Source organism: Carassius carassius, chromosome 40 (assembly GCF_963082965.1).
Source record: "Carassius carassius chromosome 40, fCarCar2.1, whole genome shotgun sequence".
Lineage (NCBI taxonomy): Eukaryota > Metazoa > Chordata > Actinopteri > Cypriniformes > Cyprinidae > Carassius > Carassius carassius.
The window spans coordinates 2,637,905-2,926,262 of NC_081794.1; the positions used below are offsets into that span (position 1 = coordinate 2,637,905).

Below are 288,358 nucleotides of genomic sequence, written 5' to 3' on the forward strand. Positions count from 1 at the left end.
CATTCTTGTTGGAAATCACGGACGCCGTGTCCTCCGGGCTAAAGAGGAGGGAGACCCTCCAGCATGTTATCAGCGTTCAGTTCAAAAGCCAGCATCTCTGATGGTATGGGGGTGCATAAGTGCATACGGTATGGGCAGCTTGCATGTTTTGGAAGGCTCTGTGAATGCTGAAAGGTATATAAAGGTTTTAGAGCAACATATGCTTCCCTCCAAACAACGTCTATTTCAGGGAAGGCCTTGTTTATTTCAGCAGGACAATGCAAAACCACATACTGCAGCTATAACAACAGCATGGCTTCGTCGTAGAAGAGTCCGGGTGCTAACCTGGCCTGCCTGCAGTCCAGATCGTTCACCTATAGAGAACATTTGGCGCATCATTAAACGAAAAATATGTCAAAGACGACCACGAACTCTTCAGCAGCTGGAAATCTATATAAGGCAAGAATGGGACCAAATTCCAACAGCAAAACTCCAGCAACTCATAGCCTCAATGCCCAGACGTCTTCAAACTGTTTTGAAAAGAAAAGGAGATGCTACACCATGGTAAACATTCCCCTTCCCAACTATTTTGAGACCTGTAGCAGAAATCAAAATTGAAATGAGCTCATTTTGTGCATAAAATTGTAAACTTTCTCAGTTTAAACATTTGCTATGTTATCTATGTTCTATTGTGAATAAAATATTGGCTCATGTGATTTGAAAGTCTTTTAGTTTTCATTTTATTAAAATTTAAAAAAAGGTCCCAACTTTTCCGGAATTCGGGTTGTATGCAATTGCTAAATTAAATTTCAATGACATGTTTTGAGGGCACTAATTTGGCAAAATATATTATGACTACAAAAAACTAACTCACAAACAAACAAAAAAAAAAAACATTAAAAGATAAACCTCTCTGCAAACCCCTGTATCTGTGTCAAGGTAAAAAGGTCTTATAAAATATCATCGAGATCATTTGACCTTTTTATGTGAAGATTAATTGTAAAACACTTAATTATATTTTTGAATTAATCATTTGTGATATTTGTTATATAAATTACTTTGGGGAATTTTTTTTTACATTACTCTCAGACCCCCCGTGCATACAGATAACACTAACAGTAGAGCCTAAAAATCTAGAGTAAATATAACTTATAAGATACAACTATACAATAAGGGCATGTAAAAAAGACATATAATAAAAATAAAAATAAAGTTAAATAAAGCAGCGCAAGGCACATGGCAGATAGAGTCCAAACCAGTGAAGTGAACAAACATTGCAGATAAAATGATTTTTAGTGCAAAACAAGCTAATTCAGCCTGATTAAAGTGACAAAGGGCTCAAGAGCAGTTATTTTATTTAAACTTACTGATGAGGTGGTAGAATGACATCAGTAAAATAACGTACCAACTACACTAAACCTAAATGATAATGTTAACAAAGGTAAGCATTAGATAAAAACACATTTGTGACCCTGGAGCACAAAACCAGTCATAAGTTTCATTTTGTTGAAATGTACTGTATACATCATCTGAAAACTGAATAAATCTTTCCACTGATGTATGGTTTGTTAGGAGAGGACAGCATTTGTCTGAGATACAACTATTAGACAATCTGGAATCTGAGAATGCAAAAAAATCTGAATACTGAGGAAATCACCTTTGAAGTTGAAGTTGTCCAAATGAAGTTCTTAGCATTTCGTATAACTAATCAAAAATTAAGTTTGAATATATTTACAGGACCATCACATGACCCGCTAAGGACCAGCTTAAACCAGCACACGACCAGCAGAAAATTGCATGAAAGCTTAACGCCATATGAATCAACATGAATACCAAAACTACATTCATAAGCTTGACATGCTGTTGACATTTTTCTTTATTGTGCCCTTATTTCTCATTTACCCATTTTCAATGCTATATGAGTATTACACAAGCACATAGGCCTATACATTCATTATGACTGTGAAATGCTGTTATTTCATTTTAAGAGACAATAATGTCTGCAGAAACTGAGATTTGATTAAGCCCTCTAGGAGACCTTCAGGAAATGTTATGTCTTTCCTCAAATATTCCTGAATTTATCCGAGGGCTTTAGGGAGGATTAGAGGGATCAATGACCTTACAACTGTTTCTGAGGCTCTGCAGTTTGTGTCTTCATCTTGTGTGTTTACTGTAAATCAATATTTAGCTTTTTCCATTACAGAAAATTTCTGAAAAATGTGTGTTGTCACCAACGGCCCACCTCCATCCTTCACAGAAAAACAATGCAAACCTATCCTTGAGCTCAAGGGCTTGCAGGATTCAGTTTCCAGGTTCTTTTAGGCAACACAAGCCAAGTCTTTTGTGTTTTTACTTCAGGATGAAACAACAATGCAAAGCCTTCGTTGCAATCTGTCTTGCCTATAACCCCGCCACCGATGGTAATGACTGATTCTCCACTCACCCACCTGAGCATGACTGCGCTCTCATGCACAAATCAAAAGCGACAACTCTTGTGACTTTATTCATAATGGATCACAACAGTATTTGTCTGTGCAGTTCAAATGACTGACCTGATTGTGTCCAGCACTTTGTTACAAGCCCAAACGCTCTCTTTCTAACATCTGCATTGCTCCTGTATTTCACGGAATGATTCTATTGGTTTTATCTATGAGACATCAACTGTCAATAGCTGTGTCTATTAACACCCTAACTAAGTTACATAAATATTTTTCAAATGAAAAGAACATGCAATGTGAAACATTACTGAATGCTACTGTAAAATCTTAAATGAATATCATCTAAGGGGCTGTTTTTGCACTTCAGGGCACTGTTCTTCCATTGTTGTTCTATGAAAAGATGCTAAACAAAGGGGCACTCATGCTTTATGTCTTTTGCTGTGGATGTGCTGTGGATTATTGTGATGTTTTTATCAGCTGTTTTGACTCTCAACGGCACCCATTCACTGCAGAGCATCCATTGATGAGACACTGATGCAATGCTACATTTCTCCAAATCTGATGAAGAAACAAACTCATCTACATCTTGGATGGCCTGAGGGTGAGAACATTTTCAGATAATTGTCATTGTTGCATGAACTATTGACTATTCCTTCAAGATAAGGGTTGAGTATTATTAAGTACCCTATTTTTTATTGAGTAACCTATTTTTTCATAACTGTACAAGCGACGATATTTAGGCAGAAACCATGGTTACCATTGTACATTTTCTTGGGGCTTTTGAGCAATCATCCATAGATCTGCTGTTATGAATGCTTTCCCAGCTCCTTCTTTGAATCCATCTTCTAATTTGGTTATTTATATCCTCCTCTGTGATACAATGATTCAGGTTGTGGGTGTTCAACCCTGCTCCCTGTCAGACAGAGCTTTAGAAGTTGAGGACTTCACAGAAATCCGCCTGTTTTGATCCACATGTAATTACAGGTGTTGTGGTTGCTTCTATCTCAGAAATGCCCCTGGATCCGTTCAGAAAGCTAATTACAAACCCGATCATGAATCTTCTTATGGAAACCCAACAGAATCCCGAGGAGTTTGCCTCTTTACAGGTACTTTAGCATCTGCGGACTGACTCACGGCTTTGGATAATGCTGATGAGTGCGCCGGTGTCACTGCACATCTAATCTCTGTCAGATTGCTAGGCAAAATATCAACCTTTGTGTTTGCCTTGTCAGCCTGGCCCATCTATTTCCCGACACCATTAATACAGTGCTGGACTGTGTAGGTTGATGCCACCAGACCTTTTCGATCCACTCTTGCATATGTGTAACTTCAGCATTTCCTGATGCAACATATGGCAATAGCTTCCAGCGAAGCACCGTCAGATCTTCACAACCTAATACACTGAGATTTCACAACATGGATTTTCAGTATTCATGGATGTTCGATTTGATTTTTAATGTTTCAATAATGATTCAGAAATCCTGATATATTCAATAGCTGAGACACCACTCTATTTTTTGTTCTTAGTGTATCTCGAGGAATTGTTTTTGAGTAAGTTGTTATACACTGTGTGAGCAAAGTCATTAAAGGGATGGTTCACCCCAAAATGAAAAATTGTTGTTAATTTAATCCACAATGTAGATGACTCTCTTCTAAATCATATCAGTAAAGAAGATTTTTAGCTGAAACCGTGGTCCTTCGTGATTCATTAAATGCAAGTCACTGGCTGCCAGTGTATAGAATAATATATATATAAATAAAAACATATTAAGGAACACAAAATGAAAGCCCGTGGCTCCTGATGTTATTTTTAGGTCTTATGAAGTGAAACGATCAGTCTGTGCAAGAAACTGAACATTATTCACTGCACTGTTACCTGTAATAACGGATCGTTTATTTGTTTTATTTTATTATTTATTTATTTATTTTTGCTGTTTAATACACTTGGCCAAAATCTCATGATATAAACGATTAAGCACATATGCACAGGATATTTTAAACGTGCAAAAGTATATTGGCTAGATGGCAAAAAAACCTACTTCTCCAGTCTTCAAACACACAAAAACAATAGCCTTTACAGACATAGTGTTTGAGTAAAGAAATGCCATACTATTCAAAGTTATTTGTTTACCCTTATCTGTCTCCTCCAGGCTGTGCGCGGCGTTCAATCTGAGTGGAGGCGGGGTGAAGTGACGAGGTTTCGCGAGAGCTTGAAGATCCAATGGCGTTACGAAGTTTTACAAGCTCCTTTAAATACTTATCATTCGTTATATTTTTCTAAACCCTGTGATTTAAAATAATAATAACGAATTATAATAGAGATATTAATTTTGGATAGTTTTTCATGGCACATATCTGGCTATTCTCTGTCTGCCATACTGAAATGCCGCCCCTGGAGGAGGGGGATGCGCCAAAATTACACAAATTAAGCCCTGGGTTTATTAGACCACTTCATTTTCTTCATCAAATGCACACTTGCATAACGTAACATAACGTAACGGCGACCTTAGAGGGCGCCCCCAACATATTTGTCACCCTAGGCAACCGCCTAGTTAACCTATAGACGGTTTCAACGGTAACAACATAAACAAATGTTACTGCGCATGCGCGCTTTTGCGGACCTAACTTAACTTCCGGTAGACTTCCAAATAGAATCAATAACAACAGCCAAGTCCCTCTAGATTAGATATTTTTTGATAACAAACAAAATATGTTTGCTGCGTGGATCAGGAGGACTTAATGAAAATGCTAATTCATTCTTTGCCAGCAGGAGATGTTTTAAAGCACAGACATAAAGCACGAGAAATAGAGGTTTCCCCAGTAACAGCTGTAAACAAAGCAGAGCTGGTACGCTCACATGCTGCTTTATCAGGCATATAACATGCAAGTCTTCCTTCAGAAATACAGCGATATAAAAACACCTGTGCCTCGTTTTGATATTTAAACATATAAATGTACGGAATTATTATTATTAAACGTGCAGTACGTAACGTTACTCATGTTTATTCAACGAAGCCTTTTTGAAAATCGATCAGTTTTAAAATTGTGGCGAGTCTCCAAAAATAAATAAATGTATGGGAAACACATCCCACAGCACAACCACCTGAGCCCAACTTCAGTCTACTCATAACCTTGACTTTAACTGCGTTTGTAGACGGCACCGCTAGGCAGACCGATATACACAACACAGATCGGAAGTTAACTTAGGTCCAGGCGCGTGCGCCCGATGAAACCGTCAATCGCCGGCCCTGTATATACATATATATGTTCTGTTCATCTTCGGAACACAGTTTGAGATATTTTAGATCTAGTCCGAGAGCTTTCTGTCCCTCCATTGAAAATGTATGTACGGTATACTGTCCATGTCCAGAAAGGTAATAAAAACATCATCAAAGTAGTCCATGTGACATCAGAGGGTCAGTTAGAATTTTTTGAGGCATCGAAAATACATTTTGGTCCAAAAATAGCAAAAACTATGACTTTATTCAGCATTGCCTTCTCTTCGGGGTCTGTTGTGAGCGCGTTCAAAATACTGCAGTTTAGTGATATCCGGTTTGCGAACAAATCTCTCAATGTAACCAGATCTTCTTGAACCATTTCACCAAATCGTACTGAATCGTTTGAAACGGTCCGCGTCTCCAATAAGCATTACTCCATAAATGACTTAAGCTGTTAACTTTTTTAATGTGGCTGACACTCCCTATGAGTTAAAATAAACCAATATCCCGGAGTAGATACTGAAGATGAACACAGAGCCGAGCCAGAACGAGTCAATCATTCGTTCGTTATCTGGCTCGGCTCTGTGTTCATCTTCAGTTCTCTCTTCACAGCAGTTCAGTTAGTGTACTGTTTGAGTAAATGAATTACTCTGGGATATTGGTGGTACTGGAGCAGTTCATTGCTCAGCATTGCTCAGGACTGATGGCTGCCGGAGGGGACAGTGCTTCTGTTTCTCCGCGCTCTCCACACCAATCGTTCAATCCACTCCCTGCCACTGGGGCAGTGGGGAGGTCTGGGCCGGCCTGTTGGGATTGCGGGGACCCGAAGCATTTCATGGAGAGGTGTCCCGTGATGGAGGTGGGGACGATGATCCGGGTCCCGGATGTCCCACAGGCCGCCCCCGGTCAGGCAGGCGGATACCAAATACCTGTGAGTATCAAGTGGGGTACTTATCCGGCCTTGGTGGATTCAGAATGTAACCAAACCTCAATCCATCAAAACCTGATTCAACCGGGGGTATTGGATACAAGCTATATGGTTAAGGTGCGGTGCGTACACGGGTATGTGGTGGAGTATCCCGTTGTCCCGGTCATTATCCAATTCCGGGGTCAAAAGCATAGTGTTGAGGCAGCGGTTAGTCCCCACCTCCAGCATCCGATAATTCTGGGAACGAATTGGCCCGCGTTTACTGTTTTATTGGGGTCTTTATGTATGGATGCCTCTTGGGGAAACAAGGCACGGAACGGGGGCGCACGAGTGCAGATGGGAGAGACGGAGCCAGGACCACTGAGTTCTGCTTCAGAGGAACCGAGTGAAATCGAGAGACTTATTCTCTCGGAGCGCAATGACTTTTCTCTAGAGCAGTCTCAGAATGAGACATTAAAGCATGCTTTTCAACAGGTCCGTACCATCGATGGCCAGCCCCTCCATCCTGCACACCCGCTCACCTATCTGTATTTTGCCATTTTAAAAGATCGGTTGTATCGGGTGACCCAAGACGCTTGGACAAAAGTATTTTTTGATTTTTCTCTCCCTTTTGTGTTGCCGACAGACGCGTTGGACAGGGGGCTGGGTGCAATCCTGTCGCTGGAGATACAGTAGAGGGGGATGAACGGCCGGTGCTGTACATTAGTTGTAAGCTCTCGAAGAGAGAGACTAGGTACAGCACCATCGAGAAACAATGTCTTGCCATCAGATGGGCCGTCCTCACCCTACACTATTATCTCCTGGCACCGGAATTCACCCTCTGTTCGGACCACGCTCCGCTGCAGTGGCTCCACCGCATGAAAGATACCAACACACAGATCACTCGTTGGTGTCTGGCTCTACAGCCTTTTAAGTTCAAGGTGATCCACAGACCGGGTGTTCAGATGGCTGTGGCCGACTTCCTCTCCAGAAATGGGGGAGGGGGGTTGGGGCAGTAGGCCAGATGGGCAGTGGGGGTATGTGGCAGGGGGGGTGTGGTTTAGCGAAGTCTGCAGCGGGAGAGAGAATCAGGAGATGAACGTTGAGTAAGTGGTTTGGACGAAAATGATCAACACCTGTCTCTTGTTTCAGTAATTGGCATGGAGAGAGTATATAATGCCAGGAGAAACAGGAGTAGTCAAGAGAGAGGAGGACTGCTGACGCGTACCTAACCCGGAAGAAGTAACCCGGAAGGGATTACAATAGTGTCTTGATGTCGGTGTAAGAGTCACCGTTTGTGCTTTGACACAGCAGTCAAGCTGACCCCTTGTCCTCTTCTTTTCCACCCACGAACTTACTACAATACATTTTCAATGGAGGGACAGAAAGCTCTCGGACAAATTCTAAAATATCTTAAACTGTGTTCCGAAGATGAACGGAGGTCTTACGGGTTTGGAACGACATGAGGGTGAGTTATTAATGACAAAATTTTTATTTTTCTGTGTATTAACCCTTTAACTAGCAAAATGATCAAAACACAACAATTAAAATCAGGTTAAATTCCTGAAGCATTTCATGAAATATCATGTTAGTGAACTGTGTAAAGCATCAGGTTTGGATTGTATTTTTGACACAGTGCTGCATCATCTGCCAGTTCCTCTCTTATGACAAGTAGGCCAGTATAATCGTGTTTATGAAGATATTGGTTTCACAGACATTTCATTTTAGGGTTTTGTACCCAAACCTGTTTGATTTATATAAAAAAACAGGTCTGAACTTTTTCTGTTAAATCTAGATCAAATTAGAATTTTTTTTCATCAGTAAATCCCTTGTGGTCTAGGCTTTTAATACGTGGTTGATGAGGCTGCCGTCCCTTCCCGCTCGTCCTGTTGACCCTCTCACACAATCCACTCTCAGCCCACCTCACTGCACTCACACGCTCTCATCCCATTTGAAGGAATCAGCAGCTGTCAGTGGGATAAAGAGCAAGGACACCACAGCAATCAGTCTCAGAGAGTCTATTCATGCATTCTCTCTCTCAGGAAGTCTCTATAACAGGATTCACAATGCTGCAACACCTGTACATCTGGAAGCTGTCATGGTAAACAGTGAAAACATCTCTGCTAAAACTAGAGCGGAAACCTGGTCAGGAAACATACAATTCTGTTTCATTTGATACATTCTGACAAATGCCTACTTTTTTCATTTTGTTCCATAGGTTTACATACTGCATATGTGTTTTTAGAAATACAGTTTTCTATTTAAATAACAGATATTTATTCTAGATTGCAAAACGTGTATAAACAAATACTGCAAAACAAAATATATTTGTGTTTAATGCACTGATATGTTGGGCAGAAATGATGCTTCTTTCATAGAATGACTCACATGTTGTTTTGATGATCCATTCAAAGGCTTTTCTAAATTGTGTGGGTGGTTTGAGAGTGGGCGGGGCAACCTGGATGTCAATCAGAATCACTTATTACACATCTACATTTAAAGATTGTGGAAGCAGCAGGGACCCGCACAAAAGCCACGAGAGTCTTAAATCTGAGTGACAGCTCTCGCCAATGTGGTCCTCTCTCGGCACCGTAAATCACCCCTTCATTTCAGCCGTCTGCTGTCAGGGTCATTCAATTACAACCACAGGCCCTGGTGTTAATTGAAGGCTGTCCATTTGGACTCTGCTTTCATTAATTACATCAGCACTCTCTCTGATCAAATCTAGGATTTGCTATGAGTTACAATATGCTTGCTGCCCTTTGTTTATAGATGGTCGACAACATATAACATCTTGCCCTGCTTGTACCTCTTGTACCACCTTGCAAAACTCAGACAGCTCCGTCAGGCCAAAGAAGATGCTTACAGGAAGGGGGACAATGTCTTGTATAAACAGGCTAAATACACACTGGAAAAGGAGATCAGAGTGGCAAAGAGGAATTATTCTGAAAAAATAAGGACTCAGTTCACTTCGAACGACTCAGCATCAGTGTGGAAAAGTCTAAAGAAGATCACCAATTACAAGACACCACCCCCCAGCACTGTGGAGAATCAACGACTGGCAGACGATCTGAACGAGTTTTACTTCAGGTTTGAAAGAACACCAATCACCTGCCCTGAACACCTCTCCACACAACCGTTCACACCAATAACAACTCCTGCAACCAACCCTGAATGCCTCTCCACACAACCGTTCACACCATTAACAGCTCCTGCAACCCATCCTGAACACCTCTCCAATCAAGCACTCTCACCATTCACACCTCCTGCATCCCCCCTCTCCCCCACACCTGCAATACAGATCAGCGAGGATGCGGTGCGCCAGGTCTTCCGGAAGCAGAAAAGGAAAAAAGCACCAGGCCCAGATTGTGTTACACCAGCCTGTCTGAAATCCTGTGCTGACCAGCTGGCCCCCATCTTCACAAAGATCTTCAACAGATCGCTGGAGCTGTGCGAAGTCCCTTCATGCTTCAAACGCTCCACCATCATCCCCATCCCAAAGAAACCCAAAATTACAGGACTAAATGACTACAGGCCTGTGGCTCTAACGTCTGTAGTCATGAAGTCATTTGAAAAACTGGTGCTGGCCCACCTGAAGGACATCACTGGACCCTTGCTGGATCCTCTTCAGTTTGCCTACAGAGCAAACAGGTCTGTGGACGATGCAGTAAACATTGGACTGCATTATGTTCTGCAACACCTAGACAAACCGGGAACCTATGTGAGGATCCTGTTTGTGGACTTCAGCTCGGCCTTTAACACGATCATCCCAAACCTCCTCCTGCCCAAACTAACTCAGCTCTCCGTGCCCACCTCCGTCTGTCAGTGGATCAACAGCTTCCTGACAGACAGGCAGCAGCTAGTGAGGCTGGGAAAATACACATCCAGCACCCGTACAATCAGCACTGGAGCTCCCCGGGGCTGCGTTCTCTCCCCACTGCTCTTCTCCCTGTACACTAATGATTGCACATCTAAGGACCCCTCTGTCAAGCTCCTGAAGTTTGCAGATGACATCACACTCATCGGCCTCATTCAGGACGGTGACGAGTCTGCTTACAGGCAGGAGGTTAAAGAGCTGGCTGTCTGGTGCACTCTCAACAACCTGGAGTTTAACACGCTCAAAACAGTGGAGATGATTGTGGACTTCAGGAGAAACCCCCCTGCACCCCCCCCACTCACCATCATGAACAGCACTGTGACTGCAGTGGAGTCATTCAGGTTCCTGGGCACCACTATCTCTCAGGACCTGAAGTGGGACATTCACATTGACTCCATTGTGAAAAAGGCCCAGCAGAGGTTGAACTTCCTTCGCCAGCTGAGGAAGTTTAACCTGCCACAGGATCTGCTGAAACAGTTATACTCCACCATCATCGAATCCATCCTCTGCACTTCAGTAACTGTCTGGTTCAGCTCAGCTTCTAAATCTGACCTCAGAAGACTACAGAGGGTAGTCCGGACTGCTGAGCGAATCATCGGTTCAACTCTCCCATCTATTCAAGAACTGTACTTATCCAGAGTGAGCAAAAGGGCTGTTAAAATCACTCTGGACTCCTCACATCCAGCACACGTTCTCTTTGAACTGTTGCCATCTGGTCGACGCTACAGAGCACTGAGCACCAGAACGACCAGACACAGGAACAGTTTCTTCCCTCAGGCAATCCATCTTATGAACAGCTGATACACACTGAACACACTGAACACACTACACTTTATATTTATATACACATACACTTAATTTATCTAACACACATACTTAGTATACACTTAAATTTTGCACATAATATACATGTACATACATAACTGCATTTTTGTAATATACCTGCCTACAATTGTCAATTTGTATATTGTCAGTCCTTATCTACTTATTTGTATTTTTTGTATTTTTATATTCTTTTATTATGTGTTTTAAGTTCTGTCGCTGTCATTCTGTTGTACTGCGGAGCTTCTGTCACGAAAACAAATTCCTCGTATGTGTAAACATACCTGGCAATAAAGCTCATTCTGATTCTGATTCTGATTCTGATTCTGATAAAAAGTCAAAGTAATCACAATTAAGGATAAATAGAGCATGAATTCTGTATCAAATATGATGCAGATATTAATGATTCCATTTTTCTGGAGTGTTTACATTTGATATAGTAACAGAAGAGAACATCAGAACATCTTAGCAACTGCATAACATTGCACTAAAACCAGTAAGAACGCATAAGAAACTGCACTAAAAAAGAACACCTTGGCAACCACATAGTAACACACTAAAACAGTCTGAATGCCTTAGCGACAGCATAACAGCAAACCAAAAACAGTCAGAACACCTTAGCAACCACATAACAGTCAGAAGACCTTAGCAACCAATAACAATGTGCTAGAAAAGTCAGAACACCTTAGCAACTACATAAAGATGCCCTAAAACTGTCAGAAAACCATAGCAACTAAATAACAACACACCAATAACAGTCAAAATGCGTTAGCAACCGCATAATGCACTAAAATAATAAAAACACCTTAGCAACCACATAACAGTCAGAACACCTTAGCAACCACATAACATTCATAACACTTTAGCAACCACACAACAGTCATAACACCTTAGCAAACAATAACAATGCACCAAAAACAGTCAAAACACCTTAGCAACCACATAACAGTAAGAACACCTTAGCAAACAATAACAATGCACTAAAAACAGTCGGAACACCTTAGCAACCACAGAACAGTCATAACACCTCAGCAAACAATAACAATGCACTAAAAACAGTCAGAACACCTTAGCAACCACATAACAGTCAGAACACCTTAGCAACCACGTAACAGTCATAACACCTTAGCAACCACACAACAGTCATAACACCTTAGCAAACAATAACAATGCACCAAAAACAGTCAAAACACCTTAGCAACCACATCACCTTTTTTATTATCAAAGTCACCTTTATTTATATAGCGCTTTAAACAAAATACATTGCGTCAAAGCAACTGAACAACATTCATTAGGAAAACAGTGTCAATAATGCAAAAATGATAGTTAAAGGCAGTTCATCATTGGATTCAGTTATGTCATCTCTGTTCAGTTAAATAGTGTCTGTGCATTTATTTGCAATCAAGTCAACGATATCGCTGTAGATGAAGTGTCCCCAACTAAGCAAGCCAGAGGCGACAGCGGCAAGGAACCGAAACTCCATCGGTGACAGAATGGAGAAAAAAACCTTGGGAGAAACCAGGCTCAGTTGGGGGGCCAGTCCTCCTCTGACCAGACGAAACCAGAAGTTCAATTCCAGTCTGCAGCAAAGTCAGATTGTGCAGAAGAATCATCTGTTTCCTGTGGTCTTGTCCTGGTGCTCCTCTGAGACAAGGTCTTTACAGGGGATCTGTATCTGGGGCTCTAGTTGTCCTGGTCTCCGCTGTCTTTCAGGGATGTAGAGGTCCTTTCTAGGTGCTGATCCACCATCTGGTCTGGATACGTACTGAATCCGGGTGACTGCAGTGACCCTCTGATCTGGACACAGACTGGATCTGGTGGCCACGGTGACCTCGGAACAAGAGAGAAACAGACAAATATTAGCATAGATGCCATTCTTCTAATGATGTAGCAAGTACATAAGGTGTTATGGGAAGTGTTTTTTCGGTTCCGGTTTACCTAATTAATGCAGCCTAAAAATCCTTTAACAGATTTGGATATTAAAAGCATATTAGTATGTTATGTGTATGCCAGGTTAAAGAGATGGGTCTTTAATCTAGATTTAAACTGCAAGAGTGTGTCTGCCTCCCGAACAATGTTAGGTAGGTTATTCCAGAGTTTAGGCGCCAAAAAGGAAAAGGATCTGCCGCCCGCAGTTGATTTTGATATTCTAGGTATTATCAAATTGCCTGAGTTTTGAGAACGTAGCGGACATAGAGGATTATAATGTAAAAGGAGCTCATTCAAATACTGAGGTGCTAAACCATTCAGGGCTTTATATGTAATAAGCAATATTTTAAAATCTATACGACGCTTGATAGGGAGCCAGTGCAGTGTTGACAGGACCGGGCATAGGCCGTAATTTAGATATATTTTTGAGATGGAAAAATGCAGTTTTACAAATGCTAGAAACGTGGCTTTCTAAGGAAAGATTGCGATCAAATAGCACACCTAGGTTCCTAACTGATGACGAAGAATTGACAGAGCAACCATCAAGTCTTAGACAGTGTTCTAGGTTATTACAAGCGGAGTTTTTAGGTCCTATAATTAACACCTCTGTTTTTTCAGAATTTAGCAGTAAGAAATTACTCCAGTTTTTTATATCGACTATGCAATCCATTAGTTTTTCAAATTGGTGTGTTTCACCGGGCTGCGAAGAAATATAGAGTTGAGTATCATCAGCATAACAGTGAAAGCTAACACCATGTTTCCTGATGATATCTCCCAAGGGTAACATATAAAGCGTGAAGAGTAGCGGCCCTAGTACTGAGCCTTGAGGTACTCCATACTGCACTTGTGATCGATAGGATACATCTTCATTCACTGCTACGAACTGATGGCGGTCATATAAGTACGATTTAAACCATGCTAATGCACTTCCACTGATGCCAACAAAGTGTTCAAGTCTATGCAAAAGAATGTTGTGGTCAATTGTGTCAAACGCAGCACTAAGATCCAATAAAACTAATAGAGAGATACACCCACGATCAGATGATAAGAGCAGATCATTTGTAACTCTAAGGAGAGCAGTCTCAGTACTATGATACGGTCTAAATCCTGACTGGAAGTCCTCAAATATACCATTTTTCTCTAAGAAGGAATATAATTGTGACGATACCACCTTTTCTAGTATCTTGGACAGAGAAGGGAGATTCGAGATTAGTCTATAATTAACTAGTTTTTTGGGGTCAAGTTGTGGTTTTTTTGATGAGAGGCTTAATAACAGCCAGTTTGAAGGTTTTGGGGACATATCCTAATGACAATGAGGAATTAATAATAGTCAGAAGAGGATCTATGACTTCTGGAAGCACCTCTTTTAGGAGCTTAGATGGTATAGGGTCTAACATACATGTTGTTGGTTTAGATGATTTAACAAGTTTATACAATTCTTCCTCTCCTATAGTAGAGAATGAGTGGAACTGTTCCTCAGGGGGTCTATAGTGCATGACATATAGCTGCATATAGCTGACGGCTGAATGGTAGCAATTTTATCTCTAATATTATCGATTTTAGAAGTAAAGTAGTTCATAAAGTCATTACTGCTGTGGTGTTGGGAAATGTCAACACTTGTTGAGGCTTTATTTTTCATTAATTTAGCCACTGTATTGAATAAATACCTGGGGTTATGTTTGTTTTCTTCTAAAAGAGAAGAAAAGTAATCGGATCTAGCAGTTTTTAATGCATTTCTGTAGGATATGTTACTTTCCCGACAAGCAATACGAAATACCTCTAGTTTTGTTTTCCTCCAGCTGCGCTCCATTTTTCGGGCTGCTCTCTTTAGGGTGCGAGTATGCTCATTATACCATGGTGTCAAACTGTTTTCCTTAACCTTCCTTAAGTGTAAAGGAGCAACTTTATTTAAAGTGCTAGAAAAGAGAGAGTACATAGTTTCTGTTACATCATCAAGTTGTTCTGAGGTTTTGGATATGCTGAGGAATTTGGAATTTGGTTACATCAGGAAGATAACTTAAAAAGCAGTCTTTTGTGGTAGAAGTGATGGTTCTTCCATACTTGTAACAAGAAGTAGAATTTACAATTTTGGCTATATGAAGTTTGCACAGAACTAAATAATGATCTGAGATATCATCACTTGGCTGAATAATTTAAACACCATCAACATCAATTCCATGTGACAGTATTAAATCTAGAGTATGATTTCGACAATAAGGAGGTCCTGAAACGTGTTGTCTAACACCAATAGAGTTCAGAATGTCTATAAATGCTGATCCCAATGCATCTTTTTCATTATCAACATGGATATTAAAATCACCAACTATTAAAACTTTATCTGCAGCCAGAACTAACTCGGATGTAAATTCAGCAAACTCTTTAATAAAGTCTGTATGGTGCCCTGGTGGCCTGTATACAGTAGCCAGTACAAACATAACAGGGGATTTATCATTAACATTTGTTTCTCTGGATAATGTTATATGAAGCACCATTACTTCAAACGAGTTATACTTGAAGCCTGCTCTCTGAGAAATCCTGAAAACGTTGTTATAAATTGAAGCAACACCTACACCTTTGCCTTTTAGACGCGACTCATGTTTTTAACAGTGATCTTGGGGGGTGGACTCATTTAAAATAATGTAATCATCAGGTTTTAGCCAGGTTTCTGTCAAACCGAGTACATCTTTATTATGATCAGTGATCATATTATTTACAAAAAGTGTTTTCGTAGAAAGGTATCTGATATTCAATAAGCCAAGCTTTATCATTTGTTTATCCATATTGCTTCTGTTTTTTATTTGTTGAACCTTAATTAAATTGTTAATCTTAACTTGGTTTGGATGTTTTTTGTATTTTCTAGTTCGGGGAACAGACACAGTCTCTATAGTGTGATATCTAGGTGAAAAAGTCTCTATGTGCGGAGAATTAACTGACCTCTGTGACGGGAGGCAGCTAGCAGACGGTCGGTTTAGCCAGTCTGTCTGCTTCCTGACCTGGGCCCCAGTTAGTCAAGTCACTAATAGTCACTAAGACTATTTGCCATATTTCTAGAGAGAAGAGTGGCGCCACCCCAGGAGGGATGAAGACCCTCTCTTTTAAACAGGTCAGGTCTGCCCCAAAAGCTCATCCAATTGTCTATGAAACCTATGTTATTCTGTGGGCACCACTTAGACATCCAGCCATTGAGTGATGACAATCTGCTATGCATCTCGTCACCACGGTAAGCAGGGAGGGGACCAGAGCATATTACAGTGTCTGACATCGTGCTTGCAAGTTCACACACCTCTTTAATGTTACCACATAACAGTAAGAACACCTTAGCAAACAATAACAATGCACTAAAACAGTCAGAACACCTTAGCAACCACAAAACAGTCATAACACCTCAGCAAACAATAACAATGCACTAAAAACTGTCAGAAAACCTTAGCAACCACAGAACAGTCATAACACCTCAGCAAAAAATAACAATGCACTAAAAACAGTCAGAACACCTTTACAATGACAGAACAGTAATAACACCTTAGCAAACAATAAAAATGCACCAAAAACAGTAATAACACCTTAGCAAACAATAACAACGCACTACAAATAGTCATAACACCTTAGCAACCACAGAGCAGTAATAACACCTTAGCAAACAATAGCAATGCACTAAAAACAGTAATAACACCTTAGCAAACAATAACAATGCACTAAAAACAGTCAGAATACCTTATCAACCACAGAACAGTCATAACACCTTAGCAAACAATAACAATTCACTAAAAACAGTCAGAACACCTTAGCAACCACAGAACAGTCATAACACCTCAGCAAACAATAACAATGCACTAAAAACAGTCAGAACACCTTAGCAACCACAGAACAGTCATAACACCTCAACAAACAATAACAGTGCACTAAAAACAGTCAGAACACCTTTGTGTGGGCAATGTGTGGGCTTTTTACACCGATCTCACAGTATTTCCTACATATTTTACTAGGTTGCTTATTCGTTCGAATGACCACACATAACCCCACCCCTAAACCTAACCCTCACAGAAATCATGCTAAATTATGATTTATTGAGCATATACATTTTCGTGCACGTCCGTTCCCTGGGATCGAACCCATGACAGCATGATTACATATCAAGGTATAACGCAATAATCTACCAACTGAGCTACACGAAACACAAACCAGAGTGCAAATAAAAGAATACAAAACATTAATATGAAAACGATCTTTTGCCGATAGGGGCGAAATTGTAGGATACGCTCTGATGGGTCGTATTTCAGGGATTTGGACAAACGACCTATACGAGCGTATTGGTTGGAGGACAGGTTGACGCTGTCTCCTGTACGTTCTTAAACTATAATTTAACAACCACCACAGTTCAGATTAAACCGGGTTCTAGCTGGTCTAAACTGGTCAATAATGTTACACGCATATTTGCATTGCTTTGGCCATTCTCTGTAAATTCAGCTTTGTCGCACACCATGATTGGTCGATTATGTGCAATGTTTGCATGCTATTGGTCAGACTACCTTTCAGTCATTACCTACAGCAAGAATATTGTTATGCAGTTGCTAATGTGTTCTGTCTGTATTTAGTGCATTGTTATGAGGCTGCTAAGGTGTTCTGACTGTTTTAGTGCATTATTCAGTTGCTAAAACATTCTGACTGTCCTAGTGCATTGCCCTTTGGTTGCTAAGGTGTTCTGACTGTTTTTAGTGCATTGTTATTGTTTGCTAAGCTGTTATGACTGTTCTGTGGTTGCTAAGGGTTTCTGACTGTTTTTGGTGCGTTGTTATTGTTTGCTAAGGTGTTATGACTGTTCTGTGGTTGCTAAGATGTTCTGACTGTTTTTAGTGCATTGTTATTGTTTGCTAAGGTGTTATGACTGTTCTGTGTTTGCTAAGGTGTTCTGACTGTTTTTAGTGTGTTGTTATTGTTTGCTAAGGTGTTATGACTGTTTTTAGTGCATTGCTATTGTTTGCTAAGGTGTTATTACTGCTCTGTGGTTGCTAAGGTGTTATGACTGTAAAAACAGTCAGAACACCTTAGCAAACACAGAACAATCATAACACCTCAGCAAACAATAACAATGCATTAAAAACAGTCAGAACACCTTAGCAACCACATAACAGTCAGAACACCTTAGCAACCACATAACAGTCAAAACACCTTAGCAACCACACAACAGTCATAACACCTTAGCAAACAATAACAATGCACCAAAACAGTCAAAACACCTTAGCAACCACATAACAGTAAGAACACCTTAGCAAACAATAACAATGCACTAAAAACAGTCAGAACACCTTAGCAACCACAGAACAGTCATAACAACTCAGCAAACAATAACAATGCACTAAAAACAGTCAGAACCCCTTAGCAACCACAGAACAGTCATAACACCTCAGCAAACTATAGCAATGCACTAAAAACAGTAATAACACCTTAGCAAACAATAACAATGCACTAAAAACAGTCAGAATACCTTAGCAACCACAAAACAGTCATAACACCTTAGCAAACAATAACAACGCACTACAAACAGTCATAACACCTTAGCAACCACAGAGCAGTAATAACACCTTAGCAAACTATAGCAATGCACTAAAAACAGTAATAACACCTTAGCAAACAATAACAATGAACTAAAAACAGTCAGAATACCTTATCAACCACAGAACAGTCATAACACCTTAGCAAACAATAACAACGCACTAAAAATAGTCAGAACACCTTAGCAACCACAGAACAGTCATAACACCTCAGCAAACAATAACAATGCACTAAAAACAGTCAGAACACCTTAGCAACCACAGAACAGTCATAACACCTCAGCAAACAATAACAGTGCACTAAAAACAGTCAGAACACCTTTGCAACAACAGAACAGTCATAACATCTCAGCAAACAATAACAATGCACTAAAAACAGTCAGAACACCTTTGCAATGACAGAACAGTAATAACACCTTAGCAAACAATAACAATGCACCAAAAACACTAATAACACCTTAGCAAACAATAACAATGCACTAAAAACAGTCAGAATACCTTAGCAACCACAAAACAGTCATAACACCTTAGCAAACAATAACAACGCACTACAAACAGTCAGAACATCTTAGCAACCACAGAACAATAATAACACCTTAGCAAACAATAGCAATGCACTAAAAACAGTAATAACCCCTTAGCAAACAATAACAATGCACTAAAAACAGTCAGAATACCTTATCAACCACAGAACAGTCATAACACCTTAGCAAACAATAACAACACACTAAAAACAGTCAGAACACCTTAGCAAACACAGAACAGTCATAACACCTTAGCAAACAATAACAATGCACTAAAAACAGTCAGAACATCTTAGCAACCACAGAACAGTCATAACACCTTAGCAAACAATAACAACGCACCAAAAACAGTCAGAAACCCTTAGCAACCACAGAACAGTCATAACAGCTTAGCAAACAATAACAATGCACTAAAAACAGTCAGAACACCTTAGCAACCAAAGAGCAATGCACTAGGACAGTCAGAATGTTTTAGCAACTAAATAATGCACTAAAACAGCCAGAATACCTTAGCAGCCTCATAACAATGCACTAAATACAGACAAAACACATTAGCAACTGCATAACAATATTCTTGCTGTAGGTAATGACTGAAAGGTAGCATGCAAGCATTGCACATAATCGACCAATCATGGTGTGCGACAAAGCTGTATTTACAGAGAATGGCCAAAGCAATGCAAATATGCGTGTAACATTATTGACCAGTTTAGACCAGCTAGAACCCGGTTTAATCTGAACTGTGGTGGTTGTTAAATTATAGTTTAAGAACGTACAGGAGACAGCGTCAACCTGTCCTCCAACCAATACGCTCGTATAGGTCGTTTGTCCAAATCCCTGAAATATGACCCATCAGAGCGTATCCTACAATTGCGCCCCTATCGGCAAAAGATCGTTTTCATATTAATGTTTTGTATTCTTTTATTTGCACTCTGGTTTGTGTTTCGTGTAGCTCAGTTGGTAGATTATTGCGTTATACCTTGATATGTAATCATGCTGTCATGGGTTCGATCCCAGGGAACGGACGTGCACGAAAAGGTTTATGCTCAATAAATCATAACTTAGCATGATTTCTGTGAGGGTTAGGTTTAGGGGTGGGGTTAGGTGTGGTCATTTGAACGAATAAGCAACCTAGTAAAATATGTAGGAATACTGTGAGATCGGTGTAAAAAGCCCACACATTGCATTTAAATAAACGTGCGTTTTGATTGGTAATGACGTGATACGTAATTTCATGACGACAGACGCAACGCGATACTTTCATTATTTTTACGCCCGCTAGATGGCGCTTAACTTTAAAATGTAAATATGGGTCGTAATAAGGTGCTTGTACAAACGACCTATATGGTCGTTTTTTATTGGAGGACAGGCTCAACAGCGTGCGTGTAACATAGGACTTTACTAAAACTCTCTCTTCTGGCCCATTTCCTGCGCATGCGCCCATTACACATCCATAACATCCTATCAGTACATCTCCCCCTTTTAGCTAAAGAACTCCCTGAAACCAATGCATGAACACAAAATAGCAGTCCATAGTCCATTCTTCACCCTTCTCTTTAAAAAAAAAAAAAAAAAAAAATCAGTCTCTCTGGGAAAAACACAAAAACAAATCTTATTGAATTATTATTATTTTCAACAGAAGCCGGGGAGACAAAATAAGAATGGAAAGAAACAAGTCACTGCTCTAAAGGTTCAGTCTTAACGGTGGTCTGATCACCCTGCCCACTCTACTTTTAACACATTCCTGAATCTCTCTTGGCTGTGAAGGAACTACTCTCAGGTGAGAACGATGTCTTCTCAGACTACCTGTCGGCCCTTCTACAATGTAGGAATGTGGAGTATCAGCAGGACATGTGACTCTGCCTGGATTTGGCACATTCTGTCCCATCCATAGAACAGGTTTTATTTGTGCTCTGTGACGTCTGTTGTACCACATCTTCTTTTTTACCTTCAACTCACTTTTCTTTTGAAAGTGTTGAGGTTTGGCCACGCTGATTTCAGTGTGGATGGACTCCCTGGAAGAGTGGTTCTGTTGTTCCTTCCCATCAAGAGTTGAGCAGGTGAGGCTCCTGACGCTAATGGAGTGGCTCTGTAAGCCATAAGTGCTTTGTGAGGATCCTCGCCTTTCTTCAGCAATGTTTTAACAGTTCTCACCGCTCTTTCCGCTTCCCCATTGCTTTGAGGATAATGCGGGCTGCTGGTCACATGATGGAAATCATAGTCTTTTGCAAAATCAGCAAAGTCTGATGCTGCAAATTGTGGACCATTGTCTGTGACCAGGACCTCTGGGACTCCGTGACGGGCGAACATCCGTGACGAGTTTCTCCATCACTTGTTTTGTTGTTGTCACCGTGAGTGAAGCAACTTCTATGTAGCGTGAATAGTAGTCAATCAACAGGATGTAATTACCTTTGTTCCAGTGGAAAAGATCTGCTGCCTATCTCTGCCATGGTCTTGAAGGTAAGAGAGTGGTCAGCAGAGGCTCTGGGTGACTGTAGCTGTTTTTGACACACGTTCCACACTGACTCACTTTGTCTTTGATTTGCCTTGTTATACCTGGCCACCATATAGACATTTGTGCACGTGCCAAGCACTTAGTGATGCATTGATGTCCCTGATGCACCCTCTCTAGAACATCCTTCTGCAAACTGCCAGGTATAACAAGCCTATTTCCTTTCATTAGCAAACCCTCTGCAATGAGCAGATCGTGTCTGTATTGCCAGAATAATGCTAAATGCGGTGGAGCAGTCTTTTTCTCCTCCCGTCCTGTGTGTACGAGAGAACTTAACTGTCTGCACACTTCGTCATCTTCCTGAGCTTTCTTTATTTGAGCAAGCTTAGTCGGTGTTGCTGGTAATTGTTGAATGACATGATCAACACACACTTTAACCTCTTCCTCTCTTTTTAGGTCTGCCTCAGATGGATTTTCTTTGAGTGGAGCTCTGGAGAGCGTGTCCGCCGTGATTAGATTTTTTCCAGCGACGTGCATGATCTTGAAGGAGAACCGCAGAAGACGTAGACGAAATCTCAGTATACGCGGAGGTAGGTCATCCAGCAATCTCGAGCCTAATAGACTGACCAATGGCTTGTGATCAGTCCTGACCACAAAATCCAACCCAAGAAGGTAGGTTTGAAATCTTTCACAGGCCCAAGTAATTGCCAGTGCCTCCTTCTCAATTTGTGTGTATCTTTTCTCCGTAGGTGTCATGCTTCTTGAAATGAAAGCAACAGGTCTCCATTCCCCTGCAGGCTGCAGCTGGGATAGTACTCCACCTAATCCAAAGAAAGAGGCATCCGCTGAGACTCTTGTCTGTCGATCTGGACAATACTGTGCTAAGACTGCCGGAGAACTGAGCTCTTGTTTCACTTTTTCAAAAGCTTGCTGTTGTTGTATTCCCCCATGTCCAGTCATATTCTGCTTTAAGCAGGTCTCTGATAGGTCCCGTCAGCTCTGCAATGTTGGGAGAGAATTTTCCGATGTAATTCACCATGCCGAGGAATCTTTTGACATCGGCTACGCTTTTGGGCTCTGGCATCTGTTTTATGGCTTTTATTTTGTCAGGGTCTGCTCGTATGCCCTCTGCGCTGATGATGTGTCCCAAGAACCTAACTTGAGGCACTGCAAATTCACATTTTTTGTTCAAAGTCAGACCATTCTGTTCCAGCCGGTTCAAGACCTTGAGAAGTCTTGCATCATGTTGTTTGTGTGTAGCACCGAACACCAGAATGTCATCTGCGTGGCACAGTGTGCCCTCCAGGCCCGCAAGCATCTGTGTTAGCCGTTTTTGAAAGTGTTCTGGCGCAGAAGATATGCCAAATGGAAGACGGTGAAAGCAGTATCTTCCATAAGGATTACGCCTTATTAAGATTACGCCTTATAAGGTAGTGAGTGGGACAGAGTCTTTATGCAGGGGGATCTGCCAGAGTCCAGCGGTAGCATCCAACTTAGAAAATACTGTAGCACCTGACAATTTTGCCAGTGTCTCATCAACTGCAGGAAGAATGTGTCTCTCTCTGCAGACATCATTGTTCAGGCGTGTTAAATCCACACAGATTCTGATTTTGCCGTTTGGTTTTGGCACTATCACCATACCTGAACACCACTCTGTTGCTTCTTCAATGGGAGCTATTACACCAAGTTCTTCCATCCTCTTTAGCTCCTCTTTGACTTTTTTCATCAACGGCAATGGCACTCGACAAGGGACCGACAAAGCAACCGAAGTGGAAGACTCTTTGAGCTTAATTTTGTAGGCTCCTTGAAGTTTTCCAAGTCCTGTGAAGACTTTTGGGAACAGCTTTTTGTAATCTGTGTCCGATGTTTGAATAGCATCTACGGTGTGAATTAAGTTCAGATCTTTAATGGCAGGTAGTCCACGGAGAGGGGACACCAGTTTTGGTATCACAAACACTGGGTGTTTTATCACTTTTTCTTTGTGACTAAGTATTGCTTCAAACTGTCCTCTCACTTGTATTGACATGTTGCTTGGACCACACAGCTTTTTCCTCGCCTGGCTGAGAGCACCATGTTTCCCCTCTGAGTACATGCTATCTGGTATGGCTGTCACTGCTGCTCCTGAGTCCAGTTTAAAAAGAATCTGTTCGCCGTTCACTGCAATGGACTTTTGCCAAACAGTTGAATTCTCAGACGTAACAACTCCCAGGAACACAGTCTCTATGCTATCTGTCTCTTCACGATGATATATTTCATCCAGCCTTTTCTTTGTTTTGCAGACTGCTGCAAAGTGCCCTTTTTTCTTGCACTTCCTACACTCTGCATCCCTTGCTGGACAGCTGTTCATTGAGTGTGCTTGTGGCTTACCACATCTGCCGCATCCCTTGCTGGCTTCATTATATTTTGCCCCGTCTGGTCACCTTTGTGGCCCTTTTGGTGTATATTTTGGTTTTATTTTCCATTTTAGCATGTCCATATTTACCTCCTTTGAGTCACCGCTTGTTTGTCTTAAAATCGTCTGCTGCTTTTTTATTTCTTCATTTTGTCTTATCTTTGTGACTGCTTTGTTAAGTGTGAGCTCGGGATCTAACTGTAATCTCTCTGACAGTGAATGATCTCTTATTCCAACTACCAGCCTATCTCTTATCATTTCCTCTTGAAGGACTCCATACTGGCAGTTTTCTGCTAGTTTATGAACTTCAGTTATGAACGTTTCAGCTGACTCTCCCGGTTCTTGGCACCTCTTGTTGAATTTAGCTCTTTCATAAATAACGTTGTGCTGACATACGAAGTGTTTCTTAAACGCATCTTTAACTCTATCATATGTCTTCTTGTCTTATTCAGACAGAGGTAGTGTGCAAAAGATATCGTCAGCTTTATCTCCCATTGTGTAGATAAGCGAATTAACTTGATATTCTTGGCTTCTTTCACCGATCCCCGCCGCCAAACGTAATCTCTCGTACCGTCTAATCCAATTTGACCAACTGCCAAAATCACCGAAGTCGAAGTGTTCAGACGGACTCATTGAAAATAGCGTATCCATGTTAAATGTTCACCTTGGTGTCGTTGTCTGTTGAATCTTCTTGTATCGTCTGTTTTACCATTGCTTTTTCTTTGCCGTGCTCGCGAACACTCACTCTCCGTGTCTGTGACGCAGCTGAAGGTGTCGATGCGTGGTCTGGATTATGTCCTCGACACTACGCTTACAAACTTTTAATCTCGCCGATCTGGTAGGGATAGTTGTCATCGCTTGGAACGCGAGGTAAGTTCACTTCTGACACCATGTTAAATTATAGTTTAAGAACGTACAGGAGACAGCGTGCGTGTAACATAGGACTTTACTAAAACTCTCTCTTCCGGCCCATTTCCTGCGCATGCGCCCATTACACATCCATAACATCCTATCAGTACAGTGGTGAGGTTACACACTAGAAGAAAAAAATCAGTAGAAAAACAGAAGAGGTCCTGGTTATTTTCTGCCAGCACATTATCTGTTAAGAGATTTCATTTAACTCCGAAACACAACACAAGCAGGCACAATTAAAATACTGGTAAAAGAACTGTGATCTCATATGAACACAGTACATTTAGCCCTATTTTTACAGACTCTTCTTAAAGTGCAGGCAAACACTACATGTTTAAACTCTAGTCATTTAATGTTAGACTTGATTTGTTTTTTGGATTGTACTGCCCCCTGTTGAACACTATCACATTCTTCATGTTTGGCTGAGTGACACTGTTTTAAAATGAATCCTCTCTGTAACCCATGCATAATGATGTTCAAACATTGACAATGCATTTAATGATGGGGTTTCTATCATAATTTGATCATTTAAGTTGCCGTTACCATCAAACATGGGGCTTCAGTTGTTCATTTGGTTAGTTTAAGAATATTATATTTTAGTAAATGTGCAGAGTATAGCAAACATTGTGCATGTCTCAAGCTCATCCCTGGGCAGCGCTGTTTCATCACACACTGTCCTCCAGCATTTTAACAGTCCAGAGACTGAGAGAAGATGTAGTGCCATGACTTCAGCTGCTATTCCTGGCGGTGATGCCATATACTGTAGGACATTTCACATGCATTTCACAAAGCTTGTCTAGAATTAAATGATTTCATCTCTGCATCATAAACCGATTGCAAAACATTAGCCACTATACTAAGTTTAAGAATATACAAAATATGCACAAAACAGAATTTTAAAAGATGCAGATGTTATTTTTTTCATGGAGCTCTTTATCTATGCTTTTTATACTCACTGTATAAACTTCAGCTGATGGTTTTCTTCTGTCCCCAAGTTTCCATCTTCCAGCATGATTTGGCCGAACATTTGATTTGGCCGATGATTTGAGCGAAGCCCAGAGGATTCCAGTTACCGTTTCATCCCTTGTAACATGACTTTCATGTTCAACAGAGAGGTGTGTCCAAATCTGGTCATGATACAGTAGCAGAAAGTTCACAAACTGTCCGATTCCCTACACCTGGACTCAGACCAAGAAAAGACAAGCAGAATTGATAGTGTTTATTTGAGAGAATACACAGCGTGCATTTTTTGGGAAGATCTTCTCGCTCTCAATCGGGTGCCGTATCAGTCACAATCGAGAACCACCAGATAAAAAGGATGAGAAGACATGTAAATCCATGAGAGTGAACTAAAATGGGCCGTGTGTGCTGGAAGACCAAATCTGGGCTCAATGCAAGTTTAGCTCAATCAACAGCATTTGAGGCATAATGTTAATTACCACACAAAATAAATGAATGAAGACTGAATTAAGCCAATCTGTCAACATTATAATATTCACTGTTTAAACATGTGAGCCACAAGAAGTAAACCAGATGTGTTCAGTGTGGAAAAATCACTGACAGTCTTTTCTGTACAAAGCTGTTTGCAATTGTTCAACTTGACAATGCCCTAAAACCATAAAAAAATTGATTTAAACAGCCCTAAAGCACAAATAATAGTTTGAACCAAATAGTAATTGAAAGTGCTTTTTTGAGATTGATTGAGTACACCACATTTCTGCTTTTAAATACTCAAAAATTCCCTTATTTACTACCATTGTAAGTGATCTATCGTTACCTTTAAATTAAGTTATCATTGTGTGGTAAACAACATTGTAACAAATCTTAACTTGTATTAAAAAAATACTTGTTTAGTATAGGTTTTCAGTGCTTTTTGATCTCACACTAACACATAATGATTAAATAGCTCAGATCTAAAATAAACTGTGATTAGGTTTTGATAACTCCCTCTGAGATCAAATGTTCGGTAGCCAGACACTCAGATTAGACACATTCTCAGACAGTTTGTTGCTTTGATTCAGCAGACATTCAAACTAAGGCTGCATGTCTGGATTTTTTTTATCTATAACATTTCAGCAGGCCGTGTGAGATGAAGGATATTGTATATGTGTGAATAAAGCCAGCTGGGACTGCGTTTCATCCTGTGTGCGTCTCTGTTTTATCTCAGTCCTTTCTTGGGGTCAGATTGAAGGTTTATAAAAACACATACACCACACTGTGGCCTCATGAGCAATTACACTACAGAATCACATAGAGGGCATACAGCACATTCAGTTCATACATCATGTGACCGAAGGCAGAAGCTCCTCTAGGAAATATACAAGACTAAAGGCGTTTTTCTGGCTTTTTTAAGTTGTCCCCTGGCTCTGTTTCAATAAAGAAGAACTATTCACTGATGCAAAACAGCATCTTTTGCTCTCTGTGGAATTCGCTCCAGTGCTTCCCAGTTCTTACGTCTGTGTCAGACTAATTTGTGTGGGTTTGTGTCTCTCGGTTGAGGAATTGTACAACCCGAATTCCGGAAAAGTTGGGACGTTTTTTAAATTTTAATAAAATGAAAACTAAAGGAATTTCAAATCACATGAGCCAATATTTTATTCACAATAGAACATAGATAACGTAGCAAATGTTTAAACTGAGAAATTTTACACTTTTATCCACTTAATTAGCTCATTTAAAATTTAATGCCTGCTACAGGTCTCAAAAAAGTTGGCACGGGGGCAACAAATGGCTAAAAAAAGCAAGCAGTTTTGAAAAGATTCAGCTGGGAGAACATCTAGTGATCAATTAAGTTAATTGATATCAGGTCTGTAACATGATTAGCTATAAAAGCTTTGTCTTAGAGAAGCAGAGTCTCTCAGAAGTAAAGATGGGCAGAGGCTCTCCAATCTGTGAAAGACTGCGTAAAAAAATTGTGGAAAACTTTAAAAACAATGTTCCTCAACGTCAAATTGCAAAGGCTTTGCAAATCTCATCATCTACAGTGCATAACATCATCAAAAGATTCAGAGAAACTGGAGAAATCTCTGTGCGTAAGGGACAAGGCCGGAGACCTTTATTGGATGCCCGTGGTCTTCGGGCTCTCAGACGACACTGCATCACTAATCGGCATGATTGTGTCAATGACATTACTAAATGGGCCCAGGAATACTTTCAGAAACCACTGTCGGTAAACACAATCCGCCGTGCCATCAGCAGATGCCAACTAAAGCTCTATCATGCAAAAAGGAAGCCATATGTGAACATGGTCCAGAAGCGCCGTCGTGTCCTGTGGGCCAAGGCTCATTTAAAATGGACTATTTCAAAGTGGAATAGTGTTTTATGGTCAGACGAGTCCAAATATGACATTCTTGTTGGAAATCACGGACGCCATGTCCTCCGGGCTAAAGAGGAGGGAGACCTTCCAGCATGTTATCAGCGTTCAGTTCAAAAGCCAGCATCTCTGATGGTATGGGGGTGCATAAGTGCATACGGTATGGGTAGCTTGCATGTTTTGGAAGGCTCTGTGAATGCTGAAAGGTATATAAAGGTTTTAGAGCAACATATGCTTCCCTCCAAACAACGTCTATTTCAGGGAAGGCCTTGTTTATTTCAGCAGGACTGTCTGTTTTGAAAAGAAAAGGAGATGCTACACCATGGTAAACATGCCCCGTCCCAACTATTTTGAGACCTGTAGCAGAAATCAAAATTGAAATGAGCTCATTTTGTGCATAAAATTGTAAACTTTCTCAGTTTAAACATTTGCTATGTTATCTATGTTCTATTGTGAATAAAATATTGGCTCATGTGATTTGAAAGTCTTTTAGTTTTCATTTTATTAAAATGTAAAAAAACGTCCCAACTTTTCCGGAATTCGGGTTGTAATGACCAGATGGTTCTCAAGCATCTGCAGATGAAAATGGGTAGTGTGAGAACGTCATGTTCTGTGTTTTAATTCCATATTCCATCAGATGAGGTGCTGCGTCACAGAAATGTTTCAGATGCCAACAGTATTTACGGTGAAAATGTGCATTTACTCAAAAATACAGCTGCAGAATCAATGCTAAAATATGAATTCCAAAAATAAAAGTGAAGTGATGTGACATACAGCCAAGTAAGGTGACCCATACTCACAACTCGTGCTCTGCATTTGACCCATCCAAAGTGCACACACACAGCAGTGAACACACACACACTGTAAACACACACCCGGAGCAGTGAAATATTAAAGATAAAATTGAAATTGACTTATCTGCACACAGTGTTTAGTTGAGTTTAGTACGACTGTGAGACAGTCTAAATATGAAATCCATCAGCCAAGAGCTTGCCTAAGCAATTCTGTGTTTATTTTGCCATGAACACACCCTCTTCCAAGAATTCATTTTTCCTTAATTCATCATTTCCAAACTAACAACACAACTGCAATATCAACAGGCCGCTGTTGATCCAGACACCTAACAAAGCAAAGCCATTTGCCATTGAGATAATAATAAATTGCCAATATATCCATGGAGAAATGCATCTCAGTCACCATTTGTGAGTTAATGATGTCTGTGGGTATCGCTTGATGCAAAAGCAGATGAAACCTAGAGAGGAAGAGCCCTGTTCTGGCCTCAGGGACTCGAGGGCATGTCCTTTAATAGGATTATTGAGAGGTGAGTGGCGTGTCACTGCCAGATAATTCCTTGTGAATGCTTCACTCAGTCTTTCTCTCACACAGACTGCCAATCATTGCACCTAAGGACTCCCATCACTGCTTTATTGGCCCGTTGAGCCGCATTCATCTTCTCTCTCATCCAGAGAGTCAGCCTGAGGAGCTGATGTGTGAATTGGACAGTCTGAATGTGAATCTCTGTCGCTGGCCCTGCTGGTCCCTTTTCTTTACACTTGCGTCATCAACATTGATATTAGCCGCATCTGTTTACCACTGTATCTAGGTAATGACTCTGGAGGAGACGTCAGTTTTATCGTGTTGTTAAATGTAAGCGTCCCTTTAGATTTACTACCAAAACATCACATGCACAGAACAGCACTTGGATTTGTCTGCTCTCATAAGGCTGATTATTCAGAGAGGAGCAGAATTAGTGGAATAGTTCACCCAAAAATGAAGATTACCTGTAAATGTGTTCCCTCTCAGGCCTTCCGAGATGTAGATGAGTTCATTTCTTCATAAGATTTGAAGAAATGTAGCATTCCATCACTTGCTCACCAATGGATGCTCAGCAGTGAATGGGTGCCATCAGAATAAGAGTCAAAAGAGCTGTTAAAAACATCACAATATTTGTTTGGAACTGTTTTGACCACTTTTTCACTGGAGGAAGCTTAATTATGAATTATGGACTCATATTCTAGTTAAAATCATCTTAACAATGGATTTGTTTCTTACAAATATGCAGCTTTTGGCTTCACAAGACATGAATTGATGGACTGGAGTGCTGTGGATTATTGTGATGTTTTTATCAGCTGTTTGGACTACATTTCTATATACTACATATACTACTACATTTCTCCAAATCTGATGAAGAAACAAACTCATCTACAATTTGGATGACCTGAGGGTAAGTTTCCAGGAAACTTTCATTTTGGAGTGAAATAGACTTTAAATGATGCAATTCTAAAAAGTAGCTATAACATATCTGCACAAAGCTGCAAATTATACATCACTGATGGTGGTTATTAAGATGGATTGCCTTAATTTTTACTGAAAACTGTACTGAAGTTCACATGAATCATACATCAGACCTGGGGCTTCACAAGCATTTTCACAGTATAGCTTTGGATCTGCACAGGAATAATCAGTCTTCTTCAGGCTCACCAAAAATTTTCGTCATTTTTTTCTTTTGCATACCACCTTGAATGGCTGACACCACAGTCGGTGTATGAATGAGAATCTTTTTATGGGAAGTCGTGGCCTAATGGTTAGAGAGTCGGACTCCCAATCGAAAGGTTGTGAGTTTGAGTCCCGGGCCGGCAGGAATTGTGGGTGGGGGGAGTGCATGTACAGTTCTCTCTCCACCTTCAATACCACGACTTAGGTGCCTTTGAGCAAGGCATCGAACCCCCAACTGCTCCCTGGGCGCCGCAGCATAAACGGCTGCCCACTGCTCTAGGTGTGTGTGTGTGTGTGTGTGTGTGTGTGTGTGTGTGTGTGTGTGTGTGTGTGTGTGTGTGTGTGTGTGTGTGTGTGTGTGTGTGTGTGTGTGTGTGTGTGTGTGTGTGTGTGTGCGCGCGCGCGCGCATTCTGAGTATGTGTCACCATACTTGGCTGAATGTCACGTCACTTTCACTTCAAGAGAGAACTGAAGATGAACACCGAGCCGAGCCAGATAATGACTTGTTCACGATTGGTTTTCGGATCACCAGTAGTTCTTTTGGACAGTTCGATTCAATAAACCGGTTGAAGAATCTGTTCGGTTCAGACGCTCTGTGTGTCGGTCTGCTTCATGCTGAATCACACATGCGCAGTATCATCAGCTCCTCGGTTCTCGAATCGGACGCATCTGACAGAAACGGTTCTTGACTCGTGAACGAGTCAATCTTTTGTTCGTTATCTGGCTCGGCTCGGTGTTCATCTTCAGTTCTCTCTTCACAGCAGTTCAGTCAGTGCAGGGCCGTATTAAGACAGTGTGGCACTATACCTAAAAAGCCCCCCCCCCCCCCTCAGACAAGATTAAGGTGATTTCTCAAATGTAATTTATTAAATTGTCCAACTCTCGTATTTTTCGGACTATAAGTCGCACCTAAGTATAAGTCGCATCAGTCTAAAAATACGTCATGACAAAGAAAAAAACATATATAAGTCGCACTGGATAAATCTTATTTATTTAGAACCAAGAACCAAGAGAAAACATTACCGTCTCCAGCCGTGAGAGGGCGCTCTATGTTTTCAGTGTAGACTACAGGAGCACTGAGCAGCATAGAGCGCCCTCTCGCGGCTGGAGACGGTAATGTTTTAACTTTAACTTCAATGGTAAACAAGGAGAGTGCAGTCAATCGCTTCTGTGTCATTGTCGTCCTGAGCTCATTTTTCACTCGTTTCAAAAAAAAAACTTTTGATCCCTGGAACATTTTGAATTGTAGCTAAACGTCTAGCGTCCTTGTCTTTCTTTAACTTTCTTTTTGCAAAACCACTCAATTGACGTCTGTCCATTTTGATTCATTTTCTGTAGCCGTTAAAAAAATTACACATTTGCGCGTACTTGTTGTGGACCAATCCAACTCTGACAGATTGGGGACGGAAGGGGGGGGGGGGGGGGGGGGTGATAGTGTTCATGTAATCTTTATTTATTTATAATTTATTATTATTATTATTATTATTGTTAAGTTAGTGTTCATAAGCAAGTTATGTATGGTCTTTCAAGAATTTCAAGTTAATAATAAAACAATTTACGAAAAATATTTTTAAAGCTTGTATCATGTGGTGCCCCCCTAGTATCGGTTTGTTTGAACTCAGAGGGAGTGTCAGCCACATTAAAAAAGTTAACAGCTTAAGTCATTTGTGAATTAATGCGTATTGGAGAGGCGAACCGTTTAAAACGATTCAGCTCTATTTGGTGAACTGGTTCAAAAAGATCCGGTTACATCGAATGATTCGTTCGCGAACCGGATATGACAAACTGCTTTGTTTTGATCTCTCTCACAACAGACACGGAAGAGAAGACAATGCTGAATAAAGTCATAGTTTTTGCCATTTTTAGACCAAAATGTATTTTTATGTTACTGTATTTCAGAAGGAAATGGAAAATTTCATTTTGCATGTAATGCCTAATGAAGCAGCGTTTGTGAGCGGAGCGCTGCTTTCTGTAGGCCTAAAGCCATTACCATTGGGGTTACAGGTCTCTCCTGCTCTAAAAGCGCCTCCTGCTGGAAGAAAATGTATTTGCATTTTATATACGGGGGCAGGGGAGTACTGCCACAAAGGAGAATATAATATGCCGTGGGAAACGCTGAAATATCGCGGATTCGCACCATCTCAGGTAAGCTAGTAAATTAGCTTTAATTTCAAAAGTGGTGGGAAAAAAGTATTGACAAATTGTACCCAAGATAAAGTAGCCTACGATGTCAAAATATATGTCAATGTACTTACAAGTCTACATCTAGGGTTGAACGATTAATCGAATCGAACCGAAATAGCCATTTGGCTTATTGCAATTGTTGAATCATAAATGCTGCTGTTTTATTTTTAATTAACGGTAAATAAATAAATGCACAGTGTCAGTAGTTAATGCTGCTCATGTCTCTAAGTGCTGAGAGTTTGAGTCAATTATAATGTGCATCTGAAAAACATCACACGCCAAACATCCTCCCAAACTTAATAGGAAGCATTTAGAAAACTTTAGAAAAGCGTTTAGAAATATAATAGATATTTAATAACATCAGGGCTCTACAGTAAGGTTTATTTTTTCTAGCTGGCACATGTCTGAAAGGACTAGTTCATCTAAACATCAACTGTCATAATTTAATCACTATTATTACTTACAAAGTCACATTCAAATCAATAAATTAAAATTTTAAGTCACTGAGAAAAGATTTAAGCCAAATGATATGCAATCTGAACATTTAAGGCTACATGAAATTGTAATAAGGTAAATGTACTACTTTTACCTTATACTGTACATATAACCAAGTTAGAGCACAAGTATTCAGAACTCAAGTAAAGTACAAGTTCCCTAAATTAATACTAAAGTATACTCAAGCACAGTAAACCCATCTTCCTTTGGATAACTGTGGAAATGCAATAGTGGATTTTTTGTTTTTCTTTCGGAGTTTGGGAACACAAGAATTGCAACAGTCTCCCATGAATCTCTAGATGTTTATACTGTTAGAGTTTACCTCCTCATTGCAAACCCTGAAATATGAAAGGGTCCATTTAATGAATAAATGCACAAAGCTATTATATCACACTGTATCAAGAGATTTTCAGCGAAGTCCTTGTTGATTGCTACCACAGAAATGACCATCCCTAAACCGATGATGAGAGCTGCACCTCATCAAGAATGAGGCATGGTGGAGATAGAGAGGACCTGTGCCCTCAGGTGATCTGGAGTGTGTTGTTGACTGAGGCCGGACAGGATGTTCAGCAGCTTGTTTGTTTTTCCTACTTGGATTGGACATATACGGTGGTCTGTCTGCCGGGGGCCCATCGACGCTCTCTGCTGCTCGAAGAATGTAAACAGATGAGCCAAACGGGCAAGAGCAAAGATTCACCACTGAAGAGAGTACTGAGGAGAATGATCCTAAAGACCATGTTAAAGGAATAGTTTACCATGAAAATTTGCTGAAAGTGTGCCCCCCCCTCAGGCCATCTAAGATGTAAATGAGTTTCTTCATCAGATTTGGAGAAATAGAGCATTGCATCACTTGCTCACCCATGGATCCTCTGCAGTGAATGGGTGCCGTCAGAATGAGAGTCCGAACAGCTGTTAAAAACATCACAATATTCCATATAGGGATATGCCTGTGTAAAATTTTTGCAATTTATTGCTAATGCTTCTATCACAGTATACGGTATTATCACTATATTGAAATTTAGTTTAAATCAAGTGGTCATAATACATTATAACAGGTTTAATCACTTTTTTCTTATAACAAAAATAACAATAAAGCAATACAGAAAAAATATATAAAGTTAAAAGTTTTACACAGAATAAAGTGCAAAAGAACTCTAAAGACCAATATATATCACTTTACAATAAGACCTCATTAGTTAACCATTACCATTCACAATGAGCAATAGCTACAGTACATTTGCGACAGAAGTTATTATTCTTTGTTAAAAAAAAAATACAACTCTTAGTTCATGTTAGCTCAATAAATGACACAGTTGCAACTTTCGATATTAAGAACCTCATGTTATATATTGGAATACCTAAGATTAATGAATGTTCAGAAGAAGTTTTCTTTGGCAGTTTATGTTAACTAATGAAGCCCTAATGTAAAATGTGAATGAACAATAAAGAATCAAAACACTTTCAAACAATATCTAGGGTATGTTGTAGTCCAGATTAAAATGTAAGAAAAAGTTTGAAAATAAATAGCCTATTAAGTCTAAATATTTAAGTATTTGGCGCTGTGATGAACATCATAGCAAATCCACAAATATTAATGTCTAACGATTTAGAAAGTAGCAGCTGCTTTATTTATGGAGTTTCCAGAGTAACGGCTGCATTTCCTGCAGTTTTAATTTCATCTGCTGTCAGAGAGTGAATGTGCTTTCATTCAGCGCATCTCTCACGTGTTCCCCATGTGCTTCTCATGTGTGCTTGTTTCCATCAGATCAGCACACGCGTCTTTTAAGCAGCATCCAGCAGTGTTGATTAATTTTACCAGTTGATGGGAAAAGTATTCTTAAAATGCATTCCAAATTCTGAATAATTTGTAATATATAATTATTCACGATATTTAGAAGTGCTCACAATGCATATTCATTACCGCGATATATCGCATTAGCGAATACCGGTACATGTCTAATTCCACACCACTCCAGTCCATTAAAACACATCAAAAACCATCAAAAGAGCATTTCTCCAAACTGATGAAGAAACAAACTCATCTTCATCTCGGATAGCCTGAGGGGGAGGACACTTTCTGCAAATGTTCTTTTTGGGTAAACTATTCCTTGAAATATCACAGGCATTCACAAGCTTTCTAAGAAAAGACAAATTTCATTTTCTGTCTAAAATGAAGCTGTAAAACTGTTTACGTCATTAGTGTGGTATTATATACACACACAGATAACAGTTTGCACACTTGCATGCAGTATATGATGCATAATACTGTAAGCTTGGTTCACCTGGAGCTGGAGAGGAAAAAAGGTTCAAATCAAAACACACACACACACACACACACACACACACACACCAATTTTAACAACTTTGCAGGTCGTACAATTTATGCATCTATCATGCAACCTGTTTACATATTCCGGATACCCCCTGTCCAGAGCACCAAACACACTTTAACCCATTTACAGCTGGCCATAAACAGTTGGAAACAAGACCTGAAAAGATTCCCCCCAACAAAATCATGTGTTTACCAAGCATCTGAAGCACCATCACACCGATACATAAGGATGATAAAGCTGCAACCTGAGGAAGAATTCAGCCGTGAATAATTCAGCTGCACCTCTTATATATTTTCCTCAAGGCATGAAAGCTTGCACAACATGGACACATAAACTAGTTTCACTTTAATGAGCCGATAAAACACTGCAAAAACAGTTCAAATTTATACAGGACACAGAGAGCATCAGGCTACACATAAACTAGATTTTAGGACTACAAATGAACATTAAAGTGGAGTACACTTGGTGTATGGTTTTAAAACAGCATTACAGAGAAGTTTATGTTTATTGGCAGAATGAAATTGGAGAGATCCAGAGATGTCCCTGTAAAACTGCACAGTCCTGTGCTTAAGAAATGTTGCTGTCATCTCTTCACTTACACTGCTGATAAAATGACAAAAAAAGCAAATTGTATTCAACCAAAAGTGAAAATGTACTCCCGCTTACTCGTACAGTAGAGGTTAGAAAACAATTTATGAACACTTGATTTTTTTCTATTTTTGTTTTCCTGAAATAATGTAATCTTCATCATTCAAAATTTGAAGGCATTTAGTTGAGGTTTTACCATGCTAGTAGAACAGTGTTAAAAAAAAAAAAAACAAGGCACTCCAACAAAAACGTCTCAAGGTTACGTATGTAACCCTAGTTCCTTGAAGGAACGAGACGCTGCGTCGAAACGCTTTTGGGGAACGTCCCTGACGAGACCGACTCTGAATATCGTGTGCAATCAGTCCATCGGAAAGGCGTGACGTCACGGGCGGGGTGACGTAGCGACCAGGAAGCTATAAAAGCACGTGCCGTGCAGCTGGCTTCAGCTTCGAGTAGGGAAGCAAGCGCCGGCAGGGGTGCCGGGAGTATGGCTCTGCGACGCAGCGTCTCGTTCCTTCAAGGAACTAGGGTTACATACGTAACCTTGAGACGTTCCTTTTCAGGAACTCGAGCTGCGTCGAAACGCTTTTGGGGAACGATGTGCCCACGCTGCCAGACTTCCAAATCCCTGCCTAGTGTGTAGTCAAAAGAGCACAGCTAAGACGAGAGAACAGAAGAGCCCGGCGTGGCTCGCATGTCAAGATCGTAAAATCGGACAAATGTGGAGGGCGTGGACCACCCCGCAGCGTTGCAGATGTCCAAGAGGGACACACCTGCTGAGAAGGCCTTGGAGGCCGCCATACTCCGAGTAGAGTGAGCCTTGGCCCCCAAAGGAGGGGGAAGACCAGAGGACTCATAGGAGAAGTTGATAGCCTCGACTATCCAACGACTAAGGGTCTGCTTGGTGGCAGGAGAACCCTTGTTAGAAGGACCGTAGCAAACAAGCAATTGGTCTGATTTCCTCCACAGGGCAGCTCTGTGGACGTATGCGTCCAGTGCTCGCACTGGACACATACAGTTTAGCTTCTCTTGGTCTGGCTCCCGAAAGGGAGGAGGACAGAAGGCCTGCAGTACGATAGGCTGTGGTGTAACAGAGGGAACCTTCGGAACGTAACCCGCTCGAGGGTATAAGAATGCTTTGGCCATACCAGGGGCAAAGTCTAAGTAGGTAGGGGCCACCGAAAGGGCCTGAAGATCTCCAACTCTCTTTAGTGAGGTGATTGCCAGTAATAGGGCAGTTTTAAGTGTCAGATGTCTATCTGAGATATCTTGTATTGGCTCGAATGGAGCTTTACAAAGAGCCTCTAGAACCACAACCAAATCCCAGGGGGGAACACGGGATCGTACTGGAGGTCTCAGCCTCAGCGCACCGCGGAGGAAACGTGTAACTAGGGGGTGTCTACCCACTGACTGACCATTGAAAGGGACGTGGAAAGCAGCTATGGCCGCCACGTAAACCTTTAAGGTGGAGTGGGATAACCCCGCAGAGAGCCTGGCTTGTAAAAACTCCAGAACTGTACCAACTGGGCAGTCTGCTGGGTCAAGCTGGCGGTTTCTGCACCATGAAGTGAAGAGCTTCCACTTCAGGGCGTACAGTTTCCTCGTAGAGGGAGCTCTGGATTGGAGTAGGGTCTCAACAACCTCGGTTGAGAGACCAGCTGCTAACAGCTGTGCCCCCTCAGGGGCCACACCCACAGCTTCCACAACTCCGGGCGAGGGTGAATTATCGTGCCCTGCGCCTGTGAGAGTAGGTCTGTCCTGATCGGTATCTCCCACGGAGAGCCGTCGAGGAGCGAGACTAGATCTGAGAACCATACTCGGCCCGGCCAGAACGGGGCTACTAGTAGTAGACGGGCCCCGTCCCGGCGTACTCTCGCCAGAACTCCCGGGAGCAGAGCGATAGGGGGAAAAGCGTACAGACGAAGCCTCGGCCAGGTCTGTACCATAGCGTCCAGTCCCAGAGGAGCTGGATGAACTAGAGAGAACCAGAGGGGACATTGCGATGTCTCCTGAGTCGCAAAGAGGTCCACCTGGGCTGTACCAAATACTCTCCATATCTGCTTCACCACCTCGGGGTGAAGCATCCATTCCCCGGGCCTCGGCCCCTGTCTCGACAGTATGTCTGCTCCCACATTCAATCTCCCAGGAATATACGCTGCTCTGATCGAGAGGAGCTTGCCCTGGGACCACAGAAGGATCTGGTGTGCCAGTTTGTACAAGGGGCGCGAACGCAGACCCCCCTGGTGATTGATATAAGAGACCACTGATGTGTTGTCGGTGCGCACCAACACATGGTGACCTCTCAGGTCTGGGAGGAAATATTTCAATGCTCGATAGACCGCTAGTATCTCTAGGCAATTGATGTGCCATGTTAGATGGCGACCACTCCACAGACCGCGGGCAGGGTGGCCGCTCATGACCGCACCCCAACCGGTGAGGGACGCATCTGTCGCTAGCGTTACACGGCGACAAGGAACTCCCAGCACCGGGCCCTGATTCAAGAACCAAGGTTTCCTCCACATGTCTAAGGCACGAAGGCACCGCCGCGTGACCTTGATAACTCGACGTGGATTTCCCCTCGGGGAAAAGCCCTTGGACTTGAGCCACCACTGTAGGGGTCTCATGTACAGCAGGCCAAAAGGTACCACGTTGGACGCAGCTGCCATCAGCCCTAACAATCTCTGGAATTGTTTGACAGTGAGTGACTGGCCTTCCTTGACTCTCTCGACTGATGTGAGGATCGACTCGATCCGAGCAGGAGACAAACGTGCCTGCATCGTGGTCGAATTCCACACTACGCCTAGATAGGTGGTTCTCTGAACTGGAGAAAGTACACTCTTCTTGGCGTTTAGTCTCAAACCCAGCTCCCCCATGTGTGCGAGAACGACATCTTGATGTCGAGCCGCCATCTGCTCTGATTGAGCTAGGATCAACCAATCGTCGATATAATTTAAAATGCGGATGCCCTGCATACGGAGGGATACCAGAGCCGCATCCATACATTTCGTGAACGTGCGGGGTGAGAGTGCGAGGCCAAAGGGAAGTACTCGATATTGATAAGCTTTGCCCCCGAAAGCGAACCTCATAAACTTCCTGTGTTGTGGAAGGATGGATATGTGGAAGTATGCGTCTTTGAGATCTATTGTGACAAACCAGTCCTCGGCTCTGATTTGAGCTACAACCTGGTTGACAGTGAGCATCTTGAACTTCAGTGACATAACCGAGCGGTTCAGGAGACGCAAGTCTAGGATCGGACGCAACCCCCCATCCTTCTTTGGAACTATGAAATACCGGCTGTAAAATCCGGATTCCCTGTCTAGAGGAGGGACCACCTCGATGGCCTCCTTCCTTAATAGGGTATTCACTTCTCGTTCCATAGCCAGAGCCTGCTGGGGGCCGACCACAGTCGGTGTAACCCCGTTGAACTTCGGTGGTGGAAGACCGAACTGAATGCAATAGCCTCTTTCTATTGTACGCAGGACCCATTGAGATACATTTGGCAGTAGCTTCCACGCTGCTAAATAATCTACTAAGGGAATCAGTCTCTCGAGACTGACCTCTGGTGTAAGAGGCCCCCGAAGGGGCGGCGAGCATCCCAGCTCCGCTACGCTCACGGGCGGAAGTAACTGGGAGTGGCGCTCGCTGGAGGCCGCTGCGCCCTGAAACTCTGGCAGGGTTGGCAGACCGACCTCCTGAGGGTACTGAGGTGAGACGGGCACCGTGTAATGAGGTGAACCGCGCTCTACCCCAGCAGGGGCTACCCTCTGGATCCTGGCGTCAGGATCTTTTCGTCGAGGACTTCCGGGCTTCGATGACAGATCTTAAATCGGCTTTCGCCCTAGCAGCCCCCGACTCAGAGCGTCGTTGCCCTCGGCCCCGACGTGGGGGAGCACGAGTGGCGACGCTCTGCTTCTGCGCTTCCCGGTGTGAGGAGCCGGTATGTGGCGTGGTCATCTCCCGCCCAGATGCACCACGAGAGCGACGAGGGAGGAAACTCTGGAACGCCGCCGCCTGCTTGTGCGCCTCCTGGAACCTGTCGACGACAGTATTAACTGTGTCGCCGAACAGGCCCGAGGCTTGAAGCGGGGCATCCAGGAGGCAGACCCTGTCTCGTTCCTTAATTTCTGACAGGGTCAGCCACAAATGCCTCTCCGCGGCCACTAAAGCTGCCATAGACCGCCCAATTGCGCGAGCGGTCTCCTTAGTGGCGCGGAGGGAGAGATCAGCGGTCTTTCTGAGTTCTTCAACCTCTTCAGACTTAATCCCCTCCCCCTCATCGACATCTCTCAGCAGGTCAGCCTGATAAGCTTGCAGGACTGCCATAGTATGAAGGCACGCCCCAGCCTGACCTGCTGCCACATAACCTTTGCCCACTAGCGATGATGTAACTCGAAGCGGCTTAGTGGGCAATGTCGGAGCCTTTAGAGACGAGGCCGAACCGGGTGACAGATAGCCCGCAAGCGTCTGTTCAACCCGTGGCATCGCTCTATAACCACGCTCTCCCAGCCCCATCACGTTGCCATAATATAGTGAATCAGGGCCAAAGAGGCGGGTCGAATAGGGGTGTTTCCACGATCTCGATAACTCATCATGGAGATCGGGAAAATATGGAAGGCTCCGACGTGGAGGTGGTTGCTTCGGCCGCAGAAAGCGTTCGTCTAATCTGCTTCTCTGCGGCTCAGTCTGTTTTTCAGCAGGCCAGTCGATTTTTAATTTATCTACTGCCCGCGTGACCACCTCCAAAAGCTCCTCATACTGGGGCGACAGGGGTGGCGAATCCCCAGCAACAGTCTCCACATCGACCTCCTCGGAGGACGAGAGGTGAAGAGCTGATCCCTCACCCTGGGGGGAAGAAACCGACGAGCGTGCTTCCGAACCCAGGGTTTGGGCGCCGGATCTGGCAGATGAAGAAGGAGATAAGGACTGGCCCGTCTCCATTCTTTCTGACAGATCCACCTGCGAACCCCACGAGTGCAGCAGCCGCTCTGCCTCGGCAGAAGCGGGGCCAGCACCGCGAGGAACGCTGGTGAAGGCTCCCTCCTCGAAGAGAGCCCTCCGGGATCGAAGCGTCCGCATTGGCAAACGTTCGCAATGCGGGCAGTCGGCCCCCTCGAGAGCCGACTCAGCGTGCTTCGATCCCAGGCAAGCCACGCACAGCCTGTGTGTATCCCCACTCGTAATGTAGCGAGTGCAGGGAGGAACACACAGTCTGTAACGCGGCTTGGAATCGCCCTTCAAATGTTTGGTCTTTTGCTTTTGCTTAGGCATATTGAGCTGTTTTAGCGATCTTTTTAAGCTAAGGGACAGACAACAATAAATAGGATACGATATTCAGAGTCGGTCTCGTCAGGGACGTTCCCCAAAAGCGTTTCGACGCAGCTCGAGTTCCTGAAAAGGAACACTTTATTTTGTGAGAACAGCAACTTGTATTGTAGCACAAAGAAACATTACAACTAACATATCTAAAAGTTAGAGTAGTCAAAAATAAATAAGTGTAAGGCCCTTGCTTTGAATGACTTTAGCGCATCTGCATCTACAGGACATATACTGTATATAGACATATATAGACATATATAGACATTCTCATACTATACTGGTATGATCTCGGTCCACTCTTCTTCCAATCTTCTTCCGCAGTTTGGTGACTGAAGTTGGTTTCCTGGCCTTTGTCACCAAGGATTTTCCAGAGATTTTCAATTTGGCCATTTCATTATTTCAGTGTTTTCATCTTCAAGGATTACCCATTTTCCTGTGTGACAGGACAGTGTGACAGTGTCCTACTAAAAACTTGCTGGCTGATTTGGTAATGACAGAATGGAAGAAACCACATGTTGCCGCAGGAGGCTCTGATTAACATCTGCATTCACCTTGCCATGTATCTGTATAAGAGGCCCAACTCCTGTTGCAGAAAACATCCCCCAAAATATGACACTTTCTGCTGTTGAGGGGTTTGGTCATTGAAGAGTGGGCTCTCAGTGCAAATTCTTAATTCTCTTAAATGTCGAGACACTGTATGCCGAGACATATCTTTACCCTGTTCAGCGCTGAACTGGCAAGCAATTCCAGCTGCAGTGTCGATTCCACATTTAGAGTCTCTGCATTATCCTGTCCTCTCATGCATTTGTCTTTTGTGGGCAACCAAACTTTTGGGGGGACTTGAATGAGTTAGTGACACTGCAAAGATGCAATATTCTAGAAATCACAGATTTGGGACAACCAACTTCTATTGCTATGGCTGCTGTTGGCCTTCATCTGGACAACCTGCTGTCAGAGGGTTTCAGTCACTTTAGAATGGCTTAACATCTTGCAAAATAAGTGAAAACTGGAAAGTTATGCTGGGGGTTAAAAATGGATTTGACAACTAATTAAGGAAATTAGCACTAGGTGACAGATTAACACCAACAACTGGTAGGTATCTGTAAGTGTTCTCTAATCTAATTTAAGTTGTTTTAAACTGTGCTTCAGAATATATTTAACTCGTGAAATATGCTTATAATAGCACTTTTACTCCAGTTAGGATAACTTCAAATAGGACTAAGCAGTGACCTCGAAATTTAGGAAATTGTAGGTTGTTTTTTTTTAATCTCCACTGTAGATGAGTTAGTTTTTTCATCAGATTTGGAGAAATGTAGCATTTCATTACTTGCTCATCAATGGATGCTCTGCAGTGAATGGGTGCCGTCAGAATGAGAGTCCAAACAGCTTCTAAAAACATCACAATAATCCACAAGTAATCCACACAATTACAGTCCAATAAATGTCTTAAGAAGCTAAAAGCTGTGTATTTATAAGAAACAAATACATCATTAAGATGTTATTAACTTCAAACCATTGCTTCTGGCTAAAATAGGAGTACAAAATCCATGATAACCCTTCCTCCAGTGAAAAATCCTGATATTTATATACGTCACATGGTCTAGAGTGTCTGTATGGTGTGCACAAATTTACGCCTTTATTTTTATTTACAAATCCCGTAAGATATGCACATTTTAATTTCAAAATGTATTGTTATAGACATGGTGAGTCAGACAGTTTTTTACACAGCAAAAAATAAATAAGGCCTATCTCCATTAAAGTACAGGCTATAAAACTTCTAAATATATGTTTACTTTATAGGCAAAATTGCATATATTTGAATAGCAATGTGATGTCTCAAAAAGCATTTATAGTACGTATCTCATATTTTCCTAACATATTGTACCCTTAACTGCATTAAACATGTTGTCACATGGATGAAAATGCTTGGAAATAATATCCAGATTATTACAACTTTGTGTTGTTACCTCCAAAAATGGCTATTTTGGGGAGATGATGGGGTGGAGATTCATGTACGCACAAGCTTCCGCTGATCGGGTACAAAGGGATTTTTTCACAGGTTCTGGTGTACGCATGGCTTTATAAATCTGAAAACTTTTGTACATATGCAAAAAAATAAGGATGAAATTTACTTAACATGTTATACATGAGGCCCCTGGTCAGAATCAGGAGAGAAATCTGAACAGATCAACCACCATTTACAAGCCATGCTACGTTTGTCCAAATCTGAAGAAGAAACAAACTCATCTACATTTTGGATGGCCCGAGGTTGAGCACACATTTTCAGCAAATTTTTAATGTTGAGTGAACTACTCCTTTAATGCGGATGCAGTAAGGGTTTAGCTAACCAACATTATGTAAGGGTCACTAATAAAAAGCTTTACAAACAACACATTCTTCAAGTGAAGAACAGCAGTAAACCTATTTTCTTTGGCATGTCTGTTCAGTTTGTCTCTTATGAGTTCTAGGGAATCAAGATCTGGAGTCGGACGGTCCGGGTCACTACTACTACGAGTGCTCCTTGTGAGTGTTTTCTATGTTTAATTGTTCTTGCACAACATTTCATGAGTTTCAGATCATTATCTTGATGAAGTTCGATTGCAACATATAACAATTGCTGTTAATAGTGTTCATCGTCTGTTTGATTATGTCTTTGATTACAAAAAGGGGGCAAAGAAAGTAGACAAAGAGAACCCAATCAGACAAATGAGACAAAACTATATACTTTGTCATTTATTTATTGAGAAAAATGATCCAGTCGTACATACCTGTGAGTGTCAAAAGTATGTGAATCTTTGCTTTGAGTATTTGGTGCGACCCACTTTTGCATTAAAAACTGCAGGTAAACATTTCCCATAACTGGTGATCATTACTGCACAAAATCTTGTAGGAATTTTAGCCTTTTCCTCAGTACAAAACTGCTTCAAATCTGTGATGATGGTGTGTTTCCTCATATGAATGGCTTGATTCGGCTCCTTCCACAACATATCATTTTAATTGAGGTCTGGAGTTTGACTCGGCTAAAACAGTTCTTCTATAACCATTCTTTGGTAGAACAACATGTGTGCTTGGGGTTGTTGTCTCACTGCATGACTCACTTTCTTCTGAGATGCAGTTCTCCGATGTCCTGACATTTTCTGTTTGAATTTGCTGGAAGAATTTATTGTTCCATCAATGTAGGCAAGCTGTGCTGGCTCAGATGCAACAAAACAGGCCCAAACCATGATACTACCACCACCATGTTTCATAGATGAGAGAAAATTCTTATGCTCGAATTTCGTCAAACATAACACTTCTCATGTAAAAATGAAAAAGCTATATTTTTGTCACATTTGTCCACAAAACATCTCCAGTATTCCTCTGGCTTGTCCACATGATCTTTAGCAAGCTGCAGAGGACCAGCGATGTTCTTTATGGAGAGCAGTGGCTTTCTTCTTGCAACTCTGCCATAGACACCATGGTTGTTCAGTGTTTTCCTGATGGTGGACTCATGAACATTAACATTAGCTAATGCGAGTACAGCCTAGTTGTAGAAGTTTTAGTAGAAGTTACTTTGCAACCTTGTAGACTTACAATTCTTGCTTTTGGAGCGATCTTTGCTGGTGGACCACTTGTGGGGAAGGTCTTCACTTTCCTCCATTTGTCCACAAAATTTGGAGTCCAAACTCTTTAGAGGTGGTTTTGTATCCTTTTCCAGCCTGATGAGCAACAGGAACTCTTTTTTTGAGGTCCTCATAGATCTCCTTTGTTCGTCCCATGATACACTTCCACAAACATGATCAAACTTTGATAGAGCCCTGTTCTTTAAATAAAACAGGGCAGACAGTGACACCATTGATTAAAACCACCTCTGAACAGAGGGACTCTAATTTCACCTTCAAATTAATGGTGTATTAAGCACTATTTGAAAAACTATTTTGACCACAGTGTCCCAAAACACACTTGTAACAGTAAAGGTCATGTCTAGTAATTATAGAGACAAGAGAGCGCTCAATTTGAGTGCACAGGACGGATACTAGCAGATTGAATAAAAAGATTTATCCTATAAAAAAAATCCTGGGTGATATTTATGCATAAATACAGGAAATTCTAAATGGTTCTCAAGTTTTCAAGCCTGTATTGTATTCATCATGTTCATTATATCAGTAAAATGTGAAATGGTACAGAGCTGAGGCTGTAAGCAGAAAGTAAATGGACTTGATTACCACATCTATTTTTTCTCTAATAGAATCTATCTATAATAACATGATTTTCAAGAGTCAGCCAATGGAACGGATGCCAAACACCAAAATGCAGTTATAAACTGTTTAAATCACTGGATTCAGTCAGATTTACTGAATAGAAAGTGCTGTTTTTGTGTCTGTCGCTGTCTCTTTCAAACAATGAGTGAGTAGTTCGCTCCAGTATTTTATTTTACTTTATAAAAGCCTATATTGCCTATATATTTTTTTGTAGTTCTTTTTTTGATTAGTCTTTGGCAATGCTAGAACTTTTCTTGAATTTATGAGTGCCGAAGTCAATGTTTATTGTGAAACTGGCATAACCAAGCTTTGAAATGTTGGTTTTAAAAGAGAAAACTACTGAAGAAAACTCCTGTTGTTGCAGACTTTTTGCAAATTAGTTAGCGTTAGCCTCATTAAGCTAATGGCTTTTTACATTAAAGCTATTGTGTGAAATGTTCATATAATGTTAAGTAAACAGTTTGATTTTATGTCATGATAGTAGGGTGATTCATTAGTGATATTTAATTGTAGGCTTTGTGAAGTTCAAATGTTAGCATGTTGGTGTGGTTGTTAGCATGCTTGCTGCTCAGTGTTTACATACAGTGTAACACACCTCATAGGTGCTAATGCACTCATTTATCACTGTGATGTGTTGGAGATGAGCATGCGGCGTGTGCCTGAAGTCAACACACAAGCACTATGTGCATAGTTGCCCTGGTCATGCCCTGATGGGAAATAAAAAAGCCTGGAAGAAAACAGGAGAAATTGCTCTCAAGGTCATTTGAAATCCAACACGAGAGATTTATGAGTTATGCTGTTATACCTTGTTCCCTTCTCTTTACCAGCGACCCCTGGCTTTATGTCTAGTGCTAAGTGTAAGTAAAAGTATTGATGAAATAGTGATTTATAGTGATTTATTTTCCATTGAGCTACTGTGCTTTTTAAAGTGCCAGTAAAAACAATCTTACAAAAGATTTCAATTCCACATAAATGCTGTTTTTTTGAACAGCAAAGAATCCTGACAAATCAAATTGTCCACAAAAATATTGTGCTGCACAGCTGTGTTCAACATTGATAATAATCAGAAATGTTTCTCGTGCAGCAAATCAGCATATTAGAATGATTTCTGAAGATCATGTGACACTGAAGACTAGAGGAATGATGCTGAAAATACAGCTGCCCATCACAGGAATAAATAACATATTAACATATATCTTAAACTGTAAAAATATTTTTGATCACATAAAGACAGCCTCAGTTAGCAGAAGAGACTTCTGGGCTTCTTCGTAAATGGGTCACACTTAGCTTCCTCCCGCCCGAAAACGGGCGAAGCCTTAAAATTGTACTTTACTTTTTCCCAGGATAACCAATCAAATATATTTTTGTTCTATAATTTTTTCTGATTATTATTTAGAATTTTTAGATTTTTTTTATGATACTTTGCATTAATTATATAATTTTTATGAGCTATTTTTTCCATTAGAATTAATATATCATTTTTTATTTTATATTTATTTAAAAAAAAAATCAATAAATGCAGCATTTCACATCAAAATAGAGTGCCAGCCTAAAAAAAAAATGTTCCAGGAGAAGAACTTCATCTAGTGGCTTTAAAAAATAGCCACTTTTGTGTAATGTCCTGTACCAGCCTGTAGGCTGTCTATAGCTTCCTATATATCCTATATAGAAAGGCTTTTTGATTCCTTTTGTTGTTTTAGACATGATTTCTCTATCTTATTCGTTTTTTTTTTTATTTAGATATACATTTAGATATTCTAAAAGATGATTACTTTATTTTCTTAACAAAAATGTTTAGATAAGTATCAGGTTTTGCATTATGATTACAATCAAACTATAGCATTTGGTTAGAAAGGGAACACAATGTGTGTGTGTGTGTGTGTGTGTGTGTGTGTGTGTGTGTGTGTGTATGTGTGAGTGAATGTGTGTGTGTGTGTGTGTGTGTGTGTTGCATTTGAGCGAGAGTCTCTTTTTGTATTTTTTATTTATTTATTTTTGCATATTCTCAAAATTTGCTGTTGCAGTCTTACCAGTCTCTCTCTTTCTCTCTCTCTCTCTCTCTCTCTCTCTCTCTCTCTCTCTCTCTCTGTGTGTGTGTGTGTGTGTGTGTGCATTTGAGCAAGTTTTTTTTTTCATTTATTGATTTTATGTGGAATATTCTACAAATTTGCTGTTGCAGTCGCCAGTTTATCTGTGTATGTGTGTGTGTGTTTGTGTGCGTGGGTGTGTGTGTGTGTGTGGGGGGGGATCTTATTTGCACTCTTGATGTTCTAGAGTGTCACCCCTTCATTGCTGTACACTTTTTTTCAGCACAGTTGCTGATCTGTAGCTTGTACCACCAAAAGTTTCTCTGAGTTTTCCTATTTTTTCGTATTTCCCATTCATTTCCTATGTCGCCCGTTTTCGGGCGGGAGGAAGCTAAGTGTGACTTTTTTTTTTACGACCCTTTAACATATCAGAATCATCTCCTTGATTTTTTTGTGTGTTCATATAGGTAATACAACAAAAGTCACCAAGTTTCATCCCCATCCGATGAAGCAAAAAAATTAAACATTTCAAAACGTTCAAGTTTTCGCCCGTTTTCGGGCGAAGAAGCCCAGAGGGTTAAAAAAACACCTTATTCCAAGCGTTTGACCAGTAGTGTACATCTTTCATCATATAGCAGTTCGGATTTGGCTATTTTTGAAGCTCTTGATGTTAAGCACGGCCGTCAGTGATGTAAGAGTTAGTTCGATGTTTCTGCACATGTGTTTATCCTCTGTTCTGTTTTGTATATCTGTCGCTCATCTTGACCCTGCGAGAGAGATCATGAGAACTCACTTCAGCTTCAGACTGTCAGACTGCTCAAGTTCGTTGCCCATTTTGTTTACATCTGCGAGACACGTAGCATCAAACGCCGGAAAGCTGACCGGACACAGTCGTGATTCACTTTCATAGAGACGGACTCTTTATCACAGGAATTCAGAGTCAAACGATTTATTTCATAAGCAGAGAGTTTGTTCATTAAGCTACTAGGTTTCAAAATGACAAATTCACAGGGATCATCATTTGCATATCTTAATAGAAGATGCTTAAGATGTTCCCTTAAATTATCAGTAGTCTTCTCTATACTTTAGATGAGCTCTTACATGTAAGTATTTCATCTTTATTTTATCTTGAATTATTTGTCCATTGGTTTGAATTGCATTAGTAAGATCTGCATAGCAGTGGAGCATGTTGTTATTTTAATATATGCATAATATGCATGTCATTAAAGTGAAAAAAGCATATGCAAATGTGGAAGTTTGTCTGATGATGAATGTTGCATTAATGCATTAAAGTCAATTCACTTTCATTTTGATAATGCATCGTAATTGTCTTCCTGAATGAAGAACGTTAAATTCCTATCCCTAATAGTAGACTGTGTTAAAAGTGGATAATTGTACATTATGGCAGGTAATTATCTTAATGAGTGAAGTGCTTGCATGCTGCTGAAGGTCTAGTAAAGTTCATTTCTATTAACATTTCTATTAGCACAATAAGAGCAGAGGCGTCTGGTGTTATTTATTTTTATTTTTTTTTTGACAAATGGCTGGCACGTAATAAGGTGAGTTTAGTTTGAAGACCAACCCAGAGGCTTTTAGATGATGGCTGGCTCATAACAGTGATTTATTGAGATGTAAGCAAATTTATGATTGGTACTTTCCACAAATGTGGTATGGCTTGATGTCCTATTCATGCATATTATTAAAATTTTGACAAATTTAGTGTCGACTGCAGTCCACAAGCTCAAAAATTCAACACTGTTTCCCAAGTTATTGTAAGAGAAAATTATTAAACTAATATTTTTCTTTAATATCAGCAGCTTCAAGACAACATTTGGTCCCAAAAAAATGAACCTAATAAGTTCAAGTTTTGAAACCTTTTTAATGTTTCTGGCATATTTCTGCAGTTGTTTTAACTATATAAAAGGTTTAAAATTTCCTACATTTTTAGCAACAGGGTTAAAATTAAACCAAAAATATTTAACTATATAACTTGCACAGTTTCTGATGTTTTTATTTCTTTAGTATTATTATTATTATTATGGGTGTTGAATAAAAAAAAAAGCTTTGGATAAAAATATTTTTTAAATAATAGTAATAATAACAGAAATAATGTGAAAATGTTAGGGTGAAAAAAGATGACTTAGTTTTCAGGCCCTGTTTAATGCCCTACATGGAACGTGTTACTTGTTACTTTTTTTTAGTTTTTTATTTATTCTAATTATAGTTATAAAGCCTTTTTATATTTTGCAGGCTGCATAACATTGAAGCTGACTCTGTGACCAGTATTTCTTTCTCTCCCATATTTCTACAGTTTTGGTGATCTAATAATACATAAGAAACTGTTGATGAAAATGCTCCGATTGTGTAACTGAAGAGTTCTCTTTAAAAGCTGTGTTGTGTTTGCTTTGTGTTTCATAAGCCGTAGCAGTGAAGTTCTGGTCTCTCCTTATCTTGATTGGCTGGGAAGGGCCAGAAGTGAAGCAGGACTGAGTGAAGCAGCGCAGACGCTCTCATTCAGAGATTAGACAACAGAAGGACCAGAGTCTGTGAACTCAGAGGCTCCCGCTCTCATCCAGACCAGAGCAGCCGCATCAAAAGACCAACAGGAAATCCAGTGTGAGGACAGGAAACGCTATGATTGAGAGGATCTGCAGTGGCCTGAGGGACACGGCGTGACGTGCTGGAGCTCTGTTCATGGACAGGTGAATATCAAGCCGTGTTCATGCTGCTCACGGGGAGAAGAGCTGCACTCAGAGTTCAGCTCTGGATTCTTATTGTGCTTCTCTACAGCGGTCAGGTGAGTTTCATACATACGCCTCTGCACATCACTGTCAAACGGGTCTAGAAAAGTTTCATGTGATACTTTTTAGCTTTGCAAACTGCAGTCAATACACTTGTTTTACAAGAAAACACAGTTTTAGACTTTACTTAAGTTGAGTATATTTTCTTTGTAATTATTGGTGAAATATACTAACAATTTCTGAGCGAAAATGGTTTCTAAGTAAATCCTACAACAACTTTTTTGTGTGTGTAGTACGTTGGTTAAAATGGTAGAAAATGTAAAAAATAAATTATTTAAAAATAAAATAAGAGGTATAAAAATAAAATAAGTTATTAGGATAGTTAATAGAATAAAAAAAAAGAAGAATACAAATTATTGGAAGATTATACGATCTACGCATTAAGTTCCACTTCAGAATGTAATTCAAAATTATTTGTAAATATTTTTTAAATGAAGAAGCATTCTTTGAGTGACAATGGTTTTAGAGTTCATCCTATACAAATGTTTTCTGGCCTAATAATTAGTTAAAAAGTATCTTGCAGTAAATAAAATAATAAAAGTAGAAGTTATTTGTTTCTCAAAGTTGTAAATTATTGCAACATTATAAATTCTGCAGACATTTTCGAAATGCATTTTAAAAGAAAATATAATTTCAGTTTTTTTACTTGCTTAATTCAATGCAAGAATTATTACATGCTTAATTCAATGTGTTACTTGCCGTTTCTTTGTAATTAATAAAACAATAAATCACTTTTTGGGCACCGAATTTGTATCATTCATCAAATGCTATATCTTGATATTATTATAAACAGATACCTAGGTATATCTCTGCCCATATGTTGTTGTTTAAGATCTCATATAAATCCACATACCCTGAGAGTTTAGCAGACAGACATGAATCTCTGGAGATTAGCACAGAGAGAGTTCGGCAATGTTGGAGAAACATTGCAAAATATGCTCCAGATATGATCATCTGAGTGTGATTTGTGTAAAGGTCTCTTAAACATTTATGATGTGATTAAACATTTACGATGCAGCACAACTTATAAAAAGCTATAAAAGAGCCCGTAAAAGCTGGACAGTTTTGCAAGTTGCTATTAAAACCTGTGTGAAAATATAGCCTAGTGCTTTCTTAGAAAATATAGCCTAGTGCTTTCTTAGTAATATATATATATATATATATATATATATAATTATTGAAATGATTAAACCAATGCACAATTGATTCTAAAATACAAAAGTGTCTGTGTATTTTGGTCACTTTCACAATTGTGTCAAATGTCAGCATATACAGTTTTGTGCAATCTTTGTGAGCTCAGTAGAATAACAGTGGATGAAGTTATAACCCTCCCTGTCTGCGCAGACATGATATTTCTAGGATTTGTTAACATTTTGGTGAAAGTTCTGAGTAAATCTTATATAGCAAATTAAACAGATTATGCTGAAGCAGATATATCAGTTGAGTAAAAATACAATAACAGTTATGCAATCATATTATGAAACAGAAGTGAGATGTTGACTTTTAACCTCAAAATAGGGTTTTGTCCAGCAAATCCTGTTATTTGTGCATATACTGTCATTTCAGGACGATGGTGCTCGTTTATAACGTGTTCATTTTTATATGCTTAAAGTGCTCTTGTAATAATACAGTTCCTCATATAAATATTAGTAAGGTTCTCGTTAAACATACTGGTTTTTCTATTAAAAATAGTTTCTTAAATACATAACTCACTTTAAATATTTTAATATATTTAATATAGATTTACTTAATATTAAATATAGTAAAATCTTTATCAGTGTTTTATTACCTCTAGTCCTACTTAGCATAGAAACATTAAACCCAGTGAGTAACAAGAACGCATCCAAGCAACTGATATTCAAGAGTTGGCATTGCAAATTAGGAAGAATGTAAATATTTATCTGTTCATTGTAGCAGAGATGAAAATGTGTTTAATATCACCTCCAATGGCAAGCACACAGTGATTAGTCAAGTCCTAATAAAACAAGTTTCAAACTAGAAACTTCTAAAAATGCAAAGTTGGAGACTAAAAGCTTGATAAAGCTAAAAAGATAGAAAGATATGTTTAAGAGAGCAACATAGAGCTTTCCTCTGAGAACATTCATAAATACTGCCATCTTGTGTATGAAAAGGTGCCATTAATCGGACATCTGCTGTACACCAGCCCAATGAAAACATAAGATCTCATTATGACTTATAGTGCAATACTAAACCACACATTACCAGCAAGTAAATGTCATGTATTATGGTTTTGTAAAGGTCACGGGCTCCATGCTGGATGATCTGATCTATAAACGTGGTGAATATCAAGAGAACTGCACACGGTTCCTGAAAGCCACTTTTCCTACTGGAACTGGTGAGTGAAACCAGTTGAAATGTGTAGATATAGATATATTTATATACGCAAACACACACATATTATACCATCTCTTGTACAAATCACCCTATAGGAATTTTCTGCAATGGAGCATTTGATTTTTTTGCCTGTTGGCCACATTCATCTCCTGGGATCGTGTCTGTACCCTGCCCTCCTTATTTACCATGGATCAAAGAAGGTCACTTATTCTGTTCTAGTTGAACACTTTTGTCTTATTATACAGTAGTTAAAGAGTTGATTGCATCTTGTAGCATTATTTTGTGAACTAAAACTAAAATAATTATCAGTCTATTTATTATGAATATACTAAATTGTGTATACTAAATTTTTTTCTCCATGTTTTTAAAAGAAGTCTCTTCTGCTCACCAAGGCTGCATATATTTGATATAGTATATAGTAACATTGCGAATTATTTTTAACATATAAAATGCCTGTTTTTGTATTAATATATATTTTAGAAAGTAGATCTGTGATGGCAAAGCTAAAGTACCAAATCAGCATATTAGGAGACACTGAAGACTGGAAGTAGTGATGCTGAAAATTCTGCTTTGATAATGGAAATAAACTACATTTTATATGTATTCACATAGATTGTAATAATATTTCACTGTTTTTACTGTACCAAATAAATGCAGTCTTGGTGAGCAGACTTCATTCAAAAACATGAAAAAAAAAATCCTAATGATTGTTTGACTGATAATGTATCATTTTCTAATTAGACAGAAATATATGGTGGTCATTTTCAGGTGCTACTGGAAACGTGTACAAGGAATGCACAGTCAACGGGACCTGGAAAACCGAGGAGAATTCCAGCACTATATGGAGAAATCAGTCAGAATGTGAAAACGATTCTTTTTTCAAGTCCAAGGTGAATACTGCTACAATACAAGTATGATTTTCATCACGGAATGATTTTTACAATAGTATCCTTCATACACAGGAAGAAGAAGTGTTTCGGCAGTCTGTGCTGAGAGTCTTGTCCATTGTAGGATACTCGCTGTCATTTTCCACTCTTTGCTTGGCTGTTCTGATCATGAGTCTTCTGAGGTGAGCGGTGTTCTGCAGGGCTTGGTGTTTGGTCCCCTTAAGTTTCTTAATGTAACTTTAAGATACAGTAGCTTGCAATAATGGTATCCTTCACTATTTCTCAAAACACTTTAATCATAATCTCACTGGTTAACGCTGGATTCTGTACCATTAGTCATACAGATGACAATAAACCATTGAATAATTTGGAATGTAGACATTCTATCCTGTTCACTATGTTGACATCTAGCCAATGTTCTCTGTCACTGTACTTACATAATTCGATTTATTTTTGTACTCACATTTCCAAGCGTTGTTTTCATTAATCAGATCGATTCCATTCTGTCCTGTCCGGTCATTTATTCTGTTCCAGCCCAGAGCTGGCTTCAGATATCTGATATCTTAATTTTATTTGTCCCTGACCAAGAAATAAACAATTTTTACCTGTTGTTTTCAGGAAGCTTCACTGTACGAGGAACTACATCCACATGAATCTCTTTGTATCATTCATATTTAGAGCCATAGCAGTAATTATCAAAGAGGTTATATTACAAGTCGTGTATAAAAACATGCCCAGGGATGAGATCGGTTGGAGCAGCTACACAAATTCTACGGTACAGAAACATTTGTTTATGTGTCTTTTTTTTTTGTTTTGCTGAATTATTTCAAGGAGTTATATCTGAGCAAGTCAACAAAACTTACTGAATTTTATAAAATACATAATTAAATAAATAGAGTAATATAAATGTTAACCTTCTAGATTTCATTCGTCTGCAAGGCTTCAAAGGTGTCGCTGGAATATTTTGTTGGGTGTAATTACTTCTGGCTGTTAGTGGAGGCGATATTCCTGCACATGCTGCTGTTCACTGCAGTTCTGACCAGGAAAAGACTTCTTAAGAAATATATGATTATAGGATGGGGTGAGACTTGTTTTTACTACATAGAAATGTGACCCTGGACCACAAAACCAGTCTTAAGTCTCTGGGGTATATTTGTAGCAATAGGCAAAAAAAAAAAAAAACAGTGTTTGGGTCAAAATTATAGATTTTTCTTTTATGCCAAAAATCATTAGGATATTAAGTAAAGATCACGTTCCATCAAGATGTTTTTTAAATCTTCTACCATAAATATATCAAAACTTAATTTTTGATTAGTGATATGCATGCTAAGACTTCATTTGGACAACTTTAAAGATGATTTTCTCAATATTTAGATCTTCAGATTCCAGATTTTCAAATAGTTGCATCTCAGACAAATATTGTCCGATCCTAATAAACCTTACATCAATGGAAAGATTATTGATTCAACTTTCAGATAATGTATAAATCTAGATTTCAACAAATTGACACTTAAGATTGACACTTTTTGATTTCGTGGTCCAGGGTCACAAAAACTCTTTCCTTTTTATTTTCTTTAAACATATGTCATACATTTAAATATGACTTATTAATTCTCCCACTTTATCCGATGAACTCGTTCAGGAACTCCATTACTGTTTGTGATTCCATGGACTGTTGCCAAAACTTTGTATGAAAATAAAAGGTATGTGTCATATATGTAATACAGAAAACCATTTGGGTGAGGAGATATTTTATGATGGAATAAATGTTCTTGGTAATGATATGCACTGAAAAAATGGTGTAGGATTAACTTTGAAACTATTTGCATTCAAGAAATTAATATTACATTTCACAAATAATTACTTCGATACACCTTGAATTAAAATTGCATTGTCTTGTTAAATGTACTCCAGTGATCTTCTCATGTATAAAACTAAACATAAGTGTTTTTTTATATAATGACATTATATTTCTTAATAAATAATTGTAACTATAGTTCAAATAAAGCATTTATATATAATGCATTATAAATAATAATATGTTTCCTTTTTTAAAGCTGTTGGTTAAATAACATCAGTTGGATCTGGTGGATAATTAGAGGCCCATTAACTTTATCAGTGATTGTGAGTATATTGCCTTGTGAATTTCATTTAAAATGGCTTGTTTTTCTTTTGTAGTTGTTTTCTTTTGATGCCATATTTAATGTGAAGACTGTGGAAGGAGAAAATCAGGGTTAGTTGGTTTACATCTGTTCTGCTGTCATGCTGTAATGCTGATTTCACTGCAGTTGAAGTCGTTCCTCGTGTTTCACGTCTCATGCTGGTCACAAGCTCATGGGAACGAGCCGGAAAACATGACATTTACAACGGACAAAACCGGTCATTTGCATCACCGCTGATTCTGTACAAGAAATATTCAAAATGTGTTTTGATCCCTTTATTCAGAGGCAGACCATCATAATACATGTACACATATAAATCATTTTATAATAAATTGTGTGTATTTAAAGGGGTCATCGGATGCCAATTTTCCACAGTTTGATATGATTCTTAATAGAGGTCTTAATGAAAAGTCTATAACATACTTTGGTTCAAATTTCTCAATGGTGGTGTAAAACACAGCAAGCCGTTTTAGTGCATGTTCCTTTAAATGCAAATGAGCTCTGCTAACCCCGCCCCTCTCTTCTAAGATGCTCTCTGAGAGACTGTAAACTTTAGCTGCATTCATTGTGAAACTTGCTAACTAGTGCATTATTAGGAAAGGCGATTTGCAAAGATTCATTATGAATAAAACCTTATACTCACTTTTTCTGGAGCTAAAGCTGGATCACGAATGATTTGCGCGAACATAGACACATTTTGGTAGATCTGGGTGTGCATTCACCTTCAGAAACAAAGACTGATTCCACTGTCAATCAACAATCGTGGGAGGGGCCTGTGCAGAACTACATCATTCTGCCAAGAATCTGAGATCGGCTTGATATGTGAAAGGAGTTTGTATTTATCAAGATTTTTTTCAAAAAAGCACTGGGTGGATTTTTAGCATTATAGCGTGGATGTGTACACATTTCAGTTCAAACAATATGTACAAGTGAATTTTGCATCCGATGACCCCTTTAATGTAATTTAGAGTATTAAAAAATAATAATAACTAAATAATTGCTTGATAAACTTGCATCAGAATTCAGTAAAATTACATTTTGATGAAATATAGGGTATTAAAAATTATAAAATAAAAACTTAATTAACACCCCGCTCCCCCAAAAATGGTGGATTGTCAGTTTATAAATATACATAATGTGAAATCAAATACAATTTTTGTAATTAATTTCAATGAAATTAAATACATTTTGATTAAATATAGAGTAATAAAAAAAAAAACAATACTTAATTACCACTCAGTCCTGCTGAAAAAAGATACTTATAAGGAAATGTGAATCAAACACAGGTAAAATATTGATATAATCATACACTCACTTGTCTTTCAGGTCATATTTTGCATTTTTCTGAAAATCATCAGACTTCTGCGTTCCAAGTTAAAGGCTGACCAGGTGAAGTTCACTGACTACAGATACAGGTTAGTCACTGCTTATCTGAAATATGTTTGTTCATATAAAACTGATGGTGACGACACTCATTTCATGTGGTTTGTTTCCTTTTCTCAGTTTAGCCAGAGCAACGCTTGTGTTGATTCCTCTGCTCGGGGTCCATGAAATTGTCTTTACATTAATTATAGACGAATCAGTTGAGGGAAACATCCGCTACGCTCGAAACTTCATCAATCTGTTCCTGAGCTCTTTCCAGGTGACTGGAAAACTGCTGTTTTTTCCTTTCTGACTAGAATGTTGAAAAAAATATTGTTTAATTCAGAAATTGTTTGTAAATTTCATCAGTGATTACAAATAAAAGGCAACTAATTTGAAAAAAATGGGGAAAAAATTAAATATATATATTTTTTTACTTTAAAACTTTGTAAACTTTATGTACAACTTAGAAAAATCATTTTTATATTGTATTTTGCCTCACCAAAACCTTTAACTGTGAGCTTTATTGTTCAACAGGGATTTTTAGTTGCAGTGCTGTACTGCTTTGCAAATGGAGAGGTACGTTTGGTGAAGATATTTGAACTTTAACCCTCATAATGCATTTTAAATCTTGATACTATTTTCACATTCCTGTTCTGTTATTTTATAATTGATCTCATCAGCAGCTTCTCAATAATGAGTTAATGTGAAAATAAAAAATGCTAAATTTTAAATGTTATTATGTTAGTGTCATGTTATTACTGCATTTACCCCTTTTTTATCAATTAAAAAGTGAGAAATTATTTGAAATGTATACACACGCACCACACACACACACACACACACACACACACACACACACACACACACACACACACACACACACACACACACACACACACACACACATCTACAGTAGTTTTTTTCCATACTGACGATTTTTCATGTTGCAATTGTTCGTCAGCAGATGTACATATTCTTGTTTATCATCAAAATTTAGTAGCCTACCAAAAGTGTGTAAAATAAAATCTGAAAATAATTGGTGCATTTTGAGGACCTTAAAGCACTTGCAAAGTTTCGTTCCCTTACTAAAAAGGTTAAGTGTGAGAATATCTTTCACCATAGACCTAACTTTGGAAACATGTCCTCCAGGTCCAGGCTGAGCTGAAGAAGAGGTGGCAGCTGTTCATTTCCTCCAATCACTTTGAGGCGCACAACTGCTTTGCAGATATTCACCCCAAACACCTGTGGAAGTGCTCACAAAAGAGACCCAGACAAACCACAGAACAGAGCGGATCCAATGAGGAGGGAAGCCCCGCCCCCACACAGGGACATCCACTGCAGGTGACCGTCCAATCAGCAGAGGATTTGCAGTGTGGGCGGAGCTTCGGCCTGGAGTTTTACACGAGGAAGAGCCTCTCCAGCAGCGATGGGGAAATGACTTTAGGAGAGACAATGGAGGAGATCATAGAGGAGAGTGAGTTTTAACGTCTGTCATCGGCCCCAGTTTCACAATGATTTTTCTATAAATATGTAAATAAGGATGTGTGTGTATATATATATAGATATATATTAACCACTGTATATGGCTTCCATGATGATTTTGATACCTGCTTTTTGTATGTGTATATAAGGCAAGGTGTTTGGATGGAGCTTTGAATCTGAGCTTTGAAATTCTCAACACATTTCTTTTGTTGGTCAAATTAAACATTCAAACATTAGTTTATTAAACAACCAGAGCAGAGGAAAGATGGAAGGACTGTGACTGAAAACAGCCAATGAATAATAATGATCTAATACTACACATATTATCTGCTTGGTTATCTTGATCATTGGTTTTCAAATGGTTTGGATTCACAACAAAGATTTTACATTGGATATTAATATAGAACCAAAACTAATTTATAAATGCCACAGTAAAGTCTTGAAATTCATTAATGTTGCCATAGATCGAACAATGTCTTAAAGTGGTAATATTTATTTTCCTAACTATGCTAGATCCAGCAATTGTTAAATTGTTACATTTAGATTTGCATTTTTTGATGCATTTTATTTTTTCAAAATGCAACAGTTGAGAGCCACTTTTTAACATTGCAAAGGCAGTGCAATTAAATTAACAACATTTCTCCCTCGCTGTATGTTTATTTGGCCAAACAGCCTATTGGAAAATCCCATATCTGGAAAAACCCTCAGTGTCTTCATTTTTATGCATGTACTGTATACTATAATTAGTACTATTAGAAGACTAAAATGAAACCGTTTGCATGACTGTTCCATATAGCGTTTTATTCATGAGCAAATGAGTGGGAAGCAAAATTGTGTATTATTTACATAATTTTTACTTTTTATTTTAAGGTTTCACAGCACATGGTCGGCGATGATTGTGAATGTGAACCCTTTTTTTTTTGCAAGTGATCTGATTGTATCTTTGTATTTCACTGTAACTAAATTTTTCTACTGCAGCATAATAACATGTATATTCCCTGGCACATATTGTATTGAAATCTTGGTCAACACATAACAGCAGAAATCAAAAGTATTACAGTGCACATGAAACAGTAAAATGCAAACCAAAAACAAACAAAAATTATTGCTTCTTCTCTTTGAGCCTCTCTTGGACCTTTTGTGGTTTGTCAAACTGAATCAGACGGAGGATGTTCTTATTGTCCATGACTCCTTGAATGAACTCGCCCTCCGTTATTTTACCTGATGATACAGAGAAAATGCTACTTCAAAACTCAATAAAGCTTATTCTGTTAAAGGGGATGTATCTATGTCACACATTTACACTAAAACTCACTTACCGTTTTCTTTTTTCCCGAAGAAGTCCCAAATTTTATCTGTTCGTTTTTCAGGAGTATTCTCATCATCCGGAAGGTTTTTCTGGTCTACTTTGGAGATCATGTTGAATATTGACTGCAGAGAAGAGCACATATTCTGTATGTACATATTCTGATGGCAGTACATTACAATCAGTGCTGGGTAGTAATTGATTACATGTAATCTTTTCCTTTCGAAAATATTCTACCACTTATTTACTTCCAGTTTTAAGGAACTACACACACAGGCCATTTTCAATCAAAAGTAATGGACCACAGTTTGTATGCAAGTAATCATTCTGTGCTAGTTTTCACCTTGACTATTTCATGCATCTCGTTTTTGGTGATGGTGCCGTTCCTGTCTACATCGTACAGAGCGAAGGCCCACTCCAGTTTCTCGACGGTCTTCCCTGAGGATGTCAGATGCAGAGCCACAATGTACTCTTTAAAGTCCAGCGTCCCGTCGCTGTTGGCGTCGAAGCTCCTGAAGACGTGCTGAGCGTAAGCCTTGGGATCGGCGTCGGGGAAGAAGCTGGCGTAGATGCTCTCAAACTGCTCTCGACTGATGCGGCCCGTCGGACACTCGTTCAGAAACTTCTGGTACCATGCATACAGCTGCTCCTCACTGTACTTGGTGTTCATCTTCAGCTCCTCCAGAAGCTCTTTGGAAAGCGCTCCACTTTTAGCATTGCCCATTTTGCAAAGTGTGAACAATGTGAGTGTTCAGGATAATGGCACTGTCTGCTATTTAAACTCAACTGAGGATTAAAGAGGACAAAGTGATTATAGCTGGAGCGTCTTTTGATTTGATAGTTGGCAGACAAGGAGCTAGTCTTGAAAGACTATGAGCTTATGTAACAGCAGGAGACCTCCTGATCTTATTTGATGCATTCGGATTAAACCACAATATGGCAGTAGCTGTTACAAAACCAGTTTACCCGGGCGATGTTTGCATACGTGTTAATTAAAGACCCCATTTTGCAGTGAGTGCATGCAAATGTAATGTAGGATTAAAATCATTCTACAGTACAGATTACGAACCGCCACTTTTACTATTTTTAGTTTGTAAGAGTGCACACAATGCACCAATAAAGGTGCTTCACCATGCCATCGAAGAAGCTTTTTGTCTAAATGGTTCCGTAAAGATCTTTTAACATCTGAAGAATCTGTTTCACAAAAGGTTCTCTGTGGTGAAAGAAGGTTCTCCAGATTATATAAAGGTAAGAAAGAGATGGTTCTGTGTGGAACCAAAAATGTTTTTTCTGTGGGATCGCTGTGAAGAACCTCTTGAAGCACCTTTATTTTGGAGAGTGTGGTAACTAATTTATATGTTAATAAATGTTATTTATAATTATCATTTAGATGTTATGATAGGCTATGTAACAATATATAATATTATAAGATCAACACAAAATAATAATAATAAAAAAAATAATAATAATATTTGGATTGCACAGAGATAACTACTGTTTACATACATTTTTATGTAATAAAAGTAACAGAATGTCTTCCAGTTTTGAACACAGAGATCAGTCATTAGTCCGGCGGGTACAAAGCATTTGAGCGTTGGATTTACAAAAATCATTTCAGGTTTAAGAAGTGTTTCAACACTGCATCAACTACTGATGAACACATTCATTATTATTCTAATAGTCACTCGTTGGTTATTTTATCATTTATTACTTTGGAAGGCATTTGTCTTTTAAAAACATTAGAATGCTTATTCATCAACTTTTTTTTGTCATTTGATCCTCTAATATATTGATCCTCACCTTATATGTTTTTATTTGAAGTACCCTATTTTTTTTAATTAATGAATTATCAGATTTGCATGTGCATGGTTCTCTGACATTAGTTATGGTCACATTGTATTTGTTTACCTGCCATATTTCTTTTTTGTTTTAAAATGAGTTGTTTTAATTGAACATTTTTATGATTTCATTAAATATTAGCTTTTCATTTAAACCCCCTGCAGTTCCTTCAGAAATGCAGTATGGGAAACTTTGACGTAATGTTTGATATTTTCTTACCCCTTGTATTTTTATATATCGATATGGTACAAGGTTATCCTATCATTTTGAAAAAGGAGATAATCTCAAAGTAAGGTTTACATACATGAACATTTATCAAGGTCCATATCTTGCATACATATTTTGTACATGCAAATGTAATATAGGATTAAAATTATAGATAAAGAACTTTATAGTATCATATAGTTACCATATAGTGAATAATATTCAGATCAGAGTACATTATATGTTGTTACAATTTTTTTTATAATATTATGGTACAATATTACTAAAGAATATACAGTTAAAATGTGTGTGTGTGTGTGTGTACACTACTATTTTTAGTAACTATTTTTTATATTAATAACAATATGTTTTATAATAGTAATGTATTAATTAATTAAATGTATTTATATTAATAATTTAGATGTTATAATATGTAATGTTAACTTAATATTAAATTATATTATTGTATATTATAAAATGCACAAAACACGTGAATAACATGACATTCGTCACAGGAATTTAGGAAGACACATGACGCTCATGAGCAGAGTCATGCACGTGGAAAGTGCTGATGTCATACTATAATCGATTAGCATGACCTGCAGATGGGGGCGGATTGATGAAGCCACGCCTCCATTAACCTGAAATTGAACTGAAAAACATGAAATATCTACGATTATAGCGAGAAGCGCCAGTGTAGTGCAACTGTGATTGCAAAGCATCATAAACGCACGCGCCTGATCATCTTCATCTTCATCATCTTCATCATCATGTCTGAGCGCATCGGGTTCATCACGCGCGTGCAGAGCTTCAGCGCCTGCCATCGCTTACACAGGTAAGTTATTGAGAGCAAATCAACAACGACTAACAATCCACGGTTTGCTTTGTGGTCGAAAGAGTGTCTGTTTTTATGTCGATATCGCAGTAGGGCTCTGCATACATCCGCTGAACGCTGTGTTTGTCATTGTAACTTCGCATAGTGAACCTTTCTCAATTCAACATCGATATATGAGCACAGGTTTGCGTAAACCCATGCACATCAGTCCAAAAAATCAGTCTGAATTCTGAATAATACTTGCAAACAGTTGCGGGAAGACCGAAACGTGTTGCGTCAACACGACGGAATTATGGGAAATGTAGTTTCACCAGCATGACTAAATGTTAACAGCTGCTTATTTCAAGTCATTGTCAGAAGTATTCATTTAAATAATAATAATAATAGCTATTAGTAGTAGAAGTAGTAGGGGTGGTGGTTGTATTAATTTCTGTTTACTTATTTATTTTAGCAAATCATTAAGTGATGAGGAGAACAAAAGAATATTTGGAAAATGCAACAATCCTAATGGTCATGGTCATAACTACACAGGTAAGTTATCATACATGATCACATGCATTGTTAACCTTCGTAATGCTTATATCTCATATTTCATTCATGCACGCATGTAAACAAGTTTTTGTTATTTATATTTTTCTAGTTGAAGTGACCGTTCGGGGAAAGGTACGTTACAGCCATGTTAAGAAAAAATAAACGCACATTTTAATACTAAAGGATCTGGTGTATTGTGAATTGTTAATATCCGTGCATGTATAAAATGGTTATTTGTTTTGATTAGATTGACAGAAACACAGGAATGGTGATGAATCTTACTGATCTGAAGGAGAATATTGAGGTACGGTCGTCTGTACACTTAACAAGAAATAAAAAATAGCTGAATTTTATTTACATTTGTGTTAATATAACATAACTAAACATTGATTTTACATATAAATTATGTCTTTGACATTTTAAATCAATGTCAAATTTGTTATTATTATTATTATTATTATTATTATTAATAATTTTTAAATGTATTTTTTTTTTATTTAAGCATGTACAGATATGTGCGTGTACAGGGGCTAAATATGCGAACATTTTTAATAAGTTATGTTTGTTTTTAGGAGGCCATCATGAAACCTCTTGACCATAAAAATCTGGATCTGGATGTGCCGTATTTTGCTGATGTTGTCAGGTATGACTCTCTTTCTGCCACATACAGTATCTGTCACAATACACTCCTTTTAATGACATTTTCATGTTTATTTGTGTCACGCAGCACCACAGAAAACCTGGCCGTGTTTATTTGGGAGAGTATGGTGAAGCTTCTCCCTCCTGACAGCTTGTATGAGATCAAAATATATGAAACAGACAAAAATATTGTGTTTTACAGAGGTGAATAGAATAGGACTCTCAGTACAGCAGCGCACAGTGATTGATTTCAAGAAAGTGTATTAGGTGAGAGCGACACCTGCTGTGTTTCACTGCATTATGGGATTTATGTAAGTCACTGGGAATTTGGCTCAGCTGTCCAGCCTGTGAGATTGATCCTATTACACAGAGATTACACACACACCCACACACACACACACAATCTTTTTTTCAAAATAGCAGCCTTCTCCTCTATGCCCATCGTCTAAATGGACCCATATTCATCCTCAAAGTAAGCCTGTTTGAACAGAACAAAAAAAAATATATATATATATAATAACATTTTTAATACTTAAATACCTTTCAATGCATTTTACTTCTATATCCTTTCATTTTTTCAATGCATTTCTAAAAAAATAAAAAAAAGTTCATTGCATTTCCAATAGATGGCGTTACAAGTGTGTCAGATTTCATTCCAATAAAGTTTGCCATCAAAAACCTGAACATCAAGAGTTACATCTCTGTTATTGAGGAAAAGATGCTATACATTTGAATATTTTATGGTTTTAGATATTTGACTGTGCTTCTGTTTTGAAGATTAAACTCTACACCAGCATCTATCCGGACTGATTCATGTCTGTGTGGTTTATATTTGGGAAAATGCTTGGCAGAGAATGCATCAGTGACCTGAAATAAAAAGATGTTGCATGATATATTAACCTCACTGACGTGAGGATTATCAGTGATAAAGAGTAAACCATACTGATTTACATGCACTCTTCAAACATCATGAGTGAAGAAAAGTCCTGCTGTTTGATATTATGCTTGTCTTGACATGCGTTTAATTTTGGGAGGTGATCTGTCCAGGTGGAATTGGTGCTGGTTGTCTGTCTGGATATATCGGTGTAGACCCTGGCATGCATGTGTGTTTACACCGCTACGGCACCTGGCCAGCATCACCGTTAACATGGAGTAAAGTTTGACATAGAAATAAATGTTTTATATCACTTGCCAGACCAAGACATTGCATTTAAAGGAGTAGTTCAGCTAAAATAAAAATGTGCTCCCTCTCAGGCCATCCAAGATGTAGATGTGTTTGTTTCTTCATCAGATTTGGAGAAATCTAGAGAAAAGCTCTGTGTTTGTAAGAAACAAATCCGTCATTAAGACCTTTTCAGCTTCAAACCGTTGCTTCTGGTTAGAATACGAGTCCATAATTCATAATGCTTCTCTAGTGGAAAAGTCCATCCCCTGTCATTTCTCACATCAAAATCCACATTATAACATTTGTTTAAAGCTGTTTTGGCATGTAAACTGCGCTTGTTATGTGCAGATTTCTCTCCTGATTCAGACCAGACCACTTGTTATGGATTATAGATTCATTGATGATGGATTTGTTTCTTACAAATGTGCAGCTTTTGTCTTCTCAATACATTATCTGATGGACTGGAGTGCTGTGGATTACTTGTAGATTATACTCGTCTCTTTCTGATGGCACCCATTCACTGCTGTGGATCCATTATTGATTATACAAGTGGTGCAATGTAACTTTTTTTTTAATCTGATGAAGAAACAAACTCATCTACATCTTGGATGGACTGAAGGTGAGGACATTTCAGCAAATGTTAGTTTTTGAGTTAACTATTTTTTTATTCTGCAAAAATGAATCTGAACAAGGAAGGAGTCAAATGAATACAATTAAACTGTCATTCCTGATGTGTTTCCCCAAAAATAGCTTGTTAATGTCTAAATGATAAATCATCTCATGACATTTAGGATGGAAAAAGGCATCAATTAAAGCAATCTAAATTCCTGAAGACAACAAAGCATGTCAGCGGTTTAAATAGTGATGGAGTTCAGGTGAAAGGATCACTGTATGTTCAAAAACTCGGCACACTGGTGCTCGTAAAAAGAGAAATGTGGGTTATCGTTTAATATGAATATAGTGACCAAACAAAAGCAGCATTCAGAGTGAGATGGCATGAATCCAGACAGCAATCTGATGAGCTGCTCTGTCTAATCACTTCATGCTGAATTCTGCTGCTGTTTTGCTATTTTGATTGATGTCAGAGTCTCTGAAATAAAAAGCTTTAGCTCGACCGGTAGCTCTTGTTTGAACACATGTTGTGAAGGAGAATTTTTCTCTCTAATCATAAATCTCTGGCGATGTACTACAGAGTAAACACTCAGAAGAGAGCACAACTTAAAAATGTGCTGTCATACATCACACTAATCATCGCACAGCGCTCATACTGAACTCTTGACCTGCTAAATATTTATTATATATCAACAATGTACACATATATAGAGAAAACATTTCTCAGGGCAGGTCTATTTCTGAAAGTCATCTATTTCCGCATGACCTCAGTTGCAAGTAAACAGGAAATGTACACAGTTAATTTATACTAAAAACAACATGCCCTGCTAGGAATCTGCCAGCAAAATGTAATATATATTTTTCAAATAGACTATGAAAACTTAAATATAAGGAGCTCTAAAAGCTCTAAAATATTTACAGCTCTTTTGCTTTAGACCATCTTTTAATATTAAATCCACAAATAAAAAATTAAAGTTTAAACTGAATCTCACTTATCGTTAATTTCTACGAATGTAAAAATGGGGACAATATGTTTTTGTGTTTTTTGTATTGTGGGTTCCATACATTAATATCATAATTGATACAGTTGTGTTTAAGGATCAAACGTACCCTAGTTTTTTTTTACACCCCAAATAGCCTGGGGTGGTAAAAGTCCACTCCCTGCAAGAACATCACTAAACATGATTTATAATTAATTTAACATACAATGATCATTTAAACACGTTTTGGAAATGTGTAACATTTAATGTAAAAAAGCTGTCATCCCTACCAAAACACGAATATATATAAAATTATATATATATATATATAAAATTGAGGGGAAAAAAGCAACGTTGCTACCTAGAAATGCTTCCTCAGATATGACAGCAAACGTTTGATGCCAGAAATGTACCTGGTTAAAGTTATAACTGAAGATGAAATGTGTGTGCTTGATGCTTGAAAACAAACCTCATTGGTTCTTTCACATCAAAAGCACTTATGAGTTTATGTTTACCATATTTAATGTGCATGAGATAAAAAGAAAATGCAAAAACAAAAAATTATGATAACTTCAGCTGAAATAAAATTGTAAGCCGTAAAAGTATTTTTTTCTTAAAAAATGTAATCAAGTAAAAGTACAAATAATCAGTTTACATTTTACATGAATAAACAAATACCCCAAGAATAATACTTAAGTACAGTAATCCTATAAAATTACTCATGTATTTTACACCCCTGCAAATAGCAAACATCTCAGAATTATGGCTTTACAAAAACACATTAAAATAAAACAATAAATATGATAATGTTATAAATAAAACAACAAATATGTTACTTTCAAACTGTATTTAACATTTTCACAACTATGTACATACCTACTACCTTTCAAATTGTATGTTTATAAGCATATGCTTCTGGAAATGGATCTTTTCTAACCCTAATCAGGGTTAACATTTTGCATTTAGGCTCATTTTGACTACAAAGTATGTGCTTTCTGCCAATGGAATTGTGCAACTGTAGTTGATTAGTTTATTCTTTATATATATTATTCCTATCAGAGACTTTAGAACTGTGACGGCGGAAGTTTCTAGATGTTTAATGGGCCTATTTTGTGCAAAACAATCCTGCAACCTACATGTCTTGTTATACAATGCACACAAACAGAATTACTTTGTTTTCATTTGTATATAACGCGGTCACTTTTTGATAACTGATGATAATAGAGCTGTGCTCTCATGCAAGCTTTTCATGGCTACTGTAGCAGCATGCGACCAAGTAATCAGCTCCCAGCGCTCTGTGCTGGTGAAAATAGTCCCAATCATATGATAGCCAACTGGCTAAATTGGTCGGGCTGTGTAATTGCGGGTTGTTTTGAACGTGCTGTAAAACGGGGACATTTCTGGGGACAACTCCAGTCGGGGACAGGACACCTAAAACAGGGAGTGTCCCCGGAAAATGGGGATGTCTGGTCACCCTACCACACTATCCTGAAAAAATAAATGGTTTCCATAAAAATATTCAGCAGCACAACCGTTTTCAACATTGATAATAATCAGAAATGTTTATTGAGCAGCAAATCAGCATATTAAGATGACTTCTGAAGGATCATGTGACAAGACTTGTGTAATGATGCTGAAAATTCAGCTTTAATCACAGTCAGGAACAAATTACATTTTAACACATATTCGCACAGAAAACAGTTATTTTCCAATGCAAAATCATTCACTATTTTAACTGTATTTCTGATCAAATAAATGCAGCCTTGGTGTGCAGAAGAGATCTCTTTCAAAAACATCTAAAAGACATAATAAATTAGGAGACATAAATAATGATACCTGTTTAGTAATGCCAGAGAGTGAATCTCTGCTTCAATGTGTGTGTGTGTGTGTGTGTGTGTGTTTGTGTGGAGGTGGGGAGTGTCAGAGGGAGTCTGATGTTTTCTCTTCATGCTGGAGTTCCTCCCCCTGTGAGTGTGAGTGTGAGTGTGTGTGTGTGTGTTTAGGGCGGCTCAGGTAACAGACGCTTCACTTCCTCTGCGTTCGTGGAAGAGACAGCAGGATGAGAGCCTGAGTCTGTGCTGAGGATGGAGAAGAAAGTGTGTGTGATCCAGACTGACTTCCACCAGTACCGGCCCATCATCATCCACAGTCAACACGTAAGACACTGCATTTTCTACTTTTTGGGTGCTTCTGTGGGTCACATGTTCACACACACACACAGACACACACACACACACAGACACACACACACACACACACACACACACACACACACACACACACACACACACACACACACACACCCTGTGTTAGTCAGACACACCCTCACGTTCAGCACTGTTTGCGCTCTGATGAGGGTCTGAGGTTTTAGTTGATGTATGTGTGTGAAGGATCAGTGTTTCTTTGTGAATTTTGGATTGATGGGTGTTAATGTGCAGGTAAACACAGACACACGTGTGTTCCCCAGCAATGTAAACATTTGAACAAAACCACAATCCCATCCCACAATTCAAAGGGTCTTCTGTTGGGCCTCCATAGATTTCAATAATGACAAATGAGAATGATTTCAGACTGATACTGACACTGTTTTTCACATTTCATGTTTAGTTACACACACACACACACACTCACAGACACACACACACACACACACGCACACTCACAGACACACACACACACACACACACACACACAAACACGCACGCACACACACAGACGCACACACACACACACACACACACACACACACACACACACACACACACACACACACACACTCACAGACACACACACACACACACACACACACACACACACACACACACACACAGAGACACACACACAGACACACACACACACACACACACACACACACACACACGCACGCACACTCACAGACACACACACACACACACACACACAAACACACACAAACGCACACGCACGCACACACACAGACACACACACACACGGGCACACACACACACACAGGTACACACACACAGACACACACACACACACACACACACACACACACACACTCACATACACACACACACACTCACACACACACACACACACACACACACACACACACACACACACACACACACACACACACACACACACACAGACACACACACACAAACACACACACTGGGGGGGTAAAGTTTTGAGTAATTCAGAGTTTCAAGATTCATTGATGTTTTGAAAGAAGTCTTCTGCTCACAAATGCTGCATTTAAAAAAAACAAAAACAACTTTTTGTTAAATTAAGTTAATTTATACTTAATTTATTCCTGTGATCAAAGCTGAATTTTCAGCATCATTCCTCCAGTCTACAGTGTCACATGATCCTTCAGAAATCATTCTAACATGCGGATTTGTTGTTTAAGAAACATTTTCAAATAGGTTATTTACAAAGTTATACATTTACCGAAATGATATAAAAATTTTATAAATTAAATATATATGTTTTAAAACATTAATTTTATAATATTGTACAATGATTTTTTTATATTTTATAAAATATAAAAATGTTTATTACATTTAGAAAATCATGTATGTATATGTACATATGCACACATATTATAAAAAAAAAAAAATAAAAACTCTCTTTTTTTTTGTGTGTGTGCCAGTGATTTATTGTCAGAGTTGCGATAGCATCTTTCATTTTGTTTTGGTTTATATCTAGGTCAACTTCTATCCTGCCAACATGTAAGTGGAGTCGATTTACCAGCATCTGCAGCACAAATGCATTAGGAGCAGCTTTGATGTGCATGCAACATATATCATGCCATATGTGTATAAAAAATCAGTTTTTGGATTGCGACATTGTAATCTGCAATATACAATATAACAAGTCTATTTCAACATCAAACATATGGATTTTTGAATATCCATTACTTTTCTGAGCTAAAGCGAACACAAATCTTTTCTGCCATTGCTGCCCTTGAAAGAAATCTAATAAAAAAAAAAAAGGAGAGAGAGAGAAAGAAGATGATGGGTAATTCAGAGCTCTTCAGCAAACGTGTAAGCATTCTAATAGTTTTAGTGGATATATCATGTTACAGGATGAGAATTCAACACCACTGTCCACACCAATTAAGCAAAATATGTCTTTATAATGTTAAGTAAATATGTAACTTATTAAAATGTTCTTTTGGTCAACTTGAACCTTACAGAAACACAAATGTCACATGCATTCTCATATTGTAAGAATTAATCAATGCTTTTGTGAAAGGGTGGAATTGCTACAGCTGTTAAAAAGCTTGTAGACCCATGTGTGTGTGTGTGTGTGTGTGTGTGTGTGTGTGTGTGTGTGTGTGTGTGTGTGTGTGTGTGTGTGTGTGTGTCACCTCTGTAGAGCTGGAATGCAGTGTAGGGGAACAAATTTATTTGGAAAACTGCTGCTCATGATCTGGGCCTTGAACAATTGACTATGAAAGCAGGAATGTGAAAGTCTTTTTTGCCAGAGGGGCTGTATTTAACACAGTATTTAATGCAAATAGAGGCTTATTTCAGTTATTCACAAATAATGCAATTTGTGTGTTTTGACAGTCCGGTCTGACGTATATCTCCCTCTCAAGTTGAAACATGAAAAATTCATCACACAAACAGAGTCATTCATGAGGCCTTAAGGGATTTTACATTGTAGCTTTTTGAAGAGCACTCACACCAATCGTTCTGCTGACGTGCTTGAAAGATTAGGTTTTTAGGTCACAAATTGTAATTGTGCAAGGTTTCTGGTTTGGAGTGCATAGAGTCACTAAATGCACTTTGATCATGTTAAAATGTTCAAATTTCTCTCATTAATAAAATATCTACACACACATCAGATTTTCTCTAGAGATAAGATGGGATTGTTTTTCTTAATGACAGACATTTTCCACAGACATTTTGGCTCGGGCTCCAGCAGAAATTCTTCCCTCTTATTTATATATATATATATAAATACATTTTTTAAAAACAGCTTTTGAGTATGTTTTGGAAAATTAGTTCACATCTGGTTCTCCATCCAGGAAACTTGAAATCTGTGCTTTAGTGGCAAAGCCAGGTTTGCTTTTTGAATCTTGTAGCTAAAATTAAGTTGAGAGGAAAGATAGACATTACAGTAACAGCTCTCATAAGGGCACACTTATGATATTCATCAGACTTTGCAGGCAATAAGCTAATGCTGAGACGAAAAAGGTGTTGCCAAACATCTGCAACTAAACAGATGAATGTTTTAAACTCATTTTAATGAAATGAGCTATTTACAGGTTCTGAGCTTCCTATATTTTTACTTGTATAAAGGAGAAAGAACCTTACTTTTGCAAGTAAGCAATTCTGTTACAAAATGTCCCAACTTCTCCGGAATTGGGGTTATACAGTAGTTTTAAAAGCCCTCATCATTCAAATCACACACAGTTATCGTTTGTCTATAAAATCTATGAGAATATTCATGCAAAAACCTTTAAATTGGCCTTAGAGCAATGCACATCTCATCTTTAGTTTATGAAAACAGACCACCCTGTTGAAAACCCAGCATGTGTTGGTTAGGTATGTTTTGAGGCATGGTTGCTGGTTGTTTAGGACCAGCTCACACCAGCAGTCATGTTTCCAGACATACCTAACCAGCACATGCTGGATGTTTCACCAGTGCATTCCCAATCATCTGTCTGCTTTATAGAGGTGGACACTGACTTGCACCTGCTTCGTGACATTGCATGTATATTTCACCAGTCAGCTGTCATGTGGAAAGATGCCAGTGTGATTCTGAATTCCCAAAAAGAAGTCCCCTGGGTTTCTGCTGTGTCTCTTTGTAATCATGTACATTTTGTGATTCATGATGAATACCATATGATTACTTTAGCAGACAGACTCTCTTCCCTCATATGACTGTTTAATGCAGTCCTATTAATGATTTTTCCGCTTGGCTTTTTATCTGAAACTCAGTACATTGAAGCATAAACCTTGCAGCAGTCTCTCTCTGTATGTGTGTGTGAGTGTGTGTTTGATCCTGGAGAGTTATTGTAGTGGAAACGTATCAGTGGAAGAAGTCGGGCTTGTTTTAAATTGGGCCAAAAGGCCCCAGAAGCAGGAGGGGCTCCAGACGGCAGGCAGACTGAAGAAACGCTCTTTCTGCGCTGCTCAGGTCCATCCACAGGCAGGGATGAGGGATCGAGAGGAGCTGAAGAAAGCCATCGAGCAGACGGATCGCCTGCTGTCCCGTGTCCGGCAGCTGGAGGGGGAAAACTCAGAGCTGTGCAGGGAGAAACATGACGTTTTCCTCCAGATGCGTGCTGTAAGTCTTTCTGCTCGCTGGCATTGATGCTGTTGACTTCATGTGCAGGAAATGTCTCTTTACCTGGAAAGGTTCATTGAATGCGGTGACACATTCAGTGGGGTCCAGATGTCTGAGAGGACTTCTGTTTTGCTTTTTTATGCTTGAATGCACATGCATTTTATTTTAAATAGACTTAAATATTGCTATAAAATAAGCATGGTTAATTATACTAAAAATGATATGATTAGTGTCATATTCATTAGGGTCCAAGTCTGAGACCACTAGTGAAAAGGCTTCTCTTTTGCATTATTCCACTTACATGCACATGCTTTTAAATATATATATTTTTTTAAATTCCAAATTTGTAATATAAATTTTACTTAATTGTTTTTAAATAAATTGTAAAAAATATAATATTTTGATTAATTGTTGAAAATATACATTATAGTACAGATTACATAAAAATTATTTTCTTATTGAAAAATGACGTACATTAGTGAAAATGCTTCAGCATTTTTGTACTTGAATGCACATGCTTTTTATTTAAATTAAATGTTTAAGTAATATTTATTTGAAAAGATACTAAAAATTCTAAAATATTTTAAAATAATATTTTTTTTAATAAAAAAAAATATTATAAAATATATATTATTGTATTAATAATCTCATTAGTGTGAAATATCGTGGGGTCCCAGTGTGGGAGCACTAGTGAAAATGCATTTTTGCTGTAAATAAAATGATCTGATTACTGTAATTTTTCTACCTTAATGCATATGCTTTTTATTTTGAATTCAATTCAAATCAATAATTAATTAATTACATAGATATCTTAAAACATGTTTAAAATATTATTATTTTACAAATATTAATTAAATACAAACATTATTACAAAAATATATCACTAATGAACAGTGTTGGGGGTAATGCATTACAAGTAACGCGAGTTACGTAATCAGATTACTTTTTTCAAGTAACTAGTAAAGTAACGCATTACTTTTTAATTTACAAGAAAATATCTGAGTTACTTTTTCAAAAAAGTAACGCCAGTTACTTTGTATTCCCATTTTTTGACTGACAAGCCTCCTGTTCCCATATTGGGAGAAATCAGAAGTATGGAGGCGTTGTGTGCGCTGTGTGAAGATGATGTTACTGTAGTTCTAGACTAAATGTGAATGTGCATTAATTCATCCCACTCACAAAAAAAACAAAAAACAAAACAGATTTAGTATTCATCAAAATGAATCAAAACAGTGAAATGCAAACTCAGAATATGACGCAAACCTGCAATAACTAAATATATTAAATAACACAAATGTATCTATTCCCATTTTATTAACAGTGTCTTTGCTGCTGACCTTTAATGATCCAGTTCAACCATACTAATAATTAAAAAATGACTTTAGATAAACTAACAATTGTGCTTCATTGTTTTTTTTTTATTGCTGAAGAGTGTTGAACCTTCTTCTGCTGTGTTCTACTGTACAGACGTGAATTTACTTTTCCTTCAGCCTGAGGTTTATTCATTACACTTTTTGGTGTGAAAGGGCTTTTTTACATTTGCTATAAATAGAACTTCTTATTAAACTTCATATTAAAAAAGTAATGTGAAAGTAACGCAAAAGTAATGTAACATTACTTTCCATAAAAAGTAACTAAGTAACGTATTTAGTTACTTTTTTAGGGAGTAACGCAATATTGTAAGGCATTACTTTTAAAAGTAACTTTCCCCAACACTGCTACAATAGTGTGAAAGCACTAGTGAAAATGCTCCTGTTTTGCATTATTTTACTTCAATGCAAATGCTTTTAAATTGTATTATAGTACTAATTAGTAATATAAATATTATTTTAAACTATGTTATAAATTATATTATAAATGATCTTATTAGTGACCTTGAAATGCAGAATGAATCATTTGAAATAATAATAAATTTTTTTTTTTTTTTTTTGTCACGATGCATCTTTTATATTTTCAAAATTCTAAAACACTCTTTTCCATACTTTCAGAGCACTCTCAGAAGTTTGGACTCCGTTGTATATGGTTTTATTCCTGCTGTTTCATATTAAGGTAGTTATTAGGTTACAGTACATAATGATACGATTTCATAGACTGAGTTATTCAGCAAATGTGCAAGATCCGCCTTCCTTCTGTGAACTGATACTCTTTTGGACTGTTTTTATTTGTGGACTGAGCTCTGGCCTAACAATTCACATAGAAATCTGACTCGCTTTTATTTTGATGGAGAGACAGGTTGGTGTAGTTGTCTGTCCTTACAGCCCACCCATCCTAACACAAGCAAGGGAAGCGAGCAGAACTGCAGCATTATTGTGGCCTGCTGGGATGAAATACAGCTCAGTATGAGGCTCTGGGATTGTGGTGATATTGCCAGCGCTTGCATAAATGCCACGGTGCAGCAGGGCCAGGATAGAGGATTATTTGAGCTGATTGCATTAGCAGACACCCCGTCCAAGCCTCAGTTCTCTCATATTCTTCTCTTTGTTTCTGTAAATCATTGTGCTGTAGCTTAGATGAGTGAATACGTTTTTTTAGACAGTTTTAATGCAGTGACCTTTTAAGTTTGTAGCAAATCATGAATATGTTCCAGTAGCAGCTTTACGTTTATAAGCCTAAAGTCAAATTAATAAAGGAATAATTAGTCAATTATATTCTAAATTATTTGCTAACTTGAGAGACATTGTCATCCTTTGCCAAACAGGTGTATTGGCAGTAATTATTTCCTACTGAGAATGAAAGGGTTTGTGTCTTTTGACTTTTTCTCACCTTTATCTGGCAATAGAAATCTGTGATTTATGATTGAAATATCTTTGTGCTGCCAGGTGGGAATACACAATATCAGTTACTGGCTCAGGTTAGACAGGATGATGAAACAGACACAGATAGCTTTCATTTTTTACTGTACTTTTGGATAGGTGTAAGAAAGGATTTGCATTTTGTCTTGTACTGTGTGCAGGAATATCAATTCAGCACAAACTGGACACCACAGAACAAATGCGTGTCTCATGTCAGGTGTTTATGAATCATGCGTTTGACCCAGTGGTTATTCTGGCTGATCGCGTATATTTCCAATGTGCTTGGAAAATGAGTCTTTTTCCCTGATTCCATCCCCTGTCAGAAAATCTCTGTCCCTGCTGTAATTATAGCAGATCTAGGTTTCACACAGCTGTAATTCATCTGTCCTCTGCTGCCAGATCACAGCCACTGATTGCAGGGTATGATACAGTTGATTAATTGGGTCTTATCAGAGAGTATGTTATTTAAAGCCACACTTCACATTTTTTACATCATATTGAGGGCATTAATTTGAGCACTGATTTTTTTTTTACTTTCCGAAAACCTTTAGCACAGTAAGTTTCTTCCGACACTGGAATCTGTTGATATCACGATAACTTCCAAATCGAATGCAGATCAAAAAAAGGCATTTTGTTATTTCCTAACAGCTTCTGACTGTGTTTCTTGTCATACATTTTCAGTTGTAGTCCTATGAATCTAGAATGGCAAATTTAGGAAAAAGTCAGAATTGCAAGATATAAAATCTGAATGGCTAAAGAAAGTCAAAATTGCGAGATGCAAACTTAGAATTCAGAGGAAAAAATGTAATAATTGCGAATTGTAAACTCAGAATTGTCAGAATTTATGAGATGTAAACTCAGAACTGCAAGAAAGAAATCAAAATTGCAAGATTTTACATTAATCAGACGCTTTTATCCAAAGCGACTTACAGTGCATTCAGGCTAACATTTTTTTACCTAACATGTGCTCCCTGGGAATCGAACCCACAACCTTGTGCTGCTAACGCAATGCTCTACCAATTGAGCTACAGTAACTTCCTAATTTATACCGATATATATTGAAAATGTCAGAATTGCGAAATGTAAACTCAGAACTGTGAGAAAAGTTGGAATTGCAAAAAAGAAGGCAAAATTGCAAGATATAAAGAAAATGTCAGTATTGCAAGAAATAAACTCAGAACTGAAACATTTTTTTCAAGAATCGCAAGAAAAATTTCAGTGTGTTATAAAATTGCGAGATATAAAATAAAAGTTTGTGAAAAAGTTAGAATTGCAAGATGTAAAATCCAAGCTGCCAGAGAAAGTCAAAAATGCAAGATGCAAATTTAGAATTCAGAGGAAAAAATGTCATAATTGCAAAATTTAAACACAGAATTGTGAAAAAATTAGAATTGCAAGAAATAAACTCAGAACTGCAAAAATATTAGAATTGCAAGATGAAAAGCCAGAATCGCAAGAAAAATGTCAGAATTGTGAGATGTAAAATAAACATTGGTGAAAAAGTTAGAATCGCAAGATGTAAAATCAGAATTGCAAGTCAAAATTGCGAGGTATAAAGAAAAAGTCTGAATTGCAAGCTTTAAACTCAGAACTGCGAAAATGTTACAATTGCAAGATGAAAAGCCAGAATCGCAAGATCTCAACTCAGAATTTAAATAAAAATGTCAGAATTGTGAAAAAACTGTGAGATGTAAATTAGTAGTTAAAAAAATTTAATTGAGAGAAAAAAAAATCCTAATCGCGAGATGTAAAGAAAACAGCAGAATGTGAAATGTAAACTCAGAACTGCGAAAAAAATGATGTAAACTCAGAATTGCACGAAAGATGTCAAAATGTTGAGATGTAAAGAAAAGCAGAATTGTGAGATGTACATGTAGAATTGTAAAGAAAGTTTGCAAAGAAAGTTTGAATTTGCATGATGTAATCTCAGAACTGTGAATATCACAAGATGCAAACTCAGAATTGCAAGAAAAGTGAACATTGTTTAATGTGAATTAATAGTTAAGAGAACTTAGAAGAAGAAGAAAAAAAAGACAGAATTGTGAATTCAGAGAAAGACGTCAGAGTTATAAGTTGCAATTACCTTTTTATTCTGTGGTGGAAACAAGTTTCAATAGTTTCCAACTTAAAATGTTCTCAGCAAAAAGAAAAAAAAAAAGTGCTGACTGCACGCTGTTTACCATCTAATGGCTGATAATGTGAAATGAAAGCAGAACGCTTGTGCATGTGGAAAAGCTTTGCAGTCTGGACACTGGTGAGGCCTGTCCCTGGAAGAGGAAATACACCCTTCTATGACAGTGCTTTATACAGCAGTAAAATGCCCATTAACAGTCATTAACTCATCACTTCTGGGCCAAGAATTGAATGAAATAATTAAAAGCAGATTCAGATATGGTAAAATCCTAATAGGTCTGCTAGAGCAAGACATAAACATCTATTTACTCATGTTTTATATTGTGCAGTTAAAGGCAAAAATGTTCAAATACTCATAGATTAAAGCTTCTATAGATCAGTGCAATTCATATATCAAATGTTTTCCAGTCTCATTAAACAGCAGTTTGATATCACAGCTGTACTTCTGCTCTAGTGTTTCCTATTTGTTTAGAGTAATTCTTTTGGACCACATTTTATCCACACTTTCTAAATATAGAAGTTTTTCCACACTTAATGATTTATGCTGTTATGCTTCTCTTGCTCCTAGAAACAACATGCCTTTGAAATGCAGAGGACAAAAGGTTGGGTTTCATGTCGTGGATTTAGTTGGCATTTTTATAAATAAAATTAAATTTGAGGTAGATTAGAATCAGTTTTATTACCATTGTACAGACAGAGTACAAGTACAGAGCCCAAAACTATTCAACAGTTTGGTGTCGGTAAAATTTGGTAACGTTTCTCTTCTCTTCTGCTCATCATTTATTTGATAAAATATTGTAAGATATCATTAAAATTTATATTAGCTGTGATCAAAGCTGAATTTTTAGCATCATTAATTCAGTCATTGATTCATATAATGCATCCTGGCTGAATAAAAGGAATAATTGATAATAAAAATGTATAATTTTTAATTTTTTAATAATAAAGAAAATTCCGAAACCAAGTTGTAATAATAAAAATTATTCTAAATAAATCTAATTATTAATATTATTATTAATAATCATAATGAATACAATTATTCATTTCATTTGGGTGTTTTTACTACTCGTTTGAGCTTCTTCTCAGTAGTTGGCACAGTTAAACATGCATAAGAAAATCTATTGATATTCATTCATGTGAAAGTGTTTAAAATGTTGCTATATCGTTGGGGTATAATTTATGGTCATATTTGAAGCAGATTGTGAAGACGTCACTGTCTGTGTCTGTGCATCATCATCATTGTGGGATGATTACCATTCAGTTTCATAAAGAGGCCATCATAATGGTCACCATTATTTAGTCTGAAACTCTGAGCGGTTGAATCTCAGCCAGTGGGCGTCAGGCCGTAAATCACTGCTATGGTATGTGGTTGAGTACGCAGTTCACCAAACACAAACTTCATGCAGCATGTCGATTGCATGTGTTGATTTAGTCACACCTGTTGAGATGTAATCAGCGTCCAGTGATGGGTCTTGGTTCACCTGTTGTAGATATAAATGTTTGATGTCTAAGCACAGAATGTTTTGACTGTAAAAATGAATGGCAAAAAGATTTTTACATAGATTACAATAATAGCTTTGTTCTTCTGACACTCTCAGACATTTTCCAGACTGTAGGCATGGATTGGTTTTTTAAATAAATGCACGAAACAGACCGCAAATCATCGGCTGCTCTGTGTCTCGTGCAGCACAGAGATTCAGCTTCATTCTTTTGATTAACGCCAGTGCTGTTGTGATGGATAGAGAAGGACGGCACTAAGACACTCACTGACATCAGGCAATCATCTGCGCACCTGTTTCTGTCACGACTTCTGAAAGTGTGCTGTGTAGAAACACAGGAGGCGTCCAGCTGTTAGAGGAGGGCGAGAGAGACGCTGCTCAGAGATGGATGGTGTTTGTCAGGTCGTGTCTGTTGGGTGTTCGCTCTCAGATGAGCACGAGGAGCTGGACTGGGATAGTTTCACCACATCCATCCCAATCCATCAGGTACTCTATTGATAATGCATGTGCATGATGATGCCAGTGATGCTTTGAGAACATGGACCTATGTTTGTTTTTTTATATTCAATTCATCATTTTGTTACTTTGGTTGAATGCATCTTCCAAATGGATATATGTTAGTGTTGTAATCAGTATCCTTGCATGGTTTAAGGTCATTTTCGCTGTTGACGAGTATGTGCATAATATCAGGTTTGCAAAATAAGAAACTGTGGGTGTGTTTGCCAGTGCCATGATTCTAGGATGCTGTGGATGGTTGCCAGGACATTTGTTATTATTTGCTTCTGAAAGGTTTTTAATTGGCTGCTATGCTGTTGCTAAAACATTGCTTATAGGTCAAAGTCAAAAGTGTGATATTCACCAATTGGGGCTCAGGGTCCCTCCTTACTCTGGCATAATAATATGATAAAATAGATCATATTTGGAGTTAAAAGTAATTTAAGAATAGCAAGATAAGCTAGATTTTTAAATGTTCAGAAGAAAATGTTAGTGTGTTTCTTGTGCTTTGTGGATGATTATTAATGGTTTTTAATGTTATGCAGTTGCTAGGACAATGCTTGATGGTTTCTTATTGGTCAAAAGAGTCATTTCTTGACATGATAATATGATTCATTTTTGTTGTTAAAAAGTGTGTAATTTCAGAGTTTTGAAAATAACTCGATTTTTAAATGTTCTGAAGCCAGTCCAAAGGTTGTTTGGGGGCTGATGGTTGGCAGGATGTTGTTATTTGGTTGCAAAATGGTTCTAAGTGGGTTTTAATAGTTTGTTATGCAGTTGCTACAGTAGATGGTCTCTTATTGGTCAAAGACACAAGAGCCCTTTCTCAATTTTGAAATTCCCTAGACAGGGCTCAGGCTTCCTCCTTCAAACTAAGAGTGATTTATTTATTTTATTTCATCTGTTTTATCATCTGCCAGGTGGAAAACATAGCAAACGCCACTAATTACTGTTTGCAAATGGAACAGGAATTTTTTAAGCATCATGTTTAATGAATGAATCAACTGACCCCATCTTAGTTATAGTGGCCCATAATGCATGTGTTGCATGTTTCCTACAAATGTTGAAACAAATATCCATTAAGCAAGCAAATTATTTCTACAGCACTATTATCACACAGTGCTTCACAGAATAAAGACAAACACTAATCAATATAAGACAAATCTAAACCTTAACACTTGACCATACAGTCATTCATGGAAAAATTCAACTTAGACAATGCAGAACATCATCAGAAAAAAAAGGCTTTAGATTGAGTCGATCTCAAACTCCACACATTTAACAAGATCGGCATGAGAAAAAGAGTAAAATACACTTTTATATATGACAGGCATTGATTAATAACAATGAAAATATTTAAAAACACATTTGGGATCACTCACCCACCACAACACACTCTTGGCTGGCACAATTTTTTACAATCTTAAAGAGATAGTTCACCCAAAAATGAACATTTGATGTTGATTTAATGAAAACATGATCTTCAAACATGATGATTCATAAAATGCAAGTCAACGGCTACCGTCGCTTTGAGAGTAAAAAAAAAGCATATCAGGAAACACAAAATTAAAACCCGTGGCTCCTGATGATTTTTTGAGGTCTTTAATGTAACTAAATGGTCTTCTGGAACAAGCCGATCCAATGGTTAGAAAATACATAAAGGGCAATGCTTTGAGAAAAATTTGTTTAGCACTTACTTTGAAACAATTTTGACTAAAAAAATGCTAGCAAACTTCACAAATAGTTACAAAGAAATACGATTTTTTTAAGTAGAAAGATTAAAATAGTATTTTCTTATAAGTCATACTCTAACAATCTTTGTTTTATTTATAACCGCACATGTGAAAGCCGTTTCCTTCGTCCACCATTGGTCAGCCAAACAGATGGCCCCGCCCCCAAACTCACACCATTGGTTGAGCCAGTGTTGTTCTGTCTCTTCCAGTTGAGCTGCTCGAACAAAAATATCGCAGTTGGTCCTGTAACATTTTAAGGTGATGTAACACAGCCATTAATGTCTTAGTGGATAAGCAAGTGATAAAAACAGATGCTTTACTAATAAGCCAAACACAAATGACTGAAATCAGAACAGAACAAGCACATTTATGGAGAAATGTGCTCGTGGGCAAAACACATCCACTGCCAACTTTGCAAGGACCCTCATATTTGTCTGTTTTTAACTTGATGGCGTGTTTTAAAGAACAAGTTGCAAAAGCAGAGCTTTTTATGTCCTGTCGGGACTAGTTTGTTAAATGATCTGCTTCGTCGAGGGGAAGATCACTTTGTCCTTCTCATGTTTTGAAGCTTCTGATCACAGGAGGGTTGTGAAGAGCTTTTGAGCCTCTTTTGTTGCTCTTTTCTTGTCGTCTTCCTCTGAAGTGCATCCCCCGAGGCTGACATGCAGCAGGAGACTCATCCGTGTCCTCTGTCTGTCTCGTCCTCCCCGGAGCAGGATCAGGAGAGCCTCCATCAGGCCGAGCAGCGCTGCGTTCAGCTGGAGGCGCAGGTGGCCGGACTGGAGGAGCGTCTGGAGCAGGAGGAGGGTGCCGCCGCTCAGCTGTCCTCCCAGCGTCACCGGCTCGAGGCCGAGTGCTGCAGTCTGCGCCGAGAACTAGAGGAGCTGGAGAACACCCTGACTTCAGTGGAGAAGGACAAGCAGGTAGGACTGGCTGACATGCTCTTGACTGTTACAGTGGAGGGACTGCAGCCATTTCTGTTCTTATACGAGGTTTTTCCACATTGTTGTAAATCATGCATCATTAGTAGTCTGGAGAATATAATTTGAAACTGTTTTGGAATATTTCATGCTGCATGATTTAGAGCAGAGGAGAGGACCTACAGAACCTCTAGACTTAGAATTTATATTTGATATTAAATTCAGATAATAAGGATCATGTAGGATCACTGGTAAATACTGTATATACATTCTGGTAAAACTGGTAAAATGATGCGAAAATTAAATAATTTATTTGTTGTCTAACAGTAAAAAAAAAGGTGGGACAACTTTATTTCTCATAATTGCAGCTTTGTTTCTCGTAACTTTGTGACTTTATTTTTCAGAGAGGGACTTCTACTTTTTCTTATTTTATAAGTGTGACATTATTTTTTGTAGTAATTTTTCGTAACCGCAACTTTATTTATCAGAACTGTAATTTTATTTCCTATAATTGTGACTTTTTATTTCTCATGTTGGCATTTTATTGACACTAAATTTGTCATGATTGCAACCTTTTCTCGTAATTGCTTTATTATTATCATGGACTGCCAATGTATTTATAGTATTTACACCTTTACTTCTAATAATTGTGACTGTTTCTAATAATTTCATTTTTACTTCTCCCATAATTGCGACTTTATTTCTAGTTCTTGTAACTTTATTTCCTGTTATTGCGACTTTAGTTCTTAGAAATGCAACTCTGTTTCTCTATTTCAAGTTATTTTTCATAATTGCAACTTATTGCCAGTAATTGCGGTTTTATTTTTGTGTAATTGCAACTATTTTTTTACTATTGCAACATTGTCTCATAATTATGATTTATTTCTCATAGTTGAAACTTTGTTTATCGCAGTTGTAAATATTTGTGACTATATTTCAAATTTATTTCTGCTGTTGAGACTTTTTTTTTTTTTGTAACTGCGACTTCAGCTTTACTTTCACTTTATCTAACAATATACATTTGAAATTTGACATCCAAATGAAATTTGGTGATAGTTGTTCTGGCCGTTGTTGTCAGGATCTTTGGCAAGCGTTTGGGTGACATACTATCCATGAAAAATGATTAAAATCCTGCCGCTAACGTTGACATACACAAGAACAGGCCTGTATGGCTTGTTTGCTCTTTTACACTTCAAGTGGAAATGGTTTGGAGTCTATTTGTTGCCATAGAGTGACTTCATGTGTGACATCAACTCAAGCCTTAGAAGCATTACATTCAGCTTTCAAAACAAAACTGTAAAATATATACTGTATATAAAATATATAGTCAGTTCCGTAGCCGTTGTGTCCTGATGGCAATAATTGTTACTTTAACTGCACTGCATAAAGCTGCGCTGACTTCTAATTCGAGCTAGGTGTGCTGCCTTTCAATTACAGCATGCAGTCCATAATTATTCCAATTATAATTTTATCTCATCTCTTAACAATTTACAGTATGTGCAGATGTGTGGGGTTATTTGTCTGCTCATAGCTCTAGTTTATGTCTGAGTTCAGAGGATCAATGACAGCTGTGGTATCAGGATAAAAGTATTTGAGGAGCCTACATTCTCTACACTTCTGGTCTAGATCTGCTTCTCAAAGCTTTAACAGACACACGCACACACACACACACACACACACACACACACACACACACACACACACGTGTGCTCTATTAGTCCCTCATGTCATTGTTGAAACAAATTGCATCTGCCACATACAAAGTCAGTATAAGTTTCTTTTTCTAACAAAATTACTGCTCTTCTTATTGCAACTTTACTTTTCCAATTTGGATTTTATTTCTTGTAAATAAAAAAAATGTTTTGTCATGTTTGTTATTTTGCTCCGTAATTGTGACTATTTCTTGCTATTGCAACATTACTTCTCATACTGTAATTGTGACTGTTTCCCCATAATTGCAACAATTATGTCTTTATTTCTTTTAATTGTGATTTTTTGTTTTTTGGGGGGGGGGGGGGGGACTAATGGTGACTAAATCTCGCTATTGCAACTTTATTTTTCATAATAGTGACTATTACTTAAAGGATTACTTCACCCAAAAATGGAAATTATCCAGTGTTTTACTTGCACTCGATTCTTCCTAGGTGTATATGACTTTCTTCTTTCAGACGAATCAAGTTGGAGTTATATCAAAAATTGTCTTGGCTTTTCCCAGCTTTATCATTGCAGTCTGCAGGTGTTACAGCTGAACAGTTCAAGAGTCATAATAAACGTGCCTCACACGGCTCTGGGGGGTGAATAAAGGCCCCCTGTAGCGAATCCATGTATTTTTGTAAGAAAAATATCAATATGTCAAATGTAATGAACACATTTCTCTCACTTCCATTATCTGTCATACACTGAAGCCGTTCCTGCAGATGACATAAGATGCCGGCATTGTGTGATTATTGATGAATAAAGAGAGAACAAACAAGACGCCCGTCACAAATTAGAAGTACAAACCAAGGATTTGTAAAGAAAAATTTCGGAGGATTTCAATATAAACCAAGAGGAGACTGGTTTACCTTTGCTAAAGGAAACTTCGCTTACTTTGCTCATGTAATTAAACTCACGAGACTAGCATATCTCAGATGTACACGCGCTGCACAGATACGACATCATACGCCGGAACTGCTTCCTCGTATGATAGTCAGGTGCAAATATGTCTTGACCCCAAAAAAATTCTAACAAAACATTTCTCAGTGGTTTACAGTAGTATCAACTGTACTTAAAAACATACTAAAAGTTGATCAAAGTTTGACTCCAAGAAAGGCCCCGTTTTCAAAATGGCAGCCACCAGGTCCTTAAAATGACCATTATTCCTTTGTATTCCTCCTAGACCAGAAATATTGGTGCCTGATACATGTTTTGGCCATGTAATATTCTAATTAGCATGATAGATAAGTGACTACAATGCCAATTATATATTAAAGCAATTGGTTACAAGCATTTTTATGGGAAAAATATGTACCATTTCCCTTAAGTACAGGTACATGTAAAAAAATAGAATATCATGGAAAAGTTCTTTATTTTTTTGTACTTTAATTTAAAAAGCAAACTTTTTTATATTCTATATTCATTGCACACAAACTGAAATATTTAAATATTTATGATTTTATGTTTTATGTTATTTATGTTTTTTGTTTGAGTTCTGATGGTTACGACTTACAGCTTCAGTATCTCAAAAAATTAGAATATTTTCTCAAAGATCAATCAGAAAAAGATTTACAAAACAGAAATGTTCAAGATCTCCAAAGTAGGTTTAATTATGCACTCAATACTTGGTTGGGGCTCCGTTTGGAATTACTGTCTGTGGCACTGCAGGTTGCTTTGATAGCGGTCTTCAGCTCCTCTGTATTGTTTTTCAGATGTTACTTATCTTCCTCTCCACAATACCCCATATAGATTCTCTGTGAGGTTCAGGTCAGGTGAGTTGGCTGGCCTATCAAGCACTGTAATATCATGGTCAGCAAACTACTTGGAAGTGGTTTTGGCACTGTGGGTAGGTTGTCAGTGTTTTGCTCTGTCACTTTGTTTTATGTTTTGTTTCTTGTGTCTAGTGTCAGCACATGGCCTTGTTAATTGTTTTCTCGACCATGTGCTCCTTTAGCCCCTCCTCCTTGTTTCCTTTTTACCACACCCTCTTGTTAGCCTGGTTAGTCTTATTGTGCTCACCTGTCCCTCATGTATTTTCCTCCCTATTTATAGTGCCCCTTACCCTTTTGTGTTTGCTGGTTCATGGTCATTCTCACCACCGCTGTCTGTGGATGTGGCTGAATATGTGTCAGTGTCTCCTTGGTCTTGTGCCCTTGTCTAGTCCTTGTACGTCTATGTTTTTGTCTTGTTCCTTAAGTCAGTGATATTTTGAGTGCCGTGACGTCTGCTGGTGTTGGTTCATTATGTTTTATCAAGTCCAATGTCAATGCAGCCATCTACCAGGAGATTTTGTAGCACTTTATGCTTCCATCTGTTAATAAGCTTAATGGAGATGCAGATTTAATTTTGCAGCAGGGATTTAGCACCTATGCCAGGGATCTAGGAGGGAGGACCCAATTGCAGTGTGAGGTAATAAGGTTTTGACAAAACGGACTGATACAAGAGGGTAGTGAAGTGAACAATAGATACCACAACAGGAAAACAGTAAACGGGAACAGCTAGGGGAGGCCACTGGGAAAGCTTCAGGAAACAACTGGCAGAATACTTGGCAACAGAGGGGGCAGCAAAACCAGGCTGATGGAGAAGACCACACAAGGCACCATAGAGCAGAGCTCAGACACTTGTTGACCACTGACTCTGAAACAGACCAAGTGCCAGGTAGGTATATCCAGGGCAGGACACACGGGGACAGGTCAGGAGTTGCCGGGGACGGGCGAGCTCGCTGCCAGACGCCCGTGATTTGGAGGGGCGGCTGCCATCCGTGAGGGAGCGGAGGAGTCGGCGCCGTTCGCCAGGGGGCCAGAGCCTGCTGCCTCCATGAAGGAATCCGGAGAAGCAGGGAACGGGGGACTCCTGCCGGCTGCCCAAAATCGGAGGAGCCGTCGCTGTCCACCGGGCGGCGGAGGAGTGTCGTGCCGTCCGCCGAGGGCTGTCCAGTGCCACCGCTAGGCACCGCGGAGGAGATCACCCAGCTGGTGGAGGGCCGAGCGGCAGCGTGTCTGGGAACCGGAATTTTTTATTTTTTTGCTCTTCTCTCCCCTCTCTCGTCTCTGTCGCTCCTCATCCTTCCATCTCCTTTTCTCTCGCCTCGTCTGTCCTACCCCCAGGTTGCCGCAGGTCCCCGTGAGCGATCCCCCCCCGGAGGGAGGGTGGTTAGTAGAGCGCAGTCTTGGAAGTACCCCCAGCCTGCGAGGGGCGATGGGGGTATGTGACGAGTGGGGCGGGGCCGAGAGATGTGGGAACAGGAGCGAGGCCGGTGGAGTGATTGGAAATGAGCAGAGGAGATGGAGGGATATAAAACCGGAGCGACGAAAGTGACGGACGAGAGAGGACCATGCCTGGACTTTATTTTGTATTTGGTTTTTATTTGTGTGCGTCAGTCGTCCGTGAGGGGCTGACGCGCTGTTTTGTCTTTATTTTATTATTAAAGTTTGAATTGATTGTCTGCCGGTTCCTGCCTCCTTCTTCCCGATGATAATGAACGTTGAATTCATTACAATGGAATATTCTAATTTTTTGAGATACTGATTTTTTTTTATTTTCCTAAGCTGTAAGTCGTAACAAACAGAATTAAAACAAAAAACTCTTGAAATATTTCTGTTTGTGTGCAATGAATCTAGAATCTACAAAAAGTTTACTTTTTTGAATTACATTACAAAAAATAAAGACCTTTTTTTTTTTTATAAGTAGTCAAGGATGAATTTAGTTTGAGCAAAACGGTATACTGTACACTGTGCTGCCAACAACATTAGTCAAGCAATCTCAAATGTCAGTATTCTCTTCTACCATCTTCTGAATTGCTGAAAATTGTGAATTTAGTTTTGTTGGGTTTAGTATAATGCCACCTTTATACTCAAAAACATCTACTGTAAGTTACTGTAAGGTACTGAGTAAGAGTTACATGACAAGCTAAATTGTTTACATCTCTGGTTCACCCCAAACAATGATAAAACCTTACAGTATTCTCACAAAATCATGTATTTCATAAGTATGTGATCATGTCAGTGCAATTTAGACAAGTCCAATGGATTCATAGACCTAGAAAACATGGGGTTAGACACCAAGATTACTTGACTAAGTCAAATAATGAAGGAGTTAGGATATTTTAAGGGCTTCCTACCCATCTTGGGCACCATCTTGAAAATTACACCTTTCTAGTGGTCAAACTTTGGTAAACTTTTAGTATGTTATTAAGGACACCTAATACTACAAAAACAGCTGTGAAACCTTTTGTTAGAATTTTTTTAGGGTTAGGTGTTTTATTTTCATATATGCAGTCGCCTATGACACATAATGGAAGTGAGAGAAAAGTGTTTATTACGTTTGAAATATGGATATTTCTCTTACAAAAACGCATGGATTCGCTACAGGGGGCCTTAATTCACCCTCCGGAGCTGTGTGAGACATGTTTATTATGGATGCATGCACTTTATTTGACGTCTTGTGGACTCTTCAAATGTAACACCTGCAGACTGCAATGATAGAGCTTGGAATAGCCAGGACAATAATTAATATAACTCCGCCTGGATTTGTCTGAAAGAAGAAAGTCATATATACCTAGGATGCCTCGAGGGTGAGTAAAACACAGGCTAATTTTCAATTTTGAGGGAACTAACCATTTAATTTTTTTCTCATAATTACACCTTTATTTCTTGTAATTGTGACTATTTATCATAATTCTGTTTTCCTTAATGACAGTTCTCACAATTGGAATTTTATTTCTTGCCCTTTCAATCCTTTATTTGCAATTGTGACATTTTTCCCTTTTTGTAATTGTGACAAATTTTTTTTTTCATTGCAACTTTATTTCTTATAATTTACTTTATTTACCCATATTAGACTGTATTTCTTGTAATTGTGACATTATTTCTCATATTGGGACTTTATTTCTTGTAATAGCTACTATGTCCTGTAATTGTGACTATTCCTTGTGATTGCAACTTTTTAATATTGTGACCTTTTCTTGAAATTGCGAATTTTTCTTTTTAATGCAAATTTAATTCTTGTAATTTCGTCTTTATTTTCCTTGATTTTGACTATTTCTCATAACTGCAACTTTATATTTCCTAATTGTAACTTCATTTCTTGTAATTGTGACTTAATTTCTCATTTTTGTGATTTTTCTTTCTTTCTCGTAATTGCAAATTTATTTCTCACATTTGAGACTTTGCTGTAATCTGAAATATTTTTTTATAATTGCAAATGTTTATCTTACAAATATTCCTAAACCGGATGCTCCTGAACTCTCTCTAGTCCTCAGACTCTGCAGTGAGGAAGCACTCTGAAGATCTCACCCAGAAGAACGAGCTGGTTCACAAACTGCAGAAAGAAAAGGAGCAACTGGTGGAGTTGAGCCAGGTGAGGGCTACTGAAATGACCTAGAATCACATTCTCTGCGTGCATTTGTTCATGTCTCAGTCAATCCATCACTCAGAACAGTAGACTTAGACATATGTAGGACAGTTTTGACCAGAGTTTTTCAAGGATGCTGCAGTGTAAAGGTCAGTCATGAGGCGAGGTAACACAGCCTGCTCTTTTAAATGGGACAGACCCATCTGGAAGACAAGTTGGAGGTCGTTAACAGGTTAGCGTTCATCCCTCCGGCACAACAGGCCATTTCCGACTTTAATCTGGAAAATAACTTAAAGGGTTCAGGTCACTGCTGTGATTGTTTCTTAAATAATGAAAAATACTTTCTGTGAAATGGTTTATAATGAGTTGCAGCAGTGAACTGCTTGGAAATCTTGATTACCAATCAAAACATGGTGTTTTACTCTAACAGAGCACTAGTAATTGATACGCTTTTTTGCATGTCATAAAATTGATGAATTATTCATGTGGTTTTGACCAGGTTGAAAAGATGGTAATGTGCAATAAATCGGTACAAATGTTCTGAAATATTTTGAATACTTTTGTTGTAAGCAATCTGTCTTTATGCATCAGTGTCGTTATGCTCGAATTTATTATTTAATTCAGAAATACGTTGGAAACGTAATTCATACATGTATGAGTTTATTTGGATATTTTTTGTGGGCATGAGGACAGAAATATTAGGGTAATGCAAGTATGATATGTTCTGATATCATAATGAAGAAAAAGGCATCTAAAAGTCTGAAATTCATTGGTAGGTTAGCATTTTTTTCTTCTTCTATGAATTAATAATAGATAAAAAGCATTAAAGTAGTCTCTCATGGAGGTTTACCAACATGGGTGAGAAAACTATAAAACAAGAAATGTTATCCTAGAAATACCAGATAATTTGACCTTTTATGTCAAGCCAAGATTAGTTCAAGTTGTAAATTGTCTTGTGGTACAACCTCTAAAAACCTAATAATAATAATAATAATAATAATAACTTAAAAAATAGATTTAAAAGAGTTTTGACAGTAGTAATTGTGTACAGTCATATTCATGGTGTGAGAAAAATATTTTATTACTTTTAGAGTCTTTTTTATTTTCAAATCCAAAATAAATACAAAGAGTAGATTTCCAACTTGGCACATTTGTAATAAAATGTTCTTTTTTGGTTTCTGTGGACACTTTGCACCTCGGATCACGGTTTAGTTCACCTTAGAAAGTCAAGAAGTGTCTTATTTTCCTTTCTTTTTTGCTCCATAAAACTCTATGATCGGTGTGCAGCAACGTAAGCCAGATGTCCAACAGTAGCAGCTCATCTCTGTGATTTACGACCTTCATCAGGAGCTATCTACAGATACGTGAGCTCTTCGTTCTAGGAGCATAGTGTTGGTGTGATGGTCTGGTGTGCTTTACATTTTAGTTTAGACTAGAATGAATGTGCCTTTCAGGGACTGGTTTGATTAAGCCATCATGCTCTCTCTGTGATCGGCCGAATGAAAGCATCCCGGTCAGATGTGAGCCGTTCTTGGCTGGAGATTTACGCCACATCTGCTCGACAGACCCTCACGTCTCTGTTTTATTTTTGCAGCAGGCCATCGAGGACTTACAGTGCGAGGAGGAGAAGGTGAACCTCCTGACCAAAGAGAAAGCCAAGCTGAAGCTGCAGGCAGAGGATGTGAGTAGATCAGCAGATCACTACTGTGGTCCGGTCCACGGATAGATAAAGACATCACGCCAATCTGCTTGATGTTCTCCTAGCTGGAGTATCTGTTGGAGCAGGAGAGGAAACAGAGGACGGATTTGGAGAAGAGCAGGCGGAGGCTGGAGGGAGACGGGAGGAACACTATGGACAACCTGACAGAGATGGGCAAGATGAGGGCCAGTCTGGAGGAGATGATCAAGAGGTGAGGAGATGTTTCACAAATGCAAATGATGATAAATTAACTGCATTTCACAGATGAATCCCAGTTATCCAATGCACTTCTGAAACAGTTGTTCTATTGGCTTATGTATCCCTTTTTTTCTTTGTTTAGTCCAGAGTTAAAGAAATAAACTAGAAACTGTGATTGTAAGCGGTGTGCGAGTTGAAAATCAAATAATTAATTAAATCATAAAAATGTTGAAATCAATAATTGTAAGCAAATTACATGAAAATGTTATTCAGTATTTATTATGCATTTGTATTTATTTTGTATTACATTTTTTTGATTTATACTTTATATTTATTAAATATTTTATCTTTTGAATATTTCATCTGTTTACCTGCAGAGATCTGTAAACATTTACATTTATGCGCTTAGCAGATAAAAGCAATATCCATTATGTGAATATTCATTATTATTCATTATTATTCAGCATGTGAATGTGTTGTTAAACTATAAAAATAATACTCTATAAATCATATAATAATTTATAATGTGTGGGGGGACTTCAAGTAAATATTTGACCTCAAAATGGTTTCGCTGTCAAAAATGTTATGGACTCCAAATAATGTTATAATAATTAACTAATATAAAAATGAATGATCTCTTGAAGCCGTTGATGTCTCCAAGAAAAGCTTTAAAAATGGAGAAGATAAAGCAGCACAACAGATGTTTGGACGGCTCTTGATTATAACATGATATGTGCTTGAAGCGCCGCTATCTCTGCTTTGAGTTAAAGGCCTCCAGGCTCCTCGAGCTGTTCAGGCTTGTTAGGATGCAGAAAGGCGTATATTCTGTAGAAAGCAAAAGCTGCTGTTTCATGGAGGCCCCAATTAAATAAATAAATGATAAATATTTGAGTAATGGTGAAAGGGTTAAAAGCAGAGATAGTATGTGTATGTATGAATGGAAGCTCCGCCTCTCAGTTAAAATGGCCAATCAGCTTTCAGATAGAGGCATTACCTGTTGGTTTATTGATGATTTGAAGACATACTGTATGATATTAAAAATGAATCTTGATCAACAGTTTTGGAGATTTCACACTTTCTTGAAACAGAAGCCTGTTTCCACCTAAAAGAGATAATTGTGACTATTTATTGCAGTTGCCACTGAAAAAATTAAAACGCAAATGTTCAGTGGAATGGAAAATGTTTGTGAGAAACGTGAAGTTTCTCGGGGGAGCCCTTACACAATATTTTAACTAGAGAATGCTTACGCTTTGTGAGCGAATTTAAAAGTTTAGTTTCTCAGAAGAATTTTCTTGAGCAAATGCAAAGTTTCTTGGAGAACGCCACAGTTTTGTGAGTGGACTCAAAGTTTCTCAGGGATGCAAAAGTTTTCTTGAGCAAACACAAAGTTTCTTGGTGAAAGACAAACTTTTTGTGAGTAGACTCAAAGTTTCTTGGAGGAACACAAGTTTTTGTTGGAAAATGTATAGTTTCTCAAAGAAATAATACTTTTACTAGAGCATGCTTACGTTTGAAAACAAACACAGTTTCTCATAAGAATTAAAAAATGTGTTGAACAAATGCAAAGTTTCTCAGTAGAAAGGCAAACATTTTCAGAGTGAAGGCAACATTTTGGGGGAAATGAAAAAGTTCTAAGTGAATGCACATTTTCTTGGAGGAACAGAAAAATGTATTGAGGAGTAAAAAAAAGTTTCTTGGGACAACGCCATAATTTTACTAGTGAATGCTTGCATTTTGTGAGTGAATGCAAAAGTTTTACTCCTCAAAATAATTCAAATATTTCCCGAGCAAATGCAAAAGTTCTTGGTGAAAGGCAACATTTTGTGAGTAAACGCAATTTCTTAGGGGAACCCCACATTTTGTGATTGAACGCAAAGTTTCTTGGAGGAACGCAAAGTTTTTGTGAGAAAACAACTTTCATGGGCAAACGTTTTGTTTCACGGAATAATTCAAAAGTTCTCAAGCAAACACAAAGTTTCTTGGAGGAATGCAAATGTTTTTGTGATTAAATGTAAAGTTTCTTGGGGAAACAATACTTTTACTAGAGAACCCTTATGTTTTGTTAGTGAAGGCAAAAGTTTTGTTTCTCAGAAGCATGCTACATTTCTTGGGCAAACACAAACGTTTTGTGAATGAACACAAAGAGTCTCAAGGATAACAGAAGTTTTTTTGAGTGGACGCAAAGTTTCTTGTAGGAATGCAAATGTTATGCGAGCAAACGTAAAACTCATTGAAATATTATTTTTCCTTCCATTTCATTTTTTTTTCCAATACCATATTCGAGCTCCACAGAAACAGGTTTATGTAGATAGGAGCTGTACCTACATGCCTAATAAAAACACCAAAACTAATTTTTGTCCAGGGTGTTACTAAGATGGCCGTCAAGTGAACCGACTTGCCTTAAAGGTTCTTTAGTTAAAACAACAACTTACAAATCACAGAGTCAATCAATGAGATTTCCAAATGGTGTTCTGGGATTGACTGGCACGTTTAATAATCTGAGACACGGGTGATGTTTATCGGACAAGGCTAGCAAACAACACAGGGCATGCCTGTTAAATTAGCCCTGTCACTCTCGCCCTCACACGCTCTCTTTCTCCGTCTGTCTTCTGTCAGGAAAGATGTGGAGATAAGCAGCACCAGCAGCCGGCTGGAGGCAGAGGAGGCGCTGAACACAGGCCTGCAGAGGAAGAATAAGGAGCTCCAGGTGAGGCCTCGTGGGAGAGCCGCAGAATTCCTGTCTTTCAGCACCGTGGGGGTCCAAGACTCTGATTTGTGAGCCAGAGATGACTAAAACATAGCTGAGGAGTTCAGGAGCTGATAACGATCTCTCTAAAGAGGGAAGGAAGGCTCCGGTTGTAACCTCACACTGCTTTTGTAAGCAGAGTCTGTTTAACCAGTGCTCTGTTGGCTCTTTTGCACGGGACTCAGAAAGTGACAGCAGAATGATATATTTGAAAAGAAAGAGAGAGTTAGCTCATGTCTGTGGCATTTAAAAGCTGTTGAAAAGCAATGTTAGTTTAACCTCTGTCAGTCCTGCTTCATGTCAAGTAGGTGTGACACCCTCTCCAGATCTAAATTCATTTTGAAATGCGTGATATTAATGCATTTAAAGGAATAGTTCAGCAAAAAATGAAAATGTGCTGAAAATGTGCTCACCCTCAGGCATTTGCGAAATATAGCATTGCATTACTTGCTCGCCAATGGATGCTCTGCAGTGAATGGGTGCCGTCAGAATGAGAGTCAAAACAGCTGATAAAAACATCACAATAATCCACAGGACTCCAGTCCATCAGTTAATGTCTTGTGAAGTCAAAAGCTGCATGTTTGCAAAAAACTAATCCGTCGAGATAATCCATCCAAAATTCATAATAACACTTCCTCCAGTGAAAAATGTTCATGTCCTGTTGTCTCTTACATCAAAATCCAGCCACATATTTGTTTAGAGCTGTTTTGGCTTGTAAACTTTTCTTGATCTGTGCAGATTTCTCTCCTGATTCAGACCAGACCACTTTTTCACTGGAAGAAGCATTATTATGGATTGTGGACTCGTTTTGTTGGATTTGTTTTTTTTTTTTCAAACACGCAGATTTCTCTTCTCCAGATGTTAACTGATGGACTGAAGTGGTGTGGATTATTGTGATGTTTTTATCAGCTGTTTGGACTCTCATTCTGACGGCACCCATTCACTGCAGAGCATCCATTGATGAGCATAAAATTCATGGTAATTCAAATTTCCTTTTGTTTCCCGAGCTTCGGTGAGGCTGAAAGTCTTGAGATGGACAAGACAGGAGATGGTTTCTCAGCAGACTCAAGCTTGTGTAGAAAAAACAGACGCTCTTTGTCTCTCATGCTTGTCTGCTTTAATGAAGGGGAAAGCTGGAGACGAAGACAAATGTTACATGGAGCGCAGGGTTATTCTGTCGGGTCAGTTCAGGTCAAGTTTTGAATTGCTGGTTGGTGTTTATTAATCAGATAATCGTGATTGTTGTTCATCAGAAGATGAGCATTGTGAGATGGGCAGAGAGACAGATCATCTTAATATGAGTCAAATAAACACAAGTAATAACATGATGTACATATTTGGCTCATGTCATGTTGACACAACCAATCAATAATCTATTTTCATTTATAAATTGGCATGCTGAAAATCTTTCCTCGACATGGCAAAAGTCAAGTACATAGTCTCGTGGTCATTATTAATATTTTAGTTTGTAACCGGGGGCTAGTTGGCTTTTAATATAAATAATTAAATAATTCACTACATAAACCCATGTTCAAGGTTCTCCATCAGTTAATGGTCACATGACATGCAGGTAAACAAATAAAATATTGAATCTTTCTAATAGGTTTTATTTTGACTGTTTTTAGTTTTTTAAGGTTTACTACTAATTATTTTCCCTACATCAACTCACAAACCCCTGTTTAGGGAAACTGTGCCATAAATTCTTGATTTAAAAAAATATATTTTGAGGTTTACATGTCATTAGTGCTCCACAGAACATATAAAATGTATTAAAGATGTTGACGTTTTGTGACAACATGCCCCACTAGCGACAACTATATAGGGTAAGCTTATATTAAACGGCACACTAAATAATTCATGCATTGCCTAATATATAAAAAGAGCATCATACATACAATATTTGTTTTGGCAAACACATTGCAATAATTAGTAAAAATGTCATTCATACTGTGTTAATTATTAAATGTAGAAAACATGACTTGTGATAACTTGCCCCAGTAAAATATATAAAATATAAAAATATCCTTGAAAACACACATCAGACCCGGTGGTTCAAGTGTATTTGCACTTGCATGATGTATTTGTGGTTTTATTGTGTTAGTAATCTCTCTGCTGCTTTCTGTGTTTCTCTGTGCGCTTTACAGTCTCACATATGAGGTCAATTTATAGTCCTGCACAAGAATGCAAGCAAACCATCATGTGAATGTCAGGATAGTGTCTTTTAGAAACAATGCTATGGAAGAACTGTTTGCAATCGATCTTTTGATGATCGATCAGGTTCGTTCACTAAAAATGCATTGATCATTCTGTCATCTTTTACTCATTTCTACTCAAACTTGTGTGACACAGAAGGGAACATTATAAATAGTTTGCTGGTCACTCTTTTCCATGCAATTTGAGCAAATGAGGATTTAAAAAGGTTTAGGGCAAGTTGACAGAAAATACCCTTTGCACAGTATGAAAAAACAATACACTTAATGAACCCATAATGATAAGAATACCAGTGTGTGTGTGTGTGTGGAAGACATGCTGAACTGCTCAGTGAAGGGGGTGTGGATTCCCTTCAGTCTGAGGTGAGCGTGTGTGTGAGTGTGTGTGTGTGTGTGTGTGTGTGTGTCAGTCAGTCTGCTTCAGTCTCTGTTGCTCATGGCTGTTCTCTCCGCTGAGGTTCTTCGCTGGCATGTGAGTTTCTGAGCTCTACTTCTTCACTGCATTATAGTTTGCGGTTGTTGTTCCCTCTATCACACACATTTCTGCTTGTCTCTGCATGTGTGGAACATCAGTAGCTTGATCTGTAAAGTTAATTCAGCTATTTTTAAATGGGAGTGAATCATTCAGGCCTTTGGGTTCAAGTTGAATCTCTTTCTGAGTGAGTGTGTGTGTTTTGGATCTGAGGTTGTCAGCATGTGTGTTATGTGTGTCCTCCAGCGATTCAGACAGACTTCCTCCCTGTGACAGAGAGAAGATCATTCATAAGACGTTATGTGCCACAAGACATGAGGATGAGGAGTTCATCACTGTTTTCAGACTTGCAGTCATACATTTCTGAATGCCATGTTTTCAGCACTATTGTGTTTTTTTTAATGGTTAATTTAACTCTTAAGGAAGTTGATTACATTTATTAAAGAACTTGCCTGTTTTTGTCTCAGCCGTGTGCACAGAAAAGGTTCAAGGGTTTGACCCAGAGTGTTTGCTTTGTGATATTTTCACAAGAATTCCAGCGTGTCCCATCTAGTTGGCCATTCGCGCTTCCTCTGTGGTTTTTTTACTGTGTGATTATGGTGTCACACTCATTGGAGAGCTTATCTTAGATTTGGACACATGGGAAGAAAGCCAAAGGAGTGAGTTATTTTGGAAAATGGAATGTTATACAATTATTTCAAATGTCTTTATTTCTTTAGAATGTCTTTATCATTATAAAAAAATTCTCTCGATACTGAATTTATTATATTCTGTTTATTAAACCGTAAAAATATGTATGCACACTGCAAGTTTGTGGTCTGTAAGATCAGCAAAGCTGCATTAATTAGATCATAAGTGTCAGTAAAGACATGATGCCACAAAAGATTTCGGTTTCAAATAAATGCTGCTCTTTTGGGCTTTCTATTCATCACAGAATCTTGAAAAATAAATTTAGCAGTTTTCAACATTGATAATGTTATTATAATGTAATAATGTTTCTTGAGCAGCAGATGGTATCTGAAGGATCATGTGACACTGAAGACAGGGGAAATGATGCTGAAAATTCGGCTTTTATCACAGGAATAAATTACATTTTAACAGATCTTCACATACAAATCAGCTATCTCAAATAGTAAAAATATTTCACAATTTTGACTATATTTAGATCAAATGAATCAGCCTGGATGAGCAGAAGAGGCTTTTTTTTAGAAACATCAAAAAATCCTACCAACCACAAATAGTAGTTTGTGTATGCAAACAGATTCTGTCTTTATTCACGCATTTAAAATAAAGTTTTATTTGCTTTTTAAGGTCAACAGAGTATGCACCAAATGATTCATTTTAGCAAACTATACCAAGTATAATTGTATTTGGTTTCTCGTCCCACAGGTCCGCATTGAGGAGCTGGAGGAAGAGCTGGAGGCTGAGAGAGCCCTACGAGCAAAGGTACGACAGAAATCGAACCTAACGAGCGTCTGCTGATTGTAAATGGCCTTCAGTGACCTCACCTCCTAAACACACAAGCTTAGATCTTTGTCCAGAATTGCCAGATAAGACTAATGTCGCCCATTAGCTTATCTGAAAGTTTGACTGATGAGGTATTTGTGGCACCTGAATGTACCTGCAAACGATTACAGGACAAGGCTTTATAAAACAGAAATGCTCAGTAGGTCTGTGTCAGACCTGCAAAAAGGCCATTAACCAATCTACATATTTGACTAGCATGACTGCAGTTTTCAAAGTATTGCAGCTTTTCTAGTTACAACCTGTTTTTTTTTTCAGCAAGTATCAGAGTGTTGTGAGTTGAGCTGATAATCAAACACACTCCTGCCATATGTCGCTTTGGAACCTTGTATTCATATTGAATGCAGCATTTTATTGCTTATTACTCACTGGTTTGTCTTATTTAATGTTAATGTGTCTGCTCAAGTAGAATTATTTAAGTAAGGAATATTTGAAATTGGCTGTTGAATTGTTAGCATATAATGCACACCCGAGGTGGTTATTACAGTAAGTTTAACTGCTTCAAGAACACCATTATAACCTCAGTAGAGAGAAATGTAATGTAACTTTTAAGTTGCTTTGCTTTATTACTCAAGAGCTGCCTGGAACTACTTTAGCCATGTTTTTCCTAGAAAATAACCACACACCTTAGAATGATCATCAGCCAATCAGATTCAAGCATTCATCAAGCATTCATCAGCCCAGTTGACATTTTCTTACAAACAATTTTAAGAAAAAAAATCTGAATTGTGTGACTGTGAGATGTTCAATAAGAAGCTGCAATAACCCCCTTTTTATGTTTTTATTCAGAGGTGGAGGTTAGCTTCCTTACATTAATTACATATTATTAATACTTTGAAGCAGTATTGGCTACATCTAGTTTAAATCTCAAGATTTTGAAATAATTATAAAATAGCACAGAAACAGAGATCTTTAGGATTTTAAATGTTTTATTCGACTGTTATGATTGGTATCACTACACATAGCAAAACTCTGTTGAGTCACATGTGCTGCCATCAACCCTGAACTAAAGTTCAATTCAGAATCTACTCAAAAGAACGATTTGTTGGTGAAGGCCTGACCTCGGCGTGGAAATGAGTGAATTGTGCTGGACGGCGGATGCTGAGCAGATCTGACGGGTATCAGCTCTCAGCAGGAGTCAGGGCTGATGTGGACGGAGTCTGGAATTGGTTTGAGTTGTGTTCGGGGCAGAGGCGCCTCTGCTTCAGGATAAATCATCTGCACCTGGAATAACAGATCAGCCCAGGGTTATCCAGCCTTATCACCGCCCAGCTCCTGCCAGTCAAACTCTTCAAGTCGTGTGTCAGCGTATAAAAGGATTCAGCATGATACATGCACTGAAGGCCTCAGTCTTTATGTAGCTCAAGCTGTTTTTCTACTTGACTGTGCAGTTGATGCATCACACTGATGCTCATTTGCATGCAATAGAACTTTGACCTCTGTCATCCACGTGACCAGAAATCACCAACACTTGAAAGAAAACACGATTTAATGCTTTTCACTGCAGTTTGTGGTCAATGTGAGATTGTTAAGGGTGAAGATTCAGCAAGAAAATGGTAACACTAAAGTCCACTTTAGATATTCTACTAACTATAAGTAACTTTGCAACTCCAAGTTAACTAGACATTGTCATTAGGGTGTTAGTAGACTGTCTGCTTAATATCTCCTAACACTTTATTTTGATGGACACTCAACTGACTTTGAGTAACTTTGCAAGTCTGTGTCAATTTCTTCTTCTAACCCGAACCCTAACCTAACAGTCATCTAATACTTTAATAAGAGTTAGCTGATGTGTAGTTGCAGAGTTACTTATAGTTAGTAGAATTTCTAATGTAATAAAGGGTAACTAAGAAAAAGTTTAGTATTGCTATTACCAATACAATACAATAGCAATTACCACTGCTGTTATAAGAAAGCCGGCATGCCATGCACTCAATAATTATGCAAAATAATTGTGATGAAAAAAAAACTTTATTAGGACATGCACTCATGTGATCACGTTGTGTATGATCTCTTTCATATATAGTGCCTTAATATTATAAAATACTAGTACTACAGATTGATTTGTGACATCCACACACCCCTTTTACATCACATCTTGTGTATCGTCTAGAATTTCGAATTCTCTATACATCTTCGTTTGATCTCTCCTATGGTGTGAACTCATAAATATGATATTTCCGACTCCTTGAAGGCTGTTTAATCCCATTTCTTTCCCGTTGGAAGTTATTAATTTTCATCCATCTGTTTCTAGGCGGCGATGCCTGTACATGTCCTAAAATAAAAACACTGTACCCGATACATTTGCAGACTTGATGTCTTTAGGAAGCGATGGCTTGACTCCAGCACTCACAGGCTCTCGTGTGCAGCTCCCGGAGACAGAAACCTGTTAAAGGTCACGTTATTCAGCACTGTGATCTTCTGCTGGAAGCTACAGAAAGCCTCATAAAGCTGAGCGGGAATATTGTCTGATGGAGTGACATGGCCCGTGGCTGTGGATGTAAAGGTGTCTTCGTGTTGGGTGGCGAGTGTGAGAGTCAAGCATGGACATGTGTGCGTTTATCACATGTCTGCCTCCACAGACCCCCGGAGGATCGACACAGACGTGCCATTGTTCTCTCAGATAGCATCGGACGCACCGCATTATATTCCAGAGGTTTCCACAGAGGAATTCAAGCCCTCATCTACTGCAAACACACACGCCATGAGCACACGTGCGTCCTGACACATATACAGTATCTCCATTAGACCGAACATATACAGCCTCTACATACCTTATGAGAAGTTCTGGAAAGTTTTCAGTATGAGTGCATTTACATATACTTTCTGCTTCATCGGCCCTTCCACAAATGCACCTTAAAACAGAGCATTAAATAGTGCATACATGCAAAAAAAAAAAAAAAAAGGAATATCATCCTTAATATTTTTTACTTGTTTTCCAGTACACGTCTGAACATCTTTAAATCAGGCTACATTTACTGGAGATGCAAAATGAAGATATGAAGTCTGAGAAACTAAACAAAATGAAATGAGTTAATGCTTAAAACTGGAAGAAAATTATGTCAATGGAGAATTAAAACTTTATAAATAGATAGATAGATATTGATTAATATATATTGACATCTGTTCTTGTTTTACTCATAAACTCAGTTAATTTTTCCAGTCAATCTATCTTGGTTTCTGAATCTTTAGAAACTTGTACTGGAAAATGAGACAAAAAAATAAATAAATAAAATAAACCGCTCTCAAACAGTCATTTGCAGCCTGAAAATCACACTTTTGAAATATTTCCAAGACTTTGGGAATACTGTAATTTACCATAACCATAACTAATCTACACTATAAATGGCATTTTAAAAGACACAAGCACACATTTCAAGAATTGAAATGATAAAGAAATAGATCTATTTTCCTAAATTAATTTAAAATAAACTTATTTGGACACCCAGCCTTCATCTTACATAATTATTGATCATGTCTAATGTTAACAGATAGTTGCAGAATTGTTTTATTTGATTTCTTTGCCTTTATTGCTACTGTCCTGTCTGTGATTCCTCTCACCTTGTGTGCATATATTTATTCTCATTCTCTTCATTTGATGTGACGCTGCGGACAATTATATCTCAAACAGCTGGAGAATAAATGAAGAAACCTGTTTTTGCATTCAAGATATGCTTTGATGTATTGTAGCATGCATAAACAAATGTCTTGTTTGTTCATTTTAATAAGCATCTGTTGAACAGCAGTGAGGTTTTTTATTGCTGTTGTTCAACAATGAACGAGGCTCTAGATTAGAAAACGAACAAGCCTTCATGTGTGTGTTGTTAAAGTGTTATTGTTTGTAAAGATCTGATGTTTTTGATTGGTACCCTCTGTAATGTGACGTTGTGTTGGAGCATAATTCTGTAAGCGATCCAGACACTATAAGGTCTAGACTAGACTCTGTTATGGTTGTTTCTAATCACTTCCCCTCATCTTTCATCTGCCCTCCTTTAACTCTACATACACACTCATGTCCTGACCTGCATGTGGATCATCTCTATAACATCTCTGTTTAAAGCAGAACTGCGGATGAGCATGTTGATTTATTATCTGTACCTGTATTTATTACATATACAATCTGGAATATGTTGTACGATGATGAGTATTGAACTCTAAGTGTGTGTTTGGAGGTAATTGTACGGTGTTTTTCCACAGGTGGAGAAGCAGCGCGCTGATTTGAGCCGTGAACTGGATGACCTGACGGACAAACTGGAGGAAGCAGGAGGAGCCACGGCCTCTCAGGTATGAAAACACTGGTTATGAATGTTTATAGCCACATTAATGACAACAATTGTAATTAGATCAAATTTAATTGCATATTCTTTGTAATTACATGCTTCAGATACACTCTCCTGTTCAGTTTATCAGATAGTTTTTTTAATCTCTAAAGGCAGATATTGAAATTCATAATCAAATAAAAAAAAAATTATTTATTAGAATATGAAAGTGACAGTGTTTTATGCTCTGCTGTTCAAAAGCTTGTGGTCAGTGTGATTTTCTTTTTTTTTAAGACGCCTATTCTGCTTTTGTCTATATTTATTTGATTAAAAAAAAGAAGAAGAAACAGTACAAACAGTAAAAAATTATAAAATATTGTTACAATCTAAAATAGCTGTTTTCTGTGTGGATATATTGTAAAATGGAATTTATTCCTTTGAACAGAACAGATTTTTTTAGCATCACTACTCCAGTCTTCAGTGTCACATGATTCTTCAGAAATCACTCTGATGTTGCTGCTCAACAAACATTTCTAAATTGTTATCAATGCTGAAAACTGCTTCATATTTTTTGTGAACTCTGTGTTTATACATATTAGGATTCTTTGATGAATAGAAAGTTCAAAACAGCAGCATTTATTTGAAATAAAATAAAATATTTTCTAACAAATGTTTTTACTGTCACTTTTGATCAATTTAACGTGTCCTTGATGAACAAAAGTATTCATTTCTTAAACTTACTGACCTTAAACTATTGAACGACGGTGTAAAATGATGATGGTGTTGTAGATGGAGATGAATAAGAAGCGCGAGCTGGAGCTGCAGCGTCTGCGGCGGGAGCTGGAGGAGTCGTCGGTGCAGGCGGAGGCAGTGGCCGCAGCACTGAGGAAGCGTCACAGTGATGCTCTGTCGGAGCTGGGAGAACAGTGCGAGAGCCTGCAGAGAACCAGAGCCAAACTGGAGAAAGAGAAACAGAGTCTGAGGCTGGAGGTGGATGATCTGGCGGCTTCGCTGGACACGCTGCAGAAAGCCAAGGTCAGTTCTGAACACGCTCAGTGCTTCAGGAGAGCATTTGATGCTGCAGATGTACAGCACTCAGACTCTCCTGATGCTCTGAGCACCGAAAAACACATTAAAAGACATTTATGAGAACTTATCTTGACAAGTTGCATTGTTTTACTGGTTTTAAAGGAACTTTGGGATATGATGCACAAGTTTGGCCAGGCTGGAAGACTATTTTAAAGGAATAGTTCAGCCAAAAATTAAAATTAGCTGAAAATGTGCTCACCCTCAGGCCATCCGAGATGTAGATGAATTCGTTTCTTCATCAAATTTGGAGAAATGTAGCATGCATTGCATCAGTGTCTCTTTAATGGATGCTCTACAGTGAATGGGTGCCGTCAGAACGAGAGTCCAAACAGCTGATAAAAGCATCTCAATAATCCACAAGTTAACCACAGCATTCCAGTCCAGCAATTAACGTCTTGTGAAACCAAAAGCTGAAAGAAATCCATCATTAAAGCGTTTTTAACTAAAATATGAGTCTGTAATAACGCTTCCTCAAGTGTTGTCTCTCACATCAAAATCCACCCATGCATTGGTTTAGAGCTGCTTTGGCTTGTAAATGTTGCTTGATCTGTGCAGATTTCTCTCCTGATTCAGACTAGATAACCTTTTCAATGGAGGATGTGTTTTTATGGATTAAAGACTCATATTTTAGTTAAAAACATCTGAATGATGTATTTGGTTCTTACAAATGCACAACTTTTGACTTCACAAGATGTTAATTGCTGGACTGGAGTGGTGTGGATTACTGGTGGATTATTGGGATGTTTTTAGCAGCTGTTTGGACTCTCATTCTGACGGCACCCATTCACTGCTCTGGATCCATTGCTGAGCAAGTGATGCAATGCTACATTTCTCCAAATCTATTTTGGTTTTGTTTTGGTTCAGATGTGGTTCTTTGTGCTACAGAAATAAATGTCTACCGAATTAAAAAAAAAAATTGAACTTGTGAATCATTGCTGTAGAATCTGCTTGATCTCGTCTCAGGCTTTTCATTAGGTTTGCGAGACATGAGCAGATAAACCGCGCTGGGTCACTGATCAAAGCTAATGTCATGTTGTATGATCATGTGTTACATCAGGCATCGACTGACACTCAGATGAGAAAACTAGAGGAGCTGCTCTGTGACGCCAACACTAGGAATGAAGACCTGCAGAAAACTGTGAACGAAGTTACAGCAGCCAAGAACAGACTCACAGGTGACTGATGAAGATCTTACATTAATACCTGAGCTTCAAAAGTTTGGTTTGATACTTACTTTTATTCAACCATGATACATTAAATTGGTAAAAAGTGACAGTTTAGATTTCAAATAAATGCTGTTCTTTTGGAGCTTTCTGTTCATCAGAGAATCCTGAATAATTACATGCATCACAGTTTCCACAAAAAAAAGAAGCAGCACAACTGCTTTCAAAATAATCAGAAATGGTTTGCATATTATAATGATTTCTGAAGATCATGTGACACTGAAGACTGGAGTAATTATGCTGTAAATTCAGCTTTGTATCACAGCAATAAATTTACATTTTGACATTTATTTTTATATAAAATTTTTATTTTGAGTTTTAATAATATTCCACAATTTCCACTCTATTACTCATCAAATAAATGCAGCAACTAATTAAAAGAGACTAATTTTAAAACATTTAAAAGTATATATAAAAACTTTTAAACAGTTGAGTTTTAAAAGATGTAATTTTCATAAACTCATAATTAGAGAATTGAAATTGAAATTTATTTTTTGCAACCTTATATCTTGTATTTGTCAATTATGACTATTTCTTTTAAACATGGCTTAATATCTTGCAGTTGCACTTGCAACTTCACATATAATGCAATTCTATTTTAAACTATATCTCGGAATTACCCATTTTATTTTTTTACACCATTATTGTATGTACTTTAATTGATATTTTCAGCTAAATTGATTTGCAATTGCTAGTCAGAAGCAGATGATTTTATGAAGAGGGGACATTTTCATTCTGATTTGATTGGATAACAATTTGGACACGCCCCTGAGTGCAAGATGAGTCATCAACATTTTCACAGAGCATAAAGACTCAATGGACCGAATGTAGACAGGAAGTGATGTGAGTTGACTATTGGCCCAAACAAGTCTCTATATGTTATGTTTAAAATACCTCTAAATCTGCTTTGTCCACTTTCAGTGTAGCCTCAGAGGAAACACACACAAACTAAATCCACAAACCACTCCAGATTTGATTTCATGGGCTGTTTAATCTGGTTCAACAGTTGTTAACTGGACTAACACGTTTCAAAATGTTTTAAAAGTATTCAAACTTGCCTTTGCAGCTGAAAACAATGAGCTGACGAGGCAGATGGAGGAGATGGAGAACAAGGGCAGCCACCTGAGCCGATCGAAAGCCCTGCTGATGTCCCAACATGAGGAGCTCAAGAAACAGTTTGATGAGGAGGTTAAGGTGTGTGCGGTTAACCAGCAAGACTTGTTTTGCAGTGATGTTTGTGAGTGATTGGGTCACGGTTCGGTCTGTCGTCAGGCCAAAGCGCTGCTGGGAAGCAGTCTGTCTGCGCTGCGGCAGGAGAGTGACATGCTGAAGGAGCAGCTGGAGGAGGAGCAGGAGAGCAAACAGGAGCTGCAGCGCCTCGTCTCCAAACTCAACAGTGATGTCACGCTCTGGAGGAGCCGCCAGGAGGCTGATGCCATCCAGCACAGCGACGAGCTGGAAGAAGCCAAGTATGCATTAATGGTGTAAAAGGATTTTTTTTGCTGTTCCTGTAACAAAGAAACAGAGTGATCAAGGGAAACAAGGGGAATATAGATGGGAGCAGGGAAGAGTCGCACGATTTAGGGGAAAAATTCATTTTTCTCATAAAAAGGTTTGCTGGGAGTGCCAGAATGTTGCAATTATTTATCAATATGGCTGTAAAGTAAATACGAAAAAAAAAACTATATATATATATAAATCTATATAATTAATATATTTAAAATTTATTTATTCATAATTTATTAAAACTGAATTAAACACTGAATTAAAAACAAAATAACTGCTTGCGTGTAAATGAACACAGTGCTGCCCTTCGGTCTGAAACCCATTGTGCATATATTTATTTATTTATAATTAAATTGGAACATTTGCAATTTGATAATTGCAATAAGTCATATCATGACTTTGGTTTTATTTTAATGAATTGTGCAGTCCTAGAATAGGATTGGATGTTCAGAACATTACATATGAATCTCAATTTCATGTTTTGCTATCCAGGATCAGGTAATCCATGTTACGTTTATACTGGTTTTCAGAGCCACAATGGATTGGATTGCTCTGATCCAGAAACACACTTTTCCAGATGACCAAACACAGGGTACCAGCTCTAATTAATTAGCATGGGTTAATTAAAGGGTATCAGTTTACAGCACAATCATCCCCTTCCATTTCAATTTCATCTGATGCACAACAAATCAATAGAAACAATCAAATATTTGGTCACACTATATTTTAAGGTCCAATTCTAGCTGTTAAGAGTGCTGTATATAGGATTTTGACTCTACTAAAGCATAAAAATACCATAATATGTTTCCAGATATTTAAGAAATATGCTAAGTTAACTTGTTTATCTGAAAAAAAAAAACAATGCTACTTTGAAAATGTGCGTTCCGTTTCAGAATGACGGTCTTTGTTTTGGTCTACGTGACTCCGCCCACTGCCAATTTACCCAATTGTATTTCGACACCCCGGGTTGCCAGCTAGCAGAAAACACAGCATATTTAATTTCATTCATAGTCAAGTGAGCTCGTTCCTGTTTGTGTCGTCAATCTGGAAACATGCATGTGCATAACATCTGAGGAGGAGGGGCCTGGTAAAAAATATTTTGACTTTGGACTACAATATGAATTTTAATCCTACATTCAGCACCTTTAACTATAACTGTTGCCTCAATAAAGTCCTAATTAATAGTTATAATATGGTCATGCAGAATATGTGATTTATAAGCACTAATAAACAGCCAATATGTTAATAATAGGCATGCTAATAAGCAACTAGATAATAATGAGAATTTGTCACTATACTGAAGTGTTGCCAAATATTTATGCAATAAGGGATGCAGTTATTATACAGTGAACCACTTTTGACTGGTTCCTCTCTGAGGATTGTTAATATACAGTGATAAACAACAGTTAAAATGAATTAAGTATAATATTTTTGTTTGATATTGGGAAAAAAAAATCACATTTTTACTATACTGAAAGGCTTAATAGATATCCTACTTCTATCTGTATCTGCTTTATCATTGTAACGATTACACAAATCAAGCACAAAATATAACATACTGTAACATACAAGATTTGATCCATTCCACTAGCCGAAATCCAGTCAAATTTCTTTTGAACATGTGGGCCCAGGCTGTTCTTCTGTAGTTGGTGTTAAGTTCCCCGGCATGTTCAGACAGAGTGTGTGCGTAACGAGTGTCCTTTGCAGGAAGAAGCTGTTGGCTCGTCTGCAGGAGGCCGAGGAGGCGGCGGAGGCCACACAGGCCAAGTGCTCCAGTCTGGAGAAAACCAAGCAGAGACTGCAGGGAGAAGTGGAGGAGCTGTGTGTGGATCTGGAGAAGGTCTGAGCCCTTCACAGACACGACACACGTCACACATGAATATGAAACCTACTGATGCATCAGTCACCTCCAGAAATAAAAGCACGCTGGTGAAACATCTACTGCTATCGAATGAATTTGTAAACCACTTATATATTTTCTGCACTCGTGTTGTAACAGTGTACACTGTAAAAAAGCAACTGAGAAAAATGTATAATTCAGCACTGCTTGATACAATATTAGCTGGCCTTTCTTGAAACACCACTAGCTCAGCTGTTAACTGGTTTTATGAACATCAGGTGGTTTTGATGACTGTTCCTCCTGCAGGCGAACAATGTGGCTGCAGTGCTGGATAAGAAGCAGCGGATGCTGGACAAGCAGCTGAGCGACTGGAGGCAGAAGTGTGAGGAGCTGCTGTCGGAGGTGGAGAGCTGTCAGAAGGAGAGCAGACAACACGCCGCGGAGCTCTTCAAGCTCAAAACCACCTACGAGGAGTCCGTGGAGCAGAGCGAGGCTCTCCGCAGGGAAAACAAGGCCTTACAGGGTAACGCTGACACGTCTGTCATCCGTTTATTTCAAACCTTCTGTGAAGATGCATGTGTGAAGGCCTGTGGAAACATGACAGAGCTCATATAAACCCAGATTACAGTCGGACTGAGCCAGCATGATGTGGGCCCGTCAGGCTCCATCTGTCATCATAGGTTTGGTTTGAATGGCTGTGGTTTTCAGACCGTAATTAGCCGAGGAAGGCAGTCCAACAGAAACAAGCTGACTCAATAATGGACGGACAGAATGATGCTTCAGAATTCTCCCAAAAGAAGGTAACTCTGTATCATTGTGTGGTGTTTCAGAGGAGATCGCCGATCTTACCGACCAGCTGTCAGATGGAGGGAAGAGTGTCCATGAGCTTCAGAAAATGAAGAAGAAAATCGAAATGGAGAAAGAGGAGCTGCAGGCATCGCTGGAGGAGTCAGAGGCAGCGTTAGAGGTCTGGAAAAATATTCAGATTTCTCTTGATGATGGTAAATCTCACCAAAACTGTCATTACTGTGATACGAGTACAGATACACATTCCTGCCGGAGTCAGTGCGATCTTTTTTTTTTTTTTTGAAGAAATTCATACTTTTAGACATCAAGAATAAATTCAATGGATCAGAAGTGAGTGGAAAGATGTTTATAACGTTACAAAAGATTACTATTTCAAAGAAATGCTGTTCTTTTGAACTTTCTGTTTATCAAAGAATCCTGAAAAGTGAAATTCATCCCAGTTTCCACAGAAATATTCAGCAGCACAAATGGTTTCAACATTGATAATAATCAGAAATGTTTCTCGAGCAGCAAATCACCATATTAGAACGATTTCTGAAGATCATGTGACACTGAAGACTGGAGGAATGATGCTGAAAATACAGTGGAGCATCACAGAAATAAATTACATTTTAGAATATATTCAGATAGAAAACAGCTATTTTAAATTGTAATATTATTTTAAAAAATGTAATCTTTCAGCCTTGGTGAACAGAACAGATTTATTTCAGTTTATGATCAAAATAGCATTTGTAAAGTACAATTTTATTTATTTTTAAAAGAAAAATTTTTTTTTTATTCAAATATAATTTCCTATTTATGTATATCATTTTAATCAGAAAGACTGATTTCAACTGACTAGGTGTTCAGAAACACTAGTATGCACTAAAGAGCAAATGATCTAATAGTAAAGAGCAGAAGAACGCTGAATTATTGAATCACCAGGATGTGTACCAGTGAGTCTCCTGAGTAAAAATGACAGAATCCTGTCAGGCTTGCCGGGTTCTAACTCAAGAAGTGTTCACCTTCTGGCTCAGGTTGATGATAAATGGAGCGGCTGTAAGGCTGTATTTTTTCAAAGGATGTCATGACGTTGGCCGCTGACCCCGTGACCTCGGCTTGTGTGGTCTCTGACGACTCTCTAGCTGACAGCGCTGATGGATGATGCTCATGCAGACGGAGGAGCGCTGCTTTACAGGCGGAACTCATTCAGAGACTCTTGATATGTTCATTATCCACTTGAAGCTGTAGATTTGAAATTATTCATTACATCGACTTTTTTGTTGTTGTCATTTTTAACCTCTTAAAGTATTAGCAAGTGGCTAAGAGGAATTATTGTAGCAATATTACTGAGAAATATTTCTGCAATTTTTTTTTTTTTTTTGTCAATCTCTTATTGACTTGTATGTAATTGGCAGCTGATTAAATTGTAGACTTTGCATACTGGATTTTATTGTGTTTATTTATTGTTGCTTTTATGTGCATTAGCCTGAACAAAAGTAAAAAACAACAACAACAACAAAAAAAAGCTTTGTTAAAAATGTTTTTTATTAATTTCACAAATTCTCATTTTCACATGAATCTATGTTATTTTCAAAACGTGAAATACTGCTTTGCATTGCTGCCTGTAAACGTCCTGGTGAAAAGTGAAAAGCGTGTGTTTCTGAGAGTCATGTAGTGGTTCAGAGAGGAGTCAGATGTGTTGTCTGTGTGTGTTTCTGTAGGCCGAGGAGACGAAGGTTCTGCGTCTTCAGCTGGAAGTGTCTCAGGCTAAAGCAGACATGGAGCGCAGACTGCAGGAGAAAGAAGAGGAGTTTGAGGCCACCAGGTTTGATCAGCGCCTCCTAGTTCGGACAAATGATCAGATGATCAGGAAAACTGGCTGATATGCCCTCTTTGGAGAAATGCCTCTGATAAAGCCTTCTGCTTTGAATCAGTGTTGTCCTGTTCAGTCTTTCAACTCTTCTGTTTTTCCACCTTGTCCTTTACTTCCTGCTTCTATCTAACATGGGACAACTGCTATGGTACAGTAAGTAACTTGTTCTGGCTTCTGTAATATTGCAAATTTCTTCCAAATCTGTTTTCTTCTATATCTTTGCTTGCACCGTATTCTGAGTGTGATTCATATTTAAATTTGACTTCATTTTGTTTTTCAGTATTTCATATTTTAGACAACAACACAGACTAAAACATTTTAATTATGAATTTGAGTAATTTATTTGTTTGTTCGTTCCCTATTTTTTAATAGATATTATTATATTATATATAAATGTATATTATATAATATTGTTCGTGTGAATTCTTTTGACCGTGACAGCCAGTGTTTTTGTTTTTTAATAATAAAGTTAATTTCTAACATGTGGAGCAGCAGCTTGAAACCTACCGTGTTTTTTTTCTGTTTTTGAGTTTACATAATTCAGGGTCTCCTACAGAATTTTTTTTTTTGCATCTTGAACCATCCTGAAATAGTTTGCTGGTCTTATCTGCTTTAGGTTGGACTCACAGCCTGACCAATTTACTACCCATTCAGTTTAGTTCAGTTCAAAAGCAGCTTTCCCAAAAATAGTTTGTTTCAATGTTACAATTCTCTAAAGTTCTAAAAACCTGAAGTCCAGACTGGGAGAGCAAGACCAGCAAGCCAGCTTAGACTGGTTTCAAATATGCTTTAATCAGTTTTTGTAAAGATAAACATGTCCGAAGCGTCCAGTTCAAGCATGAGATGTTTCGTTGGTTTCAGGAAGAGCCACCAGAGGGCGCTGGAGTCTCTGCAGGCCAGTCTGGATGTGGAGGTGAAGGCGCGCACAGAGGCGGCCCGGCTCAAGAAGAAAGTGGAGAGTGATGTCAATGAGCTGGAGGTGCAGGTGGACCAGCTGAACAAGAACAACTCAGAGCTGATGAAGACCGTGAAGAAGCTGCAGCAGCAGATCAAGGTGCGGCTGGCGCTCACGCAGCAGAACATGCTGATGATGTGTGTGTGCTCCATGCTCTGTGTGTCTCCTGCAGGAGCTCCAGGCTCAGCTGGAGGAGGAGGCGCATGTGCAGGAGGAGCTGAGGGAGGAGCAGACGCTGCTGGAGCGCCGCTGCACTCTGCTGGTCACCGAGGGCGAGGAGAGCCGCGCTGCGCTGGAGGCGGCCGAGAGACTGCGCAAGAGCCTGGAGACAGAGCTGCACGAGACCACAGAGAAATACAACACACTCGACAGCCAGGTGCTGACACAACACAACACACTCACCTGAGCCTTCATCACAAGCTCCGCAATTATTTGACATCATGCACATCAGGTCATTAGTTGATGCTTCATCTCAGAATCTTTGTGTTCTCTCCGTTTTCTTTATTCTAGTCATGAAAATAAAGTTTTCTTTATTTTCATGACTATGAAAATTGTAGATTCACACTGAAGGCATCAAAACTATGAATGAACACATGTGGAATTGTATATGGAAATTATATACATAACAAAAAAGTGTGAAACAACTGAAAATATGTCATATTCTAGGTTCTTCAAAGTAGCCACCTTTTGCTTTGATTACTGCTTTGCACACTCTTGGCATTCTCTTGATGAGCTTCAAGAGGTAGTCACCTGAAATGGTCTTCCAACAGTCTTGAAGGAGTTCCCCGAGAGATGCTTAGCACTTGTTGGCCCTTTTGCCTTCTGTCTGCGGTCCAGCTCACCCCTAAACCATCTGGATTGGGTTCAGGTCCGGTGACTGTGGAGGCCAGGTCATCTGGCGCAGCACCCCATCACTCTCCTTCTTGGTCAAATAGCCCTTGATGCCTTCAGTGTGACTCTACAATTTCCATAGTCATGAAAATAAAGAAAACTCTTTGAATGAGAAGGTGTGTCCAAACTTTTGGTCTGTACTGTATATATATATATATAAACAGTAAAAAAAAAATCTAATTCAAGAATTATAGTAGCAGAAGAAACAGATCATTTAAATAGGCCAATGATGCCCTTTTATACGGTCAAGCTGCTAACGTGGAGCTGTGTGAACAAGTGAACAGAGCTGTTCTGTGCTCTCAGATGCAGACTGTGTCCAGCGGGAAGCGGAAGCTGGAAGTGGACGTTCAGCAGATGACGCAGGAGCACGAGGAGCTGCAGGCCGAACTTAGATCAGCCAACGACAAGGCCAAGAAGTCTGCATGTGAGGTACAGACACACACACACACACACACACAGCGCTGAGAGACAGGCCTGACGGGGCCGAGCGTGACGCTGTGCTGCTGGTCTGCAGACGGCCCGTGTGCTGGAGGAGCTGCGTGTGGAGCAGGAGCACATCATGCATCTGGAGCGCGTCAAGAAGAGCCTGGAGCTCCAGATGAAGGACATGAGCGGCAGACTGGAGGAAGCTGAGCAGATGGCCATGAAGGGAGGGAAGAAGATCATTCAGAAGCTGGAGGGACGGGTAAACCTCATTAACCTGATGAGCAGGGCTGGGCCATCAATATCAGCACTTACCATATCATAAGATATTAAGGATAAGGATAAACTGTATTTGTCCCCCAAAGGAAATTTGTCTGGGGCAAAGTGCTACAATAATAAATAAAAACAGACTAGAGAAAAAAAAAAACATTAAAATAGTCTAAGATATAAAATACATACAGTGCAAAACACAAAGTGCTAATATGCTATTTTAGGCACTATTTTTGGTAGAATTGAGCATTTTTATCAAGGCAGGAACAAATGAAGCTTCAGTCTATTAGTTTTACACATTGGCATTCTTAGTCTCTTTTCCGATGGCAGTGTCTGGTATTCGCTAAAAAGAGGATGTTTCAAGTCAGTATTGATACTTATTGATATTGATGACTATATTAATTTAGCATTATTGAGGAAGGAAATGCTCTCCGCGTGTTTGTTAGAGCTTGAGAATTATGGTAATTAAGAACCTTTCATTTAGGGCCTCATGAAACCAGTTTGGTTTTTAATTTTATTTATTTAGTTGGATTCTGTGTTTTATGATTTGAAATTGGAAATAATGAAATATGAAATAAAAAGTCAAAGTAATGACATGCTAAGTCATATTTATGAAATAAAATGTCATAATTATGACAAAGACATTCCATATGAATAATTGTAATTGACAAAAAAAAGTTGAAATTGACACAAAGTTAAAATTCTGAGATAAATTATGACATAAATGTTATGGTTATGAAATAAAGTCAAAATAATGACACACTAAGTCATTTATGAGATGAACATGTTATATGAAATTTATATGAAGGAAAGTACATTTTTACACACTGTACTAAGTCAAAAAAACATAACTAAGTTTACATTGTGACAGAAGTTATAGTTATGAAATAAAAAGTCATTTATATGTTGAAAAGTCAAAATTGTTCATATTTATGAGATGTTGAAATTATAGTTGAGAAAAAGTCTACATTTTCATTACGTTAATAACTTATGAAGTCATAATTATGACATAAACATATTTTTTTAATTATGGCTTTTAACTCTTAATTTCAGCTTTGTATCTTACAACTTTTTATGTCATATAATCATTATGATTTGCCAAAGCGTGAATTTTTTTTTTTTATGTGGCTAAATGAGCTTCCATGCATTTCCACATTTCAAATTGGATTAAGCTGTATCAAATTTGTTAACAAATTATACTATATATATATATATATATATATATATAAATAAGATGCTGCACATCAGAAGTGTACACATTTAAACATGGACAAAGGATTGTCTTGGTTGAATGATATATGATATAATGTTTCTGTCATCTTTATTTTGTCATTTGTGGTGTAGAGCAAGTAAAAACTGCCCAGAGCATATCATCATGACTGTTAGATCTGGTTTGTCCAGGCCTGACCCCGAGTCTGTGCTCTCTGTGAACGCTCAGGTGAAGGAGCTGGAGCTGGAGCTGGACAGCGAGCAGAAGAGACACGCTGAGACGGTGAAGAGTCTGCGTAAGAACGAGCGGCGTCTGAAGGAGCTTCTCTTCCAGTCCGAGGAGGACCAGAAGAACCAGCACCGCATGCAGGAGCTGGTGGAGAGACTCCAGATGAAGATGAAAGCCTACAAGAGACAAGTGGAGGAGGCGGTGGGTCACCTTTTCATTTTCACATAGGTTTGGACACTGGAAAATTTGGGCTAATTTCTACATTTAGGCCCACTAATACACCTTTCTCTGGAAGCCCATTTCTGCCACATAAAAATACAATTCCTACTTTGGTACACCACAATTATACTCATTATTGTGAAAAAAAAAATACCAGAAATATGACATAAAAAAAAATTGTGTGATATAAAGTCAAAATTGACATGCTAAATTACAGTTATGAGATACATCTTAATTATGACTTAAAAGTTGTAGCTATGAAATTAAATGCCAAAAATAATGACATACTAAGTTAAAATGATGACAAAAACATATATAATTAAAAGTCAATTATGACATTAATCATCATTATTTTGCAACAGCCATTCCTTAATCTTAGAAATACATTGAGAAATAAAAATCCACAGGCACAGTATCATCAGGTTTTGAGTGTATATAGATTTGTGTGTCATCTGCATAGAAATTACATTTTAGAGGATCCAAGAGATCTTAAAAGTTGACCAAGTGGGAAAATGTAGATATTAAAAAGCGAGGGGCCCAAAACAGACCCTTGAGGAACTCCAGATTTCACAACACTTACCTCTGACCTAAATCCGCCCATTAACAAACTACTTAAGGTCTAAACCACTTTAGTACAGTATCAGAGACCCCCAGGGTCTTTAGGGGCAGCTGTGGCCTAAAGGTTAGACGGACTAGTTACCAGAAGGTCGCTGGTTCGAGTCTCGGTGCTGGCAGGAGTTGTAGGTGGCTGGGAGTGAATGAACAATACCCATGACTGAAGTTACCCTTGAGCAAGACACTGAACCCCCAGTTGCTCCCCGGGCTCTGGATCTATAGCTGTGTGTTCACGGTGTGTTCACTTCTCACTGCTGTGTGTGCACTTGGATGGGTTAAATGCAGAGCACCAATTCCGAGTATGTGTTAGCATAAATAAATGTCACGACTTTCACTTTCAACTCTATGTAACTTATGGAAGCCAGGATGCAAATGCTCAAATAGATTGTTTTCAGTTAAATGAGAAACTAACTGACAACTCGCTCCAACATTTTAGCAAGAAAAGGGAGATTGGAAACGGGTTTTCATGATCAACGTTTTTTCTTTTTTGGTAGAGGTGTAACAGCAGCTATTTTAAAGGCTGCTGGCACAACACCAGTACACAATAATCATTTAAAATACTCAAGACAACAGGACACAAAGATCCAAAACATGACTGAAACAAACTAGTGGGTATGGGATCAAGTAAAGAAGCGGCTGCTTTCAGTTGAGAAACCTCCTTTTGAAGGGAATATGAGTCAAGTGTGCAAAAATTAGAAAAAGTAATACCAGTATAAATACTAGCATTTGAAGAAGAAGTACACAATAGGGTAGAGGTACCGACACAGTTTCGTACATTTATCAATCTTAGTGCCAAGAAAATAAAGACACTTATTACAGTACAAAGATGGGTTGAATTAATAACAGGCGAAAGACTATTACAATTCAACAATTTGTTAATGGAATTAAACAATTGTCTCGGTTTGTTTAGATTATTTTGTATTATCTTAGAAAAATTCCAGTCTTATACTCGTGTAAACAATCCTTCTATGCTTGATAATGAACAGTCAGACCAGAGAGACGCCACATACGATCTTACAACAGGAAGTCTTCATTGCACGCAAACCATCATTATACCAGGAACCAGGTCGCACAAATGATACAAAGTGTGATTTTTAGAAGCAAATGAGTCAATGCTAGACAGGAGAACAGAATTTAACATTGAAACTTTAGCCTCCAAAGGATCAGATTTAGAGAAACTACTTAGAGAAGTAGTTTTCATGAAGGCTCATTTGATCTCTATCTACGGTATGTCATAGTACGAGAATAGAAGATATTAACAACAGGAAGATTCATGTAAAAAAAAAAAAATTGCCAGATGGTCAGACAACTCTAGATCAGTGGCAGACAACTGAGATACAGTGCATCCATTTGAGATCACAAGGTCCAAGGTGTGACCTTTATTATGTGTAGCACAGTCACAAACTGATCCAAGTCCAAGCAATCAATAAAGGCTAGGCTATAAAAGATAAAGGCTCATGACAGAAGTTATAGATATAAAAAATAAAAAAGTCAAAATAATGACATACGACAATGACATAATGACATGAATAATGACATAATGACAATGACATTTATATGAAAAATAATAATTGAAATGTCAAAATCAGCATTTATCATTATGAGATAAAATTCTTAATTGTGACTACATTTAATTAACATTAAAATTCAATGTAATGTCATATTTATGAAATAAAAAGTCATACTTATTAAAAAGACAAAAATTATGACACTGCTAAAAAAGTATACACACAATTATAATTGAGATAAAAAGTCTTATTTATGATATATGCTATGAAATAGCTCAATGATATACAAAGTAAAATATAAATTGAAATTATGGGATGAAATATCAAAATGGATATTAAGTCATAACTATGAACTAAATTCAAAGTTGAGTCATTTTATTTGATAAAAACCTTTGTGACAAAGTCAGTTATGACATAAAAAGACAATTTAGTTGTCATAATTATGACTCTTAACTCATAATTTCGACTTTTCATATATAATCATAATCATGATTTGCCAAAGCTTGATTTTGGATGTCTTCAAAATTTTAAGTAACGTAAATTAACATAATTAATGCATAAAAAAAAGCATGACTTAGCAATAAGCAATAGCATTTTCTTTAAATGATATAATAGTGCAACACATAATGAATAATTAAAATGTAGTACAAGAAATTCCAATTGTATATTGTATTATTTTATGTGTTTTATTATTGTAATGAATATGGCCTTTGATGCTGATATGACACACGTATGAATAAATACTAACTGTAGAAAATGAATGCATTACCGAATGCTTTATTTTGAAGTGTGAAACTTCATCAAGCTGTCAATCATATGATGTTTTATTGACAAAGTCCAGGAGGAACACGTTCAGATAATTAACAGGAGAGCTGCACAATCATTAATCAACCCGACTGACAAGATAAGAGGTGTTTATATATACACAGCAGACTTACTGTACCTCTGTGCCTTGACAGTTTTTCCAGAATCCCTTCACCTCCCCTTCTCCACACTCACAACTATTCCTGTCCTAACCTGTGGGGGGGTACTCTGGGTTCGGGCCAAAATCAGACAGAATCCAAAAGCACATAACCTCTAATCTGATTCTTATACAGGTATGTGTGAACTTGTGGAAACAGCATGTATTTCTCTGATGTGCTGTTGTTGATGCACAGGAGGAGCAGGCGAATGTGAATCTGACCAAGTACAGGAAGACGGTTCATGAGCTGGACGATGCAGAAGAGCGGGCAGACATCGCCGAGTCTGCGCTCACCAAGATCAGGACCAAGAACAGAGGCAGCTTCGGCAAAGGCTACTCATCAGTGAGTGTCTGTCAGGACAAATGTTAACGCCATCCGTCTCCAGCAGGAGTCAGTAACGCTCTGCTCGTGTGTGTGTGTGTGTGTGTGTGTGTGTGTGTTTGACACAGGGTTACAGCACTCCCTACCCCGGTCTGGTGAGGTCGCCCAGCTCTGTGGGGTCAGAGGGCAGAGGTGAGAAGGTCACTGATGAGGACGAGTCCATCAGCTCTCTCATTCCCACATACTTGAATTCAATCAAGAAACTCATGATCGATTAGAATCAGAGATTTTTTTTTTTTTTTTGTCTTCTGCTTTCATCATTTTTGTCTCAAAAAATAACTGTAAACATATAAATCTTTGGATTACAACAAGTATCTATGTTCAGTATTATATTTGGCTATCATCAGCATGACTTTCATTTTGTACTGTAATTTAGTTTATTTTGTATTCGTTTTTTTTTTTTTTTTTTTTTGGAGTAGTTCACCCAAAAATTAATGCATTCACCCTCAGGCCATGCATCTGATTTGGAGAAATGTAGCATTGCATCACTTGCTCACCAATGGATCCTCTGCAGTGAATGGGTGCCGTCAGAATGAGAGTCCAAACAGCTGGTAAAATCCTTATAAAAGCTGTGTATTTGTAAGAAAAAAAATCTTTCAAGACGTTTTTAAAATAAATTGCAAGCCCATAATACATAATAGTGCTTCTTCCAGTGAAAATATCCATCTCCTGTTGTCCCTCACATCAAATTCCACCCACATAATTGGTTAGAGCTGATTTTGAGATTTCTCTCCTGATTCAGATCAGACAACTTTTTTAACTGATGGACTGGAGTTGTCTGGATTACTGTGTTACTATGTTTTAATCAGTTGTTTGGACTCTCATTCTGACGGCACCCATTCACTGCAGTGGGTCCATTGGTGAGCAAGTGATCCAATGCTACATTTCTCCAAATCTGATGAAGAAACAAACTCATCTACATCTCGAATGGCCTAGAGGTGAGCACATTTCTGACATATTCCCTTTAAAGGAGGACAGCATTAGTTATACATAGTCAATAGGACAAATACATATATGTTATGAAGTACACATTCACTCTGAAATGAAATCATGATTCAATATTCTGAAAAAATTAGAAATGCATTGAATGGAAATTCATTCCATATATAATATTCCCTTGCTCAGTAGTGTCATGTTTGCATTAATTTTGTATTTATTGATGAAAGCTACATAAATAGTGCAAACAAATAAATCATATTTAGTTAAACATTACATTTAATGTAATTTATATTACAGAAAACATAATAAATGGATGATATTCAGCAGTTATTCTTCATTTACATCGTTGTATAACAGGAAGAGAATGAATTATTTGAACATGTACATGAGTATTGCAGATGCGTTAAATGCATAAGCTGGTACTGTCAGAAAACAAACAATGAAATCCAGTTTAAACATCTTGATGATCTTTTAGGAAAGGTGTTAATTGATTTCATATAAAAAATAAGCATTGTGCAGAATAATTTACTTATATTATTTGTAGCTCTCTCACTATAGAGTAAATGGTTTGGGGAAACCATGTATATTTGATCAGAAGACAGAAAATAAAACATCCTTACACATGTGTTTGTGTTCATTTCTTAATTGAGTATGAAGTGATGTAAACCCTGAGTCCATGACAGCAGTGTGAGACTGTGAGCAGTTGTATTCATTTACAATATAATACCAGATCTGGTATGTTTATGGTTTTGCATTGAGTTGTATAATATCCTGCGTAAGCTGAAATCAACACTGACCCTCTTTACTTGCTGATCCATGTTTCTGGTTTTACATTATTCATACATGATATTCCAAAGGACAAAAGTTGATTATTTTCAGAATGTAATGAGCTTCTCCACCTGAATCAAATTTCCTTTCAGTGTTCATTTTGGTAAGTAACTCCCATTTCTTTTTAAAATTCCTGATATTTGCATTTCCTTTTCTCATTGAATATCCTGACTTCCCTCAAAAAGAAATAAAATTATGTAGTTAAATGGGTTCATGTCGACTTTAAAGGGACAGTTCACCCAAAGCCTAAAATTATGTCATCATTTTAACCCTCAAGCTTTTCCAAAGAAGAAGAGATCCTTTCTTCTGTTGAAGATAAAAACAGTTCCCGGTATGAAACTAAATATTTATCAAAAAATATGGAATGAAAAAAATGTTCAGTTTCATATTTTGTTCCATACTATGGAAGTCAAAGGCTACCGTCAACTGTTTAGTTTCATTTTTTTTTTCATACTATAGAAGTCAATGGGTACCATCAGCTGTTTAGTTCCAGATTTTTTCCCCCATACTTGGAAGTCAATGGCTACCGTCAACTGTTTAGTTTAATTTTTTCCCCATACTTGGAAGTCAATGGCTACCGTCAACTGTTTAGTTCCAGATTTTATTCCCCATACTTGGAAGTCAATGGCTACCGTCAACTGTTTAGTTTAATTTTTTTCCCATACTTGGAAGTCAATGGCTACCGTCAACTGTTTAGTTCCAGATTTTTTTTCCCCATGCTTGGAAGTTAATGGCTATCGTTAACTGTTTAGTTCCAGATTTTACCCCCCTTACTTAGAAGTCAATGGCTACCGTCAACTGTTTAGTTCCAGATTTTACCCCCCATACTTGGAAGTCAATGGCTACCGTCAACTGTTTAGTTCCAGATTTTACCCCCCTTACTTAGAAGTCAATGGCTACCATCAGCTGTTTAGTTCCAGATTTTACCCCCCATACTTGGAAGTCAATGGCTACCATCAACTGTTTAGTTCCAGATTTTACCCCCCATACTTGGAAGTCATTGGCTACCGTCAACTGTTTGGTTCCAGATTTTACCCCCCATACTTGGAAGTCAATGGCTACCGTCAACTGTTCAGTTCCAGATATTACCCCCCATTCTTGGAAGTCATTGGCTACCGTCAACTGTTTGGTTCCAGATTTTACCCCCCATTCTTGGAAGTCATTGGCTACCGTCAACTGTTTGGTTCCAGATTTTACCCCCCATTCTTGGAAGTCATTGGCTACCGTCAACTGTTTGGTTCCAGATTTTACCCCCCATACTTGGAAGTCAATGGCTACCGTCAACTGTTCAGTTCCAGATTTTACCCCCCATTCTTGGAAGTCATTGGCTACCGTCAACTGTTTGGTTCCAGATTTTACCCCCCATACTTGGAAGTCATTGGCTACCGTCAACTGTTCGGTTCCAGATTTTACCCCCCATACTTGGAAGTCAATGGCTACCGTCAACTGTTTGGTTCCAGATTTTACCCCCCATACTTGGAAGTCAATGGCTACCGTCAACTGTTTGGTTCCAGATTTTACCCCCCATACTTGGAAGTCATTGGCTACCGTCAACTGTTTGGTTCCAGATTTTACCCCCCATACTTGGAAGTTAATGGCTTCTGTCAACTATTTTTGTTTAAATTTTTTTCTCCATACTATCGAAGTCAATGGCTACCATCAACTGTTTAGTTTCTTTTGTTTTTTCTGTACTATGGAAGTCAATGGCTACCGTCAACTGTTTTGTTACCAACATCCTTCAATATATCTTATTTTGTGCTCAACAAAAGACAGAAGAAAGTCGAACATGTTTGGAACCACATGAAAGTGAAGTAAATGATGACAGAATGAACATTTTTGAGTGTACTGTTGCTTTAAGGCAAGCGAGAGCTTTGAATAGTCACAGAACTGAAATCAGCTGTAATAGTTGCAGCAGCAGTTACAGTATATATTACTACTATTTCACACACATGAACTCGGATCAATCAATGCTGAATCCTAATGTCACGATTGCATCAGAAGATACTGACAAGCACGTCAGTTCTCCCGAGTGAAATCCTGCAGATGTTCACACAGTTTCTGCCACACCTCGAGAGCTCTTTCAGTCAGATTTGTGGGAAGGTTATGGTACCTCGGTTCTCTCTCAAACTTCTCATGATCCTTCTCCTGGTTTAGAGCTTCAGAAGGGTTTTTGAGAGATCAAACCCATAGTAAGACGACATGGAGCGCTTTCCCTTCAGCCAGTGTTGCGTTGCGATTCAGTGTCTCTAAAGCTGCGAGTCTGATGGTCTCAGATGTCCATGTCCACCGGTCTCAGCTCGCCTGTCTTGTGTTCTTTGACCCACAGCTCTCGGTCTCTGGCGGGGTCCACGCTCCGCAGGAGTTTGTCCACCGGCTCTATGGTCTGGAGATGAAACATTAGGTTATCATGACTCTTGATCTGAATCAGACTGTGCTGTCTGTATGAGTGAGAGAGTGTTTAACTCACGCTTTGGTTGAACATGTCCGTCTCGTGTCGTAGCGTTGTGTACTGACACAGATGCTGTCTGATCATCTCCACACGCTCCACCTCCAGACGCTCAAGCTCCTGTCAGGAACGAGACGTATAGAGTTTGTCTAATTTGCTTGAGTTTATAAAAGAAAATGTTTTTGTCTTTAAATCACAGTTTTCTTGCATCTCTTAGCAGTGTTGAAACATCAAGCTTCCCAGAATTTCTCTGTTTTGTACTGTGTCCTACATCACACAAATTCTCATTTCTTATACAAATGGTAGCACTGTACAATAGTTAACATTAGTTAATTCACTAAGCAATGCATTGCTCATTGTTACAGGATTTATTAATCCTTGTTAATGTTAGTTTAAAATGGTTCATGTCAGCTCAGGTCCATTAAATATAAAGAAAAGCAACTTATTCATGTTTAGTAAATGTTGAGTTACCATTATCATGTTAACTAATGTGTTTAACTAATGTTTAACAGATGTAACGTGAAGTGCGACCATACAATTATTAAAGATGTTTAAATCTGCAAAACTTTACTTGGCATGAATTACAAAAGGGTGTGTGTGTGCGTGCACACATTGGTATAGGGGTGTTACGTGGGAAAACCTAAATGTGAAGCTTTATTTGAAATCAAATCAAATTATTTTCGTAAGTCCAAGTTCAACTGACAGTAGGTAACTAGTGTTATTCAATTCCAAGATCCATTGAAAAAAATAACTAAAACCCGTCATTGCAAGCTATCATTTGACTATATTAAGCAGTCAGAAGTGGCATTATCTGAAGAACTGGTGTCTGTGAAAGCACGGTCAATCTCTCACCAGACTGCTGGTCACCATCTCCTCAAACCACTTGGACTGGGACTGATTGTAGAGATCAACACATCGCATCAGATCATCACCTGAAGATACAGAGCCTGAGTTACACATGTGGGACTCATACATCATCGTGTCTATTTATATGTACATTTAGTCATTTAGCAGATGGTTTTATTCATGATAGGTAAAAATTGATAGCCTGAAGGCACTGTAAGTCGCTTTGGATAAAAGCGTCTGCTAAATGCATACATTTATTTAATTAAATTTATTTATTTATTCACGCAACTTACAAATGAGTACAATGGAAGCGATCAAAATCAACAAAAGAGCAATGATATACAAGTGCTATAACACGTCTCAGTTAGCTTAAACGCAGACAACATAGCAAGGGCTTTTAAATCATATAATAAATACAAAATAAATATAGAATATGAAAAGAATAGAGCAAGTTAGTGTTAGAGGCCTATTTGTTTTTTTGTTTTTTTTTTAAGAATAGAATTAGAGTAGAGAGTGCTAGAGTTAGAGGGTCAAATAAAGATGGAAGAGATGTGTTTTAAGCTGATTTTTGAAGATGGCTAAGGAAAAAGTCCGTAAAAGTGACTTTGTGCTTCTTTGGGATGAACAATCAAGCGACGTTCACTTGCAGAACGCAAGCTTCTAGAGGCACATAAGTCTAAAGTAATGAATTCAGTTAAAGGGGAATTTATGCAAATGCAAAGCCAGTGGTAGTTTTGTAGGCAAACATCAATGCCTTGAATTTTATACGAGCAGCTACTGGAAGCCAGAGCAAATTGATAAACAGGTGTGACGTGTATTCTTTTCGGCTCATTAAAAATTAATCTTGCTGCTGTGTTCTGGATTAATTGTAAAGGTTTGATAGAATTGTCTGGAAGACCTGCCAAGAGAGCATCGCAATAGTCCAGCCTGGACAGAACAAGAGCTTGAACAAGAAGTTGTGCAGCATGTACCAAATGTTGAATCTTCTTGATGTTGAATAAAGCAAATCTGCAGGATCAGACAGTTTTAGCAATATGGTCTGAGAAAGTCAGCTGATCATCAATCATAACTCCAAGGCTTCTAGCTGTTTTTAAAGGAGTTATGGTTGATGTGCCTAACTTGATGGTGAAATTGTGATGAAACGATGGGTTTGCTGGAATCACAAGCAGTTCTGTCTTGGCAAGGTTGAGTTGAAGGTGATGGTCCTTCATACGGCAAGAAATGTCAGTTAGACAAGCTGAGATGCGAGTAGCTACCGTCGGGTCATCAGGATGGAATGAGAGGTAGAGTTGAGTGTCATCAGCATAGCAGTGGTATGAAAAGCCATGTTTCTGAAAGACAGAACCTAATGATGCCATGTAGACAGAGAAGAGAAGTGGTCCAAGAACTGAGCCCTGGGACTTGGACACCTCACCTTTCCAAGATACCTTGAAGAACCTAGCTGAGAGATAAGACTCAAACCACTGGGGTGCAATTCCTGAGATGCCTTTTGCCAAAAGGATTAACAGGAGGATCTGGTGGTTCACCGTGTCAAAACCAGCGGACAGATGTGTATATATATATATATATGCTATTACTCATGCTTTACATTTAAAATGAACAGCATGGGCTAATAAGCTTCCCTGTTTGTCAGAAGCAGAAGCACAGACACACACCAGCTCAACTCTTATTATTACACCTGGTAAGGCACATGTAGGATACTTGAATACTGTAAATGTAAAGTGTATTACTTTTTTGTTTCAATCCAGAGTTTCCACAGATTTTTTTGTTGAACTGATGAACATTTATTTTTTTATGAGATGTGCAGAATTAAGAGAAACAGAAGACCTGAACAAATGGGCTTATGATTCAGCTCCGTGCCATCTGTTTCTGATTTTATTTATTTTATATTTTATTTCTGCCACATGGATGTTAGCTTACATTTATTTTTGCTGTACTGATCCACATTTGTAAATAAGAGTATTGCATTTATATCAGTATTTTCATACAACTGAAAAATTGCTTAAATATATACAATCACTCTGAAATGTTTCAACACTCTGCACCCTTTTCTCCGTTCATCAACTCCTAGTTAATATTTTATATAATATACAATATTTCTCTAATATGCCACAAATAGATGTGTCTGATTCATGAGAGGATAACAAAGGATGTTCTGCTGTTTATTCTAATTAAAATACACTATATATATATATAAGAAACATGACTGTTGATGTCTATGTTTCTATGGAAACCCAAAAATGAAACCCAAACCCTACTTTCAAATTCCTCTTTAATAACCATAATGTAACACTAGATGTCAGCAAACACAAACATTCCTCCAGGTTTGCTGTTTATTAAACTCATAGAAAATAGGTTTGTGTTCACAATAAAACACTTTTGCCTATTATTTCTAAAATAGTATGTGAATCGTTAGCCATTAATTCAGGATAAACTTCTCAACTCACTACCGCATTATGACATTGCATGCTTAATTTGGAGGCATCCAGTTATCATAATGGCAATTTTGCATTTGTAATTTTTTGTGTGAATAATCTTGATGGATTGACATGTCTATGGAGTATCTTTAACTCTGCACATCTCTTTTGGTGTTTGCTAATTGCTCAGGATTGCTCTCAGAGGATGTCACACATGTGTCATGTCTAAGGCCTGTATAGCCATGGATGCTTAGGATGCTGAAGCTGCACTGACCGGCGAGCGTGGATTTCCTGCGCGCTTTCTTGATGTCCTCCTCGATCTTACTGCTCAGTTTGATCTCCAGCTGCTGGGTCTTTAACTCCAGATCCTTCTGCCGATCTGCAAGCGCTTTCCGTGCCTGATGAAGAACATGAGAATATGAGAGACGCGATGAGATGAGCATGATGTGTTTTGGGTGTTCAGAAGCATCTGCTGTTGCATGTTGAGATCCAGATGCTGCTGAATGTATCAAGAGTTCTCAGTTTGTTAAAGGCGTCTGCTGTGTGAATTGTATAAATAATGATCATTTGTTTAGAGTGTGCTGTCCCTTTAAATTGTTTTGTTCCTGTTGGCCAGATCAGTAATGCTCTATGAGAAGGTCACTGGATTGAAGGACATGAGATTATATATAGAAACCCAGTGGGCTCCAGAGACGAAAAATGGTCCAGTTCTTCAGAAAATATGCTGGACTTTTAATAATGCATGAGAAAAATCCCTGTAACTTTAGAAGATGCTAAATATGAAGACTTAAATATGGCCATGTATTCATGACACATGAGATGAATCATGTTTTGCAGCCAGTACCTTCTCCACGCCGGCGTTTCGGCTGGCCAGCTGCTTCCTGAGATCCGCCATGTGATGGTCGAACTTCTTCATGTCCTTCTTGAAGTTTTCCCGGAATATCAGCAGAGGCTTTTCCACTTCACTCTGAAGCTAAAGCACATCAGAGACAGACAGAGTATTTTATTTTAGAAAGCTGCAAGAAACTAAAGCCAAACGTAAAAAAATATGTATTGCTTCAGTGTTGCAGAAATGCATATCCGTGTATATGTAGAGTAATACTGACAGTGTGTGTGTAACCTCTGCTCTCATATTCTTCAGAGAGCACATTCCTCCAGACCAGCTGTGCATTTAGACATGAATCCTACAGGCTCTAAATACAGTCCTGCAGCTTTCTGTTGCAACATCTCACCTTGGAGGAGAACTTGAGATGAACTTCTGCTTCATCTGCCAGGCTTTTCTTCAGCTGAGCCCAAGCTTCTCCAAGCGTGCTGAGAGAAGACGACAAACGACAATATATTTCATGAAATATAAACATAATAAAATATACATTAAAAGTAAAATTGTATATTTATATATATATTAATTAATAAAAAAATAATATATGTAACAAATATATTTTTTTATAAAATTTAATAGTACACTTTATATTAAATATAGCATAAAATATATATATATATATATATAATTTTTTATAACTCTTCTTGCTCTTTTCCTCCTCTTCTCTATGTTTGGTTGTGAAGCTGCAGTCATGAGTTTTGAATGTTGAGCGGATCAGACTCGACCGCCTCATTCCTGAGATATTTGGGATGTTTCGACTGAGCCGTTCTGAGACCTTTTCTTTCGGACTGACGCACTGATTCAAAGGAGCACTTTCAATAAAAGACGAGGGAGGAATTTAACAATCTAAACTTTAGCTGTGTCAAATCCACAAGGCTCAATATCAATCCCTTTCTTTCTCGCTGTCGGTAAGGGAAGATAATTCTGTATGAATCCATAAAAATACATCTGATGATTCATTTCTCCTCTGGTTTGAACCCTGCTTCTGTTTACTGAGAGCTGGGGATTTAGCTGTTATACATAAATATATTTTTCAATATTTTGACTTTTTCATTGAACATATATCTTTATAATATTTTTTTTTTCCTGCATTCATTGATCAAAAATATGGTAACAATTTTGAAATATTATTGCAATTTAAAATAACAGTTTTCTATGTGAATATATAGTCAAATGTAATTTATTTCTGTGATGCACAGCTGTATTTTCAGCATCATTCCTCCAGTCTTCAGTGTCACATGATTCTTAAAAAAAAAAAAAAAAAATTCTAATATGCTGATTGCTGCTCAACAAACATTTCTGATTATTATCAATATTTTTTTGTGGAAACTGTGATACATTTTACTTTTCAGGATTCACAGATGAATAAAAATTTCCAAAGGACAGATATTAATAATTTGTAATATTGTAAACGTCTTTCCTGGCACTTTTGATCAACTTAATGCATACTTGATGCAGAAAAGCATTATTTATTTTTAATTAGACCCCAAATCTTTGAACAGTAGTGTTCATAATGTATGTGCAGCATACACACTAATGGCACATGATCACCTCCAGAGGCCAGTCATACAATGGCAAAATGCAAAGCCATAAGGTCACGACCTGCAATACTGCAACAATGATTTCTGCATGGCAGCAACACAAGCCGTGAATTTAGGAATAGACAAGAGGTTGTGAGCGCATACGCAGGAGCTGGACAAAAAAAACAATGGTCAGTACAAGCGACGACTCAGCGGGGGCCGAGAGTCAGAAGAATGGCGGGATTGTGCCGTCTGTCTGTGGGACGGTGGGCGGCGCTCGCTGACATGCTTCACATTGTATATGAAACAATTAGTCTTCTCTACCAGACTGACGTGGTGCTGAAAAAAATCACTGGCAGTTGTGCTGATACCAAACAATAAAAGAGTACAGCAGCTGATGGGGATTTACAAGAAAACATGCACACTTGATAGTGATGATGTGTGACACTGTGTGATGGAGATAGTTTACCCTAACATGAACACTGTTGAAAACATGCTCACCCTCCGGACACCTTGAGATGGAGAGGAGTTTGTTTCTTCATCAGATTTGGAGAAATGTAGTGTCTCATCAATGGATGCTCTGCAGTGAATGGGTGCCGTCAGAACAAGAGTCCAAACAGCTGATAATAACATCACAATAATCCATCCTGTCCAATGTCTTTAGAAGACAAAAACGGTGTGTTTTTTAAGAAACAAATGCAGAATTAAGATGTTTTTAACTTCAAACCAGTGCTTCTGGGTAAAATATCAGTCCATAATTCATAATAACGCCTCCTCTAGTGAAGTCATTTGGTCTGAATCAGGAGTGAAACCTATTTTAGTTAAAAAATGTCTTAAAGCTGGATTAGTTTCTTAGAAACACACAGCTTTTATCTTCTCCAGATGTTAACTGATGGACTGGAGTGCTGTGGATTACTGTGATGTTTTTATCAGCTGTTTGGTCTCCCATTCTGACGGCACCCATTCACCGCAGAGCATCCATTGATGAGCAAGTGATGCAACGCTACATTTCTCCAAATCTGATGAAGAAACAAACTCATCTACATCTTGGACGACCTGAGGGGGAGCTCATTTTCATTTTTGGGGGAACCATTTCTTTAAGAACACAACTGAAGGGGTTTCACATTGTCAGTCACAGTCCATTCAGCCATGACTGCAGTCAGTTTATAAATCAGAATATTTGTCTGAAGGTCACTGCATGAGATTCTGAGTTTGTAAGGAGAAAGAGGGTGTATTCCTTCACGTCTGCCATTGTTTTCCTCCAAAGGCTAGGTGACGTACCCTTCCTCCTGCGCCGCTAGCGGGATCTGCGAGAGCTTCGACAGGTTCTTGGCGTATTCCTCCTCAATCTTGATCCTGTCCAAACAAATAAAGGAATTAAAGTTGTGCTGGAATGACAGAGAGCAGCACATGTGAAGAGACTGAGCGCAGATGTCCGTTCTGACTTTCACACACTAAGGTCGTTTCCTTCCCAGACTCAAATGTTTCTCTCTCTCCTCAGGGACAAACACACTTCATGAGAACTCCTGATGTAGCTCATTCTACCCAAATCTCAGCGCAAACATAACCGAAGAAGAATTATGTTAAAAACTTACGTTTGAGAGCAGATCTTAAGTTCACGGCAAGAAAGAATCAAGCACTCTTTCTAACACTATTTATGAAATACAGGAAATGAGCTACAGGAAGTTGTTTGTGCTGTGTTGTTGTGTTTTTATGTTTTTAGTCTAGGCAACAGAAATAATGCAACAGCTCCTATATCAAGATATTACACAATTTCACCAACATAGATAATGCAATGATAACCATGAGCGTATTTGTATTTGTTGTAAGACCTTAGTGACCACACACACTGTCATGTTTAGATCAGCGTAACGATGCTTTCTGGAACAACTATTGTGCTATTAAATAAAGCAGACATTCAGAAACTATAATTAGCCGTTTCGTTCTACTTCAGAAAACAGGATTATGAATTTATGCCTTGAAGTTGAGACTTCGTATTGTGACGTAACTTTAAATGTCACAATTATGATTTTATATTTCACAACTGTGACTTTGTTTCTCGTAACTGTGACTTCATATTGTCACAATTGTGGATTTATTTATTATTTTAAACATTTTGTTTGTAGGCCGAAATTTGATTCAATAAAACTACAACTGTCATACATAAAAAAATGTGTATTTTTTTGCCAAAACACTATACGTACTACAGTTATTATAGAGAAAAAAATATTGTAGATGTTTGTTTGGTACCACTGAAACTAAATAAATAACTTGATTTATACATATATGAATGAATGAATATTGAATTATGATTGCACAATTTGTATCCACTTTCTTTCCTGAAAATTGTATCCTTTACAGAGCAAAAAAGAAAGAAAGTCTAAATAAAAGATAGGTTTTCAAGAAAATACAATTTCAGATTTTTTACTTGTAATGGGAACTATTTATTTAACTTTTATTTTTTTTATTTTTGAGTGAATATTGTCTTTCTGTCTTCTGCTCTCAGTCTGGATGATAAACTTTTACCTCTCCCGCACAAACTCGGCCATCTCTTTCTGCATCTGCCTTCCCTTCAGCTGTTTTTGCAGCAGAACCTCGAATCCTGAGATGTTGGCGCTTCCCTGCGGGTCCTTTCTGTCCGCCTGGATCCACAGACAAAACACAAGGCAGATTCATGAGCACGGGAGCGTGATAAAGTGGCAGAACAAGGATTCGGTGGGATCTTCTCCATTCAAAACTACAAGCCAAAGCAGACTACTACAGACGTTTGATGAAATTCATGCTGTTAAACAGTATAAAAGGATTGCAAAGCATGTCATTGGCACTGTTTGTGAGGCTTTTCTAAACTATGTGCACACATCTTTATGGTTTGTCAGTGGTTGGAGACGTTCTTGCTTACCCAAAAATAATCACAGTAGCTCCACTCGTCTGGTTTGAGCAGCTGCTTTTCAGACATGTGCAGTGGAAGAGGAAACGTCACGCAGTTGATCTACAGAGGGAAAGAAATCGTCCAGAGACATCAGCTCGCAGCAGGACGTGAAGAACAGAACGAGAAACTGACAAACAATTCCAACCCTCAATACAGAGCAACTCACAAAACTGTACGTAAAGCTTTAGGAGAGCATGTTCAATCATCCATCCTCAAATGAAAATTGAACAACAGTTAGGGTTAATGCGTCCAGGATAATTGTGAAAAATCGCAAAAAGTGTCCCAATTTTAACCTGGATTCATCCTAGTTAATGTAATGTTTAAACTGAATCACTTCACCAGTTTGTGGGGGAGATTTTACAGCCACTCTTTCTGCAGTTATAGTTCTAAACCAATAGGTGGCGAAAAATGAGTCAGTGAATCACTAATTCAAGCGATTTGTTCAAAAACACTGATTCATTCAGACTTTATGAGTGAATCACCGAATCACTGATTCGTTGATAATACTGATTTATTTAGGAACGATCCAGGTGAGTTGCTTTATGAGTAACTCATCGAATCATTTATTTAAATGGATTCGTTCTAAACACTGATTCATTCAGGAACGAATCAGATGAGTTGCTTTATGAGTAAGTTATTGAATCATTTATTAAAATAGATTCATTTTAAACACTGATTCATTTAGGAACAAATCACTCACTTTATGAGTTAGTCATTGAATGGTTCATTTGAGCTGATTTGTTCAAAACACTGATTCATTAAGGAAAGAAATGGGTGAGTGGCTTTACAGGTGAGTCATCGAATCATTTATTTAAATGGATTCGTTCTAAACACTGCTTCATTCAGAAACGCAACAGGTTAGTGTCTTTATGAGTGAGTCATTGAATCATTGACTGAACTGAATCATTGGGAATGATACAAATACTATCTGCACGCATATTTGTCAAACTTTCTTAATTTATTTTGTGTCTAAGGTATCTGGTTACATGATGTCAACATTCTTTCCTCATATGTACGATAAATACAGGTTTTTCGTGAACCGCTGATATGACTGTAGTCTTCATCTCAAGTGTGCGTCTTTTCAAACTTTTTAAAATAACTATTCTTTTTTTATGTGTAAAATTATTCTTAAGTGCCAAGTCAAAGCAGCTAGTAATGTTAATGCATGAGCTCGGTGTGCGATGATCTGTCCTGTACTGTAAACACACTCGAGAAGCAGCAGCTGTTGACCAATTACAGCTCAGTGAGGAGCTCCAGCAGCTGTTTATGCACTTTAAACAGAGAAAACAGAAGGACTGTGGCTGTAACACCCCCTGTTAGTATGCAAAGCCTACTGACAATCTAATAATTGATGCTCATGAAGGTCTACACAGTTTATGGGCTTCAGATTATTTGTTTGTTTATGCAAAACATTTTTATCACACATAATGCAGGCCTTCAACTAAGCATCATTGCATTGAGAAAATATATCCTGGAGTCCTATTGTTAATTTAAACTCACTGCTCGTCCTTTGTTAAACAATGATATTGGCCCAACTGTTTAGATGCAGAACGACTTGCGTGGACGTTTCTGAGGTCTGACGCTGCTGTCGAGAGCAAAGTATGATGCTGAGTCTGAGTTGGTGGAAAAAGGAAATTGCCTTCGGTTTGAATGAGCTCACAACACTCCCCATGTTGCCTAATGTTTGAATCTGCATCACAGCAAATGAGGAATTAGCACAGAACTGGCCTCATATTGCAACTGTTGTCTCACTTCTGGTTTGTCTGCAACTGGATTTTTCTGGATAAACAGAACAAGCGTGTGCATTGACTGGTTGCACAATGATCATAAGATCCTCCGGATCCACACACTGATCCTCCTGAGATTTTCAGAGGCTTATTATGCCGTTGTACTAAAGCTGGATAATATAAGGAGAGATGGAGGAGGAGAACGAGCCTCCACACGCGTTTGCATCGGCTCTGATGAAGATAATCAAGTGCGGCACACTGGACTAATGAATCGAAACCGGTCAGAGTCTGCGTCATTGTCGGCATGATGGGAACTATCTGATCTCCATGTCAGCAAACATCCCAGTAATGTGAAAGGAAGATGGCAGTGGGTGTTTAAAGGAAGACATCAGCTTTCTGAGCACATGAACATTCGGCTACTCTAAAAACCTTAGGGCTTTAAAGTAATTCCTCTATCATTCCTCTTTCATTATTTACACTACGCTCAGAATGAGAAAATGACAGAAAGAGAGAGAAAGACATCTGCTAGTATCATCTTTCTCTACTAGCAGTTACACACTGATTTGTGTTGCTTGTTCTGTGTAGTCGATTATAATGAGTCAATGGATAAAACATTACCCTTGAACATTTATAACTTTATTTCCATTGCATGCAGTCACTTTAATTGATAGATTATTAAATGATTGCTGTTTAGTGAAGAGCCTAAAAACTGTAGAAAATATTCCCCTCTGCATTCAGGAAAGTCTGTTTTTGTGTGATGATTCTGTTTCATTAGCTGTTCTTTTGGCTTGCATCAGCCCTAATGATAGCAGATTTATGGGAATCCCATAGATACTCTGTAACCATACTGAAATTAAGCAATTTCACAATTTCTCTTCTCATTTTTCATACTGTTACATTAAGTCGTTGAAAGTCCTGATAACTCTTATGAACAGCTCTTTGTTTCTCTGATAAGGCTTCAGACAGTGACTCATGTCTGACAGTCAGGATAATACTAGTCAAATCCCTTACAGATTGTTCAGTGAAGAACCAGTTCTCCACATTTATTTATAGCAGCTCCTGTGAGACTGCATTGCAATATTGCTGCATCTTGTGGTCGCTCTATGCAAATCAATCAAGTTAAGAAGACCATCAGTAGTAGTAACAGATCAAATGAGGCTAAATGTGTCTTGTAGTTTAACGTTGTTTCAGAAATGTACATGAATAATGTGCTTATCAAAGCTACTGATATTCCTTTTCTAAGTCAAATGCATTGCATTTGCTTACTGACATCTCTTGTATCCTGCTGGATGCGGTTTCATTATTGATCTGTAATGCATCACAGGTGTGCATTTCTGATCTGTTTGTGTTGCACAACACAGATGCAACTATGATCATCACTCCTGAGTCAGAGGAATGCCAATGTAGTTGCACTTTCGCAGATTTGCAACCCAGATCTGTACTTTACTTGAGGCCTGTTAAAACCCAATACTTCTACTTTTACTCAGTTACATTTGCAAGTTGAAAATAATAGGTAAAAGAACAAAGAACAAGTGTTATATATCATCATGATGTAAATCATAACTATTTTAAAATATTTTTTTAATGTGACTAACGAGCCAATCAATCATACTCACATGAGATCATTACTGGGTGAAGTAGAGAGACAGACTGTAATAATGTGTTTTTATAAAAGCTGTGATTGATGAACTTGAGTCAAGTGTGAACACGGTTCATGATTAGTCTACAAATCATTATATTCAAATGGAAAACCATTGTAAAATCAGCTGCTGAATATATTCAGGTAACAGGTTTCACTTGACCATTTGACCATTGACCGATTATTTATTCTTTTGGAAACATTTGATTTTGCTGCCTCCTTATATTTTTCACACAGAGTTCTTGGGGCATTTATTTATAAATGAAAATTGGAAAGGGAATAATCATATGTTTGGGTCCTTGGTACTGAACAGTTTGGCAACCGCTGGCCTAAAAATAATCTGTCTATTGGTAAAGATGATCTAACGGCTTACGTGATGTCAGAGGCAGAGCAAGTTAGAACCAATTGCTTTAAGATAACATTTTGTTTTCATTATAAAAGCATGCACCAAAGATGTGTCCACGATACAACCAGAAACACGCTTTGGGAAAATAAACATTGTCCGTTTGAGTGTGTTGTTTTCTTGAATGTGTTTTGTTGTCATGCAGTTTAAGCATCTGAGATCAGTTTGTGTGTCAGTCTTCGGCGTGTGTTTGTTTAGCTGTCGTACTCACAGTTACTGTGGATTCACACTCCTGCTTCCTGCTGGGTGAAGTCGAGCCAGGACTCTGACAGAAGACACAAAACTGAGCGTCAGACATCATCGTGATGCTGCGATGTGTGTGTGTGTGTGTGAGAGAGATGTCATCTCCACCCTGAGCTCATCAGGAGGGAGAGAGAAAAGAAAAACGGGTTTCATAGGTGACATCTGCCGCACCTTCAGTAAATGCTCATTGAAGGTGATATTGTGCCACTGCAAAACGTTTTTCTGAATACACTCCCTTGTGTTCTATTGGTTGGCTTGACATAGTTCCACCCCCGAATTCACAAGATTGGTTGAGCTGATGTTGCTGTGTCGGGATGCAATGTTTTGAGAGAATCAGGAGAATCAGCCTACGGATGGCTTACTAATAGTTAGTCTTGTAAAGCCAGACCTTTAATGAACAGCATAAGCACATTACAGCTGATTCTGGCCAAAAACGCCCACTTAAACGGGAAGAAAACGCCTGACCAACCCATGGAGCACCCAACCTTAGCAATGACAGATTGACTTGGGGAAAAATATTCATAAAACACTGTAATAAGAATAAGTGCTGAGAAAAACATTTGGAATAATGTTTTTTAAAAGATGTCTCTTCTGCTTTACCACGTCTGTGTTTATTTGATCCAAAAATACAGTAGAAGCAGTAATATGAAATATTACATTTTAAAATAGCTGTTTTTATGTGAATATATGTTAAAATGTAATTTAGGCTATTTCTGCGATCAAAGCTGAATTTTCAGCATTATTACTTCAATCTTCTAGTGTCATATGATCCTTCAGAAATCATTTAAGAACTATTTTTGTGGAAACATTGATGAAATTATTTTTTTGGGATGGTCTGATGAATAGAAAGATTAAAAAATTTTTTTTTTAGTTATTTGAACTAAAATCTTCCATAACATTATAAATGTTTTTATTGTCACTTTTGATTTTTTTGTTTGTCACCTTGCTGAACAAAAGCAAAGTAAAATAGTCATATCTGATCAATGATATTTCATTTGATTGCTACAAATCACCTCAAAAAGACACAGATTTTTCAGTGATAAATCAAGTTCAGTTTCTTCCTGACAAGCACTCTCACCTTTTGGGATAATATTAGATTTTGGCATATTGAGAAACTGCTTTATAATCCCTCCAATATGTTCAATCATCAATAAACTGATATGCAAAAAAAAAAAAAAAAAAAATGTAACTAGCTCAAAGAGTCTCAGCTTGAATAAATCTCTATCAGTTTATTGTTTTAATGCCAGTGATGCAGATGGCGAGACATACAAAAATAACATCTGGAATGAAATCAGATTTGTAGTCCAGAGGAATCTGCTAAATGAATAAAAGAGAACTGTTCCATGTGAGAGAGATCAGCCGTACCTGTTGATCTGTGCTGGTCTTTCGCATCACTACATGCGATGGTTCAGTCTGATGCAACGGGCTGCCATTACCATGAAATCCATTCACTGGAGAGAAAGAAAACACTGAGATGAGTTTGATTTAGAGCCAGGACAGATCAACATCTTTTCCTCTCGCAAGGTCATGTAACAAAGACACGGAACAGTGTGTAATGAACAACATGCACTGCTATTGTGTACAGAATCAATGCGAGTCTTCATTTGTGAATTGAATTTATACAGGGTTTGTCACAAAACACGCTGCACCAAATCGGCTTTCCAGATGACACTGCCTTAAAACAAGAATTCACTCTTCTTTCACCCATATGGCTCACTGATAAAAGCCATTTCATGTTTTGGAATCTCTAAAAAGAATCAGCTCATGAGAGTCATTCTTTAAGGAATCTGACTACACTGGTTGTGTATGTTTTTGATTCGCTAAAAAGAATCAGTTCATGAGAGTCATTCTTTAAGGAATCTGACTACACTGGTTGTGTATGTTTTTGATTCGCTAAAAATAATCAGTTCATGAGAGTCATTCTTTAAGGAATCTGACTACACTGGTTGTCTATGTTTTTGATTCGCTAAAAAGAATCAGTTCATGAGAGTCATTCTTTAAGGAATCTTACTACACTGGTTGTGTATGTTTTTGATTCGCTAAAAAGAATCAGTTCATGAGAGTCATTCTTTAAGGAATCTGACTACACTGGTTGTGTATGTTTTTGATTCGCTAAAAATAATCAGTTCATGAGAGTCATTCTTTAAGGAATCTGACTACACTGGTTGTCTATGTTTTTGATTCGCTAAAAAGAATCAGTTCATGAGAGTCATTCTTTAAGGAATCTTACTACACTGGTTGTGTATGTTTTTGATTCGCTAAAAATAATCAGCTCATAAGAGTCATTCTTTAAGGAATCTGACTACACTGGTTGTGTATGTTTTTGATTCGCTAAAAAGAATAAGTTCATGAGACTCATTCTTTAAGGAATCTGACTACACTGGTTGTGTATGTTTTTGATTCGCTAAAAAGAATCAGTTCATGAGACTCATTCTTTAAGGAATCTGACTACACTGGTTGTGTATGTTTTTGATTCGCTAAAAAGAATCAGTTCATGAGACTCATTCTTTAAGGAATCTGACTACACTGGTTGTGTATGTTTTTGATTCGCTAAAAAGAATCAGTTCATGAGACTCATTCTTTAAGGAATCTGACTACACTGGTTGTGTATGTTTTTGATTCGCTAAAAAGAATCAGTTCATGAGAGTCATTCTTTAAGGAATCTGACTACACTGGTTGTGTATGTTTTTGATTCGCTAAAAAGAATCAGTTCATGAGAGTCATTCTTTAAGGAATCTGACTACACTGGTTGTGTATGTTTTTGATTCGCTAAAAAGAATCAGTTCATGAGACTCATTCTTTAAGGAATCTGACTACACTGGTTGTGTATGTTTTTGATTCGCTAAAAAGAATCAGTTCATGAGAGTCATTCTTTAAGGAATCTGACTACACTGGTTGTGTATGTTTTTGATTCGCTAAAAAGAATCAGTTCATGAGAGTCATTCTTTAAGGAATCTGACTACACTGGTTGTGTATGTTTCTGATTCGCTAAAAATAATCAGCTCATAAGAGTCATTCTTTAAGGAATCTGACTACACTGGTTGTAAATGTTTTTGATTCGCTAAAAAGAATCAGCTCATAAGAGTCTTTCAGACTACTCAGACTCGGTTTTTGTGTAAACTACCCCTCTAATAGCCAAGGACAAGTCAGAGAACAAACAACTCGAGAAGAAGGTGATTCCTTTCTCACTGAGACACAATATCCTCAACCTTCCAGACGTGTTATCGCACCTCCTTCACTCTCTCTAATTATAAATAGCCTAACTATATTTGTAGAACAAAAGAGCCTGCTCTGATTCTGATGGTCTGTGTGCGATAACAAACTGCTCCATTCTGCTTTATCAAGGGAGGGTCATTTCAAATGTCAGAGCAAAAAGCCCTCGCTCAAGCTCATTATTCCTAAAGCACAATGCTAGTTATCAACACTTAGTTAGAATACATCTAAGAGACAATTTAAACAATAGTTCACCCAAAAATAAAAATCTGAAAACGTCCATACTCTCAGGCCGTTCAAGATGTAGATGAGTTTGTTTCTTCATCAGATTTGGAGAAATGTAGCGTTGCATCACTTGCTCAATGGATGCTCTGCAGTGAATGGGTGCCGTCAGAATGAGAGTCCAAACAGTTGATAAAAAAAAAATTACAATAATCCACAGCACTCCAGTCCATCAGTTAATGTCTCGAGAAAACAAAAGCTGCATGTCTGCAAAAAAACAAATCCATTATTAAGATGTTTTTAACTAAAATACCAGTGATATAATCCATGATAGCGCTTCCTCTCTTCAAAATCCAGCCACATATTTGTTTAGAGCGGTTTTGGGCTGCAAACGGTGCTTGATCTGTGCAGATTTCTCTCCTGATTCAGACCAGCGGAGGAAGCGTTATTATGGATTACAGACTCATATTATAGTTAAAAACATTGTAATGGATTTGTTTCAGCTTTTGTCTTCTCCAGACATTAACTGATGGACTGGAGTGCTGTGGATTATTGTGATATTTTTATCAGCTGTTCGGACTCTCATTCTGACGGCACCCATTCACTGCAGAGCATCCATTGTTGAACAAATAATGGAATACTACATCTGATGAAGAAACAAACTCATCTACATCTCAGTTGGCCTGAGGGTGAGCACATTTTCAGAAAATGTTTATTTGAACTATTGATTTAACCGTTAATTGTGTGACTTTATTACAGTCATCCATCATAGGAAGGAAATACATTAAAATGCTCCTCATTTTCCAGTTGGTCACTTGTTTAGGAAGAATGATGAGACAGGCTTTCTGCAGAGATGTGCTCATCCTGAACATGTCTACTGTTTCCTCCCTCAGTCCATGTCAATGACACTCATTTCTCTTCAGCTGGCTCATAATGTCATTTGCTCAGTGGTGTGTCGTCCACATGCTGGATCTCTGGTGGACGCGATTATCCTGTCAATCTATCATTTAGATGTGCTGTTAGACATTGTAAAATGCTGATAGCCGGTGCAAATCAAATCAAGAGTACTAAACAGAGCTCAGGACGGAGGAGGGACAGTAGATTCTCCATTAGCTGATTTGTGGATGGATAGAGGAAGAAAAGATTTTGGACAAGCGTTGAAGTACAGTGATCTACAATGGGGTCTAAAAGTCTGAGAGCACAGTGACAGTCTTGAAATGAACTTAAACCTGGATGTGAAGAATGTTTCAAGGTCAAAAAGTTCAAAACTATGCTCTAGATATAAAACAAAAAAGAGACAAACTACGACTACCAAGAACTTTTGGCTTTGCATTCTAATTTTTAATTCAACTTTCTAGTCAAACTCAAATGCTGTCAATATCACTTGAAAAAAATGTACTTATTAAATCAAAAGCATTAAAACACAAAAAATATTTCACTTTATATAAAAAGTGTATACATTATTGTGTATAAAAAAAAAAGTTTAGTTTACCAGTAGTAAAAGTTACAGATTGACATTTTTGTCATTTTTAGCCATATTGTATAACAAAATTTCTAGACTGAAATAGTGGCTTAAATGGGATAATTTTAGTGCATTTCCTGTGGCATTTACTTGCCATTTTCTGAATATGCTTAATTTATTTTATTTATTTAGTTAGCTATGTCAAACTTAAATGTGAGAGGCTACAGCAGGACTATACTGGGCTAGTCTAAAGGTTGCAGATTACATTTTTGACCAGTTGGTAATCAACGATAGCTGCAAATATTCAAGACTGAAACTCTGTCCTCAAATCTTTCCTGTAAATTTCCACAGTGAAGCGGTTGACCTAGAAAGGCGATTTCTAGATAGGCAAATCTAACTAGAGTTTGATTGGCTGGTGTTGAGAGCAGGTCTGTATACTGAGGTGAATTATCAACTTCAGCCGTTCAGACAGCAAAGCTGTGAATCTTTGATGAGTGAGTATCTCACATTCCTTTCTGTTGAAGTTTTACTAAGATTTATTAAGGAGGCAGACGCTTTTGATACTGAACAAAAGCTGGTTCACTGGTTCTCTCTTTGTTTCCTAACATTTTCAGGCTGAACAGATTTGGAGAAATTGTAGCATTGCATCACTTGCTCACCAATGGATCCTCAGCAGTGAATGGGTGCCGTCAGAATGAGAGTCCAAACAGCTGATAAAAACATCACAATAATCTACAAGTAATCCACACCACTCCAGTGCATCGGTTTATGTCTTGTAAAGCCAATAGCTGCCTGTTTGTAAGAAACAAATCCATCAAGATGTTTTTAGCTTCAAAATGTTGCTAAAATACGAGTACATAATCCATAATAACGCTTCCTCCAGTAAAACAGTCCATCTCCTGTTGTTGTCTCACATGAAAATCCACCCACATATTGATTTAGAGCTGGTTTGGCTTGTAAACAGTATTTGATCTGTTCAGATTTCTCCCCTGATTCAGACCAGATTACCTTTTTTGGAAGGGGATGGGGTGGATTTAGGACTCATAAGCAACTGTTTGAAGTTAAAAACGTCTTGATGGAATTGTTTCATTACAAACACACATCTTTTGGCTTCACAAGTCATTATTTGCTGGACTGGAGTGGTGTGGATTACTTGTAGATTATTTTGATGTTATTATCAGATGTTTGGTCTCCCATTCTGATGGCACCCATTCACTGCAGAGCATCCATTGGTGAGCAAGTGATGCAATGCTACATTTCTCCAAATCTGATGAAGAAACAAACTCATCTACATCTTGGACGACCTGAGGGTGATCTTATTTTTAGCAGATTTTTAACTGTTCCTTTAATATAATCTGAGAGCGATCAAATCAATAAAATAGGCTGTTGTTGTTGATAATATCCGCAGACTGTCTGTGAGTGTGCAGCGTTTCAAACACAGATAAAACTGAAATCTGTAATCAGAGGCCATCCAGATAAAACACCTCTGGACTAAAGCTCTGACAGTCAGTGCTCTCCATTGAGTTTGAAAGCATCATCCACTTCTTTTCATTTCCACTATTTACGATGGCTATCAGAAAACAGCACTTTAAACTGCACACGGTTTATGTTCTGGAGAACATAAACTGTATACAGAAATGTTCCCCACCTGTTGGGACAGAGTTCTTGTGTTTCACCGGTGTTTTCGGGGTGCCAGGCGTGCTCGATGGCCGCTCCCATGTTGTCTCTGGAAAAACAAGAGCAAAATCAAGCCATTTCCTGTTAATTACATCATCTGTTTTCTTCTGTTGGGAGGTAATGCTCAATAAACGCCACATTGGTAATAACTTAATGCACTCACAGTGGCTGTATCAGACATTCACAGACAGACACAAATCAATCCTCCCCCAAAAAAATGGTTTAAGAAACCATCGACAGAGATTTACTGAAAACCTGTTTTGACCAAGTACAGATGCCTTCTTTGTGTGAATCAAATCATACATCATTTGATTTGATAATTATTGTATTTCTCCTTCAAATGCTACTTAACATTTTTCAAGAAAACATACAGTTCATAACTAGCCTGAACTTTAAGTAACAATAAGTATAATATTATTTCTCTGATTTACCCATAAAGACTTCAACTCAAATGACATGAACTGAGAACAGATCAAATGCAGAAGCATTTAGTGTGAAAATGAATGATAATGTGATGAAAATAATCTGCATTAGCCATGCATATACAGTTTCATAAATAAAGCATTGCTCTGAAAGTTTTCACATCTAATTAGATTTATTTGCATTTTAATCCATGTGTCATACATATGGAACTGTGAAGTTCAGAAACAGCCTGGCGAACTATGAAACAGAGAAGCCGGTTACTAAGCAACGGGCATATGAGAAGCTGATTAGTCGAATTATTTACTTCAAACGAGCTGTGAGCGTTTGGACGGCAGCACTGGGCTCGGCGTCTACAGTATTGTTGTAGTTTGTGCTCAGCAGCGACTGATCTTCTGGCCAGAACGGGACTGTGTCACGGTCCTCCAATCTGTGACCAATGTTGTGCTTCAGCTCTGTGGGCGATGAATAATGGCCTAGTTTTGCATTCTGTACTTCATCTTTAATTTAGCACCATCTGTATTGGCTCTGTTGTTCCTCCAGCTACTGCACGAGTCATGAGTGTTCAATCGAATGATTAGGAAACAGATTCCTTCTTAGTACATGGCAGCAGATTCAAACACAGAGTTTGACTACTGGCATTGAATTCAGTCTAAGTAATCACACTGATCTGCTCGATTTTACCTAAAACTGAGGTTTAACTTTAAACTGCATATTTCATTTTGTTGATCATTCTTTTCAGCTCTTGGACAAGTCGAAACTGATGCTTCTATGGAAATTTGTTGTGATTTTTTAAAGCATTAATGGTATTAATGTATGTTCAAATATACCAGATTAATACAATCCATTCTTGGATTGATTTCACAGAAAGGTGTGGTGATTTTAAGAGTTTGAGCAGCATCTCAAACCACCCAGCAGCTACAACACTAGCTCGACCAATGGTGTGAGTTTGGGGCGGAGCCATCAGTTGTCTTGACCAATGACAGTGTTCAGGAAACCTGTTTGATAACAATTGTTAGTATTTTTCAAAATTCGCTAATGCTAATCTATCTTTCTGCCACTAAATAAAAAAAATTACATTTTATCTTTACATTTGTAATCTGCATTTTTCTCGCAATTCTGCATTAATATCTCACAATTCTGATTTTTCCTCTCAAAATTATTTTTCACAATTCTGCATTTATGTCTACATATCACAATTTCTTTCCCACCATGAGAAAAAAGGATAATCGTGACTCTTTGCATCACAATTCAAGATTATATCTCACAATTCTAAATTTACGTCTTGCAATTCTTATTTTTAATCACAGTACTCAGTTTATATCTCACAAGTCTGAATTTTTTTCTACTTTTTATTACATCTCATAGTTCTGTTTTTTTTCTACCATGAAATAAAAAAATAATAATTGTGACTTTTTAGCCAACAACTCCGACTTAATTAATTAATAAATATTATAAATTAATTAATTATATCTTGCAATTCTTAGTTTATATTCACCATTTTGGATTATATATATATATATATATAAAATATTAGAAACATAGAATTTTATGTTTTTATCTGGCGGAACCAAGCTTCCATACTAATCCAACAGAAATGCATACATTTATATACATTTCTGTATACAGTTTAACATCTTTTCTGCATCTTCCTCATGTAGTCCAGAGATCTCTGAGCTCTCAGAGGGTTTCCTGAACTCCCCACCTGCAGGTTAGTGAGGTTGATCTGAAACAAGCGGTTTAGTTACTCATATTTATGTGTGTTCCCCAGAAGAAAACACATTCACCAAACCACAGCCAAGAAGAGGAAGGAAACCACACACACACACACACGTGTTACCATGGTGATCACACAACACAACAACCCTCTGTTTCATCCACGTGAACTTCAACACGAGCTACAAATCAAGCTCAAACCAAGGAGCTTGAAAGACTCCTGCGCTGTCTGGTTGTGTGTTTGTGTGAGACTGGCTGTGTGTGAATGAGTAACCAACCCAGAGAAGTTAATAACGTCTTAATAATCATTAATCAGGCAGGACTGGATCTGGACGGGTGACGAAACTCTCGGTGGATTCCAGTTTGTCTTACTCACAGACTTTGTAGGATTATTTGTAATTGGCTGGTTAGAAGATTGATTTGTTTTCTTGCTTTCACAACTCACGCCTTCCCTCTGTTTCACAGTTTAGCTCGAGTAATGACGAGGTCTTTACTGCCCACTTTATAGGGTGGAGTTGGGCAATGTTTGAGTGTCGGGTTACCATGGAAATGAAAGTGATGTAATAGAAACCACGGGAAAGAGGAATGTGTTCATTATTAAATGTCAAGTACCTAAATTTGAATCTTTAAGCCTTTAAATAGTATTGCAGTAGCTTTTCTTCCACTCAGTAAAAAATAAATAAATAAATAAAAAATAACAAAAAAAAACCCCCACAAATAAATAATAAATTTTTAACTAGGACAATGTATTTTCATAATTTTAATATATATATATATTTTTTAACATATGCTCCATTAATACATACCCTACACAGACTTCTATGCGGAGTATTGTAATATAATTTATTTTGGTATTTTTGGGAGGCATAAAGACATGATAAAATCATGATATTTATAATATAATTAATATCTGGAAAAAAAGAAAAAAATGAAAAATACTTAAACAAAACTTTTTGGGGAATAATGAAAATATACTTGCACACATTCAAAGCAAAAGATCTTGAAAACAGGGTAGAAATGTGCTGAGACACATGTTAGCTGCTGAATATGAACAGCAGAAGCTTCTTTTAGCAACACATTAGTATGAACAGTGTGAATCTTGCAGTTCGTGGGCATGAAAACTTCATAGACGCGTTTAAAATGTGAGAAAGTGCCCAGAGATGTTCTAGCAGGTAACAGAGGTGTGAAGAGCCATTTTTGAAAGCGTTTCTTCACTTTAACAGTGGCATACAGAAAGCGCTGAGGCTGTAAACATGGCATTGTGTGCCAACTAATGGCTCTGATCGGGACAATGCTGTTTGTTTGGACACAATGAGAAGTGGAGATATCCTCTGACCCGGTCAGACCAGCCTGTACCAGACGTGTCTCAGAGTCACCCCAAGACTAGTGCAGATGCCCTGATCACCTCTGATATAGTGGAGGTTGGAGGCTCTTACCGTTGCTGACGGTGTTGACGTAGTATCTGCGTCCCTGAGGTGACATGTAGCACTTCCAGTCTCTGGGCAGTGGCTCGTCCAGAGGAGACATCGAGGACAGTTTCTACAACACAAGGGGAATAAATGATGCCAGTACTTTAGAAGAAGCTTCACTGGAAAAAAATATAGAAATATGTTCTGTGCTAAAAAAACACAGTCCATCTGTTTCCACTGACACACTTTCAGAAGCACAGATATAGTGACCTGTAAAAGACTTGGACATTCCTGACGGTTCCTTGAAGATTCTTTAACATCTATGGAACCACTAAGGGTTGTTTTATCATGGACTTTTAGTCACTTTAGTTTCATTTTCATGTATTCTTTAGTTCCTTTTTTATTTTGTCCTGTTTCCCCACTCTCTAATTAGTTGTCATGGTTATTCATTTGACCTCTCAGGTGTTTGTCATTATTTCCCTCATTTGCTAAGAACGTAAGTTCCTGTGTTTTCAGGTCAGTTTGTCCGTTCTCGTTAATGCATCACTTGTATTTTCACTTCCTATGTTGTTGGATTTATTGTAGAGTGCTTCATCTTCATCTGCTTCGACAACTATGCATGACAGAAGAATGGACCACAAAGGGAAACTGGAAATAGCTTCGGTTGCACTTTATTTTACAGTACGTGTGCTTACATGTACTTATAGTGTACTTACAGTGTATTTATCCAAGAAAGTTCTGGTAATACAAGAATGTTGCCCCATTAAAAAAACAAAAAACAAACAAACAAACAAACAAAAAAACATTTGACTGACTGGTAGTGTATTTTCTCATAAATTTGATTCAATAATATTCCAAAAAAATTGTAAAATAATAATAATAATAATAAAAAAAAGATGTATATATATATATATATATATATATATATATATATATATATATATATATATATATATATATATATATATATATATAGCATTAATGTTGTTTTTTGGGGAAATATGACATGTCAAAAAAAAATAAAAAATTCTCACATTCAGTCATTAATGAGAGGCTGCTGATCAGATGTAAAATGGTTTTAGATTAAATGGATAGCGTACAGGTTTGAATGCAGTAGGAGTGTATGGAGATGTGTTCGTTGTGTTGCTGGATGCTGTGTATCTGTAGGATCTGAATCTCTGCTGGAGATTGTTGAGGTTTTCCCACTCGTAATTTCATCCAGTTGAGAATGCTGGAAATGTGTGGGAAGGATTCGGTGCCAGATGTCAGCGTGCTCTCCATCTCATGATGCTAAATCAAACGTGGTATGTAGAAGCCGAGACAGCATTCACTCCATCAACCCTTTCCGTCCTCCTCACAACACAACAGGAGTTTTTTTCTGCTCTTTTCATAATAATCATATGTTCCACAGAAGAAAGGAAATCATACGAGGGGCGGGGGAAATGATGACAAAATGTTGATTGGATAAAATGACTGTACTGGATTTACTTTCAATACATAAATAATTATAATACACACATTTCCAAAATGTTAAAAAAAAGTACTATTTAAAATTACTACTGTACATATCTTGTCATATCAAGTAATAATAAAGAACTAAAAGTAATAAATGATAATAAAAAAATTGACCCTCTAAAACTGTCTTTCTCTATTCTTTTTTATTTTAGCTGCTTGTTTTCTTTTTATTTATATTTATAACTTGATCTTCTAACACTTACACTCTCTAATATGTGCTTGTTTTAACTAACACTGTCAAACGATTAATCACATCCAAAATAAAAGTTTTTGTTTACAAAATATATGTGTGTGTACTCTGTATATTTATTATGTACATACAAAAACACACATACAGTAAATATTTAGATTTATATATTTATATTCCTATATTTTTATATTATAAAAAATATATTTAATTTAAAAACATGACATATTGTTCTTAAATATATATGCATATGTATATATGTATATATATATAGTACACATACATATATTATGTAAACAAAAACTTTACATTTTTAAATGATTAATTGCATCCAAAAACGGCAAAAACGTTGATTGTGGAATGATTCATATATTTTGCGAAACATCTTTGCTTTTTTTTTTAATAAATGATGATCAGAAGAAGTCTCTTGCGTTTTATGAGACATTCATTCAGAGCTGGAACAATGCGGACCGAACCTGGATCTCCTCTGTTTCCTGATGAGAAAAGGATCCGCTGGGATGTAAATGAACATTTCTTATCATGTTCACAAACAGCTTGATTGACCTCTATTATAAATGAGTATTGCTGCTCGTGGGACGCAGCTGCGTTCAATTAAATTAAATAAAGTGTTTTTTTCCCCCTGTAAACCAGACGAGTAACTGCTCTCATTCATTTTCTGAGACTCTGTTGAGTTCATATATATGTCATATGTCACAGACAAATACAATCGTGATAAAGTGGCCTTTAAAAACACTGCTTTGCTTAGTGCCCTAATATATGCAGAACTTAAGTTTATCTAAATATATAATTAAAATATATAATATTAGTGCTGTCAAATGAGTAATCGTGATTAATTGCATCCAAAATAAAAGTTTTTGTTTACATAATATATGTGTGTATACTAAATAAATAAACACACATTTAACATTTTTCATAAATATATATACATGCATGTGTGTATTTATATTTTCATAATAAATATATACAGTACACAAAAATATATTAACAAAAACTTTTATTGTGGATGCGACTAATCGCGATTAATCGTTTGACAGCACAAATAATTGATTTTTGAACATTTCAGCTCGGATTAGATTTTATTTTTGTATGTTCAGTTTAGATAAAGTTTTAATAATTTTGTCATGTTTTGACATTATAATTATTCTTTTTTTGTAATGTCAGTTTTAGTATGAGTCAACTACCTGAAATACTTTTATTTTCAATTCTAAATATTTTATTTGCACTTTGCAAGTGTTTGTTTTATGTCAAGTAATGTTTAGTTTTAGTTTTAGTTAACTGTAATGCTGTGAGTTGCACAAACTCATGCTTTGGTTCATGTTCTGATCTGGGTTGATGTGCCGGCTTGTCCTGACATATGTATGATTAAATAATGCATGTTTCAGATGGCTGACCATCTAAACCCTGAGGACATCCATCATCAGACGCCAAATGTGCCTGTGGACACAATCAGACAGCCAGCGACTCCAGTACCTCATCAACAATCACATCAGGATCAATAATGCTAAATACTGACACTCAAGCACTCCAGGAAAGAAAGCTTTGAATACTGAATCTTGTGGATCTGAGCTCTCATGATCCGTTGGACACATTCAGTCTTTTTTTTGTTAATGGTTGATTCGGTAAATCTATTAAGGTATTTCCAGTGCTGGTGAAAGAGTCAGACGTGAGCGTGAGTCAGTGTGACTCCATCAGTCCAGATCTGCGTGTTTGACTTCATCTTCAGCGTTCAGAGTCGTCGTGAATGGGCCATCTGTGTGAGTCAGGCTTTCCTGACCCTCACGAAAACCATCGGATTCACCCAACATGTGTGTGTGTGTGTGTGTGTGAGTGTGTGTGACAGCACTGGATAAACACAGAGCTCTTCAGGGCCTGATGGCTGTCACTGAATCAACTCAGATCTTAAAGAGACTTGGAGGTTTCTTGTTATAAAAATTAAAAGGCAGTCTTGTTAATAAAAAAATAAAAACTCCTATTACCACTACTGTTGTTGTTGTTTTTATTAATTATAATATTAATATAATAATATATATATATATTTTTAAAATGAAATTATTTATTTATTTATTTATTATTATTATTATAAGGAAAACTTAATAACACCAGTATTATTTATTGAATATACAAATGTAGTAATAACACTAAAATCATTTATCCATAATAATAAAATAATTCTAGACTTCTAATTTAATTAAAAGGCAGGATCTTTCTTGTTTTCTCATTAACATTTCTTATTAATAGAAATATTTTTATAATAAAATATTTATTATTTTTATGTTTTTAATAAAGTTATTATTTATTACTGCTGTTTATTTTCTTTACTAGTATTATTTATTGAAAATATATATGTAGTAGTACAAAATAAAAATATTCACAATAATTTAATAAAAGATAACTCATAATAAAAGGTAACTCATTCTTGTTTTCGATTAATCCTTCTTATTAATAAAAAAATGTTATCCTTATAGTAAGAAAGATGTGATTATTCTTAATAATAATAAAAAAATCATCATCATTCTTTACAACAACAAATTAATACAGACATAATTGTTCAAAAATAATGAAGTAACAAAAACAATAATTTATTCATAAAGATATGGTATAATTAAAAGCCAAGAACTTTCTTCCTAATGAGTTAAAAGTTTTCTCCATAATTGTGCAGAATTGGTTGCTTTAGAAAGCAAACTCATGTTTAATCCAGGATTTTTTCCCCCTATTTCACGCTGTCAGCAGTTTCAGCCCATCAGGGCAAATAAGGGAAGTGTCTGTTTCCTATTATTCGCTCATTTATTATATCACCTTCACGTTTATTAAGTGCCCTCAGTGACAGAGCACTGCTTTAACTCTAGACTGATGTCTAACTTCAGTGTCTAACAACTGTGTATGGAGTGACATTTCTCACACAAGCACTGTAAAAGCCTCTTCCAGACCCACCGAGAGAGAAGACATGTAAACCAACATGCTGCTGCATGACTGAACGGCTCTCTGGACTTAGTTTTGATTCTCCAGATGTAAAACTTAGAGCGTCACAGTCGATCTCAGACGAGAAGCACAAAACTCCCACAGACTGAGATAGCAAACAATAGTTCTTCTCAGCGTGACTGATAACAAGGCCTGTTCTGTACATTTTCCCTCTGTATTTCACCTCATGTTCAACTCGTTTGTGTCTCTCTCTCTTTCACTGCACAGAACGAATGTCTGACAAAATTCATTCTGGTTATAGCATTTCCACTGCTTCTTACAGCCTGTCAGTCATTCTGTAATCATTCCTGAGAGATGCAGTTATTCGTCAGATTCATTCAGTGTTTGTCACTGTCATTAACGCTTTATTAATTACTTAAGTCTGTTATAGCAGGTGAACAACTTTTATGAACGCTTTTTAGAACAGATAATCCATTTACAGACCATAGGCTCGTGTTTGCTCAAAGATTGTTTGATTCCAGAAACAGATATGTGTTGGACGTTAGATGAACAAACAAAATGATTATAAACTGAAGCTTTAAAGCAATAGTTTGCCCAAAAATGAATGTCCTCACTCTAAGCCCATCCAAGATGTAGATGAGTTTGTGTCTTCATCAGATTTGGAGAAATGTAGCATTGCATCAGTGTCTCACCAATGGATGCTCTGCAGTGAATGGGTGCCGTCAGAATGAGAGTCCAAACAGCTGATAAATACATCACAGTAATCCACAAGAAATCCAGTCCATCAGTTACTGTCTTGTGAAGCCAAAAGCTGTGTGTTTATAAGAAACAAATCCAGCATTCAAAGGTTTTTAACTAAAATACCAGTCCATAATCTATAATAATGCTGAAAAAGTCCTTCTCCTGTTGTCTTTCACGTCAAACTCCACCCACATATTTATATCTTGGAGAGCTTGAGGGTAAAGACATTTTCAGCACATTTTATTTTTTGGCTGAACTATTCCTTTAATGCACTGTTAATGTAAAATATCATTTCTGATCACAGAGTGTTAGAAATCAGTTAATTGTTGTGCTGTTGTTGTCTGTCTTAGCTGTTCCTGTGGTGTTGAGGTATTGCTGCTGAGAACTTTCTCACTGTCATGTAAAGTCTGTGATACTGTATGTGAAGCTGCCATCACACATACATGCATTTAATGGCTGATGTTTGTACAGAACCGTTTACACGGGTTAAAACAAGCATGAAGTGTCATAAAGGTTAGTGGAGAGCAGGGTTAGTTCTCACACCGTCTACACTGTAGTGAATTTTTGTCGGAGTTGCGTTAATTTGAGCCAGATATTTATAGAGACGCTACATATCACAGCATTTGAACATTTGGTTTGTCACCTAACAAGAAATAAATATGTGAGGTGATGCACCGTAATAAACTGATGAACAGATCAGAGGAACTGTTTATACACATTTGGATGTTTAGATTAGCGAAAACCCAAAAAAGAGGAAGAGATGAAAGTATGAGAAACAAGTTAGACAAGTGATCAATATTACTACCATGTTAATCATCTATCTATCTATCTATCTATCTATCTATCTATCTATCTATCTATCTATCTATCTATCTATCTATCTATCTATCGTTCTATCTATCAAACTCCGCCCATCAGCTGATTTCATTGGTCAGCTCAATCATGGTCATCTCATCTGTCATGAAAAGTTCATACTTTGTGAAAATCATAAATGGACTGACTGATCAATGGATCTGGTTTAGGTGATAGTTATGGGTTAGTATATGTTTAAGTGTATTGTGGACAGTCAGCACTGTGATTGTCATGACCAGCAAAGTTTCCAGACGGGATTGCACTAAACAGGTTTAGGAGAAAAAAAAATAATTATAAAAATCACAAGACCCTAGATTATTTGTTCCACTTCCAACAGTTCCAATAACTTTTAAATGAAATCAGAAAAAAAATCACTTATCTTGACTGAAAAAACGAGTAGCTTTATCATTGCATTACTCTATGGTGAATCCTATGCAGTGTTTCATTTACATTTGATTATTAATTTCCTACTATTTCCTACTTGAATTCTGTTAAACCTAAAATCTTAAACTGTTTTGTCCTATTATTTGTTATTTGCATCACTGTTCTTATTTTTTATTTGTTCTTATTTTTAACTTTTAATAACTATAATGTGATATAGTTATTCTGAAATAAAACACCACTTAGTGTGAAATCATATTTTGGCCATACCTTCCAATTTGTGTGCTTACACATATTGATGAGTAGACATGCTTTCAGATAATTTAACACTTGTCTGATAACATCTGGAAACATTAACTTCTGAATTATAGTTGAATCGATTGTAAAGCAAGTTTGGATTCCCTAAATCACTCTAATTACGTTTATGTTGGAATGTGATAAATGCATTTTTGTATTTATGGTTTTTGTAAAGTTTTCTTGAGCACTGAAGTGTCCATGTAAAGTAAACACAGTATTAACATAGTTTTATTGATAGTAGTATCTTGGTCAACACCCCTAGACTGGTCATGTGACCAACATGGACAGACCCACTCCAGGGACAGCTTACAGGTGTGAGTGTACATCAGCATGTGACTGTTTCTAAAAACTAATACTTTCTAATACTGTTGGTTTCTTAATGTTTAATGTTGAAAAGTTTCATGTTGACCCAACGACATGTAAAGCCCGAGCTTGTGAAACGAGGAAGTCTCAAGCTGTTCGTGGTATCACTTCATCTGAGACAGATGGCCGAGGGAAACTCACGCCCCTCTTCATCGCAAACACACTCAGAACCGCTTCGAAACGTTTCGAGGTGCGGGGAAACGGAGGCTACTGAATGAATCACAGATTCCACACTGAAATTACTCACAACATTTGTTTTTTCCCCCTTAGGATTATTAATGTAAGAACTACTCAAAAAGTTCTCACAACTTTCACCAATACGGCTATTTAAAAGTTCTATAGCTTAAATGTTAAGCCAAAAGTTCCCGTTTATTCTTTATTGATATTTGATATGAGAAAACGTTCTGAGATCAACATTCTAAGAATGTTATTCGAACTAGATCAACGTTCTCTGTTGAGATTAAACGCTCTTAAAATAACGTTCTCAGAACTTCCTAAACATGTTATTGAAGCAAACCGAACGTTCTAAGAAACGATTGTGTAACCTTTACAACCACGATGAGAAACTTAGAATATTAAAAAAAAAAAAAAATTCAAATGCCATTATATTTTGGGTGAAACAGAGTTAAGTGTAAAGTCCTTTGAAAATTTTCAAGAACGTTCTAGTCACGACTAGAAGAAAAAAACGGACATTTCAACGTGCAAACATTTCAAAACAACGTTCCTGCAATGTTTTTATAACCCAAATGTGTCACATGTAGGTGTAGACACGATGGTTCAGTGAGAGCAGATGATAAACACACACACACACACACCTGTGATGACGATCTTACCTCCACCTGCACGTAAGTCGAGGGAAACCATCCCTTGACTCCGTCCTTCTCTCCCTCCCACCAGCCTCCTTCCAGAGCCTGCGTGATCCTGATCACTTCTCCAGCCTCAAACTTCAGTCCCTGCTGATGCTGTTCCCCGTTAAACGCGTATAAACTTCGACAAAACAAGCCTGACATCGTAAACTCCACAGGTGGCGAATCGAATCTTTAAAATGGTCCAAAATTGTAATCCGAATGACTCCAAACTCGTCCGAGGCAGAGCTTAAGCCGTGTGTGTCATTCTCAAACTCGGAGTGGACTGTAATGTGAATGCTGTCAGGATCGCAGCTATGGCACTGGAGTGAACACACCCACACACACACACACACACACACACACACATCATCTTCAGGGACAGCAGAGCTCATTCGCTGCATTGCCTCATTCCGAAAAGCCTGATCTGTGTTACTAAACATCTGTATGATTTAATACAGGAGATCACACAGAACTGCGACAGATCAGACATCTCCTGATGAAATATAGGGATGCCCTTATTATGACAGGTACGAGTAACTTGTATCAGTTAATTTAAGAAAATCAAATATTGTGAATTAAGTAGGATTTTTTTCTGCTATAAATTCCATATAATAGGCTATTTAGCCTATATTTACACTGAACATCAAAGTAACTGTATAAATTAAACTTGCTAGCAGTACACGCGATATTCTTCATTTGGATTAGATTTAATGCACCGATTCTTTATAGCCTACATGGACGAAGTTGACTGTAACAGCGAAGAAAGAAAAATATTTATCAAATATTATAAACAGTTTAAATATTGGCAAACTCAACATTCACTTTAATATGAATCAAAAGCTCCGTCTAACTGTTGAATTAAAACGTGTGAGAAATGTTGCGTATTTTCCACATAACAATAGCCACATGTTTTTTTAATCGTATAGATAGGCTATTAATAGACTATGGTTAAATTTAAATGAAGCACACTTTCTAAAAAAGTCTTTTTGACGCATCGTGGATTTTCAGGGTTTTGTGTGTCATAGAGAAGCAAGAGGTACTTTCCTGCTCCTGAAATGAAAATTCAGTGATATGTTAGAAAACTCCAAATGATGTAACTAACACTTAGAGGAGCTACGGAATATATGCATCACTCTTCCAGCTGGTGTGGGTGTTCTGGTGTCTCCCTCTCGTGGTCAGATTACTGGAGGAGGGTTATTGTGAAATGCACCACCAAGCGCCAGACCCTTCTTCTCAAATGCACCATGAGCTCTGAACGTCCTAAAGCGGACGTATTGTTACAGATGTGTTATAAATGCGTAAAGAAGTCGGGCTTTACATGCTGTAGTCCATGAAAGCCCTCTCGGATTTTTATTTATTATTTTTATATTCATTCCGTGTTCTTCCATAGTATTGTGTGGTGTTTAGTGCACTTTGTGAATTACAGTATTTGTATTACCCATAGCCCCCCCCCGCAAACGCGACATGGTACGATCCAAGATCTGTCAATGGACGCCAAGCTTCCGCTTTCACGCGCTAGTTATGATTACATGTCAAATTATCACTATATATACGATGTTTAATCTGTGTGCTCAGGATTTCTAGTAAATTAATCATCTATTGATTCAGCAGAACTGCGCACGAGCCGTTCAGGAGCATAGATGTGTGTATGTAGAAGCCACATTGGACTACACAATTTTGGAACAGTCTATATGTCGTCACTCAAAATAAAAATCAATGAGTTTCAAGACGCTACAATGTTGCGTATCCTCTGTACGTAAAAACCGATGCGATGTAAATTCCTGAAGAAGCTAGATAAACGTTCACAGGTAAGAATGTGTTGTTGTTGTTGTTGATGATGTGTATTAACTCAGTGTTACAGGATTTAAACTATAGTACCTTTTAAATGTCGTGTTAGCTATCGGCTTCATCTTGTTGTATTGTGTTAGTTTAGAAAAAAGAAATGGTCTGCTGAACTCTACTGCAGATGTAGATGTTAATACATGCATATTATAGTGTTCTAGACACACAGGCCACTTGCTCTCAAGTGTTCACAGACCGGTTTTGACCATTTGTCATTAGACGCAGGGCCCTCGACCGATCTGAGGTATCTTAGTTAGGTATAAAGTTGTTGTCTATTCTCAATAGGAAAGTGCCCAAACAACATCGGCCTGTGTATCATCACATTAAGATACAAGACAGCAATATTCTAATAGGCTAGATTGTGTTGCCTGTAGTAGGCCTGATTGTCTTTTAAATAATGACAGCTATATTCTCATTTTAGAATATTATAAAGCATTTGATACTGTAAATCATACCTTTTTGTTTGAAATTCTTGATTTCTTTGGATTTGGCAACAAGTTTATTCGTGCAGTACGAACATTATACAAAAACTGCAATAGTTCTGTTAAACTACACTTTGAGATCACTCAAGGATTTAGTGTAAGAAGAAGTGTAGATCCAATATCTCCTGTTATTTTTATTAGTCATGAAAATAGTTCCATGTGAAAGTTTAATGCAGACTATGAATTAAAATAAAAACTTCTTATTTACGAATTAAAATATGTACAGAACAAAAAGAAAGAATAGACTTTATTTATTCCTCTTTATGGAAAAAAAATTCAAATGAAATTTAATAGCTGGTTAATGCGAGACTTGTCCTTGAATGCGAGTATTATAATCTAAATCTGAAGGGTTATTTAGACTGGTTAATTAACACAGCGATGACCGTAGATGTTTCAAAACATATTATTAATGAGATAGATAAAAGTATATATAATTTTATTTGGAAAAATAAATATTATTTGAATAAAATAACACTTTGTGAGTCACTTAACCAAGGTGCAAATGTATAAAAGTTGTGAAACCACAAAAAAAAAAAAAAAAAAAAATCCAAGATAAAGAAATTTTATTATTATTATTATTATTATTGGTTATTCCAAATTAAAAATCTGCAAGGAAAGAAACTGTGTGTGTAGCCTATATAATCATCCATGATAATAACTGTTTATAAAAAAAAAATTGACAGTTTTATGGGAAGCTTGTTAATATTAAAAATTACAATTAAGAAGAAATTCAATACCACATATGTTTTTTTTCCAAATGAATAATATAATATTATAGCCTATCCATTTAGTTTTAAATGTAACATTATAAATAAAAGTTTAAATATAACAACAAAATAATTAAAAAAAAAAAAAAAAAAAATTTTTCACTCATTTTAAAACATTAAATGTCACTACTTGTATACTGTAGGCTACACTTTGTTTTATATTGTACATTAAAAGACACAATAATGAACAAAGTGGAAAAAACTTCATTATTGTAAAGCCTTAAATCTGTCTTTTAATGATTTATAATAAATAAAATGTATATTTATTGATACAGATGTGTTTTCCCCCACTTTAGGTTTTACATTTTTATCATTGTAGCCTATTGTTTCCTACAATTAGAGTTGATGTAACGTATACCGCATTTCTATGTTTAACTGATAATTGACTTACTATGTTCATTGTTTAATTACAATAAAAAGTGCATCTATCCGTGTGTTTGATCAGGAGAACGGCGATGGAGGACCGTGCACCGCCGGTGTTCGCGTTCGGGGTCATCGCGGACATACAGTACGCAGATATAGAGGACGGTTTAAATTATCTGAGAACGCGCAAACGCTTCTACAGGAACAGCCTCCAGCTGCTGCGCAACGCGACGCGCCGCTGGGAAGAGCAGCACGTCATGTGCGTCCTTCAGCTGGGGGACATTATTGACGGGTTTAATAAGAGCCGCAGCGCTTCGGAACAGGCTCTAGACACCGTTATCGGGGAGTTTGACAAGATCTCGGTGGATGTGCATCACGCGTGGGGCAATCACGAGTTTTACAACTTCTGCAGGGAAACTCTACTCGCTTCCCCGCTCAACAGCGCGGCAAAAGCCCGGAGTGGAAGTGACCTCCTAGCGGACGACATTTACGCGTACGAGTTCAGTCCCGCCCCCGGGTTTCGGTTCGTGCTGCTGGACGCCTACGACATCAGCATGATCGGGAGAGACGAGAGCAGCGAGAAACACAAACGATCACTGAAACTGCTGCAGGAACACAACAACAACCCTGATCTCAATCAGCCGCCAGGTGCTGCAGCCAAACCTGTGGCAGATTCTACTGAAAGACAAGGGAACTAGAGTAGTGTATTAACTAGTGCGTAACAGATTCAAGTAAAATAATAATAATAATAATAATTATAGTAATAATAATAAGAACAATTTAAAGTAAATACATTTTTTTTTTAATTTTGGAAAATGTAGGCTGCAGCTGAAGCATGCTGGTTCATTTCAAATGGATTTATATTGAAAATAAATTAATTTAACTGCAACTTATGAAAAGGTAGGGTTTGTTATACAAGTCAAAATGTTTGTTTTTGAGACTATCACATAGCCATCTCCAAATATAATTTGTACAATTATTTGAAACAACAACAAAAAAACCTTGAAGCTTGGGTTATGTTTTAAAATATTATTAAAAATAAATATAGTAAAAAAAAACACACGGTAATACGTTACCCAAAATCAGTGCTCTTTTCACATACTAAACCAAAAATACGAAATAAACTACATTTAGATATTAACATTAAACATTAATCTTTAAATTAAATGATTAAATTAAACATTCATTTAAAAAAAATAGAGATTAGATAAAGGATTTATGTTTCTTAAAGAAATAGTTCAGCAAAAAAATAAAAAAATAAATTGCTGAATATGTGCTCATCCTCGAGTGATCCGAAATGTTTCTTCTTCAGATTTGGAGATATGTAGCATTGCATAACTTGCTCACAAATGGATCCTCTGCAGTGAATGGGTGCCGTCAGAATCAGAGTCCAAACAGTTGATAAGTAATATTTTGGATTACAGAAAGCATTATTATGGATTTTGGACCTGCATTTTAGCTAAAAATGTCGGATTTGATTTTTTACAAACATGCAGTTTTTGGCTTCACAAGACGTTGGACTGGAGTTGTTTGGATTACTCATGGTTTATTGTGTTTTTATCAGTGTTTTTATCACTTTATCTGTTTGAACTCTTATTCTGACGGCACCCATTTACTGCAGAGCAGACATTGTTGAGCAAGTGATTGAATGAATCTATGAATCCTGGAAAATATATCTGAACAAGAGATGACTTGAGAAATATTACTGTATATAATCGGGGGTGAATTAACGCCAGTTAAACACATATGGGAACAGCTTGTTTATCTGCTTTCTTACAGTATTTGGTGGCTTGGAACAAAGGTTTGTGAAATTTAATGGTGGATTCAGCCAAGAGCAGCTCCTGTGGCTTGATGAAGTCTTAACTCTTGCTGACCAGAAACAGGAGAGAGTAACTGTCTTTAGTAAGTATAAACACTTTTAGATGCTTTTAAGATCTTTATGCGTGGTCTTTTCAGGTCTTTACAGTACTTGTCAAAGGCTTGCAAATTTTTTTTTAATGTTGTTAAAGTCATTCTGGTCATCAGGGCTACATTTACTTGATCAGATAAACAGTTAAAATTGCGAAATATTATTGCAGTTTCTATGTGAATATATAATAAAATGTAATTTATTCCTGTGATGTGAAGCTGAATTTTCAGTATCATTACTAAAGTCTTCAGTGTCAGATGATCTTCAGAAATCAATCTAATATGCTGATTTGCTGATTATCAATGTTGAAAACAGTTGTGATGCTTCATGATTTTGTGGAAACCATGATACAATTTTCGTGATTTAAATTTTTTCAGAATTCTGTGATGAATAGAAAGTTCAAAACAACAGCATTTATTTGAAATTGAAATCTTTTATAAATGCCTTTACTGCCACTTTTGATCAATTTAAAGTGTCCTTGATGAATAAAAGCATTTTATGTCTTTCGTTTGAGTATTAATTTATAATGGTTCCCACAAAAATCTGAAGCAGCAAGTGAAAATGAAGCTTTGATCTCAGGAATAAATTACAGTAGATTCTAAATTGCAATAGCATTTTATAATTGTTACTGTGTCTTTGAGTAAATAAATGCAGCCTTAGTGAGCAGAAGAGACTAAATTAAGAACATTTAAAAAAAAAAGTGTGTTTCCAAATTTTGACAATCAGTATTCGACAATTGTGTATTCGTGTAGGTCATCTCCCCGTACACCCGTATGCCACAGACCCCATCTGTCTGGCGTGGAACTACGACGCCATGCGCTCCGTGCTGCGCTCTCATAAGAGCGTGGTTTGCTTCATGGCGGGACACGATCATGATGGAGGATATTACATAGATGGGTCTGGTGTTCACCACATCACGCTGGAGGGGGTGATTGAAACGCGTCCAGACAGTAATGCCTTCGGGACGGTTTATGTCTATGAGGACCAGATGGTTCTAAAGGGCAACGGAAGGATATCAGACATGGTTCTCAAGTATCCATGAGTGGAAATCATTTATGAACTGACAGGAGATAAGATTATTGTCAATGATTGATGGAATGGAAAATAATAAACATACATCCTTCTGTACGATCCTTTCAATTTCTGCTTACATTTAGTGTTAAATCTGATTTTTATATCCCCTAAGATATGTTCTGTATAAGTAGCCTAACACTGTTACCAACATAATGAACAATTCAAATGAACAACAAAAAAAACTTTAGTAAGATCAAGTCATCGCTGACAAGAAGTGATTTTAATGAAAGTTGGCTACCTATGGAGTAGAAATGCAAAATAATGCCATAGAGAAGTAAAAAAAAAAAAAGTAGGAAAACTACAGCACCCACAATGCATTGGGCTCGATCAGGTGATCCGGGAGCGGGATACAAAAATGCGGAAATAGTTCGATCTGTAGTTTTTATACAGAAGTCCTGGAGCTGTCAAAAGTTACGCATTTTATGTCATCCGACAGACGTTTGCCGACATATAAACAGAAATATGTTGGTGCAGGTGACACCATGTTCGTTTACTTATGCAGAAACTGTAACGATATAAAGTTGGTTGAGAATCTGTGACCTTGCCCTTTAATTATAGAAACAAATGATAATAAATATGAAACACTAATGAATACATTTACATATATATATATATATATATATATATATATATATATATATATACACACACACACACACACACACACACACACACACACACACAGAATGATATTAAGATTGCATCCACAGTAACAAATATAAAACTACATGAATACTTTACGATACTACTGACACAATGAAATAATGCACTTACACAAAATGTATTTTTGTATATTTATAAGCTACTTTTATATTTCTATAAAAAAATAGGAATGTTCAGTAATATAATATGCAATCATTTGTACTTAATTATATCAAGATTTATTGTACATTTAAAACCAAATGTATGTCATTTTAGTTTATAAATATAACTATATAAAATTACATTTAATTGCACATACATATATATATATATATATATATATATATATACTGAATTTATATAATTTATATAATTTTATAATCATGTAGGCTACCAGCAGAAAATAAATCGACGAAAGAAATAGCAGGGGGGTAATAATAGTGGCATTGTTAGATAAAATATGCAAGGATAAAACAGATGCTACATTGTATACAAAGATATTTAAAAGTTCGCTTTTTAAATGTAGCCTAATATTTCATTATTTTACCTGAATGTACATTTCATTGTGTGATGTTTGTGTGAGCTTCGAGTCATGAATCCCCCTCGAGCGGGGAGTCCTCGCGCACCTGGCAACCGCGGAGCAGCGCTGGCGCTCAGCAGCAGCAGCGAGAGTCTGGCGCCGTCACTGCTAACCGAGGCTGGCTGTCCTGTCCCGCCTTACGACCGTCTAACCCCCTCGCTTTTAAACGTTACCGAATGGGGTGCGGAGAGCCTGTCGGTTCGCTGCAGTAGTCGTGTGTGTTGAGTGTCCAGCTCGTGAATCCAGTGTCCGAAGGGTCAATCTGCCTCACTGCGGTGAAGCCGCTGCTGCAGTCAAACAGATTCACAATGGCGACTCCCAGTCCCAGCACCAATTCACCAACTAGCGCTGCGGGATCCGCCTTACACACGCAACACTTAACAACAATGAGCAACATGCAGGGTAAGAGACGCAAACACAGCTTGAAGCGGCTAATGAGCCGTTATTCAGTGAAGCGGCTCGAGCGCAGCGGAACGCGTTTAGGCCGCGCGCGCGCTCCAGTGTTTACAGTGTCACATGAACGCGAAGCTCCATGATCATGTCTCAGACGCGTCTGCGTGGGTTTACAGCTGGTTTTTGAGCTGGATTGTTGTGTTGAGGCTGTAGGCCTGTGCAGTGGCTCACGCAGCCTTTCTAGACATCATATCTATGCTAAATGTGCTGCTCTGATGGCCAAAACTGCTGTGTGTATGGATAAAGTGGGGCTCGAAAGTTTGGGAACCCCTTGCAGAATCTGTGAAAATGTGAATAATTTTACAAAAATAAGAGAGATCATACTAAATGCGTGTTATTTTTTTTATTTAGTACTGTCCTGAGTAAGATATTGTACATAAAAGAACTTAACATTTAGTCCACAAGACGAAAAAATTGCTGGAATTATTAAAATAACCCCATTCAGAAGTTTGTGAACCCTTGGCTCTTAATACTGTGTGCTGTTACCTGATGATCCACGACTGTCTTTCTGTTTTGTGATGGTTGTCCACGAGTCCCTTGTTTGTTCTGAACAGTTAAACTGAGAACTGTTCTTCAAAAAAATCTTTAAGGTCCTGCAGATTTCTTCAGTTTTCCAGCATCTTTGCATATTTGAACCCTTTCCAGCAGTGACTGTATGATTTTGAGATGCATCTTTTCACACTGAGGACAATTGAGGCACTCAAACACAACTATTTAAAAAGGTTCAAATGTTCACTGATGCTCCAGAAGGAAACAATATGCATTAAGAGTGAAAACTTTTAAACACGATGAAGATGGCCAAATTTTTCTTATGTTGTTGGAATATTATTATTTTTTCCATTTAGTTCTGCCTTCATAAGCAACAGAAGCTAATTTTGTTTCCCGGAACACAAATTAAGTACAATTTACCTTGATCTTCAAATTCCAAAAGTTTTCTATTTTAGCTCTATTTTTTTGAAAATGATTCACAGATTCTGCAAGGGGTGCCCAAACCTTCGAGCCCCACTGTAACTCTCTGAGGTTCTCTACTCGACTCTTGCTCTTCAGCACCGCTGTAACAGAATCAATAATCATACTCATATTTTCTACACAGAGTTGTGTACATTTTGTTGTAAAAATATTTCACTGCAGTCTATTCAGTGTTGTTTTAGTATCATTCAAATACTGTTATAGCCTTTTTTACATTTCAAAGTAGACTTTATTTATTTATTTATTATTTTTGCTTTAATGTTAATCTTAATCTTAAAGATTTAGTATTTTGTGTTTATATTTTATTTTAACATTATTTCAGTTTACGAGTGATTGCGTGTGTAAATTAGTCATACCGTTTCTATATTATTGTAAATAGCCTAGTTCCTTCAAAAGTAGAAAAATATGCTATAATAAGTTTTGAGATTCTAAGCTACTTTAGTGATAAATCACAGGACAGCGCTGACAACTAGTTTCCGTGTTCCTCTGTGCACGTGATCTTCACAGCTACTGTTTATATGAGTGTTCGTGCCACAATGCAGCTGCGCGAACATGGTAGCTCGATATAATAATACACATCCAGTCGTATAATCGCTTGAATTTCCAAACCATAAAACAAATACAACTGATAAAGTTTAGTGAAGATGCAAGGCTCACCACTAGCGCGCCATCACTATGTGTTGAACCGGCGTTCAGCTCCGTGTTTTGCTTTTATGCCACTGACTGGACGAAGCAGAGTCATGTGGCTACACACGCGCTAGTATGCTTTTAAAGGGGAAGTAGTAACAGGATTAAAAAAAACTAAATAACCGACATGGGAAAATTACGTCGGTTAGAGGTTCTGAATATCGGTTTCGATTACTTTTCGGTTAATCGTCCAGCCTTAATTAATACTGTTATAGTTTTCGTTAATGTTTTGAATTATTTGATGTTTTCTGATTCACGTTAATTTTTAAGGTTTCGCTTTTGTGTTTTGTCATTTTATTTGATTTTGTTGTTTTTAAACAGGTCTTTGTGTGTGTGTATGCGTGTGTGTGTGTATATACCTATATGTGTGTAAAATCATTTTATTTATTTTAGTACGTCAACTAAGTAAAACTATGAACTGTTGCATTGGCAACTAGCTGAAACTAAAAGTTTGTAATATTTGAATTTGATTTTTTATTTTATATTTTCTACTCTTTTGTTAATTTTAGTTATAGTTATAATTTTATACATTTATAGCGTGTATTTGCATTAAGATGATTGTTTGGGTTATTAGTAAATGAATGATTTCTCCTCCTGATTCAGATTCCAGCACATGCTGGAGGTGTCAGAATGAAACGGGTAAAGCAGCTCACATACGCTTCACACTTATTTACACCATCATCAGTTCACTTGATCCAGAAGTTTGTTTCCACCTCGGAATAAAAAGGTCATTGTGACTTTTATCTCACAGTTCTGTGTATTCTTTGATAAATTGTTAATTTATATTTTGTTTGCACCATGGAAATAAATAAATAGCCTAAATAAAAAAGAACATTTTTGAAAAAAAAAAAAAAATAATATATATATATATATATAGCCTATGTTTGGACTATTTTCTCAGCACTGCGAAATTGTTTATATATGAGTTAATATCTTACAGTTGTCTTAATTTGTGAGATACTAAGTCAGAATTGCGAGAAAAAGTCAGAACTAGGTTAAAAGTCACAATTACCTTTTTAATTATTTTATTCCATGACTTTTATTTCATGCATCCATAAGTTTATAATCATTTGCATGGATTTTCAACATTTTTCCCCCCATTTTCTTTAGGATTTCAGATCAATCTGTCTGGAGTAACCCAAAGTAAGCTGGTTTTTCTGTGCTGTTATAATGCTTTGCTTCACTTCTTTCCAGAAAATACAGTGTTATTCTTGCTGTAGATGCAGTTTAAGGCTAAAATGAACCACATATGAATCAAATATCTTAAATAATTTAGACATTATTTAAAGAAATCATGATTAGTGCTTGCATTAGCAGAAGATAAATAAACTTCACTTCCCCAAGCCACACAGTTTGAGCTGTTTTCTGGAATCATCTCATATTTTGATTCTCAGTTATTTCCATATTCTTTTTTTTCCTGCATGCTTTCTGTTAAATTTGTTTTTTGTTTTTAAATACAAATCCATTACACTTAGCAAAGCAATCTGAAGTTAACGTTTTTTCTTCTTCTCTCTTTTAAAGGCAAACGCAAAGCACTTAAGTTAAACTTTGCGATTCCACCAGTTAAACCGACCGCACGACTCCCCATCACAACGGCTAACCCTCCGTTCCAGAATCCACACATGTGAGGTTTCATTCACTGTTAATGTTTTGTTAAAGGTCAGATGTGTCATTTTTATGTTGAATATGCAGAGAAAATGGTAAGTAATTTGTAAAAACTGTCTCAAACATGGCTGTTTGTATCCTGACACCCCTATCAGCCAATAGCATGATTCTGGGGACGGGACAAACTGTTTATCAACCAATTAGAGATGGGCAGAGTTCGGGAAACCTGTTTGGCAACAGTTATGATTAGAAGTTGATCAATAGTGGATTTTGCCGATACCGATAGCTAGGTTGGACCACACTGGGCGATACCGATTAATTAACCAATAATTTTTAAAATGAATACTGAACAAAAACTAAAATAGTGCTTTATAAAAACAAAAAAAACAAAACAAACAATACTGAACCATACTACAAATTGACTCTTATTTTAAAGTGTTACAATTTTATTTCAATAATCATGCTTAAAGATGCACATCTTTAAATATATACACGAAGGCAATACCTATACAATCGTCCCAGCACAATGTATACTCTCATACATTAACTGCTTCTATTCTTGAACACTAAATGATTATCTAATCAAAATAAAAGAGCAGCGCTGAGTCTAGGAGAACTCACTTGTGTCACACACACTCCGGACACGTCGCATTCAACACGAGCAACGGTCTAAAACTGTTCATTTATTCACCAAACGGACACAAATTTACTTCAAGAATGAACAATGAGGCATAGATAAGTTTGAAGTTAAGTTTTTAAAAAACGGAGCAATTGGAAATAGCGATTTATTTTATAGCTCTATAAATTAAGCATACAGACTTTATATTAGAGTCACAGAAAGACAAACGTTTATACTCTTCTCAGCCACTCCAGAAACAGACGCAACCCGGAAAACTATCGGCATGGATATTTGCTGATAACCGATTGTTCCAGCAATCAACTATCTGTGCCGATTAATCGGCAAAACCGATACATCGGTCGACCTCGAGCTATGATTTTTGCAGTTCCATTGGGTGATGCAGTTTCTTGAGTTTACGCTGTAATTCCTGTGTGTAAAAGCATTGACTTGTGCGTTTCAGAGAGCGGCTGCGGACGCACAGCATCGAGTCCTCAGGGAAGCTGAAGATTTCTCCAGAGCAACATTGTGACTTCACGGCTGAGGACCTCAAGGACCTGGGGGAGATCGGGAGAGGAGCGTACGGATCCGTCAACAAGATGGTGCACAAACCCAGCGGACAGATCATGGCTGTCAAGGTGATTAACATTATATGTGCTTTATAATCAGTTCTCAAAATATCAGAATTATCCAGCAGAAATGACTGGAGTCTGGGAACATTGGAAAACGGAATGGAATAATTGAGACGCCTTTAAATTATTATACATTTTTCTCATTAAAAAAATGATAAAACTGTAGAAATTTTCATAGATACTGAAATAGAGCACAACATTCAGTTCTGGAAATAGAAACTCTATTCATTTTCTCCATAGGGAAAAGAAAGATAACTGATAAACCTTTAATGTTCTCCAATATCATGTTAATCGATTGGTATATCCTTTTGAACCCAGCTGTTCGCATTGTCAGCTTCTGTTTTAAACAATTGTTCAATAGCAGAATCAATGATGGGAAAACTGAATTACCCATAATTCCAGCAAAATTCCACCAATCAGAGTCACAGTGAGCAAAGTGTACTAAGACAGATCTTAAGATCCACTAGATTTATAGATAGATAGATATGTGTATATATATATAATAAAAGGCTGTTAGTTTGTATATAAAAACAACAATTTCAAATTAATAGGTTTATTACTATTTCAACTACTATTTTTTTTTGTCTTTTGCAATGCTTAATGGGATTGTAGTTCCCAGTGTCTTTTTTTTCTTCTTCAGATTCTTAAATACTTTTCCTGTTTCAGATCGAAGTCTGTAATTTTGTGATGGTTGGTTTGGTTCCATAGACTTAACGCTTTAATTAAGATATTTGCAAAAACCCTATGGGAAAAACAAATCAGAAAAATACTAAAGGATCCAGCGTCGTTGAAAAAGAGACCAACAGATTTGATGGAACTAAAAGGGGAAATGATCTTGATTGTACCGAGCCATGAGGTTATGATATTATCAAACATGTGAATGCGCCACCTAGAGTCAGACAGTGTCACTGCAGTGTCTGGAGTGAGACTCATCAAACCTGGTTTAGACTGTTAGGTTGGAACATAAATTAATAGAAATCTGCACAAATTGAATCTGGTTTTCATCAATAATTTAGTAATTGTCAAGCATGACGAAGATCTCTGAGGAGTGTGTGTGTGTGTGTGTGAATCTGACCTCAGTCTTCTTGCCTTCACTGCAGCGGATTCGCTCCACGGTGGATGAGAAGGAGCAGAAACAGCTTCTGATGGATTTAGATGTAGTGATGAGGAGCAGCGACTGCCCGTATATCGTCCAGTTCTACGGAGCCCTGTTCAGAGAGGTGACCCAAACACAGCCCTCTTCTGTCAGTGTTCGGACCACTGTCTTTGTGTTTGCTGTTTGCTAACAGGACTGTATTTGTGTCTGTCTTCAGGGCGACTGCTGGATATGTATGGAACTAATGTCTACCTCCCTCGACAAATTCTACAAATATGTATATTGTTCAGTAGATGATGTGATTCCAGAGGAAATATTAGGCAAAATAACATTAGCAGTAAGTCACTGATCTCATATATTAACAAATACTTCTGTATTGTAGTAGTAATAATAACAATAATAGATTTTTTCTTATAATAAAATGTGTAAAAAATAATACATGCATATTATTATTATTATTATTATAAATATTGATATTATTATAACAATTAAAAACATTTGTTATTATTATTACTGGTAATAATATTATGTATGATGCCAACAATATTTTGGTTAGAATAAAAATAATAAATATTAATTAATTATTATTATTATAATTTACAACAAAATAAAAAATATCAAATTTGTTTTAATATTAACAACAACAATAATGTTTATGATTATAATATTTGTTGTTAGAAAAAAGTGTATATGTATAAAATGCTGTTTTATTATACAGTTATATTTTTTATAATACAATGTATTACATTGTACACACACACATATATATATATTACAACTGTGTTTGTTTTTCTTTTAAAAATATACATTGTAGGCTTTTATACTTATGTTTGATACTCTTTTACCTTTTATCCTTTACTATTTTGAATTGTTTTAGCTTTATTTTTAGTTTTTCACTTAAATGTTAAGTTTTTTTTTTGTATGCATTTGTCAGTTTTCATTTTTATTTAACATTTTTTAAATGTGTATAGTAACAATACAATTGATTGCTTCTGATGCACTTTGGATAAAAGCGTCTGATAAATAGCATATATATATATATAAAAAATTACATATAGTACATATATTTATAATAAGAATAGTAATTTTTTGTTATAATTAATGAAAATACATGATGATAGTAACTATGATTTTATTATAACAGTATAACAGGCTTTAAATGATTTTAACAACTGTTTTTTTTTTTTTTGTAGACTGTGAAAGCACTGAATCACTTGAAAGAAAACTTGAAAATAATCCACAGAGGTGAGTGGCCAAGCATCAACACATTTACAGCTGCCTGAAGCAATTACCCCATTAAATCAATTATAGCTCTTCGAATATAGTTTTTGCAGTGCGATTTCTGAGCCTCAGTGTCATTATCTGAAGTGAATGCTTGAATTGTTCTTTAACCGTGTTTTTCAGACATCAAGCCCTCCAACATTCTCCTGGATAGAAACGGCAACATTAAGCTGTGTGATTTTGGCATCAGCGGGCAGCTGGTCGACTCCATCGCCAAGACCAGAGATGCTGGCTGTAGACCGTACATGGCTGTGAGCATCATATTCTGCTCCTCTAATGAACATGTTGTGTGTTTCCGGCACTTGATGATGTTTCTGTGCTCTTGTAGCCTGAACGGATCGACCCCAGCGCCTCCAGACAGGGCTATGACGTCCGCTCGGATGTGTGGAGTTTGGGAATCACGCTGGTTCGTCTCTAGTCATTCCCTCACATACATACATACATATACCCCTGGTTTCACAGACAGGGCTTAAGACTAGTCCTAGACTAAAATGTAAGTCTGAGCTGTTTCCACTGAAATAAACTTGCACTGACTGATCTTAAAAATATATCAGTGCCTTTTTAGTTTTAAGATGCACATCGGTAATGTTTTTTTCTAAGCATGTTTATAAAAATTACTTAAATGTCCTAATTGATCTATGGTCTAATCCTGGCTTAGTCCAAGCCCTGTCTGTGAAACCGGGCCATAATGTTAGAATTAGGAATCTTATGCAATTAAAATTAATAATTGATTGCACATCACTATGGACTGAGAAATTACCCCACAATAACTGTGTCCAGTGTGATATGCATTACATAGACATTACAAACAAGCGGCTTCAGACAGAAATATTTTGATTCAACATAATGATAATAAATGGGTATAAATGCTTTTTTATGATTTATAAAATAAAATGATACTTTCAAACTAAAACTAAACTGAAGCGCCAGTAGGTGGCGGCGAGTCCCTCACTCAACCAATTCATTCAGAAATGAAGCGAGGGACAGTCTACGTGAATGATTGATTGACTGAATCTCACTCCATTACTGATTTAATCAGTAGCAGATCACTACTGGGTGTTGCTTTGAGACGCAAAACAGTTCTGCTATGGCTCGGATCGGAACTATTTTCGTTTGCAGAATTGAACAATACTGACAATATTGTGTTTAAAACATAAGTCTAACGTCTTGTTTGTAGAACCGTTGTCTAAATCACTATCACATTAGCACTGGTGCAGGTATTGGGAAGAAACAGGACTCAAACTAAAACTAAAACATGGGCAAAATTATCGGCACCCCTGACATTTTTCCAGAAAGTTATGTATTTCTCACAAAAACAAGTATTGCAGTTACACATGTTTTGCTATGCACACATTTCTTCCCTTTGTGTGTTTTGGAACAAATAAAAAAAAATATGACATAATTTCACACAAAATACAAAAATGGGCCGGACGTATCTTGCATTTTAGGCTGATATAATTGTATTCTAATTGTATTCTGTCGTCCTGCATCGTGTTCATCAATAACTGCATCAGTGTAAGATGATGGACAGGTCTGGATGGATATGATGGATGCATTTGAACCCTTTTTTCATAGTAGTTGCACCTGATTAACCTGTTAATTCAACAGCTCTAGTATTAAATCGCAGGCTCCTCTGCTTTAACGGTGTGCATGTGTTTGTGTTGCAGTACGAGCTGGCGACGGGACGCTTCCCGTACCCCAAATGGAACAGCGTGTTTGATCAGCTGACACAGGTGGTGAAGGGAGACCCGCCTCAGCTCAGCAACTCCGAGGAGAGACAGTTCTCTCCCAAATTCATCCAGTTTGTCAATCTGTGGTGGGTTCACATGTGGCCGAGCTGTTTTCCTGTGCTTTGAAGGATATGAGTGTATAAAGCGTGTTTCTTTGCTGAGCGGTCATGTGACGCGTCTCTGTTTGATCATGTGTGTTCCAGCCTCACAAAGGAAGAGTCAAAAAGGCCAAAGTACAGAGAACTGCTGGTACGTTTGTTTGAACTACAACCTTATTGATTTTACTTGAAAAGAGTTGAATTCAAAATGCACGTCTGACTTGCATATTTACGTTTTTATGGTTTTACTAGTCATAATTTTAGGGCTGCGATATTAGATGAGTACTATATTGGTTATTGGTAGATTCTAGATGTTTAGAAAAAATTGATAAGGCATTATACATAGAGTTGCATTTATTATTAAAGAAACACTACTACTACTAATAATATTGTTATAATATTTTTAAAATGTAACTATACATTATTATGCATTTACATTATACATTATTATTATTTTTATGTGTGTTTCTTTGTACTTTATTGATTTTTACTTAAAAAAGATTTTAATTGAAAAATAAAAATTTTTGAGATGCAATATTGGACCACTAACGTATTGGTTATTGGTGGGTAATAAAGTTTTAATTGATTTATTGATAGATATCAGTTATATTGGATATTTAATTATACACGCTAACGCACAAAATCCCTATTTTACGTATAAATGAGCTTTGCTGCTCAAAACTGCATGACGCTGAAAAAAGTTAAACTAAAACGTTTTCATTTCACAGATCTGAATTACAGCAGAATTAAAAACGTTTACTATTACTACATTATTTCAACACTACATATACATACCAATAATAATATTTTTGGTATAATAATACTTAGAAACCAATGCATCTTGTTATTATTATCATTGTCGTTATTTGACGCTGTTATTATTACAAATAATTATAATCATTTTACAAAATAATAAAATGCATAGCATTAATATTAATAGATATTATTTTAAATTACAATTTGCAAGAGTAACACTGATTATTAATTTGAGGCTGCTTTGATACGATCAGTATTGTATAAGGCACTGGAGAAATAAAGGTGGCATTTTAATATCAGCCATTTATTGTTTATTCACTATAGCAGGTAAATAATGATGCATATGAGCTGGAGATCTTGCTTCATGCCCGAGTGTGTGTTTGTGTTGCAGAAGCATCCGTTCATCCTGATGTACGAGGAGCGGATCGTGGACGTGGCCAGTTACGTCTGCAGGATTCTGGATGAAATGCCGGCGTCTCCCGGCTCGCCCATGTATGTGGACTGATGGTGAGCGGCCTGTTGGGAACACAAGACGGTCCGGCCACCATCTGGTGTACATACAGCGCCTCACACGAATCACACGGCCCTTCACCAACTCTCATTTCACTGCATTTACCGCAGCACATCCTACCCTCAACGTTTGAGTGAAACTCTTTTTCAAAGTGCCATGTTAAAACGCTCGTGTGCCCTAATGTGGCTTCGCTTCTGTACGCAGTCGGAGAACAAACGTTGGGTGTAGGATTTGTTCTCGTTTGTGAAATGCAAGTGCTGGTTAAGGGTCTGAGTAGTTCTGCTAGACATGGTAATTGTACCTTCACTTCAGTGTGAACACAAAGAGAAATACTTCCCCAAAAACATCTTGTGCAATATGAATCGGCTCTCATTTAAAAGCCATTTACATCATGGTGTGTAAACAAGCTTCAGATTTAGAAAATCAACCCTCTGCGTTCATTGCGTCATGCTACATTTGTATGTATGTGTATGTGTGTGTGGGGGGGGGGGATCATTTGGAAATATAAATAAGCAAAACTTGAGTTTGCTCATTTATGACATGTGATGTGCGCACCAAAATGAATCATAAGAGGAGGAAAAAGCATCCGTGCTGATGTTTTTCTTCACACCTGTACAGACACATCACTCTCTCTTTATTTAATGAAACAAAGGTGTTGTTCTGCATCAGTGACGTGTGTTAAAGTAGCTTTACTCGCTCAATATTCAATATAATGTCACGATGATCCAAATGGTTTCACTTGATCAACGAGAATGATGAATGCCGGCGCTGCTCGTCACTGTTTATGTGTATTTATACTGACTCCACATTGTCAAATCAGAAGATTTCCCACAAGCTCACTTTTAGCATGGCATGAGTTTGGTTGGTTCGTGTGGGATACGGCTGATAATTCATTCATAGGTCACTTATTTTAAAAGATGTACGGCGTTCATCAAACATTAGCGTTTCATGTTTTGATGATTGAAACTGATGTTTCAGAAAATCTTTCTTAAATGCAGTTTAAGATATAATAGTGGCACATCACAAATCATTTTAAGGGTGATGTGTGTTATATTGTATCAAGAGAGGAAACTATGTACAGAAAAAAAAATCACTGTGAAAATGTACAGTGAGAAGAGCAATCTGTAAAAATTGTAAAAGGAAATGTGCAGGGATACAGCGTACTATATGTTCAGGTTTGGGTATATATTAATCTCTGACAGCTTTTTGTCTGATACACATCACCGTTAACAAGGACATGAGCTGGCGGTATGAATATGCTTACAGGTCAGCGGTTTAATGTCATTCTGCTCTGTTAGATCTGAACTCACGATAGGCTCGATGCTAGAATAAATCCAATACTCAGCCATTCACAGTCTCAAATTTATTCAACAATCATGCATTTGAAGTACCTACACTGAAAACAAAATTGGTGTTAGAAACTGTTTTCACTCTGAAATGCATAGTAAAATTCACAATCACTAAGAAACGTTGAATTAAATGTAAAAAAAAAGATGGAAGATTGATATTGCATTTTCTTGTCTAACTTGATAATCTTTGAAAAACCATTTACTACAGTGCACGCAGTCTGAAACTTTCGATAATCAGCATTAAAAAGCTCAAAAGGAGTTTTTTTTTATTTTTTATTATTAGTCATCAAGACTGATGGAGTCGGCTTGTTCGTTTTATGTTTGTTTATTGAACTCTGGTACAGTAATACAGCGGTGGAGACAAATACTGGGACAGTTTATATGGGAACGTTGTTCAGTGGCCAAGCAATACAAAAGCTTTCTGTCATACGTATATATTTCCCCCAGGAGAATCAAAAGAAGAAGAAATAAGACAAAACCTCCGTTTTCCACTGAGGTGAAGAGTAATAGTGAACATTTGTGCAGCACAGACACTTTCTGCCATCAGGATTAAAAGGAACCACAGCTTACAATCGAAAAGAAACTAATTCTATAAAGGAGAAAAAAAAAATATATATATATATATATACAAGATTGCAAAGTGACTTTACTGGGCTGCTCCATTCATTGGCCGATATCAAACATAGAAAAATAAAATCTACAGGATTATAAAACTTTACACACACAATTCATCTTGATTATAGACCTAATTTCTTCGCTGGTCGTATTATGAAACTACTTCATGTGTAAAAAATAGAGTCTCTAATGCTCTACTGTGTTTAATACTGAGTCTTGAATATAAAACAGAGCTTGCTCTCGGCCTGTAATGCCCTTAACGCTTATTCACTGAACTAAAACCCAGGGTTGATTATTTTTACAAAACTATTTATATAAAATTGGATTTTCTGAATTATGCTTTGAGTTTATTTGTATTGTAAGGCCTCGCAGCTCTAGAAAAGGCACGATACAGAGATTCTTAAGATCTGTACAAAAGCATTCAGTGGCACAAAACATGATTAAAAATCAGTAAATAGCAAAAAAAAAAAAAACATTTCATGAAATGAAAAAAAAATCTATTCACAGTTTAAGCTTTTGGTGAGCTAATTATATATATATATATATATATATAATTGTTTTGCTAAATCAGTGAGTAGTATTACAATCTAAAACTAAGGATTTTATTTAAAAAAGTAAAAAAAAAAAAGTTAGGTCCCAAATTTGCCACAGTACAGTTTCACAGTTGAACTTATATAATCTATATATTAGAATTCATTCTTCACAAGTGCTGGTAAAAATGGCCATCACAGTTAGTGATGTATTGCTTTTGATTCAGGACGTTTTGATTGTCATTTAAGATTCATACAATGTGATTTATTGGACTCCGTGAGGTTTCAATGAGAAACAGGGATGGTGCGTCAACAAATAAATCAGAAAGTATTAAAAACCTACTGTTTGTGTGTCAGAAAATGTCACCACTGTAGTGAACATGATTTTCACACTTGTGTCCTCATTGTTTTAATCACTCTTTTAACTTTTGTTTTACTGAAAAGGAATGTCTCATAAATATATATAAATATGCCAATGAAAAGAAAAGGTTGAAATAAATACATCAGAAGAGTAAGATCCAAAAATAATAAAACATCTAATAATAATAATAATAAAAAAAAAGAGCTAATTATTTTTTTTTCAAAATAACAGATGTGGCAGTAATATTAATAATCTAGAATGCAAAACAGACTTTGGGGAAAGAAATTAGCAATATTTGAAAAAAAAAAAAAAAAAAAGTATATACTTCATCTGCTTTGATCTTTTGACCAGAGATGTTGGCTTGATTGTGCTAAAATACAGAGAATTAGTGATTTTCTCTTTCACATGAAGTGTGAGCATTAACATTATGGAAGCTTGTTTCTGCAGTGACATAAAAATTTAAATAAAAAGTTAATTGCAACATCTTATCCCCCCCCCCCCCCCCCCCCAAGAATTGCAAGATTTAAACTCAGAATTGTGAGATAGAAACTCGGAATTGCAAGAAATTCGGAATATTGAGAAAGTCGGAATTGTGAGATATCAATTGGAAAATATGAGATATAAAATTGGAATTATGAGATTGAAAGTCGTAATTACAAAACAGACATTTGGAATTCTGAGTTATAAACTCAGAATTATGAGATAGTCCAAATTGCGAGATGAAAAGACGAAATTGTAAAATATAAACTCAATTACAAGAAAAAAGTTAAAACTGAGATAAAATGTGACAATTACCCATTTTTACTACTTGTTCTGTGGTGGAAACAAAAACAAAATTGCGAGATGTAAATCACAATTCTGAGGAAAAAAAAAAGTTAAAATTCTGATATTATATCTTGTAATTCAGACTTTCTAAAAATCGTGGAAGACGTCAGCATTGTGAAATAAAAAGACACAATTATCGTTATTTTTTATCCAATGACAGAAACAGGCTTCCGTATCACGTGTAAAAACCAAAGGTTTGCGCTCTCAAAATAAATTAATCACATGACGATGACAGGAAGGAATTAAATGCTCATAAAAAGTGACATCCTACTGTAAGCTGAAGGTGCAAGTGTGAATTCATATTTACAACAGCACAAGAGAGTGCACGTGATATACTAGTGTGATGCATTAATATGTGTTTTTCCCACACCACAAATGTGCAGACGAAAAAAAAATTATTAAGTTGCTTTCATATATTTACAGACGGATGGTATGGACGTCTCGGTTCGATTTCCATTTGGAGCGTCTTTCTGTTTCCAGTAATCAAAACATCTTTGCCAGAATCCACAGTCAAAACAATTCAAGTTTTGATGGAACGTGATAAAACAGTTTTAAACACTGGCTCTGGGGATCTGGGTGTGGACGTGATGTTCCTCCTCACCAGTGCTCCAGGTGCAGGTCCATGGCCGAGTTCAGGCCGATGTCGGTCACGTCCAGGAACTCGGTGTTGAAGATGCTCGGCCCGGACGGAGGCAGGCCGTTGTGGAAGGTGTTGGCGGAGCTGGGCAGAGTCAGATCCAGCCATTCCATTGTCTCCCAAGGCGACTCTGCGAAGGTCATTCCGAGGCCGTGGCCCTCGGCGGCAACCGCGGAGATCTTTCCGGCCGTGGGCGATACAGGGGTACCCATCATGTCACGGCTGTTGAATCCATCAGCCGCCTCCTCCAAGCGTCCGTCCACAGCGGGCATTTTCAGGAGCGCCGCGTCTCCTTGTGTCCGGCTCATGGGGCTCAGCAGCCCCTCCAGATGAGCGTCTCCGTGAGCCACTGCATGATCGTAAGCAAGCATGGAGGGCGACATGTGACTGTAGTGTCGGGGGAACTTGGGCGAAACTGTAAGGTGAGGCACAACTTTGGTTACAGGAGACCTCTCTTCTTTGGCGTTAGCTGGCATTTCTTTAAAACAAGACAATGACAGCACAAAGAGTGACTTTAATAGTCAATAACAGCTGGGTGTTACTGTGTGAAGTGAGAGGCCTTGTGAACCTTTCATTTAGGTCTAAAGGGATAGTTCACCCAAAAATGAAAATTCTGTCATCGTTTATACACCATAAAGTTGTTCCAAATCTGCAGAATAAAAAAGGTATTTTAAAGAATGTTGGAAGCCAAACAGTTTCTAGTGACCATTAACTTTCATATTATCAAATAATAATAATAATAATAATAATAATATGGCTTCCATCAACTGTTTGGATACCAATATTCTTCACAATATCTTATTTTGTGTTCAGCAGGAGAAAGAAACTCCTACAGGTTTGGAACAACATGAAGGCGAGTAAATAACTAAACTCAAAAGCTGATGAGGAGAGACTCACCTCCGCTCTCGATGAGGACGTCTAGAAGCTCATCCATCTGCTGGCTGCGCGACATCTGCTGCAAGAACATCACAGGATCATTTAATCGTGTTCAACACATTTGTGACACATTCCATGCCTTTGCTTTAACCCTCATGATGCACTGGGGTCCGTTTTGGCCAGAAAGAGAGACAAAAAAATAGGCAGTTTTTAGTAAGGGAACCAAACATTTTCAACGGCTTGAAGACCCTCAATATACACATCATTTACAGTAGTTGTTTAAGTAGTTTTTTTTACCCCCGTAAATTTTTCACTCTGTTATATTGCAGCCATTTGCTAAAATCATCTAAGTTAATTTTTTTCCTCAATGTATACACAGCACCCCATATTGACAGAAAAACAGAATTGTTGACATTTTTGCAGATTTATTAAAAAAGAAAAACTGAAATATCACATGGTCCTAAGTATTCAGACCCTTTGCTCAGTATTTAGTAGAAGCACCCTTTGGATCTAATACAGCCATGAATCTTTTTGGGAAAGATGCAACAAGTTTTTCACACCTGGATTTGTGGATCCTCTGCCATTCCTCCTTCGCTAAATGCTAAACGTTGGTGGACAGCCATTTTCAGGTCTCTCCAGAGATGCTCAATTGGGTTTAAGTCAGGGCTCTGGCTGGGCCATTCAAGAACAGTCACGGAGTTGTTGTGAAGCCACTCCTTTGTTATTTTAGCTGTGTTCTTAGGGTCATTGTCTTGTTGTTAGGCGAACCTTCGTCCCAGTCTGAGGTCCTGAGCACTCTGGAGAAGGTTTCATCCAGGATATCCCTGTAATTGGCCACATTCATCTTTCCCTCGATTGCAACCAGTCGTCCAGTCCCTGCAGCTGATAAACACCCCCACAGCATGATGCTGCCACCACCAGTCCTTCAGGTGTTTTTTAGCAAACTCCATGGGGGCTTTCATGTGTCTTTCACTGAGGAGAGGCTTCCGTTGGGTCACTCTGCCATAAAGCCCCGACTGGTGGAGGGCTGCAGTGATGGTTGACTTTCTACAACTTTCTCCCATCTCCCGACTGCATCTCTGGAGCTCAGCCACAGTGATCTTTGGGTTCTTCTTTACCTCTCTCACCAAGGCTCTTCTCCTCCGATGGCTCAGTTCGGTCGTGCGGCCAGCTCTAGGAAGGGTTCTGGTCATCCGAAACGTCTTCCATTTAAGGATTATGGAGGCCACTGTGCTCTTACGAACCTTAAGTGCAGCAGAATTGTTTTTGTAACCTTGGCCAGATCTGTGCCTTGCCACAATTCTGTCTCTGAGCTCTTCAGGCAGTTCCTTTGACCTCATGATTCTCATTTGCTCTGACATGCACTGTGAGCTGTAAGCTCTTATATAGACAGGTGTAGAACCATCTCAAGGATGATCAGAAGAAATGGACAGCACCTGAGTTAAATATATGAGTGTCACAGCAAAGGGTCTGAATACTTAGGACCATGTGATATTTCAGTTTTTCTTTTTTAATAAATCTGCAAAAATGTCAACAATTCTGTGTTTTTCTGTCTATATGGGGTGCTGTGTGTACATTAATGAGGAAAAAAATTAACTTAAATGATTTTAGCAAATGGCTGCAATATAACAAAGAGTGAAACATTTAAGGGGGTCTGAATACTTTCTGTACCCACTGTGTGTGTGTGTGTATATATATATATATATATATATATATATATATATATATATATAAAGGGGTAAATGCAGTAGTAACATGGCAATAATATTCAAATCGTTGATTTATTTTATAATTTTTTCTTTCAAAAATCAAAAGAAATTTCTGATCAGATTTACTATGGTTTTAGTTTAGTTTTATAAAATAATGCTTTGGGAACAAACAGACATGGAATGTGAAAACAGTATACAGATTTTGAATGCATTACGAGGGTTAAGAGTGTTAAATGTATGAACAGATTTTGTAGCAGACAGTATTCAAATGTGCGAACTGGAACTGGTTACGCCTAGACTTTTTGGCAAATTCTTGTTTTTGCAGGCGGTTTCAAGGACAACAATCACTAGAAAGTACAGCAGGGTTTCCCAAACTGACATTGTGGGTTTATAATACCTATAACAATTAGTTTTAATAATATGAGCAGCAGCATATAATATCTATATATAGTTATGGTTATAGTTTAAAACAACAACAATACTACTACCAAATAATAATAAATATTATTATTATTAAATTAGCTTGAGTTCCTAAAGCACCAGTGTGAAAATTTATCAATTTTATAAATGTTATAATAACTTAAAATGATCAAAAATAATACTTTATATATATATATATATATATATAATACTAAACTAGTAATAATAATTTATTTTATTATAACAATGTTTGTAATATATTGATAGAATAATATTTTAGTATATAACACTTTATATATATATTTTTATTATTATTATTATTATTATTATTCAATATACTGGGTTCCTAAAACACAAAGGTGAATGTAATGTTAAACTATAAAGAGATTGGAGTTCACTTCAAAATCCAAACGTAGAGTCAAAATAAAACAATAATTTAATAGTATTTAATATTTTAATAATAATTACCTATAATACTTAAAGGGTTACTCCACCCCAAAATAAAAAGTGTCATTAAACACTTACCCCCATGTCGTTCCAAACCCGTAAAAGCTTAGTTCGTCTTCAGAACACAATGTAAGATATTTTGGATGAAAGCCGGGAGGCTTGTGACTGTCCCAGAGACTGCCAAGTAACTTACTTTTCTGGACCTTGACAGTGTATGAAAGACATCATCAGAATAGTCCATCTGTCATCAGTAGTTCAACTGTAACATTATGAAGCAACCAGAATACTTTTTGTATGCAAAGAAAACAAACTTCTTGCTTTCAGCAGAGATTCTCCAAAATGGTGCTACGGTGATGCAAAGAGGCAAAGGAGATGAATTGTTGAATGAAGTCATTCTTTTTGTTGTCTTCATGCACAAAAAGTATTCTCGTCGCTTCATAACGTTACTTTTGAATCATCGATGGCAGATGAACTATAATGATGATGTCTTTCATACTCTTTTGGACCATGAAAGTGTAAGTTACTTGGCAGTCTCTGGGACAGTCACAAGCCTCCCGGCTTTCATCCAAAATATCTTACATTGTGTTCCGAAGACGAACTAAGCTTTTACGGTTTGGAACGACATGGGGGTAAGTGTTTAATGACAACATTTTTATTTTGGGGTGGAGTATACCTTTAATAATAACAATATTACTTGGTGATAATTAGTCTGAGGTTTGGGTTTAGGAATCCCTGCAGTACACTGATGCAGCGCTGTGCGTCTCCACGCAGTCAGTGAAGCTGTAGAGACGCAGGCAGAAGCTCTGAGAGCGTGAGCAGCGTGAGAGCGCATCCTGAGCTGCTTTACCTGTTTCACTGCATCCTCATAACACGGCGGCCCTTTACTGCCGGAGGCAGGGGGATCTGAGCTACAGAAGGCAGTGCTGGATGTAGGAGACTTGGGCTCAACGTGCCGCGGAGAGAGAGACAGAGCCTCCTACAGGAGACAGGGCCAAAGGTTACACCTCTGAGGAGCCCAGCTCTCTGATCACTGTGTGTGTGTGTGTGTGTGTGCGCGGTGGCACCGAATCTATCAAGATGCTTCCTCAGCAGGACGCTCTGACCTCTGACCTCTGACCCAGTGACAATAAACACATCACCCATGTGTGTGGGCATGTGCTGACATCACATGATCATTGAGCAGCACGTGATTAAACAAACATACACGACCAGCCAAACATTAGGAATTCTGAAGAGTTTTTAATGTTTTTGAAAGAAGGCTGCATTAATTTAATAAAAAAAATACAGTACAAACTGTGAAATATTGTGGTATAAAATAACTTTTCTATGTGAATATATCTTAAAGTGTAATTTATTCCTGTGATCAGAGCTGTATTTTCAGCATCATTCCTCCAGTCTTCAGTGTCACATGATCTTCAGAAATCATTCTAATATGCTGATTTACTGCTCAAGAAACATTTCTGATTATTATCAATGTTGAAAACAGTTGTGCTGCTTCATGTTTTTGTGGAAACTGTGATACATTTTATTTTTCAGGATTCATTGATGAATAGAAAGTTCAAAAGAACTGCATTTATTTGCAGAAATAGAAATCTTTTGTAACATTATAAACGTCTTTGTCACTTTTGATCATGAATAAAAGTATGTCTTTTATTTTGTTTAAATGACCCCAAACTTTTGAATGGTAATGTATGAAAATTCAGCTTCGATCACAGAAATAATTGACATTTTACACGTAGAATTCATTTACTTTATATTGTAAAAATATTTGACAATATTACAGTATTTACAGTATTTTTGATCAAATAAATGCGCGGAAGAGTCTTATCAAAAACATGAAAAAATCTGAATTATTCCGAACTTTTGGCCATTTGCGCTCATGGATTGAGATGCATGGTTGATACAGTGAATCCCATACTGTTACAGGAGCCGATCAGAATGTGTGAGGAGTTTTTTGCGAGGGATAAATTGGATAAATGAGTGTGATTGTTCACATACTTTCTGCTGCATGCTGCTGCTCTTGGCTTTGGTGGATGCTCTGGCGCTGAGGTTGTTGTCTGCTGGATTCTGATGGTAAAGTGGCTGCAGGTTTCTCTGATCTGACGGATACGAGCAGCTCGCTGTCTGTCCTGCGCTCTTCTGCTGTAACTGAGAGATTTCAGCCGTTAGTCACTGAATCAAAAACAAACATGAAGAAAAGTGACTCTTTCACAAATTCCAGCTCTTAAGTACTCTTCATGTTAAATATGGTTGTTAAAAACTTTAATATAACTATAATATTGTTCAGCTCTTTATATAAAGTTGTATATTGAAGAATATTAAACTTTATACACAAACATTTTGTGCCTGATTTCTTGTATTGTTGCAAAATGTGACTATATTATCTTTTCCTCTAATCTGATAAATGTGACTATGAGGAATAATATTAAGATATTATATCCATTAACTTTCATGTAAATCTTCTTCAAAACAATGTACGTTGTGAAAAGTGCTATACAATTTATTTATTTTTTGGTTAAATCTAATGACATCAAATGTCATGTTGTGCAATTATTGCATTAAAAATGAAATTTTCCTTAAATCCTCAACTTGTGTTAAAGCACACACCTTTTATTACAATTTTAGTTTTGGATATTTTAGTACATCACCTTAAACTGAAAGAAAATGAAAAATGTTGCTTTGAAAACTAAAATAAGTTTAAGGTGTTCTATATTTTGTTTTATTTTTTATTTCAAGTTATGAAAATGTATTTATGGTTTTAGTTGTAGTTAACTATAATAATCGTGTTGTGAATGAATGAGAAGGTGAATTGAATTGTTGACATCACTGAATCACTGTTTTCTTGTCCATAAGTGTAAAGCTGTATTGTCTAAACTGTTACAGAGATCGATGTGACTTGTGTGACAGATGTGTGTGTGTGGATCACCTGTACGTTGTGTGCGGCTCTGCTTGTGTTCTGAGGCAGTGTGTGCGAGTCTCTCAGCAGGTACGGCTGGCCGGGGGACGAGGGGCTGCTGGAGGCTTTGGTGACGGGCGAGTCTTCAGGAGAACACTGAGGGCTCAGGAACGCAGACAGGCCGGCGGGGCTCGCAGATGGCGGCGCAGCGTGCAGATTGCAGTGAGCCATGCAGCTGCCTTTCATCTGCTTGGCAGCCAGAGGACAGCTGGACACCACCTGCTCCTGCTTGATGGACACGCCGTAGAACTGCTGCATCTGCGCAGGAGGCTGGAGATGCATCATGTGCTGCGGTGGAGCAGGACAGTCCTGCACGCGCTTCCTCTTGTGCAGCTGCATGCGCAGCTCCTCCACCTGCCTCTGCTCCTGATGCAGCTTCCACGTCAGCTCCTCGATCACCTTCTGCTTCTCCACCAGCATCTTGTCCTTCTCGGCGTCCGGTCCCAGTGTGCTATGACCCTCGTCTGCGCTCAGCTGGGCCGGCGACGGCTGCAGGCCGAACTGCGGCGAGGACATGGTGACGTCGCTAAAGCTGTCAGGCAGCGAGCCGCTGACAGAGAGATCGGATGAGGCTGGAGAGATGGGTGGTGTGGAGCCGCTGCTGCAGAACGGGTAGAAGCCGGCGCCGTGCGACTGGTAGGACGAGAGCGATCCGGTGGGCGTCACGGGGAACGCAGCTGCGCTGACGTCTGCAGAAGCGGCCGGAGAAGAGTCTTTGAAGGGCCGCAGACGCTCTATGAGCGCCGTCTTAGTGCCAGACACGGGCAGACCGCGGATCCGCAGCTGCTGCCTGAGTTCAGACACCTGGCAACACACAGCAGAAAAACGATAGCTGCTGGGTTAAATGTTTAATCCTCATAATGCATTTAAAATTTGAATAATGTTTTCACATTCTGAGTATGTTTGGACCCAGATAAGACCCAATGAGTCATAACGATTTTTTTTTATTTATTAACATCATATTGCATCTTTGAATGTTATTACCATGTTATTAACGGTTTTAGCCACCTTATATTTATATACTATATAAAAATGAGAAATTCTTTGAAGTTATAAAATTACACATGAACACACCATTTCTTTCTATTCTGTTGAGGAATTTTCTTTGAATATATCATTGTATGATAATTATGAGAGCATATAATCTTAAATTTACCAGGAATAAATCCATTGGAATGAATAGGATTTAAATAAATTCCTTTGTTTTTATAACTCTTAAAAAATATAGCTTAAAAAAAAAAATATATATATATATTTTTTTTTTACTTGCATAAACATGTAAAACTAAATTTCAATAGTTATAAATCTTAAAAAAAAAAACCCAGATGATTGAATGAATGTGTGTTTTTGAAGTTTTGTTTCCTTACTAAAAATCTAAGCACTGGTCAGTTTGGGGTTGTCAACAAAATCAAGAATTTCGAACATTAATTCATCCAATTAGATTTATGTTGTGGAAAAGTAGGTGCACATTTAATGAGACAATGCCTCATTTGCATATTTAAACATAACATTTCAGATATCTTTTAATGCGAGACATTTGTCTGAATGTACTGTGATTAATCAGCTGGTTTAGTATGCTGATACCCTTTAGAGAGACCTGTAGTGTTGACCCACACCTTCCTCTTTAAAATCTACAAGCTTCCAGATCTTTAACCCCTTCATGGCATCACGAGGTGACGTGTCAAAGCGCAGCACTCACCTTCAGGTCGTCCAGGTTGGCGGGCAGCGGTCCGGGTCTGAGCGGGCTGATGGACGGGTTGCAGTAGCTGCTCTTCACTGGAGACGAGGAGCTGCTGCTGGTCTGGACGCTGGACGCACATGATGACTGCTGTTCACCGGACGCCCTGTTACACACAAAAACACAGTTATGCTTCTCATCATCAGAAGCCTACCTTAACAATGAATTAAAAGGGAACTTTGAAAACATTTTTTATCTATACTTCTGTTCAAATATTTGGGGTCTGTAAGATTTTTAATGTTTTTGAAGCTCTGCATGTTACGATCGGTGTTACCAAAAACACGGAGAGGGAACCAATAGCAGGTAAGTCATTTATTAAAGGGTAATCCACAGGGGTAAACGGTCCAGGCAGAGTCAAAACCAGAATATCCAAACAACATGAAAACAAGACAAGAAGACAAGGCAAGACTGAATCGACGGACATGAATAATCATAGGACATTAAACAAGGACTCCGTAACACAGACTCAGACAGACCGGGTATAAATACACAGAAGGATAATGAGGGAACAGGAGACAGGTGGGGAACAATCAATTACTAAACAGGAGAAAGGTGACCAAATAAGGGAAGTGATAAGTGATAAGGAGAAAGACACCGTGAGAAAGGAGAACACCTAGTGGAAACCCAGGGAACACAACCCAGACACTGTGACAGGACCCGCCCTCTACGGAGCTGCTCCCAGACGCTCCACGACAACACAGACCAGGAGGGAGGTGGACAGGTGGAGGCTCAGGGGGAGGGACGGAGGGCCAGACTCACTGAGGGGAACAGACAGAAACATAACAGAAACCAAGAAACACAAAACAGAAATCCATAATGACATCAAGTGGCGCCCCCCAGGGCGGAGCAGAAAACCACCACAGCAGTGTGGTCAAGGCGGAAGCCCCCCAGGGCGGAGCAGAAGACCACCACAACCGTGTGGTCAGGACGGAAGCCCCCCAGGGCGGAGCAGAAGACCACCACAACCGTGTGGTCAGGACCAGAGCCCCCCAAGGCGGGAAGCAGAAGACCACCACCTCCTTGTGGACGAAGCCAGAGTCCTCCAGGGCGGAGCGGAAGACCCCCACAACCGTGTGGTCAGGGCGGAAGGCCCCCAGGGCGGAGCAGAAGACCACCACAGCCGTGTGGTCAGGACCAGAGCCCCCCAAGGCGGAGCAGACCTCCGTGCGACTGGACCAACGGGACGACGAAACTCTGGTAATCCCCTGGTGTCCTTACTGGACTCCAGAAGATTGGTGCTGGCCTGACACTGCTCATGAAGATCATTGGTGACTTGCCTTTGTTCATGAAGATCAGAGGTGACTTGACTTGACTCTGAAAGGTCAACGGTGACCAGCCTAGTCTCTGGAGGATCCGCGGTGACCAGCCCTGACTCTGGAGGATCAGCGGTGACTAGCCCTGACTCTGGAGGATCAGCGGTGACTAGCCCTGACTCTGGAGGATCAGCGGTGACTAGCCCTGACTCTGGAGGATCAGCGGTGACTAGCCCTGACTCTGGAGGATCAGCGGTGACTAGCCCTGACTCTGGAGGATCAGCGGTGACTAGCCCTGACTCTGGAGGATCAGCGGTGACTAGCCCTGACTCTGGAGGATCAGCGGTGACTAGCCCTGACTCTGGAGGATCAGCGGTGACTAGCCCTGACTCTGGAGGATCAGCGGTGACTAGCCCTGACTCTGGAGGGTCAACTGGCACCTGACTCGACTCTGGAGGGTCAACTGGCACCTGACTCGACGCTGGAGGGTCAACTGGCACCTGACTCGACGCTGGAGGGTCAACTGGCACCTGACTCGACGCTGGAGGGTCAACTGGCACTGGCAATTTGGGCATTGGCGCTGGGTTAGCGGCCATCTTGTGCTGTGGCGCTAGGCTGACGGCCATCTTGTGCTGTGGCGCTAGGCTGACGGCCATCTTGTGCTGTGGCGCTAGGCTGACGGCCATCTTGTGCTGTGGCGTTTTACTGACGGCCATCTTGTGCTGTGGCGCTAGGCTGACACCCATCTTGGGCTGTGGCGCTGAACCGGTGGCCAATTTGGGCATTGGCGCTGGGCTGGCGGCCATCTTGGGCTGTGGCGCTGGAACGGTGGCCAATTTGGGCATTGGCGCTGGGTTAGCGGCCATCTTGTGCTGTGGCGCTTGGCTGGAAGCCATCTTGGGCAGTGGTACTGGACTGGCGGCCATCTTGGGTTGTGGCGCTTGGCTGGTTGCCATCCTGTACTGTGGCGCTGGACCGGTGGCCAATTTGGGCATTGGCGCTGGGTTAGCGGCCATCTTGTGCTGTGGCGCTTGGCTGGTTGCCATCCTGGGCAGTGGTGCTGGGCTGACGACCACCCCGCCGGAAGAGACAGAAGTGGCTGGGGCATCCCACCGAAGCCGATGCTGCAGGTAGCGCACAAATTCCCAGAATTCCAGTGTCTCTAACTGCGCCATCTCCTCCTGAGACACTGGATCATCCAGCCCGCCATTGAAATAGTCCTTGAGGGCCGCATCGTTGTAGCCCATGTCCTCGGCCAGAGACCAGAACACCTGAGCCAGGGCACCCGCTTCATTGCCCTCTTGGCGGAGGGCGGTCAACCGAAGGTACTTGGTCCGCCCCTCCGCCATCTTGGCTGGGGAACGGAAAAATGACATACCGCTGGTTCCTACTGTGACGGAGTCCTTCTGTCACGATCGGTGTTACCGAAAACACGGAGAGGGAACCAATAGCAGGTAAGTCATTTATTAAAGGGTAATCCACAGGGGTAAACAGTCCAGGCAGGGTCAAAACCAGAATATCCAAACAACATGAAAACAAGACAAGAAGACAAGGCAAGGGCAAGACTGAATTGACGGACATGAATAATCATAGGACATTAAACAAGGACTCCATAACACAGACTCAGACAGACCGGGTATAAATACACAGAAGGATAATGAGGGAACAGGAGACAGGTGGGGAACAACCAATTACTAAACAGGAGGAAGGTGACCAAATAAGGGAACAGGAAGTGATAAGGAGAAAGACACCGTGAGAAAGGAGGACACCTAGTGGAAACCCAGGGAACACAACCCAGACACTGTGACACTGCAAGGCTGCATTTGTTTGATCAAATGTATTTTCTATGTGAATATATGTTAAAAAGTAATTTATTTCTGTGTTGTGCAGCTGTATTTTAAGCATCATTACTTTGATGGTAGTATATATATATATAATTCTAATATTCTGATTTGCTGCTCAAGAAGCAATATTATTATTATTATTACTACATTACATTGTGGAAACCATCGTATATTTTATTTTTCCAGATTCTTTGCTGAATAGAAATTTAAAATAACGAAATTTATTTGAAATAGAAAATGTTCCTGAATGCATCCTTAATGAATAAGTTTTATTTTTTTAATCTTACTGACCTCATGTAGACACACTATTATTCAAATGCTTGGGGTTGGTATAAAGACTGAAAGGTCAGGTGTGTAAACTCAAAAAAATAAACTCAAGAAGTCAATGAAGCAGAAAATAATTCCACTCTTAATCCGAGGAAACTTTCACAGTAAAGACATTTCCTCCCTCTAACACTTGCACTCTATTCTATTTCTATTGTAACCACTTGTTTTCTTTTTCTTTTATATAGCATTCCCTATTATTTCTCTTTTCTACTTTTCTTTAAAAACTTTTTTATTTATTATATATATAAAAAAAAACTTGCATACTGCGTTAGGCTAACCGAAACTAGCCGTAGTGCTTGCATATTATTGCTCTTTTGTTGGTTTTGATTGCTTCTATTGTCCTCGCTTTGGAAAGAATTGTCTGCTTAATGATTAAGTGTAAATGCCAAACCATCTTCAGTCAATGAACTGAGTGTATGTCTGTAATCAGGAGATGGTGAAAGAGACACGTTGAAGCAGTGCTGGCCTCACTTGTTGAGCGTGCTCTGGTTGAGGGTCTGGTAGCTGAAGCTCTGCTGCTGATGTGAGTGTGAGTGTGAGCTCTGCTGGTGTTTCTGCTGGCTGAGGATCTGCAGCTGGAGGAAGAGCTGCTGCTGCTGCAGGAGACGTGCGTACGCTGAGTCCATCTGCGGCGGAGGAGATTTCTCTGCCTTCTGGTCCGGCGGGATGTACTGGTGGTACTTCAGCTTCTTTACTTTAGGCTTGATGTCTTTGGGTTTCTTGTGGCGGTTCTTCTCAGACATTTTGGACTGCAGAGGAATCGAAAAACCTCATGAAATGAGCTGATGTTAGATTTACGTGAGTGTTTTCAACGTGAGCATTCCTCATTATCGTCGTGATTTGAGAGGGACGAGATGTTTAATCATACCTTGACTATTGCAGGAACAGGAATGGGTGGAGTTTCCTGGCTGTTGGTCATGTTCTCCTCCTGGTTTTGAGTGCTGCTGTCTTTGCTCTGAGACCCCTGAATAACAATCATATACATAAACTGTCATTAAATTATTAAAGGGGTTATATGATGCCACTAAAAAGAACATTATTTGGTGAAATGAAATGTGTTTATGTGGTTTAAGGTTCAAAAAACACATTCTTTACCACATACTGTACATTATTGTTGCTCCTCTATGCCCCGCCTTTCTGAAAAGTGAGGAGTGCTCTGATTGGCCAGCTATCCAGTTCTTTGTGATTGGCTGAATACCTCAAGCGTGTGACGGAAATGTTACGCCCATTACCTTACTGTGATTCCCTGTCCGGCCAGAGCGACGAAACATAAACATAAAACCCATTATAAACACGAAATAAACATGATTTCTAGTCGTATCCTCTTTTGGAAGGCCAAACAAAGTAATTTAGCTTTCACAGTGAAAAACACAGCATCTATACGACATGGCGGTGTGGTCGACAACAATACTACAATGAGAAAAAAAGTTATTTGAGTGAAAAATTGGGGCGGCGTTATGCAAATCTTCCCACACAGTGATGTAGAGATGTGGGGGCGTGTTAGAACGAGGCGTTTTAGGAGGGCGTGGATGAGTCTTAACTTTTATAAAGAATATCTCTTTGAATTTCAGACTTTAGTCTTTGCAACTTCACAGGTCTTCTTCATGCACCAAGAACTTGTAACACTCCGAAATTGAAATCGCATCATATGACTCCTTTAATAATAACCGAACGTCATGGCCTGTAAAGCCTGATGTGTGAAATAATAGTAAAACTATTTCTATGATCATTTAGAGCCTTAGACATTTGTGTATCAAATATGATACAGTAAACTTAGGGTAAAATAAATGGAATTACATAGAAATAATTCATTCTTTCTGCAAACTCCAAACCTTTCCATAAGTTGATATCCAGGTGACACTGTTTATAAGACATTGTTTATATCTCCCAAGTACTTTACATAAAAAAAAACCCCATGCACAAGGTGATTATTATTAAACATAATTGTATGTACATAATTTACAACTTTTGCAAGCCACAAAGCTTAAATAAATATTCCTAAGTTGTACACGCTTCTGCTCCACGTGATCTGAGCGATAGGTCATGAGGGTTTGATGCCAGGCCTCCTGACAGCTTCAGCCGATGGTTTATTACCCCTGCTGCCAGAGACGGGCAATCATTCTGAAGCCTGGAGCAACGCTAGAACAGCAGAGAGTACAATACACTTCTGATTGTGTAAGAAACACACTGGCATGCTGATCTGGGCTCAGAGTCAAAGAGCTGTCAGAAAACAACGGCTCCTCAAGAGCCTGAGCAGAACACTGCAGTTCACCAGATCACCACAGGAGGCAGAACACACGACTAATATCACCGATATCACCAGCAGTTCTCAGCTCATTTATTTACTTCAATTTAATTGAATCCATTAGACTTACAGTATATACTATCATTTAAAAGTATGGAAGTTTAACGTTTTTGAAAAAACGTTTCTTCTGCTCACCAAGGCTGCATTTATGTGATTGGAAATACAATAAAAAAAGTTTCTATGTGAATATATTTATAATTTGTTAAGAATACAGTTTCTTTAAAAAATATTATTTATTATACTTTATAATGTACTGTATGTAATGTATATAAAATATTATATATTATTTTTTTTTCTGCAAATGTGATTCTCAGAAAGGATGCATTAAATTGACCAAAATTGACAGTAAAGACATTTATGATTTCTATTTTCAAATAAATGTTGTTTTTAAAATATTTTATTCATTTTAAAAAATCCTATAAAATACAATGTATTACAGTTTCCACAAAAACATTCAACTGTTTTCAACATTGATATTAACAATCTGAAATATTTCATAATCAGTAAATCAGTATATTAGAATGATTTCTGAAGATCATGTGACACTGAAGACTGGAGGAATGATGCTGAAAATACAGCTGCACATCACAGGAATACATTACAGTTTACTGCATATACACATACAAAAAACGTTATTTTAAATTGTAATAATATTTCACTTTTACTGTATTTTGGATCAAATTAATGAAGCTTTGGTGAGCAGAATTTTTTTTGTATTTGTATTTATGGTCAAAGAAAAGCAATACAAATAATAATAATGAATTTGTTATGTGTTAATATATATTCCAGCTGTGAGTGATGTCCTGATGTACGGGGCGACTCACATGCTCGGTGCTGGTGAGTGTCGGTGAGCTCGAGCCGCTGCTCTTGTTCTCTGTGAGCACTTCGGCCGAACACTGCGACTCTTCACTGTGTGGATGATCTGGAGACAGACTCTCACTGCTGCTGTCCTCCTCAAACGCGTACGAGTCCTCCTGCTGCGGGAACTTCCCATGGTTCACTGCGGAGATACGAGAGGTGAGATACAGACTCAAACCATGGCAGATAAACTCCAACAGTGAAACAAAGAAAAGATTAGAAAAACAAATGTACAGAGAGCAGCGAACATGAACGAGACTGATTAACATCTCAACGCCAGCAGTGTTTGACAGAATTACAGCCTCTGAACACTGTGTCTGTGTAAATATTTGACTGAAAGTCTGTTTGCGTCTGATGTGTGTGTGTGTGTGTGTGTGTGTGTTAAGCGTGTGCCAGAACATCGATGCGTGTGCCTGAACGCGTCTTACCGTTTGTCATGTGCACGAGGTCGAACACTTTTGATGCAGTGTCAGCAGCTGAACAGAGCACAGGTCACAGGAGGGGTCACGAGAGGTAAGTGTGTGTGTGTGTGTGTGTGTGTGATATCTGACCATGTGAGCTGGCAGCAGCAGTGCAGGGACTGGTTTCAATCAGCACAAGCACTCTCTCAGTTAGGCACACAGACACACACACACACACACACACACACACAGACACTGGTTTCATGTTTTCTGGGTTCATTCTATAGGTGTAATGGTTTTAATGTCCCCACAAGGTCAAAAGGTACTGGTTTTACTATCTTGTGGGGACACTTGGTCCCCATATAGAGAATACCAGGTGTACTCTCTCTCTCTCTCTCTCTCTCTCTCTCTCTCTCTCTCTCTCTCTCTCTCTCATGTGAGTTATTTCCTTCTTATGTTGATGTTGGATGGTTGTGGTGTGGACATAGACTGTATAAAAACATAGACTCCCTTCTGGAGCAAGCTTCTAGCGGCCAGTCGATGAATTACAGTTTTATCCTGCACTTCCGTGCTGGTTTCAGGAGAGAGAGCAATTTCTGAAGCTGTACCTCCTTTTCTCTAAACCCTGCACACAAAACCACAGAACATGCACACAAGACAACATTACGCATCTCAAAAACTAGTTTTATTCTTACAGTGGTGGATAGTAATTGTATAGTTCAGTCATGAAACTCTAGATGGCGCTGACTGATACGTAACTATTAACGTATTAACGTGGTATTAACGTGAAATGATTTGGCACAAGATGTTTGGTTCATGTTGCATTACATTTAAATGGTTTGCTAGCATTCCCTTGAGATTCCTGCAGTGCTTTTTTAGAGTTCCTCTGAAACCCTCCACCTTCCCCAGCTCCACCTGTATAGATCTGCTTCGGGTTTATGTGCTATTTGTGCAGCATCCGTATGTCTTAAATACTCACAGCACTGTATTGCCATATACACTGGCAGTAGTAGCAAGTTCATGTACATGCTTGCAGCAGCAGCAATAATCTACTACTATAGCAGCTTAGCATCTATTACGACCATAATACTATTACTTATTAACAATAAGACCAAATACATTAACATAGTCATAACCATTACCATGCTAACATCTTCCCAGAGTTAACTAAGTATTTTTACTCCATTACTGTACTTAAGTACAGTTTTCAAGTATCTGTACTTTACTGGAGTATTTTTATTTTGGGAAATTTATACTCTTACTTTACTACATTCCAAATCATAATCTTGTACTTTTTACTCGAAAACATGTCGTTCCACATTATTTTGGACTGGAGAAATCGTCACGCAATACGAGATGCGATAGCAATGTGCGATTTGTGAAGGAGCTGGTTCTTTTCTGTTAAAGAGCCTGTTAAAATCAGTCACTGAATTCACAGGTCTGACTCAAAATGTTCCAATAATGGGAAATCCTCTGAGCTTGAGTGCATGCGAAAGTGAAACGTTACTAATGTCAAAATTTAGCATTTATTACTTTATATGAATTTCATATTTAGGATATGAGAGTCCATTGTTTGCAAGCTAAAGCTGTTGTAAAAGGGCTGTTTAAGCCCACTGTGTGAAATGCTTAAACATAGGCATGTCCATATTTGTGTATTACCACCTGAACAGGGTTAATGTTCGATGGGGTTAATCTTAAAATAACGCAAATTAATGCCCATGCATGTACCCTGCTGCCATACCACTTTCAAATGATGGAAAAGTGTTTTTCTAAAATGCTACCACATTTTGCCAAATTTTACCTCTGTATTTATATTGTAGCTATATTTATATTTGCCTACACACTTTTCCCCTCATTTTTTTGTTATTTTCACTTGAATTATCAGTAATTATCAATAGTGATCAGTGTATGACATATTTTTTAGTAGGAGGATAGAGTATATACAATTGCAAAATAAATTAACATTCATCAGTAAGTACTTTTTACGTTTAATACTTAATAACAGCTACACAAGAGTTTTGAATAATGTGCTTAATGAAGAGAACTGGGTTTAACATTTTGCTTACAACTGCAAACTGAGTGTAAAGCAGATCATTTGCTTGCAGATTCGATATATGAGTGAATGGTTTCACTGAGTGAGCTCAACTACAGTTTTAAGTGGGTAAGCTAAGCAATTAAATAAAACTCTAATGGAAAGTGGCATCATGCCAGAAGACATGCACCTCATGCACATTTGAGAAGAGACTGTGAAAACAGCAGATTGTAGAGAAGTGTTTGTTCAACATATATTTGAATTTGACACGACAGAAGTCAAGCAGGCCCCATGGTGAGCTGAGCATCCTGGGAAGGGTGTCTCAGACGGTCGCGTCTGCTCAAACACCTTTGTAGGTGGTTCGACGGAGCCACATAAATCACGTCAAGTCAAAACAGAGAATGAGAGGGACATTCATTTGATCTCCAGCGAACAGGGTGGATCTAAATACAGCTGCTGTTTGTCTCAATAAAACACGCTGCTCCTCCAGCAGAGGTAATATAAACCTCCGTCCCAAACCTCACACGGCTTATGCAACACATTCAGCCACAGCTTCAGGGGAAACATGGACATGTTTACTTTCAGCATGTCCGAAAACACTGGATCTGAGCGCGCAACATACTGCGGTCGGACGACATAGTAAACACAGAGCGAGTTAATGCCCGTGAGCTAGAGCCCATGGCCTCCTAAATCAAATGTTGAGCCAAAGCTTGGGAGGATTGTGAGGAATCTCGCTCAACATCACTAGCGAGGAATTCACTCATGCAAAGAAGATGCAAAAAGATGCAACATAAAGTCATGATATTAATTCAGGAGTTAGTGATGCAACTCCAAACACACACCCACACACCCACACACACACACACACACACACACACACACACACACACACACACACACAATTAATTTTTGCATACAAACAGCTAAAATAATGAAGTTTAGATATTAAGTTTATTTTAGATATTAAGATATCTATATTTTTATATATCAACTTTATTATTTTAGAACAGAGTTTATTTTTCCAACCCCAATGACAGATTTTTTAAGCAAAAACCCACCTAATTTGTACTCAATTAAGATTTCCTATCTTATTCTGCTCCATGAGTACTGTAAACTTGATTTAAAGGCATATTTCATCCATAAATTGAAATGTTGTCATTATTTACTATCTCTCATGAAGTTAAAAACTGTTTTGTATTTATAGTTTTCTTTACTGTTTGGTTCCATGTCATTTATAATTTTTCTTCCATACTATGGAAGTGAATGGCTACCGTCGACTGTTTGGTTCCATATAATTTCTTTTTTTTTCTTCCATACTATGGAAGTGAATGGCTACCGTCGACTATTTGGTTCCATGCAATTTCTTTATTTTTTTCTTCGATACTATGGAAGTGAATGGCTACTGTCGACTGTTTGGTTCCATGCAATTTCTGTTTTTTTATTCGATACTATGGAAATGAATGGCTACCGTCGACTGTTTGGTTCCATGCAATCTCTGTTTTTTTATTCGATACTTTGGAAGTGAATGGCTACCGTCGACTGTTTGGTTCCATGCAATTTCTGTTTTTTTATTCGATACTATGGAAGTGAAGGGCTACCGTCGACTGTTTGGTTCCATATAATTTCTTTTTTTTTCTTCCATACTATGGAAGTGAATGGCTACCGTCGACTGTTTGGTTCCATGCAATTTCTTTATTTTTTTCTTCGATACTATGGAAGTGAATGGCTACCGTCGACTATTTGGTTCCATGCAATTTCTTTATTTTTTTCTTCGATACTATGGAAGTGAATGGCTACTGTCGACTGTTTGGTTCCATGCAATTTCTTTATTTTTTTCTTCGATACTATGGAAGTGAATGGCTACTGTCGACTGTTTGGTTCCATGCAATTTCTTTTTTTTTCTTCCATACTATGAAAGTCAATGGCTACCTTCGATTGTTTGGTTTCAAAAAACCAAACCCCCCCCCAACCACGCCAAACTACAGAGGTCAATGGCTACCGTTGTTTTATTACCCACATTCTTTAAAATATCATCCTTCGTGTTCAACAGAAAAAAAGAAATTCATACAGGAATATGCACACAAAATTCTGTTGAGTAAATAATGAGAGAATTTTCGTTTTTGGGTGATGTCTACCTTTAAGAATGGTTAGATGTTTGCACTGGAAAACAAGACACAAATACTGGAGGAAGAACTTCATTTTTCGCAGTGTAGCAGTGGTTAGTGCAGACCATTTTGTGAAATAAACGAGCTGTGCTTTGCTCTGATACCTTTCATAGCTACTTCTTTAACAGTGGAATCGACAGGAATGATGTTCTTCTCCACCAGCTCCAGCGGGCCAGGTCTGAGAGCGATTCTCTCATTCAGGTTGTCGGCCAATCTGGCTCGCTTCAGTTTGGTCTGTGAGTCGAGCGCGGGACCTTCGGCGGTGGATTCTGCAGTAAACACACTATTAATCCAGCACAGCAGCTCTTCAGACAAACACACACACACACACACACATGATGCAGCGCCGAGAACAAGAGTTATCATGACAAAAGCCGTGCAGCTGACAACATGATACACTCACAGCATGTATCAAATCTATGTTATAATGTTATCTGAATCATTCTGTGTGTATGTACGCTGTAAAAATAATTATTCAAAGCTGTAAATAAAACAAACATAACTGGAGCTTGTTTTACAGGAAAATACTATTCAATTCAATGTGTTTCTTCATATTTCTTTGTAATTATTTGTGAAAAACCGAAAAGGGAAAATTGTTTCGGCATAATGTACTGATTTTTTAAAAACATTTTTTTAAAGCTCTTACCTTGTAGAATATGCATGTTGACAAGCTCTGATTTCTCTGGTCGACTTCTGATTTTATGCTTTAAATAATCTCCAGTCTGCAACATCAAATATTATAAAACAGTAAAAATAACGAGTTGGATTTTCTTAAGTTTCTTAACTGATGAACTTTGCATCATTCTTGACCTTGACCAGAAATTGAATTAGTTTGATGATGTGTACTGTATGATCCTGTACCCACTAAATTACTAAAAGAGCTGTTACCTGTAGCCGAAGAACCGCTTCTCAATATCATTAACTCGTCGTTATCTTTAGGTCACGTCCCAAAACCATTCAAGCTGGCGGTTATCAAGCCTCTTATTAAGAAACCAAAACTAGATCCTAGTGTACTGGCAAATTATAGGCCTATTTCAAATCTTCCATTTATGTCTAAAATTTTTGAAAAAGTTGTGTCTGCTCAATTGAGCACCTTCCTGCATAAAAATGATCTGTATGAAGAATTTGACCTGCTTCTTGCGTCAGATCAAGGCTGCATCTCATTTCTAGTCTTACTTGATCTTAGCGCTGCGTTCGACACCATAGATCATGACATACTCATAGATCGATTACAAAACTATACAGGTATTCAAGGGCAGGCTCTAAAATGGTTTAGATCCTACCTGTCCGATCGCTACCATTTTGTTTACTTAAATGGGGTGTCATCTCATTTATCATCAGTAAAATATGGAGTGCCACAAGGATCCGTCCTAGGTCCCCTTCTATTTTCAATATACATGTTGCCCCTTGGTAATATTATTAGAAAATACAGAATTAGCTTCCACTGTTATGCTGATGATACTCAGCTATATATCTCAACGAGACCAGATGAAACCCAATTATCTAAGCTAACAGAGTGTGTTAAAAATGTAAAAGATTGGATGACAAATAATTTTCTCCAATTAAATTCGGATAAGACAGAGATATTAATTATTGGACCAAAAAACACCACACAGAATCTTGTAGATTACAATCTGCAACTAGACGGATGCACTGTTACTTCCTCTACAGTCAGAAATCTGGGTGTTATATTAGACAGCAATTTGTCTTTTGAAAATCATATTTCCAATGTTACAAAAACTGCATTCTTCCATCTTAGAAACATTGCCAAGCTACGAAACATGTTATCTGTTTCTGATGCAGAAAAGCTAGTTCATGCATTCATGACCTCTAGACTGGACTATTGTAATGCATTTCTAGGTGGTTGTCCTGCTGCTTCAATAAACAAGCTACAGGTAGTCCAAAATGCAGCGGCTAGAGTCCTTACGAGGTCAAGAAAATATGATCATATTACCCCAATTTTACAGTCTCTGCACTGGCTACCTATTAAGTTCCGTATCAGTTACAAATTATCATTCCTTACCTATAAGGCCCTAAATGGTTTAGCTCCTGCGTACCTAACTAGCCTTCTACCACGTTACAACCCATCACGCACCCTAAGGTCACAAAACGCTGGACTTTTGGTAGTTCCTAGGATAGCAAAGTCCACTAAAGGAGGTAGAGCTTTTTCACATTTGGCTCCCAAACTCTGGAATAGCCTTCCTGATAATGTTTGGGGTTCAGACACACTCTCTCTGTTTAAATCTAGATTAAAAACGCATCTCTTTCGCCAAGCATTCGAATAATGTATCTCTTAAATTGTGAGTGTAGTTGCATCTGCATTTTTATTCTTTAGCTTGGGTTAAACTAATTTTACTTTGTTGGATCAGCAGCTATGCTAATGATGTCTCTATTTTGTTTCTATGTTTTGCCACGGGATTTACATCCCGTGGTAACTAGGATTTACACAAGCTCCAGTCTGGATCCAGAACACCTGAGAAGAGATGATGCTGACCCTCAGAGGACCCCAGATGATGCTAACCCTGAATCAACAAACAGAACTAACAAATATTGCTACATGTGTGACTGCATCATATAATTACTATTAATTAATAATATTGATAGTTCATCATCTAGCTGACTATGTCTTGTATTATTATTATTTTTTTTATTTTTCTAAAATCCTGTCAAACGTGCACAAACTACTAGCTACTACTAAATATTGTAGAAACATAATTTTCTGTAAAGTTGCTTTGTAACGATTTGCATGTAAAGAGCGCTATATAAATAAACTTGAATTGAATTGAATTGAATGTGTCATTATTTCATTATTGATTCTGTTATTTTCCTGTTTCTCATATTCTCTGATTTGACTGTAATCAAATCTGTTTTTAATAATTGAATATTTTTCAATAAGTGTTGATGGTGAGTGGTGCGTGACTTTGGTTGTGAAGGATTCTTTGCTATATCTTTGTTTGGTTCTTCTAACCTTGGATCGCTCAAGACTTTTCCTCTGTTCGTGGAACGCAGCCGGACTCTTCAAGGCTGGAAAAACAAATGAGAAACGGAGTAAATGTGATGGTTTATCTGTGAACACACTGTCAATGAATCTTACATAAATCATCTCTCCCAGCATCTGATCTGGCCCGTGTTTCTCTGCTAAAGCTGAATTATAGTCCTGAATCAAACGTCTGACTGATACAGACACAACTTATTTTAGTGCTGCTTGCTAAACATCGCTATTAAAGTTGTTTTCGGAGTGAAACTAAATCACAAACATTTCATTAAAGTCCAAAATATCACCAATAAGCAACAACCTACGACACTAGCATTATAAGTGTTGACAGAGATGAGCATGTTTTCTTCAAAAAAAGTAAAAATGCATGATTGTTTGGTTGTTGATCAGCACAGCTGTTGGGTAATCTGAGGTCGGACATTAATATTCAACGCATGGCTGACTTGTGTTATGTTATTGGAAACATTTATAGGGTTTTCTACAGAAGTTCTGCTCAGGTGCGTCTCAAGATCTCACTGCATACTAGAATTGAACATTAACCGACCACAGATGATTCAGACAACGGAAGAACATTTCAAAATTAAAGCACACAAAAAGGTATACAGGCCACATTTCTTACAAAATATAATTTTTACAAAACATTTTGCAATCCATCACTCTTTCTGCATCACATTAATCTGTTCTGTGTCAGACATCCACTGCAAAAAATTAGAGGCAATAAGAAATGAAAAATACCAGCCATTATATTTAAATTTATATATAATTTATTGACATATTCCCTAAAAACAATTCTTAATATATTGAGCAATTTTACATCTCAAGTAAATTTAACCGAAAAAGAAAATTCAGTTTATTGTCCCAGTTGTTCTAAATAAATAACAAAAAAATAAATAAATAAAATAAAAAATAATTCCATGATTTGTTAGTTGAATGCATACCATGGCACGTATGCACTGAATAATATTTTATCTACATGCATTACAATATGTACTATTTAATTCACATGTAAAATGATTTTGATGTGTAGGACTAGCTCACAGGCTTTACTTTCTGCCTCTGTCAGTCTAAAATCTATAACTTTTTGTTTCAGTGGTTCCAGTATAATGACATTACTGCAGAAGTCAGATGAGAGAGGCTGTGAAGAGAAGCGGCTCCTCAGACACATGCCTGACCGTCTAATGAAGAGCAGATGTGCTCTGAGAAATGTACACACACTGCATATGAGCAAAACCACAGCGAAGATTGAAATATCACCTCCTCTGAAGAATGCAACCAATTGGATAATTCCAGCCTTTGAAAAGTAAGGTGCATTCTGATTTATGACAGAGCTCTAGCTCTTAGCATTAGATCTTCTGCTTTCTGCTGGATGTTCTCCTCATGAAATACTGCCAAGCGTTAATAAAACAAACACTAGAACAATTGTCATAAGTCACACGGAATAAAACATGACACACGAGCAGGCAGTAAAAAGCAATGAAAACATGCATTTTATAAACACCTTTTCTATGCTTTCCCACATGTGTCAAAGATCAGCACCTATTTAAATGCTTAAAAAAAAGAAGAAAAAACTGAGTTTATCTGAGTTTGCCGACCTGTTGTCTGCTGTAAAAAGATAAACAGCCATTGAAGGGTTTTTTTTAGGAGCTCAGACTCGGTCAGTCACAGATCTGTGGTTTATCTCCAGCAGACCTGCTGAAATCCAGACTCCAGCGGCTGAATCAACAGACCGGTCATCAGTTCAATTAAAACACCTGATTGCAAGCAAAATGAATAGAGATACTGGTATATTTATGAAACGTAAATCTAAAGTTTACGGTACACTGGGTAAGGCTGCTTTTTTTTTACACACATATATATATCTTTATGTGTTTAGCTATGAATCATATTACAATAATTTAAATATATATGCATACATAAAATGACTTGAAAGTCGCTCCTCTGTGATGCCTGAATTAAATTAATTTCTATATTTTGAAATCATGATGATGAAAGAGGATGAATTTAAATGATTAAATTCGTAAAAAGTGAGTAGTTTTCCATTAAAAAAAAAACAGGAAATGATGTCATGGAGTCAAGCACCTTTCAAAACAAATGTGATTCAGGCTGTAAAATGCATAAATGCATGCATAAATTATTTTCAATTATTTATGCATGCATAAAATAAATAAAACCAAAGCAAACAAACAAATCAATAAAAAAAAGAATGAAAATTATGAATGAAAAAATAAACAATGGTATAGAAGTTGCTGAAAACCATATGAACTGAACATTTTTATTTATTTATTCATTTTACTATGCTCACACTTGTGTGTTATCGCTTAAAAAACTACTAAAAAAGCCTTGAAACTGAAGCATGAAGAATGTCCTTGATCTCATTTTCAGGTTATAAAGCGAAGCTGCTTTGCCTGGTCATCTGTTTATTATCGTTCCTCTCAGCCGTTTGAACGGGCAGATAAACTCTGAGAGCGTTCTGTGCCCAGTGTGTGTGTGTGTGTGTGCCAGATCCAGCTGTGTGAACGGGGCTTTTCTATGTAAATGTTAACAGGTGTGAGTGCTTGACTGTATAGTGCAGATCTTACGGTGCCACGAAAGCGCTTCGGTCATTTGTCAGGTACCCATAATGCAGTTTGAGTGCTGGTGTTACTCACGAGGCATGATGCCCTGGTCAGCGAGCTGCTCTCGTGTCCTCCTCTGCTGGAGTCTCAGCTGCAGGACTGTGGGTGGAGGAGGAAACAGATAATGACTCATCATGAGTGAAACTGGACAAATCAGACAGCAATCTGTGTCCGGAGCAGGAACACATCATCCCGTACGGACGGGCGGATGATGCGCGCACACACACACACACACACACACACACACACACACACACACACACACACACACACACACACACACACACACACATTAATGGGCCACCTCTTACGTTTATGAGCACCTCCCTCCTCTCAGACTTCAGGAGGACCACACACTGAAGGAAGATTTGTTTAAAGCCAGGAGCTGTGTTTATCATAGACCTACATCCTGTTTTAAGAAATATTTGTGGGTCTGTTGCTTCATTTTTGTCTTTGTTTTGTGTGGTGTGTCTCTCATCACAGCAATCTACCCTGTCACAGCACGAGTCTCCATGTATTACGTCTGTGTACAATCTACTGTATGTAAGACTAAGAAGAATAAGGGGGAAAAAATGGCTTTGCTTCTTTATAAATTACGTTTTACCAGACATTTAGCTCAACAGCAATGGGACATTCGGTTGTTTGTATCACTCTGAATGTGTTTGCGTGTTCCAGACAGATGTTAGTAGAAGCATTAGTGTTGACAATGTTTCAGTCACTCTGATTTGTTCAAAACATTGATTCATTCAGGAACAAAACCAATAATTGCATTTAAGGAAGAGTGGTTGAATCACTCACTCACTCCCTCACTCACCCAGGTCTTAAAAATGCCAAAGCACAGTGCCCTTAAAGCACACAAAATCCAGACTCTAGAGCGCTATTCGAGGAAAAACAAAGTGTTGCACGTGTTATTGGTGCAAAGATGTGGTGATATTTATTTTGTACAACATTTGCAACTGCTTTTTTATCACTTAATCACCACAAATTGAATTGTATCATGATATAGGGACTACTGAACAGACAGTTGATTTTAAAATGTTAATTTTTTTAAATAAAAACAAATCTAAATCTAACACTATTCGTATATCTCACAACCAATTCGAAAGTATTTAACGAGGTGGCTAATTAGTACGATTTTGTACTATCAGTATAGACCCCAGTGATGTGTAGGTTTAGGGACGGGGTTACGTGAAGGGCATTTGTACAAATTCATACAAATTGTGCAACTCGTAAAATATGTACGATTTAGCACAAAACATTTGAATTTGTATGAATGAGGTCGTACAAATTTGTACGAATTAGCCACCTCATAGAATATTAAGGAATTGCTGTGAGATCGGACTGGTCCCATCAGGTAATGAAAAGTTTGACACACACTTGTGGTCTACATCCTTACTTTAACACATGGCCCAAATATAGAAAATATGTCATATTAGTGGTCAACTGGTCAAGCTGGTCAAGTGGGGATATTTGGACAGTAGACAACTGTCTTTATGAGCAAGACATTGAATCATTCATTCAAGTGATTTGTTCAAAACACTGATTCCAACGATTTTGTTACTTTGTACATTTATCATTACAGCTGTGTTGTGGACTCTGCTATACATGTGCTTAATACTGAGACCAATTTTTAGAGCTATATCATTATCTTTATAGTTATCATCCTTGATGTGAACAGGCCTTAAGTTTCTTTATGAGTAAGTCATTTAATCATTAAATTCTAAAGCATTGATTAATTAAGAAACAACTAATCTTCTTGATAAGCGAATTAATGAGTCATTCATTCAAGCGATTTGTTCAAAACACTGAATTATTCAGGAACAAAACAAGTTACCATCTTTATGAGAGTCATTGAATCACTCACTCAAGCAATTCATCCAATCACTGTGTGTGTTGATTGTATTTACGACACATCTGGAACTATTTTCATTGACGGGGGAAAAATAAACAAAGTAAATGGCAATATTGTGTCTAAAAATGTAAGTTACTCAGTGATGTTTACTGAACTGTATAACAGCAACATCACACTCACAGCATTCTTGCTCGCGAGATATTATTGAAATATGTGTGGACATGCAACAGTTCTTGTTCTTGTCAAAGTTCACTGTATCGTCCATTCGTTCTTCCATTTATCATCGCAATCAATCAACCAGCTGCATAATTGTGTTGTCGACAAAAGCAGGCGGACTGACTGATGGCTGCGTGTTCGTAGTTCTGAGATCATGCATCAACTATCTGCATACATCTGTTTTTGTTTAGGTCATACAACCTGTGCTTCTGTGTCCAGTGCCAGCAACTGTCATGCACTGCAAGTATGTGGACAAACAAGAGAAATCTAATGATGTCGAGCTCTGGCACACCTACACAACCTCGCACGCACAAATAACACTGCCAGCTCTCGCATGATCGCTGATATGAACTGAGACAAGCAGTGCCAGTCTGCTTTTGGCGGATGGAAGGAACCTCAATCTGGACCAATCTAGATCAAACTTTTAATGCTGTTTGTTCGCTATAAGAACCGTCTCTGGACCTCACGTTTGCCTTCCAGAAACAGGTTAGTTTATAAAAGCCCAAGGTGGAAAAATGCCTTCTGGCAACATGACACATTTTAGCGGGGCAAAACGAAAGCACCAGACCCATGATTGCCCTCAGTGATTGCCCTCAATAAGAATTATCACAGCTTTGCAGACAAACTGGATCACATAACCCTCCACAATCAAAACCAGATGATCTGACTCAATAGCACAAAAATAGCTGCAGCCGTTGTCTTCAAGGCACATACCTGCAAAAACAACTTGTACCCTGTATAATTTGCCCTAATGAGAACAATTACGTATTAATTATGCAATTGCACAATACACATGCTACGTTAGAATATCCCCATTTAAACTCTTAGTGTACACACTTTGTCTTGTTTGGTTTGTGTAAGTCTATTAAACTCAAAAGTCATGAGTTGCATGACAAATGCCCTGAACTTTGACGTTAACTGCATTGCCTGTAAATAGCAAGGCTGTAATCTTGACATGACACAGGCAGCCGTGACACATGCACATTCAGACAGACTCTGAGGCACATGGTGACACATCTCAAGCACACCGTAGAGTTCAGACATGAAGCACTTTATATGCACTAAAAATAAAGGTTCTTCATTGGCATCTGTGGTTCCTTGAAGAACATTTAACAGTCATGGAGCAAGGTTCTTTATAGTGGGAAAAAGTTCTTTAGATTTAAATATTTTCACACTAGGAAAAAAAAATGTTTTTTTTTAAGAACTGACCTTTTTGGGACCTTTATTTTTAAGAGTGTGTAACCTTTCCATTTCATAAAACATTCTTTTAAGTGGGAATTTTTTTTCTTTATTTAAGAACAGTTCACTGAAAGGTTCTTTTTGGAACAAAAATGGTTCTTCTATGGCAAACCTCCAATTTCAAAAATGCAAACACTAAATAGTTATGTGTTGATCAGGGTCTCTGAAGGTCATAATGTTAATCTTCTGTAAGTGAGGACTGATTCTAAGGTATGTTGGGAGATTCGAGCACAAACGCTTTTGTGTTTTCATGCATGCACAAACAAAGAACAAACAGGAACCAGCCATGGCTCTTTAACTTCTACCTGGCATGTTCTGTTTTCATCCCAATGGCACGTCAAAATATTTATCAAAGTCATTGTTTAGACCCTTTTAATTTGAGGAAATAACCCATTAATGTACAGTCAGACCCTTTCTAGCATGAGAAACTTCATATTTTACTGGAACCAATTATTTCCCAGATTTCTCAATTTTTTGTAATTTCCCATCTGCATGAGCAGTTCATTGCTATTTAGAATTTTCAAAAGCAACCCTTTAAATGTTTTCCCCCCATTTACATTACTGTAACCCAGTATCGTTTACATTCATATTTAAATGTTTACACACATAAATTGTATTAATATGCCAATTTGATCTCAATAGAACATTTGAAGAAAAGTGTTTGACCTATCATTTACTATAACAGCCAGGCAATATTATTATGAATATTTTTGTTATTATTATTAATTTTTTTTTTTTTTTGACTAAATACCACCACAGCACACTTTGGGCAGGTTATCAGAAGCTCTTACTATGTGTATGTTAATAAAAACATCTATTGCCACCCAAAAACATTAATAGCCTTTAGATGCCTGTGAACTTTAACAAGATAAATGTGTCTGTAAATCTCTGTAAAAGCCTAGTGACAACATTTCAGACCTCGACCTCAGATGCACGAGTATAGAAAGCATTTAAACGGGTTATGTAATCTCATGGCCGCCCATGTCCTGTTGAAGAACGCCAAACACGTCCACAGGGAACATATGGTATGATTCCTATCAGAACAGCTCAATCACACACACACACACACACACACACACACTCGCTCGCTGAACAGCCAACACACACAGCTACAAACCTCACATCTGTGCTGCATCAGAGAGCTAATGTGTGCTGTTCACAACACGCCAATGTTTAAGTTTTCCCATCATGCCACTGTGTGGAACAGCCTTACATCTCCACTTCCCTTGAGTATAGAGCTCATTTCCCTTCGCTGAAGGAAGAGCTCAATTTTGTCTGTAATTTTGAGCAGTAAGCCATCGCTGTTCCAAACCAGAGCCTACTGTGAAATCAAACGCAGCGTTCGAGAGGAAAGCTATAAGCTAAAGTTTGTCTGCTGGGCCATAAATCTTGATAGTTGGCCAACAGAAGCAAAGAAGATCTTCAGAGACTCTGACACTGTGGTTCTTCAGTAACACTTTCATCAGAAAGATGGCAGCATTGTTCACAGTACATGTTACACTGAACGTCTTCAGTAGATGAACCGAGACAGAGAAAGAGTTCGAAAGCAACACAAAGAGTAGATAGTAGTAAACAATACAAGTGTGAAGTAATTCAAAATCCAGATGTAAGAGTTTGTGTTTACACTGGATGATTTTCTTCCCCAGTATTTTTGTATTGTTTTCTAATAAAAATACCTAAACGTTCTTAAAATGAAGATATATTCATATATAAACAAATATGATAAAAAAATGTCAAATGATATGAATGATATGAATGTTTAGATAATTGTACTGGAAAACAAGACGAAAATACTAAGAATATCATGGTTTTGCACAGGTTAAGTTGTACCTGATGACCTTTGACCCTTTTATCAAAGCACTTGAGGCTTTTGGAAGCAGTGAGGCTAAAAGTGTATGCGACGACCAACAAGTACAAAACGAAACAAGCTTCATATTCCAAAGTAAAGTGTATGTAACAAACTTACAAACCTTCTGTGAATTGTAAGTACTAATCATGCATTGGGAAATAAACAAAGCTTCCTAAGTAGTTTTCTTAAACGCATTTCTTTTGGAGGTGAAACAAAGATCTCACCTGATTTAAACTTGCTGCGAATCAGAATGGAATGTTCAGATCCCAGTAGAGTCATTGTGTTCCAGTGTCAAAGCATCAAGTGCGTCGCTTCAGCCTCTAACAGCACACACTATCCGCATGCAGTCACGCGCTCAAGCGCTTTGGTCCCATGCAGAACTGATTCTCCGCTCCATGAGAGAGAAACTGATATGCAGCTCTGCTGGGAGGGTTTTAAAGCTGAGGAGGCTCGACTGAGTCCCACCTCCTTCAGCTCACACACACACACACACACAGACATAGGCACAAACAAACCCTGAGCAATCCCAAATTAACATGTGGTCGTAATTAGTAGCAGAATGATTCTCATTTGAAGTGTGGGAGACATTAATACTTTGATTCCCAAATGATCTGTTAAGTGTGGCAACATGTTGCCAATCGCTCAGTCGATACATTTTATCTTATCTGTAGTGTTGGATTCTCCATTCGGAAGACAAGCAGCCCTTCCTCCGGCTCCTACAGGCTGTCAAAACATTGGTCAGGGCTTCACTGTGTCTCCAGCCTGCATTAAAGAAGTGCTGGCACTGCAGCTCTGCTCTTGGAGAGGCTTTTGTGCAATTAGCTGTAAGAACATCTAGGATCGTGTGATGTGGCATTGTGTGGTTTGAGCAGGCTTTTCAAATCAGTTTAATCAAAAGTGTACAAATATGGATTTAAAAATAGATGTTGAGCTGCAGGGCTTTCATGGCAGTACCCATTCGTTCCCCTCATTTACTGCGTGATGCATTCATCTGCTGCTAATCTGACTGATGACCGCGTGTCGCCACAACATCACAAACTCAAGAAGATCTCTTCAGAGAGTTTCCCACATAAAGTCACGTTTGCATTATGTAAAGTCACAATGTAAGAAATACAAAATTACTATAAATAAAGTTGCTCTGCGAGATTTAGTTATCTTGTGAGATATGAAGCTGGAATTTGTGAAAAATAGTCACGATTTATAGTCACACTGCGAGATATAGATTTTCTTTTGCAAGAAATATTCAACACAGCAAAAACATAAAATAAATAAATAAAAAAGTCACATTGTGAGATATAGTGATGGAATTGTGAGAAATACAAACAGAGGCCAGATACAGTTCAAGAAACAGTCGTAACTGCAAGATATAAAGTTACGTTTTAAGATATAAAGCTGCAACAAGAAAAAAGGTTCTTTGTGAAGTCACACTGTGAGGTTTAAAGTCATAATTGTATGGTATAAAATCACTATTGCGAGAATTCTTGACATTTGCAAAAATAAAGTTGCAATTGAGCAAAATATAGTCATATTTAAAATAAATTTGTATTACACATTTTTAGTTATAATGTCAAAAGTGAAATTAAAAAGATTTAGAGAAAAATAAAATTCTCAAGAAACAAAGTTGTAATGGATTTCAGTAGACCTCAATTGTGACAAATAAGGTCACAATTAAAAGAAAAATCTGCTTTGTGAGATTTAAGGCCACTTGAGATATATAGTCAAAATGGGAGGCATAAAATCCCTAATGCATTATTATTATTATTATTATTTCTCACAAGGTCACATTATAAGATATAAAGTTAAATTGTGAGGTAAAATATTGTAATTGTGAGATTAGTAACACTGTGAGAAATAGATTTGGGATTGTGAGAAAACTAAATAGTTATAGACAGATACAAAGCCACAGTTACAATAAACACTAATATGTGTCATGATTGCAAGATTGAGATTTAAAGAATTAAAACAACAGCACAAATGTATTCTAGGAGAACCATTTGAGATGAAACTGTGATGAAACTCCTCCTGTCCAGAGACCCAACGCAACATGGCCTCACGTCTTCAAGTACTTCAGCTGGAGTTTAAGCAAAGCAAATGGCTCGCTAATGGCACCAGAATCGGTCCGGTCCCTCTGCCACACGTAGTCGAGCGTGCTCCAGTATACAAGCCAGCTCAAATATTTACATTAGGACATCTTGAGTTGTGAACCGGCTATTTTTCTCTGGAAGAGCGTCTGGCCGCACACGTTTCCCCATGACTGGAGTTTGGATGGCTTAATTAGCAGGTGAAAGTACTTAAAGGCAGGGTGCGACCCAGAGTTTGACAGTGAACACAGAGCATCCCTGTGAATTCCTGCGAGGGTCACTGAGCCCCGTCCTAATCCTCCCTGTAATTGGGCTCTGAGTCTGCGGTGTGACATCTTACATCTGACACCTCCGGCTCATGATATGTGGCTGTATACAGTAACACGCACACACATGTACTTTAACGGGGCATCCGTCTTAACATGAGCGCAGGAATGCGACGTTTTCTTCACTGGATCCAGCATTACAAAACATATTGGATTCATCAGAATCATTATCTCTCAGCATGTGTTTATTGGCGTCCTGAACGGGTTTTTTTTTTTCTTTTCTTTTTTTTGTGAAAAGAAAATCACAAAACATTCTACACAAGATCTAATATAAATGATGTCTTAGTCTTTGTATAATTTAATGTGTTTAGAAGTCAAAAACATCATTCATCAGTTTCCAGTGAAAACATTTCTACACTTTGAATGAATGCATAACTCTTCTGGTTCTTTTTGGGGAACATTTAAAGTGGAATGAAAAAAAAAAAAACTGAAGTGAAATCAAATTCAAATTACAGTGAAGGTTTTTGTCAGCAGATAGTCTGCGCTTTGATTAATACACGTGTCCAGGGACCTATTTGTGTCATTTGTTATTCATGTCTTTTAACTGCTGCTGCATTTCCAAATGCCAGGACTTGTCCGATTTGAGACGTTATGAAATACTTTTTAAAACAATGCTTTACAATAATTATATAATATGCTCCGTCTGAATTGTTTTGAGCTGGAGTTCTGTGAGGGATCGTCCAGCTCTTGGCTGCGTCTCAGACGAGGGTCCCGCAAGCAGACAGACGGGGTCCCGACTGGAGCCAGTGAGGCCAGAGCAGGAGGAGGACGAGCGGAGGACAGGACAAACAGAGAGACACATGGGCTTAGAAAAACATGATTGGGACTGATAGAAAATGGACATACAGAGAAAGTCTGGGATCACGAAAAAAAAATAATAATGTAAAAAGATTTGAAATATTATATATTTATTTGATCTTATAATAAAAATAATATTAATTAATAATATTAATATAAAGTCAAATAATAATAATGATATTCAGCAAATTAATATTAAATATTACATTTGAATAACTGACTTTCAATATGGACATTTGAACACCACTGAATGTACATATTTTATGCCGTTTGTGTGTGTGTGTTTTATGAACAAACTACATATTTAAATGTATATATGAGCAATAACACAGTAGCAATGTGATATGGCTGTATATCAGCACAGCTGTGATTCGGCCATACTGTAGGTTACCACAGCATGCTAATATACAGCCATATTGCATGACTACGAGTGTGATATTGCATTTATACAACAATTAAACAGCACAAGTATGTAAATAAAAAAAGAGACAACAACAGAGTGTCTTTAAAAACCCTATTTTGTGTAGAACTACTTTCTTGCACCAAGGATTCAAATCTCAGTTTGACAGTTTAAAGGGGTTGGTCATATGATGCGATTAAAAATGTTTCTTTCTCTTTGGAGTGTTACAAGCTCTTGGTGCATGAAGAAGATCTGTTAAGTTGCAAAGACTAAAGCCTCAATTCCAGAGAGATATTCTTTATCAAAGTTAAGACTCTGCAGGCCCCTCTAAAACGGCTCATTTAAACACGCCCCCCACATCTACGTCACTATGTGGGAAGATTTGGGTAATGCCGTCCAAATGTTAAAGCAAAAAAGAAGGCGTGGTTTCAGTAACACAGTTAGTGTTGAAGCAGTCATGTCAGGTAGATGCTGTGTATTTCTAGGTGAAAGCAAAAGCACTTTATTAAGCCTTACGAAAGTAGATGCATTTAAGAATCTTTAAGATTACTTACAACAGCACAGCAACACATTTTATGGATGACCGTTTCGTGAACCTAGAAGAGGAGGTTATTCTGACTTTGCGACGACAATCTGGAGCTTCTGAATCAGCTAATGTAAGTATGTTTTATTATTACTTTAAGTAATAGCTATTGACTGTACAAATGCAGAGTTTTGCACATTGTGTGTGTGTGTGTGTGTGTGTGTGTGTGTGTGTGTGTGTGTGAGAGAGAGAGAGAGAGAGAGAGAGAGAGAGGGAGGGTCACACAGTGGAGTCAGTTGTCTTAAACGTCTGTGGCTTGTGTTCTGCAAACACATACTAGCTCCATCACTGTGTCTGTCACGTGACTCTGTTCCCCTTTCAGGCTTGAACTGATGGTAAAACTAAGGACATTATTAACTGTATTCATATTTATTCTGAAAGATGAAGCTCGCAATTATGGAAAGAGGTGTTACATTTCCGACTTTTGCTTGCGGTGTTCGGCCAAACACAATGCACAGGGTCAGTTGGCCAAGAAGAGCAGACTGCGCTTGTCAGAAGGAGGGACTTTGTAGAAAATGACACGTTTGAGAGAAGCGGGGCATAGAGGACCTACAATAATGTACAGTATTTGAAAAATAATGTGTTTTTTGAACATTAAAGCATGTCAACATATTTTGTTACACCAAATACACACAATAATGATCTTTAAAAAAGCATCATATGACCCCTTTAAGAGCTGAGCCCAGGCCTCTGTTACTGATTCGAAACCCTCACTTTAGATCTAGTTAACAGAGGAACGTTGAGCTGCTTCATTAAATGAGAGAGAGATTGAGCAAGTGTGATTATCTGCATCTGATACAGGATACATTCTTCAACTCAATCTCATATTCACAATAAAACATTAGTTTGAATGCCTACTGAGGAAAGTGATATCTTTGTCGTAGTATCCTTTCATTTGTTAAGGGGGATTTCCAATGCCAGAGGTGCTCAGTGCATTTGTTGGCTCCATCTTGAAAAGTAAAAATAACTTCCTTGTTTACATTTATAATTACACTGTTGAACCATCCCTTACACCTTAACCCACCGTTAAACCTACCCATACCAACAAACCTTTCTCTAACCTTACCCATATCCCACCTCAATATCAGCAAAAATGTATTGCAACACAATATGAACACAATAAGTATATTGTACTTATTTTTTTGATAATTACATAGTAGTTAAGGATACCTAATAAAAAGTGTTACCAAACAATCTTTTGCACCATCTAATGGTGGAATAATGTGACTAAAATGCCCTTCACGAACACACACAACAACGTTTCTCAATACTAAATAGTTATTAAATACTATTATTTATATAAAATACTGTCCGATCCTGCAGATTTGCTTTATTCAACATCAAGAAGATCAAGCCCTTTCTTTCGGATCATGCAGCACAACTCCTTGTTCAAGCTCTTGTTCTGTCCAGACTGGACTATTGCAATGCCCTCTTGGCAGGTTTTGCAGCCAATTCTATCAAACCTTTACAATTAATCCAGAACGCGGCAGCAAGATTAATTTTTAATGAGCCAAAAAGAAAACATGTTACACTTCTGTTTATCAATTTGCACTGGCTTCTAATAGCTGCTCGCATAAAATTCAAGGCATTGATGTTTGCCAACAAAACTACCACTGGCTCTGCACCCCTTTAACTGAATTCATTACTTCAGACTTATGTGCCTCTAGAAGCTTGATTTCTGTAACTGAACGTCACTTGATTGTTCATCCCAAAGAAGCACAAAGTCACTTTTACGGACTTTTAAATTAAATGTTCCCTCCTGGTGGAATGACCTCCCCAACTCAAGAATCGGCTTAAAACACATCTCTTCCATCTTTATTTGACCCTCTAACTTTAACACTCACTATTCTAATTCTATTCTTAAAAATAAAATCTAACTACCTTTCTAATCTTTTTGTATTCTATTTTCTTTTCATTTATTATGCAATTGTATGTGTGTGTGTGTGTGTGTGTGTGTGTATGTGTAAAGACCTCTAACACTAGCTTGCTCTATTCTTTTTTTATTCTCTCCGTTTTCTTTTTATTTATTATATTATTTAAAATCCCATGCTACGTGTACTGTGTTAACCTAACTGAGACTTGTTATAGCACTTATATATCATTGCTCTTTTGTTGTTTTTGATTGCTTCCACTGTCCTCATCTGTAAGTCACTTTGGATAAAAGCGTCTGCTAAATGAATAAATGTAAAATGTAATGTAAATGTAAAATATTATTTATTTAATAATAATATTTTAATAAACAACAACAGCCATCATAGGAGTTGCAAAGCAATTCAGTCAAAAGTACAAAGGCAGCGCTCTAATATACAGCATTAAAGTTACATTTACATTACATTTAATCATTTAGCAGATGCTTTTACCCTAAGCGATTTACAAATGAGAACAATAGAAGCAATCATACCAACAAGGGAACAACAACAGTATACGAGTGCCATGACTAGTCTCAGTTAGTCTAGTACAGAACACGTAACCAGGTTGGTTGGTGTTTTTTTTTATTTTATTTTATTTTTTTTAAGAATATGATAAACAAGAAAATAAAAGGTAAGTTCTAGTATTAGTTAAGTGCTGGCAAAAAAAATTAGTCTTTAGATGTTTTTTGACTCAACTGTTCGAATTGAGATTGGGAGGTCATTCCACCAGCTGGGCACAGTCCAGGAAAAGGTCAGTGAGAGTGATTTTGGAGGGCACATAAGATTGAACTAGTGAGTTTAGGTATGTGCCGTGCCAGCGGTCGTCTTGTAGGCAAGCATCAGTACCTTGAATTTGATGTGAGCAGCTACTGGTAGCCAGTGTAACCTGATGAGGAGAGGAGTAAAGTGAGCTTTTTTTTGGCTCATTGAAGACAACCCTTGCTGCTGCATTCTGGATCAGTTGCAGAGACTTGATAGTACATGCAGGAAGGCCCGCCAGGAGAGATTTACAAAAGTCCAGTCTGGAGAGAACAAGAGCTTGGACAAGAAGTTGGGTGGCTTGCTCTGACAGGAAGGGTCTCTCTAGGGAATCTTCCTAATGTTTTATAAGGCAAATCTGCAGGACCGGGTCGTTGTAGCAATATGGTCTTTGAAGCTTAACTGATAATCCATCACAACTCCTAGGTTTCTGGCTGTCCTGGAAGGAGTTATGGTTGACGAACCCAGCTGTATAGAGAAGTTGTGATGAATTGATGGGTTAGCTGGAACCACCAGACCGTTCTCATCCCAAGGCGTCGTATACTGACCCTTTTGACATTTCGTCAACATCCTACGCACACGGCACCCTCTAGCGTCAATATTAGATGCAGATAAATATGGGCCAGAAGGCGCCTCCTAGTAGTCTAACCCTAACCCTAACCCTAACCCTAACCCATAATCTGTGTCTCATATTGACGCGAGAGGGTGCCATGTGCGTAGGATGTTGACGAAATGTCAAAAGGGTCAGTATATGACGCCTTGGGATGAGAATGCGTTAGAACCACCAGCAGTTCTGTCTTAGTAAGGTTGAGCTGAAGGTGATGGTCATTTATCCAGCTAGAAATCTCACTCGTACAGGCTGAAATGCGAGCAACTACCGTCGGGTCATCTGGTTGGAATGAGAAGTAGAGTTGAGTGTCATCAGCGTAGCAGTGATAAGAAAAGCCATGCTTCTGATGACAGATCCTAATGACGTCATGTAGATGGAGAAGAGAAGTGGACCAAGTACTGAGCCTTGAGGAACCCCAGTAGCAAGTTGTTGTGAATTAGAAACTTCACCCCTCCAAGACACCCTGAAGGATCTATCACAGAGGTAGGACTAAAATCACAGTAGTGCGGTTCCAGAGATGCCCATATTTCTGAGGGTGTACAGGAGAATTTGGTGATTGATGGTGTCAAAAGCAGCAGACAGGTCCAGCAAGATGAGTACTGAGGTTCCTCTTCAGGAACTCGAGCTGCGTCAAAGCGCTTTGGGGAACGCGTTCAGCGTACGCGACTCTGAATATCGTGTGTAATCAGTCCAATGGAAGGGCGTGACGTCACCGACGTGGTGATGTAAGCGACCAGGAAGCTATAAAAGCACGTGCCACGCAGCTGGCGTCAGCTTCGCGTCTTTCAGCAGGCGCTCTGTGTGTGAATGTCATTTGTCCGTCTTGTGAGTCTTATTTACTGTTGTCTGTCCAGTTAAAAGAGCTCCTAGACATGCCAAAAAGCAAGGCGAAAGTTAAGCACTCAGATGGCGATTCCAAATCGCGTTATAGGCTGTGTGTTCCTCCCTGCCCGATATATATAACGGGTGGGGATACACACAACCTGTGCGTGGTTTGCCTGGGTTCGAAGCACGCTGAGTCGGCTCTCGAGGGGGCCGACTGCCCGCACTGTGAGCGAATGTCGGTGCGGCTGCTTCGTTCCCGGAGGGCCCTCTTCGAGGAGGGGGCCTTCGCCAGCGTTCCCCGCGGTGCTGGTCCCGCTTCTGCCGAGGCAGAACGGCGGCTGCACTCGTGGGGTTCGCAAGTCGATCTGGTAGAGGGAATGGAGACGGGCCAGTCCCTATCTCCTTCCACTTCTTCCAGATCCGGCACCCAATCGCTAGAGTCGGAAGCACGCACAGCGGTTCCTTCCACTCAGGGTGAGGGATCGACGCTCCGCCTCTCTTCCTCCGAGGAGGTCGATGTGGAGTCGCTCGATAGGGATTCGCCACCCCACTCGCTACAGTATGAGAAGCTCTTAGAGGTGGTTACTCGCGCGGTGGCCAAATTAAGTATCGATTGGCCCGCCGAAAAGTCGACCGAACCGCAGAGAAGCAAGCTGGATGAACGCTTCCTGCGCGCGAGTCAGCCACCTCCCAGCCGGGGCCTTCCATTCTTTCCCGACCTGCATGATGAGATCGCCAGGTCGTGGAAACGTCCATTCTCGGCCCGCCTCTACATCCCCTCGTCTGATTACGACGGAAATGTAGTGGGGATGGGAGAGCACGGTTATAGAGCGATGCCCCGGGTGGAACAGACGCTTGCGAGCTATCTGTCCCCTGGCGCGGCATCATCTCTGAAGGCCCCGGCATTGCCCTCAAAGCCACTAAGAACAACTTCAGCTTTGGTGGGCAAAGGGTATGCGGCTGCAGGTCAGGCTGGTGCGTGTCTGCACACCATGGCGGTGTTACAGGCGTACCAGGCCGACCTGCTCAAGGAGCTAGACGAGGGAGAGGAGATCAAGTCCCATGATATTTCTGAATTAAGAAGGACCGCTGATCTCTCCCTCCGCGCCACCAAGGAGACCGCCCGAGCGATTGGGCGGTCCATGGCAGCTATGGTGGCCGCGGAGAGGCACTTATGGTTGACCCTGTCCGATATGAAAGAACGGGACAGGGTCTGCCTCATGGACGCCCCGATCCAGCCGACTGGCCTGTTCGGCGACGCAGTTAATTCGTGGGGAAGTCGTGGCCTAATGGTTAGAGAGTCGGACTCCCAATCGAAAGGTTGTGAGTTCGAGTCCCGGGCCGGCAGGAATTGTGGGTGGGGGGAGTGCATGTACAGTTCTCTCTCCACCCTCAATACCACGACTTAGGTGCCCTTGAGCAAGGCATCGAACCCCCAACTGCTCCCCGGGCGCCGCAGCATAAATGGCTGCCCACTGCTCCGGGTGTGTGCTCACAGTGTGTGTGTGTGTTCACTGCTCTGTGTGTGTGCATTTCGGATGGGTTAAATGCAGAGCACAAATTCTGAGTATGGGTACTTGGCTGAATGTCACTTCACTTCATTCTGTCGTCGACAGGTTCCAGGAGGCCCGCAAACAGGCGGCGGCGTTCCATAAGTTCCTCCCTCGTCGCTCCCTCGGGCCTTCTTGGAAGGAGATGCCCCAGCCGCACCCTAGCTCCTCACACCGCGAGGCCCAGAAACAGAGCGTCGCCTCTCGTGCTCCTCCGCGTCAGGAACGAGAGTCTCAGCGACGCTCTAGGCCGAGGTCTTCTAAGCCCAAATTAGATTTAAGGGCGGTTATCGAAGCTAAGAAGTCCTCGGCCAAGAAACCCTGACGCCAATGGCCCGGGGTTTCAGAGGGCAGCCTCCGCTGGGGTAGAACGGTACACACCGCAGTCCACGGTGCCCGTTCCACCTCAGTGCCCTCTAGGGGTCGTTCTGCCAACCCTGCCAGTGCTCCAGGGCGCAGCGGCCCCGGGCGAGCATCGTTCTCAGTATCCTCCGCCCGTGCGGGTAGCGGGGCTGGGACGCTCGCCGCCCCTGCGGGGGTCTCTTACACCAGAAGGTCAGTCTCGAGAGACTGATTCCCTTAGTAGATTATTTAGCAGCGTGGAAACTACTGCCAAATGTATCTCGTTGAGTCCTGCATATAGTAGAAAAAGGCTACTGCATTCAGTTCGGCTCCGTGCCGCCTATATTCAACGGGGTCATTCACACGATAGTGGGCCCCGGGCAGGGTCTGGTAATGGAACAGGAAGTGAAAACCCTATTAGAGAAGGGGGCCATCGAGGTGGTCCCTCCTCAGGACAGGGAGTCCGGATTTTACAGCCGGTATTTCATAGTTCCAAAGAAGGATGGGGGGCTGCGTCCGATTATAGACTTGAGGGTCTTAAATCACTCAGTTATGAGACTGAAGTTCAGAATGCTCACAATCAAGCATGTTGTAGCTCAGATCAGGTCCGAGGACTGGTTTGTCACGATAGATCTCAAAGACGCATATTTTCATATCTCCATCCTTCCTCAACACAGGAAGTTTCTGAGGTTCGCTTTCGGGGGCGAAGCCTACCAATATCGAGTACTTCCCTTTGGCCTCGCACTCTCACCCCGCACGTTCACAAAGTGTGTAGATGCGGCTCTGGCCCCCCTGCGCACGCAGGGCATCCGCATTCTCAATTATATCGACGATTGGTTGATTTTAGCTCAGTCAGAGCAGATTGCGGTTCGACATCGAGATGTCGTTCTCGCACATATGGGGGAGCTGGGTTTGAGACTGAACGCCAAGAAGAGTGTACTTTCTCCGGCTCAGAGAACCACCTATCTAGGCGTAGTATGGGATTCGACCGCGATGCAGGCACGATTGTCCCCTGCTCGTATCGAGTCGATCCTCATCTCAGTCAAGAGAGTCAGAGAAGGCCAGTCACTCACTGTCAAACAATTTCAGAGATTGTTGGGTCTGATGGCAGCTGCGTCCAACGTGATACCTCTTGGCCTGCTGTACATGAGACCCCTACAGTGGTGGCTCAAGACCAAGGGATTTTCCCCGAGGGGCAATCCGCTTCGCACTATCAAGGTCACGCGGCGCTGCCTCCGTGCCTTAGACATGTGGAAGAAACCTTGGTTCTTGAATCAGGGCCCGGTGCTGGGAGCTCCTTGTCGCCGTGTGACACTAGCGACGGACGCGTCCCTCACCGGCTGGGGTGCGGTCATGAGTGGCCACCCTGCCCGTGGTCTGTGGAGCGATCGCCATCTAACGTGGCATATCAATTGTCTAGAAATGCTAGCAGTTTATCGTGCACTGAAGCACTTCCTCCCAGACCTGAGAGGTCACCATGTGTTGGTGCGCACCGACAACACATCAGTGGTCTCTTACATCAACCACCAGGGCGGTCTGCGTTCGCGCCCTTTGTACAAGCTGGCGCACCAGATCCTGGTGTGGTCCCAGAACAAACTCCTCTCATTAAGAGCAGTATATATTCCTGGGAAGTTAAATATGGGAGCAGACATACTGTCGAGGCAGGGGCCGAGGCCCGGGGAATGGAGACTTCACCCACGGGTGGTAGATCAGATATGGAGAGTGTTTGGCAGGGCTCAAGTAGACCTTTTTGCGACTCAGGAGACGTCACAATGTCCCCTCTGGTTCTCTCTAGTTCATCCAGCTCCTCTGGGACTGGACGCTATGGTACAGACCTGGCCGAGGCTTCGTCTGTACGCTTTTCCCCCTATCGCTCTGCTTCCGGGAGTTCTGGCGAGAGTACACCGGGACGGGGTCCGTCTGTTATTAGTAGCCCCGTTCTGGCCGGGCCGAGTATGGTTCTCAGATCTAGTCTCGCTCCTCGACGGCTCTCCGTGGGAGATACCGATCAGGACAGACCTACTCTCACAGGCGCAGGGCACGATAATTCACCCTCGCCCGGAGTTGTGGAAGCTGTGGGTGTGGCCCCTGAGGGGGCACAACTGGTAGCAGCTGGTCTCTCAACTGAGGTTGTGGAGACCCTACTCCAATCCAGAGCTCCCTCTACGAGGAAACTGTACGCCCTGAAGTGGAAGCTTTTCACTTCATGGTGCAGAGACCGCCAGCTAGACCCAGCAAACTGCCCAGTTGGTACAGTTCTGGAGTTTCTACAGGCTAGGCTCTCTGCAGGGTTGACCCACTCTACTCTGAAGGTCTACGTGGCGGCCATTGCGGCCTACCACACCCTTCTCGACGGTCAGTCTCTGGGAAGACACCCCCTAGTTACACGTTTCCTCCGCGGTGCACTGAGGCTGAGACCTCCAGTACGGTCCCGTATTCCCCCTTGGGACTTGGTTGTGGTGTTAGAGGCTATGTGCAAACCCCCGTTTGAACCTATTCAAGATATCTCAGACAGACATCTCACACTTAAAACCTCTTTTCTGTTGGCTATTACCTCTCTGCGGAGAGTAGGAGATCTTCAGGCCCTCTCGATGGCCCCTTCTTATCTTGAGTTTGCACCAGGCATGACTAAAGCGTTCATATACCCTCGAGCGGGATATGTTCCCAAGGTTCCCTCTGTTACACCACGACCTGTAGTGCTGCAGGCCTTCTGTCCTCCTCCCTTTCGGGAGCCCGACCAGGCGAAGCTAAACTGTATGTGTCCGGTTCGAGCACTGGACGCATACGTCCACAGAGCTGCCCTGTGGAGAAAAACTGACCAATTGCTTGTGTGCTACGGTCCCCCAAGGAGGGGTTCTCCTGCTTCTAAGCAGACTATTAGTCGTTGGATAGTCGAGGCTATCAACGTCACCTATGAGTCCTCTGGTCGTCCCCCGCTGTCGGGAGCCAAGGCTCACTCTACTCGGGGTATGGCGGCCTCTAAGGCCTTCTTAGCAGGTGTATCCATCCTGGACATCTGCAACGCTGCGGGGTGGTCCACGCCCTCTACATTTGTTAGGTTCTATGGCCTAGATATGCCAGTCACTCCAGGCGCTTCTGTCCTCCTGTCCTGAGCTGTGCTCTTCGGATACACACCAGGCAGGGGTTTGGTAGTCTGGCGGCGTTAGGACTCGTTCCCCAAAGCGCTTCGACGCAGCTCGAGTTCCTGAAGAGGAACGTCTCTAGGTTACGTATGTAACCCTAGTTCCTCGAGGGAACGAGACGCTGCGTCTCGGAGCCATACCCCCGGCACCCCTGCCGGCGCTTGCTGGTACTCGAAGCTGACGCCAGCTGCGTGGCACGTGCTTTTATAGCTTCCTGGTCGCTTACGTCACCACGTCGGTGACGTCACGCCCTTCCATTGGACTGATTACACACGATATTCAGAGTCGCATACGCTGAACGCGTTCCCCAAAGCGCTTCGACGCAGCGTCTCGTTCCCTCGAGGAACTAGGGTTACATACGTAACCTAGAGACGTTTTTGATGCTGCTCTTGCCAGTCGCAAGGCTTCAGTAACCGAGAGCAGGGTAGTCTCAGTTGAGTGGCCGCTTTGTAGCCAGATTGGTTATTGTCCAGGAGGTTGTTCTATACAAGGAAATTAAAGTGATATAAAATATAACACAATGAGGTTTTGACTTCAGCCAAAACTATTCGCTCTGGAACAAATGATAGATTAATAAGACCAAAGACTGCTGGATGATTCACCCAAAATTAATTATATCCCATGTTTAACCTTTATAGAGACATCAGAGCCAGCTGAAAATTCCAGAAGATCTGGCCAAGGTAAGCCACTCTCGGTGGGCACATTCCCAACTAAAAAAACCTCTTAAAACTACATATCATGGCACAAAACAGTATTACTTATATCTGGGTGTCCGCCATGACATTTGCTGTGAGAAATGCTGTAAGCAGAGTGATACAATCAGTGAAACTATTCCCGTGACAATATTGTGAAACATCTCATGGTTGGAAAGACCTCTCAGTCAATCAGACCTAAAAAAAACAAAAATGATATGCAAATATAGATATAATTATTATAATTAAAGGGTACATAACATACACAGTTTCACCTAATTTCATGTTAATCTTGAGTACCTATAGAGTAGTACTGCATCATTCATATATCCAAACAGTCTTTAGTTTTATCATATTTATAAAAGAAAAATACAGCTTTCCGATTCTCTCCGGAAAAAGCTGAGCTCCTGGAGGCGTGCCGTCACTGAAATGACGAGAACACACAAACGCACTTGCTTCACTCCGTTGCTGCCCCGGAAAAACAAACAGCATCCACTGTTCGTGTAATGCTGGGTTCTTTGGGAAGCAGAACACAGTAAACTTTCCCTTACATCCAAAAACACACTTATTTGGAGACATTCTCAAACAAATCCTATGCAGCGCTGCCAATGATTTCCAGATGAAGCGCATTAATGTGCGCGGCCTCGCGCTCCTCTGGTCAATGTGTGCGTGGGCGCGCTTTTCCGAGAGAAATGCTCATATAAGGAGTTCCACCATCGTCTACGTCATTAGATCCACGATCGAAATAAAACAGCCGAAACTTGTACCAACCCAGAAGTAAGATTTTCAGCACAGATATTCTCTGTCATTCATCCAAATGATTATTTTTTAAACTTTGGTCATGTTTAGCATGAGAATCCATCTCTTTAACATTGTGAACAACTCTGAATACACAAAACACCATTGTAGCCCCCCTTTAAATTTTGTACTACCGATACTACTATTAATACTACTACTAATAAAATATATTTATTTATTTTTATGCTACATGTATATATATATATATATATATATATATATATATATGTATTTTTTTTATTTATCTCAAAACACACTACACTACACAACAGCAGAGACAGAGGCAGAAAAGCAGCTGGATGGTCTCTGTCTCAGTTAGCGCTGTAGTCTTTAATGACCCGTCTCTGCTTACTGTCGTGCTGCCGCTGTCTCACAGACGCACACGTCCACAGGTAAACACTCACAACTGCTCTGCAAAAGCCGTCTGTGTGCTACACTCAGGAAATCTGTTTCTCTTTCTTGGTATGTGAAGAAAAGCTTGTCTGGTCTTTCAACATTCTCAGAGGTTATGACTCCTTTAAAAAAGAGCTTTGTTGAGAACCTCATCAGGAATTCACATCTTAATATAATCAAACTCTGCTTTACATGATTCATTGGTTTTATCAGCCCCAATCAAACATTATCAGGGATGCTGGAGCTTTCACACGCATTGCTTTTTCTTGAACATAGTAGGCGTTATTAAAGGCTTCACTTGAGCGTCAGTTTAAACGCATCTCAGACTGAACTGATATTTCTTCAGACACTGGTCAGGAAAAGACAAACCTCGAATCAGAATTGACAAGAGAAGACCACGGGCCAAACCTCAAGGGAAACTAAAGATGTGATTTATAGTAGATGTATAGAGGGTTGAGATCTGCTCTGTGCTGCAGAACATCCACCTGGAATACAAAACACAACAAGAACAACATTGCAGTGACTTGGGTAGATTGTCCATTAATCTGGATTATTGTTATTATCTTGTGTCTTTGAGGCTGTTTAGGTTTTGAGACTTAACCTTTGTCTGCAAGGCTGGATGCAGGATATTAGAGAAGAAAGAAATCTGCATGAATGACTTCAGTATATACGAACTGAATAGAAACAATATATATTTAATATTTTATTTGAATTATATACTTCATAATATTATATTCTATTTGAATTATACATATTTTACTAGAATTACACACACACATACTAGGGATCCGAGTCATTGAATTTTGAGTATCTGCCGATACTGAGTCCCGATCCCATACTTGTATATTTCTAGTGTTTGATGTACAAATCAAGTATATTAAAGTCATTAAAATCAATCAAGTGTGTGTGTGTGTGTGACCTTTATAAGATACACTCTCTCTCTGTCTATATATGTATATATATATATGCACATACTGTACAAACACATAGAATGTGGGACTACTGATGTAAACTTAATAAGCAAAATAATTGCAACATAAAGGTAAAAAAAATAAGAGATAAGGTTAAAAGGCATGACGCTCGCAGTATCAGAATGCCAATCAGTCAGTCAAATTCGAAGCAAGATGCAAACCATAGCAATGCGTTATGACATATGAAGGAGTGATTTATACAAAAGTGCACATCAAATGCATTGAACATGGAAGCTCAAACACATGTGACATGCTAGAACATAACTCACTGGTTCTCACACCCTGTCCCAAATGGCACCCTAAACCCTTCCGGTCTTCCTCTGAGTCCGCACTTTCGTGAAGTAATGCCGCTTTGGCTGTCGGGTAGAAGTCTGCAGTCATTTATTCTATACACTAAAATGACAAATGGGACACCCTACGTTCTCGTGCACTTAATGGACACACGCACACGATGGCCATTGTAACCGGCATGACAGCTGACATGAAATATGGATCGGGCTTAGACATTGCTAATACATACTTGTACATAAAACACACATATATAAAATAAATACATAAAAATCGTAATTGAAAATCCTCGAAGCAGATTGCTGTCTGCATGTGATGCAATAAATAAATAAACAAACATCTTTGTTATGAGTTTTCTTTGTGAGCTGCATGCAAAATTAGCATGACACATGAAGTCTGATTCACAAACAAATTATTCTTATGAACAGGATCTTTTTTTTTTAGGTAATCAAAACTATGCAATGAGGCCAGTGAAGAATGGTTACCTAAACAAGTAAAAAAGACGAGTTAACTGTTACATCAATAACAATCAATTTATTATTATTATTTTTATTTTTTTTTTTGTAAGCAAAATAGACATTTTAACTGAAATATACACAGGTTTAGATATCAAATCTGAAATCACACACTGCTGACTCAAATTGGGACATGATACAAAAGCTGTAAAGGCACACATGAACATGCAAGAACGCCCTGTGCATGTACTATCCTGAGCAGAGATGTGGAAAACAGCAGGCAGGAAAAACATAAGCCCATTTTACACTTTTAAGAGCCCTCAAAAATATTTATAAATGTTTATTATTTATATATTGTCTGCAAAACCTCTAACCTCTAATATTAAAATCAAATCACTCCAAATACATAGATATACATTTGTCCTACAAGAATTGCTGCTTTCAGTGAAAACAAAAACATATTCATGCTTTGTCTCCTCTCAGAGAACAAATCTACTTGGTTTCTGTCAAGTTAACTGAGATCTGCTTTCATAGTTTGATTTATGATTGGAAAGAAAGAGTTGTACATGTTTGGATCAGATGAACTCCATGTAACATGCGTGTTTAGTCTGAAGACTACTGTATATGTTGAGGAATGAGTTTGGCGTGTCTCGTGAGCGTGGAGTTATGTTTTCCACATCGATTATATATAAAACCTCTTGAAGAACGTCATGCTACATATGTGAGATGTGGACGTCCGTGTTTTGTGTAAATGTTCTGGAGATGTTAGACAGTGTCAGACGTTCCCCTTGTTTATGGCGGCCATTAACTCGCACTTCACATTTGTCTGTGCAACTTGCATTTAATCTTTCTCTTTTTTCGTCTTTAAGGACTCATCCATTGTATTATGCAGTAGCATCTTGCCAAGGTATTCAACTGGTTAGCGACTGAATTGCGTTTGAGGTCTTTTTATATCTTTGGTTGCTGGAGATTGATCTTCTCAGCCTGGCCTGCTGTTTGTCAGGAACTTAATTTGTGCAGCGTTTGGTCACTTTGGTAAGAAAGCATCTGCTAAGGGCACACATCCTTCTGTGAATTAGTTCACCAAAGATAATAATTATTTTGTTTTGAAATAGAAAACAAAAGATTTATTATATCTATTCTATCTAAAAGATTTATATCTATCTATACATATATATATATTATATTTATAAACATTTACATATTTCATGCATTTATATATTCATATTCTTATATTTTATATTATAATATATTTAATATTTTTCTTAAATATATACATGAATGTGTTTGTATTTATATATACATATAAATATACATCGTAAACACATATATATTTTGTAAACATTTTTTTTTATTTTGGATGCGATTAATAGCGATTAATCATTTGAAAGCACTTATTATACACACACACACACACACACACACACACACACACTAAGAAAGTTTTCTGTGATTGATTTCTTTAAACCAAGCTCCACTCCAGAAAAAAAAAGCTGAAGACACGTGTGTTAACTAACCCACTGCATGTTGTAACAGTCATCTAAACCAGCCTTCGGGTCAGGGAAGACTTCTATGTTTCCTGTAGCTGAAATATGAACAGCTTTGTTAACTCACTGCATCTCTGAGACCTCTGACCTTCATTCTGACAGGAAATGTCAGTCTCCCGTCACACCACAGCAGAACTGCATCAAAAAGGATTGAGTTTTGAATAGTGAAAATATTTGGCTTTTCATGTCTTGGATTGATCCAAACACCTCCAAATGGCCCAGACTGAAACGTGCTGTCAAGCGCTCCATTTTTCCTCCCGACCAGGCTGTATTTGTGTTGGTCCAGGCAGGTTCCCACAGCGTCACATGCCATAAAGCTGCCTGCGTTTGTCCGACGGAGATGACAGAGCCGTACAGTGACCCTGTGAGAATAACTAGGATGGTCCAACTTTACCTCCGTGACTTAAACGACAATGGCAGCTTCTGCCTTTCTGTGTTCACAGCAAACATACGCAGACAGAGACGCTGATGATTACATGAGCTGTCAGTAGGAAATGACATGGCTTATCATCACTCTGATTCACTACATTACTTCTTTTTTAAGCATTTTTGCTTTCTTTTCTGACTGAAAACCTGAATAAACATGCAAAATCATATGTTTGCTCTTAACACCCATGAAAAAATGGCCTCTGATAATACTCTTGAACAAGCAAACGATCCCATTACGCCAGCGCGACACATGCTCGACAGAAGAGCTATGGGCTGTATTTACTTCTCATGTTCTTGTTTTGAAGATTATGTTGGCTTGATAAAACCACGTGCTGTTATTCAACAATCATGCATTTAGTTTTTTTATGTTTTAAAGCGATTAAAATGACTGTTAGAGCATTACTGCAGCTCAAATGGTGGAGCGTAGTGTTTGCAACACCAAGTTCATGGGTTCGATTCCCAGACAGTGCATGAAGTGATCAGATCTATATCTTGCATGAAATGCATGCCGCATTGGAGAAAAGCATCTTCCAAATGCATGAATGTCTAACTGTTATTCCTCCTAGAACGTTTAAGCATCATCCACTCACCACATGTCCTTCAGTCTGTTCTGACTGATTCAATACTCATTAAACTAACGGACAGACAGATCAGAATGTATGAATTCACCTCGTAATGGCTTTATTTTAAGCACGGTTTGAAGGTTAAACAGCTGTGCTGCTCTTAAAGTCCCACTTAACTCTGTTCTTAGAGTTTACAGTTGAGGTGATCTCACTTTCTCTCAAAGCTCTTCCACTGAAAACACTGAGGAAAGCAGAGCTGGAGATGTAAACATGTGGTCAGATGACTCTGAGATCAGCTCGCCATCAAATGATTATTAACCACTGCACAGTCTACAAACACACATCAAAAACTGGGCTTTGTTTATCTGAATTTATTTACTTAAATGGTCACACTTTATTTTAAGATCTAATTCTCGCTATTAACAAGCCATTAACTATCACGTTTGACCAGTGCTTTAAGTGGCCCAAAAGAGGTGCCGGTACTCTATTATAGCATATATATATATATTTTTTTTGATGACTCCACTCATCCCCTGAGGTAACAACAACTATATTGAAGGGGTTTCATATACAGCAGTTAACAGACGTTATAAAAAATAATAAATCCTTTTATTAGTTTGTGGATTTGCTTGAGTCAGAAAGAGCTACTGAATATAAATAAAATTTTGATTTTGAAAAAATACCCTCAGAAAGAGCTACTGCATTACTTCATTAGCTTGCGTCTGACTAGCGATATCATTCTGGCTTGGTGGGGTGTCAGCCAGCGAGTCATCTGATTCTGACCGTGCACTTTTAGTACTCAGAGTCTGAAGCCAGGAGAGCATATTAAGTGTTATTCACTGTTTTTGTATTTTTACTGAGCCGAGTGTGCGCGTTTCAAACAGCCTCTCCAGCCACATTGAGTTGTTGACACTGACAGCGGCAAAAGCGACGCATGCGCTTTTCACTTGTAAAACTCAAGGGTGTATGGGTAATGTAGTCTCTGCTCTCGGTGGGACGAATTAGGAAGCTTGCATTGTGAAGCGCGCTCTGAAAGCGGCAGCGCAGGCAAAGGATTAAAACCTCTATTAAAACAGATGTCCAAATGAGCGTAACGGTACGCTAAAAGCACGTTCTGGGCGCACGGAGAGGTGGCGGTACGCTCAAGAGCTCTATTTGGAAGTGGCGGTACTGAGTACCGGTGTGTACCGGCCCACTTAAAGCACTGCGTTTGACTCAATAAACTATTAATTTGCAGCTAATTATTAGTAAATTAGTTATTAAAGTTTAGGTATTGGGATTAGGGTTGTAGAATATGGTTATACAGAATATGTGCTTTATAAGCACTAATAAACAGCCAATATATTAATAATAGGCATGCTAATAACCAACTAGTTAATAGTGAGAACTGGTCCCTAAACTAAAGTGTTACCACTTAAATTCAATTAAAGGCCACAGGTGAAGTTACACAAGGTAAAAAAGTAACTGATACTGTATATATCGCCATGATTCCACAGTTGTTTAATTACATGAAGAAATATGAAAATAAGTCATTATTTATTTAAATATTCACAATGGGCCAAAATTCTTGTAAGTGAAATTCAGGTTCAAAATTCCTGTAATTGTTTTGGTGTTATATTAAATGTTTTGGATTTCTCTTTTTTTCCCTCCACAGTAAAACACTGTTAACACAGAAAACAAATACATTTTCACAGTGTGTTTAGGGAGACGCTTTTACAAAAATCAGTGTGAATGATCACAGTAAAAGCCTTCAGAAAATAGACCGGAATAAAACTGTAAAGTTGTAAGCAAAATAATAATAATAAAAATATATATATAATCATAAAAATCCGCATACTCAAATAGATAAACTGTCATAAAATAAATGTTGTTATGAACAACATGTTATGAAATGTGTAGTCTCAGCCTCAGATGTCACTCTCACAGACCATTGGCTAAACGTCTGATGCATATGGGACACAAACGTGGAAACACTTCATATGTCAAAATTCGTCTTCAGATTGGTTGAATTCTACAGGATTTCCACGAGACGAGTGTGTCGTTTTCTTTAACGTTCTGCCTGGAAACAAAGATACCGTGGCGTCAATTCCCCTCACTAAAGAAGTAAGCCATCATGTTTACAACTGTGACGACAAGCACTTGTCAGGATCTACTATACACTGGATTTTCAAAAGTATGTAAAATGTTGAAATTTCGCGGCATTGAATCTTCCAAATATGTCAGAGAGTTTTACACACCGGTATGTTATTGCGGCGACATTTCTACGCCTCAAAACATGACGACGAACGAAACAAACTGTGATTGGTTGTTTGACTTGTCAGTCAAACGGCCTCATGGGTGGGCCTTGGCCAATGAAAGCTGCAAGGAATTCCAGACCTCTGTCTACACGAGACTATGAAATGTTAAATATACCAAAATCTCAAGATTGACCAGTATATGAAAACACAGAAGTCTTTACAGTAGAAAAAGGCCTATTGAATGAACCCATAAACCATACACAGTATATAAGAATGTGTGTGCTTGTGTGTGTGTGTGGCGGGATAGTGTGAGGTGTGAGGTGCCATTCAGATGAATGTGCAGTGTTTTCACCTCCAGTGTGATGACAGGTGGAGTTTCACTGGCCGCATACTTTACAGAAGTAATCTCATGCTTATCTCTCTGAACACTGCATTACTGTGAGACAACAGACAGTCAATCCACACTGCTACTGTGCACTTAGAAATATATTTCATTACTTGTCAACACAAAGTTAAAATAGTTGTATAGATTTACGAATTACATGAAAAAAACTGTCTTTATGTCTTTTCTTTTGTAGTGTCTTTTGAGTTTCAATGAGTAACACTCGGCTCAAAGCATATTTATATATAGGTGAAGCTATATTTAAATGCTTTTTTTTCACTTTTTTATCAACTCACTGCACATACTGCTGGTTTAACACATGTTTGGGAACACACCGTGAGTAAGGGTTTAATTTATTTAAACATTCACATAATTTCCAACATTTTTGAGGACAGAAGTTTTCAGCGTTTCACCATTTGAAATGGTAGAAGTTAAGGGTTTGATCATTTGAAGGTGAAGAATTCAAAACATAAACATATTAGTATTGTAACTTGTACTTTAAATAAAGTTATAATTATCAAAAAATTATTTTACAGTAAAACTGTAATTTACAAAAGCAATATATATATATTTTTTTATAATATATGTATTTATCCTTATAATTAGAGTTAAAACAACAACAACAATGAAGATGATGATAATAATAATAATATCATTATAACACATTTTGAATGATCAAATTTCAAAAATTTTCTATACAAATTTTAGTCGTGGAATTCTGCAAAATATTGTTTATGGTTATGAAAAGTTAGTTGACGTGGTCATACAAACTATAGCTGTACTGTAAATAAAATTATAATAATTATTCATTTATTTTACATTACTACTGTAATGTATAAAAGCAATACATTTCTTTGCCTGTATCTTTAGAATTAGAGTTAATAAAAATATAATCTAATAATTAGAGATAATAATAATAATAATAATGATATCATTAAAACTCATTTTAATTGATCTAATTTCTACAATTTTCTATACAGATTTCAGTCATGCAATTCTTCAAAATGTAGTTTATGGTTATTCAAATTTAGTTCAGATTATTATAAAAAATTAAACTACAAAAATAACAGTGGAACATTTTGTATACATTATCTTTTGGTCATAAAAAATGTATAAGTATATTCTGTACATTTTCTGTCTTTAGCTTATTAATATATTATTATTATTATTATTATTAATAATAATAATAATAAAACATTCCTGCAACATTCTGGGAAGGTTAGTTTTGGGTTGCGAATAAAGAACTGGCAGAGAATATTCCCAGAACGTTATTATTTGATTCTCATAAAGAAAACCAAATGCGAACCATATGGCAATGTTTTATGTTTGCTTGGCCCCGCCCATAAACACACACCATTGGATGAGCCAGTGCTGTCACTCAAACACACAGACTGAAGCTCTTCAGAAATGACAATGCATTGTTCTCAGACTAAGGTGCTTTGCTCGTCAGTGTAATTAGTCAAACGCGTCTGTTGGTTGGTAATGAGACAGACGTCTGATCTCTCTGGAGCTGATGCCGTCTGATAGATGTTGGCTCCTGCACAAATTTCAATATGAAAGCGGTATTTAGTTGTTTGTGTTCTAGCTGAGTCCCAGAGCTGCTGGTATGTCAGTGGAAACCTTTAAAAATATGACCCCATCTGCCGTGTTTGCTTTGGCTTTTGGGATAGGCAGCTTTCAAAAGAAATGTAAGGCAGCGTTTGATTGATTCACCGCATTACACTTTAATGAATACCACATCCAGCTCAGCGCTCACATACCTGCACATCTAATGACAGTCTGATCCAGCGTTACTCACATCATAACCTATATCTGAAGAGATATTCACTTATACATGAAAAAATATTAAAAGAAAATAAAAGGAAAGCCAACACAAATAATCACATACAAGATATATATATAATTAAAGTGGCAGAAAACCAGACTTGAAATGTACAATAAATATTAAGAAAATATGAAGCAGTGTAATTTTAGTATCACTGAGATGCTATTGTTTATATTTATATATATAAAATTTTAATTTAAGTTACAGTTTTACAGTAGTTTACAGTAATTTGATTGTGTTTTTGTTATTTTTATGTAATGTTTTATTTTAGTTTTATCTTATTTTAGTACACAAGGTAAAATATTTTATTTTATGTTAGTTAACATTTATTTTATTTTAAGTAACAATTTTTTAATGGTTTTATCTATGGTAATCTTAGTTTAAGTTTTAATAATCCTCATATGAAGTTGAAGGAATCTTAAAGGAATGTTTAATCTTTCATGAATATAAGAAGTTATTTTCAATGTGAGTGACAGGGTAAAATGTAAGCCAAGGTTAAATGATGAACAGTGCTTTCTTAGGTCAAAAGGGTTAATATAGATTTAGAATCAACACATCATCAAAAAAATCAGGGTTATCATATAACACAAACTGAATGAATGAATGAATGAATGATATGTGATGCAACTTTATTGTCAGACAAGACCTGAAATTTAAAGTGAAGTGACATTCAGCCAAGTATGGTGACCCATACTCAGAAGAAAATGCTCTGCATTTAACCCATCCGAAGTGCACACACACAGAGCAGTGAACACACACACACACACACACACACTGTGAACACACACCCGGAGCAGTGGGCAGCCATTTATGCTGCGGCCGCCGGGGAGCAGTTGGGGGTTCGATGCCTTGCTCAAGGGCACCTAAGTCGTGGTATTGAAGGTGGAGAGAGAACTGTACATGCACTCCCCCCACCCACAATTCCTGCCGGCCCGGGACTCGAACCCACAACCCTTCGATTGGGAGTCCGACTCTCTAACCACCAAGCCACGACTTCCCCTGCTGTATCTTGCGTTACAGCAGGTTCACTAACAATCACAAAACTTTACCACATTTTGATCTGCTGAAATCAGCAGGTTCCAGGCTTCATCAGGATGTTGTGAAGCACTTCATGGACTTTGTGAGAGAGGGCTTCAAATGAAGCATTACCAATTATTCCTCTATTAATGAAGCCTTTGGCTCCTATTGAAACGAACGCTTCCCGCTGGCTTTATTAAAGCAGGACCACCACCGACACGGACGATTCCCGCAGAACAACAAATCATAGCAATACCGCTTGTTCTCGTGTTGGGAAGGAAATAATAAAGTGGGTTATATTGCTGCTTTATTGAATAATAAAGTCCCGTATTGTGTTGAGAGTCTCTGAGCTGGCAGCGAGATACTAATAAAGTCGTAAAGCGTTGCGCTGTTTTTCTGTTGATGCAAAGCTGCAACACATTAGTGGGCTTTTGTTTGTTGTTAAACGAGTGTGTTTGCCGTCCTCGCTCACACCACTGCGTTCCTCATCATCATCGACTCCAGATGCTTCCCTTCAAATTAACATGTGCTTCTAACTTACCTTCTCTATCACTCTATCACATTCATTCTTGGATTTCACTCTCAGATGTTTGGAAACGGCTGCAGATCAAGTATGAATGATCTGGGCCTGCGAGGAAATGTCTGTTTGCAGTCACAAACCTGTGCCACTCTGTTTACACAGTCTTGTGAAAGTACTGAACGCTTTCTGATAACCTCCAAACTAGATTTGGCTTGATTTCACCTAAAAAGGCTGGAGGATGTGTCTCAGAGAACATGATGTACAACCTGAGCTGCACAAAAGAGAATGAATCTCAAATAAAGAGCATTAAGAAATGACCAAGAATGTCTCTGTTTATTTTGATCTTTGGTGAATTAGTATCGATTGCTTCAGCGAGCGTTTACGCTTTTGGCCGTGTCTCATTCGTGCAGCTCTGGTCACAGTACACTGAGAAAACACACACGAACAGCAGATGAAGTCACTCTCTGGGACCTACATGACACACGCTGGATCTGAACTATAGGACTGCAATAACCAATTCATCAAATACATTATGATCTATAATGAAAATAATCAACAATGAATGCGATTATCAATTAATCATATCTGCATGCTGCCCATATGACCAAAACAAAATAAAATAATATATATATATATATATTTCTGCCCAACATATATGTTAAATATGTTATAAACAATAAAGTTAAATGAAACATATTTTTGAAATGAGAACATACTAGATTTCAACCTTCACAATCCACTTTATAAGTTACACCTTGCTGGTATCTGGTTGGACCCCTTTTTGTCTTCAGAACTGTCTTAATCCTTCTTGGCATAGATTCATCAAGGTGTTTGAAACATTCCTCAGAGATTTCGGTCCATATTGACATGATAGCATCATACAGTCGCTGCAGATTTGTCGGCTGTACGTCCATGATGTGAATCTCCTGTTCCACCACATCCCAAAGCTGCTCTATTGGACTGAGATCTGGTGACTGTGGAGGCCATTTGAGTAAAGGGAACTCATCGCAGGAAGTAGCCATCAGTAGATGAGTACACTGTAGTCATAAAGGGATGGACATGGTCAGCAACAATACTCAGGCAGGCTGTGGTGATTAAACACTGATCAATTGGCACTAAGGGGCCCAAAGTTTGCCAAAAAAACATCCCCCACACCATTAAACCACCACCACCAGCCTGAACCGTTGAGACAAGGCAGGATTGATCCATGCTTTCATGTCCTTTACGCCAAATTATGACCCTACCATCTGAATGTCACAGCAGAAATAGAGACTCATCAGACCAGGCAACGTTTTTCCAATCTTCTATTGTCCAATTTTGGTAAACCTGTGTGAATTGTAGCCTCCAGCTCCTTAATTACCCGGTGTGGTCTTCTGCTACTGTAGCTCATCTGCTTCAGGGTTCGAAGTGTTGTGTGTTCAGAGATAGTATTCTGGATACCTTGGTTGTAACGAGTGGTTATTTGAGTTACTGTTGCCTTTCTATCATCTCTAACCAGTCTGCCCATTCTCCTCTGACCTCTGACATCATCAAGGCATTTTTTGTCCACACAGCAGCCGCTCACTGGATATTTCCTCTTTTTCAGAGCATTCTCTGTAAACCGTAGAGATGGTTGTGTGTGAAAATCCCAGTAGATCAGCAGTTTTTTAAAAACCTAACAACCATTCCACGTTTAAAGTCACTTAAATCCCCTTTCTTCGCCATTCTGATGCTCAGTTTGAACTTCAGCAAGTCGTCTTCACCACATTTAGATGCAAAAATGCATTGAGTTGCTGCCATGTGATTGGCTGATTAGCAATTTGTGTTACCAAGCAGTTGAACAGGTGTACCTAATAAAGCGGCCGGCGTATATATATATTAGGGCTGTCAAAATAACATAAATAATAATTTAATAATATAAAAAAAATAACACAGATTAATCCATTCCGTATTGACATTTGAACCTGGAGCCGTTCTAGCCACCATTCGACTGTAAAATGAAGGAGGGAGACTAGAACGCGATGGCGCTGCCTGGATCATTGATTGGAACATTTACTTATAAAAAACGGCCTGATGGAAATGTTGATAAAAATGAAGTCGTCTGCAATGTTTGCAGCAAGGAATTTGCATATCACCGGAGTTCGTCCACTCTAAAGTACCACATCAATGCAAAGCATCCAGGAGTTAACGTTAATTCGGAGGTACGACATAGCACATCCCATGATACCAACTCTAGCAGTCAACGTCATCTTCAAGATGCCTTGTTTGTACAGTGAAAAAGATCTTCTTCCTGAAGCACTTTTAAATTATTTTCTTAGCATATTGGGTCATATTGTTGTGTTATGTTATTGTTGATTGTTATGGCCATTATTTGAGCAATGGAAATAATAATAAAAGAGTTTTTGAACTTTAATGTCACTATTATTCATTGATTCATTTGAATTGAAATATTTTATACTTTCACAGGAAAAATGATGTATGCGATTAATTTAGATTAATATATATAAAAATATACAAAAATGGCCAAAAAATATATTGGCAGAAGATATATGTATGTAAATATATTTGGAAAATATTTTATCAAATATATTTTTGGCCATTTTTGTATATTTTGAAATACATATAAAATATAGACAATAAATTTTTCATAAAAAGCATCCAGTTTTGCTTCACATTTTTTTTTCTTTTTCTTTTTCTTTTTTACAATTATTTAATTTTAATAGATTATTATTGTAATAGGCAATTGCAGTCCTAATTTGATCTAATTTTGACCTCGTAAAACAATCAGTTTTGCTTAATTTTTTATATAAATGTATTATATTTTAATAACTAATAATATTTGGATTTCTATCTGATTACTAGATGAAATAGTTGACAGATTAATCGGTTATCAAAATAACCATTAGTTGCTGCCCTTATTTTAACTGATTCAAATCAGTTTTGTTCCGTATTCTTTTTCCTTAAAATGATAATTTTTTTAATAATGAATAACATTTGAATTTGCATCTGATTAATCAAAGAAATATCAAAATAATTGGTAGTTTCAGCCCTAATTTTAACCGATTCCTAATGTTTGATCATGTAAAACAATCAGTTTTGCTCCACATTCATATTTTTATACAATTATTTGAATAATAAATAATATTTGAATTTATATCTCACTCTAAAAAATTCTGGGTTGTTTCAACCCAATTTTGGGTCAGATATGGATCAGCCTACTGTAACTGCTGGTTTAAATTTTGGTTACATTTTTAAATTAACTTTTTAACCTAAAAGTTGGGTTAGTCCATATATGACCCAAAATTGGGTTGAAACAATCCAGCATTTTTTAGAGTGTGATAAATCAAATAAATAGTTGTCGGATCGATGAATCTATTATTAAAATAATGTTTATTTGCATCTCTAATCTGAGCGGTTTGGTGATTTTGATCTGTCAACGCAGCCGTGTTGAGATGCTGTAGCAGCACTGCGGGCAATGAAGGTTCATCTCTCAGCTGAGCTGGATAAAGCCTGTATATTGTGTTACTGTTTTCATTCCAAGGAAAGGATTTCTCCCTGGGTAAAATTCACAACCCAAATCTCTAGTATCCACAATACAACACCTGGAAAAAGAAAGTCCCCATTAATCTTTGCCACCTCAGAATCCACGCTTTAAGCTGCACTAGCATGCTAGCCACCGCACGGCGTTTCTGAAGCAGCTCGCTGGTTATTTTCAGGTCAGCACGGCCCAGCGCTTTCTTAATTGAATTTCTTGAGTGCTTTGTTTAATATGCAGCTGTTAAATGGCTATAAATAGAGCTGTGGATGCGATGACCTCATGTTTTCCGGTTTGACTGCGCAGGACGGAGAATATTATGAAAGCTCTTATCAGCTGCTGTAAACACTAAAAGAATTAGGCTATTTGATAGCATTGTGGATTTGCCTGGATCTGCTCCGTCTAAATGTTAGCTTTAAAACAGTTGCATTAGATCACAGAGTAGGTTAAAGTAACTAAACTAACCAGCGGGCCGAAGTCATACAGTAAACACTGGTCTGTCCACTCAAGACACACTTCTCTAGAAGGGTTTGCAATCATAAACAACCTCGTTAAACATTTTGAGGAAATATTTATCACATTAATTAGTGTAAAACTGTTAAAGCTGGTACTTGAGTTTTAAGTGGCTGAGCTGTATAGGGCTGCATTTCCCAAAAGCATTGTAAGCCTTAAAGCATTGTAGACCCATTGCCACCAAAGAATTTATGATCAACTTAGACTTACATGTACGATGAAAAAAAAAGGTTAAAAAGAGTTAACATAAACTAAAAGTGAAACTAAAATCAAAACCATTCAAAACAAACAAAACATATTTATGTTATATATTTTATATAACATAAATAACTTCTTATTTCAGTTGCCAACATTTCTCATTTTCATTTTGTTTAACTTGATGTACTAAAATAACTAGAAAATTACTAAAATGTTAAGTTAAATTAAAATAAAACAGATTTTAAATATCATCAATAATTATAAAAGTATCTCAATGACAATAACTCTCTCTCTCTCTCCCTCAAATATCCAAAAATATTGTTTTGTTTTCATAGACTGTATCTTCAACATAAGTGTATTTTGTCATATTGCATTAGTAATGCATTGTTTGTTGTTAATTGAAAAAAAAGGTTGAGAAAGAAAAATGAAAAAACAATAATAATATCTAACCCTCACCCTATCTTATGCGGTATCACTTTTTCACTTTTTCACATTTGAAAAATTACTCAACATTAACCATCTGTTTGCAGAATATATGCTGAAACAATGACAAATATCTCTAAGCATTCAAATATGAATTTGAGTAATGAGCTCAGGAATGAACATACATATTTGATTCATATTTGATGAAAAGAGCACAGATGAGTCCAGTATCACACACTGGTCATGATTCATTCTGCAGTGAATCAAAGAGTCACTGATTCATTTCAGCACTATAAACTCATGCTCTCACATATCCGTCTCATTTGACACGTGTGTGAATGCGTTTATGAGACAGGTCTGCGATGGGCTTTTTTTCTAGCAGCAGTGCCTGTATTTATATTAGCTGCAAACCAGTTTCAACTGTACATTCCTAATAGGTGAACAACTCTTGGCTGTGGCCATGAATATTTTGAAGCTTACAACAAAATCAACTACCAACATCCAGTCCAGTGAACACTGCCATATGTGCAAAACATTTGAGTAATGATGCCCGAGTTATGTTTTCAACCCCAGAGCATATAGTTATCAAAAATGTTTTACTCTAATATAACTCAATGTGATATCAATTACACCCGGGAAAAAGCAGAAACACAGCTGCCGACATTCTTCAATTGCCATTAAAAATTACGATTTTTCTATCTAAATTTATTCTTTAGTTCTGTTTATGTTTATAAGCATGAGGGTTTGATAATATTTGGTGAAATGCATAATCCATCAACTAATCCTCATTAGCAGGTTGAATGAAATGATGCATGTTCATACGAGCAATTTCATGCATAAATTGGGAAGCAGAAGAATAATGATTAACGGCACATTCCACCTGTTGCCTAATGAGAAAACGCTGGAGATTTTTGTTTTTATTTTGTGCTGATGGTATCAGAGCTCTTGCCTTGGCAGTTCCTTCTGATGCATTTTTCCCTTTTTTATGTTTTGAAATAAAACTGATGCAAGACTGTTCGGAGTAAACAAATCCATTGTTTGAGGACATCGCGATGCGAACAGTTCGTGCATATCTCGGCCTGAAGCGTTCGGGAGGATCTGATAGGAAAACAGCACACAGACACAACAGGATGTTTAGGATCAATGGGAACGCTCCAGATAAAAACAAGCATTCAGAAGAATTGTCAAGCCTTCTTCACCAGCAATTCCAAACAGATGAGCATAATAATCGCGGCTACAAAATCAGCATGGAATTCACATGAAAGATTCCCAGAGCAGCTTTCCACCCATTCCAGATTGTAAAAGTAAGTATTTTATAGCAGGTGTTGGTTTGAAAACAAGGGCCAAAAAGCCTTTCGTCGGAGGCTCTCCCTCCAGCCATCTGCCGCTTTGTTTCTCGTCCCTGATAGCATCAAGTCAAATTTGGGTTCACGTGAAATGGCAATAAAACAAAGAGGGAAAGTCGATCCATTCCTGGTTCGAGGAGCGAGCGCGCTATTATCTGGGTCAATGAAAGTGAGAGAAAGCTTTGAAGTTCAGCCGCAAATGTTGTTTGTACCTTCTTGGTATTTCTGTTCTAAGATGCTGGTGTCTTTCTTCATATGTACAATACAAGACAAAAACATGGAAGCCATTTCAACAATGAAATGAAAAATTTTAAATAAAGGTAATTACGACTTTTCATCTTACAATTCTGGCTTTTTTTTCTTGCAATCCTGAATAAAGTCAGAATTGTAACAGATATATATTCAGAATCATGAGATATCAACACATCATTTTGAGAAATTGACAGACTTGTGAGATATAAATGCAGAATTATGAGATATTAAGACAAAATTGCAAGACATAAACTGGGAATTGAGATTTAAACTCAGAATTATGATATATAACTAAGATTTGTGTTATAAATGTAGAATTATGAGATATTAACAAGGAGTTATGATATTACCTCAGAATTGAAAGATATTCACAAAGAATTGTGAGATACCATCACAGAATTGTCATATAAACTCAGAATAACAAGATATAAATGCAGAATTATGAGATTATAACATAATTGCAAGACATAATGTCACAAGTCGGTCCGGCTCATCACAGCGCACTCCCTCACCTGAATATTAATCACCATCACCTGTTCACTATTCACTCACCAATCTCCCCAGCACTATATAAGCACACACCTCGGTTCATCATTTGTCCGATCTTGTGAATGATCAGCGGAATATTCCTCTGCAAGGTTACTAGAATTGACTCCTGTTAAAACGTACTTCTTGTGTTTACCTTCTCTCCAAGCGAGTGTCCATCTCCTTCCCGTGGCTCCAGTTACTTTCCAGTGCTACATTGCTTGAATACCTTAACTACTCACCATCACCGAGGTGTGTGCTCCCAACCGGCTACTCTGGTCACCCCATCCGGCAAAAGTACTTTCAGACTTCAAGTGTCCCCATCCTCCATCCATTTGCTACTCACCCACTGTCAGTTTTTTTGCCGGTTTTCAATAAATCCCTTGCACCTACTGAGTGGCAGAGGTGGCTGACCCAGGGACTGTGTCTCTACTGTGGCTTTGGGAACCAATACATCTTGGCTTGTCCCCTTCGCCCACCATGGCCAGCGGTGAGTTTCATCAAACCATCTCCTATTAAGATGAATCCACTCACCGCCACTGTACAACTTACTGCTGACAATGTCACTCTTCCAGTTACTGCCCTCTTGACTCTGATGAAAACCTCAGAAATCCTACCCATCAACACCACCTCCATAGAAAGTCCTGTTGACAAACGTTCAGCTGAGATTCCCCCTTGTTACCGTGAATTTAGTGATGTCTTCTGCCCACACAAAGCCTCAAAACTTCCTCCTCACCGCCCTTGGGATTGTGCCATAGATCTGGTTCCAGGTGTGCCAGTGCCTCATGGGAAAATCTACCCGCTCTCTCTTCCGGAAAAGAAGGCCATGGAGGAGTATGTTAAAGAGGCCCTGAAACAAGGTTATATAGTTCCATCTACATCTCCTGCCACTTCCAGCTTCTTCTTCGTGGCCAAAAAGGACGGAGGCCTACGCCCTGTATTGACTACCGAGCACTAAACCAAATCACAGTCAATTTCCGGTATCCTCATCTCAGCAGCCCTCGATTAACTCAGAGGAACAGTAATATTCTCCAAACTGGATCTCAGAAGTGCATGTAATCTCATCCGTATCCGGGAAGGTGATGAATGGAAGACTGCGTTTGTTGCCCCTACTGGCCACTACGAGTATAGAGTGATGCTGTATGGCCTAGTCAACACCCCCTTAGTCTTCCAGGATTTCATGCATGAAGTGCTCCGGGAGTACCTCAACCACTTTGTTATAGTTTACATCGATGATATCTTCATCTACTCCTGGAGCCTGACCAAACACAGGCCAACATGTGAGAGCAGTCCTAACCCACTTACAAAAATTAAATTTATTCCTCAAGGCTGAGAAATGTACCTTCCATCAGCCATCTGTTCACTTCCTGGGGTATATCATCAATAGTTGAGGTATCCACATGGACAAGGGGAAGATTGAAGCCATCACCTCCTGGCCACTCCCATCAACCATAAAAGAACTCCAACGATTCTTAGGTTTTGCTAACTTCTATCGTCGTTTCATTAAGAATTACAGCTCCATCATCAGTCCCATCACAGACCTTCTCCGCAACAAACCTAAATCTTTGTCTTGGACCCCAGCCGCCACCGAAGCCTTCACAACCCTCAAACAAGCCTTCACCAGGGCTCCCGTCCTTGTTCATCCTGACTCAGACCTCCTTTTCGAGGTAGAAGTGGAAGCCTCGACCACTGGACCCCTCCCCGACTTCATCCATGTGCCTTCTCCCAGAAGCTCAGCCCGGCGGAGAGAAACTGTGATATCGGAAACCGGGAGCTACTAGCCATCCAACTAGCTCTAGAGGAGTGGCGACACTGGCTCAAGGGAGCAGTACATCCCGTCACAGTATTTACTGACCACAAGAATTTACAATACCTCCGAGAGGCTAAACGTCTAAATAAAATTTGTGTTATACACTTTTTGGAGATATTATTAAGAGATAATTATGAGATATTCAAAGAATTGTGAGATACTAGCACAGAATTGTGACATAAACTCAATATATATTACCTATATATATTAAAAGATGTAAATGCAGAATTATGAGATTCTAACACAGAGTTTTGAGATATAAAATCAGAATTATGAGATGTTAACAGAATTGTGATATATAAACTCAGAACTGAGATATAAATGTAGAATTATTCCATATTAATTCCAAACTGCAAGATATAATTATGATATAAAATATCACAATTATCATAAAAAAAATTTTATTCCCTGACAAAAAAGAAAAAAAAAGGCTAAAAAAAAGAATAATTGTGGGGCGTAAACTCTGTACTCTGTCAAGAAAAAACAGTCAGAACTGTGAGATAAAAAGTTACAATCATCTTTTTATTTTTTTTATTCCAGGCTTCCATACTAAAGTCTGAACATAGTTACTTCATTATTTATTTATTTGACTAAATAACTTATAATTCTTATTTAATCATTTATAATAAAATATAATAATCTGATCATGATGTCTAAAAATGGTAAATGACAAAAATGATAAACAAATCAAAGCAAAGCAATCTGCTCCAACTCATTAAAGAAAGCTTAATCGGTGGTGAGTAGAGTAATTACGAGCAACTTCAGGAGTTTTTTTTCTCTTTTTCAGAAACAGATGCAGTCATGTGTGTCCAGACGTTGTGGTGTGATTGGTGGTGTGTTTGATAGGAATTGACCTAAGTTCCTCATTCACTTCCTCTCCTCTAATTGTTTGCATGAAGCAGCAGAGCGAAGTTTTTTTGCCGCTGCAGGTTATAAAATATAGTGTGGAGGAAAGAATGTTGATTTGAGAGTGTTTGGAATCCAGTGCTGATGTTGTGTTCACTCCTGTCATGAGTGCTCGAGTCTCGTTTTGATCATGACGTCAGTCAGTCTGTTCCTCAGATCAATGACGAATGAGCCTGACGACAACACAGATAATCCACTCAACGTCAGAAGCTTTGTTTTATTAGGCCGCAGCAGTACTCTCTGACAAATGAACTAACAAACAATGGTTTAATGGGAAGAAAAAAAATGTAAACAGTAGCACTTCAGCGGAGAGACACACTTTGAGATGATCTGAAGCATATGTTGTTTGTTGACAAAAAGCCTTTCTTCAGCTCCAGAAGAATAGTGCAAAGGAAACTAGAAACTGATCGTGAGATAAAGATGCATACAAATTCTTAGAGGTGACAATTAACAGAAAAGTTAAAGGGATAGATCACCCCAAAATGAAAAGTTGGTCATCTTTTTCTCACCCTCAAGTCGTTCCAAACTTGTTCTTTCTTCCATGGAAGAAACTATGTGAAAGTTTTCATCTTCCGTTTTGTGTCTTGTTTTCCAATTCAAATATCTAAACTTTCTTAAGTCAAGATACATTTACTTGAGAAGCAAAATGGCTTAATTTGTTAAAATATTGTTTCCTTAAAAAAATGCATCAAAAGTAAAACATGAATAACAAGAATAAATATCTGTCAATGGGAACAGCAAAAAGAAAGAAAGAAAAAAAGTTAATTTTTCTAAACCCCATTGGCATACTTGTTCTTGGTTTGAGCATACATTTATTGATTAATTCAATCAACCATTCAGAAAACAAGACAAACTCATTAATTGTCTATACTAAGTAAATGCATCTTGATTTAAGATTGTTATTTGTAAGAATTATATTTTTACGGGAAAACAAAACAAAAATACTAAGTTGGGAACTTTTTTTATTTGCAGTGGGGCAGAATGTTCATTGCAATGAAAAATTAAGATCAAGCTCATGAGATTACTTTTACTTTGATATGTAATCACATACACATTTTCTTTATCATGCTTTTCAGTGAATAACTACTTACTTTTTTAAAATTGTATTCCTCACACAAAGTTACCAAATGCCTTCAGAAGATTTGAAACATCCTGCACAAGTCATATGGTCGACTACTGTGAATTTGATGGTGCTTTTTGTCATATTTGAAGATGGACATCATTCATTTATTTACTTTGTATGGAAGAGCAGCTTGGACATCTTGCTAAACATCTCTTTTAGTATTCTATGGAGTTTCATAATGACATAATATTTTATAACAGAAGTGTCATCTCTGTAACAGAGCTAGCATGTGCAGCCACTGCTGTGTGGATGATGCCATCCTGTGGATCCTCTCAACACATCAACACACTGACATGCTGTACACAACAACTGAGATTTACAGTGATTATTATTTTAGGGACATGAAACTCTGATGTGGTTTAATCCTAAACAAATCCACACACAGCATTTGAGGCTTGAGCTCAGTGACCTGAAGAGCTCAAGTTCACCTAAAGATGAACAGTCTGTCGTCGTTCACTCACCCTTATATCGTTCCAAACCTGTGTTTCTTTCTTCTGTTTTGGGTGTTCTATCCCCATTTTTATATTCAATTTGTAGAGTTTTTAGATCTATGCATGTATGGTTTTGATAAATGCATGCTTGTTTATTTTCATTTGAGCTGAAATGTGTGTCTTCAGGCTGGTTATATTCAGCCTGGCCAGGTTATTTGACCAAAACAAATGCGCAAAATGCACCTCATACTTTTGTTTAATAAGACCACATAACTGCAGTATTTGACAAACTGTGATGTAATGCCTGTTTCCACTCCATGTCTGCATGTGAGGACTGAGCTTCAGCATTAACTGTGCTGTTCTGTTAACAACATTAAACTGTGTTTCTACAATTCCCAAACAATGTAAGCAAATACACAACAAATCTTCACAGTCTGGCTCGCCCAAAGAGTGGCTCAAACCTTCTCTTGCTCCCTCGATCACTTTCACCCAAACGCCACACATGACATCATGGAAAACTGGGAAGCCGAGTCTCTCTCACCGAATGAGCTGGGAGTCCAGGGATCCATCATTCTAAAAATACAGTTTGTATCGCGGCATTCCGCAAATACTTTCATCTGTAAACCTTGTGATTCGAGTGGCATTTAAGCTGGTTTGATTAGACTATGAAGTGGAAAAGCGGAGCGCGCTGATATTTCAGCATGGATTAGTCATCAGCTGCTTCTAATAAAATGTTCAAACAATCTTGTTTTATCTGGCCAGGGGAGTTTCTTGGCAGATCTGTGCTTTGCATACTTACCTATTTACCTGGTATGTATATTGGCAAAATTAAACACTTTTCTTAAAGAGGAATATTCGCATTTCGAGATAATGAAGGAAAACGATTGGTCATTAAGTTTCATAAACTGGTATGAGGTTATCAGTGACCCCATGTACTTTTGTACTCTGGACTAAAATCTCAAGCTATTAGAGAACAAACAGTGCAGCTACTCTGTGTGTCTCTTGCAGGTATTTTGCTGTGATGTGCAGAGAAAACTTGAGATATATGGCTGCTATTAACCCCCATCTCAAGAGTTGCATGAATGCATCTCTGCTTTCATGACTATAAGTGCATGTTGATAAAGCAAAAAAAATTCAGCACTCAAAATAAGAATTAGATAAAATTCATTTTAAGTTCACATTAGGTTGTCTCACACACACACACAAAAACACATCCAACATTCTGTTGCAACATTCTGGCTATTAAAAATTAAAGCACATTACAAGAATGTTTGGAATTAGTTCCTAAAAAGTCATCAAATGACAACCATTCACTAACATTAGGAGAATGTTCTGTGCTGGAGGAAGTTATTTGACATGACTCACTTTGACTAACTTCAGTGCATCTGTTGCCTGAATTCTAATGTCACACTAAAGTGCCAGTATACAACATACACATAATCAATGTCACTTTTGGAAAATTACTTGAGACTCAAGAATTGTGACTGTAAAAGTTAATTAGTAGTAGCTGCCCTCCACTGATCGGCCTTCATCTGCTGTCAAAAATGTTTTCCATGCTAATGTGTACATTTTGACATTGCAACTTGCAAGACAGATTCATATGCAAGCTTTTTGCTCTGCTGTGATGTTGCACTCACCATTCTTGTGCTCTGTGTTTGAGCAGGGATGAAGGTCAGGCTTCCTCATGCTGGACTCATGATCTGGAGTCTGTTCACTGCTCGTCACTACATTCATTGTCCTGTTCACGCTCCCACTGCGTCCCAATCAGCTGCCGTCTGTCCAGGCCAAAACACACACATCAAAACACAGTCTTATTCAACATGTAAGGGACTCCACAGATAATTTACATTCATGCAATGGATCCATAAACTGACTATAACATTACAAGACCATTTCAGGTGACACACATGTTCATGGAATTGTTCAACAAAAAAAAATTTAATTCAATGATTGTACCCCCCACCCCACGTCTTGCATGGAAAATAAAATGAGAGATTTACCAGAACGTTCAACCCGCTCTTCATACAATGAACGTAAATGGTGACAACAGCTGTCAGACAAGACTTTCAATAAATAACTATTTAAATTTCAGCCTGGTTCTCACACAAAGTGGTCATAAAGGAAGAGTTCACCCAAAAATATGTTTTTATCAGCTGTTTGGACTCTCATTCTGACGGCACCCATTCACTGCAGAGCATCCGTTGTTAAGCAAGTGATGCAATGCTACATTTCTCCAAATCTGATGAAGAAACAAACTCATCTACATCTTGTATGGCCTGAACATGAGTTAACTTTCAGCCATTTTTAATTTTTGGCTGAAAGATTCTTTTAAGATTTGAATTGTAGTGCACATGAACTACTGATGCTTTTATCTATTTTTGTCCATTTATCACCATTTCATCTCATTGTAAGCTTGAACATTCAAGTTCTTTCTTCATGTTCCACAGAAGAAAGAGTCTCCAGGTTTGGAAAAAAAGATAGGATAAAAAACCTTTGGTTTATACTTTTAACATTACTGGACTATCTTTGATTGTCTACACTCTTAAAAAGAAAGGATGTTTTTGCACATTGATGGTTCTTTAACATCCATGGTTCTTTATAGTGCAAAAATGCTCTTAAGGATCATTAAAATGTTTTCTCACATTGAGAAAAATGGTTCCTCTATGGCATTGCTCTGCAAACCTTTATTTTTGAGAGTGTAAAAAGCAGCAAAAGCCTTGAACTGAAGCCACAGAATGTGTTTCTGAAACAAACAGGACCTTTCGCTGTTGATTTTCCTTCAGATCTGTTTTAGCAAGCAGATACTGAGCAGCGAGCAGAGCATTTCTGTTTGTTTATAAAGCATAAGCTCACTTAAAGCTCAACAAATGTGTCTCCTTCCACCATGACATTCATTTACAGAGTTCGCAATGACGGACCTTAAACACAAATGCTCTCAGTCCAGTAGTTTTGAGGGCCTCCACAACGTGTCCTGGTGAAAAACGAGGCCTTCAGCTTCCTTTCCACGAGCCAAGACTTCTTTATACACCATCTACAGAAACAAACCACATAGGGCACTCCAAACATACAGCTCTGTTTTCTTTAATAAGCTGTGTTTTCAAAAGCACTTAGATGTCTGAAGGACATTAATTCCCTAAAAATGTCACGGCTTGTAAAAATAGTCATGTTATCAAAGCCACACTGCCAATTTATAGCACATTCGACAAGCCAAAAAGCCACAGCACTGATAAAACGTTTGGAATCATGGAGTATAATACGCATGATGTAGTAGGTTTATGTTTTACAAATAAAACCGGTTAGTCATGATCACTTGCCAATATCTTTTACAAGTTAAGAAATGTTTTAGATGGGATGCATGTCGATCTTGTTTCTCATGTAAGTGTGCACCAACGTGAGGTCAAACCAAACCAAAACAAATTAATATTCTGGATACAGAAACATCTGATCAAACGTCTCTAACCACACAGACTGAAGAAAGACTCTTAACTGATGGGCAGCCCTTTAAAGCCTCCGTCACAGATGCAATCCTGCTCATTGTGTGAGCGTTTAGGGATGAATCAGTGACAGTACTGCAGTAAAACATCACACAGGAGGAGCGCTGATCAACTAAAGGCCATTGTGATTCTCGGGAATTCGTCATCACCTCTGCGTATGTCATAGTAAATCAGACCAAAACACTCTGTTATTACTGTTTTGGTTACCTGGAATTATTTTACACGTAGCAACTATCATACCACACTTCCCCCCCACAAAAAAAAAAATTCAAATAGCTTATTTGAATTGATATTTTTGAATATACATAGAATCACGGTTTCCACAGAAATATTCAGCAGCACAACTGTTTTCAATCAGAAAAGTTTCTTGAGCAGCGAATCAGTATATTAGAATGATTTCTGAAGATTTTGACGCTAAAAAATCAGCTTTTTAACATGTTTATAAAAAAAAGAAAAAAAAAAAGAAGAAGAGGGACGTCTTTTAAAAGCATTAAAAATATCTCACCAGTGAATGTGTATAGTACATGCCCTTTAATACTTTAGATGATTTTTGACATAATCCCTGTGACAAAGCTTTCATTTAAGGATTCATTTCAATGTTTTATGTGGCATGTTTGCTTTTCTCTGTCATTTTTAATCTTTCTCTTCTCCCACTTTATTTCAAACTGACCACCAGCCGAGTTGAGCGATTGCCAAACGTATGGGAGGTTTTCATTGCTTGTGTTATTTATGTTGGTGTTTCTCCAGGACTTCCAGGGATGAGTTTGTGAAAGAATTAACACACTGATGATTTTTCTCTATTCATTGTGCTGTGTGACAAGAATCGCTGCTTTCAACAACGAACAACTCCACTGATCTGCAGTTCACTTCATTATTAAAGGGCAAGATTTTCCCCTGGAACATTTTCCGCTGCATTTTGAACTGTATGATTAGTACATATATCAAATACTTTTCTCAAGTCAGCTAATTAATAACAATAAATTCTTAATCTGAGCAGTTATGGCCAATAAAATCAAAACAACATGAAATATAAATAATGTATCTTAATAAACACTCTTCTAGAAGAAAAATAAAATAATAATTGAACAATAGAAAAGAATATACACCATAATCAGAAAACATAGGAATTCACTATATGGTGTTTTTCCTCCCTTAAGTTTTAGCACAAAAAAAACACATGAACTTTCTCAAGCCTAAATATAAATATGTTAACAGCATTAATTATCTGGAAATGGAATGTCATCGGCAAAAGTGTACGGAGGATTTATTCATTTGACTGAACTGCTGATGCAGTTTACACACATTTCTTGTTTTAATGCAACACATCTTTTCCAACAATAGTTAATCAGCACTAAATCCACACAACAAATGATTTCAGAAACAGTAACACGCGTCGGCCTGAATCTGATGACAGACAACATATAAATAAAAGCATCGGAGGAAGGAAATGTTTAACAAACGGACTAATCAGAGGCCTGATGATGTGAATCTGTTGATGTGTTAGTAACGTGTCGTATTTACAGACGAGCTTCTCCACAGTAAACAGACGCAGGGAAAGGTGTCGCAGCATGAGCCCAATGACTTTCTAACTGAAGATTTGGCAAGATTTAGAGCTTTTGCCATTCTATAATAAACAACGGCATGGGTATATTGAAAATATTTACTTCATTCTGCTGTGTGACTTATGGCAACACGGCCACTAAACAGAATGTCAGGAGTGTTATGGCGTCAGGTACCACGGCCTGTATAAATACTCTCTGTACACTTGTTTATAGGAAAACCCCATCTGGATTGAGCAGACGCACGGCTGACCTCCCTTCTTCAAACGGAAAATATAACACAAGTGTTTGCTGAGAGAACTACAGCGGTGGACTGTCATTGACAGACTCCACGTTCATACCTCATAAACACATGCTGAGGAACAATCCATGCAGAAACATAAACATCCATGTTCATGATCATCACGTTCTCCAGCAGGACCTCAGCTTCCCGAAAATCACCAGCAGACGAGCAAATGATGCTAGATCTGAAATATTGCTTATGCATTTTTCATCATAACTAAAGCTATTTGCTCATGTCCAGGGTGAACGGGATTTTAAATAATAATAATAATTTTTACGGTCCAATTGGTCTACTTTCCTTTGCTAAATAAAAGGTAAAAACTACTAAAAAAAAATCTGAGAGTACTAATAATAATCAGTATTATTTGCTTAGGGTAAAAATGTCAGCAAAATGCACTCATGTAACATAATACAATAACTTAATAAACATCCAATAATAATATGAGGTTTGCACGTGTGTGTGGATAATATGAAGAATAATATTCTATTCCCAGCGTTTCAATTTAGTTTGAGATGCTCACCATCGGAGTATTGAGGTTATTAATAGCAGAATGTGCTAAACATCAGAGCAAACTTTTTTTTTACTTTACCTTTTTATGACCGATGTGGTTTAGTCTAGAAGGCCCTTAAAAGCTGCGGATGACGGGCGATGCATACAGTCGTCTGGAGTGACTTATGAGAGATTAGCTATGTAAACCGCTGAAGTTAACAGGTTAACCATCTCAACAAACACACACAACACACAACTCACACGCCTGTAGCCCTGCCATGCACTTGAATGACAAATCTGTGCGCATTTCCAGACCGAATCGTGTCTTATTAGACAAACCCTGAACATTTCAAACAGACAGCTCTGTGTTACAAGCCACTCCGGGCAAAAACCAAACACATTTTATAGTTGTAATGACTGAAACAGTTTACATTTCTGAGTTTAAGAATGCAGACTTTTCTTTAACCTGACCTTATGTGTTACTTTAAATGATCCTTTGCTTAAGTTCAGCACGGAAATACTCTGGTACCCAGCCGGACTCAAACCCAACGCACCCAAACTCCCATCACAGGCTGATTTACTCTCAGTAGCTCCCCTGTGGGACTCATATATGATCGGCCTGGTTCTCTGTAAGCAGAAATACAGCTAAAACACTCCTGTTCTTCTGGTTTATTGTGTCTATTTAACACGGATCAGTGACAACTGAGTTACACTTCACTGAAACACATAAGGAAAAAAGACATTCAACTTACAGAATCAACAAATCAAAAATAATTCAATCAAGAAAAAGCATGAAACTGATCACAGACTTCAAGATGATTAACACAGTTCACAAGATGTACCCTACCTAGGACAGTCAAGCCATTAAATATTTGAATCTTATTATTTGCATGACGTGCTGATTAATTAAACTAACCAGTGTGGGTGAGAAATTACTCACCAAAAGATCATTTAAAACCATTATTGTGTTAAATGAGATAATAATAATTCAAAATATAATTTATTACACAAACTTTTAAGGCTACAATGTGGCCATTACGATGTAGATAGCATTTAGGTGTATTTGCACAGACTGTTTCATGAATGCATTTACACATAAATAACGCAATGAGATTATTTTTGTATTATTCATTTTGATATGATTCAAGAAAAATGCAAAGCTACTCTAAACATGAAATTAAAGCGCCAGTAGGTAGTGGTGAGTCATTATCTTAATGAGTGAGTCATTGAATCATAGACTCAACCAATTCATTCACATGGCTGATTCACTCAGAAACAAATCAAGTGAGTGTCTCTATGAATGAGTCACTGAATCATTGACTTGATTCATTCAAAACTCTGGATTTATTCAGTGCTGAATCACTGCTGTGTGTTGATCAGAGACTCAGTTGTTCTGCTGTAGATCAGAAAGGATTTTCATTTGGAAAATCAAACAATCTTAGGATCTTTCACTGTATACGCATACATTTTGTATCGTATAGGCATTTCGTCCGCACAGATCCATTGTTTAGGGAGACTGAAACCGATATTTCTTAAAACCGGGTCTCAGAGTGGATAAATTTGAAAGTGGATAAATCCGTTTTTGTGTGGACAGCAAATTAGGATATTTTCTGAAACGATGACATCATCAGCCCATGTCTCGCCCCTAGTCAGACACCGCTACGTCACGTGACAGCAACAAAGCATGAACAAACACTCAACGATTGACTTTTTATTACCTAACATTAACACAGATTAATAAATGTATTATTCCATGTTCATTTTTATACCACGCGCAAGTTTTATGTGCATAGTCCAAGTCTTCTTCTCCATTTTTAGTGTATCTTTGTGCAAGAATTACAGCACCACATGTCTGGCATGTATACTACAAAAAAAAAAAAAAAAGATTGTATAGGTAAAGCTCTGGCTTCATGTGGACGTAGCCTTAAATATAACCCAATTTTAACCTGTTGTATAATGAACTGTTATATAAATCAATTTCACATTAGCAGTTGAGCAGATATTGGGAAGAAACATCACACTTGCTGTTGTGATATTGTAACATATCATATTTTGTTCTCATATCTTGAATTGTAGGTTTATATAACTGCATTGTAATAGGCTCCAACACACAGTCAGTCATCTTGCATCAGGTTCATCAGCAGCTGCATCAATGTAAGATGATGGACAGTGTGTTAAATGCCTTAATCATTTTAACTCTGTATTATTTTTTCCATAATGTATTGGAACAAATTAAGTCGACAGCCCTACGTAACACTACATTTTTCCTAACAATTTCAATATTATAATCTTCTTAGTGGCTGCATCATGAGGGATAAAGTGTTGAGATTCAGCATCACTCAAATCATCTGGAAATCAAGGGTTGCCAAAGCTCTGTTGAGTTTTACTCTCAATTAAACAGATTCTGCTCCGTCAGAAACTCGTCAGACCTGCTGTGTTTGTCTTTGTGTAAATTTCTCCCATTCCTCCCTGAAACTCTGTGGTACAGATTGTTCTCTTCAGTGTAAAAGAGTGTCTGCTGATGCTGAGGAAGGCTTGTCGACCTTCAGCGGCACACAGTGTTTTCAAGAACATAACTGCTGATTTATCAGAGCCGTACGTGCAGATTTTTCACTTTATGATAACAATAACTCTTACATTTTCTCGTAAAATTGATGACATACTTCTGCATTTTAACTGTGTGAAACACTCATGAGTCGTCTGCAAAATGAACATGAAGAGATATAAAGAACTATTAATGAAAATGTGATTAAAGCTTTTAATACATGATTGCGTTGTAGCATTTTTGTAACAGTAAGTGTTTGTCAGCAAGTATTGCTCGCTACCATGGCAACCGTGAAGTGTACCTTCTCGTAGCTATGTGAAAAATATCTGTCTATCTAGATACACATAAAGTGTGTATAGAAAATCACGATTCATATATGAATATATTGTTTCGTGCATCCCTAGTTTTAAAGGCATGGCAACAACTCTCCCTCTTCTCTAAAGCAGCAGAGCATTGCCTTGCCCCTTTGTTGCACGTTCCAGGAGGCGGGATTTATGTAAATTCCAGGGTTTGTGATGTCACCAACCTGGGAAGAAGCTCACTGTCCTTATAGTCCCTACCAGCTGCAACCATTTTAAAAGACAATAACTGCAGTTGCATTGAACTTCCAGCATCGCAAGTTTGTAGATATTGTTTATACTCAAACAGCAACATTACACACTAACTTGAAAAAGTTAAATCACAATTGACCACCCCTTTAAAAAAAAAAGTAAAAAAAAAATAATACAAACTGGGCATTAGATGAGCTACCACATTTTCTATTCAATTTGCTTTGCTGTTCTCACAGCCCTTTGTTTGCAGAAATATATAGTTTAAAACACTAGCAGTGTAATATTGTAATATATATATATATATATATATATATATATATATATATATTAGTGGTGGGCCGTTATCGGCGTTAACGTGCTGCGTTAACGGAAGACTCTTATCGGGCGATAAAAAAAATTATCGCCGTTAATCTATTCTCAAAGTTGGGTTGAGAGCTGGGTCTATACTTGGCGAGCTATGATGACTTTCACCTTGATATTTTAGCGCAGATGTATGCCTAACCGAATTGCACTGTAGGGGGCGAGAACGAGTCTTTAAACCTGTGTGTATGCCTACTGTGAAATTACCACATCAAATGTGACGTGCTAACATGGATGCAGCTGAAGCCGCCGGGTTTGCTTCATGGAATTTTTAATTTTTTTTTAAGAAGCTTCCCAATGGAAACCTCGACAAAACTCACGCCTGTTTCACACATACTCCATCTGCAGTGTGTATGCAGTCCGTGTGGGTTTCGTATGTGGTGCAGAAGCAGCACGGACTCATACTCATTGTGCTTATTGTACACAGGAAGCGTATGCAGTCCGCTACTCGGTACGTGAACGATCGCTGCACCGCTCCTGGAAAGCACTGATGGACCGCAACGGCGTGAACACTGGAATCCGTTAACATGGGTGCTTAAAAAAATACGAAATGCATACGCAATGCAGACGGATTATGTGTGAAACAGGCGTAAGGTTGTTTGCACCTTGTGCAATGTGGAATTCGTTTATAGCTTTCTCAAGCACTTTGTGATGCATTTGGAAACAGGAGATGAGCCCCTGGTCTAATGCACCACCTGTCTTGAGAACCCGTTCTCAAAGACTTACTTTTAGTCATTATTTTATTTGGGTAGAACACATATTCGCAATGCCTTCGGCAGAATTCAGATGAGCCATTCTAATCTAGATTAATCTAGATTCATTCCAAGATTACAGTGAGATTAATCTAGATTAAAAAAATGTATCTATGCCCACCACTAATATCTATATATATATATATATATATATATATATATATATATATATATATAATGAAGTGGCATTTAATTTAAACAAACAAACAAACAAATTTCTGTAAACTAAAGAAAATCACTGTGCAAATATCACGGGGATGGTGCTGTAAGGAGCACACAACTATGGAGAACTGCATATAACAGTCTTTTAATAAATCCACAAGAGAAACTAAGCCAACAGCACTACAAACATGAAACATGCAATACAGGACAAAGGAACTCAGGAGAACAAAGGGCTTAAATTAATGGAGACAAACGAGATAAATAATAAACAAAGGTGGAAATGAATGAGCTAATCAGAGCACAGGAAATCTACGCGTAGGTCACAGGCAGGTAGAACAGAAAAGACAGTGAAAACTGGTATTGTTTATGTGGTTGGGCCTCGGTTATGGAACAATCTGCCAATTATGATTAGAGTGGCACCTTCCCTATCCATTTTCAAGTCACTTTTAAAAACACACTTGTTCAAGCTGGCCTGTTAATATTCTCATTACACTGTATTAAAGTCTTGATTATTACTCTGTCTTCAAAATGATTATATGTAATCCCTTTTGGTTTTTAAATTCAAATGTTTTATTAATTCTGTTTTATATGTTTATGGTCTGATTTTTATGTGCAGCACTTTGGTCGGTCTTGTGGCTGTTTTTAAATGTGCTTTATAAATAAATGAACTTGAACTGACTAGACATGTTACTGTGAGGTCATTGTGTCTTACAATAACTTGGGTAACCGAAATGTTTGACCCTGATTAATACAGTCAATAGAATTTAGAAAACCCTCCGCCTTTTTATTGAGAAAATGAAATGAGAATATATTCAGAGAAAAAATAAGGGCACACCAGTTTGGTTCATCTTCATGGAAACTATTTCATCCTCACAGTGGAAGAATCAAACATCTGATTCATGTCTTCGCCTGATCTAAAACAACTCCATGGCTGCTGTCCAGTGCTTACTTTCAGGGACAGACTGTATAATATGAGTAAAGCATATCTGGAGCGCTTTGCTGTAAATAATGCTGTGTTTTGATGTCTAGCGTAAGGATGGCGGTGATAGTGCTTGTCCTGTGTTAACCTGCAGTGGCACAGGCTTCATCATACAAGCCACCAATCATCCCGCTGAAGCACAGGTTTCCCTGCGGCCACATGAATAATGCTATGTGTGTTTAACCAGAGAAATAGAAAGCAGCCGTGTAATCTAAATACATAAGGTAATATAAATACTGTGTGTGTGTGTGTGTGTGACATTGAGCTGGAGCTCTGGCTCTCACGGCTGGCATCGGCACTGTTTAAAAAGCTCCCGGAAAGTTTACAGTGGCTGTACTTCTGCTGGGCTTTGTGTGACAAGCTTTAACGCAGCAAACCCATCTACAGAAAAACACTAGGGACCTCCCTGGAATCCTGCGCTTCAGTTTCCATTCATGCGTTTCCACGCTTTGCTGATCTTCCTATTGGTGTTGAGTGTATCGATGCACGTCGGTCAGTCTCAACTCCGTTCAGTCCCAAATAAAAGAGTGCATAACTTTCTAAAACATAAGGAACTCACGCTTCCATTTCATGGAAACAACCAATTGACTTCCTGCACAAAGTATTATGAAATATGAAATATGAATTTGAAAAATTAAGCTTATAAAATCAGAAACTGAACCCAAAGGAGGGTGCATGTTTTTGTCTTTGAAAGCTGAGTGTCTCCATGCTTTTCTGAGCTGATTTGAGGTGTGTTGAGTGTCTCAATGCATTTTGGTCAGTCTCAGTTCATTGAATTCATTCCTTTAAGTACTGGCAAATAAAAGAGCGCATCACTTTTTTACACTAAAACGCGTGTGAATTTAATGAACTCTTGTTTTCATTTCAATAGGAAAGCATTCAGTTATTTATCATGATCAGCAGCAGTTACTATTCCTACATATCATCCAAATCAGTAAAATAATGTAACGTTACATGCAGTCTCTGCGTTCTGTGTTTGCGATCCAAGACGGAGCAAAACATGGATGAGTATAGACTATGCTTTGGGCTCCAAGCACTTAAACGTCCAAATACACACACACACACACAGATTTTTTTTTTTCACTTAAACATAGTGATATGTAAGTTATGTTTAAAGTGACATTAAACTGCTGGGAAAGTAATCGAATGCTTGTCAGTATGTTAGATCTGTGCGTTTAGTGTTAAAGTGGCAGCAGCCTAATAAACATGCCTCTGTCGCTGTCATTTAATGATAATCAAACAATAGAAGAAAACAAGAGAATCATGCACTGCTTTTCACTGAATAACTGAATGTATATATAATTCCCAAGACCATTCAATGTTTTACTCTTTCAATCTCTGCATAGTAGGCTATTATTTTTATTAGGCTAAATTGTTAGTTTAATTTTGTATCTTTTGTATTTGTCCAATTTATTTGTAAAAACCCTTAGGGTTTTTGGGGGATTTATGAATGCACTGACACAAGCCCCTGACAAAGTCTTGTTGTATAGTGGATGAGGAGCGAAATCCATTGGCTCTGAGCTATTAATCACAGACTAAACACCTGCCTACTGCATCTCAGACAGATTTATTCAAAATCACATATGCACTGACCACCACTAATGATATAATTGTCAGGACTGTTTGAGTTCAGTTATCCTATTAACTGAGAACAGGAAGATGGTGGGAGTTAGAAAAGTGTTTATCTGAGGCAGTTTAACAGACATTATGAAAACATATTTGAGCACGACTGACCAATCAGGGTCAAGTATCACAATAATCACACTTCACTGGAAATTCACTGCTGCTCAAATTCAGATATAAATGACTTAATGCATGAGAAAAAATGGTTGAAATTTCAGAACTGTTGTGTTTGTACTGAGTATGTGTATTTATTTTTCGAGTCAGGCACTTAACATAATAAACCAGCACATACAAATAAAGTCATATGACATTTACAGAAGTCTTCTGAAGAAAGATCTAAAGGTCTCTGAAACATTTCCAAACATGCATTCATATTCACACTCAATCCAGCCAGCTAGGGCAGGGAACAACTAAGAATTGCTGAGAGCCTCAGATAGGGTTAACCATAGATTGTAAAGAAATATGAACAACTTGTCTCCACTTCCTCCCACTATAGAAAAGTGAAGCCAAAGCATCTCAGTATGGCCCCTGCCATCTTGAGTAAATTGCATAATTTGGAGCCAGAGTCTGCGCACAAGAGATTCGTTTGGAAGCCAGAGTCTGCGCACTAGAAATTTATTTGGAGCCAGAGTCTGCGACCTAGAGATTCGTTTGGGAGCCAGAGTCTGCGACCTAGAGATTCATTTGGAGCCAGAGTCTGCACACAAGAGATTCGTTTGGGAGCCAGAGTCTGCGCACTAGAGATTCGTTTGGGAGCCAGAGTCTGCGCACTAGAGATTCGTTTGGGAGCCAGAGTCTGCACACAAGAGATTCGTTTGGGAGCCAGAGTCTCCGCACAAGAGATACGTTTGGAGCCAGAGTCTGTGCAAAAGAGATTCGTTTGGGAGCCAGAGTCTGTGCACAAGAGATTCGTTTGGAGCCAGAGTCTGCACACTATAGATTCGTTTGGAGCTAGAGTCTGCACACAAGAGATTCGTTTGGAGCCAGAGTCTGCGCACAAGAGATTCATTTGGAGCCAGAGTCTGCGCACAAGAGATTCATTTGGAGCCAGAGTCTGCACACAAGAGATTCATTTGGAGCCAGAGTCTGCACACTAGAGATGCATTTGGAGCCAGAGTCTGCGCACTAGAGATTCGTTTGGAGCCAGAGTCTGCGCACTAGAGATTGGGCTCCAAGCACTTAAACGTCCAAATACACACACACACACATACAGATTTTTTTTTTCACTTAAACATAGTGATATGTAAGTTATGTTTAAAGTGACATTAAACTGCTGGGAAAGTAATCGTGTAATAGTGCGCAGACTCTGGCTCCAAACGAATCTCTAGTGCGCAGACTCTAGCTCCCAAACGAATCTCTAGTGCGCAGATTCGTTTGGAGCCAGAGTCTGCACACAAGAGATTCGTTTGGAGCCAGAGTCTGCACACAAGAGATTCGTTTGGAGCCAGAGTCTGCACACTAGAGATTCGTTTGGAGCCAGAGTCTGCACACTAGAGATTCGTTTGGAGCCAGAGTCTGCGCACTAGAGATTCGTTTGGGAGCCAGAGTCTGCACACTAGAGATTCGTTTGGAGCCAGAGTCTGCACACTAGAGATTCGTTTGGGAGCCAGAGTCTGCACACTAGAGATTCGTTTGGAGCCAGAGTCTGCACACTAGAGATTCGTTTGGGAGCCAGAGTCTGCACACTAGAGATTCGTTTGGAGCCAAAGTCTGCGCACTAGAGATTGGTTTTAGAACCATATTAATAGCTAAAATCAAACTTAACTCAAAAAAGAACAATTGAACATCTATTAGCGTGATAACAACTACCTTAAATGAACAAAACCATCTTTTGGAAAATTGTATTGGAAGTGTTATTTATGTATTTTTTATTTTGGCTCAAGTCCATTCGTTTACATGAAGAGGGCGGGGTTTATGACCTGTACTGCAGCTAGCCAGCAGGAGGCAATCAAGGAGCTCACAGCTTCACTTTTCAGGACATGTGGGGTACACACAGGGTTAACACACAAATGCATGTGATTTAATATGTTTGGTTTAACCCATTTATTTAGTTTGATGTCAAAACTCTTTCATTCTGTTCTGTGTGATTTGATGGGAACACACACAGCATCAAAACCTAATAATTAAACAAAGGTCACTTTTTCCGATCAAAAATATGATCGGAAAAATATTTTTTGTGATTAAATATTTGAAGTGATTGTTAGGCCTTTTTCAAACACACATCAAATCAACCAGTAAGGAAATAAACTTTGTTTTTTATTTTTAGCGTTCTTGTGCCTCGTGTTGTTTTAGTGAAAGATTTTACACCATATCTCTGTGATATCAGTGGATAGTCGAGTCACAGCCGGTGAGTGAGGTACACACCTCCCGTCAGCTGTTTAAAGAGTGAAGTAATGCGCTCTCCATTAGTAAACAGAGAGAGCAGTCAGGAAACAGTGGTGGCTCAAAGTCAGTATGAGCGGCATCGAGCACATTCTCTGCCTGCTGTCGTTTGGTCAAAACCAAACATCAACTAAAATCAGATGGTTTCATAAGGAACGGAGTGTCACGAGTAAAAACAGCACTGCTGTCAATGATGCATTACTATAGGCAGCAATCAATACTGATAGATTTTAGTCAAGTCACATTTATTCCTATAGAACTTCATGCAATATAGATTGTTTCAAAGCAGCTTCAAAGAGATGATCAAGAAAATAGCAGAATAAATGATGGAAACTTCATCAAATATGAGACAAATATTTGTGACCCTGGAGCACAAAAACAGTCATAAGTCACTTGGGTATATTTGAAGCAATAGCCAACAACACATTGTATGGGTCAAAATTATAGATTTTTCTTTTATGCGTAAAATAATAAAAATTATGCTATTATGTCATTAATAGTGTCATTTCTCATCAACTCAAATAAAAAAAATTATTTAGCAAATTCCTGTTCTTATTTTGAAGGATTTACCATTTTAAGCTAAAATAGTTTGTCTATGTACAACCCGAGTTCCGGAAAAGTTGGGACGTTTTTTAAATTTTTATAAAATGAAAACTAAAAGACTTTCAAATCACATGAGCCAATGTTTTATTCACAATAGAACATAGATAACATAGCAAATGTTTAAACTGAGAAAGTTTACAATTTTATGCACAAAATGAGCTCATTTCAATTTTGATTTCTGCTACAGGTCTCAAAATAGTTGGGACGGGGCATGTTTACCATGGTGTAGCATCTCCTTTTCTTTTCAAAACAGTTTGAAGACGTCTGGGCATTGAGGCTATGAGTTGCTGGAGTTTTGCTGTTGGAATTTGGTCCCATTCTTCCCTTATATAGATTTCCAGCTGCTGAAGAGTTCGTGGTCGTCTTTGACATATTTTTCGTTTAATGATGCGCCAAATGTTCTCTATAGGTGAAAGATCTGGACTGCAGGCAGGCCAGGTTAGCACCCGGACTCTTCTACGACGAAGCCATGCTGTTGTTATAGCTGCAGTATGTGGTTTTGCATTGTCCTGCTGAAATAAACAAGGCCTTCCCTGAAATAGACGTTGTTTGGAGGGAAGCATATGTTGCTCTAAAACCTTTATATACCTTTCAGCATTCACAGAGCCTTCCAAAACATGCAAGCTGCCCATACCGTATGCACTTATGCACCCCCATACCATCAGAGATGCTGGCTTTTGAACTGAACGCTGATAACATGCTGGAAGGTCTCCCTCCTCTTTAGCCCGGAGGACACGGCGTCCGTGATTTCCAACAAGAATGTCAAATTTGGACTCGTCTGACCATAAAACACTATTCCACTTTGAAATAGTCCATTTTAAATGAGCCTTGGCCCACAGGACACGACGGCGCTTCTGGACCATGTTCACATATGGCTTCCTTTTTGCATGATAGAGCTTTAGTTGGCATCTGCTGATGGCACGGCGGATTGTGTTTACCGACAGTGGTTTCTGAAAGTATTCCTGGGCCCATTTAGTAATGTCATTGACACAATCATGCCGATGAGTGATGCAGTGTCGTCTGAGAGCCCGAAGACCACGGGCATCCAAAAAAGGTCTCAGGCCTTGTCCCTTATGCACAGAGATTTCTCCAGTTTCTCTGAATCTTTTGATGATGTTATGCACTGTAGATGATGAGATTTGCAAAGCCTTTGCAATTTGACGTTGAGGAACATTGTTTTTAAAGTTTTCCACAATTTTTTTACACAGTCTTTCACAGATTGGAGAGCCTCTGCCCATCTTTACTTCTGAGAGACTCTGCTTCTCTAAGACAAAGCTTTTATAGCTAATCATGTTACAGACCTGATATCAATTAACTTAATTAATCACTAGATGTTCTCCCAGCTGAATCTTTTCAAAACTGCTTGCTTTTTTAGCCATTTGTTGCCCCCGTGCCAACTTTTTTGAGACCTGTAGCAGGCATTAAATTTTAAATGAGCTAATTAAGTGGATAAAAGTGTAAAATTTCTCAGTTTAAACATTTGCTACGTTATCTATGTTCTATTGTGAATAAAATATTGGCTCATGTGATTTGAAATTCCTTTAGTTTTCATTTTATTAAAATTTAAAAAACGTCCCAACTTTTCCGGAATTCGGGTTGTAATGTTTTATAATGTTTCTCCAGAATTTCAATTTTGGGTGAACTATCCCTTAAACCTAGAAGATGTCTAAACTAATTTTAACTAATGGACAACTAATGTCCTTGAATGATCCTTCTAAGGACAGGGGACGTGTTTCCTTTCATATATTTCTGCATTTATTTGTAATGGAAATATGAAAAGTGAAGCCTACGAAATCAGTAATTGAACCCAAAGGAGAGAACACTGTGACATTTAAACACAAAAAGTGCATGTTTTCTTCTTGGAAATCTCACACTGATTTCTTTCACGGCCAAAGCGATTACCTGATGAAACAAAAGCCTAAGAATGAGCGACTGCCTGCAATGAGTAAAAACGGAAAATGAAAATGAGACACTCTGATGCACACCAGTGGAATCCGACAAACAAACAGTGAAGTGACACGTTGCAGGTGAGCCACGCTCTGACGAGGACCATAAGTGGAAAGACCTGCTGAAATTCATTTATGAATATCGCTGGAGTCAGTGCAAAGAAAAGAACAAAAGCCCTCTGCACCTTTGAAGACTTGCCATTTTTTCCACCCTGGTGTTTGGAGAACATTTGTTTGAACGTTCATTTCAAACAGGCTTTCCTTCACGTGTAAGCTGCCGACTCGGCCTTCGTCACCTCCACCTCCCACGACATCCATAGATCACTTCATATCTACAGAAATATCCACATCCTCCAGCATGAGCACATGCCGTAAATCAATCACAGGAAATACGGCTGTAAATCAGGGCTCAGTTCTGGTGAACTGAGTACGTTTGGACTAAAATAATTGCACTTTCTAATTGTTCTTTTATTTTGATGGCTTAAAGGGATAGTTCACACAAAAATTATCATTTTGTCATCATGTACTCATCATTGTTAAAACTTACTTTCTTTTGTGGAAGAGTGTCTGAGCTGCTCTTTTCCATATAATGGAAGTAAATGGGAACCAAGGGAACATAAAAATGTGAATTCTTCATATTCACATAGAAATCATTGTTGCCTGAAACTTCTTTTGCTTTCTTGGATATCTAACTACTAATGTATTAATCTAATGTATGTAAAGCTTGTATTTGACGGAAAAACAGTAAAAGTTCTATCGTTTATTCTCATAATGTTCTTCCAAACCTGTATGACTTTCTTTCTTTCTTTTGTGGAACAAAATGGAAGATGTTTATCAGAATGTCTTTTCAATACGATGAAAGTGAATGCTTTCAAAAAAAAAGTGCTGTCAAAAAAAAAAAAACTATATATATATATTGTTTTTGTCCATACAATGAAAGTCAGTCGGGTTTAAAACAGCTTCAGATCCCAATGACTTTATTGACAAACAATTTTTCTTTTTTTTTATTATATCCCACAGAAGAAAATAAGTCAAACAGGTTTTTAACATCATGAAGGCTAATCACATTTAGCTCATTTTAATTTTATTTGGTTAACTGTTCTTTAATATGCAGATTCTTGAAATGTGCTGGCCATTTACTCACACTTGGTGCTAATCTTGGCCTGTTCTTCAAAGTGTTGTTTCATCATTGGACTGTCTGTAGAAGAGTAAACGATGTTTAGATTACAGCGATAGCCTTCGCAGAAACATGAACCCATGATGTAAGGATCATCTGATTCTCCAGCCTGAAATCTATTATTATAACAGAAAAAATTGCTCTAATTTCTAAGGAACAAATTCCAAATGTAAGTGTAGAAGGGGTCTAAATAACAAAGTACTAATATGGAGAGTCTTGTTTGTCTAATTGGCAAGCGGCTGTGATTAGTAAACAGTAAAAAATGCAGTATTCCAGAAGAAATGGCAGAGCGAAGGTCACAAGCATTATATTTTGTTAAACAGCACAATGTTCTAGCGCATCGCCAGAGAAGCTGTAAACCGAGATTATTCTGCAGTTTGATAACACACAGGCTATTTCCACTCCAACACAGTGAATATAGCACTGCCTTATAAGTGTATGGCCTTATATATTCACCTCACGCGTGCTTCTTCTCACTTCAACAGTCAGATGAAGAACTCGGTGTGCAGATTTTGTGGAAAATACACACAAACACACACCCATGCTTTCTCTCTGAATACACTTATACTCAAGAATAAGAGCCGTGGTCACACGTACGACATTGTGTCTGCGAGTGGAAACCGAAGAGCACTGTGACGCGTGTACAGCCAGCTTATCTGCTCTTCATTTTCTTTAATTTATCCTCAACCTCCAACACAAGTAGACCTCGTGCCAGTGGAATGAGCTAAAACACATGAGGAAACAGCAAATCAGAAGCTCTAAGAGCCCAGAGATCAACCACACTTACACCAGAGCTGTGAAGATCAACCAAACCAACAGCATTTGACAGTACAGGAGCATTTGAACTGAATGGCGCTGAATAATGATACTGACTTTGCAATATTAACACATTGCATGCATTGCATGTCTGTAGATAATGTACATGTACATGATGGACAAGTGTGAATTATGTGAATTAATGTGCACTGTCCCTTTCAAAATAAAGAATAAAATAAAAACGAGGAGGCTAACAAAAAAGACATGTTACTGCAGATAAACGATGATCTTACTTAAAATTAACCTAACTAGATAATTTAAAAAAAATCACATTATAAGTTACCAAAAAAGAAACAAACAAACATTACTGACTGTATGTTCAGTCCAATACATTACTGAATTCTATGTTAGGAGCTTAAAACACTTTTACCAGAATGCATAATTGGTAAACTAACACATTTTAATGTATGTGTCTCATAACCAGCTCCATACGTTTTTTTAGATGCAGTAAACTTGCTCGGTAGCGCACCTGGTACAGTATTGTGAACTTGAACTTGTGAAGCACTCGGGTATGTCAGTTAAACACAAGTCATGATAAAAGAGCTCAAAGATAAAATGGCATGATTGCTTCAGCAAATGTGATTTTATCTTATAGTTTTTGTTAGCAGCTCTATCGGTAAAGGTTTATGGTCAGATTTAGTACTAATACCTTAGTAGTACACAGTCACATTTCAAACTGTTTCGTAGAAAATTGACCACACTATTTAGCCCGAATCCTCTACTTTCACTTTAAAACTGCTGTGAAACATGCAAAAAGCAACAGAATATTATTTTTGCACAAATGTTGGCACAGGCACATATTTTTCTCCTTATAATAACAGTAAAAAACAACTAAAAAAAAAACTGGTCACTATATGAAAAAAAAAGAGATAAGTGTTGATTTCTGTACTTGAGTTTCTTATATACATATTGGTAAAATACTGGTCACTCTGCTCTTTGGATATCAAGCACAAGTTTAAAGTCCTGCCACAGAAACCACAGCTCTAATGAAATGTTTTCTGACTTTGCCTCTCTAAATGCAGCAATTGTCAAATAAAACATTTTGTTTCACACTCCAGCATTTCATAAGAAAGCTTTAAACCAGGAAAATGCATGGCAACTATATGTGGCCTAGAAGGTCATGCAGTACCAGGACAATCTCGGTCAGGCACGAGTGAGCGCTCTGAACACTGACGCACTGAACATAAACAGCTCTGAGTTTCAGTGAAACGCTTTGACCCTCTTGTTGATGATCAACTTCTGACCCGGGATATTAGTTTCACCTGAACTCTACAAACGGAGAAACGGATCAGGGCTAAAACCCACGAGCACTGAGTCTTTGTTTAATATAAGCATGCAGTGACAGAGCTGTGAAGGAGTCGAACACACCTGCCACGTCTCTAATGAACACAACACATTTAGACGTGATGTGACAGAAAATGTTCATTTGGGATGAAAAATAAATGCATTGTTTTAACACCCAATAAAACTCCATCCTTGCAAAAAGCGGTCAAACGCAGTACAAAAGAGAGGCTGCTTTTGTGTGGCCAGGAGGAGGTTTATACAGGGCACATAGTTTAAACAAACGTAAGACTCTCTGGATCATTATTTCTGCTTGGCTCGCTCCTGAAGGACTTGTAAAAGAGGATGTGGCGCTTTTACAGTATTTCTTTAGCATGAGTTAAAAGGCCAACTGGAGAAGCTGATTTATTTCATTATTCCACATTCAACAAACAAAAGAGGTGACAGAAGAGCTCGACGGCTCCAATCAAAGCTTGTTTTCATTCAGTCAAACTATCATTTTCATACACTGTAATGTGTTAAGACTTTAAAAGCCATTTCACTGGGTAAATTAGTCACTCAAATGTTTTTCAGCTCGTAATGAATGATGATGGAGCTTTGGAAAATGTTTGTGGCACATCATTTACAGAGATTCGGAAGACACTGTTCATTACACATTTTATGATATGCTCCGAAACAAATATGGTGTACAAACAATTTTCACTGAAATTTCTAATAAATTTCACAAATAATTACAAAGAAACTAGTAACACTGACTTAAACATGAGATTTCACAGTAGAAAGACTGAAAGACTTCAATCATGTTTGTTTTTGTTTTCATTTTTCACAATGTGATGTATTGTAAAATATTCCTAGTTGTTTCATGAAACTTTTGATGGCACAGGTTATTAGGTTTTAATGTAACTGAAAATATTCACAGCGTTAAATGACTTGGCACAAGCTGATTGTGATTTACATTTAAATGGCGGGTTAGCATTCACTTGAACATTTGCAGCGTGTTTTCAAAGTTCCTCTGAAACCCTCCACCTTCCCCAGCTCCACCTGTATAGATCTGCTGCGGGCTATTTGATATACTATTTGTGCAGCAGCTAAAACAGCTGACAGGATGAAATGTTTTTCTCTTCAGTTTCTTCATTATGAAGCCGAATATTCTCAGAGTCAGTCGGCTGGTGGTTTTGTGGTGCGCTGATGCTATAAACAGCAGGATATGGGACATTGCTTGTGGCTGCAGCTGCTTTTTTTCTATGTGCAATTCCTTTATTTGGCCATTTATTTGCTTTCAATTTGCAGAACTAAACCAACATAATTACTGCATATTCAGTCCTGAGAAAACCATAGTATAAAAATAGAGATTTGTCACAATCAACGGTCTTGTGACAGTGAGGATCACACACACACACACACACACACACACACACACACACACACACACACACACACACACACACACACACAAACGAATCACCTCAATAGCCCTAACAGTCTGACTCTCCTTTCAATCACCTCTCACTGTTCAGCAAAATCATTACCAGGAAAATAGGACAATTTTATAGTTTAGCATTACAATAGAGCAGAAATGTTCAATGTTAAAAGAGGAATGCATATTGTATAATAATTTACTGTATGCAGTACATGAATCATAAGCTCTAGTAGCAGATCTCTGAAATCTTCTCAGTGGAAAGTGACCTGGTGAAAGCGATGCTTAAAGTTCTGTGTCGTGATGTCAGCGTCTTAAAAAAGCATGACTCATCTGGATCCTCGAGTGTCTTCTAAACAAACGAGACCTCGATGGCTTTACATAACTGTCATTTCAACACATGCTTTAATGGCAGTGAGTTAAGACACGACCCGTGAGAGAAGGGAGGCTTTCTCGAACGCTCACAACGCTGTTAGAAACACAAAATAACTGCTAGCTCAATAGTTCATCCACATTTCGGCTACTACACTCTAAAAAATGCTGGGTTGTTTCAACCCAACTTTGGGTCAAATATGGACTAACCCAGCTGTTAGGTTAAATTTTGTAATTAAAATTTTAACCCAAAAGTTGGGTTAGTCTATATTTGACCCAAAGTTGGGTTGAAACAACCCAGTATTTTTTAGAGAAAAGTTGGGTACAGTGAAGTAAAATTATTCTCCTCACTCCAATTAAGGAAATTTAAAAGCGTAAAAGCATTAACAAGTTACCACAGCAGACCATGAATAAATTCCAAAACTTGTGACTTGTGACTAATATGACATGTTTAATATGACTTTATTAATCATGTATTATGTAACATACAATGCCTTAATTAAAGGTGTTCATTAACTGGAACATTGAGTAATAATGTTTTTCATCACTTTGACAGAACAAATATTTAATAAGAAATTAAATAATATTACATTTTAAAAGGAACCTGGAAAGAGATGTGAGGATTCGGAAAGAGAGAAAAAAAAAAAGATTCTTAATGCATTGAATTTTAGTGAATTATTTATGGAATACATGGAAAATTAAACCACACGTGTAGTGTTTTGTCTTCTTTCATATTGTTATAGCAGAATACAAGGAAAAGATGAAAATAATCAGCAAGAAACTAAGTAGAGCTGTTCCACAGATATTCTTGTTATTATACTGCCAAATGTTATTCTCCTGACTTCCTAAAATAGAACAGTCAAACAGATGGATAAGGATTATGTGTAATGTAGCCTTATGATTTGGATTGATTAATTTCAGTCAAACTTCCCCAAACTGGAAAGCCTTGCAAAATCTGAATATCATTAGACTTAAAAATTGGAAGAAAAAAAAAACACATTGGGAAGAAGTGCACAGGATACTTCTGTATTTTGATGAGTTCTGGTCTGTAATCCTGACTTCCTCTGCCAGAGCCACATCTTGCAGAGGCCTCGACTAATAGCTTTCTTTTCAAATGACTGCTTTGGTACTCGACTTCAGAGGGGAGGCCCAAGCATGAAATTTAATTACGCAGCACACGCTCGGCGGGCCGGTCCAGAGCTGCCGTGTTAATCCTCAGCATGACCACAGGATTTCCATCTCAGTCCAGATCTGCAAACACGAGGAACAGCCCACTACACGATTGACCGCGGCCTGCCATGGGAAGAGGATCGGTGTGTGTGTGTGTGTGTCCTCAAGGAAAAACACAACAGCAACTTCAGTACAAATGCATAAGGTGTGTAACATTGAGTAGAGACACTGACTTCACCGGTTTGTGAAGTAAATATGCTAATAGAGTGAGCAGCCTAACTTTCACTTGTTGACTAACAGAAAGCTGCTTGGTTTGAATTCAGTGTGAGCAGTGCTTCATGCATCACTACACTATCGACGATGATCAACTGAATTGTTTTTGACCACAAAGGTCAGTGAATGCTTTTTGACGATGAAAAAAAAAAGATTAAAATAAATACAATTTTGTCTCTGCACATGCCAGGTGCAGCTTCACACAATACTGTGGATTGCATCATGTCCCAAACAAAGAATTTTTTTTTTTTTAATTCGACATTCCTGAATAATCTGATCATAAATTTTAAAGTAAATCTAAAATGGTTTTGTTAATGTTGCAGGGATAATCTGATATTTGTTTAACAATGAATGACAAAAAAAATAAAAAAATAAAAAATAAATTATTAACAAAAAGATTATTGCGCAAACCAAGATAGATTTTTTTATAACCATATTCTAACCTAAGCTAGAAAAATTTATTTTACATTTTTGGACTACAAAAAAAAAAAAAAAACACTAAATAAAATTCAGTCTTATATGCAAAAACATTACAAGTTTTGCTGCCTGTATAAACAAGCCCAGAGCAATTCAGCAGTTTACAACTGATTTTGTGTAAAAAACAATTTCAGTTGAAACACCAAAACTACACCCCGTCTGAATAAAGCTGTCTTCTATTAGAAAATGCTTTCTAACACCAATCCTCCATCTAAGTTCCTCAGCTCATGATTATGAGAGCACAGAAGGGCCATCTGAGACAGAAGACCGCTGGCCGTCGTCCCTCACACTGGTAAATGGCCTGCAGTAATTAGACTTTCACTCGTATGGAGTGAAAACACCGTCTCTCTCAGTCCCTGAAGACGAAGCCGCTGCGCTGAGGGGTCAATGGACGGACCGCCAAGAAATGCAGAGGAGGTTTCCTGCCGGATCCTGAGTGGGAACATTCGGGACTGAAAGTGTTGTGTTCTGTGTCTCAAACGTGGTCCAGACGGACCCATGCTGAATGCGGAGGAATCTGAAGGCAGGTTTTGGGAGTCAGGCTTTGGTCTGTCATTATGACTTGATTACCCACCGCTGGAGATCCGTGTCATCAACATGACATGATCTCAGCATGCTTCTGAAGGCCTCCAGACTTTAGTCAGTCGCAGCCAAACAACTGAGAAACACTGAGACTGTGTTCAGTGAGAGAGTCTAAATAATCGAATAAATATTCAACAAGTTTACTTTGCAGATTCATTTATACTATTGAGACAGAAACATGAAAATCTTGTCATCATTTACTCAAGTTCATATTGTTTCTTTCTGATGATAAACACAAATTAGAAATGTGATGTATGAACATTTCTTCTCTCGATTATAGTAAACATAATTATAACTTTAAATCGTCTCACCAAGTTTTGTGTTGAAAATCAACAAACAATAAATTAAATGACTTTTTGTTTGCATAAACACTAAAACAATAACATTACCAGTGATGTCCGTGTTTAAAATGACAACATGACTGACGACAGTTTATCAAATAAAAGCTTTCAAATAAAGCTTTGAAAAATTTACATACAATGGTAAAGCTTACATTTTCTTTTAAATGATTTAAAATGATAAATGATTAATAAATGATTATATGTATTTTATCTTCTCCATAAATAAGATGCCTTATTCAAATTGTTTAAATGTGTAAAATCCACATACGTTCAAAATTTGCAGCAGGGCATTCAAATTCGGTCCATTTTCTGACCAGACAAACACTGAACACAAGCTGAATGCAAATGCAACTCTTTGTAAATCCACTCTTTGACACAATGGAACATAGATTTACATGGAGTGCAGATGAAAACAAAATGCCATTGAATCTTTTCTGAAAACAGTCAGAACCTTGGTACATTCATATAATAAATTGATTTATATACTGTATTCCCTTGCGCTCTTTTAAAACCTCTGAGCTTTCCACCATGTTTTCACACAAAACAAACCACTCTGTGTGCAGTGCGCACGAGAGACTACTTAAAACTTTGTGTTGCTTTATGCTGGACAGTGCATAGAATACGGTTCTAATGATAATTAAAATATGAAACGTAATACTAAACGTGGGGAATTGTATCATTTATTGTCAAAATCGTTCAATCCCTAACACAGATTTTTGAAAGTTTCAGTGAATGAACTTGAATGGAAATCAACTAGCTTGTCATGACTGTTTCCCTAAACCACAGTTAACTTGGCTGTCTAACTATAGACTGCCATCACCCAACGCATGCACACATAAGGCCGCCTCTGAAACAGCCACTGACTACAGAATAGTTATATTTTGTGCCTTATTGCATCTAAATGTCCAAATAGATACAAAATGATGTCAACATGTACATGCACAAGGTCTTAAAGAGACAGCAGCCTAAATATACCTGCTACTGTCTGTGTCATTACTGTTTATTTACACAGTGAAGTCTATCCAGACTATTTTTCTACATCATCTGCTGGAACACCACTCTCTCGTGAACATGCATATGACAGTTAAAGGGAGATGGAGATTATGGTTTATAAAGCTGTAAATATGGATATTTTTCTTACACACAAATTGTTTCACTTCATGAGGCCTTTATTAACTGCCCGGAGCTGTGTGGAGCACTTTTTGTGATGGATGGATGCACTTTATTAGACTTCAAAATCTCAACATCCATTCACTGCCATTATAAAGCTTGGAAGAGCCAGGACATTTTTCTTTTTTTTTTTTTATGTAAATCTGATTGTATTTGAAAGTAAGAAAGTCATAGGCTGGCTTGAGTAAATTATGGGTTAATTAAAATTTTTGGTTGAACTATCCCTTTAAATCCAGCGACAAGTTTGTGATGTTAGCTTTAGGAAACACAGAATCCTTGAACTTTGTTGTGGCTTTTGATTAATATTGACTGTTTACTATTGTCTTTTTACAGCAGAATGAATTCCGTTTACTTCATTAAATTATTATTTTCTTGTTCATCAGCTTTGAAACAATGTTGTGTAAAGCTCAACAGGTAAAAAAAGGAGGTAAAGGTGACTTGACCAATGGTGCATTTGAGACCTGTTTTGTGAATCAGTCTGGACTCAACAGAATTTACTACGCTACCCAAAATTCTACAAATCTCCTTTGTGTTCCATGGAAAAAAATAAAATAAATGCTAAATGGGGTGGAAATGACATGAAAGTGATTAAATAAGATTTTTTTTTTGCACTACTCCTTCAGCATGTTCCTTGGAGACTCTTATCTGATTCTTTGAGTCGATGGGAATCCCACTGAGTCTCGGCGGGAGTGAACCGAACACAAATCTCAGCTGATGTTTGGGGTTTAAATCAGCCTGCTAAACGTGAGCTCGCCTTGTTTTGGCCTTTCGCGCAATACAACTGCTCTTATTTTAGCTGATCTAAATGTAGAAATGATGGATGCTGCCAAACAAATGACCCTCGGGACGAGTCGAGAATGGGGGGAAACCCCTTCATAAGACGTCAAACGAGCGGCCAGGAGGATGGAGGGTCTGTGCAGTGGCAGCTGGGAAACGGGCCGGTCCGATGATCTCTGCTCATCCTGTGGGAGTCCAATGAAAGAATAAAGCAAAGATGCCAGCGTTGGTTCTCCAGCCTGAGAGAATGCCATTCATCAGTTTTCCAGACCTGGAGCTTGAGTATTCGGGAAGTTCACCATGAGACATTTAAAAGCTCAAGGGAAAACAGGTCTGATTTCACACATCCACATTCCCAGCAAATATCCCAGTCTATGTTGTATATGCTTGAGTCTGCATGCTAATAAACTCAGATCCGACAGTAATATTGCACTGTGAGCGTTTATGATGTATGCAGTTTCATGTTCATTGAAGACATGAAACTCATCAGCTCTTCAGAAATGGCTTTTTGAGGTTTATTGGGAAAGAGAAGTGCTGTAATGTTTTGATAACCTTTCAGACCCTTGTAATCCTGCCATTGATGGCTTGAACATCATAAGCAAGTCCGCTGCCCTTCTCTGAGCTATAAATCATAAGCTAGGACGGGAATTAATGGGAAAGCAGAGGCACTCCTGTGAAAGCGCTGCAGATGAGATGAAGCTCATGTCCTATCAGTGTGTGTGTGGGAAAAACAGAGAGCGGCAGGAGAGTCAGATGGGTCGCTGGGCTCCCAGACGCCCGTCCTGCTCCAGTCCGCCGCGTTCTGCTCTCTCTGCTCAGCCGTTCGCGAGGGTTTTACAAGGAAAGGCTGGACGCGATTAAACGGACGGCGGTGTTTCTGAAGCTGACAGCTGTGTATATATCCATTATACACAAACAATTCACAGACCTGAACGTCAAATTCAACAAGTAGCTTCTCAAAACTGTTTTGAAGACATTCCCAAAAAACGCAGCTTAAGAGCGCAGGCATGTAATTCCATGCAGAAATATTTACAAGCAGCTAGTGCATACAGAGATTCAGAAACACAACATCCTACTGATACTGTGATGTTTTTGTGTTCAGATTCACACGCACCGCACACAGCAGTTAACTAGAACTGAAACCAAAGAGAACCCCTTTCATTACCTCAAATAGAATGTAAACTGGTATTTTTAAATATTTCATGTCAGTTAACATTCTTCACAATGTACTTAATTAATATGAAGGAAGAAATGTGTTTGTTGTTGTTTTTTTTTTTTTACTGTATTTTGAATTATGTACTTAATTGCATTGTATATGGTTAACTGAAATGTCCATTAAATTAATTACCAGTAGGCATGGTTTCTCCCGAGGTTTTAATTACTATTTTTTCTCCATTCTGTCACAGATGGAGTTTTGGTTCCTTGCCACTATCTCCTTTAGCTTGCTTAGTTGGAGACACTTCATTTCTTGTAATATTGTGAACCTGATTGGACAGACACTATCTGAAGAGGACTGATCTGAGATGGACGGTGACATTACTTAATAAATGATAAACTGACATTGAACTGACTTATACTTATGTGAGCATGAGAAGCATGTTTTTAATTTGTGAATGAATTCAGTTTGATATTTATTGAGGGTATTTATCATTATATGTATTTAAAAAACAACCCCCCAAAAAAAAAAAAAAAAAAAAAAATAAATAAAAATAAATAAATAAAATCGGGTGATTAGTTCAGGACAAGCTGTAATATATTCCCTTAAAATTTAATGAATTAATCATTCATGAAATATAAGAAAAAAAATACTTTAAATTCAATTAAAATAAATTCAATTAAAACAAAACATTTAAAAGGTAATTGCTACTTTTTTTTTATCTCACAATACAAATTTTGAAAACTACAAGATAAACAGAATTGTGAGATAAAAAAAAGTTGCAATTAATTCTCAGTTCATATTTTGCAATTTTTCCTCAAAACTGCAAGAAACCAAGTCTGAAATGTGAGATATAAACTGGTATAAAATCCTGTTCTTGTCTTTCCCCCATGGAATAAAGTTATTTCCATTTCTTTATCATGAACACTCTTATGTCATTGACCCATCTAACCTCTGAGTAGAACAGATAAAAACAGATGTGGAAATACAGCCAGGGAGCTGTTTTCGGTGGCATTCATTAACAGTCATGATTTAGAATAACTTAACCAAACTCATATAAATGTATAGATTCCATGCCAGAGATCTATTCTTATCCGTGTGTTTACCTTAAACAGCTATTATAAGTTGATTGTGCATCTGCACCTGTTAATAAACAGCTGGCAGTGTTTGCTGAGTGAGTTCAGAAATAGCTTTCCCATGAGTTTAGGGTTTAAATAAAGGCTCGAGCAGAAACGCCCGGCTGCCGGAACGACCTAGTCATGGGAACATTTTCAAACTGTCTGTATGAATTTAATAGCGTGAAGAAAAAATATCAAGAACGTGTAAATATCTATTTCGATCCGTTTGTATAAGCAGAGCTATACCCTACTGGGATTTGATTCTATATATGTGCGTCAGAACGGCAAGGTCACAGACTCAAACGTCAAATGTCAAAACATGATCAACGGGGAAAGTTTAAATGTCCGTCGGAGATTTATAGGACAAAAACAGTGACATACAGGGAAATCATGAACCAAACGACTGACCACATCCATTCAGATAAGAAACCAATAAACACGCACAGCATACGAAAACATTCAAATAAGCAAACGTGGCATCTGTGGTGTTTCAGAGTCTTCATTCATTGAGATGTAACAGTTGGCCATGTTTGTCCTTCTCCAGCATCATCTTTCTCCTCGTAATGGCTCAGTAACTCATTGTTGTGGTTGTGTATTAGTGGAGTGAATGGTTGTGACAACTGCTGTAAGAATAAGTTTCCATGCTTCCAGAGAAAGGGAGTGTATTTACTCTGAGCTGACGGAGATATGCTGGCGAGACGAGCGTCGCGAGGCGTCTTGGGTGGGCAGGTCTGCCCAGATACAAGAGAGAGCAGATAACACATGGAAATTGACAGATTTGATGCCAGATCTTCTTTTTAATGGGCGAGCGAGCTTTTAAAGCATGCCACGCCGAGTCGCTTATTTATGCTTTTATGGAAGATCAGAATAAAAAATGGTTGTGCATAACCACAAAAGATATGATAAAACAAATACACTAACAATGCTGCGGCCAGAGTCTGAAAATAAACCCTGAACAACTGCGTTCATAGAGGTCCTATAGACACATCTGGATGAACTTTGAAAAATAATTACATGTCCAGCTAACCATAAACAAAGCTTATTTCTGAGAATGATTAAGGAATATAATGTCTGAAGATTAGTTATCCTCTCATCGTATTCTGTTCTGGCAACCTAAGATGTAATACTTTAATAATTTTTTATTTGATGTGGTGGATGAGGCCAGTATAGGCCTAATCAGAGCATCTTAATTAATCGCATATTAATGTTTGTGGAATCCCGAAGTAAAGATAACTCAAAGCCATTTAACTCTTGTGGTAGACTAGTAAAGCTTGTCGAAAAATGTTATATTAACAGAAAGTAATAAATATATATTTTTAATTTCATTAGAATAAAGTAAAAAATATCAAATTAGTAAAAAAAAAGTTAAATTGTACAAAATTATGAAACAATAAGTATAAGATAATAAAAAAGTATAAGTAATAAGATAATAAAAATATAAAATATATTAATTTAACTCAAACAAAACTGAAACATAACATAGAAGACTATAAAATAAACTATGTTAAAAAAGTAAAAAATAAAATACATTTCCATGACTCGAAATACTTCATTAAATACTATAATTAGAATAAAATGAATACATTTTCAATTTTAATTATACTTTTTTTACATTTCACAAAACTTCTAAACTTTAAATGCTACTAGAAAGTAAATCAGAGTGTGAGAAATGTAATACCACACACACACACACAAACACACACACACACACACACACACACACACACACACACACACACACACACACACACACACACATATACTGTATGTATGGCAGAATTACTAACTAACAAAACTAAAGTAATATAATAACAAACAAAAAAAACTAGAACATAGAAAACAATATAAAATAAAAAAAATATAATAATAAATAAAACTAAATAAACAAAATTAAAAAATAGAGAAAATAATCATAAAATAAAAAAGTAAAACGATAATACAAATTAATAGGCTAATAACTCAAAAGGAAAAATGATAATCTATAATAAACATGTCAGGTATTTTCCAGCAGACAGAAAACCGGAGACCGTGTAGAAGGCAGTTGATCTTACAGAGCTTGAGATTTTGGAAAAGTGTCTGTCATGAGTGAAGCACATCATGTGTCTGTGTAACAGTACTGTACTGGTGCACACCGACCATCCCATGACACACTTACAGGTACAGTTTCTTCTCGCTGATTTCCCATCTACTGCAGGAGTAATGTATGTTTGGTGGTGAGGATTTATGCATGTTTTCTGCCGCTTTCTCAAGGACCTCGGACCTGGCTGTTGTGTTTGTATCCACCTCAACAGCATTACTCTCCTCAAGCCCTTTCTCATCAACATCTGCAGCTCGTTTCTGATGCCGTTTCACGATAGCGTCAGCTCTGTTTCATACTTGACATGTTACAGCGGATCCTTTTCCTGACCTTTCATCACACAGCAGGATTCTCCATTACTGTTGAACATCTATGAATCTTCCAGCAAACACTCCATCTGCATCCAGAAGCCCCTTGAGCACAAATCATCTCCGGCTGAATCTCGTCTACCTGACGAACACTCGGCGTCTCCAGATCCACGCGCTGGAATGTTCCACCTGTTTATCCTGTGTTCTCTTACTATAAACCACTCCCGACGAATGGTTTTCTTCTCTGGACAACAAAGCTAAATATTGTACACTGTGTATATGTGTTTAGATGACTGTCAAGCTCTTTATGATCAGTGGAAACAGGCAGCTTTTTATAAGCAAAACTTTTCACCTCGTGCTTCGACATTTTATTTGTGACATACGCAGACGTCCTATAGAAGTACACAACCTGAGCTTCATGGAAAAGGCTGTACGTTATGTTTGCTTCACCTAGCGCTGAAGCCAGGTGTGAAATCTCCCTAACGGTCAGTGATGCGAGAGCTTTAACCCTTCGGGCCACTGAGAGAGGAGGATACTCTGGGTTTCTATCCAGTCTCATGTTAGCAATTAAGAAAGAGAGGAATGTGAGATATGCAAACAAAAACAGAGATGGAGAAAGCAGAAGATTTTTAACTGGTGTTGGGTCATTGTTATGAGCCTCCTGACGCCAAAGAGCTGAAACAAAACCAGAGGCTGCAAGATCTGCTGATGGAAACCACACAATACAAAAATACATTTAAATCACCAATGGATGCTCTGCAGTAAATGGGTGCCACCAAAATGAGTCCAAAAAAGCTGATAAAAAATCACAATAATCCACAAATAATCCACACCACTCAAGTCCATCAATTAAAGTTTTGTGAAGCAGAAAAACTGCATGTTTGTAATAATAAAAAAAAAAAAACATAATTAAGATGTTTTTATTAAAATACGAGTCCGTAATCCATAATAACGCTTTCATTTGGTGAAAACTTTTATCTCTTGTTGTTTCTCACATTTAAATCCACCCACACACTTTTTTAGAGCTGTTTTGTCTTGTAAACGGTGCTTACATATTTCTCTCCTGATTCAGACCAGACCTCTTTTTTACTGGAGGATGCATGGGTTAGGGATTCGTATTTTGGCTAAAGTTGTCTTAATGATGGATTTGTTTCTTACAAACACACAAGACTGATGGACTGGAGTGCTGTGGATTACTGTGATGTTTTTATCAGCTGTTTGGTCTCTCATTCTGACGGCACCCATTCACTGCAGAGCATCCATTGGTGAGCAAGTGATGCAGTGCTACATTTCTCCAAATTTGGTGAAGAAACAAACTCATCTACATCTTGGACAGCCTGAGGGTGAGCATCTTTTCAGCAGATTTTCATTTCTGGTTGAACTGTTTAAATAAAGTCCTTCCCGATTCCCGAATGGCTGTTTTTTTTTTTTTTTTTTTGGTTGATGTGCTGCTATTACCATTAATCAGTTCTCATTCTAGCCATAGGCATGTAAACAACACAGTTTTGTAGCCAAGTAGCCTAATAGCTGCTGTGATTGCTCTAATATTTACGATAAGCGTCACGATAAGAGCGTTCACATGATTTCTGTCATCAGGTTCACATCAGCGCTGTCAGTACAGACACATGCCAACAGCAACCGCAGCTCGAGGAGGAGCAGCCCGTTCACAGAGACTCCATAGGATTCACATGCTAGGCTCCATTATACACGACTGCTTGTTTTGATTTAGAAAATGAGACTCTGAATAACCGGTAGGAAATGAAGCAGGACTCTGCCAGCGCTCAGGCCATCATTGTCTGAGATAATCAGCGTAATCAGAATTCAACACGATTAGCTTTCATGTTTATGTACTCAGCGCTCGCCATGTCCGATCGATTCCACAAGCGTTTTATTGCATTAAATGACAAAGATAACAAGCTGTCATCATAGATTTTGTTTTATCAAGCTCTGGCTTAATAGCTTTATGAAAGAGAGTCAGATTTGAGCTGTAATATAGTGATATTTTGAAAGTCTGTGGAAGGCATCCCAAAAATGCAGTGACTTTAAGACCTATTGACGTTTGAGAACGTTTGGAAAGTTTGCTGTGATATCATCAGATAAGTGCTGGTTCCCATGTGATAAGAGCTACCAAAGCGTTTAGTGGGAAATGACCACAGAGTGCTGTACTGGATTATTTTCTTCTCCAAAGACAGCGGCCGTTTTCCAGGATCAGCCAGGAAACACAATGAAATCAATCGACTTGCACAAAATGCATATTTTAAGTGATGTGATTGATCATTTTGATTCAGTTTTCTCCATTTGGCTGCAAGTTTATCATGTTTACTTTCTTTAAACTCTACAACAAGATTAAACTTTGAATGATGTTCATAAAATCTTTATTAAAACTCAGTACCGCTAGACTAGCAGAGACTAAAAAAAAAACATCTTACCTGGGTTTAAACCGTAATAATGCAAAGTTATGCAGACATTATGTGACATAATGATCTCAAGCTGTTTTATTGACCTCTTAATGCAGTTGAAACACTGATTGATCGATTACATGATTCATGATTAATTTCAGTCAGTTGTTTTGTTTCCTCTGATGTTTATTCATGTTTATTTGCTGCTGTAACCAGTAGTAAAGTAGAAGAGATAATAGCTTCACTACAGCAAAATAAAAAAAAATATTCATGCATCAACTGAAAACAGGACTAAAAGATCAATATTAAGAATCAATACCACTGCATGAAAGTGAAGAATGATTAAAAAAAAAAAAAATCTATATTATCCACCCAGTTTATATGTACACCTGTTGTAATTTGTGCATGATTTAAACACAAACATTGCCACCAGAGAAACATTTAAACGTCATCCTTTCAGTCAATGATTTCTGTACTCCAAAACCATTCATTTTGCCATATTTTAAGATTTGCATTACCTAAAAATGCCCATGGTGACATCATGTACTGATGCTAATGCTGTTCCAAACCCGTGGGACTTCTGTCTCCTGCGGAACATAAACGAAGACATTTCAATGTTTTTTATTCATTCGAGTCCTGGGATGTTTTGGACCGCACTGACTTTCACTGTTTGATCAAAAACAGCTTAACATTCGCAAAGAGCTACAGCAAATGATCTGTAAAATATAAAAACTGAATCTCTAATGCTTGTGTCCTTGATGATCACCTGGAGCTGTTCACTGACGTCTGACATACTCAGAAAGCGCTGTAACAGAACAGTTGTTCAATTATCTGCAGTGTCGCTGGTAAAGCGCTCATCCACGACTGTGACACAAAGGAACAGCAGGAAATCTCATCTGAGCCGCTCAAGCATGAGCCGTCACCTGTTGCCACAACAGATATTAATCCAGCGCTCAGCGATGGACAGAATCTCACCGCAATTAAACCAGCCTTCAAACTATTTAAGTCCTCTCGACTACAACTGACCTTAGAAATATCAGATCATACATCCAGCTCTTCAAATGTAAAACGATTGTTCTCACACGCAGATCACACTGATACACACAAACAGACAAATATGGGCACAGTTCTGCAGGAGATCTCCATATAAAGGTCTGACATTATGTGATGTAGTTAGTAGATCTGTGAGAAAACCATCGCATCTAAAATATCTGAGCACATGTTGAGAATTTGCTGCTTGTTGGCTTCAATTTGCTCTTATTTCCTTAAGATTTCTCCTTTCTTCAAAGCCTGTCAATGCTCATTCAGTGTTTCAGTTTTTTATTTTATATATAAAAAAAATAGACATTTGTACATTACATTATTATTGAAAAAAAAAATTAATATGAACACTTAAATTAAATAATAATAATATCTAAAATGATTAATTATTATAAATTAAAATTACAGTATAACTGATAATTAAATGCTATTAGTAAATATTAATGTGTGTCAGTTAAAAATATTAAAATATGTACAGTAAGTTGAATAATATCAATAATAACAAAATAATTAAAATAATTAATAGATATTTTAATCAATAATGGTATTTAATTAAATAATTGAATTGGTAATTTATTAAAGTTTGTATTTGTTGTTGCAAAGCACATAAACAAATATTCAAATTTATTTAAAAAAAAAGTATTAATAAAAAATATATATATTTTAAAGAATAAATTAATCATTACAACTATTTAAAGCAAATTATATTATTGAAAAAACTAAAATAATAGACCAGTCAAAATGATGTTTTAATTAATAATTACATTTCATTTAATAATGTATTAGTAATTATTCATTAAAGTGTTTTTTTTTTTTTTGTACATAAAATATTTATGCTGATTATTAAGCCATTCATTGGTTCATTTCCTGGAAAAGATAATTCTGTGGCACTAAATCAGACATTGTTTGTTTGGCTATCATGAACACAGCATCAAGTGGACTATTCATTTGACTAACCAATGACAGATATGATTCAGTATTTTGTTTTGCAAAACTTGGCCACTTTTAATAAATCTCACTATAGATTAATAGCAAATGCTGTGCTACGGTTATTATCACACACAAAAAAATGTCAGGTCAAATATTTATATACTAAAGATGCCACAAAACGTAATCCATGAAGCAAGACATTCAAACAATCACATCTCATGAGTGTGAAGGCATTTAGCCAATAATTCCCCGCATTAGATTTCAGCTGAATCGACTGCACATGTTCACACTTCATGACCACCAAACACAAACTATGAAAGCCACTCATGGAAATATGCATGGTAAACAGGAAAACATGACTTGTTTATGCAAATGCAATTAAAACTAAACTATTGCGCTAAAGTGAAGCGACTGAGAACATCTGCAGACTTTCTGAGCCTGAAGGGTTCAAAGCAGATGATGGATACAGCTTAGATACAGACAGGCTATCCCATCATCCTCTGAACACACCGAAAAACACAGAATCACCGTCATATTCCCATATCAGAAGAGCCACTTACAGTAAAAGGACTTTATCAAGCTGTGAGGAGCTCCATCTGCTCTTGCGTGGCTCATCTAGCATTCTTTATCGTGAAGTACGCCGACTATCATATGCAAACAGACGGATGTTGTTTATAGTGCATTCTCTTATCAAAATATTTACAGCGTGTTTGAGGGCAGCGTTTGACTGTAAGCAGATGTTGCATCTATTCACCGCTCACCTAAGCAAACGACTTCAATGCACAGATCCTGTAACATCAGCAACCCATGCACTTTCCACACAAACACATGCACTGCTAATGTTTTTCATTTGAATTTGCATCTCATTTTGTAAGAGAGTTACTGGCAAAGCTTTAAAGAAGGTGAGGTAAGGAAATCTGGACAGCGGGAAGAGAATAAACCCCTTTTTTTACTATGCAAATCTTTCCACAATATTAAAAAAAGTGTTTCTTGTTCATAGTATGTGCCAGGTGCCCTGCTTGGTGTCGGACAGTCTGATCTTTAATTTGATCTCCTTAAAATGAAAATGAGTGTCTTAACTTATCCCTACCTCAGTTAGTCATCATGAATATGCAAATTAGGCCCCGCCTCCATCCAATCAGAGCAGCTCGGACCTGCTCCACTTTCATTCGGTTGACAAAGTAGTAAACAACAGGGACAAATTTGCCAGTAGGGACAGAAAAATAATATTGTTTTCACCTTGAATTAAGATTAGTTTCATGACCCCATTGCTGTTTTAAGCAAAAACGAAAAAAAGTTGATACATTTTTTTTAGAAAACATGACTTTAAATCTTTTTTTTTTTTTAAGTGAAAAGCATCTTGATTTAAGAATGTTTATATATTTATACTATAAAACAAGACCAAAAATAATTTTTTGCTGTGCCTTTGACTCAATCATCAGACGCGTGACGAGGTACATTAAGATGAAATGAGACGTGCTTTACTTGCTGAATTGTTAAATACTCTCAGGTATTTTTCTTCAAGGTGAAATGATTTTAGATGAACACAATCCTTTTTAATCCCTAGCATAAACCAGCTCTGAACCAGACCTTTGGGTCAGATCTACTGACATTACAACATTACGTGCAGTAGCAGAACAAACATGACTCATGTCATGCACACGTTCCCTTTGACACCCAATTATCCACAAAATACTTCAACCTTACAGTGCTTTTTAATTATTGGAAAGAGACTCTATGGGTCAAAAGTTTAGAATAGTTACGAATTTTTTCTATGTTTTTTTTTTCTGCTCACCAAGGCTACATTTATTTGATAAAAAATACAGTAAAAATAACAAAATATTATTAAAATTTAACATAGCTGTTTTCCATCTGAATATATAGTACAAAGTAGTTTATTCCTGTGATCAAAGCTGAATTTTCAGCATTATTACTCCAGTCTTAAGTGTCACATGATCCCTTAGATATCAGAAACTAAAGAAACATTTCTGACCATTATCAATGTTGAAAACAGTTGTGCTGCTGAATATTTTAGTGGAATTGTGATAAGCTAAAAATAAAAATAAAATAAAAATTAACACATTTATTAATCAAGGATGCATCAAAATGAGCAAAAAATAAATAAAACAAAACAAAAAATAAATAAATAAATATAAATATTTATATTTCAAATAAATGTTTTTCTTTTGATCTTTCTGTTAATAAAAAATCCTGAAACATAAAATGTGAAAAATTTGAACTGTTTTCAACATTAATAAATTCTAAATTGAGCTCCAAGAACATACTGAGCACTAAACCAGTATATTAGAATTATTTAAAAAGCATAACATAAATTCCTAATCATTTCAAACTTTTGACTGGCATTGTAAATGATATTGATTTATAATCAGGATTACAGTAAAGTCGTGCTATGGACTGTAATGTGATAAAGTCATACCTGAGAAACTAATGATCAACAGCAGCGTTTGTGATCATCATGCAGATCTCAGATCAGTCTCAGAAGTAGATGACGATCAGATCATCATGTTGTCTATGTAGTGCTCTTAAATGGTGCTCAACATGTGTCCTGGAGGAGCTGTGGTCGAATCACCTGAGCTTCCTCCTCCTCCTCATCCTCTGAGAGCTTCAGATGTGTGCATCTGTGGAGAAGCCAACATATACTACATGAAAGTTCTCATTATGCACAAACCCTTATGAGCAAACCACAGTGAGTTTCTTGCAAATGATGGCTTTACAAACAAAACAAAAACTAATGCTTGATTTGAACAGCAGAGGAATGTGCTGCACATAATGAGTTTTGATACGGAGTGTATGACTGTAAAACACAATGACAGAACCTCACATGACACCGATTTATGATGATACACTGCCATTTGAGGAACCAGATGTTTTCCTGTAGTTGACTTTGATCATGGTTTGCTAGTGCGGTTGGAAACAGAACAACATCTCCAGCCCAAAGCCCATGGGCAAACAGGACCATTCAAAATGAGATTTCAGAAATATGCAGGCTTGATTTACCAATGATAATAGCAAGGCTCTAAATGAATAAACTGTAGCATGAAACTCACGGTTTGGATCCTGCTGACGACAAACTCCCATCATGCTGAGTACAGTATCTGCTGCTGCCTGATTCTCTGAATGTCTGCATTCACACACAGATAAAGCTGAATGTCAGAGCAGCAGACGGAAGTGCTCAAGTCACATCTTCAGAAAAATTGCTTGCACACTTTAGGCCTATTTGATATGTTGGTGCATATAGAAAAGTTGCAGTACAAAAGGTTTCATGTACCCCCATATTTACATTAATGCATGCAAAAATATACATAGCAATAATATTAGTGCCAGTCAAAAACAAATCCATCAAGTACCACTAATGTTTAGCTAATATTTTCACAAATTTAACATATCATGAACCACCCTTTTATCAGAAAAAGCGCAGAAGGAACTACGATTACCATGTGACCATGCTCTGATGCATGTGCAGTGGAAACAGCTGCAGCTTCTGGTGGAATGAGGGAAGCGCTCGCAGGAATGCCAGAAGTATGGCAGGAGATGCAGCATCTCTGTCCTTTGGGGAACTAGGGTTAAATAAGTAATCTTGAGGCATTTCCTTTTCAGGAACTCGAGCTACATCAAGAATGCCCGCAACTTTCAAGTCCCTGCTTTGTGTGTATGTACTAAGCACAATTATGGCAAAAGGATGGAGGAAGCAGGCGAGGTATGAACATCAAGGTCGTAGAACCTGATAAAGGTAAGCGGCATAGACCAACCAGTAGCATTATAAATATCCTGCATAGCCGCACACGACAGGAAGGCCTTGGAGGCCGCCACACTTTGGGTGGAGTGAGCCTTGACCCCCAAGGGGGAGGGGAGATCAGATCAGAGTACTAATATGACAAAAGAATGGCATCTATGATCCACTGACTGAGGGTTAGCTTAGTAGAAGGCAGACCCCTCTTGGAATGACCATGACAGATAAATAATTGGTCAGTGTTCCTCCAAATGGCAGCCCTGTGGACGTATGCATCCAGTGCTCGCAATGGGCTTCTGCTGGTCAGGTTCCCGAAAGGGAGGAGGACAGAAAGCCTATAGTACAATGGGCCATGGTACTGAGAAGGGCACTTTAGGAATGTACCCCGGACTAGGGTACAGAAAAGCTTTGGCGAAACCAGGCGCAAAATCTAGGAAGGAGGGGGCCACTGAGAGGGTCTGCAAATCTCTGATTTTATTCAGAGATGTCATGGCTAACAGGAGGACTGTCTTAAGTGGGGTGTGGTAAGCATCACATTGGAGGCAGCTGTCATCAGACCCAACAGTTTTTGAAACTACTTTACAGTGAGTGACTGACCTTCTCTGACTCTCATGATTGCAGTGAGGATTGACTCGATCTGAGCAGGAGACAGCTGTGCCTGCGTTGTGGTTGAATCCCACAACACACCTAGGTAAGTGGTTCTCTCTAATGGAGAAAACACTCTTTTCTGGCATTTAGTCTTAACCCCAACTTTTCATATGGGTGGGGACGACATGTCGAACCCCCATCTGCTCCGATTGAGCTAGAATCAACCAATATAATTGAGTATGTGGATGCCCTGGAGTCACAGTCGAGTCACATCAGCATCCATACACTTCGTGAAAGTTCGGGTTGAGAGTGCAAGGCCGAATGGAATAACCTGATATTGATAAGCTTACATCAGGAACTTCCTGTGTTAAGGAAGGATGGAGACATGGAACAATGCATCTTTTATATCGATGGTGACAAACCAGTCCTCCGACCTGATCTAAGACCTCCAGAGTGAAGCATCCACAGCGAGAGGTGCTCAAAATGTGGACAGTCAGCTCTCTCAAGTGACAGACAATGGTAAATACAATATACACACACAGAACGCTTTGCTGAATAACAGAAGCTGCCACTGTTTCCACAGAATGTGCATTTTTAGCTTCCTGATTACTTCGTCACCCCGTCTGTGACGTCGCGCCCATCCACTGGACAGATTGCACGTGATTCAGAGCGTGGTCACGCTGAAGGCATTCCCAAAGGCCTTGACACAGCTACATTAAATAATTTTTTTCCCTATTTTTTTCATGAACCAGAAATACTACAAAATCTTTTTTTTTTTTTAAAGGCTATAATATGTAATTGTATTTTTTCCAATACTTTTTCTAGTTATTTGTTTATTTGATTGCTATTTAAATGTAATTATTATATTACAGTAAATTAATGAATTTTTAAATGTCAATAAAACCATGCAGTAGATTGGTATTCATATTGGTAATTCATATTAAAAAAATCTATGATCAATTTAATATATATTTTTAAATGTCAACTACACTAACAAAATGTCTGTTTTTTTTGTTTTCTCATTAAAAGTTATTTGAAAATGAAATCAATTAATGTAACAATAGCTAGCCTACTTGAAAAGAAAAAAAGCTTTTATAGCTTTTGTAGTATTTCTAGTTGATGAAATTGTTCATGATGATTTGTCCACTTATTTAGCCAAAGATTTGTTTTGTTCTGTCAATTAAGTCTTATATCAGGTTTGCTCAGATATATGAAGTCATTCCTGGTTCCTTTCCTAATAAACATTTTTGCCTTCACTTCTCAATTCAAATTCGTTTTATCATAGAAACCCATTAGATCATGTGAGATACACAAAACGAAATCCACGTCCTAAAATAACTCCAGCATAGAAATTCCTCTTCACTCTACCGGTTTTACTTTTCAACAATATTCATCTACTCCAGTCCTCACTCGCAGAATCAAGGGAACTGGAGACAAAACAACATTGTTGCTTCAACTCGCAGGAATTTTTGGGCATAAACTCAAAAAGACGAACCCCAGAGGACCTTAAAGCCACTGGAGACTCACACAACACACAAACAAACAAACAAATGCTCTGGAACGTCACACGCCATGACCCAGCACTCACCAATTCTGAGAAAAAACACGTCCCACGGGCCACTGGGTCACAGGCTTCACATTTGGTTTGAACGACCTTGTTGTGTTGGCAGGCCTCTGGATTTTTGCGATAGCGAAAACACAGACGGAATCACGGAATCCAGTCATAAAAATGTTCATCTACTTTAATGTCACGGAATTTGCCGGAAAAATACTATTAAAATATGAATCCTGCATGTTCTGCGTGTTTCTGACTGCATGAAATACGCAGAAGCCCCGTCATGATGCTTGTAGTGTTTTTACCCTCTGCCTCCTCAAAATATGAGTATATAAACATATAAACATAATCTCTAGAACTGCTCCAAGAGTCATTTTAGGAGCATTTTACCATTTCATTTGAGAAAAACTACCGTGATATCATATACGAACAGAAACATAAAGGTTTTCACAACACAACAAAGTTTAGTTTAACTCGAAGAAACTGTGAAATAAAAATCTTACTTGATGTAATGTACTACTAATACCAAGATTATTATTAAAACATTATTTTAAAGGAATACTTACCAGCATAAAATGATTTACCATAATTTATTTACCATAAAAATGTAAATGCACAACATGAAAAAAGGAGAACTAAATAAAATAATATTTTTTTTATCAAATTAATTAAATAGAGATGCTTTTGATTATTAAAATTGAATGAAACCATTAAAATTTAATCCAGAAAATGAATGGAAAACACAGAATTTGGTCAAATAAAGAAATACATTTAAGGAAAAATTAAACTTTATTTCATAGGACTTTAATTTAATGTAATTTTTGTAAAACTTGTATAAAATTGCTGTGTTTTATTATTTCAACTAATTGGACATGCCAAATTTTTTTTTTAAATCATAAAAAAAATGTAAATTAAAAAAATGAATCCACAGAAGAAAAAAAAATAGAAAGGATTTCAACTTGTTTGAGCCTCCATCTTCTGCCACACACAATGGCCATCAACATGATTACATCACACAGCAATACCAAAATACATCACAAAACAACATATGCTTCATCTCAGAGTCGGCCATGACCATAACGGCTGCAAATCAGGCAGACGCTACAGATCTCTGTGCACTAGAACATCTACGCATAAACACAGTTCCCTTTCAAGGGATCTTCGAACTGCGTTCTCTAGGGGTTGCTATGGGGAACACCTCGTAGTGACCCATGTCTGAAGCATACATTGAAAAAATGCCAACGAATTGGCCGGCGACAGCCCCTGACGTCACTACCGGCGCGATTATGGATAAATAGGCGCTGGCAGAACACGTCATTCTCTTCTTCGTCTTCACTGACTGCTCTGTTTGAAGCGTGCATCTGAAAGAACTGGTAAGAGCGATCTTTCTCTGTCTATCATGGCGACTACTAGCAAGTGTTTAGACAGTGTGTGCATCCGTGTCAGCGTTATTTGACACCAGATGACACACACAATCTTTGCGTCATTTGTTTGGGTGAAGAGCATGCACGCAATGTCTTTCAGAAGGCAATCTGCATGCATTGTGAGCGTTTTTTCAATAAAAAGCTCCGCTCTTGTTCGTCTCTCCTACCGAGGAAAAAAGAAAAAAAAGGGCAGCCATCAGCTTCCCGCGGTTCAGGACCCGCTGCTGCTGAGGCACGTAGGAGAATGAGCTCGTGGGGATCACTGGTGGATCTGGCAGACGAGTTTAGAGAGGGACTTTCCCTTTCGTGCTCGTGGGCGGCGGATTAGAGAGCCTCGGGAAGATGATGTTATATGTTTAATACTTTCCGATACTGAGGTTAGTTAGGAGATGTTTGAAGATGGCGAAGAAGTTGAGGCTGAGTCTTCTCAATCCTCCTGCCCTGCAAATGTAGAGCTATTGGAGGTTATGGATCGTGCCACAGCAAAGTTGGACTTGCCATGGAAGTGCGCTAGCAAGGTGACGCAGAAAGGTCGCCTCGACGAGCGTTATCTTTCTGACCATAGCCCTCCAGCTCAGGTGAGCCTTCCATTTCTGCCTGATCTCCATGCAGAGATCAAAACAGAATGGAAGAGGCAGTTTTCTTCTCGCATCCATTGGTTTCAGCATAAGAGTTATGCCGACATCGAGGTGATGTGCGAAGGCGGCTATGAGATGATGCCTCCATGTAGAAAGAGCTTTCTTTCTGTGGAGGAGACGTCCTCTCTTAATCTCCCTCCTTGCTATCTAAACCCCTTCGGGACACATCTCGCTTAAATGGCAAGGCATACACAGCAGCAGGTCAGGCTGTGGCTTCATTACATACGATGGTGGTGCTTCAAGCATATCAGGCTGATCTGCTAAAAGACCTGGATAAAGGCGAGGGCCTTTCTGATGATCAGGTAGCCGCACTGCGCTGCGCCGCACTGCAGACCTCTCTCTCTTTGCTACCAAGCAGACTGCCTCCACCATGGGTCTATGGTGGCTATGGTGGTAACGGAGAGACATCTGTGGGTGAACCTGACAAATATCGGGAAGAAAGAAAAGGCTTTCTTCTCGATGGTCAGGTTTTGCCCTCGGAACTTTTCTGTACCTCCATTGAGATGGTAATCGAGAAGTTCAGGGATGCAAAGGCGCGCTGAACTGGTTCATATGTTACCAACTTACTGATGGTCCGGACTAAAGGGAGT

At 38.1% G+C, this 288,358-nt stretch overlaps 8 protein-coding genes and 1 long non-coding RNA gene across 13 annotated transcripts in view; 5 read left to right on the top strand and 4 right to left on the bottom strand.

Moving 5' to 3' along the window:
• Positions 1-50,553: 50,553 nt before the first annotated feature.
• Positions 50,554-59,123, top strand: LOC132122579 (glucagon-like peptide 2 receptor). Its single transcript, XM_059532955.1, has 13 exons — positions 50,554-50,790; positions 53,054-53,150; positions 53,245-53,349; positions 53,918-54,039; positions 54,112-54,218; positions 54,655-54,811; positions 54,958-55,117; positions 55,679-55,739; positions 56,094-56,160; positions 57,525-57,613; positions 57,702-57,840; positions 58,098-58,139; positions 58,713-59,123. The coding sequence occupies exons 1-13, from the start codon at positions 50,716-50,718 to the stop codon at positions 59,046-59,048; spliced, it is 1,557 nt and encodes a 518-aa protein (XP_059388938.1). The 5' UTR covers positions 50,554-50,715; the 3' UTR covers positions 59,049-59,123.
• Positions 59,124-60,039: 916 nt separating this feature from the next.
• rcvrnb (recoverin b) lies at positions 60,040-62,171 on the bottom strand. The gene is made up of 4 exons (XM_059532957.1): positions 61,956-62,171; positions 60,695-61,506; positions 60,365-60,476; positions 60,040-60,266 (listed from the first exon to the last, which is right to left on the bottom strand). The coding sequence occupies exons 2-4, from the start codon at positions 61,073-61,075 to the stop codon at positions 60,148-60,150; spliced, it is 612 nt and encodes a 203-aa protein (XP_059388940.1). The 5' UTR covers positions 61,076-61,506; positions 61,956-62,171; the 3' UTR covers positions 60,040-60,147.
• An 806-nt stretch (positions 62,172-62,977) lies between these two features.
• On the top strand, positions 62,978-65,199 carry pts (6-pyruvoyltetrahydropterin synthase). Its single transcript, XM_059532958.1, has 6 exons — positions 62,978-63,229; positions 63,681-63,760; positions 63,870-63,892; positions 64,008-64,064; positions 64,333-64,403; positions 64,488-65,199. The coding sequence occupies exons 1-6, from the start codon at positions 63,165-63,167 to the stop codon at positions 64,609-64,611; spliced, it is 420 nt and encodes a 139-aa protein (XP_059388941.1). The 5' UTR covers positions 62,978-63,164; the 3' UTR covers positions 64,612-65,199.
• A 3,940-nt stretch (positions 65,200-69,139) lies between these two features.
• LOC132121944 (myosin-16-like) lies at positions 69,140-119,429 on the top strand. 2 transcript variants are annotated; one of them, XM_059531702.1, is made up of 24 exons: positions 69,140-69,312; positions 73,292-73,441; positions 82,810-83,016; positions 89,962-90,066; positions 91,655-91,741; positions 91,825-91,970; positions 94,574-94,664; positions 98,775-98,831; positions 103,107-103,193; positions 103,958-104,203; positions 105,315-105,432; positions 106,547-106,674; positions 106,753-106,949; positions 108,694-108,826; positions 109,133-109,349; positions 109,657-109,793; positions 111,337-111,440; positions 112,350-112,542; positions 112,616-112,819; positions 113,638-113,763; positions 113,849-114,019; positions 115,466-115,666; positions 118,965-119,111; positions 119,219-119,429. In XM_059531702.1, exons 1-24 carry the CDS (start codon positions 69,241-69,243, stop codon positions 119,366-119,368), a joined length of 3,474 nt encoding a protein of 1,157 aa, XP_059387685.1. In that variant the 5' UTR covers positions 69,140-69,240; the 3' UTR covers positions 119,369-119,429. The 2 variants fall into 2 exon arrangements, with proteins under 2 accessions (XP_059387685.1, XP_059387686.1); XM_059531703.1 differs by lacking the exon at positions 73,292-73,441 and having other exon boundaries at positions 69,145-69,312.
• A 918-nt stretch (positions 119,430-120,347) lies between these two features.
• Positions 120,348-123,090, bottom strand: LOC132121945 (uncharacterized). Its single transcript, XR_009426332.1, has 2 exons — positions 122,629-123,090; positions 120,348-122,554 (listed from the first exon to the last, which is right to left on the bottom strand). It is a non-coding gene; the product is annotated as an uncharacterized LOC132121945 (long non-coding RNA).
• A 29-nt stretch (positions 123,091-123,119) lies between these two features.
• On the bottom strand, positions 123,120-154,523 carry LOC132121946 (growth arrest-specific protein 7). Its single transcript, XM_059531704.1, has 14 exons — positions 154,196-154,523; positions 146,114-146,216; positions 142,513-142,590; positions 137,333-137,418; positions 135,936-135,989; positions 131,926-132,015; positions 131,553-131,668; positions 130,308-130,382; positions 127,859-127,937; positions 127,471-127,599; positions 126,901-127,024; positions 124,216-124,295; positions 123,385-123,483; positions 123,120-123,300 (listed from the first exon to the last, which is right to left on the bottom strand). The coding sequence occupies exons 1-14, from the start codon at positions 154,370-154,372 to the stop codon at positions 123,187-123,189; spliced, it is 1,404 nt and encodes a 467-aa protein (XP_059387687.1). The 5' UTR covers positions 154,373-154,523; the 3' UTR covers positions 123,120-123,186.
• A 1,164-nt stretch (positions 154,524-155,687) lies between these two features.
• On the top strand, positions 155,688-160,701 carry adprm (ADP-ribose/CDP-alcohol diphosphatase, manganese-dependent). 2 transcript variants are annotated; one of them, XM_059532959.1, is made up of 5 exons: positions 155,688-156,018; positions 156,214-156,296; positions 157,747-158,312; positions 159,444-159,566; positions 160,326-160,701. In XM_059532959.1, the coding sequence occupies exons 1-5, from the start codon at positions 155,977-155,979 to the stop codon at positions 160,613-160,615; spliced, it is 1,104 nt and encodes a 367-aa protein (XP_059388942.1). In that variant the 5' UTR covers positions 155,688-155,976; the 3' UTR covers positions 160,616-160,701. The 2 variants fall into 2 exon arrangements, with proteins under 2 accessions (XP_059388942.1, XP_059388943.1); XM_059532960.1 differs by lacking the exon at positions 156,214-156,296 and having other exon boundaries at positions 155,690-156,018.
• A 1,211-nt stretch (positions 160,702-161,912) lies between these two features.
• map2k4b (mitogen-activated protein kinase kinase 4b) lies at positions 161,913-172,477 on the top strand. 2 transcript variants are annotated; one of them, XM_059531705.1, is made up of 13 exons: positions 161,914-162,271; positions 164,582-164,617; positions 165,089-165,121; positions 165,500-165,602; positions 166,663-166,837; positions 167,932-168,051; positions 168,145-168,264; positions 169,121-169,172; positions 169,332-169,459; positions 169,537-169,614; positions 170,876-171,024; positions 171,142-171,187; positions 172,184-172,477. In XM_059531705.1, exons 1-13 carry the CDS (start codon positions 162,178-162,180, stop codon positions 172,295-172,297), a joined length of 1,248 nt encoding a protein of 415 aa, XP_059387688.1. In that variant the 5' UTR covers positions 161,914-162,177; the 3' UTR covers positions 172,298-172,477. The 2 variants fall into 2 exon arrangements, with proteins under 2 accessions (XP_059387689.1, XP_059387688.1); XM_059531706.1 differs by lacking the exon at positions 165,089-165,121 and having other exon boundaries at positions 161,913-162,271.
• Positions 172,478-176,006: 3,529 nt separating this feature from the next.
• The window catches only part of myocd (myocardin), a 120,581-nt gene continuing 8,229 nt past the window's right edge, over positions 176,007-288,358 (bottom strand). Inside the window, exons 2-16 of one of the 2 annotated variants that reach the window (XM_059531707.1) lie at positions 282,250-282,451; positions 244,840-244,977; positions 201,595-201,660; positions 198,920-198,975; positions 196,598-196,673; positions 196,056-196,220; positions 191,320-191,495; positions 189,059-189,154; positions 188,662-188,939; positions 184,728-184,872; positions 182,999-183,832; positions 182,071-182,220; positions 180,920-181,048; positions 177,518-177,575; positions 176,007-177,098 (exon numbers count right to left, since the gene is read on the bottom strand). In XM_059531707.1, coding sequence (XP_059387690.1) covers positions 176,581-177,098; positions 177,518-177,575; positions 180,920-181,048; positions 182,071-182,220; positions 182,999-183,832; positions 184,728-184,872; positions 188,662-188,939; positions 189,059-189,154; positions 191,320-191,495; positions 196,056-196,220; positions 196,598-196,673; positions 198,920-198,975; positions 201,595-201,660; positions 244,840-244,936 — 2,844 coding nt within the window. In that variant the 5' untranslated portion in view covers positions 244,937-244,977; positions 282,250-282,451 and the 3' untranslated portion in view covers positions 176,007-176,580. Of the gene's footprint in view, positions 177,099-177,517; positions 177,576-180,919; positions 181,049-182,070; positions 182,221-182,998; positions 183,833-184,727; positions 184,873-188,661; positions 188,940-189,058; positions 189,155-191,319; positions 191,496-196,055; positions 196,221-196,597; positions 196,674-198,919; positions 198,976-201,594; positions 201,661-206,941; positions 207,106-244,839; positions 244,978-282,249; positions 282,452-288,358 lie in introns of those variants that run through there. The other variant, XM_059531708.1, reaches the window with a different exon arrangement.

What these genes read in the sequence shown, in the direction of transcription:
- pts (XM_059532958.1), top strand. Translation starts at nt 63,165, where the DNA reads ATGTCTGAGCGCATCGGGTTCATCACGCGCGTGCAGAGCTTCAGCGCC. An exon ending in ATCTGAAGGAGAATATTGAG is followed by an intron (nt 64,065 to 64,332) that starts GTACGGTCGTCT and finishes GTTTGTTTTTAG; the next exon opens with GAGGCCATCATGAAACCTCT. An exon ending in TATTTTGCTGATGTTGTCAG is followed by an intron (nt 64,404 to 64,487) that starts GTATGACTCTCT and finishes TGTGTCACGCAG; the next exon opens with CACCACAGAAAACCTGGCCG.
- LOC132122579 (XM_059532955.1), top strand. Translation starts at nt 50,716, where the DNA reads ATGCTGCTCACGGGGAGAAGAGCTGCACTCAGAGTTCAGCTCTGGATT. An exon ending in ATTCTTTTTTCAAGTCCAAG is followed by an intron (nt 54,040 to 54,111) that starts GTGAATACTGCT and finishes CTTCATACACAG; the next exon opens with GAAGAAGAAGTGTTTCGGCA. An exon ending in GCAGCTACACAAATTCTACG is followed by an intron (nt 54,812 to 54,957) that starts GTACAGAAACAT and finishes TTAACCTTCTAG; the next exon opens with ATTTCATTCGTCTGCAAGGC.
- map2k4b (XM_059531705.1), top strand. Translation starts at nt 162,178, where the DNA reads ATGGCGACTCCCAGTCCCAGCACCAATTCACCAACTAGCGCTGCGGGA. An exon ending in GAGGTGTCAGAATGAAACGG is followed by an intron (nt 164,618 to 165,088) that starts GTAAAGCAGCTC and finishes CATTTTCTTTAG; the next exon opens with GATTTCAGATCAATCTGTCT. An exon ending in CAAAGTACAGAGAACTGCTG is followed by an intron (nt 171,188 to 172,183) that starts GTACGTTTGTTT and finishes TTTGTGTTGCAG; the next exon opens with AAGCATCCGTTCATCCTGAT.
- LOC132121946 (XM_059531704.1), bottom strand. Translation starts at nt 154,372, where the DNA reads ATGTCAGGCTTGTTTTGTCGAAGTTTATACGCGTTTAACGGGGAACAG. An exon ending in AGTGTGAATCCACAGTAACT is followed by an intron (nt 132,016 to 135,935) that starts GTGAGTACGACA and finishes TTCCCTCTGTAG; the next exon opens with ATCAACTGCGTGACGTTTCC. An exon ending in GAAACGCCGGCGTGGAGAAG is followed by an intron (nt 127,025 to 127,470) that starts GTACTGGCTGCA and finishes GTTCTTCATCAG; the next exon opens with GCACGGAAAGCGCTTGCAGA.
- LOC132121944 (XM_059531702.1), top strand. Translation starts at nt 69,241, where the DNA reads ATGGAGAAGAAAGTGTGTGTGATCCAGACTGACTTCCACCAGTACCGG. An exon ending in TTTTCCTCCAGATGCGTGCT is followed by an intron (nt 73,442 to 82,809) that starts GTAAGTCTTTCT and finishes TCCCCGGAGCAG; the next exon opens with GATCAGGAGAGCCTCCATCA. An exon ending in GGAAGAATAAGGAGCTCCAG is followed by an intron (nt 94,665 to 98,774) that starts GTGAGGCCTCGT and finishes CTCGTCCCACAG; the next exon opens with GTCCGCATTGAGGAGCTGGA.
- adprm (XM_059532959.1), top strand. Translation starts at nt 155,977, where the DNA reads ATGCGATGTAAATTCCTGAAGAAGCTAGATAAACGTTCACAG. An exon ending in GGGCCCTCGACCGATCTGAG is followed by an intron (nt 156,297 to 157,746) that starts GTATCTTAGTTA and finishes GTGTTTGATCAG; the next exon opens with GAGAACGGCGATGGAGGACC. An exon ending in TGATCTCAATCAGCCGCCAG is followed by an intron (nt 158,313 to 159,443) that starts GTGCTGCAGCCA and finishes GCTTTCTTACAG; the next exon opens with TATTTGGTGGCTTGGAACAA.
- rcvrnb (XM_059532957.1), bottom strand. Translation starts at nt 61,075, where the DNA reads ATGGGCAATGCTAAAAGTGGAGCGCTTTCCAAAGAGCTTCTGGAGGAG. An exon ending in AGATGCATGAAATAGTCAAG is followed by an intron (nt 60,477 to 60,694) that starts GTGAAAACTAGC and finishes TCTTCTCTGCAG; the next exon opens with TCAATATTCAACATGATCTC. An exon ending in CTTCGGGAAAAAAGAAAACG is followed by an intron (nt 60,267 to 60,364) that starts GTAAGTGAGTTT and finishes CTGTATCATCAG; the next exon opens with GTAAAATAACGGAGGGCGAG.